Below are 288,358 nucleotides of genomic sequence, written 5' to 3' on the forward strand. Positions count from 1 at the left end.
TCAGCTGTGCATTGAGTCTTTGTGGGATTTATGCTACGTCACCTTGGGTTTGGCAGAAACTCAGCTGCAGAACCCACTTCTGAGGCCCAGAAGTTGGAGAGGACACCTCAGGCAAGAGTAGGACTCACAGAAGGCAGAGTGCAGCAACACCAGCTGAAGTGCTGGAAGTATTGTGTGTCCCTGAGACTTCAGAAAAGGGAGGCAAGGTAACAAGCCCTTGGAATTCACTTTGGAGGAAAGGTAGAGTCCAGCTATCCTTCCAGCAGAGTCAGTGGGCAGCAGGCAGCAGGCAGCAGGACAACAAGTAGAAAGAAGTCCTTCCAGAAAAGCAGTCTAGTTGAGTCCTTTTAGCAGCACTGCAAATCTTCTGACAGTGATTCGGTGAAGGTCCAGAGGTGTCTGACTTGGGAGGGTCAGGGATCCAGTCCTTCTACCCAAATGTGCCTTTGATGAGGGGTTAACTTTAAATAGTGGTTTTGAAGTGCACAAGTACCCGTTTCAAGCCAGTCCTGTCTGCTAGGTTATCTGTGGGGATCACCAGCCGTTTTGTGTGGGGACAGGTCATTGCTCCTTGATGTCACTGTTTGAGCCCCCTTTCCTCCCGTCTGCCCTGGCCAGCCATCGGAATGTAGATTCATACACCCCTGGCCTTCCTGGGTCTGTGACTGTCTGGGAGGAATGCATGAAAGGGATCTTTCACCCCGTCCAGATTGGTATTGGAGACAGGCTTGAGGTCACATAAAGCAAAATTAAGAGCAGAAAAATGCCCACTGTCTGTAAGTGGCATTTATGCACTAGTAGTGTTAAATCCATCCTTACCAACAAAGCACATTTGTTACTACTATTCCACCCATACCAAACATGATGAAACTACTCCCCTGGGATCAGGAATTCCACTTAGAAGCAGGTATGGGAATTCCTGATGCTGGTCTAAGAGGACTGTAGGTCTCATTGTAGTGAAAAACAAAACATTTTGTTTTTCACTACCAGGACATGCAAACCGTATAACCACATGTCCTTCCCTTTGTTTATATAGGACCCTGCCCTCTGGGGTGCCAAGGGGCATCCTTAGGGGTGGCTCATATGTAATAAAAGGGGAGTTCAGGGCTTGACAAGTAGTTTTACCTGTCAAGTAATAGCGACAGCGAACTGCATGTGCAGGCCCTACAATGGCAGGCTTGGGACATGGCTAGGGTGCTTCTTAAGTGGGTGACACTATCAGTGCTGCAGGCCCCCTAGTAGCATTTACTGTAAAGACCCTGGGCACCTGTAGTGCAGATTACTAGAGACTTATAAGTAAATTAAATATATGCCAATTGAATCCGATCCAGTGTTACCACTTTTTAGGGGAGAGAGTACAAGCACTTTAGTACTGATTAGCAGTGCTAAATTCTGCAGAGTCCTACAGCCAGCAAAAATGGGTATAGAAAATGGAGGGAGGCAGTCAAAAAAAATGGGGGAAGACACTCTCAAGGCTGTCAGGTCTAACACATACCATCTCAACAACTTGAGATTCTCTCCCTTCATAGGCATCAGTCATTTCAGTAACTTATGATACATTTGAAATACATACTTAGTGGCAATCAAATAAAGTAGGTACTTGCACAAGGTCCACACTATGGCAAACCACTCTTTCTGTTCTCTGGGTAGTATTCTTCTACTAATTAGGCTACTGGATGCTCTCTACTTTTATCATCCAGATGAGCTAACATTGCCCCAACTCCTTTGTTAGAGGCATCCACCTGTACAATGAAACGTTGACTGTAGTCAGATGTTTTCAATACAAGTGCATTATTTGCATAGCACCTTCTTCAGTTTCTCAAATGCTTTCTGAAACTCTATCCTGGGCTGCTTTTTACTTAGGCATCAAAGCAACCAATGGGGCAATTATACTTCCAGAGTTTGCCACAATGTTCCTGTAATACTCGGTGAGTCCTAAAAAGACCCTCACTTTAGTCTGGGAAGTAGGCCCTTTCCACTCCATCACAGACTGAATCTGGGCATTCAAGTGGTGAATCTTCCAAATACCCACCTCATGCCCTAGGTATACTACAGAGGACACTTGGTTACCTTGATGATCAGTTTTGCATCCTGGTTCCTATATAACACCTGTTCTACTGGCCTTAGGCGGTCCTGCCATGAATTGCTGAACCCGGCAATATCATCCAGGTAGGCCTTTTAGCTTTGTGAGAACATGATTCACCAGCCACTGAAAAGTGGCAGGAGCATTCTTCAACCCAAAGAGCATCACTTAAAACTGATATAGCCCTTCTAGAGTAGACAACGCTGTCTTCACATTAGCATTTAATGACAAAGCAATTTGCCAATGTGCACTGTCAGATTGAAGGAAAGAGTAAACCGATCCACAAACTCATCCACTCCGGAAATTGGATAGAAATTGATTTTGATTACCTAATTGAGGGCTCGGTAGTCCACACGTACCCACAAACCAGTAGACCCTTGCTTCGGTACTAGTATCACAGGGCTAGACAAAGGAATAAAAGATCTCTTGATCACCCCCAGGTCTAAAATGTTGGCAACTTCCTCCTAAATGCATCCTTGAACCCAGTAAGAGATTTTGGACATTCTGCCCTTTACGGGCAGATTGTCACCCGTGTCTATGTCATCCACACAGGCAGGTGTCAACCCTGGAGTCAGCAAGAAGGGGTTGGCAAACCATCCCAACACGTCTCTACATTCTCTTTGCTGCCCAGGTGCTAACCTGGGCTCTAGCTGAACCCCTTCCACAATACTATCCTACATGTCATTATGCTGCAAGTATTGAATAGGATCACTGTCTTCCTCTACTTACTCTGCCCTACCCATGACATTCACTGTGTAATCTCTCTGGAGGTAAGGTTTCAGCCTGTTGATATGGAACTCCCTCTTGGTTCGCTTGGGGCACCTGTGTCCAGGAAGTACTTTATCTAAGAATCTTCTGAATTACCTTGTATGGCTCACACTATTTGTCCTCGAAAGCCCTGGGACAAATATGCTTTAGCACCAACACCCCCTGACCTTCCTGATACCCAGTTAGCACAGCTTTCTGGTCATACCATTCTTCTTCGGGTCTTGGCTGGGCTGACAATTTCCTTTGACTGACTCATGTGTTGTGCCATCAACATCCTGAGGCCAGTCACACAGTCTACCACATACTTTTTGTGGAGACTGAGATTTCTTCCCATCCTTCTCTGAAGATGGTGAGTGGGCTACATACAAGGTGTCCATATAGAAGCCCAAAGACACTGAACTCTACACCCCTCTGCGGAATCTCTTACTTGCAAACAAATGACATGTCAGTAGAAAATCCCACTTCCCCCTGAGGTTCTCTGCCTAAATTCCCATGATGCTCTTCATGGGTGGGCGGTGAACTCAACTCCACACAGTGTTGCCCATTCCGAAAAACTCTGCAAAGTTGGGCAGAGTTTTTCCTCTTGCATGACTTGCCAACATTAAGTTGGCGAGCAAGGAAAATCATATGCTAGACCACTTGTGGATGTGATTTCTCAATGTATCTGGTCATGGCAGGTCATTATCGCTTGCGCTGAGAAAACTGATGCTCGTGTTGAGGAATGCTACCGCTCAAGTAGAACATCTACTCCAGCAGCAGAAAGAAACAGCACCCTTTTGAGATGTGCAAGGCGCACTCGCTCTGATTTTACAGCACCGGACAAACTCCCGGCGCTAAAAACCAGCGCAACAGCACGACTTACCACACTCTGCCACTTGCGGAGTGAGCCTGAGGTTTTTTTAAGCACTTCACACACTTCGGCGTGGCAGAACTCTGCAAACTTCGCCCAAGCCTAATGCTCTTTAGTGTCTAGTTAAACCGCTCCATCAATGAAGTGGTATGTCATGTCAGTTTGCTCCCACATCTCTCTATTGTAAGAGGAGATAAAGTTGGTTCCCTGGTCAGAAATTACCATCTTTGGAAATCTGACCCTAGAAAAGATGCCCAAGAGAGCGCTTGCTACCACCCATGCAGTCATACTCCACAGAGGTACATCTTCAGGATACCTGGCAGCGTGAACAACCACAACCAAGATATACTTGTTGCCCGAGTGTGAGGGGCTGGGGTTGAATGGACCAACTTTGTCTTCCCCACCCACTGAAATAGAACACCTACAACTGGAAAAGGCCTTAATATTGTCTTAGTCGACTCATTTGGCAAGTGTGACAGGTGTTAAAAAGCTTCTCTTTGTCTCTGTGCATCCTTGTCCAATACAACAGAAGGTCCAAACTATCCTGGATTCTTCTAAATTCTAAGTGTCCTAGTAAAGGCACTTCATGGGCTAGTGACAAAAGGAAGTTCCTGCGTGCTAATTAAATCACTAGCCTTTTGCTAGTTCCTGATTCAGGAATTACAGCTCACTATAAAGTAGGCCATCCTCCCAGCTAACTTAGTGTTCCACACCTTTGCTTACCTGATACTGGGCTTTCTTCCAAAGTCCCACAAGCAAAGGCCATTTCTCCTTTGCCCAGTGGAAATCTTCCCTGGTTGGGCAATTTGCTAGATACTGGAAGTGACCCAGACTCCAGCAACTGGTCCACTTCAGGAGCCTCATCCTCCCCTCCCTCTGGAGCAGATGACCTCCACGGCCATTGCCCTCCCGGGGTTTGACCTTTCATGCAAACTACCTTGCTCTGGTCCCTGGAAAAATCAGGAATGATCTCAGTACCTATCTGAGACTGACATTCAGCCTGCCCTCTGGTCAACACAGCTAACGTTATCTAATACATAAAGGCTTCTGGTATCAAGTCAGGAACAATCAAATAATTGTCCATGAGATATCTAGCACCTTGCCAGGATATCATGGACACCTTGCCATTGAACTCAATTCCCTTTTTATTGGCGAGCAAACATGAATCCTTGGTTCCCGGGAGTGTCTCCTCAGGCTTAAGGTACTTACTCGCAACCATAATGCAGAAGGTTCTAGTATCCCACAAGGCAGGCCCTTCCTTCCCATTGGTTTTTAACTTCCTGCACAAAACCCATTGTGTTAGGATGAATGTGCTTCAGAGCATCTGTGTCCTTCTCCCAAATGTCCATAGCTACTAAATTGAGCGCAACCGGTCCCTCGTGAGTCCCTTCACCCACATATAACATGTATTCTATAATGGGTGCTTCTGGCTCAGGATCTTTTGCCTTACAATCTCTCTTAAAGTTTTCCACATTGTGGAACTTGAAGCAAGTCATCACCTTGGACTTGGAAGAACTACCCTCCCCTCCCTTCTTACAATTAGGCCTGGGCATAAAGCTCCACTCCGCCCATGGATTCAGCAACCCTGCGTTCCGGATAACATGGAGTTACCGATGAACTCCGCACTCTGCAGTGGACTTTTTTTTAGAACACTCAAAATGTCCTTTCACGCTCACAGGAGTGACTTGCCAGGTGCTCACGGGAGTGACTGCTCATGAGATTTTCAGACCCGTTCGTGGGGGCACACGATTTTCTACCTGGCCGCTTGCTTCTGGGAGATTTTGCGGATGCAAACACATCATTCGGGTGAGCCAGCAACTTCCGTCAGATGTTTTCTGCCATACGTGATCCTGAATGTGCAGGTTCTACTGTGACTGCAATCTGCAGAAGATTCTCCCATTTAGAAGCTTTAAAATCTTCCCAAAATGACGATTGGAGTCAGAAAACATCAAATAGACCTTTTGCGTAGATTTGTTTGTGCTAGCAGTCCTTTTTTTGTACATCTTTTCCAAATGGAAGGAAGTACCCCAGAGTCTCCAACTTCCTGTTCCTGTCCAACAGCTACTCCCAGTGTGTCAGAATAAGCTCTTCTTTCTTTTTGCTGGCAAATGACACAGAAGCAGAACGACGCAGGCTCCCAATTCCTCCTCAGAACTCCCCAGCCACGCACAATATATAAATGCGTAGCCAGTAGAGCCCCAACGGGGAAAGGGGAATTGGACAGAGAAGAGAATGCACACAATGTCTTCTTCTTTTCTTCTTCTTCTTGAAAATACTTCTTTTTCTTCTGCGCTACTGTTTTAAATGTGCTGAAAAATAAAATACATGTATATCACTCTTTTACTCTTTTTCTTTCTAGTTGTACTATTCTTCTGTTTACCTTCTAAACTTACTCAGTAGTTGTGTGCCTTTACTTTCTCTTCTTATACTTCAGTATTCTTCTACTCTTTATCTGATGCACTATAATGTAATGAATAGGTATTATTGGGTGTTCTTTTACTAATTCTAATTTTATCTTTTCTTCCTTCAGGTAATCACTTACAGAATAGAAAACTGAAGCCTTGGTAAGTATTTCTCATATTCTTCACCTGAAACCTTCTTATTAACCACAGTTACTTCACTGTTGTCTATATGCTATTCCAGGAGCTGAACGCTATTAACACTACAGTTGACTCACTGCCGTGTATGTTTTCTATGGGAGACTCTAACACTTCTTCAGCTAGTGAATACCTTGTACACTATACTCATGTATCTTAGGTCTCTACTATCGTGCTAGACCTTGGGTAAACTATCCTTGATAACACAACGTAACCTCTCAGAAAACTTTCAATACGAAGATACTCGGAATATTTTTTGGTCACTTGTGCTGTCTCTGTATTTTCTGGGCGGCCTTCTGTGACACTGCGCACTCGCTATAGAAATGGCTCGGATTCCGAGCATGCGCAGTTCTGAAATTCAAGGTAAACTTTTCGTCAATAATAAAAGGAACATTCTTACTGGGTTGTCTAGGAATTCACGAACTCAGGTATTTTCTCCTCAAAACTCGCGACGCGTTGCTTCTTGTCCCTAAACTAACGCGCCGCCAGGATACACCTCTTGCTCCGCTCACAGCTCAGGTGAAGTGCGCAGTTTACCGCGCGCTTCGCCTGCATCACTCAAGGCTGCCGCTTTGACTAGAGCGCTGACCTGTTTGTTCTTACGGGGTTCCTTGCCGCCATGTTGGATTCGATCCTGTACCCCAGGCTGTTTACACAGCCTGGACAACGCAGCAATCACCATTGCTTTCTGATAAGGCTGGATATTCTTCTTGATTAAAAACCTTTTAGTGGGGGACCTGACACAGTGCTTCAACCAACTCCTGGTCACCTTTCATTTGTATTTGGAGCTGGAAGGATCACTCTTTGTGTCTCCTACTTATACCATTGGATTTATGGATATTGTATTTGAGATTGCACAAGTAAGTTGAAAAACGGATGTTGTTTGTTTGATTGGGGCCCTGCACCTGGATGTATTTGAACTTTTAATCGATTTTTAAAATGTATTGTGGTGAGTTGCCTGTAGTTTCAGTAGGGGCCTAGTTGTTGCTTGTAAATAGTGTTTCTTCTTTTATAAAGGAAAAATGTTGCACACTTTTTTAAAATAAATTTGTAATATGTAATTTTTTTTATATTACTTTTTATTGAAACAAACATCAGCAACGACTTACATTACAGAGGGTAGGACACGGCAGTCGAGTACACAACAAAGAATAGCAGAACAGCCAAATCCCAAAAACATGTTAGACTTTCACGGGGAGGGGGATTCATCAGGGATAGCGCTTACAGGTGGCGTACAGATGTCTCCTCTGAAACTGTTCCAGGGCCCCCAAATCAATTACCATTTCCGAGGGTGTCCCCTTGCCAGATATGTAGTCTTCTCCCTGAACATACACCAGTCTAAGTTTTTTTCCCATTCTTCCAGGGAACAGGGCTGTACTGACCCCCACAACTGGGCGATATTTTGTTTGGCAATCATATACCCCAACGTGACCCACTGCGTCTGCGAATTGTTTAGGTCTGTAGGCTCCCATATATTAAGCAAACATCTTCTTGCCTCCGGAGAGAGGGAAACTCCAAGAACTCTGCCTATAATGTTGTGTATGCTGCACCAGTATATAGTGACATGTTTACACTCCCAGATAATGTGCATGAAGGTTCCAACTAGTCCACAATCCCTTTTACAAAGTCCCGTATCTGAAAGTCCCATATGTATTAACCTGTGTTCTGTAAGGTAGATCCTATGTAAAATTTTAAGATGCACCAGTCGGAGGCGAGCTGAAATTGCGACTTCTCTAGGGGAGGAGACCGCTGACTGCCAATCTTACTCATCTAGTTCTATTCCGTCTTGAATCCACCTATTTCTAAGCACCACTAGGGAGTCAGCCCTGTTATCAACTTTTTATATATTAGAGAGATTGTTTTATCCGGAAGATGGCCCTCTAATATTCTATCTTCCAGAGGGAAAGCTTCTGAAGGTTTTGCCTCACCAGGTAACAATGACAGAAGGGCATGCCGTACCTGACCATACCGAAAGTATTCAGACGGAGCAAGTTTATATTCATTCTGTAATTCTTGGAATGACTTAATCGTCCCCTTTCCCCAGACGTCTTTGACCGTAGAGATACCTATAAGTTCCCACTTATCAAAGCCTTTAGTCTTCCACAGCTTGCCCAGCATGTCAGAGTCCCAGAGCAGAGTAGCCATAGTTATCTTATTTCTCCATCCCAGGGAGGCCGTAGCTGCATGCCTGATATTCACGAAGTGTTTAGTGGGACCTGTCAATGGCACTCTGGACGAGAATATAGGGCCCTGTTATATTTATTACCTGGAAGAAACAATTTATCCAAGGCGTAACCAGGGTCATCCACCCCGCATAAGTGCAGTGGTTAATTGCCGCCAGGTGGGCAGCCCAGTAATTCCTCTTGATATCAGGGAGAGCGATACCTCCGTCATACCAGGAAAGAGTCAATGTGTGTAAAGCAATGCGAGGCTTCCCCTCCCGCAGTAAACTACGTTGCAAACTCTCGATTTCACAGAAGTAGCTAGCGGGCACCACGTCTAAGGAGTTTTGCAGAGCATAAATAAAGCGCGGGAGAGCAATCATTTTAAACAATGTTGCTCTACCAAGTAAGGAAAGAGGAAGTTTCTTCCAATTAGATATATCGCTCCTGAGCCTACAAAGAGGGGGAAGAAGATTCCGAGAGTACCTAATTGATGAGTCTAGAGACACAAAGATCCTCAGATATGTAAACCCTTCCGAAGTAATCTGTATCGGACAGTTCCTGGGAGGTACGGGAGGGTCACCCTTTTAAGACAAACAACACAGATTTGCTCCAGTTGATCGAAAGGCCAGAATTCCTCCGAAAAGAGGCGAGAACATCAAAGACCACATTAAGGGATTTATGGGGGGAGGCCAAATAAAGTAAAATATCATCTGCATATAGGGAGATGCGATTCTCCCAACCCGGAGACCACTGCAGAACCCTGATAGAAGGCTCTAAAGCCAATGCGAAAAGAAGGAGGACAACGGGCAACCCTGACGGGTTCCCCTTCCCAATAAAAAGGCGTCCGACACTTTAATATTCACTACCACTTGTGCGAGCGGCTTTGAATACATCAAGTGTATCCAGACAATGAATCCAGGGCCAAACCCGAACGTAGTCAATACCGCCCACAAAAATGGCCATTCAATCGTATCAAATGCCATTGTGGCATCCAACGACGCAATTATAGCCGGGTTTTGTAGAGTCTGGGCCCTGTGCTTTTATTTGTGATATTTCAATTTTTTTTCTGCAAACAGTGTTTAGGTGGGCTAATGCCTTTGGAGGATGTGTGCTGTAAACAATTTTAGCCCTGTTATGTTTCATTTTTGCTGCTGGATTAATTTTGTGTTTCCTGTGTTACCAATGCTCCTTTGTCTGGCCGGTGTATTGGTATACAACCGTTACAACGAAACTTTTACAACGGACTACTTTTACAGCGCAACTTTTACAACGCAGGATCTATTACAACGAAGTACCATTACAACGCATTTTTTTACAACGCAAATACCTTTACAACGCATACCATTACAACGTAAGTATTGGTAAGTATATAATTATAGTAAAAATTTTATAGGTTTGGGTTTTTGGGTAAAGGGGTATTTTTAGGGTTCAGGGCTAGGTTTGGGTTTTTGGGTAAAAGGTTATTTTTAGGGTTCAGGGCTAGGTTTGGGTTTTTGGGTAAAGGGGTATTTTTAGGGTTCAGGGCTAGGTTTGGGTTTTTGGGTAAAGGGGTATTTTTAGGGTTCAGTGTTAGGTTGGGGTTTTTGGGTAAAAGGGTATTTTTAGGGTTCAGGGTAGGTTTGGGTTTTTGGGTCAAGGGGTATTTTTAGGGTTCAGGGCTAGGTTTGGGTTTTTGGGTAAAGGGGTATTTTAGGGTTCAGGGCTAGGTTTGGGTTTTGGGGTAAAAGGGTATTTTTAGGGTTCAGGGCTAGGTTTGGGTTTTTGGGTAAAGGGGTATTTTTAGGGTTCAGGGCTAGGTTTGGGTTTTTGGGTAAAGGGGTATTTTTAGGGTTCAGGGCTTGGTTTGGGTTTTTGGGTAAAGGGGTATTTTTAGGGTTCAGGGCTAGGTTTGGGTTTTTGGGTAAAAGGGTATTTTTAGGGTTCAGTATGGGTTTGGGGTTTTGGGTAAAGGGGTATTTTTAGGGTTCAGGGCTAGGTTTGGGTTTTTGGGTAAAGGGGTATTTTTAGGGTTCAGTGGTAGGTTTGGGTTTTAAATAAAATTAAATTAAAATTAAATTAAATTAAATTATATTAAATTTAATAATTTACATTTTTAAAAATATTATGTACTTACCAATACTTACGTTGTAATGGTATGCGTTGTAAAGGTATTTGCGTTGTAAAAAAATGCGTTGTAATGGTAGTTCGTTGTAATGGATCCTGCGTTGTAAAAATTGCGTTGTAAAGGTATGCGTGCTAAAAGTATGCGTGGTAACGTCATACATCCCGGTGTATTTGTTTGCCATTAACCACCATTTGGCTTTGTTCCCCATGTGGCCAGGCGTTATTTTGCATAGTCAGTGTCCATGGGGGGAGCAACCCTACAGGGGACACCAGCCCCACTAATATAGGGTCCACCAGTCGGTCAGAAACTACCCAAGCCATCCGCCAATAACTCGGAGAGAGAAGAAACAACTCAAAAAACAAAAGAAGCTACAGTGTGCTTTTGCCATAGGCCTGCATGTGTTCTTGTTGTGGCCACTCCTCTTTGCTTGCTGTTTGACATGTGGTTGGTGGCCATGTTGTGTAGGCAGCCAGTATGCTTTTGCCATGGGCATGCACGTTTTTTTTGTTTTCCAGGCCTACAGCTTGTTGTTGTTTATGACCATGTGGCTGGTGGCCATTTTCCGTAAGCAGTCAGTGTGCCTTTGCAATAGACCTGCATATGCTCTTTGTTTGTGGCTATGCCTTTTTGCTGTATGTTGGGTTTTCTTTGCATCTGATTTTTCTTCTTTTGTAAAGGAAAAATGTTGCACAGTTTAGTACATTTACTCCATGTTCTTTGATAAATGTGCTGTATTCTTTTACTGCACTATGTGGTCTAGTCTGCTAACGAAATGGGCTTTCCAGCCAGAAGGCCCAGTGCTAGCCATGGGTTCATGGAAAACAATTGTTTTTGTGGTGTTTGTCAGATTGAATCATCATCAAGGCCATGGATGGCATTGGATGAAAAAATATAAAAAGTGTTTTTTTGTTGTATTTCTCTTTTTTTCTGTAAGCAGTGTATAGGTAGGGTAATGCTTTTGGAGGAAGTGTGCTGTTGTAAAAACTTTTAGCCCTGTTGATTTTTGTTTTTGAAATGCTGAATTAATCAGTGTTGTGTTCTCTCCATCTCAACAATGCCGCCTGTGTGTGTTTGACATAGTCCATCATTTCAATTTGTTCCCCATGCCATATGGCCAGGGGCTCCCTGATCCTGCCGCCCCGCTGGAAGGGAGAAAATGAACTTAAAATACTCCAACAACTATTGAAGAAAAAGAACCAGCATTGGAAATTGTACGTCGGATGTGCCCGGCTCAGAGGTGCTGCCCTCTCCGAGGGCCTAGATACCAACAGAAACAAGAAAAAAACGTACTTAAGAAGCAGTGCAAGAAGGGACTCGAGGGGTAAAATAAAATGGCGGCATCCCAGCCCGCTACAGAATCGAAACCAACCACGGAAGCGGGTGTGGCACCGGTGTGAGATGCGATGGTGCTCTGCTAACCCCAACGATAGCAGGTACTAAGAACGACAGACAGAAATCCTGAGGAACGCAGGTGAAAAAGCACACAAAGGGACTGGGAGCAAGAGCGAGATGGCACGAGGGCGAGACTAAAAGCAACAGCGGCGGTTAGCAAAGGCACTCGCAACACATGAAACCCAGTGCTGCGAGACCTCAGGCTGAAGACCGGACTATCAGGAGCAGGTGCGGGCATCTATGACTCCTAAAGAGACAATAAGGGAACAAAGAGTTAAATAAAACTAAAGACGATAAGTGCGCAGTCCCCTCAAAATCGAAACTGAAACTGAAACCGTAAGGAGCTCAGAACAGATCTCTAGTAATGTCAGCCGCCGCAACAGGACCGCAATAAAACTGCGTTCAATACCTAGACAAGCAGGACGGTACACTAAGCGCTAGGGAGTAGGCAACAGGAAGATAAGAGTCTCTGAGGGAGCAAGCACCGGCAACCCGACACTCTGACCTACGGTGCATTGCATTGCTGTAGAAGGCTCTGCTGAGGTGTCAGCAGCAACTGGTGTTTTACCGGAGATGGCAAGCCCTCCAAATTAAATTAATTCAAGCAAAACACTTGCAATAAAATTTCAAGAAAGAACAACACACAGACGAGTGCTACATGGGGTGAGCCAGACGTAGCCGGGCTACTCCTAGAGCCATGCAGACGCCCTGTCTTTGGGCGCGAGCTGAGGCAGGGGAGCGAGGGAGCTGGTGTCAGCAATGAGACTTGTGCACAGGCCATGGGGACCGCCGACACTCAACCGGATGTACGACCCTCATGGGACTGCTGCTGCGGGCCTGCTACGGAGAGGTGTGAGCGGAGCTGAGGGGCGTGGGCCAGTCCTCCCTGCTACTCTGCTGGACGTGACACGCAGATTTGCGTGGTGAGTGCTGCAGTGCAGGCTCGTGACCTGTGTGCTTTCGGGACTTTGTGCACCCCGCTGGGCAGCAGAGTGTGTGGGAGCTGCCACACTGTTCTACTTCTGATGCAGGGCACTCGAGCTAGGGCCTGGTGTGGTGATTGGTCCCCTCTATAACATTTAATTGCTGGCAGATCCACAGAGCCACAGTGATTGCTGCTAAATGTAAATTTACTGATGTGGGGAGAAGGAGCGTGCATTGGCCCTCGTGCCCTCACGACCATTACAGTCAGTGATACAATGTGCAGGGAGAGATGAGCTGCCCCACTGGGAGTCACCCCACTTGAGGAGCCCCCCCCCCTGGGTGCAGTACAACATACACATTTTGCTCTTCACAGTTAACACACAGCGGGGGAGGGGTACTGGGTGCTGGAAGACAGATCTTTGGCACCGCTCCCTTGATAATATATTAACTATGCCCTGTCTGCTGCCAGCATCTGCAGCCTTGGAATCACGAGCGATACATCGCGCCCACTCCAGGGGTGCGGCCTGATCGCGGGCTGCGTGGGCCAAGGGAAGCATTGGCCTGCAGTCGTGGAGAAGGGGCGCCCGGACCCGACCCAAGATGGCGGTCGCCATTGCACAGACTGGCCGCTGAGTAAAGGGTGTACTGATAGAGGGACCCACCACGAACGTCCCTGGAAACCACATTGACACCAGAAGGGGGGTAGCGCTACCCTGGCACCAACATGCTTGCGAGTAGTCCCAGAGTCAAGTCAGTGACGTGCACAAGTGACCCACGGGGATTGTGTGCTTGTGCATGGCTGTGCGTGTTATGGTGTGGACATGTTCTTGGGTGTTTTTGTACAGTGCATGTGATTCTATGTGTGCTCGTGTTGGTGCGCGCTGATGTTTCTGTATGTGTGCTTATGTCTGTGCGTGTGATGGAGTGTGCATGTACTTGAGTGTTTTTGTACTAGAGCATGGGATTGTATGTGTGCTTGTGCTTGTGTGCTCCCTCTGTTCACGTATGAGTGTGTGCGCACATTTGTGTGTGCTTGTGCATGTCTGTGCGTGTGATGGTGTGTGTGTGCATGTACCTGTGTGTACGTCCTTGGGTATTTTTGTTCTGGAGTTTGTGATTGTATGTGTGCTTGTGTTTTTGGTAGTTTCTGTATGTGTGCACGTGTATTAGAGTGTGAGCGCATTTTTGTGTGCTTGTGCATGTCTGTGCATGTGATGGTGTTTGCGTGTGAATGTACTTGGGTGTTTTGTACTAGAGCGCTGGATTTTATGTGTACTTGTGTTTTTGGATGTCTCTGTTTATGTGCTTGTGTGTGTGCCTATGTGCTCATATGAGAGTGTGTGCCCACATTTGTATGTGCTTGTGCATGTCTGTGCGTGTGATGGTGTGTGCATGCTGGATTTGTTACTCTCTTGCAGCCACTGTCCTGGTAATTGACTCTAACTGCCAGACGCCTGACCTTAAGATGGCCACCAGTATACAGTACAGTCCCCAGCCTGACCCCAAGATGGCTTCCATAGTGGTCCTCTCCACATTGTTTTACTTCCCTGGGATAACAATTGGACATTGATCAGACCTTGAACCTATCCCCTAACCTGCTGACACATCAGGACTTGGAACCTGTGGAACTTACCCTAGACCGTAGAGACCAAGCGATTTGGCTGATGCCCAGTGGAGCTACCATATATCTAAAGAGGAGAAGGATTGTGGACTCCCCGCTGCCATCATCTACCCAGTCGGACCATGGGCAGATTTTCCCCTCGTCTCTCCGACCTATTTTCCTCCTACCCCTTTACCCTATCCCCTTACCCTTCCTTGCGCCATTCACCTTGTCCCCTATGTTCTTTAAATGCTTTTCTTGATACTTATGTAATTTTTAACTGATGTAAATTGTATCATTATTATTCCTCATGTAAAGCAATCTGTTTCCTTTGGGTCTAGCCATCGCTACATAATAACTCATTAATTTAAATTTGTTCTCATTTATTACTCTTTCTCTCTTTGTCTACTTCCCTAGCTCCTATCCCCTCTCCCCTGAATCTTTCACCTTGCCTGCTAGTCTGCCTAGCCCTCTGTCATTTGTGCCCTCTGACTAAGCACTGCTTCTCCCCTTGTTGCGGAATGATCCCATATTTATACTCTGGAGTCTCAGCAAACCCTCTGAGAGAGTCTACTGCATTAAGGGAACCTCCCGCAACAGAGCTAGAGAAGTGATACCACTTCCCCTGGGATCACAGCTTACTGGACTCTGGACGTTGCTTTGACTCGTCTACCGGTTTGTGTCCCCGTCGCCCTTCCCCTCCTCTTTCCATGCTGTGTCTGTCACCCTCCTCTTTTCTTTCCCCCTCATTACCCCTCCCCTGAATCTTTCCCCTTGCCTGCTTTTCCCCTTACGTATTTGTGCTTATTGTTTTATCTCAACCTTACAAGTAACTATGTTGCCATGCTCTAATAACTGTGTAACCTTTGTAACGATTTAACCTGTATCTATGATCTGATGCTCATGTAAAGCGCTCTGATACCTCCGGGTCTAGCCAGCGCTATATAAAATCTTTAAAAAAAATTAAAAAATACAAATAAGTTAGTGTCCATAGGCCTGCTTGTGGGCAGTTTGCATAGGCAGTCAGTAAGCTTTTCCATAAGCGTGCATGTGTTCTTTGTTTGAGGCCATGCCTTCATGCTGGTTGTAGTGACCAATGACCATGTGATTGGTGGCCATTTTGGTGTACCCAGGCAGTGAGCTATCCCCATAGGCCTGCATGTGTTCTTTTAAGTTTTTTTCCCCGTGCCTTCTTGCTTGGTGTTGCTTGTGTGACCATGTGACTGGTGGCCATTTTGTGTAGCCTGCCAGTGTGCTTTTTTCTAGCCCTGCGTGTATTCTTTTTGTTCCTAATGCCTTCTTGCTCAGTGTTTTTGTTGTTGCAGACCATGTGGCAATGGCAGGCAGCCATTTAGTGCTTCCAGCCTCTGTGGCCCTTTGCCATATGCTTGCATCAATGGTTGAGCAATGAGATAGCAGTGTAATACGTATTTTAGGATACCCTCACTTATTTATATTTTATTTGTTTTTGTTTTTAATGTTAGTTTTTTAACTGTTTTAACCTCCGTGAGTACTACATCACATATGATGCACATAAAGCAAACAGTTAAATCTGTATCTTGTTCTGGGTCTGATTTAAAGTTAACCTGTCATAGAAAGAGCTATGTCCTATTTTGAATGATTTCAATTTTAGGTTAAGCATAGCAAAGGTAATTCTGCCTCTGGATACTCTACCAGAGTATATCCATACAATGAAGATGTCAGAACTATGTCCATTACTACTTAGATTCATATTAGATCATATTAGGGCATCTTCACAAAGCTCACCCAAGCCTGTTTAGAAGGAGAAACCGCGTGAAGGTGATGTTCTTTACTGTTGGTGTACTTCCATGCTATGGGAGATGGATTATCTTAAAATGAGAAGTACTTTGAGAGGCTGTAGTGTTTCAGTATGTTCCCAAAAATGACACCACACATGTTTGCAGTAGTATGGGTTCAGCAGAGAAATATGCATCATCAGTAGTGAGATGAGCATGGATTCTGATTCAGAAAAATAGACAGGGATAGCGAAACCAACAACACACAGCCTTTGACATCTGATGACATCAAAGAATTGAACTCTTAACCCATCCTTAACCCCCCTGCAGCAATAGGGCTCGAGAAAATACAAGGAGGGAAACCTAGTAAAAGTAAACAGGGCTCTTAGAACCATGGTTACTCTCTGTTCCTACTCCTGCCTTGATAACTGAGACCAGGGGTATGAAGGACAGTGCCACGGATATCAAGACGCAAACTAGGGGTAGAAAGAGCTATCAGTGACATCCATCGGTGCACATGTATGTTACGTAAGATGGATTTGCCCTGATGCTGTTGCTGCGTCTGCTCCCAAGCATAACACCACGTTGATATTTGGAATCGTATCCATGAAACAACATATCACAGTTCTAGTTAGCTGCTCTCCAGGTGTTTGGCATACCAGAATCAGAATTAAAGGATCCCTAAAAAAAAGTTACAATTTTATCCCATCTCTGAAATTTGCATTCAGTGTGCATGTCTTATATGATAGCGATGCCATTATTTCAGCTTTCAATTGCAGTGTTGCTTCTTTGTATTGCTTTTTCATTTGTTCCTTTTGTTTGCTTCCCTTTTCATTTAGCAGTCTTCAGCCCATCTTTAAGAATATGAATGCCATCTCCTACTATGTGTGCTACTGAATATTATATATGTTCCAGGCAGAACAAAAGTACAGGCCAACCGAATTGGCAGGGCAGTACATGGCGCATTATTTTCCAGGTCCCAACGCTCGTGCTTCAAAATCTGTTTACATATTGTAAAGCAAAACTGTTCTATTTAATAATTGAGAGGCAGTTAACATGGCTAAAAACCCTATTTGCTGGGTGTTCACTTTCAGTTGTTGACTTGGTTCCTACAGTAACCTTTAACATGCCTGCAGCCAACAGTACATTACGTGCATCTGACTTATCAGTCACAGACCATAAAAAGATTTTCATAATATTAATCTATGAATGTTTTTTTTGTTTTTTTTATTCAAGGTGACCTATTGTGCTTCTATCTCAAGTTAAGGTGCACAAGTGCTCAAACATTAATATTTTTAGCGTAATTAACCTAGAGCCATAAGCAATTTGAGTATCACCCAAATGCAAACAAAATATAAAGGGCCTAATGACAAGTACGGTGGTCCATGGACTGTCTTTCACATGGTGGCAGTCCGACCTCTACCACCACTGTGGCCCCGTCGGCCACATTAGGAGTGTGGCGGGTGGACTGCCACAGGACCACCGTCTCCATAGGATCCAGGATCCCACGGCGTGGCGGTCAGAGACAGTAATATGCTGGTGGTGTCAATGACAAAACCGCTAAGCAAATTAAGACTTGCTTATTGATCCCGCCATGAAAAGGGTGGCAGACAGCAATTTGGGGAGGCCTGGGGATGCATGCGGGGGGGACATATTATCCCCCCCGTTCCTGCACGGTGAGGCATTCCCGTTATGGTGCATGCCACACAGTTTAGGAATGTGCTGCAGGATCTGTCACGGCGACAGTCTACTGTTAAAGCTCTCCTATGAGCCTTACACAGCCACCACGGTGAGTCCGCCCCAGCTCACCCACCGTACTTGATAACATTCGTAATCCGGCGGGTGGGTGCACTACAGGCTTGGAGAACCTCCTGCGGGAGAGGCAGTGGTGGGCCAAAAGGAGGACCACCAAACTCGTAATCATGCCCAAAATATCTAGTTTACATGTTAGTTTCATTCTTTAGAAATGAGACCTAGAAGTCAGTCAGTCAGTCAGTAAAAGCTTCACTCAACCAATGCGGCCATAATAGAATAGCATTAATAAACATATCATTAAAACATGATTCTGTGCAGTCATTATTATCATGAAAATAATATAGATCGAATAACAGGGTTGTTTTTCACAAAATAGCAGCAATAAATGTACAGTTAGACCAACTAAAAGCAGATACAAATTAAAAAGACAAAAGACAAATTAGCCTTTATCCTAAAAAAACCTTCTAATCCCGAGAGAAGGACAGTAAAAGCTAATGCGCACATGACACACAGTTTTCAGAGGCTAAGGCTTTGACTGGCCAATCTACAGATTGTAGAGCGTAAAAAGTGATGTTAGAAATGTGTTCCAGGTATGGTATAAAAGCTACGAGAAATAAAAAGACATAAAGTGCACAGTAGATTGCTGGCTAATGTTGTCGCAAGGACAGAAGAGCAGGGACGTGAACCAACTGTCCGGCTGATGGAAGGCACCCAAAAACTGCACAGTACACAGCCTTAAACGTGTTAAATAAAATCTGTGATCCTGATTAGGTATTTACACTAGATATGGTTTGATGCACAAAAGTGAAGTGATCTCCATGTGATAATGAGCACTGGCCAGAATCTGGCATCTGTTGGACCATTTTAGGGTACTGTATGTTTTGAAGAGGTAGCAAATCAGGGTCTTAGTTTTACTATTGATATCGCTGGGGGAATGAAATACAAAATGTGGGATGCCCAAATCAAGAAAAGATGTTCTGCTATATGGTAATCAAGCAATAATATTTGCACTATCTAAATTGAAGCAATCAGCTAAAACAAGGTGGGAGAATTTAGTGAAAGGGGAGCTCCTAGTTTAATGCAAAGTAACAGTGGTGCTAATTTAATTACATCTTCAATGTACGAAAGGCAAACCTCGATGTGGGTAATAATGTTAGAGGTACTTTTTGGAATGGCCAACAATCTGGGGAGGAATTTAATTTAACTCCTGCTCACCCCGTTGGTAGCTTAGCATGAGCAGTAAAGCTTATCTCAGAGGCAATGTGTAAAGCATTTGCACATAACCCACTGTAATACAGTTAAAACATTTCAAATGAACACCACACCAGTTTTAGAAAAATAGCCAATATTTATCTGTGTAAAACAAGACCAAAAACTAACAAAAATCCAACATACTGTAAACAAAATATGAATATTGGCAAACTAGACTTAAAATACAGGTCCTTGAAGTCAATAGCTCCGTTCGGGACTATTATGGCATTGTGAACAAACAAATCCAACAGTTCAGGCCAACCACAGTGTTGTGGGCCAGATACGGTGTTGGGACGACCCACAAACAGTGCCTTGGACATGCTGGATGTTGTGGACCTTGCGATGAGCTCCAAAGAAGCAGCATTGTCAGTTACGGAGTTCGGTGCAGGAATTGTCAGGCCGTCAAAATCACACGCATTGCAGAGCAAACTCCGTGAGCTTGAAGCCAGGACCACCGGCGTCATCAGGCATCGGGGCATTGGGGCTGCGGTGCAAAGTGGAGTGGAGCGGTGCGGTGTACGATGCCCTCAGGTTGTGGTGCAGGCAGCAGTTTAGTGACGGCATCCAGCGGAGTCAGTGAGACTAGGTCTGGGGTGCTAAGTAGGGCAGTGCTCATCACGGTGCTGGCAGGTCACGGTGTAAGCAGCGGCATTGTCCTTGCTGAAGTGCTGTCGTTGGTAGAAGATCTGAAGTCAATGGCACCGGCATCAGTGGCCCAAGGCTGCAGTGTGGGAATGAGTTGTGCCACAAGTAACTTACAAACAGTGCCTCTAGGCCATGGTGCAGGCAGAGACATGGATGTTGGTGTGGAGCGGTGTCGCTAGGGATACCGTGGATCTGATGATAAGCGAGGCGGTGTGAAATACGGTACCCTCAGGTCACTGTGCAAGCAGTGGATCAGGGGCAGTGTCAGTGAGACCAGGGTGATGGTGCAAAGCAGGGTGGTGCTCTCTACGGAGCCAACAGGTCACTGAGCTGGCAGCAGCATCGTTGATGGTGCTGGGTTGCTTTTTATTCTGTTGCAGCATAAAAAACACAGTTCCCAGTGCTGGCAGCAGACGGTCTTGAAGTCTTTGCTGTTCCTGAGACTTCTTGAACAGAAGGCAAGCTCTACCTAAAGCCCTTGGAGAAACGCAGGAAAATAAGTAGCAGAAAGCCCAGTCCAGTCCTTTCACTGCCCATGACAGAAGCATCCACTGCAGGTCAACACAGCAAGGCACAAAGAAAATAGTAGTTCCGTCTGACAGCTTCTCCAGCTCTTCCTCTTGTCAGGATCTTTAGTCCAAAAGAGTTTTAAAGTTCTGGGGTCAGGGCCCCAACGTGTATAGTACTTTTCCCTTTACAGTTTTAGGCAGCAAGTCCCTCTTGCTCAGTAGAAACCAGTGCTGTCCTCTCTAGTCCAGCTTCACTCCAGCAGATGGAGTCAGCATTGTGCAGAGCAGACCCAGCCTATTCAGGTGCTAGGGAAAACTCCTTCTGTGGTGGCAAGCCTCAGCCAGGCCTACCAGTGCAAGGGATTCACCCTTCTCTACACAGAGTCCTTCGGCCAATAGCAAGAAGTTGGCACAGAAACTGGAATAGAAAAAACAGAGTTAGTTAAACCTCATGAGGTGGAGCTACATTCACACAACACCCTTCGGTAGAGTATGAGGTAGCACACTGACTGGAAGGAGCTTGGTCCTTTTATACGCACACAGGGGCTCAATTGAAGGTGGTACAAGGAACAGACTGCTAGTTTCAAATACATATAAGGTCATACAGAGAGTGTGCTAGCAACAAGTGGGAAGGGCTGACAGCTAATTCTGGTGGACACATCTTAACAGTTACAAGTTGGCGACAGTTGTAAGCTCAACTGGGCATGTGCAAAACAGAAGAGGATGAATATATCTTGTCTCTGGGCAGATTTCAAGAGCAGTTGACAGGAACAGACAGGTAGGACAGAGCACATGGCATACAAAATGACCGACAGAAATACAAGATGGATTCCGTAAACAGACAAGATAGTCTCTAAATACAAGAAGTCTTCTGCTAATGCATAACCTAATCATTGCTAAATTACAACATTTCCACCACTCTAAATGCAGAAAGGTCTATTCAGTGACAGTCTAGAGTGATTGCACATCCCCAGCCCTGTCAGTACAAAACCAGATGGTGAATACACAATCAGGCAGAGGCACACAGAATGATCAAGAAAGAAAATGCCCACATTCTAAAAGTCTCGAAGAGGGTACGCGGTTGCGCGCCCATCTGTCGCACTGCTTAGATAGGAATGTATCCATACAATGAACAACTTTTTCTTTCATTTTTACCATGCTCATTCATTTTCCAAATTAAACCAAATGTCATCGAGAAATTTTCATCCAAAGTTTATCCATGCTTGTAGCATCACAGCAAGAGCAGCGTAAATCCAGCATAATTCCTTGACTTTATAGTTTCAAATGTCTCCTGCATACCCTCCGGGTCTTCAACAGCGACACGTTAACAAGAATCATACACGACGAGTTGGCTTATCAAAGATGTTTATTTCATATCACCTAATGCATTTCAGGCCACAAGGGCCCTTCGTCAGGGGTCACTACAAAGATAATGAAAACAAACGTCTCAACCTCTATGATATTAATATCCATCTATCATAAACATAGTGCTATAAAACAACCTACATTCCCCAGTTGTACTCCCTGGTTTACGAGCACAAAATCCAACATGCAAATTGTATCCCCCTGCCCTGTGGCTCCATAACCTGAACGCTTAAACTAATCCGGCGCGTTAAATACTGGAATCCCAAAACGTAGCCCATACTAATGTATACAACATCACACGGCCAACATCCACATATAAATGAACCCTTATCCAGGATTCAGTTTCTTAAATGCAGTATAACTTGTGGGATAGTAAATTACCTTAAAAAGCCGAAACAGGCAGCCTCGTCAAAGTGTGCACATCTATTCGCTACTGCCAGCATTCAGTGTAACGCACAGCGTTTCTAGCATGATAATATAACCACCTGTCCTCCAAAAGCCAGGTGGGATTCTAACCCCGTGACCTAATCCAATTGAGATTCAAACGCTTAAAGAAACAGTTTAAAAATGATTTTGCGAAAATGAAAAGTGATCCACAGTAATCACCCCCCACATTTGAAACTATAAAGTCAAGGAATTATGCTGGATTTACGCTGCTCTTGCTGTGATGCTACAAGCATGGATGAACTTTGGATGAAAATTTCTCGATGACATTTGGTTTCATTTTGAAAATGAATTAGCATGGTAAAAATGAAAGAAAAAGTTGTTCATTGGATGGATACATTCCTATGTAAGCAGTGCGACAGTTGGGTGCGCAACCGCGTGCCCTCTTCGAGACTTTCCTATAGAGTTGTGATCGTTGGGACAGATCACCAGCTGTTCGGATGCATTTATTCAACACAACGGTTCTATTAAGTCAGATACATTGTTATAGCTTAAAGGGAAGGTGTGCATTCTTTCATCTCTTTTCTTGTTACACATTCTAAAAGTGGCATTTTTAAATACACAATCTAAAAACCACCCTTACTAAAAAATGTGTAATCTAAGGGAGCCTAAACTCGATTTCTCTATCTTTTCTCAAATTTACACTTGTAACATGTTACAAGGCAGCTCCAATGATCCCCAATTGGAAAGACAGCCTTTCAATAGTGAAAAACGAAATGCTCAGTAGTTCACTATCAGGACATATAAATCACTCTACCACAGGTCCTACCAAAAACATACATTGCACCCTGCCCATGGGGCTACCTTGGGCCTACTTTAGGGGTGACTTACATGTAAGAAAAAAGGACCTGGGTACACATAGTGCAATGTACTAGGGACTTTTTACAGTAGGAGCAATTGCACTTTAGCACTGAATAGTAGTGAAAAAGTGGGAAGAGACACTTAACCAGTAAAAATAAAGTCTTGCATACCTTCAAAACAGGAGGTCAAAAAGCAAAAATACTGAGGAAATATGCCAAGAGATGCCAGGTCTAACAGCGTCCCTAAATTTAGCACCTGAGACTAAGTTATCCCAGGCCTTCTCTCTTATTTTCATCCTCCTTATCTCGAGTGTTGTCTTATAAGCCCTCCTGGTTGACAGAATTTCCTCGATGTTCCTAGGTGACCACTTATCAGCCATTTTCAGGTTTTCAGAGGCAGTTCAACAAGCATGGTCAACCAGCGATGGAGGAAGGGTCCACTACAAGATTTCTTAAGTCATTCGGCTTGACATAGATGTACATAAAACATTAAAACTGCCCAGGATGTTGTATAATTCAGCTAATTTACAGAGACAACATGCTTATTCTTTTTGGTTTCTAAATCAGCAAGGATTTTCTCTGGGTTTATGTTTTTCTACTTTGTAAGTATCCCCTTATTTTCAAAGAAATGCAGGTCATCAGAACTAACAGAAGAGGGTGGGTCAATGGTGATTTTAGTAGAGGAATGAATAATGATGACTAGATTGTAATCACTACGTTTGGAGGACAAAATTGTGGAATCCATCACAAAAAGTGGGTGGAAATGATTGAGCCGCCACTCGCCCCATATGGTTTGGAGGGGGCAACTGGCCTTTCCTAAGGAAGTCTACATTAAACAGTCAATTGTGCTTTTAAAATAATCTGGTTCAAGACTTCCCAACAGGTATTATACAGCAAGTGAGATCACCCTACCAATCCAAGAGGCAGCAAACACTGAACCCTGGTAAAGAGTATTTTTCAAATGTTAAATTCTCCACTCATATTACAGTTACCCCACACAGGTGACTCACAAGGAAATCCGAAATAAGTCTATCCATTTCTTACAGTATTTCAACAGGATAGTTTGTAAAAAAGTAAAAGGGAAAATCAATCCAAAGGAAAATAGAAAGAAACAGGAAGACTCAATGACAATAAATGATACCAAGGGTAGGCTGTAATACAGTAATTTTTGTGACCTTGAGCTTGAAGGAGATAATAACCCCAATACAGCCTCAGAACAACCTGACACAGAAGGCATTACAGGGACAGAGAAGTCTCTTTTAAGTTTACATTTTTCATTTGGCAAATCAATGAAGCAAGTTACAAAACAAAAGTACATACGTATAGAACAAGAGAAAATAAAAACAAAATATTTCAAAATGATAACTTGTGTTTGCAAAAATATTTTTGTAAGATTTTCTATATAGAGAAGAAGAGAGAGTAAAAATAGAAGAAAAGAAAGGAAAGATGAGAGAGAAGAAAAAGATAGAGGCAATAAATGAGAAAGGAATGAGTGAGAATTAGATGAATGGAGACATAGAAAGGTAGTAAAAGATAGTCAAAATTAATGTGATCTAACCTTGTGATGAAAACTAAGAGAAGAAACATTATGTATACTATGTTCATCAAGACAGAATCCAAGCAAGTAAAAACAGATAATTTTGAAAAGCCTTTGCAACATGAGAGTATAACTTTCAAAGCAAGGACAAGTCAAGACATGCGTGTCGGTAAATAGAAAACCATAAAAGAATGCACACAAATTACATTTCAGATTTCATAGTAAAATCACATGGATCAATTGATCTTGTTTAAAAGCATTTGAAACCCCTTCGTAGTCATATATCACATTTGGTATCAGTAGATAAATCATAAAAGAAAAAGACTTCGTATTAAAATCTCATCCTGACTCTTCACAGACAATGCTGACATAAGAAGACTAAATGTATTAACATACAATAAAACACCAGATTAACAATATCAAACAATAGCATTCATATAAAAGCAATTCTAAAGTTGCTCCAAGAGCAAGCCCCTAGTAAATGGTACCCTAGGTACCTAGCGCAAGGAGCCCAGGGTTGCAGCATGTATTGTGCTACCCTAAGGGATTCCTCACAAAGCCCATGCTGGCTGTCATTGTATGTTGCGTGTCTTGGTGCTGCCAAAAGTGAAACATGACATGGCACACAGCCCTGTATGCCACGTCTGCAGGCACTATATGCAGCACAGGTAAGTCACCCCTATAGCAGTCCTTACAGCCCTAAGGCAGGGTTGCACTATACTACATGTGTGGAAATATCCGCATGTGCAGATAGGACTCTGTGCAGGTCAGTCTAAATACCTGCCAGCACAAGTGACCAGGGAAGCCCTTTTAGGTTCATGTGCTGGACACTGGACAAAAACAAGTTCCTCAGCTACATGATGGCTTCACTGAAACCAAAGATGTTTGATATCAAACATTTTGTATGAATAAATCTGCACCGATTTCAGTGATGGATTTATTAATGCATGCACCCAGAGAGCCCCTCTGAGGTGCCCCCTGAAAACACACCACCTAGTCCTATTCTGGATTACTGGATCTGACCAGCTTGCCACCAGAGACTAGTCTCTGACCCCCAGGAGTGAGAGCCCATGCTCTCAGGAGGTCAGGAACAAGTCTGCTTTGGCAGGAGCTGTTTACGGGATGATCCATAAATGAGCATTTAAAGGTAGGGAGCTTTAAAGAACCTACCGTCTTTGGTATGCAAATCCAGCTTCTCTCAGAGATGCAGGGATTCCAACCTCCTGACCAGGGCCGATTAGGCACCTGGACAGGCTGGAAAATTAGTTGTCAGAGAGGCATGTTCACCCCCAGGTTTTTTCTACCCCTAAGGTGGGCTATCTGATGTGGACACGAAAACTCAAAGTCTGCCATCTTGGTGATGGCAGAATTAGGAAGTCTGGGACAGGGTTATGCCCACTTCCCACGGAAGTGGTCATATAGGGGGTGTAGTGACCCCAGAGGTAAGTAGCCCATTGGCTACTACCCTACACTCCACTAACACCTATAAATCGAGTATTTAAGGGATACCCTGGCATCAGGAAATCAGATCCTGCCGACCTGAAATAAGAAGACTGAACCTGAAGAGCTGCAAAACCAAAAAATGATGAGCAGAAACTGACTTGGTACCAATCCTGCTGGCCTGCCTGCTGTCCTTGAAAACTGCACTAACAAAGACTTATTCTGCAGCTGCTGTGTCTCAAAGACCCTGGGAGGACGGCCAGCACTTCACCCTAGACCCATGAACTCCAATATATTAGCAGAGCATTTCCCCTTTATCCTGCAGTCACCTGGCAAGAACTGTGAATACTCCGGACCGCCTCAAACCCTACACCAGAAAGCACCAGTGCACAGTGCCCCTAGCCTGAGTTTAAGTGGGCCAATGGTGCCAGGTTGGTCCCCTGAGACTCCAGCGACAAAGCCCACCTTGGATTTGCTCACTGTGGACTCTATGACACCGTCTGCAGCTTCTTTGTGCAGGCCCTCGCTAACTCAAGTGAATCCGGTCGTGAAACCCCAACACCTCAAGACACCTCTGCACCTAGCTGCCCTGGCCCGAGGAGAAGATGACCAAAGGTGTCCCCACGTCCCCGAGCATCAGGAGACCTGAGCCTCCTTGTTGGTCCAGCAGACTGGTCTCCCTGCCTGAAGCCTATTTGTGACCGGACTGATCCCCATAGACTTACACAGGGCACCCAACACTGGAAATAATCTCTGCAACCGGCCACCCCATTGCAGCCAGAGGTGACCTATTGGTGTTGTGTTGGACCATTCTTCACAATCATATTAGGTCTACAGATAGGATACCAGAAAAATTTACCAAACCAAATCTGAATCCTGTCAAATGAAACCTCTGATGTCTCAGCACCTTACATAGGTGTGGTGCCATATTAATGGTCATAATCAGTAAATAATACACTTCGAAAAACTTTTCTTCTCAAATTCTTCTCTTTTCTTTGCTAAAAGACCCACTGATTTGCACTTCCCTAAAGCTTTAGTGGAGTTGTTAGTACTCTGTGGGTTATCATACAGGTCTGACCTTCTAATTGTCTGCTAATCTTCTTCACACAAACCAGCTATTTGATATTTTGGACTTTTGTTAAGTCTAGATAGTCGACTATTATCATTTGAATGAGTACGGTTTCAGACCATGCCAAAACTGAAAGCCGCAATAGGGTTGGTGACATCCTTGTGAGACCTCCCAAGTAATGAAGTTCTAGTTCCTGGTGGCACATTAGGGTCAGTACACTTCTCAGTAGTGAAAGTAAGCTACTCAATAAGTTCTTTTTACTAGCCTGCAGCTGTGAGGAAATACATTACTCCCACACACCTGCTTGATAAGAAGCAGTCAATATAGATCTAGCCATATACATTTTAATTATAGCTTCCATAGGCGAGACCCTAATTTGGAAGAAAACTTGAACAGAGAAACAATAGTCTGTTCAAGCTGCGTGGATCTCACACGCAGCAAATACTTCTCTGTGCTCATATTGTCAAAGGGGACCCTGAGGTAAGCAATGGTAAGTACACGCTGTAATTTGGTGCAATCAATATGGAAGGGAGCAATCTTACTCAAAGGGTGACCACAGACCATGGAGAACAACTTTGTTTTATTTGTAGATAATTTCAGGTCAGATATAAATTCAACTAATCGTTCTAACAGCCTCTGGAGTTCCAGCCCTCTCCTTGACATAGGCATGCAATCATCAGCATACATCAGGACTGGCAGCCTGCTGGTTCCTCTCCAAGGTGGATCAGCCTCTACATCAGACAAATAGATGTCAAGATCATTTATGCAGAGACTAACAAGAAAGTGGGCCAAATCTCTTGCTTGAGGCCCCTCCTGATCTTTATTGGTGGCGTACAGTCCCCGTTGGAGCCAAATCTATTGCAGCCTTCCACATCCTTATGGAGTTGAGAGAGTATCAGGACAATCTTGGTATCAGCTCCCTTTGCTACCAACAATCTCCAAAACCTGGTACTGAGACATTATCGAAGAATGCACTGAGGTCCATAAACACCAGATAAAAACACCCCTCTTAAACAAGACATATTTACTTAGATGAAGGTTCAATCACTGGTCTATTGTCCTCAGTCCCAGTCTAAAACCATGGTGTACAGCAGTGAGGATACCTTCCTCAGTGGCCCAGTGCTCCAGTCGGTCTAGTAATACTCTGCCCAACTCCTTGGACGTGGAAGCAATTAGAAATATCAGGCTTTATCCCCCTTCTAGGAAATAGGCCCAATAGTTGTGTTAGACCAAGATTTAAAGGGGCCTACACGAATCAGACTTCATAAAACATTTACTGTAATTGGGGCCCAGGGGTCAAGGTTGCTCTTGAAAAGATCTATCTGGACCCCATCTGGTCCTGTTTCTTTGTTGCTAGGACATCTCTCCACTGCTGATGTTATGTCAGTAAGGGTAATTTATATCTGCTCATCATCCCCAGGGCTGGCTGTTATTTTCAGAGTGCTATTATCAAGATGTGCATAGAATGAGAATCATTTACCCTGGAGAAATGTATAACCCAGACATGCTATGGAATAGTCACGTCTATTCTGGTGATTGTACTGTTCTCAAAAAAGCGTGCGTTCACTGTTCACCAACATAGGGACACATCCTTCATGGACACACATTGGTTAAATGCTCCTAAGCCTCCCTTCTGAGCCTTTCTTTCCTTGCCCTAATCGTTTCCTTATAAAGTTTCCTACAGGCTCTTATTTCCATTATGTCTCTCGGTGACCTTTCGACCTCCTGTAACAGGCCACTTTGTGCTTCTGTACAGGATTTATCAAATCATTTCCTTCCAGTTTGTGCTCCCCGTGTCTGTGGTAGCACCATCATCTCTGTTACCCGCTTGCATATTTCGATGTAAGCCCCCAATACCTCTTATGGATCAGGCTGGTAGCTTAGACCTTCTTCGAATTGCTTTTTTTTCCCCCTACTAATGAGGATCAAAACTCCCCAGCATCAGTATTCCGCAATTTACATTGCACACCTCCATTTCTAATATGCTAAATTGGGGGGGGCAGCAGATTGTGGACCGGTGTCGGCAACCATAAATATAGATCTAATACTAATAGGTTTTCGTCACTCTTTGGGCTATCTACTATAGAGATCTCGGACAACCTCCTTCCCAAGTCTTCAGTAGTGCAATGTAGTCAATCAAAGTCCCGGAGCCTCTTACTGTAAATGATACTTGCCTAATACCTTCATTCAGAGCCAAGTCCATGCTATAGATAGGATTATAGGCCACCATCAGCTCGTTTAGTGTATCACTGCAAGGGTTATGCTCTAAATGTGAGTAAGTAGCTGATTCTCTGTCCCCTGTCCCACATACAAGATCATCGGCACCATCTAGTTGAAATCACCCACACTTCCATATTATAAAAAAAATCTTCTTTCAAACCTTCCAATACTTTGAAAAGTGCATGATCAAGGGACTCTACACTTGAAATGTTTTTGGTATAAAAATTATCATGATAAAAATGTATCACAAGTGGCAGCCAAGAAAAAGATACAAAAAGTATCTGGAAATAAGCAGAGTCCAGAAATGTCTTAGATATCTTTGACGTTATAGTTAGACCTATTAGAGCTAACAAACCCCCAATGCAATGCCCAGATGTTCAAAGTACGACAGGGGTAGTAATAACCATTTACATGTATGTTTCTCTGGGACCATGTCTCTTGGAGACACACAATCTGATGGCCAGCCATCATATTTAACCGAATCAATATCATTCAGTTTGCTCAGAACACCCGCTGCATTCCAGAAAATTATATTCAAATCAGAAGCAACTACTGCATTACTCATTCCACTGTGCAGTGCCATTTCAGAATTCAGAAGTTGGACAGGAAGTTCAGGTTCACTGTTTAAGGGGTTGGGCAGAGAAGGAACCTCATTGACAGTATTACTGTCTACTATAGGGGGCTGAGGGAGAGTGCCCATCACTTGAACTTTGGCATTAAATGAAGAGTAAGAGTGGCCAGCCTCATGCATAGAGTCACCATTAATACAGAATTAAGTTGTCTTGACTTGATCCACCCTAGTTTGGCATTTCCCAGTATGCCCGTTGATTGGCCTAAACCTTAAACTTGCACATCCCAGTCAATCAACCTATGCAAGAAGAGAGAAGTGATTTTGTGTCAGAATGGTAAAAGACCTAATACCTGCAGAATTCTGTGAGGGCCAGATAGGGAAGGTATCTTGCCTTGCTGTATAGAAAAAGGCCAGGGGCACTGGCAGTATTTCTCACATGGGCCTTTTAGAGCCAGACAGTCTGTGAAGGATATGGCCAACTAATTGAGTATCACAGAAGCTGGTTACAATGCAGTTGTCTCCCTCCTTTTTCAGACTATTCCCTACCCAATACACTCTATGGACACCAATAATGGTTCTGGAAAGTGCACAAGTGCTTACATTCACAAGGGGTGTGTCACCTTATTATTTAGTTGAGAATCAGAAGCGTATTGATTTGGCCGTAAGGGTGGGACATTCTTTAGCACAATCACGTATGGAGTGCAGTCCTGGGGTATCTGTAAAATATGGGGTTCTTTGGCATATCTGTGGGTCCTGGGTCAGAGTCTTTAGCCAATAAAGAACGGATTCTCTCCTTGTGTGCTAAATTGGTGCCATCTGTAATTAATTGTTCAGTTGAAACTTTAATATTGGATCTGGAATTGCAATTACAAAAAGCGTTGTATAGACCTGGGCGCAGAGACTCGGGGTGCTCAGGGCATATTAAGGTTTTTCAAAACAAATCTCTCAAGACTTGAACTAAAGTTTTAATGTGCAGCCCTTATGGGGCTAAGCAAGTTTGCAATGATACCCCCCAACTGACTGAAATAGCCCAACGCACTCACACCATCACCAGATGTAAGAGATTTTGTTTGTGTACCAGTTCTGAGCTCTATATTGCTGCACTTGATCTCTGTCGGAGGGCAATCTGAGTGCTTTTTGTAGCTCTCCTTAAGGTGCGCGTGCTAAGCACCCGCTGCAGTTCTTTCTTTTAGTTGGAGGATATTCCATCCCATCTTTGCTAGGGGATCTGCCGGGATGAATCGGAATCTCAGTTTTGATATTGAGAGCCCCTTCATAAATACAAGGGTTATGGGCTTTCTGAATACAATCACTTGATGCCCCCCATGCATTAGCTATGTGGAGTATTTAGTACAATGTTTCTAGTAGAGGCAAGCATTAAAGTATTCCTGGTTGCCCCCAGGCTTTCCGCCACACTATTAATCTTTGTATTAAAAACACTCACAGCAGTTGTCAGGTAACTGGCCATAGACCTGGTTGCCAAAGTTGGCATCTTTTGGCATGTTTCCCCTGAGTTTTTGCTTTCTGACTCCCCGGTTTTGACTCTGTTTTTGCTGGCGTAGTGTTTCTCTGCACTTTTCTCACTGCTGATCAGTGGTAAAGTGCAAGTGTTCCTGTGGTAAATGGTGTTATGGATTGGTGTTTCCATGATTGGATATTTGATTTACTTTTTAGTCGATAGTAAAGTGTACTGAGTGTGCCAGGGCCTGTGAATCAAATGCTGCTAGTGGACCAGCAGCACTGAGTGTGCCAACCACGTGAGTAGCCCTGAAAAGGTAACTCAGACCCGCCATTGCGGAGTCTGCGCGCAGTTTGTAACTGCATGTCGACTTGGCCAGTGTGCACACTTGCCAGTCCCTAACCGCCCCTTTTCTTACATGTCAGCCACTCCTAAGGTAGACCCAAGGTTCCCCTGTGGGCCTGGTGCAGTGTATGGGAAAGGTAGGACATGCCCTGGTGTGTGTGGCATGTCCTGATAGTGAATTACGGCCAAAATTCGTTTTTCGCTAGTGCAAGGCTACCTGTTCCCCATAGGACAGAATGGGAAGGTTGTTTATAACATCTTATAAACGTACCTGGCCTGGGGAATTAGGTAGGAAAATAAAGCTTAGTATGCCTAAACTCAGAATCTAAAGATGCATCTTTTAGTGAAGGTGATTTTTACATTCGGTGTTTGAAAATACCACTTTTAGAATGTAGGTATTTTCTTGCTTAGTCATCCCGTGTGCGTCGGCTGGAATGTGGATTGCCTGTCTAGGTTTTAGATGACAAAAGACTGGGGAGCAGGAGTGGCTCCAGATAGTCTAAGTGGGGCAGGAAAGGGCTGAATAGACCTGGGCTGCAATTGGGGAAAGGGGGGGGGGAGATTTCCTTGCACCTCAAAGTGCCTGGTTTACCTCTGACCATGTCGTCTCCACCTCCTGCCAGGATGTCACACCAGAGAAGGCAGAACTGGTTCTGGCTGGGCACAGACAGACACTCTCTGCCTAAGAGATCAAAGGATTTGGGGATCTAAATACTGGGGCCCAGACTCCTGAACTTTAGAATTCTTTTGGATCAAGAAGACTGCCATAAAGAAGAGCTAGAGAAACTGTGAGAAGGAACTACCACTTTGCTCTGTGCTTTGCTGTGTTGGCATGCAGTGGTTGCTTCTGTCTTGGGCAGTGAAAGGACTGGACTGAACTTTCTGAAATCTACTTTTGTGAGTTCTCCAAGGGATGGAGGTAGAGCTTGCCCCCTGTTCAAGAAGTCTCAGGAAAAGCAAAGACTTCAATCTCTTCTGCCCTTAGCACTGGGGACAGTGTATTTTGTCTTGCAACAGAGGAAAAAGTAACCCGATGCTGCTGCTGACTCCGTGTCCTGAAGGCACTGCAGAGGGCACTGCTTCAATGCCGCACCGCGACCCTGGTCTCACCGACGATGCCTGCTGATGCCGCCACAGAGCCGCTGCTCGCACGTGACCTGTGTGCACCGCACTCTGCACCGCCTCGCTTCACAACGGCGCCTTGGTATCCCAGACGCTGGCGCTTCACATCAAAATCTAAGCCGCTGCTTGCATCGTGGTTTGAGGGAACCGCTCGTAAAGTTACACAACGCACTGCCCTGATCCCGCACTGCAGCCTTGGACTACCAACGCCGGCAGGATCGACTCCAGTTTGTCAGCCGACGACAGCGCTTCAGTCACGACAATGCTTGCACCGTGACCTGCCAGCACCACAACGAGCACTGCCATCACTCGGCCCTGCGACCCTGGTCTTACCGATTTCGCTATCTGACCCTGTCACCTCACCGCAGCTCGCACAGCAACCTGAGGGCACCGCACACCTCACCGCTGCAAGGGGTCTCTTCAGGAAACCCTGCTGAGACCGGCCTGCAAGTGTTTTTCATGTGACCAGGTGGGCCACACGAAGGGGGAACACAAAGTGCCCTAATAGGGCACAGCCACCCACCGGTGGGCAGTCCAATGTTTTGGCTAGTGTAGAGCTTGGGGAGGAATAGTACCCACAGGAGGGTGGGAATCCTGCAGAAATTACCCTTGTCTCAGTAGGGAACTAACATCTGGGTGCTGGCAGATTGCCCTAACTGAAAGGGCCGGCGGAGAGGTCAGTATTTTCAACTCCCGAAGGACATTATCAGTTCTGGGTGATGCCCTTTGGGTTGAAGAACGCCTCTGCCACCTTTCGGAGGTTGGTCAACCAGGAGTTGGCTGAAGTGGAGGATTTCAGTGCCGCTTACCTGGATGACATCAGAGTGTTCAGTTCCAGCTGGGCAGAGCACTTACAACACCTCTGTGAAGTGTTGAGAGCTCTGCAAAGGGCAGGCCTCATGATCAAGGCTAGTGGCAGATTGGGGAGGGTTGTGTGGTGTACTTGGGAAACCAGGTATAAAGCGGCCAGGTGGCGCCCCTACAACCCCTTCCTGGCTTGGGAGCCCTGCAAGACCCAGACAGAGGTAAGAGCCTTATTAGGTCTCACCAGGTACTACCGGAGGTTTTATAAGGGCTATGGCACCATTGTTGCCCCCTTGACAGAACTGACTTCCAGGAAGCAGCCCAAGAAAGTGATCTGGACTGAGTCCTGCCAGAAGGCTTTTGATGCCCTGAAGGCCGCCATGTGCACGGCACCCGTGCTCAAGACTCAAGTGCTCAAGGCACTCGACTTCTCCAAGGAATTTGTCATGCAGACTGACGCTTCAGGACATGGTGTGGAAGCGGTGCTCTCACAACTGAACAAAGAGGGCATAGACCAGCCTGAAGACTTCCTCCCAGGGAACAGAGGTGAAGTGCCATTGAAAGAGAGGATTTCGCTGTGGTCTGGGCACAGAAGAAGCTGAGGCCCTACCTGTTTGTGATTCACTTCCGGGTTCCAACAGACCACTGGCCCCTCAGATGGTTGATGCAAATGAGAGGGTGAGAATCCAAAACTGCTGAGGTGGTCCATCTCCCTACAGGGAATGGACTTTACGGTGGAACACCGTCCTGGCACAGAACACGCCAATGCAGATAGTCTGTCCAGGTTCTTCTGCCTTAGTGCAGAGAACTCCCAGGAGGGTGGGTAGTTCTCCCTACTTTTAGCTAGAGAGATCATGTGTTAGACTTGGCATATTTTGGCGTGTTTCCCCAGAGTTTTTGCTTTCTGACTTCTGGTTTTGACTCTGTTTTTGCTGGCGTAGTGTTTCTGCACACTTTTCTCACGGCTGTACAAGTGCTTCACGATGAAACCTTGGTATCCCGATGATGCTGCTCCACACCGAAATCTACGCCGCGGCTTGCACCGTGGTTTGAGGGCACCGCTCGTAAAGTTACATGACTCACTGCCTTTCTTCCTGCACCGCAGCCTTGGCCTACTGATGCCAGCACCATCATCTCCAGTTCGTCAGCCGACGACAGCGCTTCAGCCACGACAATGCTGCTGCGTACACTGTGACCTGCTAGCACCGCGACATGCACTGCCTTCACCTCACCGGATCTGAAGCCTGCGGACTCCGTGCTTTCGGAAGCTCACCAAGAGGTTGCCAACGCAATGCATTTCTAAAAGGCACTGTTTGCGGGTCTTCCTGACACTGTAGCTGGCCCGCGAAGCCACAGTCAGCCAGAACTGTTTGGATTTGTTTGCTTAAGACACTGTGATAGCCCCGGACGGAGCTATCAATATCAAGGAACTATTTGTCAAGCATATTTTGATTATTGAAGATTTTTAAGTACTGTTTTGTGGATTCCTATTGTTTTTGGTCTTGTCTTAAATATATAAAAATATTGGATATTTTTTCTAAACTGGTGTGGTGTCTTTTTGCAGTGCTTACACTGTACTATTGTTGGTTATGTGCAAATGCTCTACACACTGCCTTTAAGATAAGCCTGACTGCTTGCGCCAAGCTACCAAGGGGGTGAGCATGGGGTTATTTTAGGAGTGTAACTCCTTTATCCTGACTAGAGTGGTGGTTTCTGCACGACTTTGGCACATGCCCTAGCCGACCAAAAATCCCATTTCTAACACAAACACTCATTGGCTGGCTCATAGGTAGCACTGGACTTTCTCTTACTCATAATCCTGCAGTAGTAACAATCTCAAAGAATGAAAAGGGTGACTTTTAGTAGCCGAACCAGTAGGGGTGACCCAGGCCAGCCTCTTCTGGGCACAGCCAGGCCCACTCTCGGCCATGTCTTCGGCAGGGCACGCATCCAGTTGCATCCCACACTGCGGGCAGGCTAGAGTGCTTATCAGTGATGAGCAGTGGGCGGGGCAAAGTGGAAGTCAGAGACTTCTTGTGCAAAGCAGTGCAGTCAATGGAACCCCCAGTGACAGCTGCCCGTGCAGCCGGTTGCTGGTGTTTCCCCCGCACTAAGAGCAGGCTGGAGTGCTTATCAGCGCTAAGCAGCAGGTGGGGCAAATCAAAAGTCAGCGCCTACAGGCGCAAAGCAATGTGGTCAATGGAGCCTTCATTGATGGACGGCTGTGCAGCCGATTGCCGGAGTAACAATTTAATGGTCTGTTAAAATTTGCCTATCAGTGAGATAATCAAAATCAGCTAATATAGAACCTAAGAAAATATTTTGTCAAGTAAGAGGGACATTTCATTTTAACATTTACAAACATTTAGACAAAATAGATGTCCAAAACTCATGTGAATTAATGAACCAGTATATTCATTAAAGGGCCAACAACAGGGGAGGAAGAATTATCAAAATTAATAATATTTGCAGGTGTAACAACAGCTCTATTATATATGAAATAAGTAATTCATTTATAACTGCTGCACTAGAAGTTTTAAATATTTCCAGCCATATTTTGTTCCATAGCTGAATGGAAAAAAAACATAAATCTTCCTCCCACATGAGTTCTATTTTACTATTGGATCTAAATGAGATGGAAGATGACAGTAATTTTATATAGGAGCAGCTTTGGGAAGTGAACCGTTCAAGTCACAATCCAAATATATATTCTGTAAAGGTAACATCAGAAGTATAATCTATAGGAGACTTGGAAATAAAATGTTGGAGAAATTGATTAATTTCATTATAATCAGCAAAAAGGAGTCAAAGTGAGCTATGTCATTATCATTCCAAAATTGATAAATGAGTAAGACCTCTTTATTTCGAATGTTTAAATAAAATGATAGTAACACACTATTTAATAAAAACAAGAGAATATTTAAAAATATTATGTTTACAAGTAAAGGAACAATTGGTCATGAAGAGAATATCCTTGAAATAAAACCATTAAGAAGCAAGAATACAAAAACATTCCAGAAGGGGGAGGAGTATTAAGAAAATCATATGTTAGGGCACTAAATTGTCTAATTATAAAAGAAAAGTAGTAAAGTCTAAAATCAGGGAATCTGACACCTCCTTCACTTTTGGTCTCATGAGCTTAGAAAGAGCAATATATCAAACCTCATTCACAGAAATTTCAAACAAATAGAATCAATTTCTTTAAAATACCATTACATTTTTTAAAGGGCAGCATAGTAACAGTGTAAAAAATATAAGGTACAATCAACTTTCTAATAGTATCTGGTCTGCCCAACCAAGATAAACGAAGAGGAGACCATGCAGAAAGAAAATTTGTAAGCATGGGCGGATTTTGCGGATTCGCAATCCGCGAATTTGCGGATTTGCGTATTCGCGGATTGCGAAAATACGCGAAATCCGCGAATTCTCGCGGATTAGCGGATTTTTTGGGGGTGTGTGTGTTCGCACGGGTTTCTGCAAGTTCGCGAGGGTTTTGTACTATTTCGCAAATTGCGAACTTACTTGTCGGGTCGCCAGTTTAGCGAACTTGTTGTTTCTACGTGCCCAGCCTGTTTGCTAAGCTTTCTTCATCACTGCCACCCTCTGTCACCACTGGCACTCTCTTTGGTCACCCATGCCACCCTCTGGCTCACCCATGTCACCCTCTGTGTCATCACATCACCCTCTAGTTCACCAGTGTACATTATTGGGGCAAAGCAAAGCACTGCCATCCTCTGTCAACACTGGCACTCTGGTTCACCCATGCCACCCTATGGCTGGCACACCCATGCCACCCTCAGTGTCATCACAACACCCTCTGATTGACCACTGAGTGAACAAACACCTGCTAAGTGCTTTAAGTTTTGCAAACAACAACACCTGCCCTGCCCCAACTGACATTAATGAAGGCTGGCACCTGCTTGTCTGCTCCCTTTCCTTTTTGTTGCAAATGCAATGTAAATAATTTTTTTTAACAGGATGCAATGGCATACTTGTAACTATTCTGTGACTGTCAGAGCAGGGTCACACAATAGTTGCAAGTAGGCAACTGGATTCTGGAGGGCCCCTTCAGGAAGCACTACAGGTAAATGGTTACAAATGATGAGCTCGAACTTTTGCACCTGCTCGTTCGTTTTGCTTTTGCAAAACTCGTTTTTCGGTAATTTCGCCCTATTCGCGGGGCGCGTCGTAGTGCGAACTGGCCCGTGGAGGCCGCAAACTCGTGCGAGTTACCTCAAGGTTGAGTATGGGCGCCGCCATTTTGTTTGCGTGACGTATTTCCGTTTCCGCCCGCTAAGTGTAATCTCGCCTGACTCGCGCCTTGCGAATACAAGTTCGCACGAGTTCGCGAGAGAAATCGCGTGCGAACTTACTTACGCGCACGTGATCGGGCCGCCATCTTGTTTTTCATTCATTCCTATGTGTCTGGGTATGGTGTTTCTATCCTCTCTATATCTCTGCCATCCTTTGCTTGTTTTAATATTTTTTTGATCTATTTAACTTATTTTCTATCCCTGTATTTTTCTAGATCTATATTTTTGTGTTTTAGGCTATTTTTGTTTACTTTTGAACTACTTTTTTAAACTTTTACTTTCCTTCTTCCCTACTCTTATTCTTTTTCATTTTGTCTCTTCTTTACTGCTCACACATGCCCAGAACATGGTCAAGACAGCTGTGAAGCTGCCCAAGACGGGCACCGCAGCCCGTGCCCGGCTCCCGTGTGGTCGATTGAGGGCGGAAATGGTGGTGCCCCGGGAGATTTTCAGCCCTGAGGAGGTGGGCGCACTTGTTTTTTACGTGCAGCGCCGTCTCCCCAGGACCATCGCGGCAGGCGGCAGGATTGCTGCTGGTTACACCAACAGCCAGGAGCGACGGAAGCGGTGGGGGCAGGTGTGCCGGGCCCTTTTTAAGATCACGGGGGTCCAGCGCACCTACAATCAGGTCACCCACCGCTGGACCGACATCCTTGACCGAGAGCGTGACCTGCTAGCCGTGCTGGGAGTGGAGGTCCCCGGTCTTGGTGAGTAGTAGTAGCAATTTTTTCATTAATATTTCAAAATCTTCTGTGCATTTCAGGTGCACTGTTCTCCTTCTCTGTGCCGGTGCCACTGCTTATTTGTTATCTATTTTGTGTTCATTTAATTGGGCTGAGTATGAGTGTATTTTACAGAACTGCGTAATGCTAGACACAAAGGGGCAGATTTACAAGCCCCTTGTTCCACGTTTACACTGCCTTACCTGACGCACAGCGACGTAAACGTGGCGCATCCCTGCGAGTCATGTACAACGTGATGCATCTAAGGAGATGCGCCACGTGAATGCCTGGGCCTGCGCCTCAATGGGTGCGTTCCCACGCAGGGGGGGATTGGGGGGTGGGTGGTGCCGGTCAGGCAGATGTGTGCCTCGCAAAAGTGCCTGCGTGAAATCTACAAGATTTAACGCAGGCACTTCCGCGACGCTGCTATGTCAATTCTTTATGCCTGCTTGCTTGAAGCAGGCGTAAGGACTGATGCGGTATGTAGAGTATTGGGCAGCCCTGAGCACTGCTATAGTTGCATTGCGCCCGCGACGCGACTCTAGAGATGCGCCCCTATTTCGTCACGAGATGCGTCACGCATCTGCCTACCCTTGCGCCAGGGTTTGCCGCATTGTAATAGCGGCGCATCTGCCGTGACGCAAGGTTAGTTTTGCGTTACGTATTTGTTCTGGTGCACATCTGGAGGTGTCCAGCTCAGAACTCGTAAGTATGCCCGTAAGTGTCAGATTAGCAATTACCTGCGCATCCCTGCAAAGTGTGTGGCACGGCAGCACCACCCATGGTGCGCCGTATTTACAATGCGGCACACCATGGTCCCAAAACGTCACCGAAGCGTTACGCATCGGTGCCGTAAAGGCGGCTCTTTGATGGAGTTGCGTTGCAACGATGGCGCAGCTCCAGCAATGCTGCGTCAAGCCGTAAGTCTGCTTCATGCAGGCGCAGGGTTTCAGTGACGCATCATTGTCCTAAATGACTGATTGAAATTTTATATATTCCCCATAGCCACTTTTAGCATGCGTTCCTGCGCAGGAACGCCCTCCCTTGCGATGGAATGCTCCCTAATGGCGCAGGGTTTTAGAATGGGATGCATCTCCCATATGCGTCACGTTGTTAATATACGCCACACCATGGCGCCTCTCTTGTAGCGCTGCGTCACAAAATTGACGCAAGAATGGAGCAAAAGAGCTGCAAGGGGCTTGTAAATCTGCCCCTAGAGTAGAGGCTCAGGTGCAGTCCTTCCTTTGTAGCCCTCTTTTTGGATGAAATAGTAGGTTCTTGTTCTTTCTAAATGTTTGATTTGGTTGACAAGGACATCGGCAAGCAGCAATCATCAATGTTTTCGGTTATTTCTTTCATGTTGTACGTCAGGTCCGCCCAGGGGCAAGCGGACCGAAAAATCTGATGCAGCAGTGGCTCCAAAGGAGGAGGATGCAGGCCAGGGCGGCGAGTGCTCCTTTGCTGGCCCCAGTAAGTTTTCATTTAAATATAGAGGACCTATTGTTGTCCAAGCATTCCTAATTTAATTGTTTCGAAATAGTGTTTAGATAGGAGCAAAATCAATAATCCTACTGTTGCAGGGACAATTCTCCACAAACCGAACTATGGACACCAAAGACCAGAGTAATAATATTTCAGAGTGGCGTGTTTGGCACACTGTATAAATAAACCTGGTAGTGTCAGCAGCACAGATTCCTCCTTCCAAAAATTGCAAAACTTTCCGCTCAGTCACTCTAGTCTGGACTCTCTGGAGGAAAAACTACAGAGTCAATTCAAGTTTAAAAGCTTTATTAAAAGTTTAAGTAAACACATATATTAAAATAAAGTTAGTTGGAAATGGAAAAGTGCTTGGTGCTGAGTTGATGAGTACTGGATTGGTACACATTTCTTGTGGTCGAGCCGAGCTTTCACCTGGTTTCAAGTTGATGTTCCTCTTGTCCTTAGAAGTCCAGTTTCTGTCTGTTCAGAGAAAAATAATGTGTGTTAAAATTAAGCAAGCATTCAACAATTGTGACAAAAAAATTAAGCAAGACAACAGCTTTCCCTGGAAGGAGGGACATTTACTTTAGACTAGAGTAGACAGTCAATTACTTTTTCAGTTGTTTTCACATTTTTTCATTCATAGACCAAATACTAGTGGAGTGGTGTAATCTAACATTCTTAAATCTACTTTGTAGGTGGAACATCTGGTGGCGGGGCCAGCTCGGATGTGGTCATCATTGACTCGGAGTCCGAGGGTCAATCTGGGGAGGAGGCGGCGCTAGAGGAGTCGGACCAAGAAGAAGTACAGACTGTGAGGAAGGAGACAGTGGCGGTGGCGAGTACAGGTAAGCTGGATCATGGTACTATCTGACTCTTAGATAGGATATGATGTGTATCCAGTGGTGGCCCAGTGACAAATTACAATATGGTAATTACAGCAGGCTGGGACCGAAAGACAGATAGAGGCAGAGACAGAGAGAGAGGAAGACAGACGGAGAGAGAGAGATGGAGGGAGCCAGAGGGAGGGTGAGGGAGGGAGACAGAGAGAGAGAGACAGCGAGGTAGAGGGAGACACAGGGAGACAGAAAGAGGGAGACAGAGAGAGAGAGAGAGAGAGAGAGAGAGAGAGAGAGAGGGAGGGAAACAGACATATCGCCTGGGCCTGGTGCAGATGATACGGTTGCTGGTGTGGTTAACGGCTCAGAGGAAAAATCACTCACTTCTGCCAGATCTCTTTCATATGAAAGAGCACCAAACCAAGGATACAAGTGAGTTGTGGGAAGGGAAATGGTGATTCAAGCGCCCCTCCCTGCGGACGCCCATGATACTGGCCTGAATAGTTTTGTACTGCCCTGGCTAGTTGCTAGTTGTACTGTGACACAACTTCCTGCTGAATCATTTTGTGTTAATCATATTCCTAAAGAGCATTGCTTACAGATTATGTCTTTCTTTCTTCATATAGTTGGCAATACTAAAACCTCCAAACCAACGAGGAGTATGCTGGCTGTACTGGCCCGGCAACGGAGGCTGGAAGCAACTGTTGCCGAATATCGGCGACTGGTGGAACTCGAGGGGGATGACACGCACTCCAGTGCATCAAACTTAACATCGTCTACATCCTCCTCTGTTACCCCACGTTCTGCCGGTAAGCACAGTGCTCCAGCGAACCGGAGCCGTGCCGGAAGACGCCACCGCCGAGCAGCAAAAGCTGCACCTCGCAGCACTGTTAAAGGTCGCTTGCGCCGTGCACTCCGCAGAGTGTCAGACCTAGAGGCGGAGGTCCAGAAATGGCACAAATTTCAAAATGTGGTGGAGGGCCTCCGCCTAGATCAAGCCATCCTCCAAGAAAAATATGATGCCCTGGCCCTAAAGCATGATGCCCTGGAGGCCAAACTTACCAGCTTGCATCCCTAGAGTGTCCCTTGCCCCTTTTTTTGAGACTTTTGGGGGGTGGGAATTGGGAGTTGGGTTTTTTGGGGACTTTTGAGGACTATTTATTTGTTGGGGTTAGGGAGGGTCTTGCGGGAGATTATTTTGTTAGGGATATAAATATACTTTTTCAAACTTTATCTGAGCATACCTGTTTTTTTACTACTTTTGAGCTGGGTGGGTGGTGGTTTTGCAGTAATTTCATTTAACTGAACACTGTCATCGTGTTGGTTGACGTGCAATAGGCCAAATGTTTTCCTAAGTAAATGCCTGTCACAGAGTTTGTTAATTCAAGAGCCCTAGGACTTTGCTGCTAGTACCACTGTCACTCTCTCGCCTCTCCGAATACTCCATTATACTACCTCCCATCCAAAAGCTTATCTTACCTGTAATTTGTGTTTGAGGGCTGGCTCCACCTGGAATTCACAGAGTCCTAACACGTTCTGCAGCAGGGCCACAACTGGAGTTTCCCGGCGTGGATTTTCTGCAAATCAAAAGCAATCAACATTAGAAATGTGGTAGCGGTGCTGACACAACCCTAAAACCTAGAAGCCCCAGAGACAGCACCCCTGAGACAGGCAAGCGAGCAATATAACGCCTACACGTTCACGTGCAATAGGCCAAATGTTTTCCTAAGTAAATGCCTGTCACAGAGTTTGTTAATTCAAGAGCCCTAGGACTTTGCTGCTAGTACCACTGTCACTCTCTCGCCTCTCCGAATACTCCATTATACTACCTCCCATCCAAAAGCTTATCTTACCTGTAATTTGTGTTTGAGGGCTGGCTCCACCTGGAATTCACAGAGTCCTAACGCGTTCTGCAGCAGGGCCACAACTGGAGTTTCCCGGCGTGGATTTTCTGCAAATCAAAAGCAATCAACATTAGAAATGTGGTAGCGGTGCTGACACAACCCTAAAACCTAGAAGCCCCAGAGACAGCACCCCTGAGACAGGCAAGCGAGCAATATAACGCCTACACGTTCACGTGCAATAGGCCAAATGTTTTCCTAAGTAAATGCCTGTCACAGAGTTTGTTAATTCAAGAGCCCTAGGACTTTGCTGCTAGTACCACTGTCACTCTCTCGCCTCTCCGAATACTCCATTATACTACCTCCCATCCAAACGCTTATCTTACCTGTAATTTGTGTTTGAGGGCTGGCTCCTTCATTTCTTCATTTCTTCATTGTGCAGAATCCAGGCATCAGCATTATGGGTAATGGATAGGGTGAGTCTGGAGGAGGAGGACTCAGGATAGACGACCAGGACTGAGTTCTTGTCAACTAACTGTTGTGAACCTGAGGAATGCTGCGGCATCAAAATCAAGACAGTTCTGCTGATGGGCTTGTTGTTTGATTGGGTGATTACAGTTTTGTTGGGAATGTGATGAAGCACTTGCTAAAGAAAGACAGACACACAGGAATAAAAGTGAATAAGGAGGACTATTTACAATTAATGAATGAATGATTGAGTCATTTTCAGAACTCGCTGTCAGGGAAGCAGAACTCGTCCTCATACTCTGCTAAATCATCAGTCGGGGTTACTTCTGGTAACTGAGGAGAACTTTCCTCGGGTAGGGCGGTGTCCTCTTCTTCCTGCGTGCATTCTCGTACTCTGTAATCTGGTGGTATGAAGTGCTGGTTCATCTTTATCAAGGTGAGCCGCTCCACATTTGCGGGCAAGAGGCGGGACCTTTTGGAAGTCACAATGCCACCAGCAGAACTAAAAACACGTTCTGAAGACACGCTTGCGAGTGGGCAAGACAAGTAATTGATAGCCAGGTTGGTGAGCTCTCGCCATATTTTTCTTTTCCCATGCCAATACGCCAATGGGTCCTCAGTAATATTGACCTCTGTTGAGTCATCCAGATAGGCCTGCACCATTGAAAGAATGTCCTCCCGGATTCCTGTACTTTGCACTTCTGTGTCCTTTCTAGGACCAGGAAACCCTAGCTGAGTTAGCCAACTCGCTTCAGACATATCGCATGCGCCTGGTGCAGATGATACGGTTGCTGGTGTGGTTAACGGCTCAGAGGGAAAGTCACTCACTTCTGCCACAGGCACAGATGCAGACGGGCTTTTTTGGGACGCCTGATCGCCTGCTGATTCACTAGTAGTACTGTCTTCTCCTACAGTTTCCTTCCGTTCTATTTCAAAACGAATGGCTGACTGAGCTAGCCAACCTTTGTACTCTGTAACATCCGATGTTTCAAAAGGAATTATTACTTTGCCAAACAATGGCTTTTTGTAACGTGGATCCAGAATAGTAGCACAAATGTAGTGCTGTTGTTTCTTGATATTTACAAGCCGTTCATTGCTAACTAGGCGTTGTAATAATCTCTGCGCCAACTCATGTGCTTCGTTCTTTCCAACGTCCTTTAATTGTGAAGACACCACCTTGACTTGGTGCTCGAGCTTCAGCAACAGTGGGATAGCTTTGCTCAAAGAACAGTCCTCCCTGCTCACGTCACGCGTGAAGACCTCAAAAGGCCGAAGCATGTCTGTCAGGCTTTTAACTAGCTGCCATTGCTCCACCGCTAGCATCATTCCTGTCGTATCACCACCCAGGTTGTAGAAATACTCATTGACTACTGGAAACAGCTCATGCAGACGCTCAAGCATGTAGAAGGTTGAGTTCCAAGGTGTTGCCACCTCCTGGATAAGTGCTTTCACTGGCATTCTACGTTCATTTTGCTTGCGCCTCAGCTCCTTCCGGGCCTTAAAAGAATGGTTGAAATGTGTGCATATTCTTCTGCAGATGGTCAGTGTTTTGTCGACTGCAAGTTCTTTTTTCAAAAAATTTTGCACAACAAGGTTGATACAGTGCGCCAAACACGGCACTCTGAAATAGAAACCGTCCTCCATGGCCTTAACTACATTCCTGCCATTATCTGTAGAAACATAACCAACCTTGCAATTTCTTGGGCGCAGCCATTTCAAGACCTTTTTGTTAAAGTCAGCCAAAATGTTGACTGCAGTATGACTTTTCTCCATGCCAAACATGGCTAATGTTGCATGTTTACGAGCACCCTTAAAAATCTCGACCAAGTCACCACCTGCATTTATCTGTTTAATAACCCCTGAAAAAGAGACCCAGTGTGCAGTGATGCACATGTAATCAGTGGCTGCGCAACTGGTCCACATGTCTGTTGTCAGGTGTATAGTGTGAACAGCACTCTTCTGCAAAGCTGCCCCCACCAACTCAAGCACCTCTTTGTGTAGTGCTGGAACAGCAACCCTGGCAAAATAGTACCGGCTAGGAACCTTCCATTTAGGGGCCAATGTTGCCACGAGTTCAAGGAAACCCACACCTTCGACAAACGAAAAAGGGAGAAGGTCCACCGCTAGCATTTTTGCCAGCTTAGTGTTATAGAGGCGTACAGTTGGGTGGTTGCGTTGAAATTGCGCATCTGAGGAGAACATGGCTGAAATGGTGCGCTGGACAAATTTACGGGATGATGCTGATGCCTTCTTCGACCCACTTCTGATCAGTGTTGACATTTTCCGCATTGGTGTGTCTCCCAGACTCTCAGTGTGCCTGCTATGTGTTACGGAGGGTGTGGTGCTGCAAGGGGTACTGGGTGCAACCGGACACATGTCTGACGTTTCTTCTACCTCCCCATCATCTTCAGATGAAACACCTACTATGGGTATATTTTGGCCACTTGCCCTTTGGGATCGCTTTCCCTTGACGTTTGCTAGGTGCGGAAACCATTCGACAGCGTGCTTTCTTTCAAGATGACCTATCTGGCCTCCGGTTCCATAGTTGGTACCAGTCTTACCACGGCTAACGCTAGTCTTACAAATGCAACAAACGGCTATGTTATCATATTTTTCATGGACACTAAAAAAGTTCCAAACTGGGGACTGGAAACTTCTGGTTTTGCCGCACGAGGTGATACTGCTGCCAATGCCAGATGAAGCAGTGGTGGATGAGCCTTGCAGACATCTACTGGGTTGTGCAATTATTGCAGCAACCTTACTTGAGGGAGTCGAGCTGGATGGAGTCCCCCTCCGGGGAGAAAATATGGGAGCTGTAGGTTTTGTTGAACTTGTGGTACTACTTGACTGCGTTGGTGGTGCTACCAGTGGCACGTCGCCAGGGTCACGCTCAGCATGACGTCGGGATAGGGTGTAAATGTCTGTCTGCTGCATGGCCGGTGTGGCTGGACTGACATGTGTGATGACTAGGTCATTGCTGTCATCCTCTTCAACAACATCAGAATGCACCACTTCATCAAGTCCGACGTTCGGATCCATAAGTATGAGCTTTCCGGGGCCCTTCCTTTTAACATTTGATACCTTTCGCAGCTCATGGTGTGCCTCCCTCTCAGACGTCGGAGATGGTTGCCAATCCAGATCCAGATCATCATCTGATGGAGCGGGGCTTGAAGAGGAACTTCTACACACCCTCCTTGATCTTTTCCTTGCTGGGGAGCTGGGAGAAAATGAATCATCAGGAGGAGTGGCTTCGTCTTCCTGACATGATACCCCGGCTCCAAAGTCAATTTCCTCCTGTGCCCCTACTTCTGGAAGAACAACCATTGTGGGCACTTGCACCGCTCCATGGCCATCTTCACTGACCTCTACTTGCAAGTCTCCATGGACCTCTCCTTCTCGGCCTTCTCCTTCTCGGCCTTCTCCTTCTCGGCCTTCTCCTTCTCGGCCTTCTCCTTCTCGGACAGCTCCTTCTCGGCCTTCTCCTTCTCGGACAGCTCCTTCTCGGCCTTCTCCTTCTCGGCCTTCTCCTTCTCGGACAGCTCCTTCTCGGACAGCTCCTTCTCGGACAGCTCCTTCTCGGACAGCTCCTTCTCGGACAGCTCCTTCTTGGACAGCTCCTTGCGCATGTACTTCTGCTTGTACTAGTAGCCCATGCAGTTGTTGTTGCGGCTTTGGTTGTTGAATAGTACTTGTGAGATGAGTTAAAACCTGTGTTGATGGCGTGCTGCTACTTTCTTGCGATGATCCAACATCACTGGTCGTTGGTGATTCAACAACTAAACAGGCTACCTGTGCAGCACTCATGGTGGGCCTTTGTTTTTTTTGTTGTTGTTGCCCAAAAAATGTCTTGGTTGAGCAACCAGTCGCCTTGGTAAGTGGTGCCACTTGCTTCTTCTTCTCCTTAGTAGAGACATCTTTCTTGGAAGAGGACCTACGGGCACCTCTTTTTGGAGCCATCTTCTTCAGATGTCGGAACAACAGGCCGCAGCAGCACTTCTTCCTGGCACTGATGCTCAACGATGATGCGTAGTTTTGTGCACCTAAACGCAAACGAAGACAGAGGAACATCAGTAAATATAAATGTTGCATATGTAGCGCTTGAATAAACAGTTAGCAAGTAGGCATTTATGAATACACACGTGCACACCACACAATATGGAATTTTCAAAATTAGGATTTGCTACATTTTTGGGAAACAGGAATTTAACATTGATCCAAGAGAGCACACACACAGAGGGTTGTGCTTTCATGTACCCCTGACTCCGCCTGGGCACAATGGGTAAAAGCAAGGCACAATGGGTGTAGGCCTATGTCTCAAAGCTCACTGCCTGCCTTCAAAATGGCCGCTTGACCCCCCCATCCACATGGCCAGGACCATGCCTCAAAATGGCCACCACCAACATAGCCAGCACCCAACCCCTACTCCAAAAAGTGAAAACACACAACACAAATCAAATCACCACAATCCAATGCCATCCATCCATTTTCAGAAGGCTTATGCTGCCTGCTGGTGGTTTTCCGGTGCAAAATTGCATTTTTTACAATTTCGCGAGTGCGAGATTGTTGCTTCACGGCGCGAACGTGGCAAAAACCCGCAAAATCCGCGAACAGACCGATTCTGGGCCCCCCTGGGCATAATGGATGACATCAGAGCACAGTGGGTGCAGGCCTATGGCACAAAGCACACAACTTACAAATGGCCCCTAGACCCCCACCCACACGGAACCAGACAATAAAATGGCCCCCACCCCCATAGCAAGCCCCCAACACCACCCCAAAAAGTCCTAAAACACACAAAAATCAGCACAATCCAATGTCATCCATGCCCTGGCCAGAATCATGTTAACAAAAATAATTTCAACAAAACAGTTGTATCATCCATGCACCCATAAATAAGCCTGGTGGTTTTCAATTCATGTGCAGCAGAATTGTAATTTTTACAATTTCGCGAGTGCGAGATTGTTGCTGCGCGGGACACGAGCAGTGCGAACACAAGCAAAAACATCCTCAGCTCGCGAACTTGCAGATTTTCCCCCCAAAAAAGTCGAAAAAAAACAACACACACAAAAATCACCACAAACAAACAACATCAACTTACTTCTTTGTGAAATCAAAATTCGAATCCAAAAGTAATCCAAAAGGCCTCAAATCCAAATATCCAGCAGCAACCACAAAAAGTAATCCTTCCCAGTCAAGAATGATCGAAAAGTGGCCAGGAAATGGAGGAGCTTGCTGGACAGGAACAGGAAGTTGGAGACTGGGGCACTTCCTTCACCCCACCCCTATGGGAGGAGCTTGCTGGACAGGAACAGGAAGTTGGAGACTGGGCCACTTCCTTTACTAAGTAATTTTTGTACTTTCGCTAGTGCGAGATTGTTCCTGCCCGCGCCGCGGACCGCGAGCAGCACGAGCAGTGCGAACACAAACAAAAAATCCGCTTCGCGCGGATTTTGCGTATTCTCGCCGCATCCGCGAGAGTTCGCGGATTGCGGATTCTCCGAAAATACGAAAAATCCGCGAGCGTAACGGATTTTACGCCCATGCTTAAAAATTTGTATTATAGATTTTATCATTATAAAATGAATATGAAGTGTTTCTTTAATATTTAAAGAAATTCAGGTACCAAGGTATTTAATTTTTGTTGGACACCATGCACAATTAGACCCAGCAAACATTTACTGATAACATAAAGACTTCCTTTGCAGTATTTCAAAGTTATGTTTGTAATCAGAGATGATGAAATATAAGGAAACCTCCTGAAAAAAGGGGTGAAAGGAATCATGGGGATTGGACTTATAAATCAAAATGTCATCAACGTAAGCAAATAACTCGATTTCCTGTAAACCATGTTTAAAATCAGATATCTTGTGGCTACATTGTATTCTTTCCAATAAGTGTTCAAAGCATAAAACAAAAAGCAAGGTGGAGAAGTTGCAGCCCTGTCTAGCTCTTAGATAGAAATCAAGGTAAGAAGATAAACAAATATTTACAAATACACTCGCTCGGGGTTGGAAGGTAGCAGTTTTATAAATGAGATGAATTTAGGACCAAAACCGAACCAATGAAGAGTTTTGAACATATATTGCCAATTTATATGATCAAATGCCTTCTCAGCATCTAATGATAGTACTGCAAGGGGAGAGGTTAATTGTTCTGCTTGACAAATTATATAAAACATTAGCAAAGGAAAATCTGCATTTAATGAAACCAAACTGATCTTATTTAAGAAGAATGGGGACAACAGATTATAAATAAAAGAGTGAGATCTTGGCAAATATCTTACAATCATAGTTAATGAGTTTAATAGGTCTATAGATTTTGCATAATTTAGTATGTTTATCATGTTTGGGAATAATAGTTATTAAAGCCTCTAAAAAGGAGCCACTATCTTTGGAATGTGAAATAAAGGAACTAAAGAGTTCTAATAAATTAGGAACAAAAAAAGCAGACATTGAATACAATTTTAAAAGTAAAACCCTAAGGCCCTTGGGTCTCCATTTTCTTTAGAGAGTTATTAGCAGATATCTCCTGTAGTGTGGTAAAAGACTCTAGATCTGCAAATTTATCAGACAAAGTGGGTGCTCTGGGGATACCATAAAACAATTCCTGCACAACAGCCTAACATGGTTGGGTGTTGTCAGTATATAATAACACTCAAATTATGAAAGAAATTAGAGACATCGGCATTTGGGTTTGATATAGTATACTCACATTCCTTGATAAGACAGCCTATGGCTTTAAGTTCAGTTTTAATTAAAAGTGATTGACAAGCATTTTCCCAGCTATATTTTGACCTCCATGAAATTTGCATTTAAACTTAAGCAGGATTACAGGCATCAATAGTGGCAATGTTGTTGAGGTCGGACTTGGCTTTAATAAAGTAATGCAGCATTGAAGAAGAATTTGAGGTAAAGTATTTATGTTCAAGAGTTCTAATTGTTTATAATAAGTAAACATATTGATGATTCAAATGTGTTTTCCTCTTCTCGGAAAAGGCGATAGCAAAAGATCTATGAGGCTTTAAAACCATCCCAATTGTTGACAATGAATGTATCTGAGGATAAATTAAATTGAAATAAATCAACAATAAATGCAGTGACTTCAGATATAAAGGTGGGACTATGCAGAAGAAGTGTATTAAATCTCCACCTTGTTTTTAATCAACTGTGAAGCTATCTATGGAAGCTAAAATAGGAGCATAGTCAGGTAGAAAAATTGAGCCAATTTTAGCAGATTATAAACTTGGAAGTTCTGATTTGGTAACCAAGATCTAATCAATTCTAGAACATGTGTTATGTGAGTTGAAAAAAAAGAACATTCTGATTTGTCTGAATTACAAGCTCTCCCAACAATCACCTGCTAAAATAATATTTGAGTATGGAAAGTTAGCAAGTTTAACTTTAATGGTGTGCCAGAGTTAGGATCAGGTTTGCGGGGCCTTAAATATTAAACAGAGTCATATGTTTGTTATCTAGAATAACAGGAACTGTTAAGAATCAACCAGAAGTATCAAATTCTGTAGAAAGACATGTAATTTTAAAGATTTGTGACCGAAGATAGCAACACCATCTTGACGATCAACTGCAGGTGAAAATAAAATATTTCCTAGCCATCTTCTCTCAAAATTCAGGGATGCAATGTCATTATGATAGGTTTCCTGCTAAAGGCAATCTTTGTTTCACGGTTAGATAAATGAGACAGTACCTTTTGTTTTTAACTGGATTTTCAAGACTACAAACATTCCAAGACACAAAGGTAGACATAATTCACACAGAAGGAACAGAACACTGGATCAGGAATGATAATCAGTAAAAGAGGGAAATGTGACTCAATAAATCCTTATTATCTTGGTCAGCAAATGTAATGAAGGAATGTGTGTATAGGCCTTACTTAAATATTGTCTGTGTTTTTCAATGATAGTTCCCTGCTCAACGGCCATTTTCAAAATGTTCTCTATTGTTTTGATGAATTCTTTCTTAGGATTCCCCTCAGTCATCATGTATGTCGAGGTATCATTACATGATTTCTCACGCTAGAATTGCAACACGCTGATACCATTTGAAACCGCTCCGTCCATCATCCCCTTTTGTATCGCTTTGATACCATTTGAAACGCCGCCCCTTGCACACTGAAACGCTGCTCTCTGCACTTTGCACTTTTTCTATTGATGAATTAGGTCGTTTTAATATTTTTAATTTTATCTGATAACTTTTTTAAATTGCTGTCTAATTTAGTGTCTCATCTAAGGCTTACATTCCGTTTGTTTGCCCGCTCCTGCACGCATTGCCCGCACTTAAAATTTGAGTTGCACAACTCACCATTTTGGTGAGTCCTCGTGTCCCCTCTGCTCCCGACCGCCATTTTAGGTGAGGGACCAGGGACTCCTGCACGCTTCCAAGATGCCATCTTGGTTAGCACACTAGTGTTGCAGGGAATACAGCACCAACACTATTTAAAGATCAGGGATGCAAGCGCGCAGCGGGCGTGCCAGAGGCAGGTCCGTCTGAGCCCGTCCATGCCCGTCCGGGCCCGGGGGCCAAGACCCCTGTTCAACAACATATTTATACAGCTGAGACACTTATAGCACTGAAGACAGGCAATGAGGTGTTAGAGGGAACTGTGTTAGCCAGGCTACGAGAGGAGTTATTATTGAGGGATTTTATTCAGGAAGGGAAGGGAACTACATTGGCTCAGAGACATTCTCATGTGAATACGATAAATGGCCTGAAGTTAGCAGTGCACAATACGTGTTCACTGCAAAAACATCATCTTCTTCTCGAAGGGGATATTGATATTTTAGCTCTTACGGAAACATGGTTGGGGGACACATCCACCCCAGATATTCTGGCAGCATTGCCTTTAAGGGATCGGAAAAAGTGAGTGTGTTCTACATTCAGTCAACTCTCATTGTCAATGCTCATATTGTCTTTTTAAATCCTATTGGGAATTCATCCCTTAAGGACAAGAACCCTAACTCACCCTTGGATGACATGCTTCATCATTTGGGTTCCTCCTTACCAGTAAGAAAACCTAGTCTCACTGGGAGCTACAACTTCTCAGATATTAATGAAGGAGCTCAGAGATGTTTTCTTGGTGTTATAAGGTAGGAAATATGTCCCCAAATGAGAGCTAGTGGGGTAGTTGCAGTGCAGTAGAAAGTGAATAAACTAATTGTGTCAAAAAAGGTGTATTAAAACTGTCTAGCTCAATACACCAAACAATTGTATTCGCGTGCTTAATCTGACAGGATTAAAAACAAAGCAATTAAGTAGTATGGATTTAAAACTACTTAGGGTCAACATGTTTCAGCCATATGATCCAATGGTATCGGTGGCTTTCTTCAGGACCTATCATTGAGGTTAATTTGCTACTGCTTGTAAATGTATACTAAACACAAAATAAGTGATATATTTTATATACTAAACCAGTATTCCTGTAGCGTGATGCCTGGTAATACCGCATTTATCTAAAAACAAGAGAGGGAAAAAAATATACGTACAAACACTCGAAATTAATCCCTTAATATACAGTGCTCCAATTATGACATTGTCCATTGTCAACAATTATTGAAGGTTTCAACATTCATGTACCACTTACCCTCATTAGTAGGATAATGGACCTCACCTCAAACCTGGCAGGCAGCTCAGGGAAGGAGGCCCCGCACTGCGGAAAAAATAGAAGTAGTAAGCTCTTCTAATAAGTGATTTAAAGTGCTAAAGTTGAAACATCACTGCCTTAAGGAGCCTGGAGGCGCCCAGACAATGCAGTGCGGTAGAGGGCTTTCTTAATCAACATTTCGGAAGGGGATTGGTGTCTACCATAAGGGTTCACACTTTACCCTAAGGTAACAGCTATTACTAATCTTATCATATGTTTATCCTCAAGACATGGGGGTATAAATATATCAATACAACCCATATTGCACGTTGTGTCAGTGTAAGGAAGAAGCTCACAGAAAATCATTAATAATACCATACTTGATACATTGATTGACTGTCTCACAAACCTATATTATGGCTATCCAAAAATTGTTTGTCAAGGGAATATTGTAGTTTATCTAAGAATGCTAATAGATCTGTGATGTATTAAAAGCAGATTATGGCCATAGATATAAGGTATAAAGGCCTCTTAGTTCATGAACCTTACCTCTCCGTCGGTACCTCGTTGCGAATGTGGAGTCTGCCCCGGGAGGTAAGGTACTGGCTGACTTAGTAGGATTATATAGTGTCTCAATTTTCAAACAATCATCTCCTCGAGATGGTGGGGGCCTTCTCTTAGAGTGTTATGTTGTTGCCTGTTTCTAAAACGGAAGAAACACACAGATCGCATGCGCGACGATGAAATGATAGTTTCTCGCGCATGCGCATCATTTCTCGTGTATATATGTAACGTATCAACCATCTATAGTTTTAATGAAGGCATTTATGCACGCGTTATGTTCGCGCTTCATATTGTCTTTATTAGTCGTTTAGATAGGCTTGCCGCCAGGCGCAAAGCACGAGATAATAAATATTCTCGCGCATGCGCAACTGTCACCACGATAGTGCAGCGTTATTTTATTGCCGCAGAAGCCCCTGTATTACTCACTATCAAGGCACATACTGTAAACTACCTTAGTGTTGGTTAATATTATGGCTTATAATAGACCTCAGGTTGGCGAAATTGTGAGATAGTACATTCTCGCGCATGCGCAACAGTCAATACATTTCACTAGTACTGTGTTGTCATAACGTTACAAACGCACCCAGACTGCCACCGCTTGTCTTTAAGGGATGAATTCCCAATAGGATTTAACATGACAATATGAGCATTGACAATGAGAGTTGACTGAATGTAGAACACACTCACTTTTTTCTGATCCCTTAAAGGCTCATCACTTATATAATTAAGACCCGAAGAGATAGGTTGTTATTAGCATATGTGATAAAGGGGAAATTTCTCTTCGTTGGTCTCTAAACTCTATTCTCTTGGATCCCAAAACTCCCATTGTTGTATTTACATTCTGGCAGCATTGCCAATAGAATTTGATGCGCTATGGTATAACCGACCTGGGGACTCTAGGGGTGGGGGAGTTGCAGCCATATTTAAAAAGACTCTCATGGTGACACAAATTGTAGCAGAAAACTGTGACAGTGCGGAGCTTCTGGGAATAAAAATCTCCCTGAAATCCTCCTGTATTGTGATGCTGGTAGTGTATCGTCCACCTAAATGCTCCCCAGACTTTAATGATGTCTTTCTGGAGCTCCTAACAGATCTCGGATCAAGATATAAACATATTCTTGTGGTAGGGGATTTTAATTATCATTGGGATAAGTTACCCAGAGATTTTGTAGAGGCTGTGTTCGAAACAAATTTGACCTCTTTGGACCTGCTACAATTGGTAAATGGCCCTACTCATATTAAGAGCCATACTCTGGATTTGATCTGGTCTTCTTTACCTCGGGTGGAGATTACAGATATAAGTCCCTGTGTATGGTTAGATCATTTCTTGATAAGATGCTGGGTACCGTGTGACTGTCCTCCTCTATCGACCGTACCCTTGTGGAGGAAGGTTAGATCCTGGAAGAAAGTGGAAGCTGAATCTTTAGTCTCTACGCTTCGCTCAATTCCTCTTTCAGTCATGTGTGAGGGTAACCTGGATCAAAAAAGTGTAGCATTAATATCTCAGCTTCAGGTTGCAATTGATGTACTAGCCCCTGAACGGATACAGAGGGTTAGAGTGAAAGGAAAAGGAGCCCCATGGTTTGATGCCACTCTAAAGGAGGAAAAACAACTTCTCCGTCAAGCAGAGAGGAGGTGGGGATTCAACTACAAGCTAGGGGACTTGACACTTATAATGCTCTTTTGTCTAAATATAAATCAGATATCCTACTCAGGAAGGCTCCCTTTTATGAGGGCAGAATCAGCCGGGCCGGTAACAAACAAAAAGAGATCTTTGCTATTCTGAAGGAACTTACGCAGATGGGGGACAGAGTTCCAACAATCGACCTCCCGAACTGTGATACTTTCCAGGAGTTTTTCCTTCAGAAAGTCCGGGATATCATCCTGGATATCACTACAATCTCGACTGATCTCAGTGTATTAGATCCACCCAGCCCTCCCTGACTGAGTAGGAATCTGAATAGTTTTCCCTGCTTGGACGCAGTGAGTCTGACGGCAATAGCCAACCAGATCAAATCCGGCTCTAGAATGGACCCTTGTCCTCCGAGGATATTTCAAATGGCCCTGCCGGGTTTGGAAAAACAGCTGCTGCATTTACTCAATGAGTCGCTAGACTCAGGATATTTCCCAGTGAACTTGAAGGAAGCTAGGGTTATCCCCCTCCTGAAAAATTCAGGGGCGGATATAAAAGTTCTAAAAAACAAAAGGCCCATCTCTCAGCTCCCTTTTTTGGCGAAAAATCATGGAAAAAAAGTCCTGAATACCCTGGCTAGCTATCTGGAAGATCATGAACTACTCCATCCCAGACAGGCAGGTTTCAGATCACACCATAGCACTGAGCTGGTGATGGCCTCCATTGTTGACGACCTGAGAATCAGGGCCGACAATAAACAGCCATGCGCCCTGATTCTCTTAGATCTGTCAGCAGCATTTGACACGGTCAGCCATTCCATCTTGCTGAACCGTGTGTTGAATCTGGGGATAAAGGGGCAAGCATTTAAATGGCTAAACTCCTTTCTAACCGGCCGGACTCAGGGAGTGCAAATGGGAGATCAATTATCAGCTGCCAGCCCAGTAACTTGTGGTGTGTCCCAGGGCTCTGCATTGTCCCCCCTTTTATTTAATATCTATCTGCAGCCCTTAGTGGAAGAGCTAACACAAAGAAACTGCCAAGTCTTTAATTACGCGGACGACACTCAACTGCTGGTCCAACTCGATAACACCAGCCAGGCTCAAGACTCAGTAAAAAATCTTCTCAGGTTTACGGTTAACTGGATGGCAAATAACCTCTTGAAGGTTAACCCGGATAAAACCGAGGTGCTTATCATCGCTACACAAAACAGCCCCTGGTGTGAGCTTTTCTGGCTACCCGAATTGGGGGAGGTACCAACCCCAGGAAGATTAGTAAAAAGCCTAGGACTGAAAATTGATTCAGACCTGTCCATGGCCCCCTAAGTCTCCGCAGTAGTAGGCACCTGTATAGGCCTACTTAGGCAACTGTGGAAACTTGTTCCCAATCTCTCTGTTCCGGCATTACAATCCATTGTGTCCACCACAGTTATTTCTCGGCTGGACTATAGTAATGCTCTTTATCTAGGCCTCCCTCGGAAGCTCCTCAGGAAATTGCAGGTATCCAAAATGATGCAGCCAGGCTCATCTTCTCCCTACCGAGGAGAACACGAGCTACCCCCCTTCTACATAAATTGCACTGTTTGCCCATTGAATACCGAGTGCAATTTAAGTGCCTTTGTATAGCCCACAAAGCTATTTATGGAGAGGCTCCTAAATACATTAAAGATCGACTGGTAAAGTACACCCCAGGCAGAGCCTTGCGCTCCTCCAAGGCCTGTAAGCTTGCCCCATCGAGATTTTAACTCAAATCCAAGGGTGGTAGAGCTCTGTCGGTCCTCCTTCCTCAAATCTGGAACAAGCTCCCAGAAATCTTACAAGGGGAATCGGTTTTATTATCCTTTAGGAAGTCTCTGAAGACCCACTTGTTTAAAAAGACAACAGCCTCAATTTAAACTGCTAGCTTGGTTGCTGGCGGATCACCGGTGGCTATCCGTTTTGTTCCTTTCTTTAAAAGCGCTTAGAGACCAGTGGTGATTTGTGCTATACAAAAATAAAGTAACATAACATAACACGCTGTCTCTGTTAAACTGTTTATCTATAGTTATCAAGCCTTCTATCTAGTACGCCTTACCAAATTCTATAGACACATCCATGACTATCTGTCTGATCACGCCTAATTCCTTGTTTCTTAGATTTCAATGTCTCTGTTTTTTACAGGAGAATGTTTTCCTGATTTCTTTTTTGACCATAGTTTCAAATGTGTCTATTACTTTGTGGCTGAAAGCATTAAATTACACCGATAAATAAACGAAGATTTTTGATTCAATCAGTTTTCATTGATATTTATTTGAGAATATGTAACCCATCAAAGGACGCATAAGGAGTGCAAATGGAGACACAATGCCTTTGTGCATTTATTTAACATTGTATTACACACCCTGGAACAGAGGGTGATACCCTCTTGCAGTCTACTACTTTTGCTATTTGGATGACCTATTGGATAATTGTGGAGTGCACTGAATCAACAGAAACTGCTTATATTTGACCTGTAGAACGTTGGCATTTTCTTGGCCCAATCAACTGTGCCATTCTGCCAGTGTCCTGGGTCTTGTGTTGTGACTCTAAATGGCTCTGCTGTTGTGGTTTGTGTATTGGTTCCAGACAGTAACACAAAAGGGGACTTAGGTGTATGAACAGGTTTGGCCATCCTGCCAGGATGGTTGGGGCAGAGCTGTACCCAGCCTCACTTACATTCTGAAGGGCATACCTCCAGCACACACAAAGAAACCCAACACTAGTCTTTTGTCACCCCAGACAGTTTGAAGCCTTGACCAGGGAAAGGGAAAGAAATGTCAAGAACCAATGTTGCGGTAGGACAGGAAGCCTATCCACACAAAGGTTGACACGAAGTATAAATATTGGACCTCAAGAGCCACTCTTCAGAACTGTAGGAGATTCAAAGGAAGGACTGCCTGGCTGCCAGATAACTGCCCTGCTGCTTTAAAGACTGCCTTGTTGTCGAAGAAGGAGAATTGGTCCTGCTTGCCTTCATTCCGGGCTACCCAGAGTGACTCAACAGGGCCACAACAAGCTTCAAAAGCCTACCTGCAACTTCCAAGGTGACCCTCTGTAAATGGACCTGTACCTGGATCAGCCAGAGATTTACTGCTGGAGTGAGTCCTGATCCCCCAGAGGTGGCCCTCAGGTTCTGTACCCTTGACTTGCATAAGTGGAACCTCCTGCAAGAAAAAACAAAAAGGCTGATGTTCAGCTTCCGCAAGTGTCAATGGGCCAGTTCACACCAAGACTCTAGTGCCACGACAACCACCAAAGTGAAGCTCCAGTGAAACCTGAACTTTGTGTAAATGACTGTCCGCTGTGACAGGTGATAGAGCGTGGGTTCACCTGCCCCGAATTTTACCATACTCACCTAGGCCCATGAACACTTCCACACTTTGAACAGGTAAACCTCCACTCAAACCAGTAGTATTTACTTTACCTATACCATTCGACTTACCAATCCTTGTCACCGGTACATAGAGGCCTAAGGGATCAAGGGAGTTAGAATAATAGACAGTATATAATCAATTGCACTCATTTAAAATAACCACAGATTTGGTAAAGATTTAAACGTTTGATCTAAATAATTTTTTTAATATCAATGTCCATACTAGATTAATCAGAGCTTGGTCAATCGAGAATAATATCAAAGCAAGATAATGTGAGAATATCATGAAACGTTTTTTAAGCATTGAAACATAGGAAGGGTAAGAAAAGGGAAACAGCACAATGACATACCGTTACAACTTCTATATTTACCTAGAATGGTGTGAAGACCAACCCTGGCCACGGGCTGGGATAAAGGATAGGACCCCCGATAATGCAGGTGCCAGCAGGATAGAACAGGTGTAGACCAGAAATCAGGATAAGTACGGACCAAATTGGATCAGGACAGGACCACCGCAGGTCAGGACTGGCACCCACAGCTAAAGCGCAACGCCTGCGACACACCCCTCTCTGCAGCTAACAGTTGGACCCCGATTGGGTTAGCGAATCTTCTCCCTCAGGAACCCCGATTGGGTTATCAAACTCCTCCCCAGAACCCCGATTGGCTTATCCAATCTTCTGACAGAGTGCTCCGCCGGCACCTCTGCTCTCGATCGCCTATTGAGTGCGTTGGGTCAGTGACAGGTCAGCTATTCGGACAAGTCGGACAATCTAACTAGCTACGCCTACCTTAGATATACCATTTTTCAGGGCAGTGTGCCACCCCCCAATGTTGCAAATGTGTGTATTCCCTCAATTTTATTGGTCAAAAGACAAGGAGAGGTCTTCACACCATACCAGTTATGAGGTCATGCTCTTCAATATTCAGATTTATGTTCCCGCCCAATATTTTATTTTCCCATGCACTTTTATTCCACCCGGAAGTGAATGTATCTATAAGAACTACAATGTAATATAACAATTCGGTTCAGTTTCCTCTCCAAGTTTCAAGAGGTAAGGTTCCCAGGAACGTCTTCTAGCAAGTCTGGAGTTGGCCAGGTTTCAATGTCAGTGCTTCAGGAATTTGAGCTTCTCTGCACAGGCGCAGTTCCTCCAAAGATGGAGTTCAGAAGTACATGTCCGGCCCGAAGTACCATACATGCAAAGTAGAAAAGAAACAGTTTTTGAACAAGAAATAAATGAATGCACTGTTTACCACTTATCTCTCCTCTATTCCCATTACTTTATTTTAACTACAGCATTAGGGGTTGTGCAGAACAAACAACTTAGTAAAAGCAATAGTGCAAGCGTTAGCACGTTAACACACAGAGTAGCCATATTAGTTCTAGTGCGCAGAAGCAAGAAATTCCCACCAAGCAGAGAGAATACGTCATGTCATGTGAGTGTGACAGACGCATTTACAGAAAAGTTCCCGCGTTGCAGCGGCCATTTTAATTCATTCGAGTTACGGTTAGTAAAAGCACATTGAAGAGCTTCCCCTAGATACTGTCGTGTGGTGCATTGTTAGTAAGATGAAAAATGTTTATTAGTGTATTACGGTTTATTTCGAGAAGGCTGAGTCCAAGCAAGTCGCTTTACATGCAGATCCTTGCTCCATCACAGGTAATGTGGAACCTGTACTACTTTGTATTACAGCAATGACAGCCAATGAAGACCACCAAAGCAAAGCTACAGCAATAAAAGGTGTAGGAAACACCACACTTAAAAAGCTTAATTGGGCCTGCCACTGGGCCTCAGGGGCTGGTTAACTGGATTACTCTAGATGTTAATTGGATGTTTGACTGCATTTTCTGTCCACTTGCCTGCAGACTGAAGGGAATAAACAATCTTGCTAGGGAGTGCCATGAATGGTGGGTGTGGGAGGTAGACTTATATGCACAGCAAAGAAATCAGAACGAGAAATTATGAATTGATGACTATTGGAGAAATTACAGAAGCGGACAAAGAAAAAAAGCGGAAAGAGAAGAAAAAGCAAAGCAGGTAAAAGACGAAAGATTATTGGAAAGAAAAAGGGGATGGTGAAATTAAAGAAATATGATCGGAATAAGGAAGGAAAGGTGAAAAGATGCATGGAAGGGAGAAAGAAAGCATGAGAATGGATGGAAGGGTGAAAGGATGGATGCAATAGTAAAAAGATACGCAGGGGAAAGGGTGAATGGATCAAAAGATGAAAAATAGACTCCTATGGGAGATTGAATGGATGGTTAGTTGAAAGAATGAACAGCAGAAAGTATCTTTCAAAGTAACTTTACACAAATATGCATATAATCAGGACTGGCAAACAAGTAAATGAGTTCAAGAAAATCTTTTAGAAAATATATGTAAAAATTCTTTAATAAAGAATATTGTCACAATCAAAAATACATTTAAATATTAAAAACATTTCATATTATTTCCAAAATTACATAGGTGGCACAAATTAGATCCGACACAAAAAAGTGTCTTCTTCAGGAAAAGCCAACCAAATTCTTGTGTTAAGTATCACATGTTTCAAGCTGGAAACAATCTTTCAGGGCTGGGACCTATAGGACCTCAGTGATGTGATACAATTTCAAAGGTGTGCATCAAACTACTTATTATCTGGTGAAAGAATGAATACATTAAAAGAGGACTGTATTGAAGGGTAACTGCATGAAAAAATGGATGTATACATGAATGGGTGAAAAGAAGGATGGGTGGTTGGGTAGGTAAAGGATGGAAAAATAACTGGATTAATAGATAGAAGGGGAAATGAATGTATATATAAATGGAAAGAGACGGAAAATATGAAGGGAACTTTCCTGAGTGCTCTTTATGATTAGTGGTATGGTACAAGTGTGGGAGAGGGTATTTTAATTTTCTGGCTACTACCTTGACAGCAACAACCATGCACGACGCTCGACAGTCTCTTCGCGGTATAGCAAGTGCCTGCAGCCCTTTACCAGCTCTTCACCCTAGAGCAACAACTTCCAGGATGCTCAGCCTCCTCCCTGTGGCTTCCTTCATTGTGAATACAACTCTTTGCTGCTGACTTGAGAAGGTAACTTTGCAACAGGACTAACCGGGTCCCTGTATGCAACTCACTGTCCATCATGGTTGGACTGAAATTGTGACTTTCCCCCACTCTAGTACAAACAGATGACCACAAACAGTGCTTTATGCTTCTAGGTGCTATTTTCCCTACAAATATTTAAAATTCATAACTCAAATTCTACTGATTGACTTTGGTTGTATTTTTACCATTTTATTTATCATAATTTACTCTATGTTTCTAGATTGGTTTGGGATTGTATTTGTTCTCACTTCATCACTGTTTGTTAGCTGCATAAGTACTTTCCACTTTGCCAAACTTCCAGAGCTTTAAGCAAAGGATAATTTAGTGACTACTGTGGTTAACTCTTGACAAGAATTGTGGTTGTTGCCTGAATGAATAGGGCTTTCTGGATAGCGCTTAATTTGTAAAATAATAAGTGCCAGTGCCCTTGTCAGGAGGCCACTGCAGCATGCGCCAACCACTACCCCTGCCAATGACAGTACCATCACAACTACAATTCAGACCATTCTAAGCCCCCGAAATTAAAAGAACGAGGTGTGGCCACAAGTATTATTCAGCTTTAATTTATTTTGACATATTAAACACTGTTGTCGCGTTCATCTCAAAATTGTACAGATGGTGCCACCATGTGGTGGACTCTCATTAGTGCTGGTGCTGATAATTAAGTGCTGCCGATTACCAAAAAACACCAGCACAAATTAGGCATTCTGAGGCATATGTACAAGCCCCTATCGCCACCACAATGTCACTTTTATGGACGTTGTGGTGGCGATGGAGGCTGGGCCTTATGTACAAGGCATTGTTGTACATAAGGCACCCTTTCACGTTATGGTTAACATGAAAGGGACGTGCAGTGGGTGTTCTGGTGGGCGTGCCACCGCAACACCCATTGTATTTGACGCTGCCCCCTATGTACAAGGGTGGCGTACATTGGAGGCAGCGCCAAAATTAAGACCAGGAAAATCCTGGTATTAAGTTGGGGAAACGTGGAGAAATGCATTATTTCTCCTCGTTTCTGCTTTTTCATGTGTGCTGCCTTGTGCAGCACACATGGAAAAAGCAAAATGTCATGGGTTGTTTACATACAGGAAGGTGTCCCTTCCTGTACATAAACAAACCTTTTAAAAAAAATGCTTTTTTGTAACTTTCTTATGTGCTGCGTGAAGCAACACACACGGAAGTTACAAAATGGCATTTTAGGATTGTTTATGTGCAGGCAGGGACACCCTTGCGCTCTGGTGCAAGGGGGCCTGCGTTGGCGCTAAGTTGATAAACTTATCGCAGGGGAAACGCAAGGCTGCACCACATTCTTGTAAATATGGTGCAGCCTTGCCTTTCAGAAGAGGCGGAGCGTGTCGTTAAGCCAAGGAGGCTAACAACACTTCCTTGTACATACCCCCCTCTCCCTCTCAACCAATGACCCCAGTTTCTTTCACTATGACAGTTCCCAAAGAGGACCGTCGGCCCACAGAACACTTTATCATAGAGTCCTGAGAGCATTATCTAGTCTAAACTCTGAAGTGCAAAGCCCTGTTTGAAGTCTCTTGGGTCATTACATGCTTTATTTTATTGAAGAGTTTTCAATTTTGAGTTTTTGGCAGTGTAATGCACAGATATGGTTTTCTAAGCTGTTTGGAGGAACATATGATTTTCAATAATGAATTACTCCGTATGAGGTATGGGAATGTACGAGTTTTAATATTTAGTTTAAAAACCAATGTTCTACAGTGCAACAGTGTTAAGAAAACGCTGTCAATGCGAAAAAGAGGAAGGCATATCAGGGGTTAAATTTGATGTTAAGAAAACGTATTATAATTAAGGATATCAAACATACATGTGTAAGCAAAGGCTGCCTCCTTTCTTTTTTGCTCTCTAACTCTTCTCGAGAAAAATGCTTCCTGCCTGCCAAGGAACAAGATTTCTGTGGGTGGAGCATTCAAAGCTTGTAATGTCACTCAGCTGGATTCCAAGAAGCTGTTTCCTGCAGCTCTTCCTCCCCCTGTTATTGTGATAGAAGTGTCAGCCCTGGAGAGATACATGACGTAAGTACAATCGATGATAATTTGTGAATTCGAACGTTTCTAAATGTGAATGGTTTTCTAAAAAAAAAAAAAAAAGCTCCCTTGCTGAACGCGATTGTTGCAGTTAACGAATTTTAAAGTGAGGCAATTGGCTGATCTCTTCAAACGTGCATTTATTAAACTATAACGCAAAACACGCATTACTGCCTCACTATAATGTAATGATTACAAGAAACGTTGCTTCGATTAGATTGCTACGCCGCTGGCAAACTCAGGATTCGTGAATTCGAAGGGTCCGTTTAAGTCACAGACCTTGTTTGTTTTCTCAAGTTAAATACAAACGATTCAAATGTGGTCTTTAAAAACACTTCAATTTGTATGACGCACAGTATGACTGTAAAACACATTGTTCCTCAGCATAGGAATCTGTAAACAGTGTACGTATGAAAACAATAAACAGCGGGGCTGGGAAACGTACTTCCGTTTACATGCATTTTAGGAATTTACAAAGCAGAGCTTGAATCCTGTTCAGCTGGTTGGCCCTTAAACAAAAACAGCCTTTGGCAGTTCGCCAGATTTGCATTTTTTCACAACCCCAGCGAAGCAAACGATATTGGTAGCTGTGATGGACTCAGCAGTTTGGAGCAGCTCAAATACATACTTCCTAAAATAATAAATGCCAAAGTATTGCATAGATAGGAGTGATATTTGAACGAAAATAGATCTAATTTCCACATTAATTAAATTAGAGTGGAAGAAATTTTACGAAGGAGAAAACAAAAATTAGTTTTTTTTATAAAAATGTTTTGCGAATAGAGAGTTGTGCCAAGTTATATAACGCGATTAAAAAAAGCGGTAGGATTTTTCAAATCTCTTGATATAATAATGGTGTCAGAAGAAGTTTAATGCTGTAGGACCCTTCACAGAAATGGACCATGCAGGTTGTAACTCCGATGTCTTCGTGAGAAATGTATGGGAGGACATCATTGTTTTGCATTGCAGAATTTTTTAACCCAATAGCATATCCTAGCAGCAAACATACCTGTGAGATGTCCATCAGAAAGTGAAGAGCATTAATTTCATCACACACCCCATTTTTGTTTGGGACCCTAGCTTGTGTTGCAAATTTCCTTATAAATTCTAGAGCAACACTGCCACTATTTTATTAGCAAAAGACACACAATTGATGGACGTAATGCAGTACAAATCAAAACGTTCACCCCAGTCAAGAGATCTGGGTTAAATCCATTATTCTTTTGCTCACCATGCCACCCCAGTTTAGACCTGGCCATATGCAAAGCAGTCTTCACCCTGTGCTTCATGTGAACAGTCCAGCCCGAACTGCCAAGCCAGGTCTTCCCTGGACCGAAAACAAGCATCCTAGGACCGGTTTCAGGGTTTCAGCCCTCTTCAGCCAGAATAGCTTAATTCCAGTGGCTCAGTGAGCCCAGGACCCACGTTTGGGTAAACCTAAACCTAGTGTACTTCGGGCGAGAAAGCAAAAGACACACAATTGATGGACGGAATACAGAACAAATCAAAACATTCACGCCCCAGTCAAGGGATCTGAGTTAAATCCATCATTTTTTTGCTCACCTTGCCACCCCAGTTTAGACCTGGTCATATTCAAATCAGTCTTGACCTTGTGCCTCATTGGAACAGTCCAGCGCGAACTGTTAAGCCAGGTCCTCCCTGGAAACAAGCATGGCGTTCAAGGCAGGCCTTGAACGCTTCTGTGCCCCTACCCATCAACATGGCCTTAGCTGTGCAACATTCCGTCCATCATCTTGTGTGTTTTGCTGTTCACCCTATGTGAGAAGGGTATGCCCAGACGTGGGTCCCGTGCTCACTAAGCAACTGGAGTCAAGCTATCCTGGCTGAAGACGGCTGATAGCCAGAAACCGGTAATAGGATGCTTGATTCCGGTCCAGGGAAGACATGGCTTGGCAGTTTGGGCTGGACTGTTCCCGTGAGGCACAGGGTCAAGACTGATTTGCATATGGCCATGTCTGAACTGGGGTGGCTTGGTGAGCAAAATAACGATGGATTAAACCCAGATATGTGACTGGGGGTGAATGTTTTGCCATTGTGCAACATTCGGTCCATCATCTTGAGTGTTTTACTTAGCTGAGGTTCACCAGCCATTCTCCCAATACAATAGGCAGTATGCCATGTCCAGGCAATCATCCCATCTTAACCCGGTCACGCCACCCCTGCCCCGACAGAAAATCACGACCCCCAAAGAGGAAGTTTGGCCTCACATGACAGTGACGGCTGATAGGTCGCAACTCCTGCCTTATGACCATGCTTACCTCGTGGTCAATCCTTCCACTAGCAGCTTTTCTGCCCCTTCACTCCTCAAAACATGGACTCTCAGTTTGGATTCATCCCCATCTGACTCAGGCGACGCCTCCACCCTAGGCTACAAACAAGGTCACTGGGAATCTCAGGACCAGCCCCCAGTCTGCAGCCTTCTACTCTTCTTCTGTCCCTGACACATCCCTGCACTTTAATCCTGATGTGTTCCTACATCCCCATTCTACAAATGGAGCACCGACTCCTCTTGTCAGTGTCTATGATAGGGACATCTGTAACAGATTCCGCTCAGACTGCCTTTGACCAGACTACCCCGATACGGTAGCTTTCAACCATAATTTAGCCACCTTTTTAAAGCACCCAATGTACAAACTACTTGAGATGGTGGTACTTGCCAAATACAAGGTTAACCTCGTGTGTCGCGTAGCTTCCACTAAGCAGTAGCAACTGCAAGTTTGTGGATAACATAAACGTAGGCATCATGCCATACTGATTCCAAGATGTTTTCCCTCAGACCAGCTTGCTCACAATACTACTGTTAGCCCCCCTAAGCTTAGGCAGGAGTGAACAGTTCTGGCAATCACTGAATATGACAACCCAGACCCCTGAGTGATCAGGTTGACAGACCAGGAACATTTTGCTCAGTAACTCATGTTCACTTGCTCTTAGAGAAATATACAAAGAATACACTAAGGGACACTTTCCAAAATTCTTTGAACGAAGGTGATTCTTGTATAGAATCTAGTTGCTGCAATGATCAATAGAAGTCGATGAAAGTTATAACTAGCATTGAAACAGTGAAGAGACAAACAGCTCCACCATGTTGCTGATACAGTAAATATATGCAGGCATATACAAATGATATAATAATCTAATGCACTCCTATGGTGGAAAACCCTAACCTACGTGTCTAGGGTGTAAATGTGCATTCTGCCAATATACCCTCTTCAGGATGATCTAACCCCCTTACCTGGTGGGTAAGAGTGTAGGACCCCCGTCTTGCTCACAAACTGGACATCTCCCATAGAATGTCGGTCAGCTGCTAAGTGAAGGCTTCAGCAGGCATGGACACCTCGAAGTCATCAGAAGTGTCTCCTCTGATTGTATTGGAAAACAAAAGGTTATATAAAGAAAAAGGCATCCTTGCCTTCGGTCGAGATTGCCTTTGTTTGTATTCCACAGATAGCGGTGTTGCTATATGGATGTAATAATAGGCACATTTGTATCATGCACTTGAGGGCCTTGTACCTAATGCCAAGGCAGTGTGATGGAGTTCCCACAAAGCGTTCCATGTCAGCAAGGTCAGGGTTTCCAAGAAACTAGCCCAAGTGCCACAAATGCAAATGTGTGTCAAAAGTCGAAATGGTAAAGAGAAGGCAAGTAAGGAAAGGAATGTGTATATATAAAATGACACTATTTTCTACCAGGCCTCACTCTGGTGCATGACACCCAGTCCTCATACATAAGTCGGCTGAGAAGCTATCTAAAGCAACAACAAAAATCACTAGAAAAATGCATGAGCATATAAAAAGAAAAATGCTGAAATATATACATGATAAAATTGCACTAAAACCACGCAATCATGCTATATGAAGACCCAGAGCATAAAGAAGGTCAGTATATTAAAAATCTAAAATTAAAATTAAAAACAGAAGGCAATTTAAAACAAATTTGGAAGTTAAAAACTAGGCTAGCCAGATGTTTACATGTTCTGAATAGCAAATTAAACATTGCTGTTCTCATTGTCTGCAGATGACATTCCTAGAGGCACACCTCTGAGCGAATCGATAGAGCAAGTATTTGCCCATCTAATCCCTACAGCAGCCGTTGAGGGAGCAAAAACAGCCACCCTATGTTCCATAGAAACAGAGACAAAATCCAAACCTCTAGCAGCGGAGGCAACCCAGAGAGGCTCATATAATATGGTCAGAAGCAATGGAAAACTCAAGGGACCGCTGCTAAAATGGGCCTTCAGAGGGTCCACCAGTACGTGTATGTCAAAAGGTTTAACAAATTGCGATCCAAAGCACAAGTTTAGGGCACACTCGTAAGTGCCCTAGAGGCAGTGAAACACAGGCTGTACACAATAAAGGCACACTGGCTGGAAAGACAGGAGCCAATGCTCATCCAGTTCTTGAAGCAAAGGTGTGGCGAAGAGATGCACCAAGCGTTCACAGCGTAACAGGACATGAGGCAGTGGCAGTTCCATTTGATCTCAAACTAGGACATCCATTTTGGAGCAAAAATAATAAAAGCAGTATCCCTGCAACTAGGATCAGGACCAATAGAAGAGTCTTAAAATGCTTCGGAAGACGGAGTGAATAAAGGATGGAATAATCCTAAACACTGTCTGGAAGGTGCTGACCAACCCAGAGCCAATGCTCTTGAAAACACCTACAATTCCAGTCGTACTAGACATCTTAAAAATACGATGAACTGGCTCCCTAAAGTGGTGTAGTAAGTCATTACAGAGAAGGGCCTGTATCTTTGAGGATGAACGTGCCACATGAGTATCAAACTTCTCCTTGGCCGGAGTTAAGTCTGCATCTTTTTGGAATAATAAGAATTTCAGTTTGCTCAGGGCATCAAAGCGCATATTGGTAAGATTAATTGAAGGCCACATCATGCAATATGTAACAATGAAAGACAGCCACCACATAGGCCACCCCTTGTTTCATCCCAAAGCAATCTTTTTTTTGTAATTCTTTTTATTAAACATCATCGACAAAATTCATCGACAAAATTCACCATTGACATTTATTAGCAAGGGACCATACAAAGTTCATACAAAGTTCAAGATTGCAATATGAAATACAATAAATCAAATCAGAGTGTACACTGTAGAGTAAATCAAGGGGTTTCAAGAGTCTCAGTGTCCTGCAGAGGAGTTGGTGGAGTACAGATGTCCCCTCTGTAGTGGTTCCATGGCCCCCACACTCTATTCGATTTCCCAGGGCATCCCCGTGCAACATAGACTGATTTCCCCTGAACAGTCTAGTCCCTCCTTCCGTTTTCCCAGTGCAGGTGGCTGACATGCCCCCCAGTTTGAGCAATATTCCTTTTTGCAATTATTAACGCCAGAGTAGCCCACTGTGTAGTATTAGAGGTGAGGTCCGTAGGTTCCCAAATATTCAGGAGGCATCTGCGGGCCTCCGGCTGCATGTCAATATTCAGAACCTCTCTTACAGTGCGATGTATGGCTTGCCAATAAGACTGATTGTGTACACAGTCCCTTATGATGTGTATAAACGCGCCGATCTCCCCGCATCCACTTCAACACGTTTCTGCTCTACCCATGTACACCAAGCCCGGGCCCTGTGTAATAGATCCTGTGTAGGATTCTGAGCTGTACCAGCTGCAGTCTTGCCTGGACCGCCACCTTTCTCGGGGAGGAGACTGCCTCTTGCCAATCTTCCTCATCCAGCTCTAAGCCGTCTTTGACCAATTTCTCCTTCAGTGATTGCAAGGGATCTTCCATATTCTTAATCAGTTTTTTGTAAATCAGGGAAATGGTTTTCTCAGGGAGGTGGCCAGCTAGTATCCTGTCCTCCAAGGGAGAAGCCTCTGGAATTGTGGATTTGCTTGTGACGTGGGTGAGCGAGGCATGTCGGACTTGAAGATACCGAAAATATTCTGTATCTGCCAGGTGGTCTTGCTGTTGGAGGGAGGCGAAGGGAAGTATAGTCTCTTTACCCCATATGTCTTTGATCTGTGAGTGTGAGAGTCCAATAAGGTCCCATTTATCAAAGCCCTTGAATTGCCACAGGCTTCCCAGCCTCTCAGAGTTCCACAGTGGAGTTGCCAGGGTAAGTCTGCGATCCCATCCCAGCTGTTTGTTAGCCACATGCCAAACATGGACTGAATGTGCAATAGGTCCCGTGAGATGATACCTGCGGGGCTTGGCATAGAGCGATCTGGGGTATTCACCCCCAGGGAGCAGCCACTTGTCCATGGCATACCCGGGGTCATCTGGTCGAACGTAGATCCCCTGGTTGATAGCTGCCAAGTGGAACGCTCAATAGTACTTTTTGACATCTGGGAGGCCCCCTTGAATGAATGAATGAATGATTATGAAATTTATAAAGCGCTAACTTAGCCCAAGGGCATCAAGGTGCTAAACCAGAACAATGTGAGGACAAGATAAAACACACTCAGACAAGGATAGTTGTGAACAACCAGCTTTTTAGAGCTTTCCGAAAAAGGGAAGCCCTATCATACCAATCAATGGTCAATTTGGTTAGGGCTATGCGTGGCTTACCCTCCCATAGGAGAAGGAGGAACCGGGTCCATTGAATTCTGGAGGGCATGTAGGAAGCGCGACATGGCCATCATTTTAAAGAGGACCGCCCTACCTAATAATGAAAGGGGTAGTGACTTCCAGCGCTTGATGTCACTTTTCAGCCTCTAAAGGGGTGGCACCAGGTTGCGGGCAAAGCAGAGCTCTGCATTCAGCGTGATAAAAATGCAGAGAGAACGAAAGTCGTCCGATGCTATCTATATCAGGCAGCCCCATGGGATGTTGGGTGGTACTCCCTGTAGGACATACACCACAGATTTCGACCAGTTTATGAAGAATCCGGAGTATCTCCCAAACACTGCGAGAATGTCCAGGAGGCCGATCAAGGAGGCTCTTGGAGAGGTCAGTTACAGCAGAATATCGTCTGCGTATAACGATATCTTATCTTCTCAACCCGGTGACCACCGCATCCCGTGAATCACCTGATCTCTTCGGACCCATGCCGCCAGGGTCTCCAAACCTAACGCAAAAAGGAGCGGAGACAAAGGCCAACGCTGGCGCTTGCAACGGCTCAGTTTGAAATCTGGTGACTTACGATTGTTCACAAGAACCTGGGCCTTGGGACTAGAATATAACAGGCGGACCCAGCTCTTAACCGCATGCGTGCGGGCGGAATTCCGCCCGTACGCTGGGAATCCGTAAAGTGCACTTTACATGACGAGCTGGGCTCGTCATGAGCGTGCGAGGAGGCTACCTCATGACGAGCCCAGCTCGTCATGAGCGTCGAAGGGGTTAAAGGTGGGTCCAAAACCCAGTTTGTCAAGCACAGCAAAGAAAACGCCATTCAACCATATTGAATGCCATGGTCGCATCCAGGGATACCAGTATGGCGGGTTCTACGATAGTCGGTACCCTGCCCAGAACACCATGTAAGTGACGTAAATTGAGAGCGGCATTTCGATGTGGCATAAAGCCTGACTGGTCAGGGTGAACTAATGTGTCAATTACCTTATTCAAGCATGTAGCTAATACTTTAGCAAGAATCTTGGGTTCTGCATTTAGCAGCGATATGGGTCTATGGGACGCACAGCTGGTTTGGGGTTTGCCCTCCTTGTGAAAGACTGCAATATTTGCAACTCGTTGGTCCATGGGAAGCATCCCCTTGTCTCTGTTCCCTAAGAACATCCAGCAGAGGAACAGGGCTATCTTATCCGGTCTCAATTTGTACAATTCAATTGTAATGCCATTGGGACCTGACGCCTTTCCCGAGCGCACCCCCCTTATCGCCTGTGCCACTTCTTGGTCTCTGAGAGCCAACTCGAGATATTCATTATTATTGTCTGAGAGGATGGGGAGCCTGATATCCCTAAGCAATTCACTATTGTCGTTGTCCATGTAGTTGCCAGTCGTGCGGTATACCGTCTGATAATAGTCTGCAAATTGGTTAGCTATTGCCTGTGGGTCGGTTATGGGGACAGTGTCTTCTCCATGCAGCTCGGGCACCAACCAGGCCGCCCACTCCCTCTTATCCAACTTAGCAATTAGCTTCCCCTCCTTATAGCCATGTTCATAGATTCTGCTCTGCGTATCTCTGCCCTGTATCTTGGTTCTATCCTCAGCTATGCTTCTGTACTCATCTTGTTTCAAATTAGGGAGATGCAGCTTGTCAGTGGTCAAGGTCTGAGCTAATTCTTCCTCCACTCTCAGTACTACGTTTTCTGCTTGTACTAACTCTGCCTGCTAAGAGGGATAGTGTTTCCCCACAAATTACCGTTTTGTAAGCTTCCCATAACGTCTGTGCTGAGTCAACCGTCCCTCATTGTCTTAGAAATAGTTGTCTGTGGTTTGGACTATTTTCTTGCAGGTTTCTGGGTCCCTCAGTTACCATGAATTGATGGGGGCTATCTTCCCAGCACTCATTTGACCCAGGACATCCAGACCTGAAAGTGATCCGAGATACCTCTACCCAGGTGGCGAACCTCACAGATACTGAACACCTGTGCTGCCGGGACTAGGATATAATCAATATGGGAGAGACTATGATGGGCTCCCGACAAGAACGTGTGTTGATTCCTATCGGGGTTGTGGGTCCTCCAACCATCTACCAGTCCCATAGACTCAAGCAGATCTGATAGCTACTCATGTGAGGGTCTGAGTTCCCGTGGCGGGTGACGGTCAAGCGTTCCAGACAGCACTGCGTTAAAGTCTCCTCCTATCACATGGAGGCCTACAGGGAGTGCCAGGAGGATTCTACCAAGGTCCTTGAATGTATCATTTTGAAGGCCGGGGGGACATGGACTGAAACAAATGTGGCCATCCTACCCTCCCACAACCCAGAGACCCCAAAATACCTACCCAGAGCGTCAGACCATGTGGTTTGAATCGTGAAAGGGAACGTATTTTTGATCAATATTACCACCCTTGCGACCCCCATAGTGAAGCCTGCATGTGCCACCAACCTATATTCTCCATCATGCATACGCCTTTTTACCACTGCACATGCAGCTGAGTATGGGTATTTGGTCCCTATTATCTAATCATAAGAGGGAGGTAAAAAAACTGATCCATTCAGTTTCCTGGATATGCGTAAATACTAATCAAGTGGGGAAGGATCACTTGTCCTGCACAACCTTTGGTATGCAGGAGAAACGTGGGGTGTCCCAAATAAAAGACCCTCATGCACGTGATGGGTATGGTGGTAAATTTCGTGGTATATCTTGATTTTCCGCTTTTTTCACGTGTGTGCATAATCATAAGGTCAGTGTGGTTATGCAGCCTCCACCAGGAGGTTCTTACCCAAGGTTGGTACAGTAGTGAGCCAGTGATAAGGGAGTGGAGAGTGATTAGAATTATAAAAAATCCCAAAAATCAGATGGTACTTTTATTCGTTCTGTATTTGGGACTGGTGAACTCTGTAATAGTGCATAATATGGCACTGATTATGAGTGACAGATGCACTCAGAGTATTAAAATCATGAATGGTAGTGGGTTAAAAGACGGTCGACATGTTTCTGCCTCAACAGCCTTAAACTAGGACTTATGGGCATTCATTGTATCCATCTAAGACGTAGAGACTTAGTATATGGAAAGCTAGCTCTGTTAACTACCTCAAAAGTTAGTACTGGTGTCACTAGAATTATGACTTTGCCTTGAGCCAGAGCTCACTCTCTCACTACAGTACATTGCACTGCTGTCAGTATTTTCTCAGTTGGTGCAAAGTGCACGTCAGTATTGCTGTAGAGATGATATTTATATGCAACCGGTACTGTATCACCTTTATTGAACTAGACGTATTTGTATCCTTGATTGACAGTATGCTTATTGAAACCAGGAAGCTTTTTGTGGAGGCATACTGCTGGCTCAGCATCAGTGTCCCAAAGAGACTTCATGCTGCAGACTCCACCAAAGGTTGGCAGGGTCCCCACCAGATGTGTAGGAGGGGCAAGGGTAAACAGAGGGACTTCTCTAAAGGGCCCCAATGTAGTTCCCAGGTTAAAGATTCCCGACCTTCAGGTGATAAAAAACCATAGCAATCTTCAGATAAACCTGCAGGGAGGGGTCCCCAGAAATGTTATGTTCCAAGTAGGCACCACCGACCACGGGTAGGCAGTCACAGGTGATGGCTAGTGTATTGCTCTTGAGGAGTTGGCCCCGGGAGGGTGTGGAGATCCAGCTGAGAGGACCCTTGTCCCACTAGGGGAGAGTAACATGGTCTAGAAAAACCTAATGCCTGATAACACTAAGACATATTGGCAGTGGTTAACCATCAATGGACAGGGTAGAGGCTCTGAGAGACATAGGAGCCAGTGTGACTACTGTCAGGTGTCACCTAGTGTCTGAAGAGCAAGTAATCCCTGCAGTGCTTTACTGAGTAGTTGCAGTAGACAACAGTGAGAATCGATGTAAGGTAACACCCCTTTGAGTTGGGGGGGTCTCAGGTTCATTGAAAGTACCTCTGAGCCCATCCATGAATGTGAATTGTCTGCTGGGGAATGACCTGGAACATACCATGTGGAAGGAGGTGAAGCTCAGGTTGTACTTGGAGATGTTGGGGTTGCCTGAGTAGGCATGCATGACCACTCAGTCCATGGCAGCCCAGGGTGATCAGAAGAGCCTGGAACAGTGACCCAGGTGTCTACCAAGAAGAGGAGTTGCACGAGAGACCCACTCCAGAGATTCCCACGGTCTGGGAGGAGGCGGACCTTGAGGGTGATGCAACAGAACCTACAGGGAAGAGGTGGCTGAACAGTGAGACTTACCAGAGTTGACCCATTGGCAGCAAGAAGGGGGTCCCACCAGTGAAGAGTTCTACGTGGAACAGAGAGCTTGTCTGACTCTCATGGGTCTTGGGCAACAGGCCAAGTACCAGGCAGCAAAGAGCCCAGATCACTTCTTATCTTCAGGGAGGACAGTCTCCTGTATAGCGAGCTTAGGGTTTCCTGGAAGTACGTCTGTGCTTCAGAACCTTCCTACTGGGGTTGGCTCATGATGTGTCCTTGGCAGGACATTTGGGCCAGGACAAGACCTTTGAAAGGCTTATCACCCACTTTTACTGGCCCCAAATGCAAAGGCAGTCAGATGCATGTTGTAGGTCTTGGCAGACTTGCCAGGCAAGTGGCAAGAGTGGGGGAAGCTGTAAGGCTGCCCTGCAACCATTCCCCGTCATGAGCAGCCCTTTTGAGCGGGCGGGAATTGACTTTGTGGGACCTCTGGATCCCAAGACAGCCATGGGCAACAGGTTCATCCTGGTCTTGGTGACCATGCCACCTGGTACCTGAAGGCTATCCCTCTGAGGACCCTGATGGAGCCTGTTGTGGCCCGGGCACGGATGGGACCTTTACACAAGTGGGTTTCCCCAAAGAGGCAGTATCTGACCGGGAAACCAACTTAATGTAACTGTACATGAAGGCCAAGTGAAAGGAGTGTGGAATGAACTGCAAATGACCATCCCTACTGCCCCCAGAGTAATGGTTTGGGAGAGAGATTCGACCAAACCCCGAAAGGCATGATTGGGGTCTGTAAGAACCCATGAGGCGTAAGTGGAACATCGTTTAGCATGGCATATGTTTTCATTGTTCAAGGTGGATGCCAATTAATGTTTAAATGACAGAGCATTTGAATGTAGATTAAAGTAATTTCAGACAAAGAAATACAACCATTCTCATGATGAGCAAATGCTCACTTAAGCACTATATTATTATACTGGGCACAATAATTGAAGAGTCTGTAGGTGAGCATTTATCTTAAAGCAATTCAAGAGCTATCATCCTTTAGTGACACTGCCAGTATCATCAAAGGCTGGTTTATGTCAAATGCACTCTCATGGAGCTGGGATTCAGCCATCTGTGTGAAAACACCATCCTAATTAAACCTGACATTATTGGCATAATAAAGGATGAGTATTTGTTCTTCAGGTACAGAACATATTTATATTATTTCAGAGTTGTCTCTTTGGCTTACAATTAATTCCTCCATAAGACTGACCCTGTTTTTGAATCATGTCTGGCTTTGATGCAGTGAGGCATGTCGTAAACTCTATCCTAAATCCAGAGTTGTAGGTCTTTCTGCTAGAACAAATAGGGCCAATTGGGATCAGTTTAGATAGCAAGAGAGCTTCGTGATTATAGCATGCGGGTCAAGGAATCCATCTTTCATTTTATGTTCTCATGCATTAAATCAACTACACTATTCAGAAAATAACTGCTTTTTAGGTGTGATGGCACTATGTGAACAACCAAATCACCTGCATGTTGCTATAGGACTGATCATGCTTTGATTTATTATTCAGTGGCTTCATAAACAGGAAGATATTCTGTAATGGAGTTCAAATTATTGTGCATTTGTTTACCGCTAATGTCGCCAGTAATGTGAGTATATTTGTGTATTGTGAACTTTTTTTAACCCCTACAGCTTAGAGGACACTACCTAACAAAGGTGGAGGACATGATTGTCTTGTCCTCTCTTTCTAGGGGTTAAGAAGCAAGAACTACCCAGCAGTAGATTTTCTTTTTTGTCAGTCTGTGATGAGCACCATAATATACACACTGACATCACTGAGACAGAAAGTGAAAGCACCATAGAGGTACTGTTGGAAACGGGAGAATGTCTCTTTCCGATAGCACCTGTTGCTAGAGAATCCCTGCTCATGAATACCTGCAGAAGGGCAAGCCCTGAGCAGGGATCCATCCACTAGACAAACAGGCATTTGAAATGTGAAAGGAGCCATGTGGACAATTACTCTAACCACCCACAAAGGACAGCTACAGTCTTTCTGCCCCCATGGCGAAGACATTTGGGGGTCTATCCCAATTCGCACCCCCACCAGGGGGAAGGAACCCCACTTGAACAAGGGTACTTTATACCCCAATACCTGCCCTCACAGGGGGCAGAAAGCCCTGATCCAAAGGCTTTTTCTAGTTGATAGAAATAGTGTTTCAAGTTGGCTAGGGTATGCACCCATGCCAAGCAGAACCCACCACTCCAGTCAGGTAAGGGAGTTACACGCATACAATAACCCTTGCTCATCCCATTGGTATATTGGCAAAGCAGTCAGGCTTATCCCAGAGGCAATGTGTAAAGTGTTTTCTGCAACATGCTCACATGCCCATTGATATACTAGGCACACCACAATAAGAGACTCCACACAAGATTATATAAAAATATCCCTGGTGTTTTACATACACACACATTAAACCATAATCACTTTGCCAGTGGGCACTTGTCATGACGTCACATAGATTACAATATCACTTTGCCAACCAAGCAATTGTCATAACTTCACAAGTTAGGGCATTCACATAAATACTTATAGGTTGCACACATTATAAAACCAATATCACTGCATATATAAGGTGAATCCTGAAATAATGCTTGTTATCCTGACAAGGCAAAACGACATACATTAGGACTCATCCAGGGCCTAAAATGCAGGTTAGGTCCTTCATAAATCATGGCTGCTGGGCATGCTATGCCAGTCCTGGGAATGTGAGGGGAAACAGCATGTATCACAACATCACAGCATAGGCATTAAGCAGTTTGGAATGCAGAACACAGCAGAATTACCCACAGCATATCCATCACACCATATGTTACCATAAACAAACCTGGTCACAGCGCCCTTGCACATTTATTACACCTGTTATGGTAGCTATATCAAATATGTAGGGCACAGAGACCTCTGGGCATCTCCTAAACAGAGTCTAATAGTCACTGCTCCCTGACACGTAGGCTTCAGGGCACCTGCCCACATACAACTGTGACTATTGTAGTTTTAGGACGTTTTGTTAGCGCTTAGACCGTCCCACAACAAGGGCCCCATAATGGGCTCACCCCACAATGGCCACCACCAAATTAGTGTTCCCTCCAACTGGTACAAGGTGGGGGAAAACTTAAAACGTGAGAAGCAACAAGTGGGGAGACCATGCCACGTACCTCAAGTCGGGAGTTCAGCAAAAGGGGAGCCGCTGTCCTCACTGGATGGTTGCACAGGACAGTACCTCTCGCTGTCATAGCTGCCTGCTTCCTTAGGGTATTCTTGCCGGGTGCTTTCTCGTCGGATGCGAACTCACAGCCTCTCCTGGCTAGCCTGGACTTTCCCTCTAGACTCTGGGGCTGTTGCCAGGCAATGCCTAGTGCTTCACTGTCATGCTCCAGTGGCATCTCTTTTGGAGATTGTGCTGACATTAAACCAACAGGACTATAAGCACTCAACATGCGCTTCCTTTGGTTTTCCCTTGCAAACGGCCACATAGGGACAATGCAGCTCAGCACATGTGCTGGCGAGCCAGCACTAGGGCAAAATAGTGCTCAACACACACTTTCACTTTTAAGGCTGACAGTACCGCACTCGCCATGAGCTGGTTTGAAACATGGGTGAAAGAACAGTCTAGTACTTTCTTCAGCCGGGGTCAGCAACTACAGGCCAACCCACCCCTCACATACAGAAAGGGTAGTGCTCCTTATGCAGCAAGTTGACTAGAAGCGCCCTCACTCCCAGCTCGGAGCATGCTGCTGCCTGACTCACGGAAACAAGAGTCCCATGGCACTGATGCTCCAAGTTCCCCCTTTGTAGGTCCCTTTTGAGAGCAATGGGGGCACACACACAGGATCAGCAGGCACGCAGGCCAGCACAGATCGTCAGCTTGCTGAGGGGATGTCCCTTCAGAACAACAAGCAGGTGATCCTATTGGTGGATCCTCCTGGCACACAGCAATCATCTGGTGTAGAAACAGCTGTGCCTGGTTACAAGCCCACACAATGTTTCTATTCATGGGGTCACAGCCCTTGTACTTATAGTCCAAAAGTCTTTGTTCTGGAGGCACTTCAAACAACTTTCAGAAAAGCGCAACACCCCCATTCAATCCCAACCCCTGGCTCCAGACACACTACAGTGAGGTGGAGACAGCATTGTAAAAGTCAGGCACAGTCCTATTCAGGTGCAGGTACAACTCCTCCCACCTCTCTAAATTTAGCCTAGGTATATTCAGTCCAACACTAAGTCACCCAGGGAAGACATGTCACACCTTGATTTCCCTTGTAACTGTCTAGAGTGAATGCACATCCCCTTCTCCTGTCAGTCTAAACCAGACGTTGGATACACAACCAGGCAGGGCACAGAGAGTCGAGCACATAGAAATGCCCACTTCTAAAAGTGACATTTCTAAAATAGTAATAACAAATCTGCTTACACCAAAAAGCAGGTTTTATTACCACTATTCCAAACATACCAAACAGTGAGTTTCAGATGTGGCAAACACTTTAGGTGTCACGTCACTGTGGCCGTAAACTGTGCATGAAAACCCTGCAGTGGCAGAGGCCTGAGATAGGTTTTAAAGGCTACTTCAGTTGGTGGCGCAAGCAGTACTGCCGGCCCACTAGTAGCATTTGATTTACAGGCCCAGGGTATATAGGATATCACTGTACAAGGGACTTACAGTTAAATTAAATATGCCAAACAGGTGTAGACCAATCTTACCACGTTTACAAGAGAGAGCAAATGCACTTTAGCACAGATCAGCAGTGGTTAAGTGCCCAGCGTTGTAAAACCAACAAAAACAGGAAAAAAAATACAGGAGGTAGGCAAAAAGTTTGGGGGATAACCCTGCAAAAAGAGCCACTTTCACAACTAGTAGTAGTAAAAACAAAGTTTATTTAGGCAATAGTCTATAAACCATACACAAGACCATGGATCACCTTTAGCAATAGAAATTTTACATCATAATTCATTTTAACATTCTATATACATTTAAAACCATAAAAACACTAAATTGAATTTCTCTGTATTTTAAAATCTTAATGTCTTAAAATTTCCCAACTTCCTTGGATGCCTCCGTTACAGCTTCTCTTGTTGCTTTCAAAAATTTCCCCAACGCAATTGTGATATCTAAAAACGACATTTCTGTAAGGAGAGCAAGCGCCTCCGATCGTGAGTTCACCTTGTATTTCAAAAATATTGGACGTAAAAACATTTTTCGCACAGTTAAAATCAATGTACAGTCCAATAGTATATGTAAAATGTCATTCTTTACACCTAGGCCACATTTACAAATACCATCAGGTTGGATCAGGGCTACTTTTAATTTACTATCGATCATCCATGGGTTTAAGCCTACCCGAACCTTCATAATTTCGTACCTTAACCATTTACTGGGTAGCACATCCAAGTATGGAAACCGGACCTCCTTTTCCCATTCATTCCTTATCCAGTTCACTGATTTTTTTAGCTTCAGGTACTTCAGGTCTTGTGATCTGGAATGTTCGTGCCCTCGGTCCCTAAGCATTTTCTTAGTAAAAACTAAATCCAATGATGGTTGTTCGAGGGTCAACTTTAATTGCGCAGTTACTAGCTGAAGGGTTTTCCTCACTTCCCATGCCCAATATAAGCTAGTGGCTTGTATTTCCTTTCTGCACCAAATTGACACCTTCTGTTCATCACCGAGCATCTGGCGGTTCCAAAATCTTAGCAATGACATTTGTGCCTTTACCTCCCATGCTGTCAAGCCTACCTCCAATCTAGTTGCTTGCAACATGGAACCGTTAGGTAGGGACAACAACATTTTAATTATCTTTCCTTCCTCCCGGTCCCACCCCCTTTTACCACTCAGATAGAGCACTTCAGCGCCATAGAGAACTTGTGGGGGTATCATAGCTTCATATGCATTTAGTAACGGTCTGTGTGACATGTCACCATAGTCCTTATAAAAAATGTTCAATCCACAGACCAATGAGGACGCCTTTGAAGTTTGTGCCGCCACGTGGGTATTCCACTTTAATGCACTGTCAAACCAAAGGCCTAAATATTTACATTCACTTACTACCTCTAATTTGACTGAACCTAAAAACCATTAAAAAAAATGTACACTCTTCCCAAAACATAGGATCTTTGTTTTCTCCATATTTACCGTTAGAAACTTATTAGCACAATGTGTTTTAAAAGCATTTAATTTCCTTTGGAGGCCCATTTCAGTCTGGTCCACGATCACTAGATCATCAGCATATAAAAGGCATGCAACTTTATTACTATTCATGCGCGGGCTCGCACTCTTATCAACTTCCAAAACCATGGGAAGATCTGCTAGGAAGATTGAAAAGAGCAAGGGTGCCAAGACGCACCCTTGTCTCAAGCCATTCTTTACAGGAATTTTCTGCGTTAATGAGCCCTTTGAGTCTCTAATGACCTGGGCCCAATTGTCACTATGTAATTCTTTTAGAATATTTAATATGCCCTCCGGCAATGCATAGTTTTCTAGCACTTCCCAAAGGCTACTTCTATCTACTGAATCAAAGGCCGCTCGGAAATCGACGAAACAGCAACATAATTTGCCGTTTTGTTCCGTCGATTTCCTAGCTAAAGCCCACAGGGCAACACAGTGATCAATCGTAGAGTGGCCCAAAACACAGTTGATGGACAGAATGTAGAACAATGTCATACATTCACCCCAGTACAAGGATCTGGGCCTAAATCCATCGTTTTTTTGCACTCCACACCACCCTGGGTTAGACACTAGCTATATGCAAATCAGCTCTGACCCTGTGCCTCATGGGAACAGTCCTGTCCGAACTACCAAGCCATGTCTTTCCCAGACCGGAATCAAGCATTCAAGGACCGGTTTCTGGCTATCAGCCTTCATCAGCCTGGATAGCTTGACTCCAGTGGTGTGGAGAGCCTGGGACTCACGTCTGAGCATACCCAGCCCACTCGGGGTGAAAATTGCAAAAAACACAGTTGATGGACAGAATGTAGAACAATGTCATACATTCACCCCAGTACAAGGATCTGGGCCTAAATACATCGTTTTTTTTGCACTCCACACCACCCTGGGTTAGACACTGGCTATATGCAAATCAGCTCTGACCCTGTGCCTCACCAACCACTTCTTCTGACTTTATAATACCTTGGTAGTGTTGTACGTTTGATCTAGGTATCACTTTCGGGATACTTTCCCTGGTTACATTACTTTTGTTTTTGATGGTGGGCTTCTGGGCCTGTGTCTGTGCTAATTTTGAGGCTACGTGACTCTCATTATCCTGTTGGGTTTACTTCCTATTGTACTTCTCTTTTTTTGCTGGGAAGCTGGCCCATTTCTCAGAATCTATACCTTTCTGATCCCTCGTTGTTGTCTTCAATTGAGACTTAAGCTTATATGTTACCTCTTCTAATGACACCTTCCTCCCCTTTCTTTTTTTTCGTCGCTCTTTGATTAAACTTTCTTTGTGCATCACTACCTGTGTTTCTTATTCGTTTAGAATGGCCATAGTGCATATATTCACCTCTCCTTTTTACCAACATTGGCCATCTTGACACATAAACTTCATGGCCATCAGTGTGAGCTTCATCAACCTTGCTTACAATTGGGAGATCAGCTAATCTATCATCCCCCTCCCTCCCTTGACTCGTAACCACCGGGTCTAAGACAGGTCTCAACATTGAAGGCATTTGACCTCAAATGCCCTGTAATTCTCCCTCAATTTTTGAGAGGTACATTTTTTGACTTTTTCAGGACATCGTGGTTTAGCATTGTTATTTCTAACAATTCTTGTAGCGATTTTTGCACCATTAGCATCATTTCTAACATTGAAACTGCCGGGAATTCTGATACTTCCAAGTTTATATCCAGTGACCGGTTTTCACCATTTATGTCGCTGCTTTTGTCCAGGTCTTCCTGGTCATTGACTTCCCCCAAGACCTTCTTTACACATCCAACTGGACAACCATCTGGGTTCTGGGCAGAATCGTCACTGTGGTTAAAGGCCAGACTGTCTTCCTCTTCCTCTTCCGACGCCTGTTGAGTTAATCTTGGGGAGGAAGAAAGTCTCGGTGACATTATTATCCCCTTCTGCCCTGTCAAGGACAGGACTGATCGGTTAACCAGATCTATGGAGTCTGCCAAATGTCCATCAAATATTAGGGAGGATCCCTCTTTCCATGTTTCCTCCACTTCTTCCGTTTCTATAGTCTTTGCAGGAGAAAAACCAGTTTAAAGTGCTTTCCCACAAACTCCTTAATTGTACTAGATGCTATGCTCCCCTTGCTTCCTCCATGTTGCACTTCCTTGGGAGCCTTGGGAGTTTTTCTTTTTAATTTTTGGGGGCGTTTTGATTTTTCTTTTACCCTCCCGGGAGAAAGGCTCTCCTGGGCAACCTGTTGATTACCCCCATTCAGTTCTGCCTTCTTTGTATTCCCTAATGTGCTTTTATTTTTCCATGGCGCCATTTTACTCCCTCTGTGTTTCACTCAACACTTCAGACAGAGTCGAATTTCGTAAAATGTTAAATTAAAATAAACTAATATTTCACTTACCTCTGTTGTGCCTTCTTCTTGTGCTTGCGCTCTTGCCCGTGCCCTTTGTTTCTCTCTTTGTAGGGTTATAGCTTACTTTTCATGAAGCTCTGCTCCCGCTCCGGTTTTCAGCTCCAGCGTTCGGCGTTCGGCGTCCACAAGACGTTAGGGCCGTTGGGGTCACAGGACACGCATGCGCGATGCACACACTACAGCAGTGTTCTTCAATCTGTGGGGCGCGCCCCCCTGGGGGGGCGCGACACCTTCCCAGGGGGGGCGCGACCTCCACTGCAATCTGCCCTTTGTTCCCTCCTTGCAAATCTTCTTAGAGGACTCCGGTATGTGGAAGGGGGAGGGAGGGGAGATCCATGGGGCAGGAGGGGCCCGTCCTTTTGTCTGGGTAACTCTCCCAGGAGGGGGTTAATTCACAGAGCTGTTAGCTTCAGCTAAAGTGTGAGGCAAGGAGTCTCCTCTGCTAAAAACGAAAACAAACAGACACGCTTTCGGTTTTAGCAGAGGAGACCCCTCGCCTCCCACTGCAGCTGAAGCATTTCAGCTCTTTGAATTAACCCCCTCCTGGGAGATTTAGCTCTTCCCAGAACAGAGACAGTTTCCAGAGTTCGAGTCTCGGCATTGAAACTGAACATCCTGTGATTCTGGGCAAATCACTTAATCTCCCCGTGCCTAACAAAGAAAATGAATATTACTGTGTGGAAAGCTCTTGCTGCCTGAAAATCTGCCGTCCACTTGCTTGTCCAGGACCACCAATCTGGGTGCCAGCCCTCCCACCTCCCGCCGCCCGACTCCTCTGTCACCTTGGAGTTTGGGTTGCCGAGTGGAGCGCGGTCGGAGGGCAATAGACCACAAGACCCAGCATTCCTAGCGGCGCACGCCGCGACATTTGCGTGCCAGGAGGCGCTGAAATAGAGCGTCACCCCGGTCGAGGGGGGGAACTTACTGTTGTGGAAAGCTCTTGCTGCCTGAAAATCTGGCGTCCACTTGCTTGTCCAGGACCACCAATCTGGGTGCCAGCCCTCCCACCTCCCGCCGCCCGACTCCTCTGTCACCTTGGAGTTTGGGTTGCCGAGTGGAGCGCGGTCGGAGGGCAATAGACCACAAGACCCAGCATTCCTAGCGGCACACGCCGCGACATTTGCGCGCCAGGAGGCGCTGAAATAGAGCGTCACCCCGGTCGAGGGGGGGAACTTACTGTTGTGGAAAGCTCTTGCTGCCTGAAAATCTGCCGTCCACTTGCTTGTCCAGGACCACCAATCTGGGTGCCAGCCCTCCCGCCTCCCGCCGCCCGACTCCTCTGTCACCTTGGAGTTTGGATTGCCGAGTGGAGCGCGGTCGGAGGGCAATAGACCACAAGACCCAGCATTCCTAGCGACGCACGCCGCGACATTTGCGCGCCAGGAGGCGCTGAAATAGAGCGTCACCCCCATCTCGCGGGACGCCGGGCGAAGCCCGGGCCAAGGGCGGGCCCGTTTAAGCCCGTTCAAGACCGGGTAAGACTGGACTGGGCCACCCCATTGACATTCCATCGAATTTACATTCATGTGTCAAACCACCTGCTAATTTATTGTTGTGTCTCGGTGTTTCTCATTCCAAATTAGATCATTGTTCATCCATATAGCAAGTATGTCACCAAGAAACACCAGAAGCAGCAAACCATCTCACGCTGCCCAGAAAATAGGCCCTATTGACCAGTTTATTGCAAAAGCAAATGACGCAATAAATCAAGGCGTACTATTGCTAGAGAGGAGGGTCTCCCAAGATCTTGCTACAGCTAAGCGATCCTCTCTGGGACTATTGGCTGCAGGCAAAACCCCTCTACGTAATTCAGAACCCGGCGCTTTATTAGCTACCAACATGGCCCCGGGCACTGTGGACTTATCAGTGACCATCGATCTGTCAGCTACGCAACTATCACACCCTTCCCCATCCCACTCACCCCTATCAATCGAGAGAACTCCGTCCTTCTTTACTAATCCAACTCAGGAGGATTTTCTTTCACCTAATACTAGGGGACAGAGGGAAGGAGCTATTCCAAAAAACAGAAAGGAGTGTCTCCAGGATTGGGCGACGGATAAGAACATCATTACCGATCTCCAGTATGGTTTCCAGGAGGGACTGGGGACTGTAGAACAGGCCCTAAATTTAACCCTTTTAATAGGAAAGTACGTGAAGGTTAAACGGGGCAACTTATACTTGGTCTACGTCGACCTTAGTGCGGCGTTCGACTGTGTGATACACGCCAGGTTGTGGTCTATAGTGGAAGAAATGGGTGTCGATCCTCCACTCATCAAGTTCCTGCACGAGCTTTATTCCGATGCCTCAGCCTGCGTCAGGTACGGGCTGGGAGGAGAATTGTCATCCTCATTCCCTATCACACGTGGAGTCAGACAGGGTTGTGTCCTGGCCCCCCTTCTTGTTTAATCTCTATACTAACGGGCTGGAAACAGCCATGCTAGAAGGGAGCCAGGACCTACCTACCATCAACCGCCGCCCTATTCCAGCATTACTATATGCTGACGACTCCGTTATACTCGCCAGAACCCTAGTACAGCTTCAAAAACAACTTGATAAATACTGTAAGTACATGCTTTCATTGGGCCTAAAAGTGAACAAAAGTAAGACCTTTGTCATGTACATGGGCCCCAAAGTAAAAAACTCCAAACATCTCTATATTGATCAAACCAAATTAGAACGAACCAGGGAATATCCCTATCTTGGTATTTTAATAGATGATCAGTTAACTTGGAAAAGGGCGATGGCAAGTAGGAAATTACTCTTCCAGAGAGCGACTTCGGCTCTCGTTTCCTTCTCCAGAAAATTGGGTAAACCGGCCCCATCTGAGCTGATCAAAATTTATCAAGCAAAGTGCCAGAGTATTGCAATTTATGGATTAGGTGTCTGGGGTTATATAAATACTGAAGAACTCCAAAAAATACAAAACTGCTTTACAAAATATCTTCTGGCACTTCCACAGAGCGCGCCAATATACGGTTGCCATATCGAGCTTGGTATTGACTTTCTATCGGATAACATCAAATGTCAACCAATTCTCCTATGGCACCGTATTTGGATTAAGCCACAATGTCACCTAACCCGCGCACTGATCTCTGATTGTCTAAAAATGTCGTCCTGGAAGCGAATTCCATGGTTAACGTATGTTGCCAATTTTCTGAAGGACCTGAATCTCATTCATTACTTTACTGAGCCATCCTCCCTAGATCTAATAAGCAGAAAAGCATTGAAAAATCAATGCCTTAACCATCTAAGAGAATTGCGTCTATCCACCGAAGCACATAAGCCAGCAAATGCTCATGCATTGATGGTTCAAATGTCCTTAGGTATCCAGCCCTACCTTACTTCTTTTACATCGAATCATGAGAAATACCTATTAACCAGGTTTCGTTTCAATTTGTTTTTTCGTCTTGTTTCTTTTCCAACAGTATCAAACTGGTCGCATGACCTAATTAATTGTCCATGCGATCATGTCTCTCCTCAAACGACTATCCACGTTGTTTTATTCTGTCGCTACTATGGCCAAGCGCGTAAACGTTGGATTATTCCACTCCTACGTCAAATGGGGTTGAGAATATGTCGTCCAGCCATGTTAGCACTTCAACAACTAGACTCTCAATACGTGGCAAAGAATGTAGCGCAGTTTTTGAAATCATGTTTAACGGTCCGTAATGCTATGGAGTAAATGTTTAACTGAATCCTCGTTCATTTGAACTAATTTTGTACTGTAATGTTACAATGTGATTTTATGCAATGTATTTATTTTTCTGTGATGTACTTTTTATGATTATCAAAAAGATTAATCGAATAAAAGATTTTGAAGTGAAGTGAATATGTCCTCATTACAGATGGACACATTCATTTTTAGGCATGGGGTGAATACTTGATTTGCCCAGAATCACAGGATGTTTGAGCCTCCCACCAGATTCAACCTTGGTCCCCAGCTTCAAATTCGGCCGCTCCAACCGTTAAGCCTCATCCTCTCATGGAAGGAAGACAGTTACACAAGACTGCAGATAAGGCGAGGAATACTTTTTATGTATATATTAAAGAATTGCTGACAATGCATTTTGCAGACAGCTGTGGTGTCAACCAGACCTAAAAAGAGACTGGCAGTTCACTGTGGCTCATGTCGCTCTTAAGGGAGGGTTTAATTGTGAAGATTTCACAAATGTCATGAAAAAGCGTTTTTGCTCAGTGCTGAAAATAGAAATATATGTACCTCAGAAACCCATAATTTGAGGACGATGGCATAAGGGAGCGGAGTGAGGGGGGAAGAGTCCAGAAGAGCAGCAAGATGAGAAGCGGAGTGAATTACAGACACCCTATGATTTAAATTTTTTTTTTTTTTACATATTCTGCACAGAAGTGTCAACGGAAAAATGTGATGGGCAAGCTTTTCTAACTTCCTTACTCTGTATTAAACCGACTGCATTTTAAGCTTGCTTTGGAGGTAAAGGCACTTGCTGCGTAGGTCTGTGCGCATCCAGCAGGTTTCAGGGTGTGATACTGGTGAGATAACTCTGGTAAATGACGCATTTGCTGGAGAGATCAGAGTGCACCCGTTTGACATGTCAAAATCATCACAAAATAGCTCAGAGGGTTAATGTACCTTTTGCAGAGCTCTACGTTTAAGCTACTTATTTTAATGTTTTGTTAAGTAGTTTGGTGGGCTAATGATTTTCTTTAAGAGGTCCTTGTGTAAACTGCAAGCTTACACTCTCAATAAAATGACCCAGTCATGTTCACTCTTTAAAGGACTCCATGTAGCCTGCGAAGTCTTAACTTTTTAACTCAATATTTTGATATTGTAAGATTGTTAATATGGGTTTTAATGGGTAGTGATAAATACTTATTATGTGCCAAAAAATGCAGTTTGTATCATCTGTTCTATGAACGATTATAAATAATGTACTTGCACACATACTGATTTGGGGCGCACACCTTACGTTTTCTACTGCAAAGTGCTTAAATTCAGGATCATGTCATCATTACAGGATAAAAGCGAGTGATTTACGCGTTTCGGGGCACCTTGGTCACGATTCTACGCGTTTCGGTGTCTCTGTCCCCTTGGTATATATAGTATTTTTGCTGACCATGCATAGATGTCATGTTTTACACAGTTACACAAGCTGAGAAAATAAATCAATTTCTGTAAATCTCAGCAACGTATGGATTTACGCTGCAAGGGATTTCTTTGGTTCTCTTGCTAGGCTGCTTGGTGCGGTGGCCAGGTATGATATTCCAGCTGTTGTGATTGGCCTCTAGGTACACCAGGAAGCCGCTTGACCTCTAAACTAATCAGAGTGTCTGTGAAGTGAAGTTTCATGAATCCAGTCATGCTGGAAAGCAAAACTAGCCCTTTCCAGACCTCCAGAGAAGCACACGGAATGTGCGTACGTGCAGCTGATGGTGTCAGGACACCACATTAGCCCCGGCGCAGCACTGCCTCAACATCGGCACAGCACTACCTCTGCATCAGTGCACCACCACCAACGCAGCCCCACCTCAGCAGCACCTCAGCACCAGCACAGCACCACTTTAGCATCAGCACAGCTCCACTTCAGCACCCGTCAGCATCACTCCACACCACCTCATTATCACTCTGCACCACCTCCGCCCCTCCGAATGTGACATCTGTTGATTCTCCCCTATTGTTCGTCCACTGCTCCTGTTTAAATTCAGGTACTATTTCCCAACCTCCACCCTCCCGTTGTTTGTCCATCCCCCTTAACAAAAAAAGCTATAACAAACAAGCATTAGAGCAGGTGGGAGGAAGTTGCCAGCATTGCAAGGACAAAAAAGCTAGATGAAATTTTTTATGTCCATTATTTTTTTTAATAGGGTTGGTCAGTTGTGCATGATGTCTTCTTTGTTATATATAAGGTAAGAAAAAATAGTTACAACACGCAGTACAGGTAAGTATTTTTTGTTTTAGTTTTCATTAATGTCTAATTGTTAATGGGGGGGTGGAGGCGGGTGGCGGTGCGGAGTTACACGGCGTTTGTTCCCAACTCCGTGGACCTCCTCATTGTCCCGCCACGCCCAGGGTTACATTTCATGTTTCCATTGTTCCTGGTGAGATTTCTGAACGATCGCTCTATTTCTTGCTCAAGGACCTTGGACCTGCTACTGAAAAGGGGACTTCCACCATAACCCGATTACTTCAGGGAAGCCCCGAACCTGTGCGTTTCTCTGCTCATTGGAGCGTGATACATCGTCATAGTGCAGCTGATGCTTGCCTGCACCTTACTATTGGGGCCCATCGGGAGACGGGGAGGGGAAGAACCGACCGGACACAGGTGTAAGGTGTGATAAAGGCCGCTTTTATTGGAAAACAGGTGCATCCTGAAAACATACCCCAACCTTGGCCTTTGCCGTACAAAACTAGGCCTAACTAAATATACATATACCTGACCAATCCCCCCACCCCCACCCCTAAACAGTTCCCCGACAACATCATAAACATCCTTATCAGTTACCCAAACGCCTGCCTCAACTGTTTTAACATCTGCCATATGTACACTCCCTCCCCTTCAACCAGTAAAGCTCCTTCCTCCTATCCTACCCCCCCCATTATAACTAGGGAAAAGCGCCATCCTACATAAAACTCTCCAGCACCTGCTCCCAGCGACAACACTTTTCAACCCTAACACAGAACGCACCTGCGACCAACAAAAACCCCCTTAATTTTCCCAACCTTGGAGAGAAGAAAAGAAAGAACCCCCCCCCCATCCTAAGGGAGGGCGGGTGGGACAAAATTCTCCGAGCCCCCCGGCTGCTGGGTCACTGTCCCATGAAATGGTGCACACTGACCCAAAATGCCCGCTTATTAACCCTCCCAGCCCAAAAGGAGCCCAAAAACCGCCGCCCAGCCCAACCAGCCCAAAGTCCCTTCCTGTGTCCCATTTTATTCCTCCCCTCCCCTTCCTCCTGGGGCCCCAAAATCCTCGGGGGGGCGAGCCTCCCTCCGGTCGGCCACCCCCCGCAAATCCCCATTGGGGCCCATAGGGAGACTGGGAGGGGAAGAACCGACCGGACACAGGTGTAAGGTGTGATAAAGGTCGCTTTTATTGGAAAACAGGTGCATCCTGAAAACATACCCCAACCTTGGCCTTTGCCGTACAAAACTAGGCCTAACTAAATATACATATACCTGACCAATCCCCCCACCCCCACTCCTAAACAGTTCCCCGACAACATCATAAACATCCTTATCAGTTACCCAAACGCCTGCCTCAACTGTTTTAACATCTGCCATATGTACACTCCCTCCCCTTCAACCAGTAAAGCTCCTTCCTCCTATCCTACCCCCCCCATTATAACTAGGTAAAAGCGCCACTCGAAAGCCCCCTACCGCTTTCGACCCCCCCCTAGGACCCTTGCACCTTCGGATACCTTTGCACCCCTATTGCCCGATCCAATGCTTTCTTCAGTTGTACAATATAGAGCTCCATCCCATATCTCGACAAATGTACCCCATCCTCCATAAAAAAGTAGACCACCCCATACTTCAGTTCCGGATGCTCCATTCTACCTACCCCTTCCTTCTCACAAAAGGCCCTCATCTCCCTGTTAATCTTCCTCCTAGTCCTGTCAATAGCCCCTGGTCTCTCCGCTCCCCTCCAACATCTCCTGGGTATAAACTCCGACCAGATGACGTAACACCCTGCCCACTGCCTCTTGATCTCCAGTAAATCCCTCCTCATCTGCTTTACCAGTGCCAGTCCCTTACACCGAACCAGGTCGTTTTCCCCCAGATGAACCACCAAAACATCCGGGCACACCCCTCCCCGCACAACGTTATTCAAAACCGGCACCAACTCGTGCCAACGCATGCCCCCTTTGCCCCTCCAATGACACCTAAACAACTGCTCATCCAATTCAAGGTTAAGGTTCCTGTATTTTTCCCACTCAGCCTTCTCCGCTCTCTTTACAAAAGAATGGCCCACCACGTATATAGACACTGCTGCCGCTGTAGGCCCCGCCACCGCACCTGGAAAGAAACATATATAAGCAGCAAATCCAAAATCCAGCTTAGTCCACCACTACCCCTCGCAACCTGACATACGTCTTATAACAGTCCGATTTCCATCGTCCCAACTGTTTAATTTCCTCCTTCCCCCAACCTTTCCGCGCCGCCTCCGTCGCCGCCCTGATGCGAAACGAATGCGTCCCGAAGTCTTTCGGATCCTCACCCATACACCGCACGGTGTGCCGCAGGACCCATAACAACTGCGCAGCCGTCACTCGTCCCGCCTCTCTCCTGCCAAACACCTCCGCCCCAACCTGCACCCCTCCGTCCGCCAGCCGTCTCCCCCACGCCACCGGACACACCGCCTCTGTTCCCCCAGGACCCAGCAACACCCAAGTACCCTCCCTCGCTGATCAGTCTTGGAACGTTGAAGCCGCACTGCGACCTCCCTGCCTCGGAACTCCACTTCCCCCCACGTCAGCCCCGCCCGCCCCTTCAAACCCACCAACTCCGACACCCGAAAGTCCCCGAAATACATCCACGACATCAATGTGGAAAACCGCACCGTCTCCTCCCGATCTCTGCACACTACCGGTAAACAGCCCACCAGTCCTTCCAACATCGCCTCTGTAATTGGCCGTCTCCTCCGCTCCTGAGCCCCCCTCTCTCTCTCTCCCAACCCTCCAAAAGACGCCCTCCCAATTCTCCCGCCGAGGGGGCAAAACCCCACCAAAGCTTGCCCATGAACGCCAAACCTGCCAGTTTACCCGCAATTGTCACTCTCGCCAGACCTTTGTCCATTAACCCCAGCATGAATTGCACCACCTGCTCTTCCCGACGCCACTTGTCCCGCTGCCTTACCGCTCCAAAATGCAGAAACTCCAGCCAGGCCTGTTCGTAACTCCTCCACGTGGACGCTGCCATGGACGACCTCACCAATTGAACGACCCGCGCTCTCCCACCAACCACATCTCCTCCAGCACCTCCGTCTTGACCGCCGCCGCCTCCGTGGCTAGCCCATGGAACCTCTGCCACTGTGAACGAGACAAAGCATCTGCAATGTCATTGTCCACTCCCGGCACATGCTGAGCCCGAAACAAGATATTGTGTTCCAAGCACCTCGCAGACTGCCGGTTCACCACCTGCACCACCGACATATTGTCCACCTTGAACAACACGCGCCTGTGCGCCAACTCACGTGCCCACACTGTCACCGCCACCACCAGCGGGAACAATTCCAAGAAAGCAATGCTTCTCCCCCCCGCCTGCCACTGCTACGGCCATTGTTCCGCGCACCACCGGCCCGCCCAGTAGAGTCCGAAACCTCCGACTCCCGCCGCATCCGATGACATCGTCACATCCCACTCCCACTCCTCCGGGGGCGCCATGGGAACACCGTTGAATCGCTCCAAAAAAGCCAACCACATGCACAGATCTTCTCTCGCGCCCGCCGATAGCCGTACGTGATGATGAGGCAGCGACAAACCGGACAAGGCCAATCCCAACCGCCGGCAAAAAGTCCGCCCTGCTCGCACAACGCGGCACGAAAAATTCAAATGCCCCAGCAACACCTGCACCTCTCGCACCAACACCTTCCGCTTAGCCAACATGCCCTTCACCAACTCCACCATCGCCGCCCGCTTGTCCTCCGGTAGGCGTGCTTCCATGGCCGCTGAGTCGAGCTCTATCCCGAGGAACGACAGCACCGTGCTGGGCCCCTGCGTCTTCTCTGGCGCCAAAGGAACCCCCAGGTAATCCATCAGGTCCGTAAAACAGCTCAGCTGCTGCTGGCAGTCCGTCGAACCGGGTCGGCCCACCAGGAAGAAGTCGTCCAGGTAATGCGTAATCGCCTCGGAGCCTGTGCGCCAGGAAAAAGCCCACTGCAAAAAAGAGCTGAAACGCTCGAACAAGGGACACGACACGGAGCACCCCATTGGAAGCGCTCTATCGACAAAAATGAACCCATCCAGTTGGATCCCCAGCAAATGATGATCAGCTGGGTGAACCGGCAGCAACCGAAATGCCGATTTTACATTGCATTTTGCCATGAGCGCCCCCCGACCCGCCGTCGTCACCATATTCCTCGCGACGTCCACGGACGAGTAGGACACCGATGCCAAATCCGCTGAGATAAAGTCGTTCACCGACGCGCCCTCCGGCCATGAGAGATGTTGAATCAGGCGGAATTGACCTTGCTCTTTCTTCGGGACCACTCCAATGGGTGAAATGATCAAATCTTTCAACGGCGCTATCTCGAAAGGTCCCACCATCCTCCCCTCTTTCACTTCCTTGAAGAGCATCTCCCGGACGATACCCTTGTGTGCGTTCACGGACTTCAGGTTCTCCGCCCATCGAGCGATCCGCGGACCCTCGTACCCCAACCGGAAACCCTCCCTGAAACCCCGACGCAGCACCGGCGCATCGTCCGCCCGCGGATACGCCTCCAAGAAAGGTTCCAGCCGATCCAGCCTAACCAGTGTACGAGCCTTTTCCCATGGTACTCGCTCCCCCCATTCCCCCTCCCCTCCCCCTGCCGGGCACGGGAGCCGGGTATTGACCCTGTGTGGGGCCTCCCCAAAGCCCCCAGCATCGTGCCTCTGGGTGGCGTTTTCCACAAGCGGAGCACTCATGCCTAAAGCGACAGGAACCCCTGTTAAAATCCCAGCAGGTCCCAACGCTCTGGCTGCTCCCGGCTCCCCCCGATCCCACCCCCCCACGGGTGGGGCGGGCCGAAAAGGGGGGGGAGCCAGTGGCAAACCACTGGCCGTGTAGATAGTACGGCCAAATTTCGCCCCACTCATCGTCTGCTGGTACAGGTCCGCGTCCAACTCCCCCCACTTCGCCTCCGGGTCCGACGCCATGCGCGCCCGAATCTCCTCGTCGTAATGCGACCAAGCATTACCCCCATAGGTCACTTGCGCCCGCCGCACCACATCCATGTATTTGAACAGCGCGACTGCCCTGTCAGGGTACTTCTCACAGTACACGCTCGCATATATCAAGAAAGCCGCCGACCAATTCTCGATAGTAACCGGCACTTTCGGCCGCCTCGCCAACTCCTGCTCCTCCTCCTTCGAACCCTCCTTGGCCATCAATTCCCGGTGTAGCAACTTCAAAAGCTCCACGTACTCTCCTTTCCAGATCTTTTCCCTAGTCGCCATCGACAAATGCGCCCCCAGCGGCTTCGCCACCCCCATGTACGGCAGCTTCTTGACCAGTACCTCGCAGCTCTCCTTCGCCCCGGCGCTCGCCGCCGCCGACCCGCCAGATGCCACACCCGTCCCCGTACTCACCGACGCCGCGCTTTCCGCTTCCGTACACACACCAGCATCTATCACATACCTACCCTTCACCAGTCTCACCTCATCCCCTCCCACAGCATCCGTCCCCACCGACACTTGGCGATCGCCAACCACACCTCCTCCCGCCTTGCCTCCATGAGGCGTGCCCAAGCCGCTCCCCGACCCCGTACTGGTCTTACCTGGCGTCAAGGCTGGCGTCCTCACCGGATCCCGCCGCCTAACCAGTTCCGCTGGGGGGGCCGTCACTCGCGGCACCACTTGCCGGAGGCATTCCTGTAAAACACTGCCAACAACGTTACTGCCCTCCCCCCCGGCCTCCCGCAGCTCCCCCTCCTCTTCCGACTCCATTTCCACACTCCCTTCACCATCAGCCAAAACCCTGCCTGTGGACACCCTGCTCAAACCCGCCTTGTCCCTACACTCCGTCATCAATGTACCTAAATCCACACTCACTCTTCTCCTACCCTCCTGGTGGTAATCAGAGTAACCCGCCGCATCGTTGCTCCATCCCCGTCCCCCGGCGGCCGGATCGACCCATCGGGAGGGGGGCGTTGGAGAGCTATGGCCCAGCCATCTTCCTTCCGTCCACACATGGTCCCTCGTTGGAGCGCGACCGCCCGTACTAGGCATAGCCGGCCCATCCACTCGGCGGGGTGGAGCCGCATGCTGCTCACCCGAGCCCCTACCCCACTGCTCCTGCCAAGAGAAAAACGGGGAAGTCCAGCATGCCGGGGCAAAACCCTCTCCGCCACCTCCCCATCCACCTCTCCCCCCTGCCGCAGAATGCCCTCCTCGCCACGCTGGACGCCCCCCCACCCACTCTCCCCCCACCCCCAGCTCCCCGCCCCGCCCGGACCGTCCCACGCGCCCCCCCCGAACCCCCACACTCACCCCATCCCCGCATCACCCCCCCGCTACCCCCTGCCGCTCCCTCAACCCCGTACCCCCCCGCCGAGCCCCCCCGCACCCTCCCTCCTCCATCCGCCCCCAACCTTTGAAGCATCCCCGAACCCCCGGTCCGCCCACCTCTGCCACCCCGCACACCCCCACCCCGCTGCACCCCCCGCCCCGCGGAGAGCCCCCCCTGCTGGGCGGAATTATGTCGTCATCCTCTGAATCCCCCCCCCCTGCTCGCTCTCACCCCCTTCTCCCTCCTCTTCCCCCCCTCCGAATCTTCAATCATAAGCGGCGATTCCCCCCCTGCCCCTCCCTGCCCCCCTGTCTCCTCCTCCTTGATTACTCCGCCAGCCCCTCCCCCAGGCACCCCTCCCTCCTCCCCCTCCGGCCCCCCCCACCCACTCCGCTTCCTCCACCTGACCCTGCCCCCTCCGCCTCCCCCCGCATGTCCCCCTCCCACCCCCCTCTCCTGTTACTGCGTTTTGCCCCGCGGGCTGCCATCGTCTTACCCGCATCCCCTTCCATACCTGCACCCTCTGCACCATTCCCCGTCGCTCCCCCGCCACCCCCGCCCCCCCCAGGCACTCAGCACCTAACACAAAAGTCAAGGGGGCCTTCTTCCGGCCGCCGCGTTTTCTCCCTGGCCCCCCTCCCCTTTTCGCCGCCCCAACCGCTTGCTGGCCACCACCGCGCGCCGCTCTCTTCACTGCTCCCGCCCCCTCCCCCTTCCGCGCACGTGACCTAGGCGGTTCACAAGCCGCCACTGCCGCCGCGGCGCCATCTGCAGCGCGCCGCGGTGGCCTTACCCTGAGGTCGCTGCGGAGGAGGTCTGTCCTGCCTGCCTCGCCGAGAAGGCGCAGCGCTTCACGAACCCGGGGATCCGACATCGCGTCTGCCGCCATCTTCCAGGTACCTCGCCGTCAGCCCGCCGCCTCCTCGCACCACAGCCCGTCACCTCGCACTGCAACCTGCACCAAAGTCCGTGCGAACTTCCCCTATCACCGCCGCTATCTCCAGAAGCCCTAACATCACGATTGCCCTCACAAACCGACACTAAAAACGATACCAAGCACAAAATACTCCGAGCCCCCCGGCTGCTGGGTCACTGTCCCATGAAATGGTGCACAGTGACCCAAAATGGCCGCTTATTAACCCTCCCAGCCCAAAAGGAGCCCAAAAACCGCCGCCCAGCCCAACCAGCCCAAAGTCCCTTCCTGTGTCCCATTTTATTCCTCCCCTCCCCTTCCTCCCGGGGCCCCAAAATCCCCAGGGGGGCGAGCCTCCCTCCGGTCGGCCACCCCCCGCAAAGCCCCAGTGCACCTCTGAAGACAGGCCGCTGCATCCTTCATTTTTTAGTGTTTTGCTTCTATGACAATGCTGCTATAAGTACGTCTTTATGCATTTCAAAGTTCTCACGCATCGTGTAGCGTGTGGAAAAAAGGTCGTAACATTAGTACGTGCTTGAAACTAGAATATACCCCAAAAAATAAAATAGACGATGTTAGTTATCGGGCAATACTGGTAAGTAAATGTAAACAAAACATCGAACGTTTAAAACTGCTTTTGATTTAAAGCAGTTTTAGCTCAACTCATGTTTGCCCGTCTGTGAAGAGTCACTATAGGTTCCAAAGCTGCCAGGTTAGTTGACTTAATCACTCTGCCAGGTCAGCCTGAAACCTACCCTCTTATATGAGTAAGTTAGTGATCAGTGAACTCCATTCTCTTCCAGTGTTGAAGCTCATTCTGATGACATTCAAATGCTAATAAAAATGATGAAATAAAAAATATATATTTCTGGTTGTTTGATTTCTCCCATATGATTCCTTTTGGAAGTTCCGCTCACCTGGCCCGATGGACTCCTCAGTAGACATAGCTGTATAAGGTTTTGGGTGATTCCTTCCGAGGTGCCTCTGGAATAGATCAGTTCTACTTTACACTGTACGGTTTATTATCAGTCATTGATCAATCAGGCAGCCCTAGAAAACAAGTGGTGTTTTGAGCTGTGTAATACGCCTCTGTCATTTCACCACACCCACCCACTCACAAACCTGCAGTTTACTAAACACTCTTATTGTATTGAATGGTATTCGCTGAATATGGCCGGAATGTGCGCGTGGCGGTCGAGTCCAGAAATTTCTGTCAGGTGGTGGGGGGCCCAACATCTAAAAAAATTCAGCTGGGGGGGCTCAACCTACAAAAGTTTGAAGACCTCTGCACTACAGCAACAACAGAGGTCTCAGTTCCTCCCTTCTCACGTCACAGGGTCTACTACCAAACACCAAATACTCCGTCCGTGTTTAAGCAGAGTTTTAGCGGCTCCGGCCGCAAAGAGAAATGTTTGGCGGCTCCGGCCGCGTTAAACAAGGTTTTAGCGGCTCCGGCCGCAAAAAGTAATATTTGGCTGCTCCGGCCACATAAACCAAGCTGTTAAGCGGCTCCAGCCGCAAAGAGAAATGTTTGGTGGCTCCGGCCTCGTTAAACAAAGTTTTAGCGGCTCCGGCCGCAAAGAGTAATGTTTAGCGGCTCCGGCCGCATCGACCAAGCTGTCAAGCGGCTCTGGCCGCAAAGGGTATGTTTGGCGGCTCCGGCCGCGCCACACAACTGCCAAGTGGCTCCAGCCGCAAAGGGAAACACCTGGTTCCCGCCGCGTCCAGGCAAGGTCCCCAGCAAAAGCAAGCTGCAAGCAAGCTGCAAGCAAAAGTTAGTTATAAAATGAAAGGAGGTGTGAGCTGGACCATTCAGGCATCACGCTTTACCTTGACTGTTAAAGCCTTCAACTGTCTTTCTTCACCTATCCTGGGAGACAGAAATCTCAATAAAACCCAGGGATGTTTTAATGCATATAAAATATTTATGTGGACACTGGCCTTTCCAGGCATCAGGTCTTTCCCCATGCCTAAAGCCCCAACTTAGTTTCTTCTGCCCCTGGGGCAGATTGGGGAATTTACTTCCAATCTATTCTCACCAAAGTACACTCTTGTTACTCCACATTTCATTCTGCTCGTATGTTGTAAAATTCAGCATTCGATTTTTGGCGTCTTCTGACCTATGTATATCAAATCACAATGGCACCATAATGCATAAATGACATCTTGAGTGTGGCAGTTGGCAAAACAAGTGAGTGAGAATTTGACATTTTTATACGAAAACACCTTTGTATTGATACAGTATTTACACGGCACACATTGGCCACATTTGAAGTGGCCCACTAGAGTTGGTGTATTTAAGGTGATTTTAGGTTGGGGTCGGAAAGCAGCCTTTACCAGGAGGTCCTTGAGATTGCTATCTGTCTTGAAAAAAAAGGGTCTCTTCCTTAGTGGTGAGGTGGTCTTCAACTAATTCCCAATGTTTTTTTACAGTTTTCTTGACATCATTGCTTGGGGGATTTAAAATGGTTACACAAATAATCCATTCAGCAACATTATCAAACATATAGTTTTTTTCCAAGGACTGTACCACACTCTGTTCTGAGCCTGTCTTACCAAACGTCTGGGTTAACCGCTTTCTACCAGTTTTTTAATGAGATTGTCTGATTCATTATATAAATCTGATCTTTTTGTGCAGTTCTGGCATATACATAGGAATTGGCAAAAGGGCAAATTATCCAGAGACTCCTGGGGTGACTGGTGAAATAAAGAAGTAACAAGTTTCTTTCAGTAGATTTCCTGTAAAGAGAAACAAACTCTTGTTTCTGCTCCACTTTTACCCACAGGTCCAAAATTGGATTTGCCATTGGCTCTGATCCATAGTAAATTGGATATCTACTGATAAATTGTTGAGCCACGTATGGAATAGTTCTAAATCATGTAAATATTCTCTCCAGATCAAAAACAATCTATGTACCTTCCCATTTTAGTATATTTGTTGTAAAGGATTACTGGAGTATAAAGATTTTATGTTCTGAAAATCCACCGAGTACAGGTGTGCCAGGTCCAGTGCAAAGCCCGTCCCCATGGCTATGCCCTTGGTTTGAAAATAAAAATGATTTTCTTTTTTTTTTTTTAAATGTATTCAAGCTTGAAAAAAGAAAAGAATAACAACATATGGACAGACAAAATTAATCATGACAACAAATTATACCTTTGAAAACGTTTGCATAGAAAAGAATGAGACCGGCCAGGGAGAAGGGATGAGAGAGAGGAACAAATAAGACACCATCACAGAGTCAAAACAAATAAATGAAATTAGGGTAGCATGCACCAACACAATCCCATTGTCAGTCTCTAAGCCACTCTTCCACTGGAGCCCAAATTTTCTGGCCCAGCTCCCGCCTCCTCCTACCCCACCTCTGGAAGACGGCTGATTCTAAATTATAGAGAGACAGAATCCTCGCTCTCCAGTGTACAAAAGTAGGGGCATCAGGGCTGATCCATTCTGAGGTTATGCAGAGCCGTACTAAAGACATAGCAATGAACAGCAAAGTGGAAGCATATCTTGTTCTCGCTAGCAGACAATTGCTCTCCCAGCCAAATATAACAAGCTCTGAAGATAGGGCGACCGGAATATTAAAACTTGAATTGATGAATAATTCTACGCCTTGAAGAAATGTCCCAAGTTTGGAGCAAGCAAAAAACATATGCACATCATTGGCAGCTACCAAACCACATCTTGGACAGCTATGACCCCCTCTACCTCTCCATTTAGAAATTTTGGCCGGGGTGTAATAAAGATCAAATAGAGCCATATAGCTTTGGGATCGTAAAGTGCCTGATATTAGCACACTGCTTGATAGTTCTATGGCCTGAGAGATATCCAAGCCTGCCTTCCCCAGCTTATTCCCTCATTTAGCATTCTGAGAAAAGAGGTCATCCGGGAGACCAGAGAGCAGATTCTGGTATAATACCCCGATTCTTGACCTCCTCAGGATCAATTCCATAAGTGTATTCCTATCAAACAAAATAGTGGTTTGGAGCATCAATTTATCTAGATAGCTTCGAATCTGCAAATATTAAAAAAACGTGTGCGTATTGAGGCCAAACTTATCCTTTAGAAATGAAAAAGAGGCCATTTTCCCATTACAGCCTAGATCGCCCAAAATCATTATTCCATATGACATCCACCTGAATGTAGTCTAATCTTAGAAGATGGAGGGAAATAGTCTCGCTGCAGCAAGAGGTGTGTAGTAGTTGATATTGGGAATTTCCGCCGAATCTTACGCCAAACCGAAAACATTGCCATAGTAACCTTAAAATGGTCGTTTTATAATAACTGGGTTCAAGAACCCGCAATAATATCCCCTTAGCATCTTCCTCTAAACCAATCTCGAAAAAAGAGGGTATTCAAGAAACGGAAGCATCGCCATATCCCCGAACAGCGGTAGAGCAAAATGCTGACGGAGAGCTGACCAGCAATTAAGCTCCAAGTTTGGCACGGACCAGCTCCCCGATCCAACGGAAGGTTCATCCACTTTGCCGCCCTTCGCTGTTGATGATAGCCCCAGAGAAATCTATTACAACATCTTTCGGCTCGGGCAAGAATTGATTGTGCAAATTCAAGTGGGATGGTTCTGAATAAATATAAAAACTTTGGTAAGATCAGCATTTTTACAACATTCCCCCTATCATACAAGGATAGATGCAAATTGTCTAATCTTACCAAAGTAGAATTAACTGAATCAATGATGGGCAAAATATTAAAGTCTGGGATATTGTCAACTGCAGCATTGATTTTAACCCCAAAATATGACGCATTTTGGACCACTGGGGCTTCAGAGGGACCCATAGCCACTGATTGGACGACCTGGGTTTTGAGGACATTAAGTTTGTAGCCAGAGAATTGGCCATACTGTTCCGCTAAGTTCTTAATAGCTGGGAAGGCAGATGCTACATCACTAGTTAAAACTATAATGTCATCGGTGTAAGCCAACACCTTATACTCTGATATAATCACCCTGACTGAAAATATGTTTGGGGAGCTCTCAGTTTTACTTAAAAAGGGGTCGATATAAAGGGCGAACAGCAGGGGCGAGCAGGGGCAGCCCTGCGTAGTGCCCCTGCTGATATTAAAAGATCTTGAGACCAAGCCTGAAACAAACAGGATAGCTTCTGGGGCAATATAAAGTGATTGCAATGCTTGTATAAGCTCAGGGCTAAACCCCTTCCACCGAAGGACTGCCCATAAAACCCCCCAGGTGACCCTGTCGAACGCCTTTTCGGCGTCCAACAGGACCGCACCGAGGGGAGATTTTGTGAGTTGGGCCCAGTCCAAAAGTGCAATAACACGACGGACATGGTCCACCGTGTCCCTCCCTGGAATAAAGCCATGCAGGCGTAATGAAACTACCAAAGCTAATCTAGTGGACAAGATTTTTGAATATATTTTGCTGTCCGTATTAATAAAAAATATCGGACGGAATGATGAGGGATCTAGCTCCGGTTTATCTTTTTTTTTTAAAGCATAATGGTGGTATGGCGCCATGAGTCTAGTATGTGCCCTAGCTGCGCCTCTCTAAGAATTGTTAGAAAATCCACCTGACTCTCTGAACAAAATACACTATAGAATTCCAAGGGGATGGAATCGGGACCAGCAGCTTTACCATTGGCTAATGAATTAATTGCTAATTCGACCTCCTCCCGTTCTATGGGAGCGGAGAGAGCTTCATTCTGCTGAGCAGCAACATGAAGGGTGTTAAGACCCTGTAGGAAGGCCCCAACCTCAAGGTCCAGGTTTGAATCCCTAACTTCCTATGTATACAATGAGCGATAGAACTGAAGAAAAACCGCCATGACCCCCTCAGATGTATCCTGAATCTGACCATGAGGGTCCAGGATCTTAGTAATGCGGTTGGCCAAACTTCTCTGCTGGAGTCGCTTGGCCAGGACCCTGCCAGATTTTTCGCCGAACTCCAACATCATCGAGCGGAACTGTAAGTACTTTGCAGCAAGGTCCTGACCAAAATACTCCAGCAGGGAAGCCCTAATTCGAGCGACCTGTAGTTGGCTTTGAGCTGTATCCCGACCCTCCTTAATCGCACATGTCAATTGAACCTCTGTGGCTCCCAGTTCCTCAATCCACCCATGGTCTTGCATTTTCCTCTGCCGAAAGGATGAAAAGCTCTTAGTTTCCCCCCGGACTGCTGCCTTTAATGTATCCCAGACAATATTACAGGAGGCAGACCCCCTTTATCGATATTTAAAAATTCCAGTTTCCAGTTCCTCATATGGTCTATATATGATTGTTCTAATAACAAGTTTTCTCTTGAATGTCCAGACCCTTGGGACCCTTGCTGTGCGAGTTAAGGTACATTCAATAATCACCGGATTGTGGTCTGACATAATCCTAGGCGAAATCGAAATAGAGGTAGAGTCTGCCAATTGATCGGACATGAAAAAATATTCTAGACAAACCATTTTATTGTGGGGAGCAGAAAAATATGTATACCCGTCAAAATCTTTATAATGATAAGACCAGAGATCAATCAAACAGTGCTCTTGAACCAGAGCTTGGAGTGCCCTAAAGACTCTGTTTCTTACCTACATAATTTTGACCCCCAACTAAATTAAAGTCGGCTGGCAAATGAATGTTCAAATCCCCTCAAAAACAAATGGGGTGAGGCCAGAGAGCCAGCTCTACATTCAAGTGATGTAGGACTGCAGGATCGTCGAAATTTGAGCAGTAAACATTTCGAATAGTTAATTATCTACCGTTAATTAGTAGCTCAGTGATTACCCATCTCCCACTACTATCTTGACTAGTTTTCCTACATGACCCCAATCTACGTCTTAATAAAATTGCCACCCCTCTGATCATTGAGGTCTGACGAGAGCACCCAATTAATTCGAACCCAGGAATTTTCAAGTAGTCCCGGTTACTCCAGGGTACATGGGTTTCCTGCAGACACAGTACCTCTAAACATAGTCTATATTGAATCCATAAACTCTTTGGCCTGGACTTCGGAGACAAAAAATCTGGTCTGGCCTTGATAAATGACTTTAAGTTTGGAAGGAAAAAGCAAAAAATACTTGTGCTCCCTTGGACTGAAAGGGTGCAATTAGCTGCTGGAGCTGCCACCTCCGTTCAACCATAGCTGGGTAGAAGTCAGGCCTGACAAAGAACTCACAGCCCTTGCCTGCCCTTCTCCTGTCCGGCCTAGCCAAATCGTAAATTTTTTCCCGGGCTAAAAAGCTGCTAAAAAAATAGAATAGCGCAAGGCCTGTTATCCGTTTGACCAGAGCGTTGCTTTGGCTTGAATGGTGAACGATGAGCTCGCTGAATTTCGAGTTGCCAGTCCCACTGTTTAACCTCCGGAAATGCTTCAATAAACAGTTTAACCACAAACGGTCTGATGTCTGACCCTCTGGATATCATCTCTCTGGGATTTAATCAGATCTGTAATGCATTTTTGAGTGGCCAGGTCATCTTCGAGAGTGGAGATCCTCTCTTCAGCTTCCCCAATTCTAGAGGTGATATCTGCGCAAGTTTTAGCCACTCTGCGAATAGAAATTTAAACCTGCGACTTGCACCCTGAGTTCGAGCACTCTCCTGCCGGGTCTCTTCGCGGTGTGCCATTATTGTCTGATATATTATTGCAAGTGTCATCTCGCCTGGTGGCGGATCAGAACCATTAGCAGCTTGATCTATACCATTACCTTGCAGGCCAGGCTGCGTGGAAAATGAATAGTCCCAAACGAAAGAGCCGGTATTTGAGCAAGGGACCGAAGACCCGTGATCCTTAGGTGCCTCCCGAACTGTTCAAAACCCTTTAGATATAGCATCTGAATTCAAAACCTCATTAATTCGCCCATCTCAATATCGTCGTCATCTGTCCAATCTTTATCCAAGCCATCGTCCTCAGAGAACCCAGTATGGTCTGATAAGGAAAAAAAATTGTCGCCATCTGTATCCCCATCAGGATTTACTGAAGCATTCTGTGAGAGGGCGTGAGGCATTTCTCCGTGAGTAGCCTGAATTTGCTATTGTGGGAGCACTGTGAACTTTTGAGCGGAGGAAGCAGCTACCATTTCTGTATTTGACGCTAAGTCTGGGAGAACTGCAACTCCCAACAGCCCACTGGGCTGAGCCTCAAGATCCACCAGGACTTCAGTGTTCAAAGAATTCCCAGGAATGTTATCACCACTCACCCCCGCTGCTTGCGAGTCACCTGCCCTTTCCAGAGATCCCCCCTCAACCGTAGCATAAGCCGTCAGCCCCAAAGAGGGTAAGGAGGGGACACTGACAGCCTTACCAGTGGGACAGAATGCGGTGGATTTGGGAGACACAGCTGGCGGCGTTTGATGTTGATAAGATTCTGTGGCGTTTTATTCTTGTCCGCCAAAGGTTTAAACATCGCTGGGAGAGTTTTGTTGTTTTTCGCCACTTTTGGTGCCACGATAACAACAGGCGTCCACTGGCTTCCCTTCATGTTTTCGACGACTGCAGGGCCCGCCTGAGCACCTGGGGATTGAGCCGTTGTAGCACCGGTCTACGCGGAGCTCTGGGGCACATTCTTCAACTGTCCCTTCGGAGGCATGTCAAAGCAAAGAGATTACCGCGGCTGAGATGCTGAATCGCACCAGAAACCGCCGGCAGCCGACGCCTCAGAGAGAAAATCCTTCGGGTGAGACAGCCTTGATACACCAGAGGCCACCGGAGCATTTCTTTTCAGGTCAGTGTTGAAAAATGTTTCAGCCGCTAAGATAATGCCAGTTCAAAACCAAAAGAAAGCCCCCATCTACTTCTTAGAGAAATCCATTAAATCTGCCGAGATCAGCAAGTCGCCCGGGGAGAGTGTGTTTGGACCAGCTCACACAGCCGAGTGACTGGCCGCCATCTTGCCTCAGGAATCATAAAAATGATTTTCAAATTGAAAATAATTCTTAGTCATGGCTAATTCCATACGTTCTAGAATGAACCAGCTGGTTGCCTGCAAGGGTTGTTCACATGAATCCATCAGAACAGAGTTTACCCTCACTGCTACAGCGTGGGGAATATTTGTGTAGAGAGATTGGAGGCCCATTGTCACCAACAGGTCTGTGTTTCATTAAAATACGTACCTTCCTTCATTCTGATGAAATGCATGCTGTCCTTTATGTGCGATTAGATCAGGGCTACCTATGGTTTTATAAAAAAAAAGCAATACATTGACACAGAGGCTTATGAACCGGGCCACAGCCCGCCCCTGTGGACCACCCTGGTGGGTTGCCTAATCTCTTGTGGGTTATTGAGAGGGTATAGCCCACTGGTATTCTGTAATGGTCTTTATGAAGGAATTTGTGCTCATTTTTACTTAGAAAGCCATGGTCTAAGTCTTTCTGTGTAATCTTTTTTTATCATTGTCTTTAAGTCACAGGTAGAATCCTTATTGATTTTCTGGTTACAGGTGGTATCACTCAATTGGATGAGGATTTCTGCACCGTAATCCAAAATAACCTGAATGGCCATTCCATCTCGCATGCCCGCAGATTTTATAACTATTTCAGTATTCTTTTTAACTTTGTTAATGGCTTGGTTTTCAGAATAGGTTATGTTGTATTGCACGTACGGTCTGCCCTCACTAAGGGAGCCAATGTTCTTCATTACCATTTTTTCAAATGCCAGAATTTAACTTGGTATCATGTATGATGGTAAATGTCATAAACATAAATGTCAAGACCCCTGACCTCCTGCCTAGGGAGAGAAGAACTCCTTGCTTAAAAGTAGTTGAGCCTAATCTTTCTGAAAAGGTGATGCATGTCTATTTTGATGTCAAAAACACCACAATTAGCACACACACACTGGTTAAAGCCCATCAGAGCAAAGGGGAACAAAGTGAGAAAAGTAATAAAAGCAGGGCCCTGGCCCACCTTGTCATCATGCTAAACACTTGGTCACAGTTAGTATTTCTGAGCCCCGCAAGGAGGCAGAATTCAGGTTTACCAGTCTATGTCTCAAAACATTGAAGAAATTCACATTTTCTCTCACTTGCCACAGCAATTGACTACACTATGTGGGTTCTGGGTCAGCCAACAAAAATGGAACCCTACCACTTCTGAACATTTCTGAAACATAGAGGCCCAGGGGAATCGAGGCTCGTGTTGCTTATGTGTATACTAGCACTTTTCCTACCAAGAATGCAATGTGAACATCAAAGTATGAGTCATAAGTGGCTATTTTGCCATATTTATGTAATAGAAATCTTTTCCAGCTAATGGGCAAACTCCTACCACTCCAAGTTCCCACACTTTTCCCAAATAAAATTCTTTCTCTGGCAGAAACCCATGTGTGGGTGAACCTAACGCACATCATTGAAGTGGTACCAAACTGTAACCATGAGAAGACCTCATGGACACAACATGGACTACACATGGTACAGGTTTTGACTGGTTCCCGTACCGTGGATAGGCCCATCCAGACAAATGAGGTGCTGTTTTTTATTAGGAGTGGTGGAATGTAAGGTGGTAGGATTTTTGTGAACCCTGCTGGGATGAACTGGGTTTATTGATTGAGGGGGGATAAAAACTATTCTTAAGTAAAAACCACAATCCTTCCTAGAGTGAAATACAAAGTCACTACATAAGCCTGTGATTAACCCTCTGGTAGCTTGGCACAACATCTGTCAGTATTTATAAAGCACTTAAACAACACTATAGTTAAAACACAGCACAAGAAAAATCCCAATCCTATTTAGAAAAATAGAGTAAAATGTTATGAATTATTTAACGCCAAAATGACAAAAACCCTACCATTAGAATCAGAGATTTGCTATTTCAAACGATTAAGTAAGTACTGCACCTAAAAGCACAAAGCATCACTCGCGGTTATCTAGTTGTGTGAGACCGTATGAAAGTGACCAGTTCAGGCTGACCATGAGGGAGCTTGGGCCGAATACAGAGACCAAGTTTGTCCTGCTATGAAAGTTACCTTCTCAAAGGTCCATAAGGTCCAGCTCATGGTTGAGGAGACTGTGGGGAGCAGGGAGAGCATTGCAGATGGTCGTCGCTGTAGTGCGATGAGCACGCTGGGCGAAATGGAGAGGCAACGCTGTAGCGCGAAGATCCTGTCGGGCGACGTGAATGTTCATTGCTGGAGCTTCGAGTTTGTGGTCATCACGGGCTGTTGATGCTGTAGAGTGCAGCTCTGCTGTGGCTGGTCAGCACTGGCTGTTGCTGTAATGCAAGAGTCAGGTTCACTGGAACTTTGTGTTGGTGGTAAGCGTGGGCAGGAAGATCTTGACACAAATTTGCCCATGTGTGGTCACGAAGAGGCCAGAACTTCACTATTTTTCCCTTTCTTCCAGGAAGAGCTCAAATGATACCACACCAAGGGTTCAGGATCTCGAAGACACATTTTAGGGATCAGAAACTCATCTAGCGAATGTCAGCAGGTTTGAGGCAGGTCCAGTGCAGTAGGACAGCTAGGCACTTGCAGAGAGGCTCCGGATATTTTTGTGTCCCTATAGCTCTAAACAAGGGTCAGCTAACTAGCCATTGAAGTCACTCGGTTAACTTGGGATATAGTGTCCACAGTTACAGGAGTGTACAGAAGTGTAGAACTGAAGGTCTTAGTTTTATACCTGGTGTCAACTTTGAAGTGGAAAAAACTTCTGGAGGTTTCCCCTCAGAAGTGTCTAGAATTTTCTTCCTCTCTCCCTTGGTCCAAGGATGTCTAGGCACACAACAGGCTAGTGCCACCCACATCCTGCCAGACTGGCCCATCCTGCCACCAGGTAGTCCCTCAATTGGATGGCTGTCTGGGAGGAATACAGAAATGTCAGCTGCCAATTGCACCTAGTTATGTGAACCAGGAACAGGCTGCAGGCACCAAATGGTTAGGACAGGAAAATGCCAACTTTCCAAAAGTAGCATTTCAGAATTGTGACTTAAAATCTGACTTTACCATTAAAGAGGGTTTAAATTACCGTCTTCAGACACCAATCACAAAATTTCAACCTGCTTTCAAATACAAGTTATCTCTTACAAAATGTAATAAGCTAACCCGAATTTAGGAGTTTTTCACTACCAGGACAAGTAAAACTTAAAAACATATGTTCACCCTTTAAAATACAGTAAGCCCTGCCTAATGGGCTGTCTAAGGCGTAGCCTAGGGGGTGACAAATATGTTTTAAAAATAATGGTTTAGGCCTTCCAAATGGTTTATTTTGCCATGCCGAATTGGCAGTTTAAAACTGCACATGGGCTTGCATGGCAGGCCTGAGACATATTTTAAAGGACTTTTTCACTGGGCAGCACAATAAGTACTGTAGGCCAACTAGTAGCATTTTATTTACAGGCCCTTGGTGTATGTAATAATACTTCACTAGACACTTCTAAGTATATTAATTGTGTGAGGGGCGCTAGGTGGCGCACTGGTGAATGGAAGCCTCCTTGTAAGGCTCCCACATCCTGACGACCGATATCCTGCCATTGATCCTTTTCTCGGCATCCAATCGGGCTGAAACTGCCCTCGCCTGCTCAGGGACATCTGCGGCGGCTCCGGTGCAAGTTTGAGGCGGATCGGACGTTGCGCGCCGCCGGTGGAGCCGTTTTGCTGAGCGGCGGGGATTGCCGCCGGAGACACCAGCGCACTGGGACGGCCTGCCTGGCGACGCGAGGCCTGGGCTCTGTGGGCGCCAACTAGGCCCTGAAGGGCGCGAACACGCCGGAGAACTGCGGAGGAGGGCAGTGGACCCGGTTTCCCGTTCGCGGAGGCGCGCTGCCGGTAGAGCAGGTACTGTCCTGTCCCTCTTGCTCCCGGGAGGCGGCTGCAGACCCTCTGCCTGTCTCTGCGGACCCCGGCGCAGCGCGTCTCTGTGGGGCGCGACTCTCGCCCCTGCCATCTCCCCCCCAGGGCTGCCGGCTGCGTCTGGGTGGATTTCATGCTACCGCCGGGCCCTCTGGAGCCCCAACTTCTTGATTCTTGCTGCGAGGCCACCCCCACTGGGCATCTACACTGCCTGTGACTGGAGACTCCCAGACCCATCACCGCCGGCGGACATCACCACCGCTCCGGCCACTGCGCCACTTCCTTGTCCTGCGTGGGAACAGTGGGGTGTGAGGACTGCTGGCTGGGGTCTGTGGCTGGAACATCCTACTACGCCATAACCCCCCCGCCCTGGCATTGTAAGGACCTTACGCGCACCTCACGGATTGCTTTGAGAGTGCTAATTTTTCACCCTCTACAACGTGTGTGCTTGGGACATGCTTGATCGCAGCACATAGTGGCAGTGCTACTCCCACACTCCCTGACACTCTGGGCCCGCACCTCCATACCACTGCTTCTTCCTCCTGCCTGGCACGTACTCCTGCACGACTTCCACCTGTCCAGCGACGGTTCACTTCTTTTATTGCTGTGTCCGGCTCCTGAGGGTCGCACGGAGGGACGGCTGCACCGTTGTGCTTCCAGAAGACTGCTGACTTTTACGCCTGGGGAGCGTGTTGTGTCCTAGGACAACGACCATTGCCAACATATATCTGCTGCCTGTGACCCCCTCTTCCTTACCACGTGCGCAGGTGTTGCTACATATCGGAGGGCGGCTGGTGAGTAGGGGCTTCACGACCTGATCTGCCGACCCACGGGATTGTCGAGACGGTGCGACTTCTGCTGCCATCCGACTCACGGCTTCCCCTGCCCTTGCTGAACTGCTAGGATGGGACGACCTGACACGCGGCAACCGAAGCTTACTTTTGATGCAGCCAAAAAACTGAACCGCAACAGCCCGGACTCTCAGAAACGAATGGAGGCCAACAATCCTTCTGATACTCAGGCGTCCACCTCCACGGATACCCAGGAACTTCTTCGTGAAATGCGCCAGGGCTTCGCGACCATCGCGGACAAGGTGGACAGGATGTCGTCTCGTATGGATGCTGTAGTCCACAAATTGGAGGTCCATGAGGGGAGGCTGACGGAGGTGGAACAGCGAGTGTCAGACGTCGAGGACACCTCTGGGCAACATACGACACGTCTAGCTCGAATGGATAACTTATTGCGCACCATAGCGGCTAAGAACGAGGACTTAGAAGCGAGAAGCCGGCGTAATAATATACGCGTCGTTGGAATTCCGGAATCCACCAATGTGGGTAGAATGGAGGAATACGTGGAACACCTGTTGAGGACAGCAGTGGGGACGGAAGCATTCTCTCCCCAGTTCATAGTGGAGAGGGCACATAGAACCCTGGGACCGGTGCCCAAGCCGGGCATGAAACCAAGACCCATCATAGCTCGGCTGCTAAACTACAGGGACAGAGATGCAGCTCTCCGAGCAGCTCGCTCTTCCAAAAAACTAGTGTGTGATGGTAACGAATTCACACTTTATCCTGACTTCACACCCGTGGTCCAGGAAGAGCGACGCAAGTTTCTGGACGTTAAAGCGAAGCTTCGGGCCCTACAAATTGACTACGCATTACTCTACCCGGCTAGGCTGCGGGTCACCTACCAGGCGCGCCAAAAGTTCTTCACGAATCCGCAGCAGGTTGAAGACTTCATTAAACAAGTAAAACGTTCGGCTCGCCAGCGCCAGGGGGAGGCGGAGGATCCTGCTCGCGAAGATGACCAGCTTGAAGATGATGAACACTGACCCCGCTGCATCTACACCATTGGATGTTGTGGGATATCCTATTTGTGAGTACTGTCATGGAATACTCAGAGGGATGGGGTCTGTGATTGGGGCCTATCCATCTCCCCCTTCATGACGACTTGGGCGAGGGCTGAGGCCTAGGACATGCTGAAACTGTACTGTGTCGTCAGGTACCCCCCTCTCTCCTGGCGGCTGAGGTTGGTCTGCCATGGGCAGCAGCTAGAGAGAAGGGGTTGTTGTGTTGCCACCTAGAATGGTCCCTAGCGGGTATCACCCATGCTGTTACTGTTGTTGTAACAGGGATTGTTCTTATCCCTGGTTGTTGAGGGGAATGGGGAGGGAAGGGGAGGGAACTAGCACTGGCGGGTTGGGGTTGCCTCTGTGGGAGGAGGGGGGGGGGGCTTGGGGGAATGTTTGGTTGATACATGTCTTGTATGAAGTTCTGATACACGAGCGAAATGCCACAGTCCACTATCTGAGGGCAACGAATTGGATTATGACTCTTTTCGATTTGCGATTGGGGGGCACGCAATGCACATTATTACAGCGCAGCTTGCTACACCAGTATGGGTGCAAGACCAGATACTCGATGTAATTTTCTATCCTGGAATGTACGGGGGCTGAAAGATGCGCGTAAGTGTAGACAATTGTTGGCCTATTGGGATAGGCACGATGTGCAGGTGATTATGTTACAGGAGACTCATATTCCCCCATCTGCGGCCCCTACATTTGGTGCGAAATGGGCGGGGGTGAGGGCTTTCTCAAGTTTCTCCTCATATGCTAGAGGTACTGCCATTCTTATTCACCGAAATCTCCCATTCACGTTGCAGGGGCAACAAATTGATAAAGAAGGTAGATATGTCATTGTCTGGGGGAGGTTGGGAGGGGAGACGGTTACTATTGCCAACTGCTATGCTCCCAATGTTGACGACCCTCATTTCTTCCACCGCCTCTGGGGGGGTATACTGGATATAGGCTCCAGGTACATGGTATGGGGCGGGGACTTCAACGTAGCCTTACACCCGAGAGTGGACAGAGCGGCTGGATGTTCCACATACCATACTAAAGCGAGGGAGTCCCTTGAAGGGATAGTTGATGAGGGGGGGTTGATCGATAGTTGGAGACACTTACATCCTGATTTGCTGGAGGGCACACATTTTACGTCTTACACGGGCACGTGGGCAAGGCTAGATTACATCTTCGTGTCCCGGGGTTTGGCCCCGAACATTCTCGCCACTCGACATTTACCCAGAACACATTCCGATCACTGCCCTGTTTTCCTGTCTTTGGATCTGCCTGGCTTTCACAAACCCCGTCCGCCCTGGCGACTCCATCCCAGCATCCTGATTGACACTGTCTTCTGCGAAGAACTTAGAACTGACATAGCAGATTTCTTCCCCCGGAACAAAGACACAGTGGACAGTGTGGAAACGGTGTGGGAAGCTTTTAAAGTCACGGTGCGGGGGTGGTGTATAGCTAAGAGCTCAGGGGTGCTCAAAGATATACAACGAACACTGCGCAGATTGGAAGAGGAGCTTCGAACTTTAGAAACTCGTATGGTGCAGGGGTTAGATGGGGAGGCGCACAGTGCGTTCAGAGCGAAACTATCAGAGTACGAAGCGGAGGCACAGAGGGAAGTGCACTTTAAGGGAAAACACTGGCGAGCCCGTGCTTATAATGAGGGAGGGAGACCAGGTAAAGCATTGGCCATGGCAGTGAGACTGGCGCGAGGTTCGAACACTATCTTAGAGTTAACTGCAGCGGATGGGAAGGTACACAGAGACAATGATGGCATACTCAACACACTCCAGGCACACTACGAACAGTTGTACACCTCACGGGCAGCTGGGGAATTTGACCTGGACAGCTATCTGGGGGATATAGCACTTTGCTGGATTAGCGATGTCCACAGACAGTTTCTGGGGGCGCCACTCGAGTTGGAGGAGGTACGAGATGCCATAATGTCCCTGAGCAACGGGAAGGCGCCGGGTCATGATGGTCTCCCCGCGGAGTTTTATAAATGCTACGTGGAGATTATGGCTCCGGTGCTACGTGAAGTATTCAATGATGCCATGGAAGTAGGGGTACTCCCGAGATCGATGCGAGAAGTCATTATCACATCTTTACTTAAACCTGGGAAGCTTGCCACCCAATGTGACTCATATCGCCCTCTATCGTTATTGAACTGCGACGCCAAAATTCTGGCGAAGGTCCTTGCAACCAGGCTTTCCTTACTTATGACCACGATCATTTTGCCAGATCAGTCCGGCTTTGTCCCCACGAGATCCACGTCACATAACCTCCGCACGGTATTCTCCCTCATTCAAACTGTTCATCCGGAGATTCCCCTTGCTGGTTTTTTTTTGGATGCCTCAAAGGCTTTCGATTCTGTGGAATGGGGATTTCTATTCGCAATCCTGCAGAAGATGGGATTCCCCCCTGTTTTTGTGGCCTGGGTACGGTTATTCTATACCTCTCCTATGGCGAGAGTATTTGCGAATGGACAACTCACTGCCGCTTTCGCGATCACGAGGGGGACTCGACAGGGGTGCCCCCTTTCCCCGTTACTTTTCGCAATGGCAATTGAACCACTGGCCTGTCGCATCCGACAGCTCCACAAGCCCAGCGCCTTCAATTGTTTTCAGCGCCAACTCTCAATATCATTGTATGCCGATGATGTCACACTTTACGTTAAGGACCCCCAGGCTAATCTTAACTCGCTGTTGCGGGAGTTTGTTACCTTCGGATGCCTTTCAGGTGTCTCTATCAACTGGAGCAAATCCCAGCTCTTCCCGCTGACACCGGCGGTTACCGAATTCCCGCTAGATTACCCGCTCGAGTGGTGCACTTCGGAACTCCGCTACCTGGGGATCCAGATCTCCAGAGACAAAAGGGAGACATTGCGGATGAATTACGGAGTGGCCATCTCCAAATTGACGGACTCTGTGACACGGTGGATTAAGCTGCCCTTGTCTATGGCGGCGAGAATCTCCCTAGTCAAGATGGTGGTACTACCGCGATTCTTGTATATGTTCCTCAATATTCCCTATCACCCTGGCGCATATTTTTTTAAAACCTTACGCTCGGAGCTTATCCGACTGGTGTGGGGGGGGAGGCAGGCTAGGCTCCGCTGGGCAATCTTGACACAACCCTATGGAGCGGGGGGCTTCGATGTCCCAGACTTCGAAACATGCTACTTAAGTGCACAGGCTCACTACCTCTATCATTGGCTACGCCCAACTGCTTTCATGCCGCAGGTGGCAGCGGAGGACTGGATTGCGCACCCGCTGCCACTGGAGGGAGTGGTGCACGCCCCCACAGCCGCGCTGGAGATGCATTCCAACACTGTGTCCTGCACAATAGAGGCGTGGCGCAAGATAGGGACGCGATTGCAAACCCCGTTACTATATTCGACTCGTATGCCACTATCCTACCACCCACAGGTGACGCTCTTGCGAGAGGTAGGATTCCGACGAATGTGCAAGAGGTTGGGGGTTGGGGTGTGGGGGGACCTCTTCCGGGATGGGAAGTTCCGATCTCGAGATGACTTCTTTGGAGATAGCGAACATACCCCTCTGGAACTCTTCCACTACCTACGACTCAGAGAAGGCCTGAAAGCCTTATTACCTGATTATCCTCATGAACCCCCCAGCTTAGCCCCGCTCACTGTGGTGTTGAGCAGCTCTGATGGCGCACACCTGGTTTCTAAACTGTACAAGTGCATTCGAGAGGAATTACCAGTAGTAACAAGTGCGGCTAGAGGGTACTGGGCAGGTGATTTCGGAAGGGATATCACTGATGCCCAATGGCAGTACTGCTGCGAATTGTCAGGAGAGGTGATGTCTAGCTGCCGCTTTAAAATCATCCATTACAAATTCCTCCATAGGATGTACTACACACCGGCTCGGAAATTCCGGTTCGGGCTTGCTGACTCAGACAGATGTGAGCGATGTGGTCGGGAAGGAGCGGACTTCTTCCATTTATCATGGAGCTGCCCGCAAATACAGGAATACTGGGCACGGGTCTGTGAGGGCCTGTCCCACATGATAGGTACTGCGTTGACCCCAGATCCGATGTTATTCCTTCTAGGCCATACAGCGCAGATAGCGCGGACGGTTAGGAAGTTCACTAATGTAGCGCTACTGTTGGCACGGAGACACTTAGCATGTAGATGGGGCCGAGGTCGCGCTCCTAAGTTTAAGGCTTGGCTGCATGATATGTTATACTGTCAGGAACAGTACAGTGTGTTTTCAGAACTGGTACCTTTGCGCTCGAGACCAGCGGACATTTGGGGTCCCCTGCAAGCCTACCTTCTCGCTGACACATCACAGGGGGAGGAGGACGCTGACAATACTGACACAACACACGCACAGACTATTTGAATTACCTGTTCTCATTTCACACCATTTGACCTGTGCAGGGAAGGATCTATTGGATGCCTGTTGCAGTGTTAGGGATGTACCCGATATAGAGCCTCCTCTCCGAAAAGCTATATATTACTTGTCTGCTAAATTACCTTTGAAATGTTGGTAGCATGTCTTGCATCGATGTTCTCCCTCCACAGGTACTGTCTGGCGCCACTGCATGGACTTGGCCTCCCTGACTACTCTACTATTCTACCTGCCTGCATCACAGCCTCTGATGGCACTGCATTGTTCTTTCAATAATGTGTAATGCCTCTATCCCCCTACATTCCAGACTACGGCTGTAATCTCCCGATGCTGTTCTATCCTATTACGCTTGCTTGATTGTATATTATCCTCCATTGCCCCCCTAAGGTACTGGTCTGAGATTAATGTCTTATATCTTGTGTGTATTAGCTGTTGATTGACCTTCACTACACTCCCTGGATATGGGAGTTCAATGCCTCTGATTGCCCTACTACAGGTGTATCGCTGCCGGCCTTGTATGGTTGTAGGCGCACTGCTGTGTATGAATGCTTGGATGTTAATAAAAGTTTATAATCAAAAAAAAAAAAAAAAAAGTATATTAATTGTGTCAGTTGGATGTAAGCCAGTTTTAGCATGTTTAAAGGAAAGAACACATGCACTTTAGCACTGGTTAGCAGCCATAAAGTGCACAGAGTCTTAACCCTTTCCATGCTCATGACGGAACGGTTCCGTCATGAGCTACGGTTGAGCTGTGCTCATGACGGAACCGTTCCGTCATGACCACGCCCGTTTCTATTACCGCCCAGCACCGGAGGGGGAAACGCGGTCGCGCTGGAGAGGTTAAAATCCACAATAACAAATTCAGCAAAACAGGAGGGGTGAAGGCAAAAAAATTGGGGTACACCTGCTGTATCTTGAACTTTTCCTCACAAAAGTCGGAGGAGATCCATCATTTTAGCTGAAATGTTTTCAGGGCATTCTGAGTAAGAACACTAAATGGGACTCATGGAAGTCATACCACTATTGGCCCCAGCGTGTCCAGTTTTTAGAAATGTCTAGTGTTGTTATGTTTCTCTGTGTTCTAGCTGACTCTATGCCCAAATACTGCAGCTACCCTCATCTTAGAATGAGTACATTTGTAAAGAAAATCTTAATGTTTCCTCATGTTGTTTCTGGGTTTTTCCTGGTGTGGGCATTAGGACCACCTTCACAAGTGGAGTATGGCTTTTATTATTAGAAGCATTGCATCTCAATCCAGTAGAACATGGGTTATTACCAATTAGGTTTCTCAAGCACAAGATAGGTGATGAGAGGAATGCTTGCAACTTGTTCATTCACTGGTAGTCACTTGGGTTAGCATTCGAAACCATTATTCTTTTGCCCAACATGCCACCTCATATTAGACCCAGCAATTGCAAATCAGCCTTGTCCGTGCTCCAATAGCAACAGTCTAGCCTGAACTGCCAAAGGATGCCTTCTTTGAACCAGAATAACACGCAACCCGAGGCCGGTTCCCCCCTGAGTGGGGCTCGTCATTCAAGTGTAGCTTGGTTCCATTGGCACAGTGACCAAGGGACTTATGGCTGGGCACATTTTTATTTGTATTTCTCTCCATTTCTTGCTTTCAAATGTAAGCCAGTGTGCAAGATAGAATGCATTCTGCAACATGGCCTCTGAACCTCATAATATTATGCACAATATCATATTTAGAGAATTAACAAATTATCATGGGCTCTTTTCAAGAGATAATAAGTTTACTTCATACCCATTATTCATTTATTAGATATTACCTCATAAATTGCTTCAGTGCACAATGAAAAATATCTATAAGCCACAGCTTGCCTGTTGGCTCTAGGTATTATGTTTTCTCAGACAACCAACGAACACCATATATCCCTGCAACCAGGACAATCGGGCGGATGTAACGGTGTATTACTTTAGTAAATCTGTCATTGGTGTAAAAAATTAAAGAATAAAACATTGTCACTTGTTTATCACTTTTTCCTACTAATTTGCCTTATTTTTGTGATCCAACAATTAGCTCCTTTGGGAAAACCATGAGTGATCTACACAGATTACCCATTGCTGAGTTCAATAATTTGTCTACAGTTCAGAAATGTATATGTGTAACTTTCCAGGTTCACTGTGTCAACTGTCTGTTTCCAAAACAAACTGCAAGTAGCTGAAAACCACCAAGCAGACAAAAAATTACAACCTCTTAGAACTGTGGTAAAAAAAATTCTTACGTCTGCCTATTACTAAGAGCTGAGAAGATGTTTATCTAAAGATAACAAACGTTTGCAATTTTGTAAAATCTCCGGGGTTGTAGTAGCAACAATTTTTTTTGTCACATAGATAACCCATTTTGTGAGTCTGTTTGTTTTTTCTGACACATAAAATGAGTTATGTGACCCATACTGAATTGCAAGTTGGAAGGGGTGTTCTTTTCAAACTGCAACTCGGTATGGTATGTTTCAGTAATTTGTGACAGCAATTCGGGTTGCAAGACATATTTACTTACTCCTTAAAGGATATGGCAACTGATTGGCAAAGGGGAAGGGGTACCTTTCCCTGTGAGAATCGGTGTGGCAGACTCAGGGGGAGTTTGCAGAGGTCCAGAGAACCACTGCCTGTTCTCCCTGAAGTTTTCCAAAACAGAAAACCTTTTCTGCCAATCGCAAGGGGTCGCAAGTTTGCAACAGGCCTAATGATTATGATTACTGTGGTCATTCTGTGAACCCCGGCAGGTCAGTATTTTGGGAACTAACCTATTAGTACATATGGCTGTTCGCAATCTCTGTTTCTTTTGCAAAAATGTGGTGCGCAATTTTCAACCACCTTTTGTGAATGGAAAATGTGTATATCTGGTCCATTTTTGAAAAAGCTAAAATCATTTTATATATTTTCCTAGCTTCTTTCAGGGGATTCCACAAACCCTGGTTACATTTCGAAACCCCAGCATGGGGGGGAAAAGGATGCAAATTTGTCCTAGAGACACTCTGTTAATAAAACGTTAGGAAGGATTAAGGATAAACTGACTTTAAACATCCAAACAAGCATTTGCAATGCAATAGGTCTCGCATTAGGGAAGTTTGAGCTATTGGTATTGTAAATGACAATTTTTTTTATTTATGTGTTGGTTTTGAAAGTAGCGAAATTAATAGCTTTGTCATTTACAATGCCAATAGTTTTAACTTTCTCAAATGTGACACCTATAGCATTAGTAATGCAATATGTGTTGTATTTACGTGACTTAGATGTATTGATATTACAACTAACAATGGATTTTTTTAAAAATAATTAATACTTAAATAAAAGTTATTGTAATTTATAATGCAATATATATATATATATTATGCAGGTAACTTACACACTATGATTGCAAGGGAATGTTATGTTTTTATTATATAGCATAATATTTATGGTTTTAAACATTTACTTTTTGAATTTTTTTAAAACATTAATTCAAAGTACGTTGCAATCTTACTATCCGTTACAAATCAAATGTAGGATATATATACATATATCATGTGTATTTGAACAGTCACTATCCGAAAATTTACTATGCTGACTCTTTGGATATATAGGAACTTTCAATGAGTCTGTTTTCCATATCTATTACTATGTACAATGACCATGTGACCCAACAAAAAAGTATGGTGATTGGTGGTGGGACATTTAAATTGTTTGCACTAATTAAACGCTTTCATCTGGTGAGCAAGGCGACAGGATCGCCGAAACGCGTCGGATCGCGGCACCCTTGGCACTACACTTAATATGATAAAATAAAAAGAATTTTGCTGCAGAAACTACCGGAGTGGTGTCCGTTTCTCTGCCTGGCAGTGCTGTTTGCTCGGTGCTCTGGGGAGCGTTATTTGCATATATATATATATATATATATATATATATGTGTGTGTGTTTGCATGTATGTACTCATGTTGGCTTATAACATGTATGTATATATGTGTGTATGATATCATGTATGTCTGCTATAGAGCAGCGGAGCACCGAGCAGTACACATGGTCCCAAGTCATTGCTCTAGTTCGTTGACAAGGCGCTTCTTCTGCTTAAAAGGTGCTGATGGAGAGGATGGTGGGACGGGAACTGGTGCAGCGCCGGGCATGCTGTGCAGCACCGGGGATGGCATGCAGCACCGGGGATGGCGTGCAGCGCCGGGGAGGCTGTGCAGCGCTGGGGATGGCATGTAGCGCCGGGAGGCTGTGCAGCGCCGGAAATGTTCTCAGTTGGTGCTCTGCCCAAGTGTGCACCACTGGGGATGGTGCACAGCGCTGTTAGCGGAGCAGGTATGTCCCTTCAGCTTCCAGAGGGCACCTCTGGGTACAGCGCCGAGGCTGGTGTGCTGGACAAGGCCTCGTCTGACTCGCTCTCAGGGGGTGCTCTGCCTCAGCCCAGGTGTGCAACGCAGGAGCTTGCCTGTCCCTTTTGCGTCCAGGTGTCCGCTCTGCCCAATTGCAGTGCTGAGGCTGGTGTGCTGGGAAGGTTACCTCTGACCTTTCCACCTTGTAGATGCCTGCTCTGCCCACACCCTAGAGCACGCGTGCAGGGCAATACCCCTCCGTGGCGCTTTCACCTGCCAGAGGCCTGCGGTGCCCTGTTTATACCCACCTCCGGGGGCGGCTGGATCCGTCCGGTCCACCCCATCCCAAGAAGAGGCTCATGATTGCATTTGTGAGGCACAGGTTTGATTTTAGCGAGGTGTTCACAGAACAAGCTTTGTGACAGTGTTATCAGTGCAACAACACTACCAGTTCCAAGCAGGTGCGAGGAGAGGGGGCCCGAAGAAAGGCAGGAGGAGAGAGAAAGGGGAGGGGGCAGGAGGGGAGAGAAAGGGGGCGATAAGGAGGAGAGAAAGAGGAAATGATAGGGGAAGCGACGGGGGCCTCAGGGGGGAAGATGAAGGGAATGATGAGTGAGTGGGCGGCTCCAGGACAGCTTCAAAGGGGGAAAGATTGCGCGCTTCAGTGAGACAGCTTAATGGGTTCCATTTGTGTTGCTGATATGTGGACGTGGACTGCAAGCCGCAGGTTATAGTCCAACATAGTGCTGCGGGCAGTGGCGCTCCTTAGGTAAAACTCTTTACGCTGCTCGACCAGCTCTCAACTAAGAGCTAGCCACAGCGCAACTATTTTCCACCTAGAAAAGTTGCATAGAAGCACACGGATTTCATCTGGGTCTACCGAAAAAAAGGCACGCAGTGGATACCAATAAAAACAACTTTCCTAGATAATTGAGTTAGGCTCTTTTTCCCGTTAGAATCACTACTTTAAATGTCATGTACTTGCAGCCCAGGCTTGGCAGATTGTGTTCAAGTAAAAAACAGCTGGATACTTTATTATGAATAATTACGTATTTATTTTATCACCGCTATTCGGCCTATTTTCAGTTTGCATCTCATCGAGGCTTGGGTGTCCAATCTCTGACAGCGTTTGACAGAAAAGAAACAAGTTATGCTCTGACACTAATCGTCCCCGCACTCACCTCTCAGCGCCGCCTCTTCTCCCCAGTGATGTATTGCTGAAAGGGACGCCTCGCTGCCCAAGAAGGTGGATGGAGGGGGCCCCCGATCATTCCTGCACTTCCGGTTTGCCCTCGGGGGCTGATAAGAGGGGGCGTGCCGCACCAACGCAATTAAAATCGGTGTAAGGTTACCGTGGCACAGGGCACAAAGGGGGCATGCCGCAACAACGTGATTTAAAGCGTTTAAAGCTCCCCGGGCCTAAACTTGCCTTCTGCTGGGGCGGGACTACGTCCCCCAGCATTCCTACACTTCCTGTTTACCCTCAGTGGTGGGGAGGAGGGGCCACGTCGCAAAAACGTGCTTGAAAGCTCTTTAAGCTTTCCGTGGCAGGGATGCTCTTGGGACAAAGGCGGGTCGGTCTTTCGCTTGACAAAGAGATGGCTATAAAAATAAACCAGGAGTCTGGGAAGAGAAGCGGAGGGGGCTCGAGACACATTGCCGGTGCCTGCCCCCGCCGCCTACCAATACGTGCAGCCGCCACCACCGGGGGACGAGAGGAGCCCAAGAGACCCGGTGAGTGGGGTGGGGGGGCTGTGTGTGTGCGCGTGAGCCCGTGACTGGGGTGGGAGGGGGGGTGCATGTGCGTGTGTGTGTGTGTGTGTGCGTGTGCGTGTGTGTGCTGTGTCTGTGTGCTGACTTGCTGGGAATCTGAGGCAGGGGATGTGCACGGCGCCGGCCTGGACGTGTGCGTCCCCATACACCAATCGGCGCGCGTGCCCAAACCCTGTCTCAGATTCCCAGGAGACGGGCAACTATAGTTGTCAAGCTGGACAATGCTTCGCATTGTACTCCAGCTCGACCTAAAAAGGGCTCTGCTCTTGGGGTTGTTAGGTGGCAGGGGTAGCACAACTTCTTTGTTTAAGTGGTTACATCGATAAATTATTAGGTCTCGCGTCAGCGAAAGACCTATTGCTGCCCACTTAGCTCTGAAGGGACCACAGACCGGGGCACGAGCGCCGATTGCACCTCGTGGACGCGCATGCCCAGCCCCGCCTCCCGAGCCGTGCACATCTCAGTCAGAGTCAGCCATGCCTCTCAGTCGCGCGCGCACACACACACATGCACACTCACACACACACACACACACACACACACACGCACACACACACACACACACACATGCACGCGCACACACACGCACACACACACACACACACGTGCCAAGCTCCCAAGCCCCACTTACCTCATCAGCGGCCTCAGCCGCCGCTCCTGACTTCTGCTGCCACCGGTCCTCGGGGCATCCACTCTGTGGGTGCGAGCTTCTCCGAAAGACATAAGTCCCGCCCCACGACAGCCGTGAGCGTGCACATCCCGAAACCGGAAGTTCGGGAGAGTTCCCGAAACCGGAAGTTCGGTAGCGTGCACGCTCACGGCTTGTTTTTTTTTTTTTTTGTTTAATGTAACTTTACTACACACACAAACTAATGTCCTCAACGTTCATCATCGCCCCACTTTAGAATACGATTGTCTGGCTGTAGACCTTTCATATTGCACTTCTGTGTTAATCTTTGAAGGCCCCATACTAAGTATTAGGGTATGTTTGCACCCATGCTTCTGTAGATGTAACCCGGGACACTGGCGGTCATCACCAGAGTACATAACACGTTTGAAGGGATGAACCAATAAAACAGCAGGTCCATTGATCAGGGAGCTGCCAGTTCATTTGTGCTGATAGTGCAGCAAGTTACAGTGGAAGACCGAACCAAGCGCTGAAGCTCTGAGATGTTTCAGGTTCCACGGTGCTATGTGCAGGCTCATGGTGATAAGGCCAGTCCTTGGGTTGTTTTCAACTTCCAGTGCAAGTAATTCGATCTTCGCAAGATCCTCTCGAGAATCTTTTTCACCAAGGGGGCGTCGGTATCAACACATACTTCCTTCCCTGATTTTAGGACGAGTATCACTTCCTGTTGCGTGCAGTACGTCCCACTTGGGATGACCTCCACTATTCTTATTTGTCGAGGAGGAATGAAGGTTGACTCTGTCTTGACACACTAGCAGTGCAGCCTCTCTGCCGCTATTGACTCACGAAAGGATACCTCCTTTTCAGGCTCTTTGAAATCACGGCTTGTTTTAATTATTTTATTTCACGCAGACTTTTGGGCTATTCTGATAAGCACGCGCAGCTGCTGATCTCTTCATTTCGCGCGCGCACACAACTCCAGCGATCACTTTTACTTTTGCTGCCGTCCATTTCACGGCCGCGCGGCAATTGTTTGTTATGCAGAGTCAACGTCTAGCTAAAACTATCTTAAACTATTTCTGCTTGAGTGGAATCGGGGCCCCGAGGCTGACGTGAGTGAAGGGCTGACGATCGGTGCAAAGTGACAGGGCGAGATCAAGAGTTCTGGTAAGGGTTAATTATTCACACCTTCCCTAAAGAGTCAGAAGGAATCTGTCACGTTCTGTGTAAACACGGTAAGAAAATGCGTCAGAGTTAGTGGTGAACCGCCTTTCATGTTCACACTAATAGAACGGACCTAAGACAAACGCAGCCCATGCAGTGCGATTCTCGTCACTTGCAAACTTGCGATTTATCCGTAGTTGATAATTACTTGATAATGGTTGCATCATTTTTATCTGCAAGGTTATAGTTAAGCTTTTCTGTGAACTATGTCATTGAGAAAGAAAGTAATACAAACTCTTCTCTAGAAAGCATGTATCTGTAGAAGTTTTCTATATGAGTTTTCTATATGAGTTAAACAGCGACAGTTGCAAAAAGCAAAGTTTTTTGATTTTTACACACATCACTATTAAGAGATGCTGCAAAGATTTCAACAGACCTCGGTAAATATATTTTAAAAAAAGCTTTTTATGACTCCAAAATCCAATCAAGAGCTTCGGAATGACCAGTGCAAAATACCTGTAATACGTCTGCATATATCTTAACCAGAAACACACAATTACTACAGATGGACTGCACAGATGCAATTTTAAATTTTTTACTTAAACTGCGATTCGGATGACATGACTAAAGAAAGAAAATTTGTTGATTAAACTTCGAAAGTTACACATTGTCTGTGACAATTACCCATTACCTTATGGATAGATACACACTTTACCTACATTAAGCTGTAACAGCTAACACCTTCAACCTATTATGAGGAGTAATTAATGGAATATCCCTTCCAATCTGTTGGAATAGGCCTAGAAAAACCTGGTCTCTCTATTCAGAATGTAAGATTCTTGCATGCACTCTATGCAGCAAGGCTAGAACCCATGGGGCAGGACCCCTCAGCTCCAAAACTTATATAGGTGCAAAAAAAAAACAACTCCAATACATAGGTCTACTTTACGATGGGTAGGGGAAATATACATGCGTTTATTTTTCTATTTATATGTGTGAATTATTTATTTCACTGTGCAGGTGTGTCTACGTGTAGTATTTAGGAGTGCGACATCAGATATGCAATTACATGTCGAAGCTACCCTCCCCTCCCGTTTACGCTCAATCTTGTTACTATAAACATGTTTTTTTCTGCAACATTTAAGCACAGACTATTTAGTGTGGGAATCCGTTGCAAAATTATTTACAAATCCCAGTTAAGTAGTATTGTGACTATGTGGGTGTTCACCGCGAATGCATTGCACAATATTGACAGATTTTTACAACTCTCATCTGGGAAGACCCACTATTTAAATGTAAGGTTGACACTAAATGTGCGTAGTGTCTGCACAGGTACATACTATTCTGCTGCACACGTAAGTAGAGTTTCAGTCATTCGTATCATATTGAAACATACATTGGAACTTCTTTCAGGTGTCAAACACATAAGTCTGCACCATGTTGTGTGACTCAGCCCTCTGTTTATAGAGCTCTACGTGAATGCCTTGCCATTTTAAAGTGAGCCACATGGATCCAAGTTCAGTAGAGGCAGGGGCATGCTCACGTCCTTCCACGAAATTAAAATGAAATTCATTTTAACAACAACATTGCAGCATAATCTGAAATTAATACCTTTCTGCCTGCACAAAGCGCTTAATTATATGTCTGCGGCAGAGCCAGACGATTTCAAAACCGAGGACCCCACCTAAGAATGTTCAACTTTCTTTCTTCCCCAATCAGTGAATAGGAGAGCATGTCAAAGTAACCCAATGATGTGAGTCAGACAGGGGACATTCTTCAAACTAGTATAGTTTGGTTAGTTCGTGTTTACCAACATGAGAGAAGGGAAGATGAACTACGATTACTGTTTCTCATTTTCAAATTTGATACACAGGCTGAAATTAAATACAGCAATAGGTTTCACTCAGGCCCACAACCACACACACACACACACACACACACAACCACACACACATCCACACACACAACCACACACACAACCACACACACACACACAACCACACACACACAACCACACACACACAACCACACACACACAACCACACACACAACCACACCCAACCACACCCACAACCACACCCACAACCACACCCACAACCACACACAACCACACACACACACAACCGCACACACACACAATCCACAAACACAGCTACACACACAACCACAGCCACATACACAACCGCAACAAAAAGTTTTATGACACATTGACTCTTTTAAAAATTCTGATTCCACCAGAATCAGAGTCCTCCACAACACCCTGTTCTTTTGGGTGTCAACTGTGAAAAGGAGACCAATATTGCCCCCATTGTTATTATTCTGGATCCTCGGTTCAATTATGGGGTGCTTTTTAAGTCTCGCTGAGCCAACGCGCATGCGTTGCTCTGCTAGAGTTCAGTAAGGGCTTTCACAAATGCTCCCAAAGTCTGCAGGCAGATCGGGTATAGTGCATGTGGGCCGGGCGCGCACATCATTTGTCTGCCTGCAGCCTTTGGGGGCACTTTCGTGGCCGCTTTGATGTTCTCAGTGAGCTGCGTGACCACTGAGAACATCAAAGCGACCGCGGAAGTGCTCACCATTTGCCACCCCCTCCCTTATCCTACTTCCTGCTTGTTACCCCTCGCCTCGGACTCCTTTGTTTTGCTACCCGGGGAATGCATCACATTCTCAGATTGACTATCGTTTTCTTTCTTTCTTACTTTGGTATCTGTTTTTTTTTTTTTAACCACAAGAAAACAGGGTTCCGGCAAATAATGCTTGTTTTCATTTGAAGGCTTTATCAGCAATAAGATAAGAGGTTTGTGTTTGCTTTTTCCTACCCAAACATTGTTTAGCTTCAGTGCCAGCTGTGGATTAGAGGTCCCTTGTGACCCTCCTCCCCTCGCCCTGCTGACCGCCCCCACGCTCCAGCAGCGGCTCTGGTCCTGACCGGTTCCTTGATGGCGGCAGGGCTTGAAACTTGCCCGACCCTCGAGTCATGCAAACACGCAGCCCTTGTGGGCAGCCAGCCGTCTGCAGCACCCTCCACGCGCTGTCTCCATTCGGCTGTCTGTCCTCTTCGGGTTTTTTTCCCTCCATGATGCGTGACGTGCCTACTCGACTGTATTCAAAGATTTTTTTGTGTGCACTTTTTTTCTATCGCGATATCCTGCCCGCATTTTGGAAGCTTTGGTGAGGAAGCAGCTTGAATTCACGCTGGGCTTGTACGTATGACATGAAATGTCTTGCTTAAAGCGCAAGGGCGATTTTAGTCACAACTGTTCTAGATTTCTATTGGCAGGAATCAGTACTATGGTCACCATAAGACTTCCTGTCACCATAACACAACTTTTGCAAACAAGATCTCTCCTTTAATGCATTATTTTCAGGTGAGTTCCTCCAGTTGGCTTATTTGAACTGAACCAAGAATACATCTTCCAGAAAACACTGGTTTACCGGCACCAGGGTGTCCCGAATCATGTTTAATCCTTGAATTGAGCAATAAACGTCTAGTTATCTTTACTTCTTGCGAAAAACGAAACATCTCTGCCTTGTGGTGGCTTATCTAAGTCCCTAATCCTGCAATTAAGAGTGGACTGTTTGCACAGCAGGGGCCTTCGCACGCTAATGCCGAATCCGGTAAACAAACGTGCATTCAATCTGACATCATTTGTTAAACGTGCAACAAAAACACCTTTTTTGAAGCCAGTAGGACTAGCCAAAGAATTGTGCCCTGAGGTCATTGTAAGACAAACATTGGCACACACATTGCTGACCCAGGATCCCACTGGTTCCTCAGAAGGGACTCGATCAGGCTTGCCAAGTGAAATACATGTTACATTTTCGTGGTCCTTTGTCCCTCCTGGTCTGGTATCTTAAGACTGATGATTTCATTCCGTATGACACTGGTTCGTCTGAAGTAGGTTAGAACTGGACTTATGCGAGGGAGAGGGATGTCTTATGAAATGTTCTTAGAAGGCTTCATTTTTCCAATGAGAAAGTAGCTGCCGGGGTCAGCCACCATCTTCAATCCTGAAAAACACCACATCTCATGACTCTTAAGTGCAAGCTGAAGTGCACCTGCGAACCGCCAGCCTTCAACGCCATCTGTCTTTCCTCTCGCTTGCTCCCTGCCTCCTCCCCTCCCCCTCCTTGCTAATTTTTCACTCGCTTGCATGCCTCCTCCGACGATCCACACTAGCTGCGCGGAGATCACAACAGCAACCTCGCTAATACTTTTGATGATTACCAACGTAGAGCGACACAACCACACACACACACACAACCACACATACACACACAACCACACACACAACCACACACACACACACAACCACACACACACACAACCACACACACCCACACCCACACCCACACACACAACCACACACACCCACAACCACACCCACAACCACACACACAACCACACACACAACCATACACACAACCACACACACACTCAACCACACCCACCACCCCCACAACCACACACAACCACACACACACAACTACACACAACCACAATCAATCAATCAATCAAGACATTTATAGAGCGCACTACTCACCCGTAGGGTCTCAAGGCGCTAGGTGGAGGGGGGTGCCGTTACTGCTCGAACAGCCAGGTCTTGAGCTTCTTCCTGAAGGAGAGGTGGTCTTGGGTCAGGCGCAGGTCGGTCGGGAGGGAGTTCCAGGTCTTGGCGGCCACACACACAACCAGAACCATAACCACACACAACCACACACACAACCACACACACACAACCACACACACAACCACACAAAATCACACACAACCACACAAAATCACACACAACCACACCCACTGTCACACACACACACACAAAAAAACACACTCACTCCACACCTCTCTGGCACTCACCCTTCACCCCCATGCCCTGCCACTCACTCCTGACCCTCCTGGCACTAGCCCGGTTTCCCCTAAGGGCAAACAAGCATTGGTATAGCCAATAGGTCTCGCTTTTGGGCCCTTGTAAGAATTTAGTTATGCAGCACAATATCCTTGGTGCAACAACATTAACTGTTGCGTGGCTCTACACTTATAAGGTCCCAAAGGCGAGACCTATTGGCTATGCCAATGCTTGGCGATGCTGGCCTCACTCTATCTATCTGTCTATCTATCTATCTATCGCCCTCACTCTATCTATCTATCTATCGCCCTCACTCTATCTATCTATCTATCGCCCTCACTCTATCTATATATCTATCTATCTATATATCGCCCTCACTCTATCTATCTATCGCCCTCACTCTATCTATCGCCCTCACTGTATCTATCTATCGCCCTCACTGCATCTATCTATCGCCCTCACTGTATCTATCTATCGCCCTCACTGTATCTATCTATCGCCCTCACTGTATCTATCGCCCTCACTCTATCTATCATCCTCACTCTATCTATCGCCCTCACTCTATCTATCACCCTCAAATTATCTATCTATCGTCCTCACTCTATCTATCTATCTATCTATCTATCTATCTATCTATCTATCTATCTATCTATCTATCTATCTATCGCCCTCACTTTATCTATCTGTCCATCTATCGCCCTCACTCTATCTATCTATCCATCTATCGCCCTCACTCTATCTATCTATCTACCTATCTATCTATCTATCTATCTATCTATCTATCTATCTATCTATCTATCTATCTATCTATCTATCTATCTATCTATCTATCTATCTATCTATCTATCTATCTATCGCCCTCACTTTATCTATTTGTCCATCTATCGCACTCACTCTATCTATCTATCCATCTATCGCCCTCACTCTATCTATCTATCTATCTATCTATCTATCTATCTATCTATCTATCTATCTATCTATCTATCGCCCTCACTTTATCTATCTGTCCATCTATCGCCCTCACTCTATCTATCTATCCATCTATCGCCCTCACTCCTATCTATCTATCTATCTATCTATCTATCTATCTCCCTCACTTTATCCATCTGTCCATCTATCTCCCTCACTCTATCTATCCATCTATCGCCCTCACTCTATCTATCTATCTATCTATCTATCTATCTATCTATCTATCTATCTATCTATCTATCTATCTATCTATCGCCCTCACTCTATCAATCTATCTATCTATCTATCTATCTATCTATCTATCTATCTATCTATCTATCTATCTATCTATCTATCTATCGCCCTCACTCTATCTATCTATCCATCTATTGCCCTCGCTCTATCTATCTATCGCCCTCACTCTATCTATCTATCGCCCTCACTCTATCTATATATCTATCTATCTATATATCGCCCTCACGCTATCTATCTATCGCCCTCACTCTATCTATCGCCCTCACTCTATCTATCGCCCTCACTGTATCTATCGCCCTCACTGTATCTATCGCCCTCGCTGTATCTATCGCCCTCACTCTATCTATCTATCTATCTATCTATCTATCTATCTATCTATCTATCTATCTATCGCCCTCACTTTATCTATCTGTCCATCTATCGCCCTCACTCTATCTATCTATCCATCTATCGCTCTCACTCTATCTATCGCCCTCACTGTATCTATCACCCTCACTGTATCTATCGCCCTCACTGTATCTATCGCCCTCACTGTATCTATCGCCCTCACTGTATCTATCACCCTCACTCTATCTATCGCCCTCACTCTATCTATCTATCGCCCTCACTCTATCTATCTATCACCCTCACATTATCTATCTATTGTCCTCACTCTATCTATCTATCTATCTATCTATCTATCTATCTATCTATCTATCTATCTATCTATCTATCTATCTATCTATCGCCCTCACTCTATCTATCCATCTATTGCCCTCACTCTATCTATCTATCGCCCTCACTCTATCTATCTATCGCCCTCACTCTATCTATATATCTATCTATCTATATATCGGCCTCACTCTATCTATCTATCGCCCTCACTCTATCTATCTATCGCCCTCACTCTATCTATCGCCCTCACTGTATCTATCGCCCTCACTCTATCTATCGCCCTCACTCTATCTATCGCCCTCACTCTATCTATCGCCCTCACTCTATCTATCTATCGCCCTCACTCTATCTATCTATCACCCTCACTCTATCTATCTATCACCCTCACTCTATCTATCTATCTATCTATCTATCTATCTATCTATCTATCTATCTATCTATCTATCTATCGCCCTCACTTTATCTATCTGTCCATCTATCGCCCTCACTCTATCTATCGCCCTCACTCTATCTATCGCCCTCACTCTATCTATCTATCGCCCTCACTCTATCTATCTATCACCCTCACTCTATCTATCTATCACCCTTACTCTATCTATCTATCTATCTATCTATCTATCTATCTATCTATCTATCTATCTATCTATCTATCTATCTATCTATCTATCGCCCTCACTTTATCTATCTGTCCATCTATCGCCCTCACTCTAACTATCCATCTATCGCTTTCCCTCTATCTATCGCCCTCACTGTATCTATCGCCCTCACTGTATCTATCGCCCTCACTGTATCTATCGCCCTCACTGTATCTATCGCCCTCACTCTATCTATCACCCTCACTCTATCTATCACCCTCACTCTATCTATCGCCCTCACTCTATCTATCTATCGCCCTCACTCTATCTATCTATCACCCTCACATTATCTAGCTATTGTCCTCACTCTATCTATCTATCTAACTATCTATCTATCTATCTATCTCTCTATCTATCTATCTATCGCCCTCACTTTATCTATCTGTCCATCTATCGCCCTCACTCTATCTATCTATCCATCTATCGCTCTCACTCTATCTATCTATCTATCTATCTATCTATCTATCTATCTATCTATCTATCTATCTATCTATCTATCTATCTATCTATCTATCTATCTATCTATCTCTCGCCCTCACTCTATCTATCTATCCATCTATTGCCCTCACTCTATCTATCTATCCATCTATCGCCCTCACTCTATCTATCTATCTATCTATCTATCTATCTATCTATCTATCTATCTATCTATCTATCTATCTATCTATCTCTTGCCCTCACTCTATCTATCTATCATCTATCGCCCTCACTCTATCTATCTATCGCCCTCACTCTATCTATCTATCTAGCTATAGCCCTCACTCTATCTATCATCCTCACTCTATATACCTATCTATCTATCACCCTCACTATATCTATCTATCTATCTATCTATCTATCTATCTATCTATCTATCTATCTATCTATCTATCTATTGCCCTCACTTTATCTATCTGTCCATCTATCGCCCTCACTCTATCTATCTATCCATCTATCGCTCTCACTCTATCTATCTATCTATCTATCTATCTATCTATCTATCTATCTATCTATCTATCTATCTATCTATCTATCTATCTATCTATCTATCTATCGCACTCTATCTATCTATCTATCTATCTATCTATCTATCTATCTATCTATCTATCCATCTATCGCCCTCACTCTATCTAACTATCCATCTATCGCTTTCCCTCTATCTATCGCCCTCACTCTATCTATCTATCTATCTATCTATCTATCTATCTATCTATCTATCTATCTATCTATCTATCTATCTATCGCCCTCACTTTATCTATCTGTCCATCTATCGCCCTCACTCTATCTAACTATCCATCTATCGCTTTCCCTCTATCTATCGCCCTCACTGTATCTATCGCCCTCACTGTATCTATCGCCCTCAATGTATCTATCGCCCTCACTGTATCTATCACCCTCACTGTATCTATCGCCCTCACTCTATCTATCACCCTCACTCTATCTATCGCCCTCACTCTATCTATCTATCGCCCTTACTCTATCTATCTATCTATCACCCTCACATTATCTATCTATTGTCCTCACTCTATCTATCTATCTAACTATCTATCTATCTATCTATCTCTCTATCTATCTATCTATCGCCCTCACTTTATCTATCTGTCCATCTATCGCCCTCACTCTATCTATCTATCCATCTATCGCTCTCACTCTATCTATCTATCTATCTATCTATCTATATATCTATCTATCTATCTATCTATCGCCCTCACTCTATCTATCTATCTATCTATCTATCTATCTATCTATCTATCTATCTATCTATCTATCTATCTATCTATCTATCTATCTATCTATCTATCTATCTATCTATCTATCTATCTATCTATCTCTCGCCCTCACTCTATCTATCTATCCATCTATTGCCCTCACTCTATCTATCTATCTATCTATCTATCTATCTATCTATCTATCTATCTATCTATCTATCTATCTATCTATCTATCTATCGCCCTCACTCTATCTATCTATCTAGCTATAGCCCTCACTCTATCTATCGTCCTCACTCTATATACCTATCTATCTATCACCTCACTATATCTATCTATCTATCTATCTATCTATCTATCGCCCTGACTCTATCTATCTATCTACCTACCTACCTATCGCCCTCACTCTATCTATCAATCGCCCTCACTCTATCGCCCTCACTCTAGCTATCTATTGCCCTCACTCTATCTATCTATTGCCCTCACTCTATCTATCGCCCTCACTCTATCTATCGCCCTCACTCTATCTATCAATCGCCCTCACTCTATCTATCGCCCTCACTCTAGCTATCTATGGCCCTCACTCTATCTATCTATTGCCCTCACTCTATCTATCTATCGCCCTCACTCTATCTATTGCCCTCACTCTATCTATCGCCCTCACTCTATCTATCGCCCTCAACGTATTTATCGCCCTCACTCTATCTATCGATCGCCCTCACTCTATCTATCTATCGCCCTCACTCTATCTATCTATCGCCCTCACTCTATCTATCGCCCTCACTCTATCTATCGCCCTCACTCTATCTATCTCCCTCACTCTATCTATCTCCCTCACTCTATCTATCTCCCTCACTCTATCTATGTATCGCCCTCACTCTATCTATCTATCTATCTATCGCCCTCACTCTATCTATCGCCCTCACTCTATCTATCGCCCTCACTCTATCTATCACCCTCACTATATCTATCTATCGCCATCACTCTATCTATCTATTGCCCTCACTCTATCTATCTATCTATCTATCTATCTATCTATCTATCTATCTATCTATCTATCTATCTATTGCTATCTATCTATCTATCTGTCTATCGCCCTCACTCTATCTATCTATCCATCTATCGCCCTCCCTCTATCTATCTATCACCCTCTATCTGTCTATCTATCTATCTATCTATCTATCGCTCTCACTCTATCTTTCGCCCTCCCTCTATCTATCTATCGCCCTCCCTTTATCTATCTATCGCCCTCACTCTATCTATCGCACTCACTCTATCTATCGCATCACCACAGCATCACTCAGCACCACCACAGCATCACTCAGGTGCACCACAACATCACTATGCGCTACCACAGCATCACTGAATGCCACAGCATCACTCGTCACCACCACAACATCACTCAGTGCCACCACAGCATCAATCTGTGCAACCATTCAACAACAACTGGTTCAAATATGTTCTCCCAATGTTTCAAGCTTTATTACAAATGTTACAGAAAAATGTTAAAATGTCACTTCTGTTCTTAGATTTTAGTCACAATAAAATACACTGAACACAATCTTCACAAAAGTTATTTACAAAAGTTTAAGCTATTGCTATTCTAAATTACAATAACTTTGATTTAATTATTAAATATTTTAAAAAAATAAAAGCCATTGTTATTTGTAATAGCAATACTTCTAAGTCACATAAATACAACACATATTGCATTACAAATGCTATGAGTGTCACATTTGCGCAAGTTAAAACTGTTGGCATTGTAAATGACAAAACTATTAGTTTAGTTATTTTCAAAACCAACACAGAAATAAAAAAGATTGCCATTTACAATACCAATTGCTCAAAACGCGTAATGCGAGACCTATTGCATTGCAAATGCTTGTTTTATGTGATAGCTGGAGCACGGACCACTGTAAGGATTATTTTTTTACATTTAGAATCAATTGGTATACTGTTTTTTTTTTTACTGAAATATGATGTTTTATTGACTATTGATTAAGTTATAGTTTATTGTGGTATTGCTAAGGTTGTGCTAAGAAAAAGAAAGATAACGAACTATCACTTAAACTGAAAGTGATGAAACGATGTTGCAAAAGAAGAGGCAAGTTTAGAATTTTAAGTTACTTCTTAAATTTTGAAAAAATACCGTACAATAGGTTGCTATGTTTTAGGCCCACAAAAAAGGGTGGCTTAAACAAAGTGAATGTGTAGTGTGGCCCCATCTTAATTCTTTTTGTCTCTATGATATTAGTACCTTTTTTAAAGGTCCCAGCGTGCCGCCACCATGTATTTCTTTTATTTAGCGATACCTGCACGTTATCTAAATAACCATATTTACGTTGTTGTAGACATTTGAAACAATTTATAATATTACTAAACATTTGTATAATGGCCTGTCTTATATCTTTGTTGGCCATTGTACTGAATATAACCTCTTCACGACTCTAAACTTAATATTTTATTATTCGGCGGCGTGCAGTATTTTTCGTCTGCAGTGCTTATATTTGAGAACTGTTCACATATGCTGCTCGTGTCGCGAGACAGGAACACTTTAATATCCTGCGTTTTGAAAAGTTTTTCATCAGCTCGTTACTATCACAGAATTGATCTGACTTCGTCACTTCTTGAGGAACATAATATTTCATAATATTTCATTGCACCATTGTCACAACACATCGGCCAGGAAATTAAAAAGGCTTTTCTTAACTTGAAAGACGTAAGACAGGAAATTACGCAAGGGAGTCTCTACTGTGGCTGTTGTATCTTTGACTACAGCTGTGAAATGTTACCACACCCACAGAGTACAGAGTCCAGCAGTGCAGGCACGACACACGCTGCTTCAGCAGTAACCACGCTGTGTTCTAAAGTCCAGGACAGAACTGTCAGACACAGGAAGGCGGAAATAGAAGATACTTTCCTAAAACGAACCTCTTCTCTCTCTCATTTCTGCAGGGTAGCAACAGGCATGGCGTCATCCATGAAAAGCCTTTTGTCAGACACGAGCCGTTATCTGCAAGCCTTTGAAGTGTTTCTGGAGCGCTCGACAGAACACCAGTGCATGCAAGAGTTTATTGGAAAGAAGTTCCCAAGCATAATATCCGGGTAAGTGGGCATGTGTGTGCTGCGTGTTGATTACAGTCTGGTAAACAAAGGGGAATTGTGCGAGGCATTTCAGAATTTTTAACACAAAAAGTGACTGACTATAAACTATATTTTTAAAAGGAATGCTCGTTGAATAATGCAAAATGATTGAAAATCCCTGTAAGAAATGAATGCATGTTTGGAATGCTCAGAAATTATTGTTACTCATGTTTAAATCTGTTGCCCAATTGTCTAATTGGTGGACTTAACAAATGTACAGCCTATTTGAATCTACACATAGTCATTGGCAACTTAGCTGTAGTGTCACATTGCGTGATCAGATGTGTAAACTTGACAATGCGGTTGTAGCCCGTGTTCCATGTCTGTTCATCTCCTGTAAAGTCAAGCGAATGTTATGTATGTAACATGTATGCAAGCCCAGCTAAATCTAATAACCAATAAACGGTTGTTTAAAAAATAAAAGAAAGAAATGCATGTTAGAGTGCAAATTAGATACTGAATCAATGCGTGGATAAGAAAAGCTGTGTAAATTGAAAAGGGCTGGTCTTCTTCTGTTTCACACATAACATATCTTACGCCTTATCCTAAATCATAAGGATGTTTTGTCAGCGGGAAGAATAAAGAAAAAGAATTCTAACATTGGTTTAGGGATTTGCTCTATAAAATGTACATCTCGAGGCAGATATATAACCTTTAAGATAAGTTTTCTCAAAAAGTGTACTAACTTTGTATGTGCGCTGTACTGCACAGCAAACATAGTAAGTTATAAACGAGTTAAACTGTGTCAAGGCATATTATTTTGTGCTGTATGCCCTTCCAGTACAAACCTATGCTTAACATTAAACACACACCTCTGCACTATGATGCAAGGGTGTGTGCATTGGCACCGAGCTCCCCAAACGTGCACCAGTACAGGGAAACGTGAAAACAGCACCATATTTTAGTAAATGTGGTGCTGTTTTGCTCTCTTCCTTTTCGTGCAATGCCGCACAGCAACTTTGGTTGCTGCACAGCAAAAATTCTTGGTACATTTGTCCTCATAGTGTTTTTTCCCAGTTATGATGACCTGCTATAGAATAATCATTTGAGATATCTCAAACGATAGTCAGCCGCGGTCGGTAGGGGAGTACCTGCCGGTGCAGTGACGTGGAGAGGGGGAGGGGCAGGGTGGGGGGCAGTAATCTATGGATAATGGACGTTTACAGGTAAGTAAACATATAAATAAATCAAACACATTTTGTTGCGTGCACTGCATTGCATTTAGGGATGCAGTGCACACACATTTCTCCACCAGTCACCATAAATCTGCACACACCATTTCACAGCATTTATCCTCACTAGTTAATACATACTAAACTCACAACTGCACTCCTCTCATACCAGGAATTACCATGGACACACATATCCTCCATGCAGTCCTATGGGAGGGCAGGCCAATCTCACCACACGTACTCAGAGCGCGCATGCACTTTACACTGGGCCACAGGGCTAAAGTGCCCAGAGACCTAAAATCACTGCCACAATGTCAGAGCTTAAGACAAAACGTACAGGGGTGAACCTGCCAAAAAGGGCCAAGTCCAATAGAAGGTCAGCTTAAGAAATAGATTAAAAAAAATTGTAAATGCCTAAAATATGTAACTGAATGTTTTTATCCAGTTTGCAGCGCACTTCCTTGACCAAACTTCTGATACTCCACTAAACTACATTGATCACACTCGGGACATAGTGGGCACATGAGTGCCCTTGCTATGCACAAGTAGATCCTAGCTAACCCCTCTGCTGCTTCGAACATTCCGCGCTGTAGCGGAACGTTCTATTAAGCGGGCGGGGTCGGAACGTTCAACGGACGTGCGCAGCACTGCCGAGGTAGTGCACGCGACGTCCGTTGAACGTTCGCAGCACGGAAGGGGTTAAATGCACCACTTTACGCAATTCACATGTTGTGATTGCGCCAACCAAATACACAAGTGCAAGTACAACTAATATGCCTAAAAAATCATTTTGAATCCGTGTATATTGTGAGTGGTAGCAACATATTAATACTGATATCTTAATTCAGGCACCATTGTGACAGTGGAATTGATTTAGGATAAGTTATTGCTAACTACTTCTACTCTCGGAACGTAACTTTTTACAAACCAATTCGAAACTAAGAGGTAGCCAAATATAATGAAGTTATGGTCGGGAAAATGTAGGGTACATCAGCACTCCATGTTTTATGCATAAAGTGAGTTATCCACATTCAAAATTTATAAAGATCTCACAAGTCACTGAGGAGATTTGCTATCTTATCCAGACATGAGGTTTTAAGACCATGACCTTCATAAGGCTAGGGATCATAAAGGGTGACTTCCTAAGTCCTTTGTAGGTATGGGTTACAAAATCTAGGCCCAAATGTACTAAACCTTTTTAGGTTTCGCTTGCATAGTGCGTGCGCTGTGCTTCTGAAATCTCTTGTATTTAATATATCTTAAAAAGGGGCTGTTATCAGTTCCCATGCCTAATTACTGTGTTCATTTGCTTTTGTGTGGAATGTTTTTTTTTGGTAACTTCCCCTGGCTGCAAGCATGTATGCTACTTCTACTAAAGTTGTTCGCACTGCTTAAGCCCCATTCACTGTCAAGATAAGATCTTTTTCAATGTAAAAGGTAGACAGCTTCTAACAGTATGCTGGAATGCATGCTTTTTATTGCTTAGGTGTGTAAAGCAGATGCAGACGTTTGTGGCATTTCCAATGCATGCCTCAGTACATGTCTTTGCACTGTGAAGGCATTATTGGAATGATTTTTTTCAACTTAATCTATTTGGTCATTATGATCAAATTCTAAATATTGTAATCAACAGTGCACGCTAAAAAGAACATTGATAAACAAGAACTATGCTATATTTTACTACTAAACAGGCAGCCACAAGTGCAATTACCTTGCAGACAACAGGGTCATGATTTGAATGGTGCAGCAGGGGCAGTAGCACCAGGCCCACAAGTTGTCAGGGCCCCTCTAAGCATATAATATTGCTATATTTGAGCACTAAACAGCTGGTCACAATTGCAGTTAACAGACGGTCACAATTGCTGTTAAATTGGACTTGCTTTAAATGATGCAGCAGCTGCAGTGACACCGGGGCCAAAAGCTCTAGGTACCCAACTAAACCCAGATTATTGCTAAAATGTAAAACTAAACAGGCAGTCACAAAGTGAAGTTACCTTGCAGACAGCAGGGTCATGATTTAAATGGTGCAGCAGGTGTAGTAACAACAGGACCAAAAGCTCTAGGCACCCCACTAAACACCTAAAATTGCTATATTTTACTTATAAGCAGGCAGTCAAAAGTGTGGTTACCTTGCAGAGAACATGGCCATGATTTGAATGGTGCAGCAGGTGCAGTGGCGCAAGGCCTAAAAGTTGTCAGAACTACTCTGAACACCTGATATTGCTATATTTTACTACTATACAGGAATTCACAATTGTAGTTACCTTGCAGTTGAAAGCCACTTGCTTTAAATGGTGCAGCAGGTGCAGTGGCAACAAATAAATTTGTTGTCATAACTCCACTAAATACCAACTAGTGCTAAAATGTACTACTAAACAGGCAGTCACAAGTGCAGTTACCTTGCAGGTGACGGTCATTATTTAAATGGTGCAGCAGGTGCAGTGGCACCGGGGCCAGAAGTTGTCATTACTCATCTAAACACCTAATTTTGCTATATTTTACAACTAATGAGGTAGTCACAGGTGAATTTATCTAGCAAGCACTGGGGCCATGATTTCAATAGTGCGGCAGCACCTGGACCAAATGCTCCAGGCACCCCCCTACACACCTAATATTGCTATATTTTATTACTAAACAGGGAACCACAAGTGTGGTTAACTTTCAGACAACAAGATCATGATTTGAATGGTGCAGAAGGTGCAGTATCACCAGGCCCAAAACTTGTCAGAACTCCTCTAAACACATAATATTGCTATATTTGACTACAAAACTGGCAGTCACAATTGCAGTTACCTTGCAGTTAAAAGGGACTTGATTTGAATGGTGCAGCCGGTGCAGAGGCGCTGGGGCCAAAAGCTCTAGGGACCACACTAAACACAGATTATTGTACCACTAAACAAGACAGTCACAAGTGAAATTAGCTAGCATTCAATAGGGTCATGAATTGAATAGTGCAACAGGGGCAGTAGCATCAGGACCAACAGCTCTAGGCATGCTACTAAACACCTAATATTGCTATATTTCACTACTAAACAGGCAGTCACAAGTGCAACTACCTTGCAGACAACAGGGTCACGATTTGAAGGGTGCAGCAGGTGCGGTGGCATCGGGCGAAAAATGTATCATGGCGTCCTCGAAACACCTAATATTGCTATATTTTACTACTATATAGGCAAACAGAATTGCAGTTAGCTTGCCGTTAAAAGGGGGGTTAATTTGAATGGTGCAGCAGGTGCAGTGGCACCAGACCAAAAGCTCTAGGGAGCCCACTAAATGCAGAATATTGCAAAACTTTACTACTAAAAAGGCAGTCACAAATGCAGTTACCTAGCAGGCTCGAGGGCCATGATTTCAATGATGCTGCAGGTGCACAGGCACTGAGGCCAAATGTTGTCAGGACTCCTCAAAACAACAAATATTGCTATATTTTTTTTTTTTTTTTTTTAAATATTGCTATATTTAATTACAAAATACACAGTCACAAGTGTTGTTACTTTGCAGGCACTAAGGACATGATTTCAATGCTTCAGCAGGTGCAGTGACACCGGGGCCCAACACTCTGTGATCCCTCTAAACACAAAATATGCTATATTTTACTACTAAACAGGCAGTCACTAATGCAGTTATCTTACAGGCACCAAGGGCATGATTTGAATGGTGCAGCAGGTGCAGCGACACCGGGCACAAATGTTGTCAGAACTCCTCTAAAGACATAATTTTGCTATTACATCAATAATTCTATTATTTCCCTCTTTCATTTCATTTTCTTTTATCTTGCTATTACTTATACCAGTTATAGCACAATAGGTATTGCCTTTTTGTACAAAAACAAGTCATAACAATTTAACAGACTTTCTGTAACCTTTATTGTACACCTACTCAGCAAGCAACAACTTATAACAAAAAGCAGCTTATTATTAATCACATAGGCGAAGCCCAATGCATTTACCAATGCTTGTTGTAGATGCAAACACTCCGATTTGGAGTGTGCAACCGGAAAAAGTTATATTCATTTACAAAACCCATTTCAGGAGTCTCTAAAGTTTGGTTGACTCCTAAAATGGATTTACTACTGGATACCAAATTGTAACTTTGGAAGGAATAAGTTGTGGGTGTCCCTTTCTTTTTTTTTTTTTTTTTACTTTTTTTATTGTTTAGCAAGCTGACAGAAAAAAAAACATAAATAAATTCATACATGCATTAAGTGACATCAGAGTAGATATGTTATATAACAAATGAATTATTATATAAAGACAAAGAGGAAATTCCACATTCATAATCAATCAATATAAATAGATTTCTTTACATATTCGTAAAAAAAAGAAGAAAAAAAAAAAAAAAGCATTGAGTAATTTTTACTCTAGGAAGGTTCCCCAGTTTCTTTTAAATTTGATCAGTGAGCGCATTCCCCTAAGATTTGCTAGGGCTAGTTCCATGGCATGTATCTCTGTTGCTGGTACCCACCAGTCCCAAACTGTCGGTGGTTCCGTACAGATCCAGGCTCTAGCCAAGGTTAATTTAGCACAAGACATGAGTATAGTAACTAGAGCAGATTGTGGAGATGACAAGGGATAAGAGTCTAGTAAGACCGAAGCAGCCGTAAAGGTAGGTAACATAATATTCTTTATTCTCAACACATTCTGTATGTCCCCCCAGAAGGTCTTAAGTTTTGGGCATGAGAACAGCATGTGTACTAAATTGGCTGCGTCGGCTGAACATTTAGGGCATTTGGTGCGATGACCATAAACGGCATTAGGGGACCATCTAGAGATTCTTTCAGGGGTAAAATAGAGCATGCAGGTTGTTCTGAATTGTTGAAGCCTAAGGCTGGATGACCGTACAAGTTTATTGATATTAGACAGAGAGTGCTCGATTTGTTTCGGAGTAATATTTAGACCCAGTTGAGTGCCCCACTTCACGGCTAGTTTAGCACCATCATTCGTTTTAAAGTTACTGAATGACTTGTATGCCTCGCTTATGACTGATTTGTTCTTGTTTGAGTATAGGCAGGTCCATACATCGCATTCAGCAATATTTTGAATCTTTTTTTTATTAATCAAGTAATGATGTATCTGTAGATGTTTGTATCTTGTGGCTTCCGGTAAGTCATATATTCGTTTGAGCATGTTAAATTCCAAGAACCCTTGCGTGCCATACAAATCCGCCAAAACCCTGATCCCAAGTGCCGCCCAGTTATGAGTAATATTATCCGTAAAGATAGCCGGGAGACCTGGGTTACCCCATAACGGAAGCTTTGGATGAAAGAAAGATGTTTTGCAATATGTTAATACATTGCCCCAGATCCTAACAATGTCCCTAGCAGTCTTGAATCTCACCCTCTTGTAATAATTCGGGTCATTAGCTCTGAGCAAAAACAAGAGTGAGTCTTGTTTCAGCATAAAAAAATGAAAAAATAAAGCTCTTTCTCCATGAAGTAAAGAACGCAAACGTGTAAAAAATGCTGACCAGAAATATAGTTTAAAATCTGGAAAGTTGAGCCCTCCCATATTTGTATTATTCTTTAGCAATTTTAATGACCTTCTCGGCTTCTTATAGCACCATCTAAAGCTGCTCAGAACTCTATCTAGATGTTGAAAGAACTGATTGTTTAGTGTCAGTGGGATGGATCGAAATAAATAGACAAACTTTGGCAGTACCTTCATCTTTATGAGGTTAATTCTTCCGATCAGATTCAGGGGCAATCTATTCCATTTTTTTAGTAGTAGAGCGGTTCGTTTGATCAGTTCATTATAGTTTATGTTGTTAATATCTTGTATTTTGGACGTTATTTTAACCCCTAAATAGGTAGCGTCTTTGCAGATCTCGGGGACAGCCACGGCAAGGGAGTAGTTAGCTATGACTTGTGTCTTCTGTGGATTAAGTTTATAGCCAGACACTTTCCCGAATGTGGATGTCCCTTTCAAATTGCGATTCAATACCACTGGTTTGCTACTGTAATTCCAGTGGCAAAGTATTGAAAAGTTTCAGACTCTTAAGTTGGGTTTGTAACTTGCTCACAAAAGGGAAGGGGTATCTTTTAGACCCTTCCTGTTTGTGACTTGGGTATTTGTGACTTGGAGTGCAAGTTTAAGGGGGTTGGCGCTGGTACAGGGAACCCTCCCCAACTATCAATGAGACTTTTGAAAATGTTTTTTTTTTTTTTTAAAGCAGCCATGTTTCCTTTAAAGAGATTCGACGGCTTTAAAAAAAAGTTTTCATTTTTCACATTCAATTGAAGGAATGGTGGTCTGCTGACCCGTTCAGGCCTTTGCCTATGTGTTTATGGCAGATTGTAGATAGTTGCAATTTGCGGTCTTGCAAATGAGCAATCAGTTTGGAAAATTACATACGGGTCGCAGAAAGACTGGTCACAAATTGTGGCCAATTATTTTAACCATTATCTTGATAAATCTAACTCATAATGTCTTTTAAAACCGTGGCATCATGCTTGCTATAAAAATAGCTATTTTTGTTCATCTCCTGTTTCTTCACCCATGTTTTGCTTTTATATTCATTGTTTAATTGTTTCTCTATTTTCTTTCATTATTCCGATTCCAGTGTTTTCCCTCCATCTTCCCCTTTTTATTTCCTTCTTCCTTTTCTCTCAGTTTTGCAGTTTATAAATTGTTTATTCAGTATTCATCCTACTAGGTTTTGCATTCAGAAGAGTAAAGGCAATACTACTTTCTACTTCAACTAATTTTATGAATATTTTGACTTACAAAGAAGGGTTCTCAGTCTTGAGCATTCCCACTGCTCAAGTTATAAAGATTTTACCTACACACATTAGATTAACATCACATAAGCCTAAAGACAGGAAAGTCAGTCCAACCTTCCTTTCCGTTTAATTTAATTTCTAATTTCTAAGTGCCAGGAGACCTTATCAGTCGAAAATGTATACTAATACAAAAGTATACTTCACCAAGGCACTTTTAGCACAATTTCCTCTTTAAGCAGGACTATCAAAAATACCACACTTAGGTACCACTTTGTAGATTCTGTCAATTAGCATATGTTTGATTACCCTGACAGGGACATAGGGATCTCCCTATCCAGAGCCACTGTGGGCTCAAGACATTTATGACCCCACATACTGAGTAGGTGCTGCAGGTCATACTTCTGCTGTAGTCCTAACTTATGTTCTTTGGCTGTGAAACTGTAGCACCACTAATGGTGCTGCGGATAGCCAAATGCTACTGAGGGGTAGTGCGGCCGGCCAGATTTGTATAGCAGTCATGGTGTCAGACTTCCTGGTGCCCGAGAGGAGTTGCTTTACTGGTACCTCAGAAATGCAAATGAAGTCAAGGGGTAGATGTTACCAGCATTTCTTCACGATATTAGTTCCAGACATTCTGCTAGATAGATTTCCCCTGGCTTTCATGAGGACTGCACCCAACCACCTGAGTCCTAAGGTCTAAGTCGATCAGTTGAGAGTTGAGGTCTCTGCTTATAAACATCTTGCAATTTTCGCTCCTTTGTTTCCATCACAAGTGTTGCTACATAGGCTAGTAATGTGTCTTAATCAAAGTCTTGATTGGGTGATAGTAATGTGATATCATTTACCTATTTGGAAATATTTCATATACTACTTGAATTGTACCTGTGTGATAGTTCAAATATTAATCAACTAAGAGAACAATATTATATTGAAATTGCCAGAGGGGCGTACGAATACAGAAATGCAATGTTTGCTCATTTGTCACAGTAAAACACGTGGTATGTATATAGATTTTTTATTTTGTGCTGAAAGGAAACATCATTATGTGTCTTTTTCAGTGTTGGACATGGGAAGTCTTCAATCAATGTTTTAGGTATTGGAAGTGGCGCAGGTATGTAATATTTTATTCCCAAATATCTGCATGTATGCGTTTATTGCTCTTTTCTCATTATTAGTAACATATTTTATAAAGACCCTGAAAAATGTGCTTTTAATGGTCAACAGAACAGTTGCTATAAAAGTGTGTAAACTTCTTTTAATGAAGTTCACACTTTTAGTTGTACACTTCTTTGTAGAACATATTATGAGGGAGCGCCATGATTTGGCAACCATTTTGGCAACTGGCCAGTGTCTTGAGCCGTTTTGCATCACTTTGGCCATAAATAAACTGAGTACTTTATTAGCGCACATACTGTGGACAACAGCCTTGTGTGTGCTGGAGCTTTCGATTGAAGATGCAGACTATTGTTGGTGACAGCTTAGATAATCTGCAACAGCATGACCCAACATTGCAGCAGAACTTATTGGCATATTTGTCAGAAGGTACCAGTGGGTATAAGTGTTCCATCAATGAGGGTGTAACTTTTATCAGTTTTTGGAATGCCTCACTGCCGACCTGGGCTTGGATAGTTATTACCTTGCTTAGAAATTGGGCACTGCCAGACAATGGGAAGTCATTCAATTGGGGTGTTAGAGCACTGCCCTCCCACTGTAAACTGGCACTACCACAGAAACTTTATTGCTGTTTTATTATTATCCTGAATTGTATGTATGTGTGTTACATTTGTAAAGCACACACCTATCCAAAAGGCAGCCAAGTCTTCTACAGGGTCAAAGGCAAGCATGCAGACTGCGATTGATGGGTGAGGTAGTTTTAATTCTGAGAGCCGAAGTGTGCTGTTACTGCATTGTGATGGGTTGTTCTTTAAAGAGATGTATTTTTTCTGTTTTACAGTAGTGCTTTCCATTTCCCTTCATTGTTATGGGGTAGGGTGTAGTGGTCTCACTTGGCAACTGGTATAGGTGAGTGCATGGCCCATTAGGTTGATTGGCTGGTATGACTGAGAAAAGTTGGACAACACAATATAGTGAAGTGTGCATGAGGCCAACCAGTCTCATGCTGTGGTCAGCTCGGCATGCAGAGTTCAGCCATTTATTATCTGTACTGTGTCAAGGCGGCAAGGGAAACCTAGGCACAGTCTCCAGACTCCGCAGGAGCTCTGAGTTTTCCTTCCTTGCCAGTCCTGGTGCTGCTCTCATGCTGTTTTATGTTATAAGCTGCTGGGGATAGGCAGGTTGTTGTCCCTGCTCTGCACACTCAATTACGACAGGCAGGCAGCGCAAAGTGGGTAAATTACAGAACATGGCCAATCACTGTGTGGATTTTTTGGAGTTGTCGACGGTGATGGACATGTGCACAGTGGGTGTGGAAGTGAGAGGATAAGCAGTCCACCTTGTCCTCTCTCATTGGACTGCTGAGCTCCTGAAAACAGGTCCTACCTGAGACAACCGCCAACCCCTGCCTACTTTCTATTGCTTGTTGCCTGATATCCTGACAGTAACTTCACTCGGTAATGTAAAGCACAAAGTAAAGGTGCTGTGGTGGTGGTACAATTCATGGTATAACATTAGTCATTCAAATGTATTTACATTTACATTTGTTGATAATTCCACTATAAAGAAACAGCGAGTGAGTGCTGTCATTTGTGATCGTGAAATACGGTATTTAGAAAGTGCTCTTTGCTTAAGACTCCTAAAAGATCACTGGGTTGTGTTTCCTTTTCAATTGGTAAAATGGTAACTCCCCTGATAGCTTTCAGCGAGTGGGACCCACTCTTTCATAGCAGGGAATCTATCACTTTATCAAAGGTGCTTTTTTAAGAATGCTTCTTTTTGGCTGCCAAGACAGGTGTCTGAACGGTTTCCCTAAAAGTCCATTCACAGGCCCTGACGAGATATGACCTCATGCATGATGTATAGGAAATAGTTCACCCAACTGACAATCAAACACAATGTGATTAAACATAACCATAAAACACAATTATGAACAGCTGTGAGAACCCCAGAGTAGCAGAGTTGAGCCAGGATTTATATGGAGTAATAACTGAATATCCATTTTGCAAGCAGCTAATGTTTTCACATTCTCGTTTATTTATTTCCTAGCTTTATAGCATAATTAGCCAGTTTCTAAAAAAAACAATATTAGCTATGCCTGAGTGAGGTTTAAGGCGGAACTTGCTTTTTAGTATGATACTAAAAGCAATGATGTGTTTTTGCTATGTTTGTTATTTTTGCTTGCTTCTTTCTTCTTACATTAAACCACCCCTGCCCCTATCCAAACAATGTAATGTTTTACTTTTATTTTTAGGCTTAATGAATGAATGAATGACTCATTTATAACACGCACAGCTGCTCAAAGAGTGTCCTGGCGCGACGGCTGAAACCTGTGAGCATACCTATAGCCTAAGCAGAAGGGTCTTCACTGCTTGTTTTCTCTGTAAGGGTTCTTCGATGCAGTGGAAGTTGGTTCCACAACTCCGAAACCAGTGCCACGCAGGAGGCACTCCCACACTGCTTCCTTCTAAAACTAGGGACAGCAATCAGCCATTCATTCCTAGAGCGAATGGCCCTATCCTGGCAATATTCACTCATTCTCTCATTCAGATATCTGGGTTCAGTATTATTAAAGGCATGGGAGCGTCACTCTCTTTCGGAGAACGGAAGAAGTTTAGGCAATCTGAACAGCAGTCGGATTGCTGTATTCTGCTGCATCAGCAGGTGGTCCAAGTGATGTTCTGGAATCCCCAGGTAAAGCGTGTTGATGTAGTCTAATTTGGACAAAACCAATGCTCTAACCGCTGTTATCCGTGCCTTCCATGGCAGAAGGTCCAGGAATTTCATTAGCATGCATAGGATCCAGAGACACGCTTTCGCCACTGTTACTATCTGGGCTTTAAAATAGAGCTGACATAACATCCAGGTTCCTAGAAACCTCTATGGTGGGCGGGGTGGGCTCCATTGCTTGGCCAGGCAGCTATCATCCCAGAATAGGATCAGTTTAGGATAGTAGGATCAGTGTTTATTAAAAACATGCGGCACTGTAAGTCGCGTTGCCCAATATTCCACCCTAATTGCATTGCTAAAGCACGTTAAAGCTTGCAAAGAACACATAATTGAGGACCAATTAATCGCAGACAAACAGTAATGGCATGCCAAAAATATTTGGAGTAAATACTGTTCGAGTACATGCCCTTTAGAGGCCCCAAATATGTGTAAAAGTCACAACACTTCTTCTGAACCATCAAAGTTGCACGTTGTAAGCCAGACTGTTCCGTTATTGGTACCACACATTGGAATGGATACAGTTGTGAGAAAATAATAACTCAGATTTTGCTGCTTGGAAGAGGACTTTGGGGCCGATTACGATGGTGGGAAGTCCGCCACCGCTGGGCCGGTGGTGAGGACCGGCGGTGGCAGACTTCCCGCCATCACCCTGAATATTCTCACTGCCAAATTAGGATGGCATGGGAATGGGAAAGGTACCGTGGCGGATGGAAAGATCGTCCGCCGTGGTCCCGCAAGGCAGGCCTTTTCCACCTGCCTTGTGGAACAAGGTACAACGGGGCTATGGCGGCGGTGTCGTTCAGGCACCGCTGTGGGCATTAGGATACCTATCTTTTGTGGCGGCGATGCCGCCGCAAAAAGACAGGCGGAGAATACCTTTGGGGGCTCGTTGCGGGACTCCGGTGGTGTGGGGGGGTGGGTGCAGCACGTGGGGGGTACCTATGGTACCCCCCTGCATTTGCATGTACAAGGTGGCAGGCACCGCATGGTGCCTGTCACGTTGTACATACAAAAGCACACCATGAATTTTAACATTGTGGCCGGTACTGCCACCCGCCGCAATAGTAAAATACACTAAATCGTATGGCTGGACCGCCGCACCTATGGCAGGCGGTCCCTTTTGTCAGCCTGCCATCGTAATCCGCCCCTAAGTTATCTTAAATTGTAATAGACTCTGTGACCTAAACATTTTTGGTCATGTGGGGTAACCATCAAACTTGGAAGAAAATAGAGTATTGATAACATGTTTTTCCAGTGGAAGGACAACCCTAAGTTAAAATATGTCTGGGTCAGGTTGGAGAGGAGAGTCCAGGAAACATTTTTAAAAATATATATTTACATAAATTAATGAACCAGGCTTCTAGTAATAACGTGAACATTCAAAGACATTTGATTAGACACAGAAGAGATAAAGTATAGTGAATCCAAGAGTAGGCTCCAACAGGAGTGTCCAACGCAGGTCCAAAAGGGATGGATCCTTGCCAGATTTTCGGGATTACCACTGCCTATGTAAAGGAATTTCACTTAGATTTGTTATGTTCAGATTCATTTTATATGGGGATCCTGAAAATTTGTCATAGATCCTGCCTTCCTGGACCTTCTTTGGCTACACTCAGAATGGATGGGCCTGGCTATATCAGGCATTTAATTTAGCACACTTTCAGAATTGCTTTATAAACTATTGTGTTTTAACCAAATTCTTTATCAAATTTTCGGTAAAATGCATAATGGTGCTTTTCAAACATTGAAAGTGTAGTGAGCCATTCTGCACTCCTCCCCCTCATATGTCAGTCAGGCTTACTTGTTACTTCAATCTTACTACATCCCACCACTTTCAAAAGTCAAAGGGCTGCTGGGTTCACTGATAGAAGATTGATGGTAAAACATTGATGGTAAAAATATCGAAAACAAATATAGATACTAAAAATATAGACTCCCTATACGTAAACAGGTATATTAAAAAATATTGAATCAAAAATGTCACAGTTAAAAATTAGGTGTAAAAATATTGATATAAAATATAAATAAAATATTATAATTTATATTAAAAATATAGAATATTAAAATTTATCTTTAACAAAATAGATTACATTTATTATATATTTTAACTAAATATATCAATTAAACTTAATTAAAAAAATATAAACACACAAACATAATGTAGACAAACATATATTTACTATTATCTTTAATTCATTTTTAAACTTTTAAAATATATAAAAATAAAATATATACATATATCAATAATAAAAAATAAAAAACAATTCTATAATTAATTAAAACATTAAACTAATAAAACAAAATTAAAAGGTACATTTCGCAACATAAAAAAATACTACAGTAGGAAAAATGTTGGATAGCGGAGGGGTACAATTTACTATTCCCACTCTACTGAGTGCATAAGTAGGGTAAATGTTAGATAGTAGAACAATTAAATTTACTATTCCAACTCCAGCAATTGCAACAGTAGGGAAAATGGTGGTTAGCGGAGGGGTAAAAATGACTATTCCCACTCCAGTGACTGCAACAGTAGGGAAAGTATTGGATAGCGGAGGGGTAAAAATTACTATTCCCACTCCAGTTAGAGCAACAGTAGGGAAAGTGCTGGATAGCAGAGGGGTAAAAATGACTATTCCCACTCCAGTGAGTGCAACAGTAGGGAAAGTGCTGGATAGCAGAAGGGTAAAAATCACTATTCCCACTTCAAAGGGTGCAACAGTAGGGAAAGTGCTGGATAGCAAAGGGATACAAATTACTATTCCTACTCCAGTGAGTGCAACAGTAAGGGAAGTGCTGGATAGCGGAGGGGTAACAATTACTATTCCAACTCCAGTGAGTGCAACAGTAGGAAACATTTTGGATACCGGAGGGGTAACAATTACTATTCCCACTCCAGTGAGTGCAACAGTAGGGAAAATCTGGAAAGCGGAGGGGTAAAAATTACTATTCCCACTCCAGTAAGTGCAACAGTAGGGGAAGTGCTGGATCTTTAATTAATTAATTTTTTTTTAAATATATAAAAATAAAATATATACATATATCAATAATAAAAAATAAAAAACAATTCTATAATTAATTAAAACATTAAACTATTAAAACAAAATTAAAAGGTACATTTCGCAACATAAAAAAATACTACAGTAGGAAAAATGTTTGATAGCGGAGGGGTAAAATGTACTATTCCCACTCTATTGAGTGCATAAGTAGGGTAAATGTTAGATAGTAGAACAATTACATTTACTATTCCAACTCCAGCAATTGCAACAGTAGGGAAAATGTTGGTTAGCGGAGGGGTAAAAATGACTATTCCCACTCCAGTGACTGCAACAGTAGGGAAAGTATTGGATAGCGGAGGGGTAAAAATTACTATTCCCACTCCAGTTAGTGCAACAGTAGGGAAAGTGCTGGATAGCAGAGGGGTAAAAATGACTATTCCCACTCCAGTGAGTGCAACAGTAGGGAAAGTGCTGGATAGCAAAGGGATAAAAATTACTATTCCTACTCCAGTGAGTGCAACAGTAAGGGAAGTGCTGGATAGCGGAGGGGTAACAATTACTATTCCAACTCCAGTGAGTGCAACAGTAGGAAACATTTTGGATACCGGAGGGGTAAAAATTACTATTCCAACTCCAGTGAGTGCAACAGTAGGGAAAATGTGGAAAGCGGAGGGGTAAAAATTGCTATTCCCACTCCAGTAAGTGCAACAGTAGGGGAAGTGCTGGATAGCGGAGGGGTAAAAATTACTATTCCAACTCCAGTGAGTGCAACATTAGGGAAAACTTTGGATACCGGAGGGGTAAACATTACTATTCCCACCTCAGTGAGTGCAACAGTAGGGAAAGTATTGGATAGCAGAAAAACTAAAATTACTAATAACATTTATACAATTAAAACCAAAAATGAAATAATCTTAAAAATCAATAAATAATATTTAAAAAATATACAATTAAATATATTACACATATAAGAAGAACACATATTATAATGCTAATTACATATAACAAACAATTACAAATATGATATAAAAAAATAATAAGTACATTTATACACAATATTTAATTAAAAGGTACTCACAAATAAATTATTTAAAAGATACATGTATTTATTTTATTTCCTACCCTATAAAACCACACCAAAAAAAGACCAACATATTTATTGAAATTTATTTTTTAATTAATAATGAATTTCAAATATATTAATCATAGAAAAATAATAAACATTCATTGAGTACACATACTTGAACACTATAATATCCACAACATGCCCCTAAAATTAATTACAGAATTACAATTTTTATTAACTAATTAATTAAATTACAGTAACTACCAAATATTGAATAGTTCATCAATAAAAATAAATTACTTCTCACCCTTCCCACCATGTACACCTATAAACACCACAACACGCACCTAAAATTATTTACACAATTACCGTAATTGATTACTAATTAACTAGTTTAAATTCAATAACTAATTGACAATTCATCAATAAAAAATAAATTACTTCCCACCCTTCACACCATTTACACCTATAAACACCCCAAAATACACCAAAAGTAATTACACAATTACCATAAGTAATTACTAATTGATTAATTAATTAAACTAATATTAATAAATGAATATACGCATTTAACACTATAACATCACAATTAAACAAATAGTAATAAATAAAAGGTATGCAATACATTTTATATAGTTAAATTACTTCCCACCCTATTCCCCTATAAACCCACAACCCGGTACTGAGCTAAATAAAATAATAATAATAAATACTATAAATAATCAATACATTTGATATAATTAAATTACTTTCCACCCTATTCCCCTATAATCCCACAACCCGCTGCAGAACTAAAAATGCAAAATTCAATAAAAAAAATTATTAACTACTAAAATGTTAAAACTTTTATTAAAAAACAAACAATTCTTCTACAACTAACAAACATCACACAGATATAAAAATATATACTAAAATACATAACATTAATAAAAAAATGGATATTTTTAACAAATATATTTTTTCAAACGATATTAAAAACTTTGATATTTTTTACATCGACATTACTTACCTAAAATCGATATTCTTGACCACAAGGATTTTACTGTCGATATTCCTAACCCACGATATTTTTACCACAATATTTCTGCAATTCGATATTTTTACCTCAATATTCTTACTCTGCACCTGCATCTGCCAGTGTTTACACCTATTAGTAAAATTGCCATACTTGGGTAAAATGGTTATGAAGGCAGTGACCAGAACTGAGAGTAAATAGGGCTCTGGAAGCCATTCCTTCCGGTAGTTGCCTTTTCTTGTCCTCTCCTTAGCATCTAAGCAGAAAATAGGAGGCTATTGACAGGCTAAGGGTGGGGCAAAGGGTCGACACTGTGGTATAATAAGGAATTAAAGAGCTTTTAATGTTTTTTTCCACTCTCTCTGGCATTTTAGTGAGTTCCATGGTTTTCAGAAAATGAGCATTCTTATGAGCAACAAATTCTTTCTGAAACGAGCATTTCATCAGGGCCGGACTGGCCATAGCGGGCACAGGCCAATCTCCTGGTGCGCCGCACAGGTGTGGGCCGGTTTTGGGCCCCTGGGGGCCGATTTTGTTACAAGGCCGTTTTTGCAAAATCGGCCCTGTATCAAAATCGGTCGAAAACCGGCCCCGGCAAAGAGCTCGGTGGCACCTCCAACACCCCCCCTCCCTAGTGGGGAGGGGCGGGGTGGCCGAGCACTTTGCCAGGGCTGGTTGTGGTTCCCAGTCCGGCCCTGCATTTCATGTTACAAAGTCCTCCACCCTCCTGGGCCCCTGTATGTTAATCTTAGAATAGGAGGAGAGATGATGGCATGTAGGCAGATATAGGTTAGAAGCATACATGGATATCAGATCTACTTCTACAGGGGCCTTTCTCTCAATATGGGGAGAGGAGGTTGCCTTTCGGCTAGAGCAGTCAACGTCGAATCTGGGAAACGCGGTTTGAGTCTCTGCAACAACGCTGAACATCCTGTGGTTCTGGGCAAATCACTTAATCTCCCAGTGCCTAACTAAAAATAAATGTGCCCTTGTGTAACGAAACTGGTGCTATGTAAAGTGCTCTGATACCCGATACCTTCGGGTCTAGTAAAAGAAGATGTGGGCCCTGTGGTGCAAAGTAGTGGCCTTACCTGGCAGTATACTCCACATCTTCTTTGCCCTCCCTCCTATGAAACCATTGCCAGAGTCTTATTAAGTGGACATGTCTTCCACATAGTCATTCTAGAAAACCTAGAGCCAGAATTCAACCCCTATCTCACTGTAGCACCTGATAATTTTTCATCTTGGATTAAGTCATCATTAGACATGGTTATTCCATTTAAACCATGTAATAAAGTAATAGAGAAATCCACACCATGGTACTCCCCCACACTTAGAACATATAAACAGGAGTGTAAAAGACTGGAGAGATTTTGGAGGAAGAACTATAATGTTGCCAGCAAACAGAATTACAGAGAAACCATAAAACCTTATAAAAAGGAAATAAATAAGGCCTAAAAAGCATTCTATGAGGAACGCTTTACATTAGCAGGCAATACCCCCAAAGAAATGTCTTGCATCACGAAACATCTACTAGAACTCTCTAGACCAGAAACCTATCTTGTGGCCTCAACTGAGTGATGTGAAGATTTATCCCCTTTTTTTCCTGGAAAAAGTAAAAAAAATCTACTTTGCCTTTCCCAGTTAACCATGCCCTAGTGATTTACTTACAAGGGTCACACCCGGGCCCGGCACCAACCAGGTGCTCAATTCACTTCCCCTGTTCACTTTAACCAGGCCCTCAGAAATCCTCCACCAGATAAAATCCGGCTCTCCCCTAGATCCAGCACCACCCCATGTTATCCACAAAGTTGGAAAAGTGATTGTTCTCCACATGCTTGAAATCATGAACCTATCCATGGTTAAGGGCTTTGTCCCGGCACCTTGAAAGCATGCTATGATGAAGGCTCCAGTAAAAAAAAAGGCCAATTTGGATCCGGATGATTTGAGCAATTACCGCCCAATATCGCTGCTTCCAGTGATCATTAAAGCTTTGGAAAAGCACGTTAACTTAGCCATCGCAGAATTCTTGGAAATGGTCTCCTGCACGCCACACAAACAGGTTTCTGGCCTTTACACAGTACGGAAAGGGCACTGCTGGCCGTGGTGGAGGAGAGGGGAGCCGTGGCCATCATCCTCCTAGACTTAAGCTCAGCGTTCGATGCAGTGAACATTAACTTACTAGGGGAGAGACTCAGATGGAGAGGCATCTCCGATGAGGTGCTCAAATGGATCCAGTTATACCTAGAGAATAGGATCTTCAAGGTTTTCTCAGGGGAAGCCACCTCCAAAGTTTTGGGACTCAGCTATGAAGTCCCTCAGGGATCCTCCCTTAGCCCAACACTATTCAATGTGTATATGCAGCCACTGGCAGATCTCATCTTGCCATATGGGACAAAAATAGTTACCTACGCAGATTATACCCAACTGGTAATCTCCCTTAAAGGCCCAAGTAATCAGTCCTCGGACTTGGAAACCTGCCCAGAAGAGGTAGCCTTATAAATGGAACACTCCTGCCTCAAACTAAACAGTGGAATAACTGAACTAATGCTTCTGCGTAACACCTCTGGCCTGCACCTTAAACAGGTCTGGCCAAACTGCCTAGGACCTGCCGCCTCCACAAAAGTCCAAGATAAAAAGCCTGGGTGTCTGGCTGGACAGTTCCTTCAATTTAGAAGAACAAGTGGTAAGAGTAACAGGAGCATGCTTTGGCCCTATTAGACTCCTGCACAAGATTCTTCCCCTCCTGCCAGGCGGATCCTGATTCAGTCCCTATCAAGTCTAAACTAAGGAAACTCCTTATACCTTGGAGCTCCTGTTGCAACGCTAAGGAAACTCCAAGTGGCCCAGAACTGTGTGGCTAGGCTTCTACTGGGAGTACCAAACAATAATTCAGCCAAGCCTGCACTGATAATGCTACACAGGCTACCTGTCTCCAACAGAGTTAAATGTAAGGCCCTGTGTAAAGCCCATAGGGCATTCTGGGGCAATGGCCCAGATATCAAAAGACCTCTTATCACCGCCTTCCTCCCTCGGAAATGCCTCCGTTCTACCCATCTCCACTTAGCAGGCACCCGGAAAATAAATAGGGCAAGAAGCAGAGGCATGTCATTTGTCTATAATGTGGCTAGACTGTGGAATGCAATGCCCCTCTTCCTTCGAGCTGAATCCCATCTGCTTCCCTTCCAGAAGCTCCTTAAGACCTGGCTTTCCAACAGCCAGCTGTATAACCTGTGGTAAATTCCTGTCTAGTTGCGAGCGCTGGGATGCCTCCGGGGCGCTACGCGCTTTATAAAAACTAATAACAATAATAATAATATAACACAACTAGTGCTCATGTACAGCGCTCTGATACCTTCGGGTCTAGTTTGCGCCATATAAAACTAAATAAAGAAAATGGCAAGAATATATAAAAATGCTGTAGCATGAGCACAGTAATTGTCAAGCCGATAGCTAAGGGTAAAAGAGGCTTTTAAAATGAATAGATAGGGAAAGGGGTGCCTGTTTAAAACTCACTGGAGATAGCTAAGACCCTATGTTGCTCCGCACAATAAAAAGAAGATGATTTTGTGGGTTTTTTTTCCCTTTAGTTACCAAAAAAAGCTGCTGAGCCTTTTGTAGGCAAGCACATTACCAAAATGATGCAGTCGTCTGTATCAAAAGATTCTTTTTAAATTTCCTTGAGGAGAGCCAGCCCACTTGACACATGTCAGTGAGTTTTTGTCTCTGATGGAAAGTACTTTTGGATCAACATGTTCAAACTGAAGAAATGTCTTCTATTTTTTTCCATAAATTTCAGTTTTTCTCAGGCCTTTAGCTTGATCATTTTGTGCTCCTTGTAGGGCAACAGCAAAGGGAAAATCACTGGTTCAGTCTGACTCTGTCTGATTTTGTGACAGAAGTCTGTACTCAGCCTATTACCTGCACTGAAGACTTAGCTGATCAAGAATCTGGCGGATTTAGAGCTAGATGGTGGCAAACATTTCTCCGATTTCTGGAGAAAATTGGTAAAAACTCCATTCAAGTACTCCCCACCAGGAGAGAAGCCTGTTCCAGACTTATCTCTGCCAAAGGGATGGCATAGCATAGGGTTTCCAGTGAGAGTATTATTCACTGATAGAGGATCCTCCAAAAGAAGATTTGCCACCTCCGCCTTAATTCAGAAGAATTTCTGTTCCCATCTGACTCTAAATCAGGGCACACCTATCTGGGATTATAATGGAATCTGGCTTTAAGAGAAAGGACAGATTGTACAACTTTCTCTTACTTGCCCACCAACTATTCACATAGACTTGACTACTATTTATCTTGTCACTAAAATGTCAAACTTCAGTTGGTGAGTTAAATAGATTCTGTAGACATCAGATAGAAATATGATAACACTGTGTTACTCGAGGGATGCCTTTTCTTTGTGAGGCCTACGCATGTTTTGTTTACAAAACTTAGATTTTAGGATTTTATAACTTAAGTCTAATATCTAATGTCTGTAAAAGTTCGGTAACATGAAGGATAGCTCTGCTGCACATAACTAACAACTTGAAAACCTTTATTTATTTATCTTATTTATTTATTGAGTTTATATAGTGCTGGCTAGACCGGGAGGTTCAGAGTGCTTTAGAAGAGGAAGAAACATTGTTTCAGAACATGGTTACAAAGTTACATCAGTTATTGGAGCTTAGTTACAGGAATTACATGAGTACAAAAGCATAGCATAAAGATGAGGAAAAATAGGCAAGGGGAGAGCGGGAAGGAATAGGAGAGGTAGATTAGAATAATGGAGGGAAGAGGAGGGGGAGGGTATAGGAGGCACCATGGGGAGACGAGGAAAACAGTGTTTGACGTCAGGCTGGGTAGGTGACGGCCGAGGGGTGAACCTGAGCCAAACTCCTCTACAGCTACATGGGACAGCTCCACCGGTCTTTGGCCAAAGGTTGCTCGGGCACCACAGTACATACAGAAAGGTTATAGTTTCCGTCTAGGGGGGCATAGTCCAAAAAGGTCCATCAAACGCGCCGGTCACGGTGCTGTGCTCCCAGCGACAATGGGGTAAAAGCCCAGGCCTCCGCTGTGTAAGACTCCCTTGTCACTGCGGACTCTCTCAGAGACTCCAGGACATAAATGCTGGATCCCTCCCCAACAAGGGGAGAAGGAGTGCTTTGGAAAGTGGCACACTCATGGTGGCCATTATTAGAAAATTGGTGTGTCAGATGTTCCCATTGGCGGCCATTTCGACCTAATTTCGCTTCAATAGATAGGACTAGCTGGTTCGGCCATTTTGATTCTTAGTGAGGACCTCTTTTGTTTTGGATCTAGGTGTGTTGGTACAATGTCCTTTATTTGTTTCTGTTTCAGGGGTGAAGAGTCTGTTGCATGTAGTGTGGCCCAGGCGGTCGGGGATCGTGCAGTGTATAGGAGGTACTTGCTGTTAAGTTTTGTTGATGGGGTGTGGGGAGGATGGCCCGTGTCCCTCCCATCCACCCCGCCAAGCTTCTCCTGTTGTGTGCTCGGTTGATGTCGCGGGTCCTTTTAGGGTCAGATTTTCTTACCCGCTCTAGTCGCGGTACAGGGGATCCTCTGGATTGAGGCTGCTGGCGTCTGGAGTCTTGAGGCAGGTCAGAGGTCGCTGGATCTCGGGTCAGGAGCGCCAGGGTGACCTCCTCGTGGTGTTTTTTTAACTCCGGGTGGGCGGGTGCAGAGTGGGCTGGATTCGCGGTCTCTGGCTGGCACCAGAAGCTGCAGTTTAAACACGTCTGGTGTTCACAGGAGAAACAGTCTGGGAAGTGAAGGCAGGCAGGTCCTCTGAGGTTGCACACCAGTATTATGCAGGAGCAGGATCGAGGGGAGACAGGCCTGTAGGGCTGGGACCAATCAGTGGGCGTCGTCCTCTTGTTAGCTCTGCAAGGCTCTTCGGCCTTTTTCTTTTCTTCTTGTAGGTAGGCTGGAACCCTTGTAACCTCAGAGATAGCTAAGATGTGGGAAGCATGAACCTGTGGCTAATGTGTCTTCGGAAGGATTCCTCTGCTGCATAAAGTCATAGCAAACCAGTCTGGATAGTGGTGTAACTGTGCTATCCTAGGTATAATTCAGTAACGTCTGGATAACTTCAGCACTAATTCTGCTGCCCAAAGCCTAAGTATTTGAGGTAGCTTTGCTATCTGTAGCCTGTGCGTGATTATATGTGGTCTGCAGTTATAAATGAAATGAAATGAAGAATTTATAAAACGCTACTCAGACCTGAGGGTATCTAGGCGCTGGATAGGCAAACAGGCAGTGAGGTCGATTGGTAGAGTAAGTTAGTAGAGCCAGGTCTTTAAGCGCTTCCTGAACTGTAACAAGTTGGGTTAATTTTTAAGAGAGGTAGGCGGGGAGTTCCAGAGTTTGTTGGTGGTATATGCAAAGCATATATTCAATGTGGACTAGAAGATAGCTACATTGCCCAGCCCATAAACTCTATGTTAACTCAAGTAGCATTCCTTTAAAGCAAACACTTTGATGATATGTCTAGTCTGACATAAATTATGTTGTATAAAGCCTTATTGGGTTGTGCTTTCTTTTGCAAGACATTTTGTTATCTTACAGTGGCTTGGAACTCAAGCATTGCTTACCCTTGGTTGGATTCTTTGTCACTCTTTTTGCTTGCTTCTTATTCGTTAGCTCTGTGAGCTTTCCTTTCTTTCCTTGTTTCCCATCCTTGGAGCATGGATGTATTACTATGTGCTTCTACTGTTCACTTTTTCAGGCTATACTTGTCCCCTTTTTTTTAAGCACTCTAAGAGAGTGCATGTCTTTTTCCCCTTTCTCTTTCATGTGCTTCTCCCCTCCCCGCTGCACACTTTGTTACTCTCTCTTGCAAGTGTCCCCCTCCCCAACTCTCCTGTGTTGCCTGTACCCTTACTCTTACCAGCACCACATTACTGTCTATCACCCTTTTGATCTCCCACCAATGCCCTCCATATTGGATCTACCTACCTGCGGTCTCATGTTGATTCCCACTACCCCTATGTTGCTTCTGCTCCCCACTCGCCTCTCCCTGTGTTGTGTACGCACCCATGTTACTTTCTCCCAACTACTTTTAAAACTCCAGCTATGCACCTGTGTTGCTTACACCCCTTATCCGTGTCCCATTTTGCTCCCCACATTAAAAATAGAACCCATTTGTGTGATTTGTTTTCTTTTTATTTACCAATGACAGCTGCTGCGTCATTATGTAGGCAAGCACACCTACAAATTGATGCAGCCGTCCACATCAAAAGCTTTTTAAAATAATTTCTTTGCCTATGCGGTACATCATTGGGGATGCAGCACTTCAAGGCTAAAACCGTTGACCAAGCCAATTGGTCCCAAAAATGTGACCTCTTGGCTTTGCCAATGCTTTTCATATGTTTTGGGATCATTTAAAGAATACATCCACTGTGTCAAATCTCAACTTTGCGAGACCTGAGCTATTATTTGGTTATTTGAAATCTATCATATGTAAGATCTGTGTGGACTTCGGGGAGAGTATTAGTGTCTGGAGCGAACGTCTGTAAAATCAGTGTAACCCAGGGAGAGCTCTTTTATATGATACCTTCTGCAGTATATTCTTCATCTTCTGAGTGGTAGCTCTGCTGTGTGATGCCTAAGGGTGTAAGGCCTGTAGCTCCTGGGAGATCCCACTTCTGTATAATACTGTTGTCCATGGATCTATGTATCCTGTAGAATAGATGTGCTGTGTGAGGCCTATGCCTTTAGATTTTGCATCATCATGTTACATCAAGTATTTGATTCTTTCCTGAGTAAGTAGTCGAAAGTACCAATCACCCACCGTCCCCCACATCCACCTTACAATTCGGGTTCTCAGCAGTACTGTTCAGTCATTCAATATCAGAATCTCATCCCTCTTATTTCAAAGTTGTGCATTTGCCTGAGTATAGTTTGTGCATTTTCCTGAGTATAACTACTAGAGCTAGGTATCTGTTACGTCACAGGCTAACGCGAATCAAGAGCTACTGTTAACCAGTCTCCACTCTGATGCTCAGAAAATGAAGAGGAGTGTAGGTGTAGGGTGTCCGTGGAGGGAAGATGCAATATGTCTGTGCAGATGGAAGGTGGTTGAGAACCAGTGTCTACTTTTTCAAACCATCAATCAAAGGTTTCTTGGGGGAGTTTAGCCCTGAGGAGATGGTACATTGGAGCCATTACTGAACTGATGAACCCTGCTCTGAAAGTGGCGCATGCATCAAATTCTGCATTACTGACCACATCAGAATCAGGGCGCTCATAATGAGGCACACAATGTTTCGGTGTAAGCCATCAAATTCTATGTATCAAGATACTCATCACTTGTGGTTCACTCTAACCGGGCCGTGACTATTTTTAGAGCAACCGGTGCAGTGTTATGGGGTCCCTGGGATGAAGGGCTTATTGAACCCCAATCAAGGCTTTTAGTGCAGAAGAAGTGCACAGGGTGTATATTCCTTTTTTCCACTCGGTTCTTGGGCACCTTTGCTGTTCCATTGCTCCCCAATGATCATTTTATGGACACCTTTAAATCGTATTAGATATTATACATACCCTTTACCTAAAGTTACCAGTGAGCCTTGTAATCTTGTAGAAAAAATACTTTGTAAATAATATAATGTAAGAATTAATTATTAACAGTACGTGAATAATTTGGATGTTCTTATTGGGAAATGTTACTAAATGATTCTATGTCCTCCTTATATTGATGTTTCATTCTATTTTTAGGTGAAATCGACCTACAAATGTTATCACACATACAGGCTAAGTATCCAGGAGTTACAATTAACAACGATGTGGTTGAACCAAGTTCAGAGCAAATGCTAAAATACAAAGGTACTGTCTTCCTAATACATGCTGAAATTCAATTGCTAAATGGAAGTGATATGATTTACATCTTTCTGCCAAATAATTGTCTTTTTTTAAATTTAAAGAAACGATATTAATAAGAAAAAAATGACGGCCAAATCATATGAAAGTGGAATATTACATAACATTGCTTCATAGTGCATAAATATGAGATGGTAAAAACAGTAAGAAAATACGACAGCAAAAGAAATAGGGGGGGAGGGTGAATGAAACAATTTTCTAACGACTAACCTAACTGAAATCCTTTCAAATGGGAGACCTTGCAGGTGGTGGAAAATTGCACGAGGAAGAAAACATTTGACATGGGGCCTTGACCTAGTGAGTCAGATGAAAGTTTGTGAAATGTTTATTGAAGCATCGTTAAAAGGGACCGGGAGCTTAATGCGGTTTTTTTTTCGGTCTGACATTACCCAAAATCTTTTGATTATACTAAAATGATGTGTATAATATACTTGCATTTAAGGACTTTGAGCCAGACCATTTCATCTGTTGGTCTGTTAATGTCAATGTAAGTCAGGTCTCGTGGCTTAGTGGACTAATGCATCCACTGTAGGGGTTTGTGTTTGATCTCATGATCACATATTCAAATCCTGGTGGCCCACTCAGCCTTTCGTCCTTTAGAGGTCGATAAAAGGAGTACCATTGAGTTGGGTAACAAGAAACATCTGTTATTCCGCAGCACGATATCTTGGGTGAACGTGCACTTTACAAATACATATGTTAATGTGTCATTCACGTTTTCTTTCACACACTCCAGCACATAGTGGAGGGCACTTCACAGACCTGTTCTCAGGACACCCCCGCGCCGCACGGCCACCAGCTGTTGTGTGCGCTTCTCACCCCGCTGCTGCCCGCAGCCTCGCTGAGCCTGCCTTGCCGACCCCGTCCCCCGCCGTATTTGCGTGTACTGTAGCTCTTATTTTGTTTCCTTTTTGTTTCCCTGCATTCTGTTAATATCACTATTGTCTCCCATTTGCTGTTTTGATTTTGTGTTATTGCCCGTGCTGTTGTCCTCTCTCCTGTGCCTGCCCGCCCCGCTTCCCACTTCTCGCCGCTGTGCTAGCGGCCACGCCCCCTTTTCCTTCTGTGCCCTCCCCGCTCCCGCCTCCCAGCTGCTCCTCCCTCCCTCCCACTTGGCCATAAATGGCGACCGCGCGGCACAGGTGAGTGCGACCTGTTCTCAGGACACCCCCGCGCCGCACGGCCACCAGCTGTTGTGTGCGCTTCTCACCCCGCTGCTGCCCGCAGCCTCGCTGAGCCTGCCTTGCCGACCCCGCCCCCCGCCGTATTTGCGTGTACTGTAGCTCTTATTTTGTTTCCTTTTTGTCTCCCTGCATTCTGTTAATATCACTATTGTCTCCCATTTGCTGTTTTGATTTTGTGTTATTGCCCGTGCTGTTGTCCTGTCTCCTGTGCCTGCCCGCCCCGCTCCCCGCTTCCCGCCGCCATGCTAGTGGCCACGCCCCCATTTCCTTCTGTGCCCTCCCCGCTCCCGCCTCCCAGCTGCTCCTCCCTCCCTCCCACTTCGCCATAAATGGCGACCGCGCGGACACGCAGCGGGCGCGCCGATTGTGCGCCAAAGGCGCGCCAAAGGCAAGCCCGTCTGCGCCCGTCCACGCCTGGACCGCGCCCAGCGCCAGGACCCCTGGCCCTCCTCGACGCAAGACGACCCGACAGACCTACGATCCCGCCGACCTCAACGCACTCAATTCCGGCCGGAACCCCGCCTGCTGCCGGGCCGCCCCGAAACGCTACCACGGACCCTTCACCTGCACAACCTGCAAGTTCACCTGCCTCCGAACATGCACCGCGCCCGCCAAGCCAAACTCCAGCAGCGACCTCAAGTGCATCCTGCTCAACACCCGCTCCGTCCACAGACACACCGTCGAACTCTGGAACCTGCTCAACACAACATCACCAGACGTCGCATTCCTCACTGAAACCTGGATGAATGCCTCCTCAGCCCCCGACATCGCCATAGCCATCCCGGATGGATACAAGATCATCAGGAGGGACCGCGTCAAGCAGACCGGAGGAGGAATCGCCATCGTCCACAAGAACACCATCCGCATCACGACCAACGCCGACGACACCTTCACCGCCGCCGAACACCTCCACTTCCAGATTCACACCGACCCTAAGACGACCCTCAGAGGCACCCTCATCTACAGACCCCCGGGACCACGCACACAATTCAGCGAAGACATCACAGACTTCATCAGCCCACATGCCCTCCCCTCCGCCGACTACATCCTCCTAGGGGACCTCAACTTCCACCTGGAGAACAACAAGGATCGCAACACCGTCGCCCTGCTGGACAACCTCGCCAACCTCGGACTCAAGCAACTGGTCAACACCCCCACCCACTACGTCGGCCACACGCTTGATCCCGTCTTCTCATCCAGCAAGCACATCGCCTTCAGCCACTCCACCGGACTTCACTGGGTCCACTTCAGCTTTAGAAAAACCACTACCCACCACCACCCGCAACAGGTTCCTCACAGAAGCTGGAGCAAGATCACCGCCGACCAGATCACCACCTCCCTCAGCCAGAACCCACCTGCCAGCACTCCGGACCCCAACGAAGCAGCCGACGACCTCGCACCACTGAAGAACCCTCCCAGCAGACCTAGAAGCAAGAAGGCCCCCTGGTTCACCAACGAACTCAAGGACTCCAAGAAAACCTGCCGCACCCTCGAGAAAGCCTGGCTTCTCGACCGGACCACTGACAACATGACCGCCCTCAAACACGCCACCCGCAAGCACCACCAGCACCACCAGCTCATCCGCACCACCAAGAAGAAATCACTGAAGGATCGACTGGACAACAACGCCCACGACAGCAAGGAACTCTTCAGCATCGTCAAGGAGTTCTCCAACCCCAGAACCGGCAACAACGACATCACCCCTTCACAAGATCTCTGCGACTCCCTCGCCTCATTTTTCCACCGCAAGATTGCCGACATCCACAACAGCTTCGGCGCACCATCCTCGCACCCAACCGTCGAACCAACGCACCCCACCGCCACCCTCCGCACCTGGACCGCAGTGACCACCGAAGACACAGCCCGCACGATGAACACCATCCACTCCGGATCTCTGACTGACCCCTGCCCCCACCACGTCTTCAACAAGGCCAACTCCACCATCGCACCCCAACTCCGAGACGTTATCAACACCTCCTTCGACACCGCCACCTTCCCGGAGAGCTGGAAGCATGCCGAGCTCAGCGCCCTACTGAAGAAACCAACAGCGGACCCCACGGACCTCAAAAACTTCCGCCCCATCTCGCTCCTCCCTTTTCCTGCAAAAGTCATCGAGAAGATCGCCAACAGACAGCTTGCCGCCTTCCTCGAGACGAATAGATCCCTCGACCCCTCGCAGTCCGGCTTCAGAGCCAACCACAACACCGAGACCGCCCTCATCGCAGCCACCGACGACATCCGAGCCCTTCTTGACAACGGGGAAACAGCAGCCCTCATCCTCCTGGACCTCTCCGCCGCGTTCGACACTGTCTGCCACCGCACCCTAGTCTAACGCCTCAGCAACACCGGCATCCAAGAGAAGGCATTGAAGTGGATCAGCTCGTTCCTCCCTGGAAGAACACAGAGAGTCCGCCTCCCCCCGTTTCGTTTCGAGGCCACCGAAGTCATCTGCGGCGTCCCGCAAGGATCATCACTAAGCCCCACCCTCTTCAACGTCTACATGAGACCTCTCGCAGCCATCGCACGCCAACACAACCTCAACATTATCTCCTACGCCGACGACACCCAGATGATCCATCCCACCTCTCCCTCACCAGAGACCCCGACACCGCCAGAACCAGCCTCCACAAAGGTATGAAAGACGTCGCCGAGTGGATGAAGAACAGCTGCTTGAAACTGAACTCAGACAAGACGGAAGTCCTCATCCTTGGACCATCACCCTCCGCCTGGGACGACTCCTGGTGGCCCCCAGCCCTGGGCACCGCCCTCAAGCCGACAGACCACGCACGCAACCTGGGCTTCATCCTGGACTCCTCCCTCTCGATGACCAGACAAGTCAACGCCGTCTCCTCTTCATGCTTTCACACTCTCTGCATGCTCCGCAAGATCTTCCGATGGATCCCAATCGAAACCAGGAAGACAGTCACCCAGGCCCTCGTCACCAGCCGGCTGGACTACGGAAACACCCTCTACGCCGGAACCACAGACAAGCTACAGAAAAGACTACAACGCATCCAGAACGCCTCCGCCCGACTCATCCTGGACATCCCTCGACGCAGCCACATCTCCGGCCACCTGAAGAACCTGCACTGGTTCCCCGTCAACAAGAGGATCACGTTCAGCTCCTCACCCACGCACACAAGTCTCTCCACAACCTGGGCCCCAAGTACCTCAACGACAGCCTGACCTTCCACACGCCCACCCGCCAACTACGGTCCGCTAGCCTCGCCCTCGCCGCCGTACAACGCATCCGAAGAGCCACCGCCTGAGGCAGATCCTTCTCCTACCTGGCGGCCAAGACATGGAACTCCCTCCCCACCCACCTTCGGCTGACCAAGGACCACCTCGCCTTCAGGAGACAACTCAAGACCTGGCTGTTCGAGCAGTAGCGGCCCCCTTCCCCCAAGCGCCTTGAGACCCTTCCGGGTGAGTAGCGCGCTATACAAGTGTTATGATTGATTGATTGACAGTGAGTGATGGAATTCTACCCTTTCTGGGGAGCACCTTCACATACAAAGTAGTTCTGTTAAGTGCTTGGTACTGCTATGCTTTTAAACATTTTATTAGATTGATGACAGCCCAGCAGCTTTCCGAACAACAATGTATGCAGAAATCAAGACATAACAAAACACGCATTGACTAAGTCAAATTGTTGGCAGCCAACGTTGGTCCTATTGGCTTTGCCAATGCTTGTTTGGTGAACACGTGCGTGTTAAGAAAGTGTGTTTGTAAAGGTGTGGTATGGGGCTTTACTTCTGAGAAATCAATAAGGTAGATTGACAGTAACATCTTTGAAGGTCATGGCTCCATAGTGTACAACGTTATTAGTGCATTGCCGAGAACTGGATGGGAGTGTCAGCCATTACCCGAGAGTGGAAGCAATCGTTCCTCTAAAGTTGTATTGTTTCAGCTGCAACCGTCAAGTTTAAGATATCCTGTGGTTTGCCCTCGTACATCTGGCATTTTTCCAATTATTCTATAACGTTTGCATGCACCACTGTTAAAAGGTAATGAACAGAGCTGTTTTCAATCCCAGATGCATGTGTATAAGACTAATGTGCAGAAATGTCAGGCAAAAGAATAAAGATAGGGGACCACATAAAAACGAAGTCGACTATAGCTAGATCATTGAAAACTGCATCTGCTCAGCTGTGTCAAACAAACAGGTACTGGATGGTTATGATGTTTCGGTTTTACCATTAGTGTAGGCCTCTGCCCTTTGACCAACCCAACCCATCAGATAAATGTAGGTGTTCAATGCTCTAAATGGAATATTCTGCGCTCTAAACAATACTGCTTATAGTTCAAAACAACTACCGTCTGAGCTCACTCACCAGGTCTCTGATCATGGTAGATCTAAATCAGCCTTCTCCAATGAGCAGCTCGTGAACTACTGGTTGCTACACAGCTGTCTGTAAGTAGTTCTGCTATGTGAAGTCCACTGTATTAGTTTACAAGCTTTTTGCTGGCTTTAATTAATATATGCATACCAACACTGAAAACCATGTATTAGACAGTAAAATATGTGTATTCTCATATTTTGTTTCAGATACTAATGTTTGGAAAAAAATAGTTTTTATTCACAAAATCTATTTAAAGCTGTTATACAAGTGATACATCCTGCATCGTTTGGGAGACCTATTACTAATATTGTTGCTTTTTTGCAAGGGGCATTGTAGTTACCCTTATGTATTGCCTTAGTGGAGGCACTGTAGTTGAATAAAGCCTTTTTTACACTTCAGCTAGCAACCATGACGGATGCACTGTGGCGATCACGGCTGACAATCTTGCTTGGGGTGACAACTAATGTAAATGTGCCAGATATGATTACTATAACAACAATAACCTCTTCGATGCTCAAGACGAGCCCAGCTCATCATGAGTCACAATGGAGCTGTGCTCATGACAAGCTGGGCTCGTCATAACGGCTCTGCGCCGCCCACGCGCGATTGATTCCCTGCTTGTGCGGGCAAATTATTCAGTGGGCGGGGTCGTGATGACCACAGCTCGTCATGAGCACAGCTCCTCTGTGACTCATGACGAGCTGGGCTCGTCACAAGCACTGCGGTGCCCTGCTCGCCCCCGTACCGTGGTAGAATTACCTCCGCAGCGAAGGGGTTAAGAATATTAGTAACTCAATTCTACTGGGAACGTAAAGGGCTGTGGAAGTGGCTGAGTGTGCTCATGAGTATTATATTGACGCTCCCCCGGCCACCCAAGCTTGCATGACTGCTATGTGTTCATTTGCTGCTCTCTTTAGGCTTGGCTGCTGGCCCTCTCCTTGTCCAGAGCATTCTGCTGTTTTTTCCATGTTCTCTTGACCCTGTTGTTGGCCCTCCTCTTTACAAGTTGCGGCTACCAACCGTGAAGGCGGTGAGCCTTTCCTTGGGGCTTGCACATACCAATGAGTAGCATGAGACCTCCCTTGTGTTTTGTTTCAAGATGGTGAGGGGGTCAAGGTTGCGATGAGCCAGATCCAGGCAATGGTCTAGTGTGGGTTGGGCATATTGTAGGTGAAGGGTAGCGAGCTGTTGCTCGTGTGTGTCCAGAGGGTGGCTGTGGGGGCAGTAGAGGTGGTGCCTAGTGCAACTTGCAGTATAGACTCTTAGAAACTACTGGAATGACTAAAGAAAAAATGAAAAATAAGACTATAAAGAATCAGGGAATCCTAATATTTTTATAAAGCCTCTTTTACCTTTGAAAAGTCTGAAAAACTTAAGGGGGGCATTGTAAAGCAGCTCACTTTAGATCCACGCCTAGTTTGGGGCAAATACACACTTTTTCCCCAAAAATGGAGGAGAAAAACTCTCTAAAAAATTCATAACCCACTGGTACATTAGGGAAAAAAATACATTCTTGTTTCTCATGAGCCTTTTTTAAGTAAGAATTTTGTACCTGGTTAAACTTAAAATGCTTTAGGATATCCTTCTCCATCATCAGGCAATCAAGCTATGGCTTTAACAAATATGACCAGAGATCCTAGAACAGAGGCAAGATCACGGGTTCTGCAGATCAACATGAGTTTTACATTGCCAGATATTGAGCCAGTACCCAAAGGGGCTGATTAGGAAAGTCCGCCGCCATTCCAATGGAAACGGGACGGTCCGCCAGACATGCGGCAGTCCCGCAGACCTGATAAGTATGTAACCGCCATCCTGGCGGTCGTATTCCAAAAGTTAACAATGCCGCGGTTCCTGCTCACATCAGCACCCACCACAGTGTCCAAATGACATGACATGCATTCCCATGCACAACGTGACAGGCACCGCGCTGTGCCTGCAGCCTTGTTCATGGCAATGTAAGGGGGTACCATAGGTACCCCCCCAAGTGCAGCCCCCCACACTCCCGGGGACCCGCAACAGGCCCCCAGAGCAATTCACCACCAGTCTTTCCATGGCGGCGAGTCCTTAACAGCAAAACATCCTAATATGGCGGGCCACCATATTAGGACCCAATTCAGGCTGGCCGGCAATCGGAACGATTACCGACTGGCGGAGAAGCAGCGGACGCACTTTGCGTCCGCCCGAAACCCCCGCCATGGTAATATGGCGGGGGAGTTCACTCGTTACGATGTCGTGGCGGTTGCCACCGCCGACTCGGCGGTGGCAAACGTCACAACATCATAATCAGCCCCTAAGTTATTTTTTTGAAGAACAGAGGAAATGAGAACTGTGGGGTTGTTGGCAATAGTGCTCGTCACAACAAGGTAAATGGGTCTCCTTTATTGAAGCACAATTCAAATTGATGATCTTTCAATTACTCCAGATTTTCCATTAAATTCTAGTATACATTTACCATTGGCATATGTTAATGTATCAGAGTCTATTAACGTCTTGCAAGTCATCTTGGCCTCTATTTTAAAACTTTTAAATAAGTCCGTTGTTAATTCCGATTTTATACATTGGAAACCTTATCTGCTATTTTTTTTACCTTCTCACATAAGTGAGTGGGAATAACCAATTTAACAGAACAGGTTCTAAGCTCGGTTCATCTTTCAAATAACAAGATAAGAGCTGTTCAAAAAGATCCTCCGTAAGAAAAAATGTGGCCCGTTAAACTGGAAAACCGTTGGTAAATAAGAAAAAACAGAAGGGAAAATGGAACGATGAGGAGGTGCAATTCCTTTGTGGGCTCTTTATGCAAGAATGTAACTCTTCACCAACTAAACTGTTATTATCACATGGGAATTTGAAAAAGGAATAGACTTAATATTACCCAATATTTTAAAGGAATTCAAAAGTTACTTTAGTGAAGGATCACTCTCAAGTTTCAAGGTCAAAGTCAAGGAAACTAAGAAAAAAAAGGGGGAAGGCAAAAGTGCGCAGCATACCGAAAAATTAGAAGTGTAACCCCTGGGTCTCGAAAATGGAAATAATCTGGTGAATTCGATTGATAATACTGTAATCCTAACAATTAATGACAAATCTACAAAAAGGGATCATTTAAGAATTGAAGATCTTTCTTTAAACAATTCTCTTTCTGTTTTGCAGACCAATCTGAATCCAATTGCACATTAATTTCAAACAAATGTTCCCCCAAGTTAATTTAAAATGCCATCTTCACTAGTAGAAAAAAATGCCTCAACAAACTTTCCCTCAGCATAAAGAGCGTTTGGTCCAAGAACATGTGTCTTCTCACATTTCGAGCATACTTGAATTTAGAGACCTATTTCCTGTTGACTCTATTCCATTAAACAGATCGAAACCTCTGGATTTACTGTATTTGTTTCCCCCGCTACAATCGTTAATGCCAGCTAAATTAAAAAGGGTGGTGTTTTATGATAAAAGTGACCTATTTAAAGTTCACATTGAGTTTTGGTTCAATCTAGTACAGGGGATATTTTTGGTAGTGAAGTTATTTTCAGGAAAACACTTTTGTTTGTTTTTTTTAAATATTTTTTATTTGGCAATTCACAAATGGAGAAATAACAATATTTTTTAGTCACCAAAAAACAAATTTACAAGAAGAGAACAAAAAAAAAAACAGCAAAACACAAAAAAAAACAAAAAAAAAGACCAAGATATTATTTACACAGGTGGATACATTCTAACTAGCAATTCTAGTGTTTGCTTCAATTCTCAATTGGTTTCCAAATCTTAATACCACGTGCTTGAGCCCTCAACCCTTTACAGGCAAATATCGCTTTCTCTTGATTATACATACCCAACAGTCTTGATAACCATATTTGAAAGTTGGGGGGATCTGTGTCTTTCCACCGCGCTGTTAATATAATACGATAGACTGCTGACCCCAAAAAGAGCAGTACTTCTTCTTCGATGGTATGTGATAGTGTATTATCATATCCCAAGATATACAAGGAGGGGGATTCAGCAACTGGATGACTAAACACTTCCTGCCAGAAATCCATTATCATTTTTTTCAATAATAATAATTTTTCACACTCGTATAGCATATGAATTAGATGTGCCGGATGATTTCCACATCTAGGACATTCTGAGTTAACTCTTTTCCCCCATGTAAAAAGTTTAGCAGGGGTAAAATATAAATCATATATGGTCTTATACAACTGTGCTTTTAAATTAGAAGACATAAACAATTTTGTTGACAATACCAATATCTTATCGATATCAACATTAGGGTTATTTAATTTCCTTGACCAGCCCTGCTCCACCACATCGACGTCATCAGATTGGCTGTCTATTAGTACATCATAAATCGTACCAATCCTGGTTGATGATCTTAATAGACAGTCAAATAAAGGAATATTCTCCAGTGTAATATCTGCACTCCTTAAGTCCAATATCGTATTAATCTGAATGTACTTAAATACACTATTGCTAGGAATAGAACATTTAGATTGTAACTGTTGGAATCTTTGTCTAACAGGAGGGGACAGAAAATCACCGAGAGTCGAGACTCCACATGTTTCCCATTTCCTGGCGATTGTATCATATATAGCTGGTGGCAGTATGGTAGAGTGCCAAAGCGACGTGTACTTATTGTGCTTAGTAATATTCAGTTGTTTTCTAATTTTTTTCCAAATACCCCAAACACTCAGTATAATCTTAAATTTGACTTTTTTATAGTATGAAGACTCAAGCTGTTTTACTAAAAGGCCTCTTGCCTTATCCCCGATGACTAGTTCAAATATTGAGGGAATATAACTCTCACCTACTTCACTTATCAAAGATCTTATACAAAACAGTGGCTTCATCTGATGTAGTAAAGCTGCAAGCATATAATATCCCAAATTGGGTATTGCCAGACCCCTCTTATGACAGGGAGAGAGAGAAAACGGATAGATCTCCTTATCTTCCCATATCCCCATATAAACTTACTCATCTGAGATTCAAGGATCTTAATGGTTTTGTCGTCCACCAATAGCGTGATCGCCCGGAACAAGTAGAGAACCCGAGGTAGAATGTTCATTTTAAGAAAGTTACTTCTTCCAATGATCGAGAGATGTATGCCATCTATCCCCTTTAAGTCTGTTGTTATTTTCTGTACTAATGGATCATAGTTTATTTTAATAATCTCATCAATTTTAGAGGATATACGGACTCCCAGATATACCGCGCTATCTACTTTCCTAGGGTCTGTAAATTGGGTATTTTGTGTGCATATAACCATCGTTTTATCCCTATTTAAGGAATATCCCGAAACCTGACCAAAAGCATGAGTAATTCGTTCAATTTCCGTTATTGCCTCCTTGGGGTGTGATGTTACTACCGCCACGTCATCGGCATAAGCTAATATTTTAGTGTTGAATGGGCCAAAAGTTATTGGTCTAATTGCCTCGGTGTTTAGTAATTTTATAATGAGGGGGTTTATATACAGTGCGAAGAGGATAGGGGAGCATGGGCACCCCTGCCTAGTCCCACGGGATATATCGAAAAGACTCGATTCCTGACCCATCGCCAAAACTCTGGTGAGGAGTACATTGCTTTTAGAGATTTCATTAGACATTGTCCCATGTTATTATGCTCTAACACTGCCCACAAAAAAGCCCATGAAACCCGGTCAAAGGCCTTCTCGGCATCCAGGAGGACCACCGACATCCGGCCCCCCGCGACAGCCATGGCATCAAAAAGGGCAATGACCCGTCTAGTATGGTCCGTAGTGTCCTTGCCCGGAATGAAACCATGCTGCCACGGGGAGACCAGACGCTCGATCGTCCCCCTGAGCCGATTAGCCAAGATCTTAGAGTACAGCTTCGAGTCTGAATTGATCAGAGAGATGGGTCGATAGGATGATGGCAATTTGGGAGATTTATCTTTTTTTGGAAATACCACAATGTTCGTTTCCAACCATGATCTAGGGGGTTTACCACTAACTTAAACTCAGATAAATAAATCAAGAAGTATAGGAGTTATAATAATATCCAAAATTTTATAAAGCTCAAGGGGAATTTTGTCTGGGCCTGCTGCCTTGCCCGAGGCCAGTTCTGCTAAGGCTAGTCTTACTTCACTCAGGGTTATATCCCTTTCTAGGTCTTGTCTAGTAGCCATATCTACCCCTGAAATACTACCTGATTCAACAGCCCATCTAGCCACTTCATTTTGGATTGCATTGAGGTCAAGAGAGTCCTCATTATTATACAATTTCTTATAGAAGTTTTTAAAGACTTCTAATATTGCTTCTGGTGTTGTATATTCTTGACCCTCTGACTCAATGCACACAATTGAATTGAGAGATTGTTTTTGCCGAGTACTAAGTGCTAGTTGCTTCCCTACCCTCTCTCCTGTTTCATAGATCTTATTGCGGTGGGATTGATAAGTCTCAGCTGCCCTTTGAGTTAGTTTGCTATTTATCGCTGCCTTGAGGATCGTTATTTCTCTCAAAATTAAATCCCCCACTCCATCCTCGCCACCCTTAGCAATTATAGCAGTATGCCTCTCTTCTTTTCTAGCTAAATTTTGTAGCTGAAAATCATTTAACATAGCAGTCTCTCTTCTGTGCCTGGCTACGTAACTAATTGTCTCGCCCCGTATCGATGCCTTAAAACAATCCCATACCGTGTTTCTAGATGAGCTATACCTATTACAATCAAAAAATCCTTGAGCCCATACCTTAATGTGATCAATATATCCCCTATTAACGAGGAGTTTTCGATCGAAAGTCCAGCTTGTCCGAGGTCTAGCCATATTATCTATATTAATATAGAGTACTAACGGATTATGATCCGCTATGAGCTTTGGTAATTTACAAATTCTTGCCTGACTAACCCTGTTACTGGACAACCAGATGTAATCTATTCGGACATATTTTTTATGAGGACACGAAAAGTATGTGTATCCTGGATCTTGTGGCTGTTTCAGGTCCCATATATCGGACAGGCCTAAACTTTCCTTTAATTGAAGAAGAGCGCTATAAACTCTAGGCTTACGGCCAGTATATTTGTCCCGGGATTGATTGTAAGCAAATTCCATTTTTGGCAGGGAGATATTGAAATCTCCACAGAATATAAGTGCTTGAGGCCACGATGACAACTCTGTCTCGAGATCCAAAAATATAGAAGGATCGTCCTCATTTGGGGCATAAATAGAGCGTATTGTAATCCCCTGCTTAAGCTCCACTATAACCCATCTGCCCAGTGAGTCAGCGGCTACGCGTTTGGGTTCACCCAAAAATGGTTTAGCAAATATAGCAACTCCTCTAGTCCTTGAGGTATGAGAAGTACATCCCAACAGTTTGAATCCAGGGACCCTTAATACTCCCCTTTCATCCCAAGGAATATGAGTCTCTTGAAGACATATAATATCAAACGCATTCTGTGTAATTATCCCACACATTTGCTCTCTTTTTGTCCTATCATTGAGGCCAGCCACATTCCAGGAGCAAAGTTTTATCCTAGCCATATTGTGTTTTGTTTTTCCCCCATTCCTGATCCATTATATTGCCAAACATAGCTTTATTTTTTACGTTACCAATACTAATTACTTTTCTGATTCTACTTCTACATTCATGATTACCTTTTTTAGATTTTTTCCCCCAGCTGCTACCCCGCCCATTCCCACCCTTTGACCCTTCCCTCCCCCCCACCCTCCAAAAACAAAGGCATTTAGACTCCGTTAGAGTCTGTGGTGATGTGCGTGCATTGTCACTCTGGTGCTCCCAGTCCAACAGTTAATAATTATCCATAAGGTCCTAATCCCACAAGTGAAAAAACCAGAGAGAGATTGTAAATAAAGAAGCAAAATGCAAAGTGAGCTAACAGATATAGAAGGTTTTAATCTCGTCTTTTCATTCTCATGGAAGGCTATCTAAGTACTCTTTTGCCTGAACCTCAGACGTAAAAAACTTTATCTGGGTGCCGTTAATTACTTTCAGCCTAGCAGGATTATTTAAGTATGCCTGGAGCTTCTTGTCTTGAAAAGGTTTTATGAGCTGGCGCAAGCGCCACCTCCGCTCAACTGTGGTATGACAGAAGTCAGGGCGTACAAAATAGGTTATCTGCCCGCTATTTTTTTTTTACTCTGGACGTGCTTTCTCCCATATTGCCTGTCTCAGCATAAAATTACCGAAATATACAAGTATAGCTCTCGGATATGCACCGGTTTTCGGGGCATTTCTCATGGTGAGAGGTACTCGATGTGCGCGCTGGACCTCTAGGTCCCAATTCCGGGCTGAAAGTTCTGGTAGGGAGTCTTGAAATAGTTTGACCAAAAAGGGGCGGGCGTCCACTCCCTCTGCTGCTTCAGGAACACCTAGGACTCTCAAATTATTTCTGTGTAAGCGGTTCTCCATATCTTCGAGCTTCCACATCACATCGGTAAGGCCCTTCTCATGGTTGTCAATCTGCTCACGATTTACAGCAATCTCAGATTCATTACCGACCACCCTCGCTTCTACCTCAGTCATACGATCATTAAACGAGGTAATTTTCCTTGAAAGTTTACGAACCACTCCCTGGACTTTCCGTAACTCCGCTTGTGCCTTCCGCCCATCCTGAGAAGTCTCTTCCCGATGTGCCGCAATAGCTAGCAGCACCGTCTCAATTGTAGGGGCAGATTTATCAGTTGGAGTCCCAAAATCCGGTTGTTGGGTCGAGCCATATACGTTTGCTAATGCTGCTGGCGGTGGTAAGCTACTTGTAGTTGCGTAGTCCCATGTTAGTTCGTCTGTATCATGTTGGCTTCTTCTGTGTCTATGTAAGATTTTTTGAGCAGTTTTCACAGCCTTAATGCTAGTTTCATCATCACTAGAGTCACTTAAATTTGAACCTGATGTCCAACCGGGCTCGTCTGAGAAGGAATAGAAATCACTCGGGTCCTTATCCCTTTCCTTATCCCTATCTTTGTCCTTATCTGTATCATCTTCGACATCTTCGACATCGCTCTGACTGTGTGATTCTACTGGGAGAGCCACCCTTTGTTCCGAATGTTCCAAATGTTCCAAATGTAGAGCAGCCTGAGATTTTGTCTGCCAATTTATTTGAGTTTCCGTAGGCTCAGTTACAGCTGGGACTGGGTTTATAGGCTCCAGACTGCAAATTCTAGACTCAGCAGGAGTTTCAGAGATTATACTCATTCCGTTATGCTGAATATCTGTTTGTGCATTAGTCTCGGGGAGTACATTGGGGTGTATATTTAGTTGATCGAGCCCTATATCCAACCCAACGTCCATGTCCTTTGGTACCTCTCGTGAGTCTGATTGAGCTGGTAAAACATTTGCCTCCTTTGAGATGCCATTCACTCTCTCAGTAGTTATAGGCCCAGGAGTCAGCAAGTTAGTTTGTATAAGAGAATCAGGCAGTTCGTTTGTGATATTTGAAGCATTTGCAGCTACCAATGCTTTTCTATTCACGCTGCTCGTATTCCCCTCACATCCCCCATTGACATTGACATTATCCCGGCTCACCGTTTTATCCTGCGGGATTCCTCCCTCTGTCAATGCACGTCTGTGTGGAGCCCTTTCACTTTCAGTGGCTCCAGCTGATTCAGCCGGACCAGCCTCCGTTGACAGCGTCTGAGGTCTGCGCTCCGCTCCTGACTGACTCTGCGGGCCTTGACCCGGAAGGAGCTTCCCTGGGGGTTTGCGAAGGAAGTCGGCCACAGAAGGAGTATTCTGCCCACCTTTCCGGGCGGCACCAGTAGCTGCACCCGACTTGCCAGGCATCTTCTCAGGGGTCCCCACAGCTGCCAGACTCTTCACTCCACCTCCCCTAACCGAAGCCTCCATATTTTTGCGCAGAGCAAGTCGCGCTGCTCTCGTCTTCGCTGTGGCAGCTGCCGAGGCAGCATTCTTCGGCGCCATATCCTCACAGCAGTCGCAATCACCCGGCACACTCGGCTCTGTTGGCTCCGACGTCAAATCTCACTTCGAGTCTGCATCCGATCTCACAGAGCAGTACAGGTAGGTCAGGCAGAGGCTTCTATGTCTCCTAATAAGCTGGAAGTAGTACTGTATGAAAGCGAGCCCTAGTGCCTTAGCCAATATGGGGAGCTGGTTCTTTACTTGATTCTTTACTTGGCTCTTTACATGCATGGCCTGTTCTTTGTAGGGGGTGTCTGCAATCATTATGTGTAGGGCAGCTTGTAATCCCCGACTGTAATTCAGTGTAAGCCAGCACAGACCTTCTACTTTCCTTAATATCTCTAGGTTGTAGTCTATTCAGCATTTTCGTTCAGAATTTCTTCATTTTTACGCGCTCATTCTAGGGTCGTTTTTCTTCCAATTGACCGAGAGCACTGAGTGACCCGCACTGCGGTCTCAAGCGCCCGCCATCTTGCCCCTCTGACCCTAAACACGTTTGGATATACTTTCTATTGATTAAAAATGTCTCTACGTGAATTTCCTTGTCGTACTGAGATTCTAAAAATCGGGAACAAAGGTAGCATTTGCATTATATACAAACAATTTAGGTCATCTTTGCCTCCTCTTTTCTGCCAGCCACGTGAGACCACCTATTTGCCATTTGTGCATGTCTGTGTGTGTGTGTGTGTGTGGTCTTAAGCAAGTCATTGTAGTTCAGTGCTGCTATTTTGTCAGTGGATCCACAGATTAGTATTCACTGATATGGTATATGATGTTGCATGCATTTCACAGTGTATACGGTTTGGTGTTCTTCCTGAAGTTCGCATGTAGTGTTAATGCTTATAATTTGTGATTTAAGGATGTTCATTTTGAAGTCTGATATCTGACTTAACTGATCCAGTTCTCTAGGAGGGCTGGGAGAGAAGTTGTGGGGTGTGAGAGCATCACCAGCACATCGTCTGCGTTTACTGACGTCCCCTGAAGCACACTCCCTTAATGTGTATTGTCTCCGTTAGTGGCTCCATTCAGAGCTTGAATAATAGTGGGAATAATGAATCCCTGTGACAATGTTAGCTTCTACATTCAAAAGGGAAATTGGGGCGCTAATGTAAGCACTGTGTGCGGTCCTTCCCAAGCTTAGGGACAACTGTGATGACAGCCTCACACTTGAGGGGTGTAAGTGTCTCATTGTCTGCAAAGCCATATAGAGATATGTCACGATTGAAGCCAGTAGGGGTAGAATACTTTATTGAAAGCGGCTTTATAACCATAGCGCCTGGAGCTCTCCCTATACGTAGCTGTACAATTCCTGAGATGACTGCCGCAGTAGTAATATGTGCCTCCAGTGCCTTAGTTTGCGGAGGCATAAAAAGGGTCCCTTCCTTATTAACCCCTCCTCGATAAAGCCATCACCATTATTTCTTTACTTTTTCTCTACTTTTCAGAGATGGGTGCAATTCTGGACCTGGCTAACCCATACCTTAAGCACTAGTAACTGACCATATTTTACCTGTGTACTTGTGCACATTACTTTCTCATAATATGTATTTGCATATGATGGAAAGGCAGCTTGCTTATCAATGTGCAAACTAACTAGAATTAAGAGGATCCGAAAAGGACAGCGTTAAAAGTTCCACTACAGAAATATTGCAGTTACACTCATGATAGGGAATGTTTAATATATGTTTAAAAATATTTATAAAATTTTCCTCTTCTAACATCTGTTCTGCATGACTGGTTTACGGAGATAAATATTAACAGCTATAATATGCTGGTGACTGAATCCTATTTGAATTGGGATAGAATCAATTCTTCGCCGCAATCCCCGTACACCGGGGCCTGTGTATTCACTTGTCCTATCACAGAAGACGTCTTGTATTCTGACATGTTCTGGTCCGTGATAAACCCGCTGTGCCCAGCGGATTTATCATGACCTGTTGTCGCCGGTTTGGAATTTTTGGACTCTATATATTGATACGCTTGACAAGATTGTAGAATTTGAATAAGCTTGAAGACATTTGTTTGGACCAGAACATGTAAGGATACAAGATGTTTTTTGTGATAGGACAAGTGAATACACAGGCCCCTGTGTAGGGGGATTGCGGCGAAGAATTGATTCTATCCCAATTCAAATAGGATTCAGAGACCAGAATATTATAGATGTTTATATTTATTTTTATGAGCCCTGATGACGTCCTAGAAGGACGAAACGCGTAGCCTGTTTCTGAGTTGTGATTATTCGTGGATAAGGAAGTACTTATTTGGATAAAACATTTTCCTGTATTGGATTGAATATTTCACGTTGGATTGGATATTTTTCTATTGGAACTTGAATTTTGGAAAAAGATTTGGAAAAATAAAAAACATGGACTACAGTATTGGACTGATGATTTTATTGTGAACTTGACGTTCCTTCCATTTATCTTCACTTTGTAATTCTAATTTGTTCGTTAAATCCAATTATCTGACTGCTCAGCACAATACAAAAATATACAATCAGCTAATGACGAGGTCACTGTATTTTGTGTGCCTCTGATATGTGCTCTCCTGTTCCCGGGACGCTTGAACATATTTATACTGTTGACAATGGAATATCACAGTCTGCCCATTACTATCACAAAGATGTTTTCCAAGCATCTGTCTACTTAACGTGTTTTTTCTATATCAACAGCCCTTTGTAGGTCTCGGACTAGGCAGCGCATGCGCTGTCTCGTCAGAGAGAGGCTGTATACAGTATAGTGGGCGAACTCCGCCCACTTTCTGGCCATATTTTTGATTGGCTTCACTCCTAAATGCTGCCTTTTGATTTGTTTTTGACTTCTTAGTCCCTCCTCCTGACGGCCATGTTGTCTTTTATATCCTTCCCTGGCTATTGACCCCCTTACTCCAAAACTATTTTTGTCCTGTGTTCCCCCCACCCCCTCCTGCATTCAGTGACTTTTTGTCCTCCCCCTCACCCCTACCCACTCCCGTTCGTGCCTTCCTGGACCCCCACCCTCCTGTTTCCAATTCAATAGGACTCGAGTAAATACGAGTCCTATTGCATTAAGAAATGCTTGTTTGTAATGGGATTGGCTGCTTGCTTGCACTCTTTTTTGATGTCGCGCTGCTCATGGCTTATTTTGCCTGACTCAATCACACATGCGTAATACAAGCATCCAAATGCTTCACTTCCGCCTCTAGTTTCTCACTGCTCTCCCTCCCTTTAGTTGCCTGCCCTGCCCTCCTTCGCCCCTCCCTCTCCCCGGTGCGAGATCGAGCGCTGGGATTGGTATTCCAGGCTGCTTGCTGCCTGTCTCCCACGCCCAGCCTCCCTCCCATGCATGATCTGTGCCACAGGCCTCTGTGTGGGAGGGTGACTGCTAGCTCAGAGCGGAAGAGGGAGGAGGTGCTGTTGGCACAGAGTGAATTAACAAGGCAGCCACTGCCGCTTGGGGTAAGTGGCACTCACTCATGCTTGGTACTTTAGGGGACTTCAAGAGGGTGGTGTGTTGCACTGTTCTTTCTCCACATTAGGTTGTTACCTCATGTTCAGTCAAATACGTTTCCACTCCCAGTCCTTTGACGATGGAAGCATCATGGGAGTTGTAGTCTTTGCTGGCTTCCGGTACATTGAATAGTCTAACGCACCATTAACAATGATTGCTAACAGAGGTGTCCAGAAATGGGAATGCGGTGTCTGCAGTCATGGGGCTAGGTGACAAACCTATGAAGATTGTTTCACGAGACCGCCTACTTTAGGTCAAACAACACTTGCTATTACTAACCTAGAAACGAATACAGGTCCGGACGATAACTCCCCATGCAGGCTAAAAGGAGCACATGCTCTCAGACTGCAGTGATGAAAGGAGGGCATTGCCCAAAAGTGGGCATTTCGGAGCGAGACCACTGCGTTTCTAGCTCCGTCCTACCCCACCACACCCCACATTCCATCCGTGTTTTGAGCTTGCGGCAACCGGAGTGCGGGGCCCAGGTACCGTGTGTTTTAATTCCCTTGGGGGTTTCCGTACCACACCCCCCTGTCTCTGGGAGCGCTGTTCCCATCACTTAATGCGTCTCGTCAGAGAGATGCTGTATACAGTATAGTGCGGGAAGCTTTGCCCACTTTCCGGCCATATTTTTGATTGGCTTCACTCCTAAATGCTGCCTTTTGATTTGTTTTCGACTTCTTAGTCCCTCCTCCTGATGGCCATGTTGTCTTTTATATCTTTCCCTGGCTATTGACCCCTTTGCTCCAAAACTATTTTTGTCCTGTGTTTCCCCCCACCCCCTCCTGCAGTCTGTGGCTTTTTGGCCTACCCCTCACCCCCTGCCCACTCCAGTTTGTGCATTTCTGGACCCCCAACCTCCCGTTTCCAATGCAATAGGACTCGAGTAAATATGAGTCCCATTGCATTAAGACATGCTTGTTTGTGATGTGATTAGCTGGTTGATTGCATTTTTTTTATGTCGCGCTGCTCACGGCTTATTTTGCCTAACTCAATCACACATGCGCAATACAAGCATCAAAATGCTTCACTTTCGCCTCTCGTCTCTCACCGCTCTCCCTCCCTTTGGATGCCTGCCCTGCCCTCCTTCGCCCCCTCCCTCTCCCCGGTGCGAGATCGAGCGCCGGGCTCGGTATTCCAGGCTGCTTGCTGCCTGTCTCCCACAGCCAGCCTCCCTCCCATGCATGATCTGCGCCACAGGCCTCTGTGTGGGAGGGTGATAGCCAGCTGAGAGTGGAAGAGGGAGGAGGTGCTGTTGGCACCGAGTGAATTAACAAGGCAGCCGCTGCCGCTTGAGGTAAGTTTTTATTTTTATACTTTTATAAAATTGGGCCAGCAAGGGATTTTGTTTATGTCATCAGAGTTCAGTCAATATGAGACTTAACTTAATTGAGTACTCACACTGTTTGTAAACTTGTGACTGAAGTAAATACATTTCAAAAACAGACAAATAATGTTACCACACTAACATTATCCAAGATAATAGTACAATAATACAATAACCAGGTATTGAAAGTCAAAAAAGTTTTTGAAAGTTTGAGGTAAGTGGCATTCACTCATGCTTGGTACTTTAGGGGACTTTTAAGAGGGCGGTGCGTTCCACTGTTCTTTCTCCACATTAGCTTGTTACCTCATTTCCAGTCAAACACGTTTCAACTTCCAGTCCTTCGACGATGGAAGCATCATGGGAGTTGTAGTCTTTGCTGGCTTCCGGTACATCGAATAGTCTAACGCACCATTAACCCTTTCCGTGCTGATGACGGAACCGCTCCGTCATCAGCCGCGGTGGCGCTGTGCTGATGACGGAGCGGTTCCGTCATGGCCCGCCTGACGCGCCTGCGCGGCGCTGATTTCGCGCCTGCGCGGCGCGTTCTATTAAGTGGGCGGGGCCTTGAAGGAACCGCTCCGTCATGAGCACTGCTCAACCGCGGCTGGTGACGGAGCGGTTCCGTCACCAGCATGGGCCCTCCGCGCGCCCCCCCCCTTAGCGCTGCGGCGGAATAGCCGCCGCAGCGATGTGGTTAACAATGATTGCTAACAGAGGTGTCCAGAAATGGGAATGCGGTGTCTGCAGTCATTGGGCTAGGTGACAAACCTATAAAGCTTGTTTCACAAGACCGACTACTTTAGGTCAAACGACCACAGCGTTTCTAGCTCCGTCCTACCCCACCACAACCCGCATTCCGTCCGTGCTTTGAGCTTGCGGCAACCGGAGCGCGGGCCCAGGGGCCGTGTGTTTTAGGACCCGGCTCCCCGGGCCCCGCCTCCGGTCTCACTTTCACTTCCGGGTCAAAGGGGGTAGGCGCTTCCGGAGGGGTGAGAGGGCGGAGACCGTTGGCCTATTTAGAGGCTAATCCCTGTGGCTTCGGTCTCTGTTCCTGTTGCCAATCCGGTCGCCCGAACCTCGCGCTGATGCTCCTGACCCCCCTGGACTGTTTCCCGGCCTTTGTTTCGATTTTTTCATGGGAGCCGGTTTCGGAAATGGCGTGGGCGAACAGAGAGTGGTGGCGCGGCCTCGTACCGCTCGGCGTCGGAGAGCAGCGTCAAGGGGAGAAGCCGGAGAACGATCCCTGACGACGTGGCGGCGGAGAAGCGGCATCGTCCTTCTGGGTGGGAACCAGCTCGGCAGGTAGGGTGTCGGGGTTGTCGGGGAGCTGTGGGCAGCCGTGGGGGTGGTGGGGGGCCGTTTAGAGAAGCCGTTGTGCTGGTGACGGACCCTGTGGCCCACGGCTGCCGGCAGTGTCCTCGCGTCTCTATTGGTGCGCTGCGGGCACCGGCATCTTCACTCCCGACCTGGGGGCCCAGAGATCAGGGGCATTCGGGGCAGCTGGCTGCATCATAGGGGTGACAAGCAATTGCGAACGGGATGGGGGGTTTGAGCCCGGGACGAGCACATAGCAGAGCGGGTGCGAGGGTAGGTGATCCAAGGGTTCACGACGTCCAATGTGCTCACAAAAGTGTCCTTTCTGGTCAGAGGTGTTCAAAAAATGCTCGAAAATTGCCTCTCGGGACAGAGATTAACCAATGTGCGTATGAAAGTAATCTCGGTGCAGGGATGCCTGTTGGTGTTGGTGTAGTGGGCACAGGACAGTGATAGTCCTCGCTGCTTACGAAATGGTTTTTCCGTGCACACGAAGAGCTTGGGTATATAGGAAACCGTCTCTGTGTCTTCAGAGGCTTTCGCTCAATGCGGCGGTCAATCAGTGTGTTCAAGAGATATCCCCTCAGTTGACATGACGAGCCTGGGTGTTTATTAAATCCCCCATCTGGCAAGGGGGAACCAGGTATTTAAGAAATACGCCCTCTCTTTTATAAAGGTGTACATAGAATAGTAGCTGCAGCGCAGAGGGGAAGCTGGGCGTTTATGAAAGTTACTCTTTACCTCCTGCCGGGTGAGCGGCTATGTTTACGAAATGTCCTCTCTGGATACACAGTGAGCCATATCCATCCTGTATGCCTGGTGAGCCTGAGGGGTCATTAGATATCCTCTCTGGCCAGAGCGGAGTCTGAAGTTTTTATGGAAAGTTCTCACGGTGAATAGGGTGAGCCCAGGCTTTTATGAAAGGGCTACGCACATACGTGATACGGCTTGGTGGTGTAATGTCCTCGGTACTCATGTTGAGGCTAGGTGACAATAATAAAATCATCTGGAAAACCAAGCTCCGTGAATACAAAACTGCCATCACAGAGAGCAAATCGTCATATTACTGCTCCACTATAGTCAACGCAGCCAACAGTTCGAAAAGCATATTCCAGATTCTTGATAATCTTATTCACCCTGACTGTGCCAAGAAAACCATCCCCCCTTCGCAGACCCTCTGTGATAATCTCGCACAGTTCTTTACAGACAAAATCGTGACCATTATTAATAATCTGGCAACTCCCCCATCGCAAAACCTTATACATTCCCCCGGAGTTGATACCACCAACCGGGATCCTCCGAGTCCAGTCTGCTCTCCTAGGGAAGGTCTACGGGCCTTCCCCCCTATCCCCGAGATTGAATTCGAGAGACTGGTACTTGGCATCACCTCTGGGTCCCCTCTGGACCCTCTGCCCCCTAAAACCTGGAAAGCATGCGGAACGCAGCTGTTCCACACCCTCCGGAGGATTTGTAATCAATCCCTATGTTGTGGACTCGTTCCCACCCCCTGGAAGGAAGCACTTATTACCCCGTTACTGAAAAAACCATCTTTGAACCCGGAGTGTCCTTCCAGCTTTCGACCTATCTCGCTTCTACCCTTTCCAGCGAAGGTGGTGGAACGCTGGGTCAGCTCCTGTCTATCGACACGTCTTGAGCAGAATCACGTGCTGGACGATTTCCAATTTGGATTTCGTCCAGCCCATGGCACCGAAACAGCAGTGCTTATAGCCATGGAAGAACTTCGTATGCGGGCAGACAGGGGGCAAGCAGTGGCCTTGATCCTGCTGGACCTGTCTGCCGCATTCGATACTGTTAACCACGTGATTCTGCTGGAGAGGTTGAGGGATGCTGGGGTTGACGGCACTGCCCTGCTCTGGTTCCATTCGTACCTCAGAGACAGGAAACAAGCTGTATCCCTTCCCCCTTTTCAATCTGCTTTCTCCCCAGTCTCTCACGGTGTACCCCAGGGGTCTTCTATTAGTCCGATCCTTTTCAATGTTTACTTAAAACCATTGGTCACTCTAATTAAAACCCACAAAATGAAAACGGTAAACTATGCGGATGACACCCAGCTCATTCTCTCACGGGAAGGGGAAAACTCAATCCCCATGGAAGCTTTTCACAATTGCCTAAGAGACACTGCAGGCTGGCTGCACTGTAATTCCCTCCAATTCAATTCCTCCAAAACCGAGGTTTTGTTTTGTCCCGGGAGCAGGATCCCTCGCCCTCTGCCGATGGAATTCTGGCCCCCGGAAAACCCAGACCAGCCTCAACCAGCTACCAGTGTCCGCAATCTGGGTGTCATGCTTAATAACAATCTTAGCATGGAAACGCAGGTAACCAAAACGGTCGCTACCTGTTCGGCCCTTATGCGCTCATTGCGTAAAATCTTGCCATTACTCCCCGCCCAGGCCCGAGCATTGATAGTCAGGTGCACTATTCTTAGTCGCCTTGACTATTGCAATGCTCTCCTGCTCGAGTCTCCAGCGGTACTTTTGGACAGACTTCAACGAGTCCAGTCGGCAGCAGCCAAACTGGCCCTTGGTTGGACCAGGAGATCCTCGGCCACAGCCGCTTTAGCCGAGCTACACTGGCTTCCCTTGAAGCAACGAATAGCCTTCAAGGCTCTCTGCTTGGTCTTCAAGGCACTGCACGAATCAGGCCCAAGACCCCTACAACAATTGTTCTCCTGGTATGTCCCTACCAGACATCTACGATCCGCTACAGCCTGTCTTGTGACGGTACCCAGATTCAAGAAGGTTAGGAGCGGGGGAAGATCCTTCAGAGTAGCTGCCGCCAAGCTGTGGAACAGTCTTCCCGCCGACATTCACCAAATTCCACAGCTCCTGCCTTTCAGGAAACAACTAAAAACGTGGCTTTTCCCATAGTCCCCTGCGCCCCTTAAAACAGTTCCCACTGCTTCTAGTTCAGGAGTAATGCTTTCAGCGCCAGGATACCTGCCAGGTGACAGCTGCGCTTTACAAATGTTTTAAATAAATAAATAAATAAAGGTATTTGTGAGCTGGGCATTTATTGAATGTTGTTGAGTCTCTGTACACATGTTGAGGCAGAGTGTTTGGGAAACCCCCTCTCCGTACACATGTTGAGGCTAGGTATTTATGAAACGTCCTCTCTGTACACACGTTGAGGTTAGCATCCTCTGTACACATGCCGAGGCTAGCTATTTATGAAACGTCCTCGCTGTACACATGTTATGGCTGAGTATTAAGGGAATGTCTTCTCGGGACACATGTGAAGGCGGAGTATCCAGGAAAGGCATGTTGTACCAGTGGAACACGGCAAGTGCATTGATGTCGAAAGAGGGGGCTTTGGCACTGCTTTGGGGCCCACGGGGGATGTGTGGTGCGGTGTCTAGAGCTCATGGTGTCGTCTGCTTTTATTGTGTGTTTAGCGCAGGGTGGTTTTGCGCTCTGTCTATGGACCGCATGGCATATTCCGCGCTATTGTTCCACACTGTGTTGGGGTACATGGTCTGCGGCATGATTTACGAATACTAAGACCGGCGTGCCCGGTGCTCGTCAGGGGTTATAGTCCTCAGTTTTGAAAGGTGCTGTGTCCTCTCTTCCTAGAAGGAATGGCGCAGTTTGTATAGTTGGTCCGCCGCACACGGCTGCCAGTGGGGGCTGCAGTCAGTGGCGCGTTCACCTTTTGTAGTGGGGTCCTTTCATCAGGCACGTTGTGCTAGGTGTTTACAAAGCACGCGTTGTTTTTTGCGCTGCATATCTACGCTCTGTAACTGTTTTTTTTTTAACTATCCACCCTATAGGGCATGTCTCATGTGGGATTGCTATAGCGACAATGCTTGACCTATACGACGGCAGGGACTTCACGACCCTATGCTTTAATACTGAAGACCTTAAGCACTATATAGTACAGGTCCCAAGGCAGTTGGGAGGACGCTCCAAAAAAGGCGCCCTATACCAGGCTACTGCAGGACGCTCCTTTTCCGAAATGTCCGACTACGACATAAGTAGTATTTTCCAATGTTACATTAACACAAGATGGGGCTGCAGGGTATTATACAAGCGGCCATGAATGTCTCACCTAGATACGGTATGGTAACAGCATGACTCGTTCTGTAGATCGCCTCGATAGCATGGGGATCGTTGCTTCAGAGCACACGTCCCAGTAAGTGACAACACCAGCTTTCTATTCTACTGGTTGTTGGCGTCCCACTTCAAAGTCGGTACTAATGCGGCTGAGTACGTTTTGCTACATTGTTTATACCATGGCCTGCTGGTAGTGCAGTAATAACAGGGGGTAGTCCGTGGTATACTATTGGCACAGAGCAGTTGACTACTTCCTGATCTGCGATGCGTTACAGAGACAAAGTGTAGAGCAGGGTGCAATTTTGTACTGCTGAAAAGAGTCAGAGTGGAAAACAAGGTGTATTTTGCTCTGCATTAAAGAGGCAAAGTGTAAACTGTGGTATACTATTGGGACAGAGCACTTGGCTGTATTCTACGATGGCCTGAGGTTATATGTGTATTCCAGTAAAGCAAGAAGTAGTGTGCACTACTTTAGGGAGACAAACTGAAAAAACAGGGCACAGTTTGCACAGTTTTTTTACGCAAAGTACAAAACAGGGTGTAGTTTGCTTGAATGGGAGAACATGTAGAAGCAGGGGGTAGTCTGCACTGCACCGTTGTAGCAGAGGGCCTTAGACTGTAATAGGATTCACCATGGTCCTTTACTCTGCTGGAATTTCAGTAAAAAACAGGGGGCAGCCTGCAGTGGGCTATGGTTTTAGAGAGCTTTTTGACTACGCTAAGTTATACGATCGTCTGCTGTTGTACTATTAATATGCAGTTAAAGCAGGGGTAGCCAGAGGCGGGCCAGTCTGACAGAGTGCACAGGACTAGACGGTGTAAAGTTGAGGGCACCGACCCAGGATGCTTGGAAGGGGGGTGGAGGCCCACTCATCTCGGAGGGGGCCCCATAGGATAGGAGGAATGTATTAGTGTTGTGAGAGAGATACAAGAGACAGAGCTGGTTAATCGCGTAGAGAATCCTGGGATAGACTCGTGGATAGACACTGGGCAGAGAACTACTAAATGTAGGCCACTCCTCTCGTAGTCCTTTCCTCGTACTAGATTTAGGTACATCGGGGTAGGCGTAATTTCAAAAGGCACCAGTTGAACACTCTTAGCTATCTTGTATCATGGTATGTGACTTATGCGTTTTAAGCAATATATGGCTTTTTGAAACCATATCAGGCTTTGTAAGTCTGTGCATGATTGTTACGATGTACTTTATAACCAGTATTGCGAGGGTAGCAGTACATTCCTTATGCTTGCGTTACGCAAGATAGTTCTGGCCGTCGGGGGCCCTGATTGCCCTAATGGTATAACTGTACCGCGGCAGGTGCTCCATACGTTGGGGGCAAAAAGTTATTGCACTAAAGAACCAGCAGCCTCAGTTGATGAATCTTGGATTTGGGGCGGCCGCTTGAGCAGCAAGGGCAGGCTCATCAGCTAACACTGGGAGGACAATGGGAGACTGGTGGTCGGCTGGGTTCGCCTACCTATCAAGCCTGGGTGGCTGTTAAATGATGTTTGCAACTTGGTAATGACTGTGCCTAACTTTTCCATTTCTCTCCAGGAAGGGTCTTGCCCTTGGCAGAATTCGCATGGTCAGGCATGATGCCACGCAGGGCGGAGGGCCCCTGAGCTGAGAGCCTGGAATGTCGCGGTGAGGCGGCCCAAGGAAGAATGGGCCGGGTTGTGCTCAGCGAAGGGCCACTCGCGTCATATTCTGCACAAAAATGGTTTCCGGTGAGGTGATGTATCACAAGGATGGACCCGGAGCGTGGCCAAGAGCCTGGAATGTCTCGGCGAGGCGGCTCAAGGGGGAATGGACCGGGTCGTGCTCAGCGAAGGGCCGCTCGCGTCACATTACACACTGAATGTCTATCAGTGAGGTACGGTATCACAATGATGGAATGTAGAAAGACCTTAAAACAGTAAAATTGACCGACGAATGGACGGGAGTCCGCCTTGCGTACTCCCTAGGACAGCACTGAGGGGGGAGACGGTAAGCTCCCTGCTGGATATTATGGCCCCGGCTGGGGAGGCTAGGGCGACAGGTTACGAGCCTCCTGGGTCCCTGGTCAGCCGGGTGTTCTGAGGGTGGGTCCCGGGAGAGGGCGGACAAGGATCATAGGTTTGGGGCCCACTCCTCATGTTCGCAGGTGGGTTGCACCCTGCGCGGATGCTCTGCATGGAAGATGTGAGTTGGATGGTCCCTTAGTGCTGGAGGATTAGAATCCGGCTGAAGAAGATTTGGAAAGTCAATAATAAAATGGTGGGATAATTTTAAACAATGGATTTGAAATGCCTTGTCATGTTTATGAAAGGTCAAATTTTACCGCTTGTGTCATATCCAGCACCGGAGGATTTCATGGGACGCTATGTATCACCACGATGGGGTGCATCTGTCGGACTTGGGCACGGACAATTTTATCAAGGAACTTTTGGTCGTTTAGTCTGAACGCAGGTGGGGAGGGTGGCAGACCTGTGGGCCTTGGCCACCCTTGTGGCGGTAAAGAGACCTGTGATCAGTGAACAGTGACTAACACAATGGACAGGAGTCCGCCTTGCGCACTCCATAGGCCAGCACTGAGGGGGGAGACGGTAAGCTCTCCGCTGGGAAGAAGTGACCACCGGCTGGGGAGGCTAGGGCGACAGATTTCGAGCCTCCTGGGTCCCTGGGCAGCCTGGTGGTCGATGGGTGGGCCCTGGTAATGGCGGACAAGGATCAGAGGTTGGGGCCCACCACTCCTGGCGTAGGATGCTCAGTTGCGAGATGAGAGCTAGAGGGCCCCCTTGGTGCTGGGGGCATGAGGATCAGATCAAGCATAAAAGTCATTATTAAAAGTGTGAATTTGAATTATCATTTATGCATGTTATTTGCTTGTCATGTTTATGGATTGTTTGTGAATAAACATGGCCGTTTTATACCCACGCAGAAATCTCTTTGGTGATTTATATGTGGGCTTGCATGTTAGTCAGGAGGAGGTGGGGACATTGATGGGGCGTCCGGGTCCCATGCCAAGTGCGTCATTCATGCCGCGCGCCCTTAGGACCCGGCTCCCCGGGCCCCGCCTCCGGTCTTGCTTTCACTTCCGGGTCAAAGGGGGTAGGCGCTTCCGGAGGGGTGAGAGGGCGGAGACCGTTGGCCTATTTAGGGGCTAATCCCTGTGGCCTCGGTCTCTGTTCCTGTTGCCACTCCGGTCGCCCGGACCTCGCGCCGATGCTCCTGACCCCCCTGGACTGTTTCCCGGCCTTTGTTTCCACTCCCACCCACCCGTCCCTTAGTTTAGTGGCTTGAAGGGGGCGTTTCTGCGGTAAAGAGACCTGCGATCAGTGAACAGTGACTAACACAATGGACAGGAGTCCGCCTTGCGCACTCCATAGGCCAGCACTGAGGGGGGAGACGGTAAGCACTCCCGATGGGAAGAAGTGACCACCGGCTAGGGAGGCTAGGGCGACAGATTTCGAGCCTCCTGGGTCCCTGGGCAGCCTGGTGGTCGAGGGGTGGGCCCTGGTAATGGCGGACAAGGATCAGAGGTTGGGGCTCACCACTCTAAGGGGCAGGTGCACGGCACCTGGCGTAGGATGCTCAGTTGCGAGATGAAAGCCAGAGGGCCCCCTCGGTGCTGGGGGCATGAGGATTAGATCAAGCATAAAAGTCATTATTAAAAGTGTGAATTTCAATTATCATTTATGCATGTTATTTGCTTGTCATGTTTATGGATTGTTTGTGAATAAACATGGCCGTTTTATACCCACGCAGAAATCTCTTTGGGGATTTATATGTGGGCTAGCATGTTAGTCAGGAGGAGGCGGGGACATTGCTAGGGAGCACGGCATGAATGACGCACTTGGCATACTTCCCCTGGGGGTTTCCGTACCACACGCCCCCGTCGCTGGGAGCGCTGTTCCCATCACTTTATACGACATAAGGTAACCTTCAGCAGCCTATTTCAAAGCCCCCTTTTCACCCCACAAAGCGTGCCCTGGCACCAAGATGCCGTTTCACACTCCGTGCTCCCTCCTCTCAGCGGCTGCCCACTCAAAAACAGGATAGCGTTGTATCATTTATTATAGAGAGCCAAGGATTTTCTTTCTCTTTTTATATGTATTGTAATGCTGCGGCATCCAGCTGTTTGAAGCTATAGATATATAATGCATGAATGCATCAATTAACTGAAGTTGGAATCAGGTTCACCCGCGATCACCCTCTGCGCACCGGGATCCGCTTCGGACCCGGCTCGGTGCGGCCCTGTGCCAAGTAGTGCTGTTGCTACCAGGTAGTGGGCCCTCCATGCCCTCATGGGACTCTAAAGTCCAGGCTATGGCCCTACGTACCCAGACGCAGCTCCGCCACCAACAGAGAAAATGAGCCCCTATCCACCTCAACCCCGGCCCCTACACACCGTCATGGCCCTGTCCAATGCATGCTGGATCCCCCGACCCCCAGCAAAGAGATGCCAAGGGAAGGGGCGTGGCACACTCATCCGGGCTGAGGCCACCCGCACTGCACGAGGACCACAGTGGACCCCATGATGAGCAGACGTGCCTGGGTGAGGGCGCACTACACACCTCTGGGGCTGTGTTTACACTCGACTTAAGAGCATCAGTTGTCCGATAACAATGTAAATTCCAGGTTGATTGCACCCAGCCTGCTGCCAACGGCCAATTTACGACTACAATTATTGGTTAACAAGAGGTAAAGGTTATCACACGGGTAGACGGCTTGGGCTATGGGGACGGAATGATAATATGGTTCTTTTTATTTTATACAGACGTGCAGTACTTTAAAATAAATTCACATGTACCCAAAGCTGCCCACGTGACTGACAAATGCAGTAACTGGGTAACACAGTTCATTTTTCAGTTATTTCGCTTTTTGTGTTGCTTGAACTATTGGTCCCTCACACTTTTTTTGTTGTTGCTGCAAATAATATCCACCACTGAGAACCTGTTCTGGAGGCGAAAGTGAGGGTGGCTGGGGAGGGAAGCTGGAGGTAACATTCTAATAAAGCGCTGCCTCCGTTTTGAACTTGGCCCTATGCGTGTCGCTGTTTTCAATGCAATATGAACATAGGTAGTTCCGCGCATTACAATTCGTGTAGCTCTGGTAACCAAACAAAGTGTCTATTTTAAGGATCAGTATTACATCAGCACCTTAACCTAAATAACGAAAGAGATAGGATGTCAAATGAAAATGCCTCATTTTTTATTGATCCTTTGTTGTGCCTGTGCATTTTGCATTCTTCGATCAGTCATTCATTTGCTTTGAGTGAAAGCTGCGCTCTCTCTTCGGGGCTGACCCAGTTTCACGCGGTGCATCCTTAGGTGATGTTTATTAGGTAGGCACGTGCTTCTGTTTCTGCGTTCTTCTTACACAGATTGCTTTGTTTCTCAGTTTACTTTAATTCAAGACAGTTTGGCCCAAGCTCACACATAACTGTCAGTGTTTTGTGACCAAGAACATGTACTTCAGGCGAGCGCCGATGTCTCACTTGCCGCTCCACAATTGCATTATCGGTGGTTACAGTATTGAATCCCGATGGCCCACTCAGCCTTTCATCCTTCTGAGGTCTATGATATGGGCTCCTTGGGTAAAAATAAACTGTGTTTAGCGCTGATACCAGAAGAAGTGACGTGTGCTTTACAAATCTGCACTTTGTTACCCATACTACTCGATTCAGATTCAACTAACGATAGCTTTTAAAAATCACAATGTTATTGTCAGCAGGCTCTATTCTGTCCCCAGCATGTAGTTTGAGCCTTGATTGTAAACTGTAATTCTGAATTGTAAATGTATTTATATTGCGCTAACGATCCCCGACGATGCTTTTTCAGTGAGTAGCGCGATACTCCGGACCCTAAGATTGGTAGTTTAGTCAATTTTCTTTTCTTGTGCATTAGTTGTGTTAGGTTTGTGCACTTTTTGATTAATACTAATTACATTTCTTCACATCATTTAGTGCTCTGGACCAGTTGTCAATACCAGAGATTATGGGTTTGACAAACCAGGGTGTTCACATGTCTGCTTAAATTGACACCAGCTTATATAATAATTTGACAGTTGGGAATATTTAATAAAAGGCTTTGTTGCACAGCAGCAATGACACACATTCACACACCCTACCCACACATACATACACAAACCCTACCCCCACACACATATAAATACACACAGACACACACATACATTCACCTACACACACCTCACTCCACCACACACACACAAACACACCCTACCCACACACACACATTCACCCACCCCAACACAGACAAACACACCCTACACACGCACACACACACACACACTCGCATATACTTGCACCCAAATGTAAGCTTTTTCTTCAAAAAAGTACAGCCAAATGTTGGAAGTCGCTATTTTTATTATTTTGGGAGAGCAAAGCGGTGGCCTTAGATACTTGATAATTGCACGCAAACGTCTGTATTCTAATTCCCAATAATATCTTTATATCAAACACCCTCTCCTCATGTTCTGTGTTTGGTAATGTGTAAAATACATCACAAACTACTTTTTGAGTAGCGTTGGAAGTGCGTTATTGATCCAGTTGCATCGCTGCCGATCTTGTGCCGGCTGCTTGAAACACCTATCCCTGATATCTGTTTAGTTTTTCAGGTAATTCTTCAGCATTTTTTGAAAATGGTATAACAGACAATTACCTTTTGCATAGGACCAGTCGGATAATGCAAATTGCTTTTGTTATATTTCAGTACTCCAAAACTGTTGCGGGGTGTATCCTCCCTTTATATGTTTATTTTGACATGGATATAAAAAAAATTTGCTCAGAATTGCATCAAGTTGGTTTCCCCTACCACACCCAATAATTTGTTCAACAGCCCATACCCTTGAAAGCTTAGCCTCTGTGTTGCTAAGCAGACCACTTGCCATTAGTGAATTTCTGCCGCAAAAGACCTCCCAAGTCTCAACACATCTATATTGCATTTCACCCAGCACAGTTAGTCCACTTGCTATTTCTTCCATGTAGTGATTGTAGTGTTGTGATACTGCGCGCTAGGACCCTTGTAGTTCTGGGCGGACTCAAAAGAGGAATTACGTAACTTGCTGGGAGGTGTTAAGGTGTGGTTATTAAGGGTTATGCCGTAATGACTGTGCAATCGTGTGGTCAGGAATAAAGACCTCTGTTACAGAGCTCTGTATGTGTCATATTCATGTGCATGCTTCCGGACTGGCGAGGACACTACATCTGGCAATGAGTTGGGGATACGTGCACTGAAGAAACAAAACTGCTTTCCCTGTGAAGTTCAATGGTACAGCAAACTGCTTGTCCATTCCAAATGCATCCCCAAGTCTATGCAAAGCAGTTTGAAGTGGGTGTACGTGGAGCTGAACCCCCTCTCCAGCCCAGACACGGCTGTTGAAGAAGTTGAAGGCCATACCGAGGAGCTCACTCCTAAAGCCCACCAGAACCTGCTGATAAGGCTGAAAGAAGAAATGGTGCGCTGCACCATAATACAGAACCATCATCCATGCAAAGCACATGTATAAGGCAGTGAAAATAGGTACAAAAGGGCAAAAGTACTTACAAGCACAAACAAGGGAAGTGCCACAAGACCTTGAACCGGGTGTGATGACCCAAGCACAGGTGAGAGGCCAATCCGTGCACAGCGGCAAGTGGCATTTAGGGCAAACGAAAGCAACCGGAATAGTGACATTTTTCAATGGCTGCAAAAGGGAGCCTGAAGTATGTTGCAGTTGCATTTCTAAAACCACCACGGCTATTCAACATCACCAAAAAGAAGAATATTGGCACCAGGTGGACTGCATCGATTGAAGTGTTCGATTGATTCATAGATGCCCTAGAAGTAGTAGAAGATAAGAAAGTCATTAAGTATTTAAAGAAGCTTGCTGGTGATGGAGTGAAAGAAGTGCTGAAGAATATCTCGTAGACTGATGCAATATCGTACCATCAGATCAAAGAAGCATTGGGAACCAAATTCAATCCAATGCTGAATGCTCACTTTTAAAGGTATATTTTCAATCAAGCGAGACAGCAAGCTTCTGAAATAATGGATGAGTTTGTTGAGAGACTTGACATGCTTATCAAACACTTCAAGTTCAGTGAATTTAATGGTGAAGAAGACATGCGCCTTAGAGTCATAAATGGTTGTCTTTCAGACTCATACATAAAACACATGTTGAGAGAGACACTCAGTTTAGAAAAAGTGCTAATGGCCGTGAGGGCAGAAGACATGCAGATTAACATGCAGCTGATATGGAAGCTGGAATAGCACAAGGTGAATCAGCGTTAATCATGAAAAGCAGGCACAAGCACAGGGAAGATGCAATCAAGTCGACATCTACAAAAAAGAAAATGTAGTGCTTCCATTGTGGGTTTTCCTTTCCTCATTAAGGTAAATATCCACCCATGGGACAGACATGTAAAGGCAGCAGGATAGAAAACCACTTTGGAATGGTCTGCAAAGCGAAAGAAAAACCAAATGTGTCACAGCAAGAAGAGAAAATGGACACACAAATGTTTCAGGAGAATTCTCACCATGCCCACAAGGCCAAACATCAACATGTTACGAGAAGTAAAAACCCTACAAAGTTGATCATCATCAAGTTCATCCTACAAAAGTTCTTAAAACATCATTATCAAGTGCCAGTGAAGAAAATGGATGTGCAATGATGATATTGACCAAGGGATGACAGGCACATGTATGTAGGTTTGGCTGCTTGCAAGGAAGAAATAAAGACAAAAGCAAGCCATCAAACAAAACAACTGAATTCATTTGGACACTGCCCCAAGATTACAATAAAAGTCATCAGTTGCCCCATAACCTTTATCATAGACAGTGGTGTGTCAAATAACATCATGCCAGTTAAGAAGTTCAAAAGACCGTCTCCTGTGCCATGCCTCAACCTGTCAAACATGAAGGTCTAAACGTGCGCTTCTTGTAAACTGTTTAAGAGTCAAGGGTCATTCACAGTGACAATGGTACATGAGGCAGTATCAATGCAAGCACCAATCCACGTTCTTCAAGAAACTTCATCCAGTGCATGCCTACTCAGTTTTTCTATGGCTGCTGACATGGGACTGATATCTCTCAATTACAACCTCGATAGTCAATCTGAAATTGCCAGTTACCGTCATTGTTTTATGACCTAGAAAGGCTCAAGACGATGAAAGTACTACTTCATAATAATGAGGGCATTCGCCCTGTTGTCCAGTGGCACTGCAGAGTCAATTTTCAAATGCAGGTTGAGAAAGAACTAGAAATTCTGTTGAAGCTTGACATCATTGAGCTATTCACCGGTCGTACAACATGCGTCTCGCCCACAGTGATGGTGCCAAAAAGGACAGTGGAGGTGCAGTGCGCTTCTGTGTCGATGTGGGCCAAACCAACAAAGCAATTGAGAGAGAAAGATATCCTGGTCCACACATAGTGGGCATGATCACACAAATTAACATTGCTAAAGTCTTCTCCCATCTTGACGTGAACAAGGGATACCATTAACTCAAGTTGAACGGGAACTTGTAGGTATATCACCACTTTTTTGACTCAGCTTCAAAAGGTTGAATTTTGGGTTATCGTCAGATCCAGAAGTCATTCAGGATGTTATTCATCTAATATTTTTACCTGTCATGCATGATTTTAATTACAGTGATGACATACTGGTATTTGGGTCAATGCAAAAGGAGCATGATACGGTTCTAACACAAGTCTACCAGTTACTTGCCAATGCTGGTCTCTCTTTGAATGCAGCAAGGTGTGAGTTTTACAAGACCAAACTCAAATTCTTTGGGCACATATTCTCTGATGGAGGAATGATTTCTGACTCAGATAAGGTGCAAGCATTGTCAGCTACCTGCCCCCCACAAGATGTCACAATGCTGCGATGCTTCTCAGGCATGGCCAATTATTGCTCAAGCTACAATTGTAATTATGCTACTGTGAATGTGCCATTAAGAGACTTTACAAAACAAAATGTCCCTTTCCAGTGGTCTCCTGAATGTGATTAAAGCTTCAAAAGAATAAAACATGTGATTGAGAATGCAGCTGAGATGGCCTATTTTGACCCCAAGTTACATACTGAGATCAAAGTAGATGCAAGCCCGGTAGTGCTGGGGACAATCCTTGCTTAACCTAATGGTCATCCAAATGCTCATAGATACATTTTATTTGTGATGAGGGACTTGTCAGCCCCTTGAGCCAAATGCACAGCGTAGTGCCGCTAATTTGCGTGCACTTTTATTTCAAAAGACTTTCATCCTTAATCCAAACTAATCCAATTTTTTAAGCATCATTAAATTCGAATAGATTCAAATTTGTAAATTTTCTCCAAATTTTTCACGGTCCAACAATCGGGATCTGTTGCCATTTTTCAAGTTTCTGATATTCAAACTGGGCCCATCCGGTGCCTCTTAGCAAGAATACGAGTAATGCACAAAGTTCATCGCAAGCAGTGTTTATTTCATGAAAAAGAAGAACCCAATGCATTTCGGGCCATCTTGGGCCCTTCGTCGGGGGTCACTACAAATAAATCACAGAAATAAATGCATTATTACCACTTCATTCACAACATGTGCGTCGTTACAATATTAATCACATAAATTTATTCACTGCGTCCTCATTTTGTTAAAAAGAACCTGACTCTAAGTTGCATGTTTCCACTGCGTCTCCCTTTTAAATCAGTTCGAACGTTACTCGCTATATCTTCATACTCGAGGTGTAAACCCAATCCATCCCGCTGTTAATTAGTTCAAATACTCCTAGTTATTCTCCGTTTTTCCCTCTGTACACATGATGGTGCTTGCATTATTTGAGGAAATCCCCGTTTTAAGCAAATATGTGAATTTCTAAACGTGCTATCCTGCGTGTTTTAACATTTTGATGTAAACCCTTTTTTTAAACACTAACCCCTCGATCAAACATTCTATCAATGCGCACGCCTGAGCGCTATCACCCTTCCACATACCTGCTATTCTGACAAAATGAACGTCAAGCCTCTCTCTTCATTGGGGCTCCAAACAATTCTAAAGTATTCGTTACCGCCCTTTCTTTTCAATTGAGTCACCCCAGCATTCTCCCTCCCTAATGGCTCAAAGCCTCCTGTTTCCTATTCCTTCTTAATTTAATCTATGCAGAAACTACAATGCCCAGAATCCATGTCCACAAGACCTGCTACGATCAATGGAGAGTTTACAGAAATAAATAACTGTCGCATTGTGAATTCCCTTGTGTACCATTGCAATCCATTCGTATTATTATTCAAAAAACCCCATGCGATGAACGTAGGTTGTTGCTCCGACTGTTCAGGTCACCATGCGTTCTCAACTTTCTTCTTTATTTGAGACCAGTCTTATTGCGGGTGCAGACCCCTGATAGGGCTGTAGTTACAATACTTTTTTGAGAGATGAGGGGATGCACACCTTTACTTTTAAACCTCTTTTGCATTTTCTTCAATTTTTTTTTTATCATTCCTTAGACTTAATTGCGTGCAGATTGGTTGACAGGCATGCCCTACTGCCACATAGTTACAAAACATTTGTGATGAGGGACTTGTCAGCCCCTTGAGCCAAATGCACAGCGTAGTGCCGCTAATTTGCGTGCACTTTTATTTCAAAAGACTTTCATCCTTAATCCAAACTAATCCAATTTTTTAAGCATCATTAAATTCGAATAGATTCAAAGAGGCACCGGATGGGCCCAGTTTGAATATCAGAAACTTGAAAAATGGCAACAGATCCCGATTGTTGGACCGTGAAAAATTTGGAGAAAATTTACAAATTTGAATCTATTCGAATTTAATGATGCTTAAAAAATTGGATTAGTTTGGATTAAGGATGAAAGTCTTTTGAAATAAAAGTGCACGCAAATTAGCGGCACTACGCTGTGCATTTGGCTCAAGGGGCTGACAAGTCCCTCATCACAAATGTTTTGTAACTATGTGGCAGTAGGGCATGCCTGTCAACCAATCTGCACGCAATTAAGTCTAAGGAATGATAAAAAAAAAATTGAAGAAAATGCAAAAGAGGTTTAAAAGTAAAGGTGTGCATCCCCTCATCTCTCAAAAAAGTATTGTAACTACAGCCCTATCAGGGGTCTGCACCCGCAATAAGACTGGTCTCAAATAAAGAAGAAAGTTGAGAACGCATGGTGACCTGAACAGTCGGAGCAACAACCTACGTTCATCGCATGGGGTTTTTTGAATAATAATACGAATGGATTGCAATGGTACACAAGGGAATTCACAATGCGACAGTTATTTATTTCTGTAAACTCTCCATTGATCGTAGCAGGTCTTGTGGACATGGATTCTGGGCATTGTAGTTTCTGCATAGATTAAATTAAGAAGGAATAGGAAACAGGAGGCTTTGAGCCATTAGGGAGGGAGAATGCTGGGGTGACTCAATTGAAAAGAAAGGGCGGTAACGAATACTTTAGAATTGTTTGGAGCCCCAATGAAGAGAGAGGCTTGACGTTCATTTTGTCAGAATAGCAGGTATGTGGAAGGGTGATAGCGCTCAGGCGTGCGCATTGATAGAATGTTTGATCGAGGGGTTAGTGTTTAAAAAAAGGGTTTACATCAAAATGTTAAAACACGCAGGATAGCACGTTTAGAAATTCACATATTTGCTTAAAACGGGGATTTCCTCAAATAATGCAAGCACCATCATGTGTACAGAGGGAAAAACGGAGAATAACTAGGAGTATTTGAACTAATTAACAGCGGGATGGATTGGGTTTACACCTCGAGTATGAAGATATAGCGAGTAACGTTCGAACTGATTTAAAAGGGAGACGCAGTGGAAACATGCAACTTAGAGTCAGGTTCTTTTTAACAAAATGAGGACGCAGTGAATAAATTTATGTGATTAATATTGTAACGACGCACATGTTGTGAATGAAGTGGTAATAATGCATTTATTTCTGTGATTTATTTGTAGTGACCCCCGACGAAGGGCCCAAGATGGCCCGAAATGCATTGGGTTCTTCTTTTTCATGAAATAAACACTGCTTGCGATGAACTTTGTGCATTACTCGTATTCTTGCTAAGAGGCACCGGATGGGCCCAGTTTGAATATCAGAAACTTGAAAAATGGCAACAGATCCCGATTGTTGGACCGTGAAAAATTTGGAGAAAATTTACAAATTTGAATCTATTCGAATTTAATGATGCTTAAAAAATTGGATTAGTTTGGATTAAGGATGAAAGTCTTTTGAAATAAAAGTGCACGCAAATTAGCGGCACTACGCTGTGCATTTGGCTCAAGGGGCTGACAAGTCCCTCATCACAAATGTTTTGTAACTATGTGGCAGTAGGGCATGCCTGTCAACCAATCTGCACGCAATTAAGTCTAAGGAATGATAAAAAAAAATTGAAGAAAATGCAAAAGAGGTTTAAAAGTAAAGGTGTGCATCCCCTCATCTCTCAAAAAAGTATCATAGATACATTTTGGCATATGCTAGTAGGAGCTGGTCTGACACAGAACTAGATGTACCTATCTCATTTCTAAAATCATCGTTGTGTCTGTGTCTACATATATTCCTACCACCTTTCCAATTCTAAAGGTGTGCTAAAAAAGTGTGTGCAGGGTGGGAAGGGACCTCACGGAAACAACCACCAAGGAACTGCTGACAGGTACTCGCCAGTTTGTTCCACTTATCATCATCGGCTCCTTCCCACCACAAAAGAAATTTGTATAAATGAACGTGTAAGTAAAGTGTAAAACTTAACTGTGAATCTAAGTACTCACACCTACAGTAACCCAAGCCCCTGGGTTAGAGCACCTACACTCACTGTTCTCACCCGCTAAAACTGAGCTAGACACCACTAGCTCTTTGATAAACTTTATTCACTGCTGGGTATCTGCTCAAGTTAAAAACAACAAGCTACAGTTGAGCTTCGTTTTAACGTATATGAAGCCAACATGTTTTGTTTCCTATCACTCTTGATTGGCAACTTGTTCAGGGCTAGGGGTCAGTGCCACACACTGCTGTCACTTTACAGCATTAAAACCTGTTGGAACACAGACACAAACACAATATGTAAAAACACACAGAGTGACACTGATTATGTTATGTTATGTTATGTTATGTTACACACATTTGTATTGCGCACAGCTGCCCCAGCTAAGGGGCGTCCTGGCGCATGGCAGGCAAATGTGCAACAAATACCAAGAACACAACAGATAAAAGCAAAAGGGACATTTTCAAAAAAGAAAGGTTTTCAAGGCTTTGCAAAACGCTAACAGGTTGTCTGTTAGCCGCAGCTCAGCTGGGAGGGAGTTCCAAAGCTCGGCTGCCCTGACCCAGAAGGACCGGCCGCCAACCCGACACAGCCTGTATCGAGGGATCACGACAAGAGCTTGGCCCCCCGATCTCAGAGAACGGGTAGGGACGTACCAAGACAATAGATCTTCAAGAATTTGGGGACCTCCTCCCCTCAAGATCTTAAACGCCAGACAAAGCACTTTAAACTGAATACGTGACTTGATGGGCAGCCAGTGCAGCGATCTCAGAGTGCCAGAGACGGAGCTCGTTCGAGGTAAGCCAACAATGGCTCTCGCCGCGGCGTTCTGCACACGTTGGAGGCGGGTAGTCTCTGCCACATTGGTCCCTACCAGGAGAGAGCTTGCATAGTCCAGGCGAGATAGCACAGTGGCCTGGACTATCAGCTGCCTGGTACCACGGTCAAAGAACTTCAGAATGGGACACAGCGACCGCAAGATACCGAAACAGCAGGCCGCGATTCTCTTCGAATGGCCCACATAGCTGAGAACAGGGTCCATCCATACTCCCAAATTCTTTAGTTCCGTGACCGGGCGGGGAACCGGCCCCAGTTCAATGGGCCACCACTTGTCCCCTCAAAGTTCCGCCCTCCTGCCAACGATCATGATCTCTGTTTTCTTTGCGTTGAGCTGGAGACAGTTGTTCTTCATCCAGCTTGCCACCGCCCTAAGGCCACTCTGAAACCTAGGGGTGTCCCGGTCCGCATCCCCGCTGATCGTAACCGCTAGCTGAGTGTCGTCAGGATATGAGACCATAGTCATGTCCCATTGCTTGACGACCTCAGTCAGCGGTCTCACGTACAGATTAAACAGCGTGGGGCTCAGCGAGGAGCCTTGCGGGACTCCCTGTCTCAGAGGATGGAATTGGGACTAGAACGGTGGCAAAGCAACGCTAAAGAAACGATCGTCCAGGAAGGAGCGAAACCACTGGAGGGCAGTGCCACCCAGCCCAATCTCCTCCAGGCGATGTAACAGGATGGGATGGGACACAGTATCAAACGCGGCGCTCAGATCTAATAAAACGAGCGCCGCTGTCTGCCCTGCATCCATCACTGTGCGGAGATGTTCCGCCATGGAGAGAAGGGAGGTCTCCGTACTGTGGCCAGAACGGAAGCCGTTCTGGGTGGGGTCCAAGATGTTAGCCTGGGTAAGGTGGGCCGTAAGAACTTTGTTGACATGGGCCTCCAGGACTTTGGTAGGCCAAGGGAGCAAAGAGATAGGCCGATAATTTTCGGGCTTATCCGGGTCCAGTGAGGGTTTCTTTAAGATGGGAGAAACCACCGCCCGCTTCCAGCTAAGGGGAACCGTGCCAGACTCCAACGAGATGTTGATCAAGGAGTGCACCACGGTCCGTCCCACGAACGACTGATCTCTGAAAAGAGTCGAACTAAGCGGGTCAGCGGGGGACCCAGATTTGGCCTGCTTCGCCAAGATGTCAAACCCTTCAGATGTCAACGGGGGCAGCATGTGCAAAGCGATATCTCCATAGATGTTGGTCGGGGACCCCCCTGGGGGCCCTGTAGATGGAAAGGTCATATAGATGTTTTGGACCTTGTCCTGAAAGAACACAGCAAGGGCCTCACAGTGGGCGATGGAGCCAGTCGTCGGAGCACCAGGGCGTTTAGCTAATAGATCCTTCATCAGTTTAAAGATGGTTTTTGAGGGATTGGAGCGGTTGCCAACTTTGGCAGTATAGTAAGTTGCCCGAGCTCGGCAAACAGCCCGATGGTAAAATTTGACGGAGGCGAGATAGATAGCTTTTTCCCCATATCGTACGCCTTCCGCCAAGCCCTCTCTGCTCGCCTGCAATTACCCTTGAGTGCACGAAGGGCGCCATCGTACCACGGACTAGAATCCCTAGAACTGATCTTACAGGCGGTAAGAGGGATAAGCGCGTCAAGCGCCTTAGAGATCCAATAAAAATTGCCCATAAAAATTGTTGTTCGATTGTCATATAATTGTTCAGTGGACATCAAATTTTACCTGGTGGTTGCCACTCTCTGGCATACCTGCAGCTACCAATGTAGCAGACGTGTATGTCTCCAGGTATAGTGGTCCCAATCGCTTTTCGTCAACCTGTAACGGCATACAAATACACACTACCAATATAGGGCCACAAGGTTCCTACTGGTTCCCCAGTTACATATGATTTTCACGGTGTTATCATTCATCCCGCAACCACACCAAACCTGGGTGGTCACATCTCAGCATGACATCTCCTCATGGCGTATAAACATTCTTCCCGTAATGCTCAACATCACGACCTGTAAGTCCCTCCGTTCGGTCCCCATTTACTTGTGACGTTAACACCCTCTGCTCTAAGCGCTTACTGTCACGGTATTCAAGCCTCTAGTTCAAATACACGGATGTTGTGCCATTCTCCCAGACAATGTTTCTTAGATATGGGGGGCGCTTAACTCCCACAGATCACCCGCATTTATTAAACGTAATGAGGAGAACAAATATTTGCTATAGGTTGAATTAGCATCATTAGTCATGGCTTCTCATAGCGCGTTAACTAAAACACTTGATTGGTTGTTTTGTATTTTATGCATGGTTTTAATAAACTGATACCTTCTTGCTATATTTTGCTGCGTTAAGCCATATTCCAGACGGATTTGTGCTGGAGAGGCAATGCAGGGTAGATGGAACACCTGCTTATAAGTTTTAGTTTGTAAACTGTCTAACAATTTAGCATCCCTACCATACATCACCGCACTTGCATAAGTTAGCGAAGGCAGCAACTTTGCTTTCATTACTGTAAGCAGTGGTTGATAGGATGGTCCATCTAGTTTCTTTGCTAGCAAGCTGAATGCATGTATCAAAGCTTTGTTTTTCCTAACCATGTAATTCTGTTGCGCTTGAAAATTAAAAATGTTATCTAAATTAAAACCCAAGTACTTGTAAGTAGTGATTTCTTCTATGGTTTGTTTATCCAGCTTGATCTTTACAGATGCACCAATGTTCCTCCCTCTACGCATAGCCTTTGTTTTGGAGATATTATTTCTAAATTGTTATGTTTTGGAGATATTTATTTCTAAATTGTTATGCAACTAAATGTCTGCAGCTGTCGCTTCGACCTTTAAAGCACTAGTTTTTACTCAAATAATGTATTACATTTTACTCGGTATGTAACCTTTACCACGCATTTTTTACAACGCAATACCATTACCACGCATTTTTTACAACGCAAAAACTTTTACAACGCATACTTTTACAACGGATACTATTACAACGCAAAGACTTTTACAACGCATGTACTTTACAACGCATTTTTTGGGTACAGGGGTATTTTAAGGGTTAAGGGCTAGGTTTGGGTTTTTGGGTAAAGGGGTATTTTTAGGGTTCAGGGCTAGGTTTGGGTTTTTGGGTAAAGGGGTATTTTTAGGGTTCAGGGTTAGGTTTGGGTTTTTGAGTAAAGGGGTATTTTTAGGGTTCAGGGCTAGGTTTGGGTTTTTGGGTAAAGGGGTATTTTTAGGGTTCAGGGCTAGGTTTGGGTTTTTGGGTAAAGGGGTATTTTTAGGGTTCAGGGCTAGGTTTGGGTTTTTGGGTAAAGGGGTATTTTTAGGGTTCAGGGCTAGGTTTGGGTTTTTGGGTAAAGGGGTATTTTTAGGGTTCAGGGCAAGGTTTGGGTTTTTGGGTAAAGGGGTATTTTTAGGGTTCAGGGCTAGGTTTGGGTTTTTGGGTAAAGGGGTATTTTTAGGGTTCAGAGCTAGGTTTGGGTTTTTGGGTAAAGGGGTATTTTTAGGGTTCAGGGCTAGGTTTGGGTTTTTGAGTAAAAGGGTATTTTTAAGGTTTCAGGGCTAGGTTTGGGTTTTGGGGTACAGGGGGAAAGGGTAAAAATAAATTAAAATTAAAATAAAATTAATTTTATTAATTTTAATTAAGAGGTACAGGGTAAAAATAAATAAAAATTAAAATAAAATAAATGATATTAATTTTAATTAATTACATGTTTACAAATATATTATATACTTACCAATACTTACGTTGTAATGGGATGCGTTGTAAAGGTATATGCGATGTAAAAAAATGCGTTGTAATAGTACTTCATTGTAATGGATCCTGCGTTGTAAAAATTGCGTGGTAAAGGTAGGCGTTGTAAAAGGATGCGTGGTAACGTCATACATCCATTTTACTCTATATTTATAAATTGGTATGGAATTTTCTTGGGGTGTGTTTTCACTTTATTACTGTTTATGTGCTCAATAAATCTTTCCCACATTGCCTCTAAGTTACGGCTGACAGCTTTTGTGCCATGCTACCATAGGGTTAATCACAGGTTAATTTAGGGACTGTTTATGGTTCACCCCAATAGCAATTGTGGCTTTTGTTTGAAAATGGCTCACAACCCCCCTCAACATACAACACAATTGCTCACATGAAAGCTCTTTAAACCAAGAAGATGTGGTAGTCAGCCTCGCTCCATCCCATTATGAGGGGGAACTGGTCACAGAACTAGTTTGGTGTAGATTAGTAGGTGGGGACTGCTCATTTCTGTAAATACCCTCCGGATTGGCACACATGCTCCCACTAAGGGCAGGAGCACTGTGGCATGTTGGAATCCCTTAGAATAGTGGACTCTGGAATAGTTTGCAGCAAGGCAAACAGGATATGCTTCATAAGTGGGAAGAGTTGCCCCTTGAACTATTCCCCAATGGTTAGGAAATGTCCAGGAGTAACCCCCACTGGCTACTGAACTGTACAAATATGAACCTCATTACCATCTCCTCAGAACAGTTTCTAGATCTGTAGAAGAGCAAAAAAAGAACTCAGCCTGCTGTCTGACTCCAGCGAGGAGGTTTGAAGAGCTTGACCTGCTCTCAATTGTACTCAGGACAGTGGACTCTAAGGGTCAACTAGCTGACCTCCTCTGTGGCTGCTGGGGCACAATATGCTGCATGATGCCTTACTCCTTAAGGGCCCAGTGGAAGAGTAGCAACTGGAACTGGACTGAATCCTTCTTGTGACCTCTGCTGGAGTGAATACTGACCCCTAAGTACTCTCCCTGAGGTCCTGGCGTCTTGGAAGTGACCAATAGGAGCTGCTCCAAAAACTCTGAAAAGTTGGGAATTTGAGACTTACAAGATCTCGGGAGTGTCAGCGGGACTTCACAAAAGGTGTCTGACTTTATTGAATATAGCTTCAGGCTTGCCACACTAAAGGAGTTTAAGCTCCATAAAAAACGTAGGGCCTGATTTAAATGTTAGTGGAGAGAGAACTTCATCACAACGTTTGTGGGGTTCCCTTCCTGCCAACATTATAGTTCAATTTTGAAGTTGTGAGGCCCATAGTTTGATAACAGCAGAGACTACTCCATCTCTGCCTTGGTCAAACTTCTCTGACAGCCAGACTGAATAATGGCCGTCAGAGATTTGGCTATATGTCCACCTACCTCATTTAGATGAGCGGTCATGGAGGCAATTTTCAATGCCTGTCACCACCAGGAAAACCCTGGGCATAAGGGGCATTGAAAAGTGCACAATGCCACCCTTGGCATGGCAGAAAACTCCCATAGTGAGGGATGAATTGTTTGTTTCTTATTTGCAAAAAGGAAATCCTGCTTTAGGATTTTCTTTGTGAATATTTGAGAGAACAATTGAGAAATGTTACAATATACTGGCAGGAACTGCGTTGGTTGTGGTACCGGTCAATGCTTCAAAGGTCTGTCGGGTTGATAAGCATTTCACATTTTGATGGTTGGCCACTCCATCTGGGCGACAAAGTAATTTACTCCATCACCCTGACTGAGAACTGGCCAGCTGTCAGAAAATAAATGAGGCTGTATGTCTGAAGGTAGAAAATTTGTTTGGGCCAAGGCATAAAATGTATCCACCCCATGCAAGAACTTCCTCTACGACAAAATTTGAATTGCTCCCACTCCGATCCTTTCCCGCCCAAACCAACGTTTCAATGAGCTCTCATCTAGTGGCTATCCAGCTTCGAGTGTACTTTGGCAAGTATAGCCTACTGCCTTTCTCTGCTGAAGAATTTTTACTTCGATTTCAGAGTCTAATTGTCAAGATAAAATATTCGATGAGGATGACCGCTGGGCACAAAATTGTGTCAATGTCTCAGTCACCTGTGAACAGTGCTTATCATTGGGGTTTTGATTTTTTAAGATGGCTTTTTTGTGAAATCTTTAATAATTAAATTCTCCTATTTCCCCTATTGGATTTTATTGTCATTATTGTGACATGTCATTTATTAAATATGACTGGATTTGTATAAATTGTAGTAGGGTTTTTATTGATTTCTTTTTTTACTTTTTACCTGCTGTGGTTTTTCTAACTTTGTTACGAATTTCCCCTAAGTTAACCTTGTCTGCACTGTGCATACCTAACAGATGTTAAGCTTAGGGTTAAATGACTAAAACCTTTGCCTGAACTTTACAGGTTAGTGCATTTATTATTTGGAATGGTCTACCATTAACTCCAGTTAATAATTCATTTTTTTACATCTTCTTTCTCTTATTTTACATCAAATGATTAATAGATCTCTTCCTATTACTTTTTCCTGTCATTGTTTTGTTTGTTTAATTTTTTCATCGTTGAAATGAGTTTACAAAATGCACCTGTTAAAAGTAATTCAACACTTGGAAGATTTGATAAAGTTATATATGTTTACTAGCTTTTTGACAAATGGCTACATACTGTGATGTGGAAATAAAATTATAACAATTAGTATAACTATACATTTTTTGTTTCAGAGCTCGTTGGTAAGACATCAAATCTTAAAAATGTGAACTTCACTTGGCATAATAAGACATCAGCTGAATTTGAAAGTGAAATGAAGGGGAAAAATGAGCAGAAAAAATATGACTTTGTTCATATGATACAGGTATAGTTCCATCTCTCATGGACAGTCCAAGTGGGATCCATAGCAATTTTTCAAGTAATTGTGAACGTTGACTTCCTTCTTAAATGTCCGTAAATGTGTACTTTGCCTGCCTGGTATATAGATGTGGTTCTATTGTGTTCTCTTATGTACCATGATAGAGAATCAGAAACATTATGCAAGCATTACACTTAAATATTCAGCTTAGCCAAAATCTTCTAAGCTAATGATATATATTTTAAAAGTATCTTCACCCAGAGTTCATGTACAACTCACAAATGCAGATTTGTTTCACATTGATTGTCAAGTCTTTGCTGCAATCAAATCAGCTTTGCATAAAGTCACAACATTGTGAAAACTTGTGATGCAAACAAAATGGGATAAAAGAAAATAATGCTGGCAGAATATATAATAAATGGATATGTATGCATGTGAAGAGATCCAAAGCAAGAGAAAAGTGTACCATGGTCCATGAAAAATCATTTAGTTGGAAAGGAGGATGGTACTGGAGCTACTGGATTGATATTCCTAGCCATACTATAGATGGGAGTATGAAAGTGTAAGGAAGAAGTGATAGTTTTGGCGACTTGGGCATTGCAACACAAGTTTCCATTGTTTATGTTTCCTGTTTGAAATACTCTATTAACATTTTGCTTAGTAGTGCCTCTCTGTAACTAATATTTGCCAGGAAGTAAGGTGGATTTTCAAAATATGCAAATATGCTACCATGTGTATTGGACCAGTAGCTTCATAGGGCCATATGTATCAAGATACCAATTAGCGATTCTGTAATAGCGATTTTTAAGAAATCGCTATTTCAGAATCGCTAATTGGTATGTATCAAGAAAATCGCAATATTTTAGCAATTTCTTGATATTCCTTAATTGCGAATTCGCAAATTGCGAATTCGCAATTAAGAAATACTTTCCCATTCATTTCTAAGGTCCTCCTGGCCCATAGGAAGGAATGGGAATGTATTCTCAATTTGCGATTCGCAATTTGCTAATCGCAAATTGAGAATAATTTCAAGGGGGCAGGGGTGTCCAAAGGACACCCTGTTGCACCCCTGAAATAAGTATGGATGCACATGCGGTGCACATACATGCCCTAAGGGCATGTATGTGCGTCACATGGCACTTTGAAAAATGCTGAAATGTGCATTTTTCAAGGAAACGCACTTACCACCAACTAGAAGTTGGTGGTAATTTGCGATTCCTTAAGGGCATTTTGGATTTTTTTTTGCTTAATACATTGCATTTAAGGAATCTCAAAATTTGTGATTCCTTAAATGCAATTGCAAAATAAGGAATGGCAAATTTTGTGATTCCTTATTTTGCACCCAAATTCTTTCATACATACCATTTTGCGAAAATGAGTTCGCAACCGTCGAAATTCTGCGAATTTCGGCGTTTGCGAACCCATTTGGCCTTGATACATATGGCCCGTAGTGCTGTAGGCAAGACACCCTTTCCACAATCAATAGTGATATTATGTTATATTCCACTTATGTTCGGATATTTCAGATCATGCATCAGGATCACTTATGAATTCATCCTTTTCTTAAGCCTTGTCAGTGCTTCTTTGGAAAGTGTTATCTGGGTTACCATCCTATCGCTTTTGAGACGTCTCTCCTTCTCTGTTTATCTTTGGTCATTGTCTGAATTCTTTCCTCATTGACAAGTAGCATTTGAACTTTAAGCTTCAAAGCATTGTTTGGTCCAGTGAAGACAAGGCAGAGGTGATAGTTAGATAATCTTGTAAAGATTTGTTTGCTGGGGATTTTGCTAGAGAGCATCATGTTAATGGCAAAAGAAATAAACCTACATTGATCACAATTGACATTCAATGGATACAAACATTTCACTTTACCACAAGCCTTAATCACAACTACTTGTATACCGTAGATATTTAGGTGACATAAATACAACACTGTGGCTCTGATTCACAAAAGTAAACTTACACTTTTGTGTAAGTTTATGATTGCTTTCAATTTCATTGGTAGTGTCTACTACTGCCTATGTTCCACTAGGAGAGCACAGACTCTGCAGTCATAATAATAATACTCGTTAAGTTCCTTTATGAATTGCCAAAAATCATAAACTTACACAAAAGTGTAAGTTTACCTTCGTGAATCAGGACTTAAGTCTATTGTTCATTGTAGCGAGAAAAATAAATGCTTATGTTTTGTACTGAACAGACAGCAAGAATTTAAGTCACTTGTAAAAGACAGTGCACAAGATGCAACACAAAATACTCCAAAAGAACTGCAAGGAACCACAAACAATGTACAGATTTTACAAATAAAAACTATCAGTCTACGTCTAGGTGGATTTCATATTGCCTCCTATATCAATAGAAAAAAACATGAACAAGTTGGACATTTTACAATGTTTGTTGTGACTTTATTTTACAGTAATCATTACATTTCTTTTTATTTCAGATGCTATATTATGTGAAAGATGCCTCCCAAACTTTGGAATTTTACAGAAGTTGTTTGGCACAAAATGGGAAACTCCTTGTTATCATTGTATCAGGTATGTAATTTGTATCTTCTCACTTCACAAATACACCCCTGCCAGCAATTCCAGGTACTTGTCTCTGAGTAGTAGAGTATCTTTAAATACGTGCAACAACAGAAATACGCCAATGTCTCCAGTCTAGATACTTTAATGCACCAAATACAGATATTAACCCCTTCACTGCGGGGCTGTATCCTTCGCTGTGCTGGGGGCCTGGGGGGGTGCGCACGGCGCCCCGGTGCTCATGATGAGCTCAGCTCGTCATGAGCTACGGCGCTCCGGTGCTCATGACGAGCTGAGCTCGTCATGACCGCGCCTGTTTAATGGAACGCTCAGCACAGCAGGGGAATCAGCCCAGCGTGCAAGCATTCCATTAAACGGGCGTGGTCATGACGAGCTGAATAAGCACCGGAGCGCCGTGACTCATGACGAGCCAAGTATATTTGGTGTTTGGAGAATCCCTTCAAAATCTAACTTAGTGCTTTTTTCTAGAGTGTTATGTAGCAACTAGTTTATCCAACAATTTCCCCAGTGCATTAAATCTAAATAAATTGCTCACAAAAAGAGCTCCCCTTCAGCATGCATAGTTTTTATCTTTTCAGTAGCCGCATGAGAGGAGCATTGTATTGTGAATTCCAGTTCTAGGCCTGGCCTTGAGGAACATTAGCCACACATAAGATCAGGATTGTAATTAAGTTACTCGCGCTCTGTCTCTTTAATGGGAAGCACATTAAAGATCTCGCCATTGCTTTCAACAGGATTCAAGTAAGACATTCCAGTGCTTACCTGATGCCCATTCATTATATCCATTTTATGGGTTGCAGCATTCCAGATTAGCACCTTCTGAAATGAAATGGATAGAGAAGAATAGTTTTGAGTGCTTGACTCATTGCAGGCCCTTTTCACATCCCACTCTTTTACATTGCAAAGATTGAAAGTGTTTGGATCCACAAGTGGTGTCACATAGTATGTAATTGCTCCAGTTGTTGAGATGAACCAGTGAAGTAATGATGGTGGTGCTGAAATACATTAGAGAAGTGTGTGTTCAGTTATGCAGAAGGTCACTTGGCACCAAGAAGATCATCCGGAAAGGTTAAGAAGAGTACAAAAGCCTTGACACAAGTGATCTTTGGAAATCAAAGTGGTCATCAAAGAGGTGCGTGCTACATGTGAGTGCGTGGCAGCAATAAATGAAAAGGGCCATCCTACTGTTAAAAGAAATAGTCAGCAGCATGACCTTTTGTGATTTTCCAGCTTTTATTTTGCAAGTTCACAGTGCTTATAAATATTCGTTAATGTATTTGCTAGACCCGGAAGGAAAGAACAACAAATATACCAAAATAAAGTAATATTCACACAGGTGTGTATACTATGTATTGCTTTAATGTGCTTTGCCAAAGACCATGCAAATCAATGTAGTAGAAAAGAAGAAGTACAAGACAAGAAAACATGTTTCCAAGTTGGCTTTGATTGTATTTTACCAATCCAAGCTGTAATACTATTCTGGAGTGGTAAAATAATTTTGTTATTTTACAGCTCAGCTTGGATGGCACTGTGCTAATCATATTCTTAAAGACTTTGCTTTAGAAAAGTCAAAAGACTGTGTCCCTTTTTATCTTGGTGTGAATGGCAATATGCTAATCTGATACTCAATAGCCCTGATAGAAGAGCAGACATTTTAGCTAATTCAACTTGTTATTGGTGTTGTAGAGTACTCTATGCAGGAGCTGCTCTCCACCTAGACATGGGAACTAACCAGAGTTCTCTGTTTCTTTTTTGCATAATTTATGTGGCACTCTATTCCTGAAAGGGTATTGTTTTGACTTGTACTGGGAGGCCTCTTGTGTGGTAAAAAGCTTTTGTCATTTTACAGCTCAGCGTGGATGGTTAAAGACTTTGCTGTAGAAATGGCAAAAGTGTTTGTTCATTTCTTTCTTGGCGTGGATGGCAATATGCTAATCTGATGTTTAAAAACCCTGAGGTGAGCAAATTTGGAGTGTCACTGATTTTCTAGTGTGCTCTATACGGGAGCTGCTCTCCACCTAAACTTGGGAGCAACACAGAGTGCTCTGCTACCTTTTGCATAAATTATTTGACACTCTATGCCTGAAAGGGTATTGTTGTGAGATATATATATATATATATATATATATATATATATATATATATATATATATATATCTTCAACGAAGAACAGACACAGCCAGCTCCAATTCGTAACCAGAGCGTCCGAAGCACCACAGCACAAACAGGGTCCAACACTCGTTTTTCAGGTAGGTTTGTTTATATATATAGTACCACACAAATAAAAAAAATATATATTTAAATATTTATCATTAAAAGAATTATCAAAAGTTTTCAATAAAAAAACAGTTTAGAAATATATTTTAAGGTAAAAAAAATTAACAGAAAGTGTTTACATTTATAAGAAAAAAACTAGAATATGATATTTAATATTTGTACAATTAATCCATAAACAATAGTATTTGGAAAAACACAGTTGTAAAAAAACACCTTCAAAAATATTCAAGGATTCTTGAAACAATGAACTGAAATACTGAAATAATACATAACAATAAAACATTTTTTTTACAAAATCTGTTAAAATAAATATACTGCGAAAATTGAAATTTTAAAAACCTTAGAGATTCACTTTAAAAACCAAAGATTACAGGGGCAGCATAGTTAGGAAATAGAATTTTAAAAAAAACTTAGAAATTCACTGAAAAAACCAAAGGTTGCACAGATGTTATAGTTAGGCTCAGATTTCACTTGTAGAAAACCAGTGAAATTCAGCAGTTACAGTTAACTGAGCTAACTATAGCTTATGGCCCCGTAATGCTCTGCTTATGAACTCACACATTACATCACTCGTGACATAGTTAGTGACATTACTGATGACAACTCAAATTACATCACTGATGATTGATGACAACATCAAGTGAGAGTAAGTGTTTTTTTAAAGTTCATGGGTGTTAAACATATATACTAACCTACTTTATAAAAATAGTATACTAGGTGCACTCCTACAGAGTGATTCTACTTTTAACATATACGATGTGAGTGGCTGTGTAACTGTATGTATTCTTGTGTGTAGGGTGTGTGAGTGACTGTATGGGTGTTTACCTGGGTGTGTGAGTAGCTGTGTGGGTGAGTGAGTTCCTGTGTGAGTGGCTTTATTGGTGAGTAAGTGGGTATGTCAGAGGCTGTATGGGTGAGTGAGAGACAGTGAGAGGGGCTCCACAGGTGGGTAAGTGGGTGTGTAATGACTATGGGTGAGTGAGTAAGTGGGTGTCTGAATGACTTTATAAGAGAGTAACTGAGTGTGTAAGTAGCTGTATTGGTGAGTGAGTGTCTGTTTGAGTGGGTGTTTGGTTAAGGGAGTTAGTGTGTGAGTGGCTGTATTGGAGAGTGAGTGTCTGTGTGAATGGCTGTATGGGTGCGTGAGCAGATGTGTAAGTGCTTTAATGGATGCGTGAATGGGTATGTAAGTGGTTGTGTGCGTGAGTGTGTAAGTGCTTGTATGGGTGAGTGAGTGGATGTGTTGAGAGGGTATATGGGTGAGTGAGTGGTTGTGTGAGTGACTGTAGGTACATATGTGGGTATGTGAGTAGCTGTATGGGTAATTGTGTGACTATATGACTGGCTGTAGGGCTGAGTGGCTGGTTGTATGATTGGCTGTATAGGTGAGTGAATGGTTGTGTGAGTAGCTGTATGAGTCAGTGAGTGGGTGTGTGAGTGACTCTATGAAGGAGTGAGTGGGTGTGTGAGTACTGGTATGAGTCTGAATCGGTATTTGAGTGGTTGTGTGGGTATGTGAATGGGTGTAAAAGAGGTATGGGGGTGTGAGTAGTTCTGTGGATGATGTCAGGGATGTTATTTGAGATTTCATCAGCGATGTCAACAGTGATGACACTGACCATGTCATTAGTGATATCATTTGTGAGGTCATGGGGCATAAGTTGTAGTTAGATGAGGTACCTATAACTGCCAAATGTCACTTTGAAATCTGAGCCTAACTATAACATCTCTGTAACCTTTGGTTATTTAAGCACATTTCAATGTTTTTTTAACTAGTATTCATGTTTGCAGAGTGGTGGAGAAAGGGGACGTGTCCCCCAAAGACCTCTCAGCAATCTCGCTGTGTGGGACTTACTGGAGGTAACAGGAGGGGTTGTTCTCCCGCAAGGACCCTCAGCATCCAAATGGACTTCATCTCCCAATCAGTAGTGCCTTAGGAGGTACATTTGCAGAGTGGTGGAGAAAGGAGGCATTGCCTCCGATGAGCTCTCAACAGTTCTGCTGTGTGGGACTTAATAGAGGTAACAGAAGGGGTTTCTGGCCCCCAAGTACCCACAGCATTCAAAAGGAGTTCATCAACCAACCAGTAGTGTGCTAGGAGGCACGTTTGCTGAGTGGTGAAGAAAGGGGTAGAGCCTCCAAAGACCTCTCAGTAATCCCACTGTGTGGGACTTACTGGAGGTAACAGGATAGGTAGTTGGCTCCCAAGGACCCTCACAAATCATGGGGACTTCACCCCCCAACTAGAAGTGCACCACAAGGCTTGTTTGCAGAGTGGTGATGAAAGGGGGCAGGCTTCCGGAGATTTGCCTGTGGTGTTTTTTTTGGGGTGATTTTTTGGTTTTATTAGGGGAGGGGACCCAAGTGGCCGTGCTTCCCTTGGGCGATTTTGGCATAAGGACCCCATCCCCGGGGCCAGGTTTATAATATATATTACTTACTGAGATCTCCAGTAGATATTCATAGTTAGAACCATATTTCCATTGGAAAAGCATTTTTTGACTTTCCTGTATCTTTGGTGCCAGTTGACAAATCTTCCCAAAATTGTTTTTTAAAAGTGTGTTGGTGATTCTTTTTGTGCATGGAAACTTTGGAGTGACCCATTAAGCTTGGTAAAAGAAGAATGGGGGGTCAAAAAATTGTTTTTCCAATGTTAATTTCCATAGAGATATTTAGACATGACTACAGCCTGAACCGCTGGTTGGAATTGCACCAAATTTGGAAACTGGTAGCTCTTGGTGCAGAAAGAACCCTTGTTGTTAATTCAGTTTTGCAGATATTAAAAAAAGAATAAGTGTATTTACAGGGACTTGGGTCCTCCGAGGATCCAACATTCTCTATGCTGAAATCTGATTGACTTCCAACATTTCAATCAGGAAATGTTGGCATCCAAACCACAAAAAAAAGAAAAAGGGGCAGGGTAGGAATATCTGACCCCCAACTTTGATGGGTCTCCCTGTTACACCGAAAGGTCCAAAATGGACCCCAAAGGCCCCAGGGTACGCGTATCCTGCGGAAAAAAAAGCCTACAGCTGCTTTATCGGTAATTAGCCCCCGGGGCTTCTTTTAGTTATAATAATGGGGGGCCCAGAGGGGTCGCCTAGCCCCGGGGGCCGCCACCACCGGGGCTTTAATATTATGTATGCTCACGGCACCCCTCAGCCCCAGGGACCGCCACCCCCCGGGCTTCTGTTTTTTTTTTAAATAAAAAAAACAAACCTGTGTGGGGGTGTCAAGCCCCCTCACACGCCCCGGGGACCACCACCTCCCCAGGGCTCTAATATTCAAAATAGGGGGGTCAGTGACAGACCCCCCAGCCCCGGGGACCACCACCCCCGGGGCTTTTAAATGTTGGGAGGGGGCCGCGCGGCCCCCCCTCCTGGAGCCTTGTAGTGGCCCTGGGGATTGCCACCCCCCAGGGCCGGCTCATGTAGTGTCCCGGGGTGCCCACCCCCGGGACAATGTAGTTTTCTACGGTAGGGTGGAGAAAACTGCTTTGGTTTTTGAACGAGGGAGAGGAAACCTGCTCTCTCTTTCAAAAACCAATGCCGATTGCTGCATGTTAGCTGCTCCCCATGCAGAAAGCAATGCCGGCTCCTGCAGGATGCCGGTAGCAGGCAGGGACCGTGGGGGACTTGGGGATCCCCCCCCCACGGTCCCCAAAGGAGAGGGCCAGGCCCCGGGGATGGGGTCCCCGGGGCCAAAAGGGGCCCCTTTTTACACCTCTCTGCAACGCAGCCCCCTAGCACATACTGGAGGTTCCTGGTGGGCTAGTTGGCTCCCAGGGACCCCCAGTATTCAAGGGGATTTAGTTCCCCTTCTGGAAACCTGCCAGGGGGCTTTGTTGCAAAGAGGTGTAATGAGGCCATGCCCCTTTTTGCACCTCTCTGCAACGCTGCCCCCTGGCACATACTGGAGGTTCCTGGTGGGCTAGTTGGCCCGCAGGGACGCCCAGTATGCAAGGGGACTTAATCCCCAACTTAGAACACGCTAGGGGGCGCGTTTGCACAGTGGTGAAGGTAGGGGGCGGGGGCTTGAGGTGATATGTGGGCAAACACGCCCTGTGGCGCGTTTTAAATTAGGGAATTAATTCCTCTTCAATCCAGAGGTCCCCTAGGGCCCAACTAGCCCAACAGGTACCTCCAGTAAGCACCACAGAGCTGCGTTGCAGAGTGTTGTAAAAAGGGGGTGTGGCTCCTGAACTCCTCTCTGCAGCCCAGCTCCCTGGCGCATACTGGAGGTACCTGGTGGGCTAGTTGGCCCACAGGGGACCTCAGGATTGAAGAGGAATTAATTCCCCAATTTAAAACGCGCCACAGGGCGTGTTTGCACACGTCACCTCAGACCCCGCCCCCTTCCTTCAGTATTGAGCAAAATATTCCTCTAAAATCAGCCGAACTGCGAGCCCAGTACAGATCCTGAAAAGTAAATCTAAGCGTACTTACTAGTAACTTGTAATTCCTTCCTTAGGAATCTGTTGTGTGGTTTTGAGCAGAAAGAGAGACCTCAGTGCTGCATCTTTCAGCCCACTACTGATCCTGAAAAGTAATTCTAACCGTACTTACAGTAACTTGAATTTCCCTCCATAGGCTAACCATGACTGTTTTCACTTGGAAATTCTTCTAAGTGTGGTGTTTTGGAATTTAAAAAAATTCCTCTAAAATAAGCCGAACTACGAATTTCGATTTACTCACCTGTTATCAGGAGAGACCTCAGTGCTGCATCTTTCAGCCCACTACTGATCCGGAAAAGTAATTCTAACCATACTTATAGTAACTTGAATTTCCTTCCGTAGGCTAACATTGACTGGTTTCACTTGGAAATTCTTCTAAGTGAGGAGTTTTGGAACTTTAAAAAATTCCTCTAAAATCAGCTGAACTTCGAATTCCAATTTACTCACCTGTTATCAGGAGACACCTCAGTGCTGCATCTTTCAGCCCAGTACTGACCCTGAAAAGTAATTTTAACCGTACTTACCAGTAACTTGAATTTCCTTCCATAGGCTATCATTGCCTGCTATATAAAATATATATACATTAAAAAATATATAAAATTAAAAAAACAAATATTACAATGTCAATATTTAAAAGAAAAATCTATTAATATTAAAAATATTTAATGTAATTTAAAAAATAAAATATCTAAAAATAAATACTTTAAAACACTGTAGTAAATCAGTATAAAAAAAACTATTTATACATTTCAAAATTATGATTTACAAAACCTTTGAAATTCACAGAAAAAACAATAGGTTTCAGCAACGTTATAGTTAGGAATTAGCATTTAAAAAACCTTAGAAATTCACTGAAAAAAACATAGGTTTCACACATGTTATTGTTAGCTGGACATTTCACTCATACAAAACCATTGAAATTCCCCCGTTATAGTTAGTTCAGCTAACTATAACTCGCGCTCCCGCAATACACTGCTAATGACGTCACATATTACATCACTCATGACATGGTCAGTGACATCACTTATAACATCACTGATGACATCTCAAATGACAAGACAAATTCTGTGCATTAACCTTCAAACCTCTCCCTGTGTGTTTTGACATAGCCCAAAGTCTCCTTCATTTGACAAATATCCCCCTACACATATGATTGTTGTTAAAAAATAACTGAATTCTTCCAGAGGGCACATGCTAAGCCTCCTCACATGCATGATCATCTGACAATGCCAGTTTGCTCTCCACTATGTAGAAGGTTGACATATAAGAAGTTGTGTGATAGAGATTGAGAAATGGGGAAGTCCTTCCAGCCAAGATTTTTTTTTATTTGTAGAAGACAGGTTGCTTCTACAGTGGAGGGAGGTCAAAGGGAGTCTGCGGAGGTACCTGTAGGTTGAGAGCTGGGTGTAGGAAAATCCCTCATAGCCAGGACAAACATCAATAGCATTGCAGTGGTTTCCTGAGGATTTACAATCTGTAAGAGTTCCCTAGGAGGGAGACTGCTGGCCATCTTAGAGGTCCTGGGTAGAACCAACAATCTCTTCCTCCTCTTCAGGTGTGGAGCTGTGCTCAATACAACTTATAAGACAAAAGGGCTTTCCCCCCTGAAATGCATACCATCCTTTGCTGGTTTATCTCCAGGCTCTTGATTCCCAGAAGAGAAAAGGCAATGATAATCTATGTAGTGAGTTTGACTTTACAACTTGTGTATATGTCTAAAACAGAGGTGTTGTGGAGTATCTGAAAGCAAGAGATGACACTCTAGCATGAAGATTAGAAATACTAAAATATTTACATTTTAGGTTAATATATATCAATACAAATTGGATAAAATAATGCCTTACTCCCTCCAACCACAGATGTTCTCTTTGTGGGCAGACGTCTAGGTACAAGCTGCTGAACCTCGGTCCACCCAAAAAATGTGGGCATGTCTGCAGAGAACTATCAACTGGTGAACAAAGTGAAGATGCATGTCATAGTTATGACAGAAGACTGAATTTTACTTTGACAGGTGACATAAATAGTATCAAGGATGCAAAAAGGTGCATTCATATAAAAATGTTCATCACCATGTAGAGAAGTAGATCAGTGGACTGATATTAATTAGGAAATAGAAATGTTGAAAATATGCTATAAATATATGTAGATAATAGTGCATGTATTGAGGTCACCGACTTACCTCACCAACAGAAAGTAGGGACTGAAATTGCAGGATATATTTTGATGTCATCTGATGGATTGGATATAGAGTGGACACCAGGAGCCTTTGTATCACTGAAGATGTGGAAGGAGATATGTTCAAATTATAAAATACCCCACATAATGAGTATCTGTATACTTCAAAATAATATTAACAAATATTTAATAAACAAGAGTAAAAGGGTATTAGCATGCCCAGGATTACTGTTAATGAGATTATGTTGTAAACTGTCATCTGTAGGCATGAGAGAGACTGTTCAGTGCTGTGATAAAAAAATCCATCACCTAACAGTTGTCTGTAATGGACACTTGGGTGCTAATAGTGGGTGATAAGAGACATACGTCCCAATGAAGCTGCAGTATGAACGTATGGTTTATGTGACATAAGAACATAGATTAGCCATGTAAAATCTCTCATTGGATAGAATTAGCTTAACCCATGCTGAACATGAGGGTTAAATGAAAGTTGTGGCACTAATCCAAATAGAAATGTGGTTATGCAAATTCCAGTTGATCTTAGTGAACACTTACCAGGCTCTGTGGTTGAAGCATACGAGTTGGTTGTGGCAGATTATCTGGCAACACAGGACCTTCAAATTAGAAAGTGATATGATCTAAGGTCTATGAAATTGCAGTACAAGTATGTCTTTGTGTAATTTCTCCTAAAATATGTAAAAAAAGATGCTTTAGTATCAGTATTATGGTATCAAGAAGCAATCCAGTTCTGTAAGGTCTGTTAATGTAAATGATATCAGCATAGCATACATGTGTGGGTGATAGGGATGAACTGAAACGTGGCCTATTTGTCACCCTGCTACCCTAGAGGATAAAACTGTACCAGTAGTTACTGCCTATGTTTTGATGTAAGGACTGTATAAAAGAAAGTTAAAGTATCAAAATACAATCTAAAGGGGAGGATAAACATAAGTGCGAATGAGCTGGGTGAGATGAGTACCTAGAGTTTGACATTGGTGGTGAGTTGTAATTTAGTGAAAATGTAGCAGGGTTTAGGGTATTTCCCAGTATTATGTTGAAATTCTCAAAATCAGGCAGGCCACACTCAGTTCAGAGTACATGGTGGCAAGGATACATTAATCAAAAGGTGTGCAATGAATACAGAATCCAAGTCTGATAATTCCACCTGCACCCTGTAAAACCTCTTCTACCACAATCACCTATCATCTTGCCATTTTATTGAGGGATGGGTCCCCTATAATGCATACCTCTAACCTCAATACCTTGATAGAGTTTGTCAACTCCTGCCACATGGCCACTTTCTCTGCTTCACTAAGTATGTTTCGAGGTAGACTATGTATTTTCTTTTATTGATCACCAACAAAGATAGCTACAAGGTGTGCCTCCTTGTAAGTACATTTCATATTTCTCTTGAGTGGAATAGGTTGCATGAAGGAGGCTATAGCAGTGAGCAAGGTAAATCAGTCTAATGGGAAGCTCTCATGTATGTGCTTCCAGGGTTACTGTTTGTCAGGTGTGTATGACTTTGGTCAGGAGAATTCTGTTTCTTATACTTTTGCATTGCACATTTTACAGAGCAGGGATTGAGATCTCCTCCTCAGCTATAGAGATCTCCATCTATTTGTTTACTCATAGAATTTGGTTGAAAAGTTACTAGTAGTAACTATATAGTCATAATTTCAGTATTATGCATTTCCACTTTTTTAGGTAAAGTGGTGTAGACCCATACATTTTACATCTCAGTGGAAACTTCCACTCAGGCACTGGTGGAAATGTAAGTTTGAAGAGATCTCCACACCTATTTATCCTACATGAATTTAACTATAGTTTTTTAAAAGAGCATCATTTTGAAATGTAAAAACAGCAGTAATTGTAACAAGAACATCATGATCTGCAGCTTTTGGTCCACAGCACTCCTGAAACTATCCATGTTATTGAATCCATAATAGGACTATTAATGCCAAACACTGTTTTATCCTGAATAACTTTATACAAACCCTGATTGATTGACTATATATGATATTTTTTCACAGGAAGCAGTGGATGGGACACTTTGTGGAAAAAACATAGCTATCACTTGGTCGTTTGCGACATGAGTTTGCTCATCACTTCTTGGGACATAAAGAATCATCTAGATACACAAGGAGTTAAATATGAACACTATGATTTACCTTCTGATATGGACATTTCAGAATGCTTTATCCAAGGGAACAGAAATGGTGAGCTTCTGATGGACTTTTTGACAGAGACAGATCAATTTTGTAAAACAGCTCCACCTGAGCTTGTAGCTGAAATATTGAATGATCTAAAGTTACCAGGATGTAGTCACAAGAAAAATGGAAAAGTGTTATTCAATAACAACCTTGCTGCTATTGTGATTGAGCCATAACAACAAAACACATGCACCAGAGATCTGCTTTGCTTTTTCATAATGCATTTCTAGTACAATTGATAAAAATGCAAATTCTACATTTTGAAGTCAGTGAGCCTACAGAAAATAAAGGGATTGCTAAGATGACATATCTTTTTCAATACAAATGGGGCTCAACATTAAAAATCATCAAATATATAACTTTGGTTGTCTCTTCTAAAATGCTGTGAAGCATTTTTTACCATTTCTAATATCATGAAATTACTTTGGAGCTCTTTCTAAACAGCTGGCAAATTCCAATGTGTGCACAGATAAGAGTTGGAATTATATCAGGCATGCACTTTCAACTCCCTGGCGGTTTTCCAAGCACAATTTGTTGTAGGAAACATTAGGCCCACTATGTGTGGGAAAACACTACACATTTGAATTTAGTGTGTTATTCCTCTTTCCGAAGACCAAAACTTGGAATGTTGCAGTAATTACTCAGTTGGTAAATACTGATGGCCAAAACTTGGAATAATTCCAAACCTAGGACTGCACTCTATTGCATCATAAATTATGGTTGCTATAATACTGCACCAAGGGCCAAATGTGCTAAGGTATTTGCTGGTTGCAAGAGTCTAATTTGCCAAATTAGACACTTGGTGACCGCCAAATGGCCTTACGATATGTTTCAAATCCAAACTGCTTTCTCCTACACCTTTATCCAATGACAATTTAGTTTTTCAGCTACAGAATAAATCATCGTTAGGAAGAAGCGTGCTTTGGGTTTCCCTTCCAAATACCGATTTGGCATGGGAAGTATTAATGTTTTGTGACTGAATTTTTGGGCGCAAAATATTAATATTTTGCTGACTATTGAAAAGTAGTAGCAGCCTATTCCCAAATAGAGAGAGATCTCCATGAGACCCCTTCCCCTTGGTGAATGTTTAAAAAACAGTTTTAAGAGTAGTGGGGACACTGCGTACTCATTTAAAATGTTGGTGCGTGTTTCCGTTTTTTAGATGCATTCCATATTACTTTTAGGGAAATGAATTACATTAAAAAATTGCTTTATTGAAAAGCAATCACAGACATGGTGATCTACTGACCCAAGAAGGCCACCATCCCTGTGATTGCTAACAGAAGAAGTGGGTAGGAACTTTTTACCTACCTCATGCATTTTATTGAGGTAGGTCTGATTGTGATGCACTACGAATGGTAATTTTGCAAATCCACCTATTATTAAATAGGTGAATTTTCTAAATAAGAATCAATCTAGTAACTTGTATCAAATTCAGTCTTAGTACATTTGGCCCCAAATGAACTAGGAAAGATGCCTTTAATGAACAGAAAATGTTTCTACCTACCATTGTCTTTTCGATCACATGGCCCATCCAAGATATTGAATACCCTTTAATGACAACCATAGCTGACAAATAATCAAATGTCTGTCTGCATTACTTTTATTGTTTTGAAAATAACCTTAACTCTGTGCTGTTGTTTCCAATGTAAAGGAGAACATACTAAAACAACTGACTTTCATCATACAAAGATGTTCTGTAAACTCATCACTTTGTGTTATTGTGCATGCTAGAATTTGTCTAGTGATATGCATTGCATTAGATGAAAAGGATCACAGTGCAGTCTAGAAACTGGAGTAGGTGAACTACAGTGTTTGATGTAAATGGTGTAATCTGTTCAAATTTGTTCAGAGTGTGTAGTTGGACCTCTAAAACTTAGTGCTTGTTATAGTCACTATTGTTGGTGTTAAAGTATTCTTGTGAGATGATGTTTCACCAAAACTAATTACAAATGTTATTTCATCTGTGGCACCGATGTGTGAAATTCAAAAGACCAGAATATTTGTAGTGATACGTACATGTTTCAGACCTTTTCATTAGATTGTTGGATACTGCTTGATACAGGTAATGACAACCATGTGGAGTATTCTGCTGTATGGTACTTAGAAGAATGTATAATCATATGTTACCAAATAGGTCCTTTTGAGAAATGGGCAAGCATTATTGAATGTAAATGTTGGTTTAAATGACATGATATATGACACAAGAATACACACCTTTTCCATTACTTGTGTAAAAGCTACCATCTGTGGGTTTTAATGATTTTTGGTCTTTGTCATACCTATACCTGTTATGCCTAGAACAAGTGGTTTAACATATGACAGTATTTATTGAAGACATGGTGCCCTATTGAAATATATGTGACATTGAACCATGAAGAGCAGAATTGTAATCCTGCATTTGCCACTTGATTAAACGTTGCATTTGTGTGGGGACACACACACACATATACACACACACACAGAGTGACACATGCAGATGCTCAAAATTACAAACACAAATAACTCATTCATTATATATATATATATAACATATAACATATAACATTCGATTACTGAGCCCATACATTCATAGGAGAGGTTGGTGTGATCATGACTCACTTTCCTCAGTGACAGGACTTGTTAGTAGATGGGTGAGGACTGAGAGAGAGGACTGTGTATCAGTCTGCAAGCAACACTGTTGCAGTTCACACTAATGGCACCCTGTTATGGCCATCTTTAGCTATGACCCATCACTGTTACAATACACTGGTGGCACAGTCGTAGTACTTTAGTTCTATTAGCTGTATCACTTGCTTTATTCTTTCACTTATTACTGTCCTTATGTTTGTGAGCTACATGAGTATTGATTAAAACTTCTTCTCTTATACTTAGTAACCATTGTGTTAATGTTCTCCGTTTAAAAAAATATTTTATCCTCTTTCGGGACTCCTATGTTTTAATGTCTTCTTTCAGCTCTGACATTGCCTTTTGTTCCTACCCTACAAATAAGGGTGTAATGTGTCTTGTGTTCCCTAATACCTACAGTGTGCTTTATCCCTTAGTTGTACTTTGCTGGGCAATGGACCTACTGGTGTTTTGGTGGGCTTCCACAGTTTAGCCTTTATTTGAGGTTTTCTATATGTGAGGAAAATCTAACCCTAATTGTGTTCTGTTACACAACATTCTCATCTCTTCCTATTCGAGTCCTTCTGGATATTTGACCGGGTACTGAGCCATAGCTGAATTCTTTCCTGTGCCGCGACCCTCTGTTTCCTACCTCAGTACTTGCATCATCGACAGGTGCATATCTCACATCCTGACACACGTGGGGCTGAATTTTAAAGGGGAGCTGGTCAAGATGAAATGTATCATGTTTTTGGCACTTCAGGGATGGAATGCTACTAAGGGGCATATAAGATTGGGGTGCCCTGATTTATCATCGCACCAGAATTAATAGTACTCAGTGTTGCTAGCATCAATATTATCAGTACTATAGTACTCTAATATGTGATGGTTGATTACCCTTTTATATCAGTACTGGAGCCAAATATACTAACAAAAGCTAGAAACATGGCTTGGGTCTACACTGAGATCTACATCAAAATCAGGTTTATAATCCCATCAAGAAGTCTAACATACTTACCATCCTTGCCACCTGTTCAAAAAACACATATTGAATAATGTAGTAGCGGATCACCTCAGCGGGGTATTTAAGTGATTGTAGAAAAAGGTGTTTTTTTAGGGTTTTGCTGTACATTTGGTTATCCCTGGTTAGCTCTTCTGGCTATCCTGAAGAACATTTATTCATTTAGCAATTGGCAAATCGATGTTCCAATGGATGCCCCTATGTTTCGGTGACCCGTTATCTAACAGTGTTTTTCCTCAATCCCCTCTTATTCCCAAAATGTTTATAGAGCATGTAATGCAGATTATCCTGCTTGGTTATTTCTGCTGCCAAACGGAATAGGTTTCCCCATCCATTGAGGCAGTAAGAAATGGTTTCAACAGTTTTCCCAGTTTCCCCAAAAGTTTTTGCTCAGTTATAGATAACTTCCTTTCCATCTCCTGTTGACCTATAGATTACGAGTGTAAGAATCAATGGCAAGGTTTGGTGAAGATTTTTGTCATCCAATGACTCTCCATTTTTAAATCCACCACGAGGATGTATTTCAGCCATGGTGCTTCCTTAGATGTTTTGGGCTTAAATGTTGCAGGTGTAACTAGTATTATAATTCCTTTAGAATAGATTTAGTCTGGGTCATTCAGAGACTAGAATATTTCTATGCAGAACAGGCACTTCACCATCCACCTATTGCCTTCACAACAAGCTTTAGCTGGCGGATTCTTTGGCCTTGACACTTGGAATCTCACTTCCTGCCAATATATCCTACTGACTGGTTTCAAGTTTTTATTAACCCTAGTTAACGTCACATACATGCAGAATGTTGACAAGGTGGGGGAAAAGGTGATAATGACATGATTAATTGCTGGGAATATCCAGTACAACACGCCAACACATCACAAATCTTGTTTACTTTCCTACTTTCTTCTCTGTTTTATTCCTTGATGCTCTAAATAAGGTGATGATTTTGGTAACTAAACCTGCAAATGTAATCAGCCCCACCCACCTTCAAAAGGGATCCGTGAAGGTTTAAGCTTATTCAAAAAGAAAATTACTTGTGGATATGTGAAGGATGCACAACTACATTTGTTGCTCTTTGAGCATTGATTTATCTCACAAAGCTAAAACTGTGTTAATGCAGAGTTGGATTTATGATGATGAAGATGATGTATATTTGTCATTGTGTACCATAGCACCATAGTTGTACCTCTTTTTACCTAACCTTTCGGTCTGTAGAAATTCCATTTGTAATTGATTATAACAATTGTATGCAAAATTCCACTACGAGCTTGTGTTATCAAAGTGCATGAATAATTGAAATAATGAATACATGTTAAACAAGTGTAGGTTATTTAAATTATTGTTTTAACGCTTAGTAATACTGATTTAAGGATATAATAAAATGTAAGTGCAGTAATGAGCCTCGAATGATGTGAGTAATTTCAAACAATGTAGATTCAAATATGTTATATCATCCTGTTTAGTTAACCATTGATATACACTACCATCTATTTCGACAAGTAACCTTTTACATTTGAATCACATACATTTCTGTAGCTGATTTTGAGTTTCGCGAGTGGAGGGTACTACATCGGAGGTCATTGCCTTCACAATCCCAAAGGAACATCTGACCCCCGCCCACCCCCGAATCTAGAGCTGTCCAGCAGCTCTGCAGACAACTCTTAAAATTGGGAGGAACCACGGTCATGGTTCATAACAATATTGTAAAATTTGGCGGAGTGCTCAGTCAAGCATAATGGCCCTACATCAAAATTTTACATTTTTCAAATCATTTACATTTTTCAAAAACAAACCCCCAAACTGCTGTAGGGGTCAATATTTTTATTTTACTCTCTCTGAAGAAGGCAAACAAAAAGCTATCCGACCACCTACTATAAATATAGCCATAGGAGGATTATGTCACTGATTGAGCCTGAATGTGTTTGGTCATCAACATACTTTTAGTCCACCAACCTCTTAATAGGTTTGGTGGAAAGATGGTTATCCATCCCTATTAAGAGGAATACCCTCTCCACCACACTCTAAATCAGGACCTAAATTTCAAACTTTATGTCTACCAATATTTACCTAAACAGTATGTATGATGATATTACAAGTCGCCGAAATAATTCATAGCCGTACAGATCCATGAGGCAGCAGGACAAGTGCCATTATAAAATCACAGAACTCCATGTTTATTTTCCGTTTTCTTTAACATATGAGTTTATTAGTTCATGTGATAAAGGGGTCTATACACCTAAGAATATCATGCCAGTTTACAACAAACTCTTACCTGCCTACAAAATTAAAAACCTAATAGTAAGACCATGTTTTCCGACCTCTGTCCTTGCCAAGTTGCAAGCAAATATCAGAACAATAAAAAAACTCCCAACATTACCAAGAACAGTCTTACTGTGGCCTTGGGATTTCTTGGAGGGGGTTTCTGGGGGAGGATGCAGGTTTTCCAGTTTCTCTACTTTGTGCAGCTGATCACAACTCTAGAAAGGATGCTTAGAATGCAGAAAGATGTACGTATGTGTTGGGAAATTGGCTCCACCAACTCAAAACATGCGCTGACTCTGCCATGCTGTTGTTTGCCTTGCCTCTACAGACGTAACCAGGGCCTCTATTGTCGAAGAAGAGATAAATGACATGCCTGAAACTGAAAAGTCTCAGCGAACTGTAGTAACCTTGTCATTACCTCTTCCCAGCATTGATTTTCCAAATAACAGATAAGAAAAGCTTTCCTTGGGTCCAAATGGCAGCCATATAAATAAGTCCCCTCCATGTAGTTTCAAGAAAGTTGTGACATAACTATATTAAAATGCATAAATGAGACAAACAATTTCCATATTTTTGTTTGATAAACTGACTGCTTCCTTACTCCTTAGATGTTTTGGGCTTAAATGTTGCAGGTGGTACTAGTATTATAATTCCTTTAGAATAGATTTAGTCTGGGTCTTTCAGAGACTAGAATATTTCTATGCGGAACAGGCACTTCACCATCCACCTATTGCCTTCACAACAAGCTTTAGCTGGTGGATTCTTTGGCCTTGACACTTGGAATCTCACTTCCTGCCAATATATCCTACTGACTGGTTTCAAGTTTTTATTAACCCTAGTTAACGTCACATACATGCAGAATGTTGACAAGGTGGGGGAAAAGGTGATAATGACATGATTAATTGCTGCGAATATCCAGTACAACACGCCAACACATCACAAATCGTGTTTACTTTCCTACTTTCTTCTCTGTTTTATTCCTTGATGCTCTAAATAAGGTGATGATTTTGGTAACTAAACCTGCAAATGTAATCAGCCCCACCCACCTTCAAAAGGGATCCGTGAAGGTTTAAGCTTATTCAAAAAGAAAATTACTTGTGGATATGTGAAGGATGCACAACTACATTTGTTGCTCTTTGAGCATTGATTTATCTCACAAAGCTAAAACTGTGTTAATGCAGAGTTGGATTTATGATGATGAAGATGATGTATATTTGTCATTGTGTACCATAGCACCATAGTTGTACCTCTATTTACCTAACCTTTCGGTCTGTAGAAATTCCATTTGTAATTGATTATAACAATTGTATGCAAAATTCCACTACATGCTTGTGTTATCAAAGTGCATGAATAATTGAAATAATGAATACATGTTAAACATGTGTAGGTTATTTAAACTATTGTTTTAACGCTTAGTAATACTGATTTAAGGATATAATAAAATGTAAGTGCAGTAATGAGCCTCGAATGATGTGAGTAATTTCAAACAATGTAGATTCAAATATGTTATAGCATCCTGTTTAGTTAACCATTGATATACACTACCATCTATTTCGACAAGTAACCTTTTACATTTGAATCACATACATTTCTGTAGCTGATTTTGAGTTTCGCGAGTGGAGGGTACTAAATCGGAGTTCATTGCCTTCACAATCCCAAAGGAACATCTGACCCCCCCACCCCGAATCTAGAGCTGTCCAGCAGCTCCGCAGACAACTCTTAAAATTGGGAGGAACCACAGTCATGGTTCATAACAATATTGTAAAATTTGGCCGAGTGCTCAGTCAAGCATAATGGCCCTACATCAAAATTTTACATTTTTCAAATCATTTACATTTTTCAAAAACAAACCCCTAAACTGCTGTAGGGGTCATTATTTTTATGTTACTCTCTCTGAAGAAGGCAAACAAAAAGCTATCCGACCACCTACTATAAATATAGCCATAGGAGGATTATGTCACTGATTGAGCCTGAATGTGTTTGGTCATCAACATACTTTTAGTCCACCAACCTCTTAATGAGTTTGGTGGAAAGATGGTTATCCATCCCTATTAAGAGGAATGCCCTCTCCACCAAACTCTAAACCAGGACCTAAGTTTCAAACTTTATGTCTACCAACATTTACCTAAACAGTATGTATGATGATATTACAAGTCGCCGAAATAATTCATAGCCGTACAGATCCATGAGGCAGCAGGACAAGTGCCATTATAAAATCACAGAACTCCATGTTTATTTTCCGTTTTCTTTAACATATGAGTTTATTAGTTCATGTGATAAATGGGTCTATACACCTAAGAATATCATGCCAGTTTACAACAAACTCTTACCTGCCTACAAAATTAAAAACCTTGTAGTAAGACCATGTTTTCCGATCTCTGTCCTTGCCAAGTTGCAAGCAAATATCAGAACAATAAAAAAAACTCCCAACATTACCAAGAACAGTCTTGCTGTGGCCTTGGGATTTCTTGGAGGGGGTTTCTGGGGGAGGATGCAGGTTTTCCAGTTTCTCTACTTTGTGCAGCTGATCACAACTCTAGAAAGGATGCTTAGAATGCAGAAAAATGTACGTATGTGTGGGGAAATTGGCTCCACCAACTCAAAACATGCGCTGACTCTGCCATGCTGTTGTTTGCCTTGCCTCTACAGACGTAACCAGGGCCTCTATTGTCGAAGAAGAGATAAATGACATGCCTGAAACTGAAAAGTCTCAGCGAACTGTAGTAACCTTGTCATTACCTCTTCCCAGCATTGATTTTCCAAAGAACAGATAAGAAAAGCTTTCCTTGGGTCCAAATGGCAGCCATATAAATAAGTCCCCTCCATGTAGTTTCAAGAAAGTTGTGACATAACTATATTAAAATGCATAAATGAGACAAACAATTTCCATATTTTTGTTTGATAAACTGACTGCTTCCTTACTCCTATCTCTCTCTACCCCTCTGACCTCTTTACTCTCCTTCTCCATCCCTCCCCTCCCCTCAGCTTGGCCACTTAAATCTTTCCACAACTCTTAAGTATTGCCCATCTTAAGCAAACACACTAAACTTTTTTTCCTGCCCTTCTAACCCAGCAGGATTTACTCTACCTCTTGAAAAAGACTGTCCAATCCCCCCTTCCACATTCACACTGGCAAGTGCACTCACCTGAGTATTTTGGTCTGGCAGAAGTGGTGAGTGTCTGCCTAACTCAATTAAGCCTCCCCTCAGTCAGCTTCTCCAACTATACCACACTCCAGTTGGGGAACTCTAGGAACAAAGGACCTGGAAATGAGAGAAGGGAGGAGTGGAAGACTAATTAATCCATCTGGTTCACAAACAGAAGTCAGACTTACTAGCATATCTACCAGCCTTTGTGTTCCTCTACTGAGACCTCTTTTAAAGGAATAGTTGTCAGTACAACTCTATTGTAAATCTAATATCTACTTATAGCCTTGACTCTTGCTCATTCCAGTTCTCGGGCTGTACTATAAAGTCTCTGGGGGCTTCCAATGACTCCATTTCACACACTGTTACTGCACAGTGGAAAACCATAGAGCCAATTTAAAAAGTCTTGACGCTACAGAATGCACCGTTGTTACATCACAGTGAAGCTCTTACAGGCACTGGTTTCTCCTTGGCACCATTCTATATGTGGCATACCCACCACTGTTGCATCTTCACAGCAATTGTGCCAAAAACCCATGTGAGTCTGTTAAGCCACCAAAAGGAACTAGTTAAGGCGGGTAATGGGAACAAAGTCTGGAGCTTGAACAGGCCACAGTCCATGCCCAAGTCCTTGGTAAAAATCAGAGTCAATTGTCGAAGAACAACCTCCACACTATTAGTCACTGAATTTTTTAATGTGACTCAGACACAGTTCCTTTCTAGTGAGGCATAGCACAGTTGTAAACCATGCAGAGTCTAAAGTCTTCCACCAACTAGTCTAATAAGTAATCGCCTAGCAACGATTGCCAGCATCAACCATTGTATTTTTATGAACAGTTACAAATTAACCACAGAGAATCTGTGTTCACACAACACCATGGTACAGAACACCAATATTGGATCTTGTGGGAATACTCACACCTCTTGTAGACAGCTTCATGGGGCTTGTCCTTTTCAGTCCATACAGCTCTTGTCAACCACTTACAAAACCAGATAGGTATAAAGGAAAAATTTGATATCCATTTCCATAATCCCCGTACCCAACACTACTTTCTTGATCACCCTGAGAACATGAATTATTGGATTGTCGTTGTTTATAATGGAAAGAGCCAAATGCAGTTGTGCTCAACAAATAGTCTTAGGCAGGATTGTCACATACATTTAGCTCCATTCCTTTCTACTTCCCTCAGCAAAGCTGTCTCAGTCAAAATCTGTGAACAAGAATCATCTAGACATTTATAAACCATAACTGTTTCTTCATCACCTAAACCTGGCTAAAAATTATATGGATTTCCCCCTTTGCTAGGCCCGTTTAGCTCACGGTTACTGCATCTTTGCTAGAATCTACACCAAGAATACAAGAGGTGGCTTACCATATTTTTTAAGAACTACTTACAGAGCCCATGCTTCTAAGAGGTTGCTGATGCTCACTCAAAATCACACCAACCTTCTCATTCCTAGGGGTAAACAGGCCTCTGTCAAATAACTTACCTTTTACGGACTGCATCGTTGATACCGTTACTAACAACAACCTCTGTATCCTGGAAGACCTGGAAATCTTTGTGGAAAACCAACATTCTATTTGCATACACTCAATTGGATTTGACACAGACAGCCCCTCACAAGACCACTCATGGTGCAGCTTGCCAGCCTTGAGTGATTCTTGTGGCATCCTGTGACTTTCTTAATATTGAGTTTTGGGATTTCGCATGATTCTTTCCCACTGCACTACACTGAACAAAAATTAGCTCAGCACAGGAGAAGTACAAAAGTGTGTTCAGGTGGCATATAGCTGTTGTTCAGCTGGTCTTTTTGAGGAAGACGGCTTGGTCTCCCTCCTTTCCTGTGTCTCTAAAAGCTGCTTCGGCTACTTAGATGCTAGTTGTCTTAGTTTGCTAACCATACATTCTTCCCTGGACCCAAAGCTACTATTTTGGCTTCCTGTTAGAGGGTAAAATTAGGACCAGACTGGCCATAGTGGCCATTGTGTGTTACCCCGGTGGGCTGCCAGGGTGGGGGCTGGTTTTGGACCCGGGGGGGGGGGGGGGGGCGTTTTTGATACCCAGAGCCTGTTTTGCAGAATAGCTGCAATATCTGCCCCTGTAACAAACTCAGCTGCAGTGTTTTCCATGTACCCCCCCCTGAGGCTGGTCCGACTTAATTGCCATGGCCGATTTGCATTTCCAGTCCAGCCCTGAGTAAGATACAAAAAAATAGCCTTTTGCATGTTTGTATGAAATTGGGTTTTTATTGATGGAGGTAAAAAAACTCGTCTTAAGCCACAACCACAATCTTTGTCAGGGTGAACCACAAAAGCCACTAGATTAATCTGTGCTTAACCCCCTTGCAGCTTGGCACAAAATCAGACTGACTTAACTTATTGGCAATGTGTAATGAATTTATGCAGCACACTAACAGTATTAAAGTCAAAACATAACACATGAAAAATCCCACACCAATTTAGAAAAATTGAGTAAATTTACATAGATAAAAATACATGAATTAAATCCAATCAGTAGATCTGGAGTTAAGTATTTTTGAAGTATTAGATAAAAAATAGTGCATAAAACAACAAAACACCAATCACGGGCATCTAGTTGCACGCACCCAGGACAAAGTCAAATGTTTTGGCCAACCACAATGAAGAGCGGTTCAGATACACAAGGTCTAATGGGCCCAGTCTCAACTTACATTTGGACTTTAAAAGAAATGTTCCTGAGAAGGTAGTGTTCAGCGGGGCAAGGCAGCCAGTGGTGTCCGAGGAAGATGCGTTTTTGTCAGGGAGCCCCTGGACAAAGTCACTGTGAATTTTTCTACTTACGGATTTTGGCACTTTTTTGGAAGTCGAAAATCTCCAGCAGGGTGAAGCTGCAGGCTGTATCTGACGAGGGTCCATGAGACAAAGTACTCTTTCAGAAAGGTCCCACTCAAACGTGATTTGCTTCTGTGGAGAATACAGAGGGAGCTACCAGAATGTCAGACAGGCCAGTGATGCACCTCAGGCTGATCAGCAAGCAGGTAGGTCCCAGTCTTCTGTCGGTTCTCAGGCTGCTTTTTGGTGACTTTTTTAAGCCTCAAGTTTCAGATCTTGGCTAAGAGTGCACAGTTAGCACCACTTTCAAGGGTCCAGGACTTGTTGGTCACCACTTGGAAGTCAGGACTCACACCAGGCAGAGTCTGAAGAACCTGGGTTTAACCCAGCGGCGTCAGGGGCACGCCTAAGATCTTCGAGTTCACCTGTCATGGTATTCAAAGACATGGAATACTTCTGGATGGCGTCAGAGACTAAGGGCCAGATGTAGGTGTCCAAATACCGGTCGGAAACGGCCGAAAATACCGATTTTCGGCCGTTTCTGACCGGTATTTGGACATTGGTATGTAGGGGTTTGAAATACCTACAGATTCGGTAATTTTACCGAATCGGTAATTTTACAGAATCTGTAAAATTACAGAATTGGTAAATTTACCGATTCTGTAAATTTTACCGATTCGGTAAAATTACCGATCGGTAAAAATACTGAATCTGTAATTTGCTATGTAGGTAGCACTGTTAACAGTGCTACAGGCCATTCAGGATTCGTTATTTACCATGTAATACTATTACATGGTAAATAACGAATTCCTACCTGTGCCATGTGGCACACAGACATGCCCTAAGGGCATGTATGTGTGTAACATGGCACACAAGCCTGAAACAGGGGTGCAACAGGGTGTCAAAGTGACACCCTGTCCCCCTTGTAAAATAGGCAAATTTACAGATTCGGTAATTACCGATTCGTTATTTGCTATGGAATCCTATGGGCTTCAAGGCCCATAGGATTCCAGAGCAAATACTGAATCGGTAATTACCGAATCGGTAATTACCGAATCTTACCGATTCGTATTTTTACCGAATTTTTTACCTACATAGCAATTACCGAATAGTAAATACCGAATCGGTAAAATTCGGTATTTACCGTTCGGTAATTTGCTATTACCTACATCTGGGCCCAAGTTTATTAGCTACAGCTAGTAACAGTGATCCTAGAAATACATCACGGTGTAAATTCTCAGGAGACTGCTCATTTTACTAAGGCGAGACGTCTCCTTTTAAACCCAATATTCACATAATAAATATACACCCACTGCACAAAATTCTAGCCAATAAGATACATTTTCAAACAAAGTATCACATAGCAAAAATTCAATTTACAGTATCCCAACCCAAAAGTTAATTATTAGAAATGTCCCAAATTAAATCTCCACAAGCCGGACAAACCTATAATTGAAAGCATAACCCATGTAATGAAGAAACATAAAAAAGAAACAGTAACAGATGCTGAACAAGATAAGGCATGTGCAAGGAAACTAAAAAAGTTAACGATGTCCTGAACATTGATTGGCAATCTCATACAAAGATCGATCAGGGAAATTGGCTTTGCGAGGTCAGTTTCAGGTGAAGAGGTCAGTTTCTTACAGTTGATTTCAGAGTCAAAAAGAAACCTGTTATGTTATGTTATGTTATGTTATTTATTCTTTTGTATAGCGCAACGGTTACTCAAAAAGAGTGTCCCGGCGCTTTTAGGAAAGGGCAACAGATTTCAGAATAACACAACACAGCTAAAAGAGGTTAAAAAATAAACAAAGAAAAAAACGAAACTGCTGGCAGACCTATTGGGAAAACAGCCAGGTTTTGAGACCTCTTCTAAAATCAAGGAGAGTAGACGCCCCCCGCAAAGGGAGCGGTAGTGCATTCCACATCTGTGGGGCCAACAGACTGAAAGAGCGGCCCCCAAGGCGAGCCTTCTTCACACGCGGGACAGCCGCCAAGAGTAGGGATTCTGACCTCAGCGAGCGAGTCGGATGGTAAAAGGTCAGTCTCTTTTGGAGATGTTTAGCTCCCACAGCGTGGAGCGCTTTGTAGGCCAAGGTCAGAGCCTTAAAGGCAATCCGTTTGCGGATGGGTAGCCAGTGTAACGTCGCCAACAACCCAGAGGCGCTAGCCCGTCTACTTAGGCCAAAGATGGCCCTGGCCGCCGCGTTCTGTACAACTTGAAGCCTTTGTAGCAGATACTCTGGCAGGCCCAGGTAAAGAATGTTGGCATAATCCAACCTGGAGCCAATCAGAGCCTGCACCGTCAGCCTCCTGTGCTCCTCGGACAAGAGAGGCAAGAACCTCCGCAGCATTTTTAACAGGCCAAAGCAAGTGCCGGTTACCCCCAAGATCTGGGCTTTCATCGTCAGCCCCTTGTCCATCTTAACCCCCAAGTTTTTAGCCATGGGAGAAGAGCCGGACGGAGGGAACATGTCGATAGGCCACCAGGCCTGCCAGCTCGGCTCCGTATCGCACCCGAAGAAGAGTACCTCCGATTTATCGGAATTGCACTTGAGGCTGTTCAGTTGGAACCATGCGAACACAGCCCCAAGGCAATTCTGGATACTCTCCCCGTCAAAGTCAGCCCCTCTCTCGCAAGAGAAGAGGAGCTGGGTGTCGTCGGCATACGACACGATCCGGGCACCAAATGACTCCGCCACCGCCGCCAAAGGGGACATAAAGATGTTAAAAAGGGTCGGGCTCAATATAGAGCCCTGAGGGACCCCGACTCCCAGAGGCGGCATTACGGCGGTGTCAGATGATGTCCAGATCGTTTGCCGGCGGCCGGCCAAGAAAGAAGAAAAACATTTGAGCACCGTCCCCCGCAGACCAATCTCAAAGAGTCTTGCGAGCAGGCCCTCATGGGGGACGGTGTCAAAAGCCGCCGACAAGTCCAACAACACCAACATGACTTTGCCCCCGGTATCCAACACCCCTTTAATGGTTTCAGAAACCTCAAGGAGCGCGGTCTCGGTGCTGCGATGTGAACGGAAGCCCGACTGGGAGTCATGTAAGATCTCATGGGACTCCAGGAAATTGGAGAGCACCGACTGAACGTGCTTCTCCAGAATTTTTACAAGGGCCGGCAGCAACGAAATTGGCCTGTAATTGGCTGGGGCTTTCGGGTCAAGTCCCGGCTTTTTAAGCAACGGGATAACCATTGCCTGCTTCCATACTGGCGGCACCTCTCCCAGACTCAGCGAGAGGTTGAGAAGAGGATGCGCCAGCGGATTAACCACCTCCGCCAGTTTACCCAGGAGCTTAGCAGGGCAGGGGTCAAGCGGAGACCCAGATTTTAAATTGCCCATAAGCGCTAGAGAAGCTGAGGCTGGCAGAGATGGAAATTCAGCCAATAAAGCGCCCAGCGCAACTGGGGGAGGCGAGCCCGCCTCGGGCATCGGCAATGTAACCGGTTCACTCGATAGAAAGGAGTCTTGGATGAGTTTGATCTTGCCTGTAAAAAAACACGCAAGATCCGCCGCCCAAGATTCTACGGGCCCCTCTTCCGAAGCAGTAGTCCGAGGAGAGATGAATTCTCGAACGATGGCAAAGATCTCCTTACTGGAGTTCGAAGCTGCTTCGATTCTCCCCGCGAGATAGGCTTTCTTTTCGAGGCGGATGTCTCGGTGGTAAGCTTTAACCACAGCCTTATAGGCAGACCTGTCCTTGCTGTCATAATGTGCCCGCCGGGCCCTTTCGGCTACCTTGCACTGCTGCCGCATAGCCCACAGAGCAGGGGTAAACCAAGGGGCCGACACCCGCTTAGATGTCGGGCGGGGGGGCAGGACTGGGGCCAGGTCATTCAGCCTCTCCGTCAGCCATACTTGCAGGGACTCCAAGTCTCTCTCTAGCTCGCCAGACAGAGGGCAAGGGTGCGTCATGTATAAATTAACCTAGTTAATGTATACATGAACTAAGAAGGCCAGTCCACTTTGTTCGCCAGGCTACCTTTACAGGCCAACGTGAGGGCAACACAAAATGGTGGCACAGAACAAAATGGAGTCAGATTCGAGAATTACAGAACCTCAGCCCCTCCTTTTGCCATTACGTAGGCAATAACCTAAAACTCATGTTAATCTGAATCTAGATCTATATCGATATTCATTAGGTCATCAAAGTGTTGCTGTAGCAACATTTTATTATTCTCTACTTCTCTCGGGACAAGTCTCCGAACACACGTAGTAGCACAAAGTCTGCAAATGGCGGGACCACACTGGATGCAGAGACAACAAGAGAAAAGGATGGCTAAAGCCATACCAAGGAATGTCAGAGCTTCCATCCCCATTTGGACAGCAGTCCCCAAAACCATCCCGTCAATGACCAGTCTCCTTCGTCTACATGGATAGACTCAGAGATCCTATGCAACCTAGAGATGGTTTGGTACACTGTAGGGGCATTATCTGGTATGTAAACACAGCAACTGGATCCAATCAATTTACATACTCCTCCTTGATCTGCAAGTATGATGTCTAATACCATACGATTCTGCAAAGTCATAAGGTGGTCCGCTTGAAGCTCAGCTGTAACATTACTAAGAGCACCTGCTGTCTCATTAATAGTAGCTTCAACAACGCGGACAAGTTGTCGAATATGCCTACTATTGATCATAGGACCCCAAAAGGGCAGGAAGCCCTTGAAGAAATCTCCTACTTCGTGTGCTGCAGTATCTTCCTTATTGAAGACACCTCTACCATATCTTGTTCTATGATAGTCTGAAGCAGTAGTGTATGTAGGGGGAAGCAAAAACGCCACATAACATGTTCCTGAAAAATCAGGTGGCAACCATGTGTATGCTCTGTCATGACAAACAAAATATGTGCCTTTAGCTGGCACAAACGGTGGAGAAGTCCGGGATGCATAGACATAGGTTTGAGCACACACACTCTTACCTAGCTGAGCTTTCGGATTCCGACCAGTACCTTGCAAACAAAAATGGCCTCGGTGGGGTACAATCCAAATAGGGGGAGACCTTTTTCGTCTCTCCTTCTCTGTCAAGCTGGTACTCTATCCAGTCACGTTCCAACCAGCATAAGCCTGCACCTCATCCTTAGGGATAGCATTATATGCATCAATATCTAGGATCATAGCTACTATTCCCCTTATCAAGGCACTATTGCTGGAGTTATCTTTAAGGGAACGTAAGGGGCGTACCTCATTTCCATAGATAAACATGGTCTGAAAAGCCCACACAGACCCATTAAAAGAAAAAGGCAAAACCAAATATGGCATACCTTTATCTGTCGTATGAGGCATAAGACCACAAACCCAACAATTAGTGGTATTTACTACTAACTGATGCTGATGCAACAACTGTATGAACGATTACTGGTGAGAAGACGGTGAGGGTTACTCAGTCAGCACAGACAATAACCAAATTCATATATAAAGTAGTTCTAATAGTTAACAGTCCAATGTCAGCCCAAAACCTCATTTGGATCCACCGAAAAAATCCAATCGTGTCCATAATAAAATTCCAATGAATTGAGGGAGCGACAAATTCCACAAGAAATATCAGAAAGGTTCACAGATGTGAATTCCAAAATGTTCTTTATTGGTATTATTTCAACAGAGATGATGGCGAACAATTAGTAGTACATCTTCGTTCTTCAATGGTCAATGCACATGTCAAACAGCCGACGCGTTTCGTCCAAACATGGACATCATCAGGGCTGTTGTACATAAAAACACAAAATCAAAAAAGATATAGATTAATCATCCATAATGTTTCATAAATAAAAAGAATTCAGCACATATAAATACATTTTCTTTTGACAGTCCAGCAATCACAGACACCTGCCTATTTAACAAACTAAAAAAAAATATATAGAAAAACCTTGATTCAAAAATTTATAAGCCAGAATTGATCATGGTCCCTCCCTTGAACTCAATAAGCACATAATAAAATTATTCAAAGAATGTTATTGACAAAGTATTCCAATCTGCCTACCTCTTTCTTATATGCAATTTGAAACAGCAAGATTTAGTTTCATCAATCGTAAAGTAATCAATATTGATAGCAACGCAACCTGATGCGAGATCATCTGTGAACATAATGCAAAATAAAAAATTTGTAACATATTTTATGAGAAATGAATTGATCATGTAAAAGCAACAAACATCACATGGTAAGAAAACCCTTCCATAAATTCATATTAAACCATGTCTAGAGCAACTTACTCATAAAGTTAAATTATTACTGCAAAACATGATGAAAAAGAGATACACTTCATATTAACAGGACTTAATGCCACATCCTGATCAATTGAGTCATAATTTTAAATGTAAAAAGAGATCTCACGATCCAAACATATATCCCCCACTAGATAACCTAGGTCACCATATGGTGAATAATGACCGTTCATAAGCAACCATTTCCTACATCTATATGCAAAAAGAACATTTCACTAGTACTAGTTATATCTCACCTGAGAGTAATACTAAATCAGTATTGTTGCCTCAACCACCCCTCCGGGAAAATATTCCTCCAATATAAGAACACTGTAAAATATTAAAACGAATACTTCAGTAGTCTGGAACTATTATTGTGAGGCATAAGCTGGTCCCTTCACTTCTATTATAGAGGATGCTTACCAATATTAAGAGATAAGCTGTTCAATGAGTCTTCAGTAAGATGTTGTTCATTAATGTGGAAAAAACTATATCTGTGAAAAAAACAGCTAGGAGTCAAACCCTCTAATAATAAAGTTATAATTCAACAAAGTCCTGTTCAACTAATGCTATTTCTCACCTTGTCTTCATATATTCAAGAGCACCATTCCTGCAAAAACGAGTAGCAATACGCCCTTAGAATCCATCCTATTATTAGGACTGCAAAAATAAAATAAGCGAATGACACCGCCTAGAAGCGGTTTGTCAAAACTCATAGATCCTCACCTTATAGTAATGTAAGTAGTAGTGAAATGCGGGGAGTCTCAGCAGGCGACACCTGGCGTCCTATCAGCCCAGTGTGCAATTGAATCGCCCAGGCCGTCGTCATTTAAACCCCTTCCTAACCAATCAGAACAGTAGTCCAATACGCGCCAAATTTCAAGGAAAGAAGTTCCCTCTCTGGTCCGCCCACCTCATTCGCGCACCGAATGTGCCGCGTATCTAGTAATAGTCTAACAGTTTCCAACAGGTCCGCGCCCACGAGGATACGTCCCTACCACTTCCTAAAATCCAAGTACGATTTTACCAAGTCAAGTTTGAGAATTCCTTCCGTTTCCTGTTAACGTCAAACGACCAATAAGAAAGCAATGTCCCGGTAAACAAACTGTGCACAATACGAAAAATGAATATTATTTCCAGATGGATAAGTATCCTACATATAATAAATAATATTATTGCCAATATCCATGGTCTCCAATATGTGAAAAATAAATAACTCGTCGAGTCCGAGTACGAAACGACCAATTACGAGAAGTAGCTCACTTCCTTTTTAGTTAGTTTCCTGTTACCTAAAAATAGCCAATCAGAAACCCGTAATCCCGAGCGCGTCCAGGAGCGATGCGAACACGTCAAAGTAGGCAATATTACCGCTATAGAGCGTTTCCTATATGTGGGAGACAGTCAATCCAAAAAAAAAAAAATTTATATTCATACATGTCCAATTTAGTTCACCAATACAGAAACCGTAAATACCAAAGTGTATCTACAAAATGCATATGCTTCTAATTTACCAACCTCTTTCTGAGTGGAAAGAACAATATAAAAACAGATAAAGGTGAACCTTGTGGAAGAACCACTGTAGTGGAGGGAGACGCTACCTTTAGTGACAGAGAGGTGCCTATTAATAAAATTGCCAATGCTTCTAATATTACAATGATATCATCCCGAGCCTGACACTAAGGGGTAAACATAATCTTCGTTACGCTAAATTGTACAGATGGTATGAAAGAGATTATGGCAAATAACTGAACCCATCAACATATTATTCATATTGTGGGTTAATATCAAGTCCCACATACAACAATGAATAACAATATACGACGCATCCCTTACTTTAGCCCAAAAAATAATGTAGCTCATTTTCAGTGTTCAAACCTGATTCAACCAATCTACAACGACTGATCCAACGTGCTTCTGTCCGTCTCAAGCGGAATATCCACTCACCTCCCCTTTTCCACGGTGTGACTTTCTCCACCCCATGGAACCTTACCTCAGTTACAAGAGGGTGACAGGCCTTAATATATTGAAAAATGGGCGATCTTAAATCCAGATTCTGAACAGACCTAACATGCTCCTGAATTCTTATTTTGAGTTTCCTCTTAGTGCTGCCTATATACACTTTGTCACAACCACACTTGATTGCATAAACAACACCTTCACTATTACAGTTGATAAACTCCCTAATAGTGTATGTCTGATTAGTATTGTAACTAAATTCCTTTAGTCTATTCAATCCAAAATCACACATATTACATGTGCCACAAGTGTAAAAGCCTGGTGGAGGTTTAGGTAACCAGTCAAAAGGTCTATCTACCACAGGCTCAAGGTAATTTCTACTAATCAATTCCTTCACTGTGGGACTTCTCCTGATAATAACTTCCGCATGTTCTCCCAGCAGACCAGTCAAGGATGGGACACCTTTAAGAATATCCCAATGTTTGTTCAATGCCTTGTATATATCACCCTTCTGTATACAATACTCGCTCCCTCAATTCATTGGAACTGTATGAACGAGTTGTTGACAAATTCTGATCTCCTTGTTTGTTCATGTTCAGGCAACGTATAAAACTGGTGCAAAGAAACAGTAGTGAAAGAAAGCATAGGTTGGGAGGTGGGTGCAGATGTCTGTTGTGTAACATGTATAATCATGAGGACGGAGGAGGCAGAGTGAGAATCCTTTCAGTCTCCGTAGTATACTCTCTTAATCAGAAAGGGGAAAGGATCACTTGTCCTGCTTAAACCCTGGTTTTGCAGGTCGAAGAGGTGGTATCTCCCAAAATATGACCCTCATACACGTGTATGTTGGAAACTTCTCTGAGCGGTATATACTGTGTCCCCGCTTTTTTACACGTGCGTGCGTAATCATTGGATCATTTTTTTGTGTGTGCACCCTCCACCAGGAGGTTTTACCTTACGTTTAAGGCAGTAGTGATCGTGGAATAGTGGGGGATTGGTGGTGATTTTGTTATAAAAAAGTCCGGACAGCCAGAGAAAGATGAATTTAATAAATCTGGATTCGGAGTATTGATAAAATTATGTGTGCACCCTTCGAATTGATAAGGAATTCAAGTGCACTTTTTATGGGGTTTAAAAAGAGGTCAACATGTTTCAGCCTTGGGTAGTCAGTAGATCAATAGGCTTTCGTCAGGACCAATGGGGGTGAAAATAGTGAAAAAATTGTGAGGAGAATAAAGGGTTATTGACCTGATTCTTCGTGAGTTTAAGGCTTCATTGTACCAGTAAAAGAGAATAGACAGACATACACACAACAACAAATAGGGAGATAGGGTATAGGAGACATATAATTATGTACAATAGTACCCTTGTAAATTCAAGGAACTAGAAAATGGCAATATTTTTCATTGAATCAAACTCATTTCAGGCGTCAACTCTCCCATTATCATGCTTCGGCGGGCATAGGTGATTCGGTTAATACTGTAGTGAGGTGCCCATAGTTCTAAGATATTACTTGGTCTTGTGCGTGGTCTATGGTGAAAGACGCTATAACTTTAACCGCCTCGTGATTGCGTTTAAAAACGCTTAAAAACGCTGCATACATTCAGTGCTGGGACAGCAGGTATTTTTCTAAGCGTATGGTGCTTACGCAGAACAGCAAACTTTACATGCTTCTTTTGGCCAAATAAGTTCCTTTAGTTAGTCTTGGATCATTATCTAGTAATGCTATAATGCGTGACTCGAATCGTAATGGGTGCGCTTTTGATGCTAGCGGTAATGTGGTTTTTTCGGTTTTGTTGCGTACCTTATTTTTGTCAAGAAATTACATCCTCGGGGAGTTAGGCTGGACGAGAGAGGCCTTACTGTGGGGTTATTAAGAGAAAGATGTTAAGGTAAGGGGTCTCTTACTTGCGGTTCTTGTATCCTGAACGCGCGCGTAGTCCCTGATTACCTTAGTGCCTTCTACTCAGTCCTGGCAGCTTGTGCTGACTCTGCCTGTCGTCACCCGGAACAAGAGTCTGTACGTTTCCGGGTGAATATGTACTCTATAGCGATAGTCATGGAAAAAAATATTAAGAAATACGACGACGCCTGGTTGGATTTAGAGAGTGGTTATGACTCTATTTTAAGAGAAAAGTATCTTGTATTTTACATATAATCCAAACGTGAAAAGAGTGTAAATTAATTGAGGAACTAAGATTTGATTTCTAAGATGACAGTAAAGGGCGCTAAATATCGTTGGGGATGCCCTTAATTGTGTTTTTTACTTCTTGGGTACTTTTCAAATTACCGTGTAGGGAGGAGGTTCAGATAGTTACAGTAATTCACTACTAGACTATGAGACCTATTGGTTTCAGTGTCAATCTTGTGGACCATTTAAGTGATATTGCACTAGAGGTGGTTAATGTTTAAGGACCATTGGGGTGAGGTTTGTTTCTGATGGAGGGCTATTGTAAATGAATCATCTGTTAAGAGACAACCAAGGAATAGAATCGTTGAGACCAAGGGTATCTGTTTTGAGCCTATGGACCCAACGTTGTTCCTTCTCGAGCAGGATTTTCGCTGCATTCCTGTCTACTGTTTCTAGAGTTTCTAAGATTACCCAATGTAGGTCGTCTGCTGTGTGTTTTAGTTCCTTATAATGAGACGACATCTTTGTTGTGCTTTTCTTGCAGTTAACGTTGCTCCGGTGTTCACAGAGTATTTGTTTTGCCTTGCGGCATGTCATCCCTATATACCTCATGTTGCAAGGACAGGTAATCATGTACACAACATGGCTAGTATTGCAGTTGGTGTGTCTTTTTAATTTCCATAAGAAATTCGAAAGTAACTGCAATTCTTTTGTTGGTTCTGTGGTAGCGCAAGCTACACAGGTACCGCATGGATAGTGTCCAGTTATTGGAGGATTATTCCATAGACCTGGTTGTTGTTTCTTTTTCTTTGGTGGTGGTCTAGTGTGGACCAGTAGATCTTTGATGTTTCTGCTCCTTTTGTTCGCGAATCTTGGCTTGGACCAGGTCAGGGTGTTTGATGTTAGAATTTTCCAATTGCGGTTAATTATTTTCTTCACCTGATTTGTAATTGGGCTATAAGTTGTGACACATGTAGTCCTGTCATCAATCTGTTTTAGGCGACTTTCGAGTAGAGAATCTCTGGGTTGATTTCTGGCACGTTTTTTGCAGGAGTTAATTATTTTCCTGGGATAATCTCTAACTGTGAGTTTTTCACAGAGATCAGTAGCTTGAGTTTTATAGTCTGCCAAGGAGCTGCAGTTTCTCCTTAATCGTAGGAACTGGCTGTACGGGAGATTTTCTCTCAGGGGTCGGGGGTGAAAACTATTGAAGGATAGCAGACTGTTTTTAGCCGTTGGCTTGAAAAATGTTCTTGTTTGTAAGGTGTTTCCTTCAGAGAAGATTGTAATGTCTAGAAAATCCAGACTCTGCGCATTGGATGTATATGTGAAATTTAAGCATTCATCTTGGTTGTTCAACCACCTGTGGAAATCTGTTAGAGATGCAGTGTCTCCTTGCCAGATTAAGAAAATATCGTCGATATATCTCTTCCAAAAGAGTATATGACGAACAAAGGGGTTGTTTACATTATGTATGTAAGTCTGCTCAAAAGTGCTCACATATAGACCGGCCACGCTTGGCGCAAAAGTGCTGCCCATAGACGTGCCATGTTGTTGGAGGTAGAGGGCATATTTATACTGGAATTTTTTTTCCATAAGGGCCAGTCTGCAGCATTCTAGTACGAAATGTCTTGGAGTTTTATGGGGCCAATTTGCGTTAAAAAGTATTGTTTCGAGAGTCTCTAAGGTTTTCTGTTGTGGAAGGCTTGTGTAGAGGCTCTCGACGTCTAGTCCTACCAAGAGTATGGTGTTCTCTGAGTACTCAAAGTTCAGTAGCATGTTTATTAGATCTCGTGTGTCTTTTAGGTAGGTAGGCGTGGTTTGGACCAAAGGTCTCAGATATTGGTCCGCAAATTGCGATAGTGGCTCTAGGATGGAATTAATTCCAGAGACAATGGGTCTTCCCGGTGGGGGCATCCTTCCTTTGTGTGCTTTGGGCAAAGAGTAGAAATACGGTGTGACTGGTGCTGTAGTCACTAGGTAATCAGCCTCCTTTTTGGATAGCCAGTTGTTGGCTTCTGCTTCTTCAATCATCAGGCCTATTGTTCTTTGCAAACGTGCTGTTGGGTCAATTGTTATCACTTGGTAGAATTTAGTGTCTGCTAATAAATCCATGCATTGTCTGTCATATCCTTCTGTTGTTAGAAGGACTACACCTCCACCCTTGTCCGCAGGCTTTATGACTATGTCTTGGTTGTCCTTCAGTTCTGTCAAAGCAAGCTTTTCCGCTTTGGTTAGGTTCTGGAACGGTTTTGGAAGTTGATGATTCAATTCTTCCACCTCCTTCATTATGGCCTGTTCGAAGGTGCTGATTTCAATGGGTATTTGCGAGTTCATTGGGCAGAAGTTAGATTTGTTTCTTAAGGTGGTATCTCCTTCTTGGGGCATTTGTTCATCCTTGAAAAAAGCTTTCAATTTTAAAGTGCGACAAAAATTTGCAAGTTCACACTTTGTCTTGAAAACATCTGTTTTTGGGGTTGGTACGTAACCTAATCCTTTGTTCAGGACACTCATTTGATCTTCTGTTAGTTCTAGTCCAGTCAGGTTCACAATTATGTTGTCGGACCTTGTCCTGTGTTGGCCTTGGTGACACTTCTGGTTTGGACCTGTCGTGTCTGGTCGGACCAGGTTACTCCTTTTTGCCTGGACCTGCGGTTGTTCTGGCCATTCCCTAAAAAAGGGCGGCCTTGTTGGTAATTTTGAGCACCTTGTGGTTGCATTTGGTGGTTCATAGGTACTGGGAAGTACGGGTTTGGCCACCCTTGGAACTGAGGATTAAATGGATGGAATGGTATTCCCTGTCCATTATCTTGGAAGTATGGAGGGCGCCAATAGTTATTACGGCCTCTCCGCTGTCCTCTCTTACTCCTAAAATTTCCTCGGCCGTGGGTGGCTGTGTCATCTCCGCTCCGGTCTGAACTGTTGTCTGATGACATGCTGTTTGCATCTGAGTTGTCATTGGGTTTGTAGTCTTTGCTACTGTAAGGGTGGATACGTTCCAAGGAGAACCTTTTCAATTCTTTCGCAAGTTTTTGCAGTTTTGTTTGTGTTAAGTATTCTTGGCTATCTTTCATTTCTTTGTTAATCTCGTCAAGACGGGTTTTATAGATAGTTATGTTGATTGTGTTGTTCAGTTTTGTTTCCAAAATCTCAATCTTGATTGCGAGTTCATCCGTTAATCTGGTTGCAGTCTTAATTATAAGCACTAGATAGTCTCTCGTACATTTCCAAGATATGGAGGACCAATCTTTGCGAAACGCTAGATCCTTTAAGAAAATGCGTGGTGCATTCGTCACCCACAAGCCTTTCGGTGCTGCGTTGACTCGGAGATACTCAGTCATTATTATGCCATGTACAGCCGTTCGTACTTGTTCTTTCTTTACTTCACTTAACTCGTCCCATTCCGCTGTGGAAGACAGAGTCTGGTTGAGGTCACCTTCCATGAGTAGGGGTGGTCTTGCCAAAATTTTGTCAATATCCTCAGTCATATAACTGAGTCCAAAACTGCCCGCCATGATGTCGACGTCTTCTTTAGGCAGTATGATATCAAAGGCTCTTGTAGATACCTATGAAGTTTTCTCCCACAGCTGTTCGCTGCTCAGCATATATAATCATGAGGACGGGGAGGCAGAGTGAGAATCCTTTCAGTCTCCGTAGTATACTCTCTTAATCAGAAAGGGGAAAGGATCACTTGTCCTGCTTAAACCCTGGTTTTGCAGGTCGAAGAGGTGGTATCTCCCAAAATATGACCCTCATACACGTGTATGTTGGAAACTTCTCTGAGCGGTATATACTGTGTCCCCGCTTTTTTACACGTGCGTGCGTAATCATTGGATCATTTTTTTGTGTGTGCACCCTCCACCAGGAGGTTTTACCTTAGGTTTAAGGCAGTAGTGATCGTGGAATAGTGGGGGATTGGTGGTGATTTTGTTATAAAAAAGTCCGGACAGCCAGAGAAAGATAAATTTAATAAATCTGGATTCGGACTATTGATAAAATTATGTGTGCACCCTTCGAATTGATAAGGAATTCAAGTGCACTTTTTATGGGGTTTAAAAAGAGGTCAACATGTTTCAGCCTTGGGTAGTCAGTAGATCAATAGGCTTTCGTCAGGACCAATGGGGGTGAAAATAGTGAAAAAATTGTGAGAAGAATAAAGGGTTATTGACCTGATTCTTCGTGAGTTTAAGGCTTCATTGTACCTGTAAAAGAGAATAGACAGACATACACACAACAACAAATAGGGAGATAGGGTATAGGAGACATATAATTATGTACAATAGTACCCTTGTAAATTCAAGGAACTAGAAAATGGCAATATTTTTCATTGAATCAAACTCATTTCAGGCGTCAACTCTCCCATTATCATGCTTCGGCGGGCATAGGTGATTCGGTTAATACTGTAGTGAGGTGCCCATAGTTCTAAGATATTACTTGGTCTTGTGTGTGGTCTATGGTGAAAGACGCTATAACTTTAACCGCCTCGTGATTGCGTTTAAAAACGCTTAAAAACGCTGTATACATTCAGTGCTGGGACAGCAGGTATTTTTCTAAGCGTATGGTGCTTACGCAGAACAGCAAACTTTACATGCTTCTTTTGGCCAAATAAGTTCCTTTAGTTAGTCTTGGATCATTATCTAGTAATGCTATAATGCGTGACTCGAATCGTAATGGGTGCGCTTTTGATGCTAGCGGTAATGTGGTTTTTTCGGTTTTGTTGCGTACCTTATTTTTGTCAAGAAATTACTTCCTCGGGGAGTTAGGCTGGACGAGAGAGGCCTTACTGTGGGATTATTAAGAGAAAGATGTTAAGGTAAGGGGTCTCTTACTTGCGGTTCTTGTATCCTGAACGCGCGCGTAGTCCCTGATTACCTTAGTGCCTTCTACTCAGTCCTGGCAGCTTGTGCTGACTCTGCCTGTCGTCACCCGGAACAAGAGTCTGTACGTTTCCGGGTGAATATGTACTCTATGGCGATAGTCATGGAAAAAATACTAAGAAATACCACGACGCCTGGTTGGATTTAGAGAGTGGTTATGACTCTATTTTAAGAGAAAAGTATCTTTTATTTTACATATAATCCAAACGTGCAAAGAGTGTAAATTAATTGAGGAACTAAGATTTGATTTCTAAGATGACAGTAAAGAGGGCTAATTATCGTTGGGGATGCCCTTAATTGTGTTTTTTACTTCTTGGGTACTTTTCAAATTACCAGGTAGAGGGGAGGTTTAGATAGTTACAGTAATTCACTACTAGACTATGAGACCTATTGGTTTCAGTGTCAATCTTGTGGGCCATTTAAGTGATATTGCACTAGAGGTGGTTAATGTTTAAGGACCATTGGGGTGAGGTTTGTTTCTGATGGAGGGCTATTGTAATTGAATCATCTGTTAAGAGACGACCAAGGAATAGAATCGTTGAGACCAAGGGTATCTGTTTTGAGCCTATGGACCCAACGTTGTTCCTTCTCGAACCTGGTTTTCGCTGCATTCCTGTCTACTGTTTCTAGAGTTTCTAAGATTACCCAATGTAGGTCGTCTGCTGTGTGTTTTAGTTCCTTATAATGAGACGACATCTTTGTTGTGCTTTTCTTGCAGTTAACGTTGCTCCGGTGTTCACAGAGTCTTTGTTTTGCCTTGCGGCATGTCATCCCTATATACCTCATGTTGCAAGGACAGGTAATCATGTACACAACATGGCTAGTATTGCAGTTGGTGTGTCTTTTTAATTTCCATAAGAAATTCGGAAGTAACTGCAATTCTTTTGTTGGTTCTGTGGTAGCGCAAGCTACACAGGTACCGCATGGATAGTGTCCAGTTATTGGAGGATTATTCCATAGACCTGGTTGTTGTTTCTTTTTCTTTGGTGGTGGTCTAGTGTGGACCAGTAGATCTTTGATGTTTCTGCTCCTTTTGTTCGCGAATCTTGGCTTGGACCAGGTCAGGGTGTTAGATGTTAGAATTTTCCAATTGCGGTTAATTATTTTCTTCACCTGATTTGTAATTGGGCTATAAGTTGTGACACATGTAGTCCTGTCATCAATCTGTTTTGGGCGACTTTCGAGTAGAGACTCTCTGGGTTGATTTCTGGCACGTTTTTTGCAGGAGTTAATTATTTTCCTGGGATAATCTCTAACTGTGAGTTTTTCACAGAGATCAGTAGCTTGGGTTTTATAGTCTGCCAAGGAGCTGCAGTTTCTCCTTAATCGTAGGAACTGGCTGTACGGGAGATTTTCTCTCAGGGGTCGGGGGTGAAAACTATTTAAGGATAGCAGACTGTTTTTAGCCGTTGGCTTGAAAAATGTTCTTGTTTGTAAGGTGTTTCCTTCAGAGAAGATTGTAATGTCTAGAAAATCCAGACTCTGCGCATTGGATGAATATGTGAAATTTAAGCATTCATCTTGGTTGTTCAACCACCTGTGGAAATCTGTTAAAGATGCAGTGTCTCCTTGCCAGATTAAGAAAATATCGTCGATATATCTCTTCCAAAAGAGTATATGACGAACAAAGGGGTTGTTTACATTATGTATGTTAGTCTGCTCAAAAGTGCTCACATATAGACCGGCCACGCTTGGCGCAAAAGTGCTGCCCATAGACGTGCCATGTTGTTGGAGGTAGAGGGCATCTTTATACTGGAATTTTTTTTCCATAAGGGCCAGTCTGCAGCATTCTAGTACGAAATGTCTTGGAGTTTTATGGGGCCAATTTGCGTTAAAAAGTATTGTTTCGAGAGTCTCTAAGGTTTTCTGTTGTGGAAGGCTTGTGTAGAGGCTCTCGACGTCTAGTCCTACCAAGAGCATGGTGTTCTCTGAGTACTCAAAGTTCAGTAGCATGTTGATTAGATCTAGTGTGTCTTTTAGGTAGGTAGGCGTGGTTTGGACCAAAGGTCTCAGATATTGGTCCGCAAATTGCGATAGTGGCTCTAGGATGGAATTAATTCCAGAGACAATGGGTCTTCCCGGTGGGGGCATCCTTCCTTTGTGTGTTTTGGGCAAAGAGTAGAAATACGGTGTGACTGGTGCTGTAGTCACTAGGTAATCAGCCTCCTTTTTGGATAGCCAGTTGTTGGCTCCTGCTTCTTCAATCATCAGGGCTATTGTTCTTTGCAAACGTGCTGTTGGGTCAATTGTTATCACTTGGTAGAATTTAGTGTCTGCTAATAAATCCATGCATTTTCTGTCATATCCTTCTGTTGTTAGAAGGACTACACCTCCACCCTTGTCCGCAGGCTTTATGACTATGTCTTGGTTGTCCTTCAGTTCTGTCAAAGCAAGCTTTTCCGCTTTGGTTAGGTTCTGGAACGGTTTTGGAAGTTGATGATTCAATTCTTCCACCTCCTTCATTATGGCCTGTTCGAAGGTGCTGATTTCAATGGGTATTTGCGAGTTCATTGGGCAGAAGTTAGATTTGTTTCTTAAGGTGGTATCTCCTTCTTGGGGCATTTGTTCATCCTTGAAAAAAGCTTTCAATTTTAAAGTGCGACAAAAATGTGCAAGTTCACACTTTGTCTTGAAAACATCTGTTTTTGGGGTTGGTACGTAACCTAATCCTTTGTTCAGGACACTCATTTGATCTTCTGTTAGTTCTAGTCCAGTCAGGTGCACAATTAGGTTGTCGGACCTTGTCCTGTGTTGGCCTTGGTGACACTTCTGGTTTGGACCTGTCGCGTCTGGTCGGACCAGGTTACTCCTTTTTGCCTGGACCTGCGGTTGTTCTGGCCATTCCCTAAAAAAGGGCGGCCTTGTTGGTAATTTTGAGCACCTTGTGGTTGCATTTGGTGGTTCATAGGTACTGGGAAGTACGGGTTTGGCCACCCTTGGAACTGAGGATTAAATGGATGGAATGGTATTCCCTGTCCATTATCTTGGAAGTATGGAGGGCGCCAATAGTTATTACGGCCTCTCCGCTGTCCTCTCTTATTCCTAAAATTTCCTCGGCCGCGGGTGGCTGTGTCGTCTCCGCTCTGGTCTGAACTGTTGTCTGATGACATGCTGTTTGCTTCTGAGTTGTCATTGGGTTTGTAGCCTTTGCTACTGTAAGGGTGGATACGTTCCAAGGAGAACCTTTTCAATTCTTTCGCAAGTTTTTGCAGTTTTGTTTGTGTTAAGTATTCTTGGCTATCTTTCATTTCTTTGTTAATCTCGTCAAGACGGGTTTTATAGATAGTTATGTTGATTGTGTTGTTCAGTTTTGTTTCCAAAATCTCAATCTTGATTGCGAGTTCATCCGTTAATCTGGTTGCAGTCTTAATTATAAGCACTAGATAGTCTCTCGTACATTTCCAAGATATGGAGGACCAATCTTTGCGAAACGCTAGATCCTTTAAGAAAATGCGTGGTGCATTCGTCACCCACAAGCCTTTCGGTGCTGCGTTGACTCGGAGATACTCAGTCATTATTATGCCATGTACAGCCGTTCGTACTTGTTCTTTCTTTACTTCACTTAACTCGTCCCATTCCGCCGTGGAAGACAGAGTCTGGTTGAGGTGACCTTCCATGAGTAGGGGTGGTCTTGCCAAAATTTCGTCAATATCCTCAGTCGTATAACTGAGTCCAAAACTGCCCGCCATGATGTCGACGTCTTCTTTAGGCAGTATGATATCAAAGGCTCTTGTAGATACCTATGAAGTTTTCTCCCACAGCTGTTCGCTGCTCAGCATATATAATCATGAGGACGGGGGAGGCAGAGTGAGAATCCTTTCAGTCTCCGTAGTATACTCTCTTAATCAGAAAGGGGAAAGGATCACTTGTCCTGCTTAAACCCTGGTTTTGCAGGTCAAAGAGGTGGTATCTCCCAAAATATGACCCTCACACACGTGTATGTTGGAAACTTCTCTGAGCGGTATATACTGTGTCCCCGCTTTTTTACACGTGCGTGCGTAATCATTGGATCATTTTTTTGTGTGTGCACCCTCCACCAGGAGGTTTTACCTTAGGTTTAAGGCAGTAGTGATTGTGGAATAGTGGGGGATTGGTGGTGATTTTGTTATAAAAAAGTCCGGACAGCCAGAGAAAGATAAATTTAATAAATCTGGATTCTGACTATTGATAAAATTATGTGTGCACCCTTCGAATTGATAAGGAATTCAAGTGCACTTTTTATGGGGTTTAAAAAGAGGTCAACATGTTTCAGCCTTGGGTAGTCAGTAGATCAATAGGCTTTCGTCAGGACCAATGGGGGTGAAAATAGTGAAAAAATTGTGAGAAGAATAAAGGGTTATTGCCCTGATTCTTCGTGAGTTTAAGGCTTCATTGTACCTGTAAAAGAGAATAGACAGACATACACACAACAACAAATAGGGAGATAGGGTATAGGAGACATATAATTATGTACAATAGTACCCTTGTAAATTCAAGGAACTAGAAAATGGCAATATTTTTCATTGAATCAAACTCATTTCAGGCGTCAACTCTCCCATTATCATGCTTCGGCGGGCATAGGTGATTCGGTTAATACTGTAGTGAGGTGCTCATAGTTCTAAGATATTACTTGGTCTTGTGCGTGGTCTATGGTGAAAGACGCTATAACTTTAACCGCCTCGTGATTGCGTTTAAAAACGCTTAAAAACGCTGCATACATTCAGTGCTGGGACAGCAGGTATTTTTCTAAGCGTATGGTGCTTACGCAGAACAGCAAACTTTACATGCTTCTTTTGGCCAAATAAGTTCCTTTAGTTAGTCTTGGATCATTATCTAGTAATGCTACAATGCGTGACTCGAATCGTAATGGGTGCGCTTTTGATGCTAGCGTTAATGTGGTTTTTTCGGTTTTGTTGCGTACCTAATTTTTGTCAAGAAATTACTTCCTCGGGGAGTTAGGCTGGACGAGAGAGGCCTTACTGTGGGGTTATTAAGAGAAAGATGTTAAGGTAAGGGGTCTCTTACTTGCGGTTCTTGTATCCTGAACGTGCGCATAGTCCCTGATTACCTTAGTGCCTTCTACTCAGTCCTGGCAGCTTGTGCTGACTCTGCCTGTCGTCACCCGGAACAAGAGTCTGTACGTTTCCGGGTGAATATGTACTCTATGGCGATAGTCATGGAAAAAATACTAAGAAATACCACGACGCCTGGTTGGATTTAGAGAGTGGTTATGACTCTATTTTAAGAGAAAAGTATCTTGTATTTTACATATAATCCAAACGTGAAAAGAGTGTAAATTAATTGAGGAACTAAGATTTGATTTCTAAGATGACAGTAAAGAGGGCTAATTATCGTTGGGGATGCCCTTAATTGTGTTTTTTACTTCTTGGGTACTTTTCAAATTACCAGGTAGAGGGGAGGTTTAGATAGTTACAGTAATTCACTACTAGACTATGAGACCTATTGGTTTCAGTGTCAATCTTGTGGGCCATTTAAGTGATATTGCACTAGAGGTGGTTAATGCTTAAGGACCATTGGGGTGAGGTTTGTTTCTGATGGAGGGCTATTGTAATTGAATCATCTGTTAAGAGACGACCAAGGAATAGAATCGTTGAGACCAAGGGTATCTGTTTTGACCCTATGGACCCAACGTTGTTCCTTCTCGAACAGGATTTTCGCTGCATTCCTGTCTACTGTTTCTAGAGTTTCTAAGATTACCCAATGTAGGTCGTCTGCTGTGTGTTTTAGTTCCTTATAATGAGACGACATCTTTGTTGTGCTTTTCTTGCAGTTAACGTTGCTCCGGTGTTCACAGAGTCTTTGTTTTGCCTTGCGGCATGTCATCCCTATATAACTCATGTTGCAAAAACAGGTAATCATGTACACAACATGGCTAGTATTGCAGTTGGTGTGTCTTTTTAATTTCCATAAGAAATTCGGAAGTAACTGCAATTCTTTTGTTGGTTCTGTGGTAGCGCAAGCTACACAGGTACCGCATGGATAGTGTCCAGTTATTGGAGGATTATTCCATAGACCTGGTTGTTGTTTCTTTTTCTTTGGTGGTGGTCTAGTGTGGACCAGTAGATCTTTGATGTTTCTGCTCCTTTTGTTCGCGAATCTTGGCTTGGACCAGGTCAGGGTGTTAGATGTTAGAATTTTCCAATTGCGGTTAATTATTTTCTTCACCTGATTTGTAATTGGGCTATAAGTTGTGACACATGTAGTCCTGTCATCAATCTGTTTTGGGCGACTTTCGAGTAGAGACTCTCTGGGTTGATTTCTGGCACGTTTTTTGCAGGAGTTAATTATTTTCCTGGGATAATCTCTAACTGTGAGTTTTTCACAGAGATCAGTAGCTTGGGTTTTATAGTCTGCCAAGGAGCTGCAGTTTCTCCTTAATCGTAGGAACTGGCTGTACGGGAGATTTTCTCTCAGGGGTCGGGGGTGAAAACTATTGAAGGATAGCAGACTGTTTTTAGCCGTTGGCTTGAAAAATGTTCTTGTTTGTAAGGTGTTTCCTTCAGAGAAGATTGTAATGTCTAGAAAATCCAGACTCTGCGCATTGGATGTATATGTGAAATTTAAGCATTCATCTTGGTTGTTCAACCACCTGTGGAAATCTGTTAGAGATGCAGTGTCTCCTTGCCAGATTAAGAAAATATCGTCGATATATCTCTTCCAAAAGAGTATATGACGAACAAAGGGGTTGTTTACATTATGTATGTAAGTCTGCTCAAAAGTGCTCACATATAGACCGGCCACGCTTGGCGCAAAAGTGCTGCCCATAGACGTGCCATGTTGTTGGAGGTAGAGGGCATCTTTATACTGGAAAACATTTTCCATAAGGGCCAGTCTGCAGCATTCTAGTACGAAATGTCTTGGAGTTTTATGGGGCCAATTTGCGTTAAAAAGTATTGTTTCGAGATTCTCTAAGGTTTTCTGTTGTGGAAGGCTTGTGTAGAGGCTCTCGACGTCTAGTCCTACCAAGAGCATGGTGTTCTCTGAGTACTCAAAGTTCAGTAGCATGTTGATTAGATCTCGTGTGTCTTTTAGGTAGGTAGGCGTGGTTTGGACCAAAGGTCTCAGATATTGGTCCGCAAATTGCGATAGTGGCTCTAGGATGGAATTAATTCCAGAGACAATGGGTCTTCCCGGTGGGGGCATCCTTCCTTTGTGTGTTTTGGGCAAAGAGTAGAAATACGGTGTGACTGGTGCTGTAGTCACTAGGTAATCAGCCTCCTTTCTGGATAGCCAGTTGTTGGCTTCTGCTTCTTCAATCATCAGGGCTATTGTTCTTTGCAAACGTGCTGTTGGGTCAATTGTTATCACTTGGTAGAATTTAGTGTCTGCTAATAAATCCATGCATTGTCTGTCATATCCTTCTGTTGTTAGAAGGACTACACCTCCACCCTTGTCCGCAGGCTTTATGACTATGTCTTGGTTGTCCTTCAGTTCTTTCAAAGCAAGCTGTTCCGCTTTGGTTAGGTTCTGGAACGGTTTTGGAAGTTGATGATTCAATTCTTCCACCTCCTTCATTATGGCCTGTTCGATGGTGCTGATTTCAATGGGTATTTGCGAGTTCATTGGGCAGAAGTTAGATTTGTTTCTTAAGGTGGTATCTCCTTCTTGGGGCATTTGTTCATCCTTGAAAAAAGCTTTAAATTTTAAAGTGCGACAAAAATTTGCAAGTTCACACTTTGTCTTGAAAACATCTGTTTTTGGGGTTGGTACGTAACCTAATCCTTTGTTCAGGACACTCATTTGAACTTCTGTTAGTTCTAGTCCAGTCAGGTTCACAATTAGGTTGTCGGACCTTGTCCTGTGTTGGCCTTGGTGACACTTCTGGTTTGGACCTGTCGTGTCTGGTCGGACCAGGTTACTCCTTTTTGCCTGGACCTGCGGTTGTTCTGGCCATTCCCTAAAAAAGGGCGGCCTTGTTGGTAATTTTGAGCACCTTGTGGTTGCATTTGGTGGTTCATAGGTACTGGGAAGTACGGGTTTGGCCACCCTTGGAACTGAGGATTAAATGGATGGAATGGTATTCCCTGTCCATTATCTTGTAATGTGTAACATGGACAATCCAACCCACACAAGCTAATGTGATACTTAAAAACATCAAAAAGCACAATATTATACAACATTTGCTATATATCAATGTACAAAATCTTGTCTTAAGATCTATTCTCTCAACATCTCTTTCAGTTACAACAGACTCCATCCTCTAACGTGCTGCTCACAGCAATTTTCCTTCTTCACTCAAGTGTGCGTCCAGGCGTCCTAGACGTCCCTAGAACCACAGACCTTTCGTCAATACGCGGGCCACCCCTTAAGTCTTATACCGCGACCCTGCAGCTGAACCCGGAAGGTGGCTCAAAAAAGAAAAAGAAAAATAGTCTGTTGTCTGAAAGAGTGTAATTCACAAAATAATTCAGATTTTATTTGTCCTTTTTAGACCTTAAGTTGTAGCGTTCTTTACCAGGCACAGTTTGATCCTGAAAGAGTGTCTCTGGATGCGTAGTATTAAATCTCAAACACGGCGGCACAGCTTCTTGCAAGACTTCATTATCCGCACGTTCCGACTGAGTCCATTCCAGATGTGCATCGCTAAAAGGTATAAATCTTGGAACCCTTTCACTCTCGGAATCGGCAACACCTTCCCGGACCCACTTATCGTACGGTAAGGGCAAAGGTATCTTCTTGCAATGGGTACCATGTACCCAGTTTTTCTTGCCGAACACCTTAATAGCAGTCCGAGTTGATAACAGGACTTGGTATTGACCGGTCCATCTTGGTTCCAAGTTCTTTGACCACTGGAAATTCCTGGTTAGAATCCATTCGCCAGGTTGAATCATGTGGCCTGCGTCTACAGAAACTGAAGGCAAAGTGTCATGGACCTGTTGGTGAAGAACATGCAATTTAGCAGTCAAATCATGTAAGTAGTTAACCAACATAGGGTACTCGATATCAAAGTACTTCTTAGGCCTCGGCACACCCCAGACATTCGCCGGGCATCCAAAAACAATCTCGTATGGGCTAGGTCCCACACGAGAATGTACTGTCGTTCTCGTGGACAAAAGTGCCAATGGTAAGGCATCGGGCCATGTAAGACCAGAGCTCGCTTGCACCTTGACCAACTTCAGCTTCAGAGTGCCATTATAGCACTCGACCAGGCCTGCTTACTGGGGGTGATTCGCAGCGTGAAATTTCTGTTTAATACCCAGACCCGCACATACTTTCTTCATAATCTGACCCACAAATTCACGTCCATTATCACTCCATACCATCCTCGGCAAGCCATATCTGGGATTGAATTCTTTGAGCAAAACCTTGGCTGTAGACAAGGCAGTATTATCCTTTTGGGGGTAGGCCTCTATCCATCTGGAAAATGCACAAACAAGCACAAGGACATACTTCAAGTTATTGCATCTTTCCATATGAATGTAGTATATCTGTAGCACCTCGAATGGATACGTTGGAGGAGCAAAATGACCTGCTGGAGTTGGGGTTCCCTTTCCAGGATTATGCATCAAGCAAATCATGCAGTGTTTAACCAAATTCTCAGCACACTTAGGAATTCCACCATTCTGCCATACCGGAGCCAACAACTTACATATCCCTTTTGAACTACATGTCCAAACTGAACAAGTTTATTCCCCCAAAAATGTTTTCAGCGTTTTGAATATCAAACAATCAGATGTTTCTTCACGTCTAAGTTTGTAGCAGGATCATTGAAATCAATGCAATGTTTTAGCGTAATCTTCTTGCTTCACGTTCAGATTCCAGTAACGTAAGAACATCTCCTTCACGGACTGGCCCCTTCACATTACGAATAATTGATCGGTTGCTGTCATCCATTAACTCAACCCGAACCTGGGTGCACTGGCCCTGTGAGCCGGTTCTGCTGAGGACTTTGGTAACCCTGGCTAGCTTGATAGGCTGCACGCGGCTGGCTTCCATGATGGCAGCTGGAGGCAGAGAGCTAATGTGAGCCAGCCCATGAGCCATAGTAACCACCGGGAGCACATATGCATGCGGCAACAACCATCACCGGTGCTCTGACAACTCAACCCAACAGCCTGTTGAATTCAACATTCCCGTACTCTCTCTCCACATACTCAATTCTTTCTCAGTAGCTTCTGCCTGAATCATCTTCACACTTTCTGTTGTATCTTCACACATTCCTCCTTCCACAACCCATCTGGCAGGACCTGCAACATACATCCGACTCTTCACATCTTTCGCTGTTTCTCTCGCTACTTCATCTGCAAACGCATTCCCTCGACCCACATCATCCGTAACCTTCTTATGCGCACTACACTTTACTATCGCAATTTGGGTCGGCAAAGTAAGTGATTCAAGAAGTTCACTCACTAATTGTCCATGCTAAATTTTCGTACCATGGGAAGTAAGAAATCCTCTCTCTTTCCACAAACGACCAAAACTGTGAGCCATGCCAAATGCATATTGGCTATCAGTAAAAACATTCACTCTCTTTCCTTTTGACAACACACACGCTCTAGTCAATGCTATCCACTCTGCTGCCTGCGCTGAATTCTGTGCAATACGTGCTGTTTCAACAATCGTGTGCAAAGTTGTGATAGCATATGCTGCAGTCAACTCTCCATTCGGAAGCTTAAAGCACGAACCATCTACCCATAGGGTACCATCAGGATTCGAAAGAGGAGTACCTTTCAGATCAACTCTACCCTTCATTTCCTCCTCTGTCCGGAGAAAACAGTCATGCTGTTCCTGAACATCTGTCTCTACAAAAATTGGCAACAATGTAGCTGGTTTCAATGTGTTGCACCGCTTGATGTGCACATGGCTAGCCAAAAGCGTCAACTCATAACCTGACAAATGTGCACTGGTAAGATGTTGAGTCTTTGTTCTGTTCAATAGGGTATCCACGGCATGTGGGACCATTACAATCAATGTATTATCCAATACCAAACCAGCAGACTGTCGGATAGAAACAGCCGCTGCCGCTGTAGCTCTTAGACAACTAGGCAACGCCCTAGCTACAGGATCTAAAGAGGCTGAAAAATACGCACATGGGCGCTGCTTGTCTCCAAATTGTTGCGTCAACACTGACAACGCACAACCTTCTCTCTCGTGTACATAAAGTGTAAAAGGTTTACTATATTCGGGGGTACCCAACATCGGAGCAGAACACAATGCATCACGCAATTCAGAAAAACTCTTCTGACATTTGTCAGACCAAGGAAGAGGGTGTGGTGTGTCCTTAAGAGTAAGTGGCAACAAAGGTTTCGCTAGCAAAGAAAAATTCGGAATCCACTGTCTACAATACGAGGTGATACCTAAAAAGGCACACACCTCTCTCTGTGTGCATGGCACAGTCATTTGGGCAATTGCTTGAATACGCTCTGTGGTCAAACGTCTTCCCTCCTTAGACAAGAGATGACCTAAGTAGGTCACTTCTTGTCGGCAATACTGCAACTTCGAAGGTGACACTTTATGATGGAGGGCAGACAGGCGTTGCAACAAAGAAAGAGTAACTTCTTTACAAATCTCTTCATCATCAGCAGCAACCAACAGATCATCAACATACTGGATAAGAGTAGCACCAGAAGGCAATGCAAAAGTATCAAGCTGAGTTTTCAAAGCCTGACTATAAATGGAGAGACTCTCACAATAACCTTGAGGAGCGGGTTTAAACCGGAAACTGCGGCCTCCTAAAGAGAAGCCAAAAATATCCCTACTTTCCTCAGCAATCGGAATACTGAAGAAAGCGTTCTTCAGATCAATAACAGAAAACCAAGCAGCTGAGGCAGGGATCATAGTCAATAAAGCAGTAATGTCTGGGACAACAGGAAACTGTAGCCCAACAATCTTATTGACCTCTCGAAGGTCGATCACAAACCGATACACAGGTGGCTGAGAAGAGTCAGTACGCTTAAGGACAGGCAGAACTGGACTATTACACACATTACCTCTCGTTTCTTCAACCACACCTTTCTCAACCAAATCATAGATAATTGCTAAAAGAGCTGTTTCGCCATCACTGGAAATTTTGTACCTAGGAATGTGAGGTAATTTAGCATTCGACTTAAGGGTAACAACGTAGGGTAGAATCTGCAAGAGACCAACATCATTAGGACCTGTAGCCCAAGGTGTATCAGGGAGAGAACGCAGTTCCAGTGGAAGGCGATCCTTAGACAGATACATCGGGGAAATCACTTTCTTACCCACTGTAAGATGTACTCCCAAAGGAGAACAATGTAATGTCGTATGCAATCTTTTCAACAAGTCCAAACCCAACAAATTCTCGCCACAGCCAGTCGTTAGAATAAGGGGAGCCTCCAATTCACAAGGACCAATTAAAAGGGGCAAAGGACAAGAAACCGGGTTATGAACTGGGGCGCCAGAAAATCCTACCGAAACATTAGTCAAGCCAGAAAAGGGTGCGCCAGGGAGTTTAGAGTGCATGATAGAACTCTTTGTTGCACCAGTATCCAAAAGAAAAGGTTCTGCCACACCTGATGTAATCACTTCAACATAAGGTCCACTCTGGTCTACTGGAACTGACACTACTCCCTCCCTTTGTCCATGGCTGTCCTAACTATCATTAAAACCAGCACTCTCACTTCCAACATAATAATCATCAGTGTAGTAAATAAATAAATAAATAATATATAATCTTTATTCGGTTTTTTAGCATTTGCAAAAACCATAAAAGATATCATAGAAATACAAACAATCACGAGAAAGAAAAATGCAATCAATTGTACAATTTAAAAATGAGAAATAAAATATATCAACAATTTACTTAAAATTTTGGGTAGGCGCTACGTTTTTTTTTAAAGGTTATTTCTGTGTCTTATAATGCATTTAAGAAAGTTTAGTACGTGGTACACGGTGGATTCAGAGTCCAAATATTGTAGGGCCAACATAGCAGGGCGGCATTGTCTGTGACCCCATTTTTTTAGTAAGGGAATAAGCCATATTTTTCGATGGGGATGGAAAAACTTGCAGAACAGTATTGTGTGGATGGTGGACTGTATGGAAAGACCGTCACATGGACATGGATCCATCTGAGTGTTCCAGTTATTTTTTTCCGGAAATGTCACTAGTCTGAAAAAAAGGTTCATTCTGAACCTGGTAAGGAGCATCTTTTCGTATGCCGAGATCTCTATAGTCAAATATAGCTGCATTTTCAGGGACTGCTGCGTCATAATTGCATGCGTGACAGATTTTTTTGCAATCGATGAAGACAATCTCAGGGATTCCAGGTGGCTCAACGCAGTTCGCTTCAGATCTTTTTTGGATATGTTTTTTTAAGTTTTCTGGTTCGTGGTAGTATTGTGATAACCCTAAGTCGGTAAAAAAAGGTCTTACATAGGAGAGCCAAGCTATTTTATTGGCATGATCCAAACCCATGGTATCCTGTAAGATGCTTTTGGTCAAATTATTTTTTTCCGACAGCCATACTCGCCTCCAAAGCATAAGTGGTTGGATTTTAATTAGATCTTCGATATATGAGATTCCCAGTTCGATATGTGAGGCATAGGTGGAAGTGCCTCGTGGAGTTGATAAAAGGAATCTTAAGAAAATATTTTCTTCTTTTTGTATGGAGCAGATGGATGTATGACCCCAGATCCCTGCACCATATAGTGCTATAGATTGACATTTTGCAGCATATATCTGTAATAGTTCTGCTGGTGGTCTTTTTCCAAGCTTGTTTGAGAACTTAATCAGCGCCATAATCGCACGTTTAAATAGATGTCTCCTGGCCTCAAGAGCCGCTTTCCAGTTCAGGGCGTCATCTATCATTACCCCTAGATAAGGGTATTGTGAGGTTTTTTCAATTTTTTGATTGTTCAGAAAAGTAGACTTGGATACTTTTCTTGGTCCACCAACCACCATAACAAAGGTTTTTTTTATGTTAATGTGCAAATCCAAGGCACCCATGAAATCTGCATATTTTGATAGAGATTTCTGCAATTCGATGGGAGTTCGTGCTAGGATGACTGCATCGTCAGCGTAGAGTAGTGCAGGGACCAAGCGATCTTTTGCTCTTGGAAGGTCCTTCCCCCCTCTCAGCATGGCCTCTTCTAGTCCGTTGGTGTAGAGTGAGAAGAGGAAGGGGGCCAGGACACAGCCTTGCCTCACACCTCGCTCTACGCTGAATTGTGCCGTCAATTCTCCTCTTGTCCCATATCTCACTCTCGCGGTAGCTTTACTGTAGAGCTCCCTTAAAAAATCCAAGAGGGGGGGATCAACCCCCATGGTGCCCAACAGTGACCAGAGCTTTGCATGTGAGACGCAATCGAAGGCGGAAGACAAGTCCACATATACCATGTAGATGGCACCAGGTTTACCATGGGTGTACTTAGATGTAAGCAGGCTTAAGTTTAGGACCTGTTCAATTGTTCCAAAGCCCTCCCTAAAACCAAACTGTAGGTGCGAGAGGATGTTTTTATCTTCTACCCATTGTTGTAACTTTCCGAGGAGGACTCTGCCGACTAGTTTGCCCAAAGAGTCAAGAAGGGAGATTGGGCGATAGCACTTAGGGTCTTGTCGGTCCCCCTTCTTATAAATTGGGACCATGATGGAAGAAGACCATGAATCTAGCAGGCCGAGTTTCGATGTTGCTATGCAGACTCTTGTAATTATTGGTACCCAGAGATCGGGAAGATACTTAAATAAATCAGCTGGGACCCCGTCAGGGCCTGGGGCTTTTCCGGATTTACTTGAAGAAAGCGCCATTTCAAAGTCGTGCAGATCTAGCTCCAGTTGTATGGGATAGGTTACTGGTTTGGAATAGGGCTCATAATCTTCGGTGTTAGTTTGCTGTTTGAAGATTTTCGAGAAATGGTTCACCCACGTATCCTCATCAATAGCTACATCGATTTTTGGTGCGTTGGAGTCGGTTAGCAGAGGGGATTTGACTATTTTCCAGAATGCCTGACTGTCTTTCTGGAGCGCACTCTTATGCAGGGTTTTCCACAGGGATTGTTTTAACTCTTTTTTTCTTGTGCTTCTAGCAGTGTTATACTCCCGTCGAAGAGCTTGGATGGTGGTTTTATCTCTGATTGGATTTCCGAGTGCTTTCCTCAAGTTGGTCTGCGCTTTGGTACAGTCACGGTTGAACCAACCTGTAGAGGTTTTCTTGTTTTGTATAGGTGCATTGGTTAGCAGATTTTTGACTTGTTCTATTATTTGATTGAAGTTTTCCAAAATTTGGTTAGGCTCTGCATGTGGGTCAAGACAGATCAAGATGTTGTTATAAGTGGTTGTTACTAGCCGCTTTGTAAGAATGTTGGGGTCCACTTTTTCCCATTTTATCGTGAATCCGTTAGTTTTACCCAGCTCGAGCCTGTTCTGATTTAGCATATTTGCTATAGTTGCCATCGATGACCTTTGTCGGGTTATTTGAACTTTTAAGCTTAATGCAGAATGATCACTAAGGTTGTTTTCGAGGATTAACATGCTGTTAATTTGATCTTTCAATCCTTCTGTCACTATTACATAGTCCACCGTGGTTTCGTGGCCCCTTCCTCTGTAAGTGGGTTCCAGCCTGTTATTAAACTCTTGAATGGGGTTTATGATTTGTAAGTCCAGATCAAAGAGTATTCTATTCATGGTGAGCCCCACTCCTGAATGAATGAAGTGGACAAGGGGATTATCATGTTCGTCTACCAAACCACAATTGACATTGTTGGAGCAGGAATGAAGGTTAAAATCTCCTCCCCAGATTACGTGGGAATTTTCTTTCTTCTGTTTAGGATGGCAATGTTCAGCTATTTTTTCCTCAATTCGTAAAAGAACGGCTACAAATTTGTCTTCCACTAGGTTGTTATATATATTGACTATTGTGATGGGAGGATTTTTGCCAGTTATGAGGGTAAGAATCTGGAAGTTCGATAGTAGATCAACCTTATGGATCTTTGTATCAGCAATTGTATTTGCCAGGTAGGTTACCAATCCCCCTTTGGGTCTACCTGAAGTGCTGGGAAGGGCAGGAGATGTAAATGTCCTGTACCCCACGAGATGGAGGGGGGTCGTTGCCCAGGTCTCTTGTAGGCAGATAATTTGTGTATGCTTCAAGAAGCCGGCAACAGAACCATCCTCAATTTTCTTTCTGAGGCCCGCCACATTCCAGAAGACTATCGAGAGCTGGGTGGATGTATTGTCTAAGGCTATATTTTTCGTTTGTGGAGGGATAGGAGGGGAGGTACGCAGATCCGGAGTTATTCGAGAGGCCTCCGGACTTTTGGTTTTTGGTCAATCGACCATTTCCAGGCCACTGAACCTGTTCATGGTCGAAATACCTCGCCAATTTTGTCCATTATTGTTATCTCTATAGTTGGACCCAAATGATTGATGGTGTGGTCTCTCCCATTGCTCCCAAGTTCTGGGTCTGTTTTGTGGGCCCACAATCTGCCAGGGTGCTTCTCTCTGCTGAGGATTTTGATTTACTAGCCACCAAGAGTCATCGTGGTTGCTGTAATGCGGTGGTAGTCTTGGCCCAATGGCCTCTATCTCCCACGGCTGCGGAATTGGTTTCCGCCAGATGTTATCAGTGTGGCGAGTATGGTTGTGGGTGTTATACCTTTTTGGGTAAAAGTAGGACAGAGATCTTGTTGCAATCCCCCCCGAGGTGATGTTAAATTCCCGGGAGCAGATGTATTCAGCTATACTGGGTTCCTCAAACGTGATTACAATGCAATCACCCCGGAGGGTTTTTTTCCTGTAACCTACCCACGAGGTCCGACATACTGACGCTATTTTACTATTCCAGTGGAGCGGGACGGGGCGATTTGTATTCAACCAGTGCTGGACCTTATTGTGTAGAGACCAATTGGGCTCTATTCCTTCGCCTGTAAGTTCTGGTACCCCTGTCATAACTATCACATATGGAGATGCCTCAGGTGGCATATTTAAAGTGGGTCTTTGATCAGTCGGCCTTCCTGGGGCATTTTTTGGAGGGTTTGTGTTTATTGCTGCGGGAGTATTAGGGGCCGGTGTATTTATAGTTGGGGTAATTGCTGTTGGAGTTAGTTGGGAGCTGGTTTGTAAGGAGATAGTCAAGGGTTTGGGAACTGGTTTTTGTGCAGCCGGGGGATTGACTACTGTTAGAAGAGTTGGTGTGAATTGTGTTTTGGTCTGTACGGGAGGTAAGGTGACAGATTTCTTAGCTGCAGAGAGAGTAGTCGTGGAACTTTCAGATGGTTTTTGGTGCGATTGTAGGGGGATAGGTTTAAGAGAGCCTAAGATTTTTGTTAATTGGCTCTCCATATTAGTGAGTCTTGATTCTAGCGGGCGAATGTAAGAATTCAGGAGAGAGGCTATCTCCTTCATTAGCCTCGCTAGTTCTCGCTCTCTGCCTGATTGCTGTGGGCTTGGGGATTCTGGAATTAAAGAATCTTGTAGATCTTGAGGTAAGTGATGTACTATTACTGCATTGTTTATTGAGGGAGTAGGATGGTGGGATAGGGTTGGGAGGTTTGAGTCATCGACCAGAATTGGATGATCGGTTACTTTGGTATTTTCGATGGACTCAGTAGTCTTCCTTACGTTTCTTTTCTTTACAGCTCCCTCCCGCCTCCCTCTCATTTGCCTTGTTTTTTCAGGCGTTGGTTCAGGGAAGATGTCAGGGGTTTTTTCCAGATCACTTTCTACTGAAATTTGTGACACTGAGAGGTCTACATTGTTTGGTAGACTAAGTCTATTTGCGTTCACCGCAGTTTGAATAGGTGCTGGCTGTATTTCTGGGGTTTTTGCAGTTGCCAGTAGTCCCAATGAAGATCGACGAGCGATTTCAAGTTCAGTTGAGACCCTTCTCTCAATTAAGCTTATGCTTTGGTCGATAAATGTGTTTGCTTTGGCTAAAAAGTCGTCCATTGGGCCCAATAGTATTTCTCCTATACCATTCTTGTTTGGTTTTTTCAGCTTGGTAGATCTTGTATTCATTTTCGTGGTCATTTTCCAATAGTTATGCGTTGATGGCTCTTTTTATGTTAGCTTTCAAGTAGTAGGGATGTTCATTAAACGTAGGTAATACCTGTATTGGGAACGACCACAAAGTTGACCTTAGGGGGGTGGGCCGGACCGGACTCTCACGTTCTCGAACGGCCTCAAACGGCCCGCTCTTTGCCCGGTCTTCGCCCCGGCCTTAGCCCCGTGCGCGTCCCGCGTGCGCGTTACTGCCACAGATTATATGGAAATGTCAGGTGGAGGGGCGGGAAGAGGACCAGCTGCGGCCGATCAGCGCCGCGCTGCACGCTGGTCCTCGCAGTCCCGCCTCAAACCTTAGGGTCCAAAAGTCAACTGGCAGAGGTCGCGTTGGTGCTCCTATGCACTTTGGAAGGTCCAGAGACAGATGGCAAGCAGAGTCCTTAGCCTGCGAGCGGCTCCCGCGGAGCGGGGGCCGCGAGGCGTTGCGTGGAAAACAGGAAGGAGAACAGTTGAAGGGAACAGCACTCTCGGCAATTCAGCTCCAAAGCAGGTACCCAGGCTGCTCACACACCGCGATGTTTTTGACGGGTGGAGGGGTGGGAAGAGGACCAGCTGCGGCCGATCAGCGCCGCGCTGCACGCTGGTCCTCGCAGTCCCGCCTCAAACCTTAGGGTCCAAAAGTCAACTGGCAGAGGTCGCGTTGGTGCTCCTATGCACTTTGGAAGGTCCAGAGACAGATGGCAAGCAGAGTCCTTAGCCTGCGAGCGGCACCCGCGGAGCGGGGGCCGCGAGGCGTTGCGTGGAAAACAGGAAGGAGAACAGTTGAAGGGAACAGCACTCTCGGCAATTCAGCTCCAAAGCAGGTACCCAGGCTGCTCACACACCGCGATGTTTTTGACGGGTGGAGGGGCGGGAAGAGGACCAGCTGCGGCCGATCAGCGCCGCGCTGCACGCTGGTCCTCGCAGTCCCGCCTCAAACCTTAGGTTCCAAAAGTCAACTGGCAGAGGTCGCGTTGGTGCTCCTATGCACTTTGGAAGGTCCAGAGACAGATGGCAAGCAGAGTCCTTAGCCTGCGAGCGGCACCCGCGGAGCGGGGGCCGCGAGGCGCTGCGTGGAAAACAGGAAGGAGAACAGTTGAAGGGAACAGCACTCTCGGCAATTCAGCTCCAAAGCAGTGTAGTACTGAGCAGGCTGGACGGTTGGAACATTCTGTTGGTCAAAATAATTTATAGAATTCTGAGGGGAAAAGGAACGTTCATTCTGGGGAAACTTACCACGTCACCTACCTAGGTACTTGTTGGTAACCACCACGACCTCTCAGACCAGACACACCATTCGCACGCTGTAGCAAGATCGGGCAACTATTCTTTAAGTGACCTTCCTCTTTACAATAAGCACACTGATTAGGGCCTAGCGGGAGTCGCGAAGCAAAAGACTCAGGCTTCTGCAACAGTTTCTGAAACTGTGGGGGTTGCTGAAACTGACGCTGATTAGGGCGAGGCGGATAAGCCTGCTGCCGAAGAACTTTCGTTTTTAATTCTCTAGTCTTCTTCTCTACTTTGTCCTTCTCATCTTTATCTCTATTCTCATAGTATTGTGCAGTAGCCAATATCTGGGCCGAAAAAGAAACAGCCCATGAACTCTCAGAGTCCTTTAACTTATTAGAAAGTTCAGGAAGTAAATTAAAAACAAACTTATCTACAAACAACCTCTGACCACCTTCTGTACTCATGTCCTGACCACTATGATCAATGAATGTTTCCTCAAACCTAGTGAAGAAATCAGACACACTCTCATCTTTCTTTTGTTTGCATGCTGCTCACTTGTCCCAATTCACCCGCAAAGGAGGCATCATAGTTTTCATTAAATAATAATCCTACCAGGTAGTTCTGCAACTAAGGGTTCAGGTTTGGCACCTCCTACCTGCCGACCATCTGCAGCAGTAATATTAACCCACGTATCTCCTAACTCAGGTGCGTGGTCCTCGTGACGGATCTTCGCCCACAAGGGTTGAGGAACTACATTAGCCATCAACATATCTATGTCAGCTAAATTTATAACACATGCATCAACTGTCTGAGACAACTCCTTGTAATAACCAGCAGGATTTTTACAGTGGGTCAGGCAAGGTCTGCTTAAGAGCCAGGACCTCAGCTCTCTTCCAAGGGACATGCACCCACACTCGCTGAAAATGAGCCGGTGCAGTCACAATACCATGAGGGGCATCAGCCACAACTGCCTCTCTCCATACAGGGGGAACCTCTCTCATAAAATACTGCTTCACTTTTCTCCTAACAGAAGGGTCAGGTTCGAACAATAACTGAGGTGGAAGTCTAGACCTAAAAGTGAGCAGTGTCTCTACCGCTTCCTCAACATCGGAACCCACTATCATTCCTTTAGCAAATTCAGACTGAACATTAATCAATTCCAGTGGAATTGAACCCAACTCATTATCTTCCCACTCCTGACGAATGAAGGTACACATGACATCAAAAACATACCTTTGTTTTGGTGCCTCCCACTGTAGGAAGATATCCATAACCACTTGTGCACTGTACTTGGAGGCATTCGAAATCCATCTACGAGCAAGGAGATCTAACACTGTCCGCTCTTCGGGACCAGGAAGCTGACTACGTCTCTGCTTACGTTCAGAAACAGGGGTCATATTCAGTGACCCAAAGAAAGGAGACAAAAGACTAGTGACAGTCTCAGTCATTTGTTGCCGAGCAGAAAGAAAAGAAGTTGACATGACGACAGGAGACAAAGTGTTTTGAGGCAAGAGAGACGTAGGGACAGAAATAAGAGAAGTCGAAAATAAAGGTGTGTAAGGCAAAGGAGTTTGAGGCAAGGCTGGTGACAAAGCTGGTGGCCCTGGAGGGGGCTGCGCCGCTGGAGGAAGAACCACCTGTGAAGCAACAGGTGGCTGAACAACAATAGGGGGTTGAACGACAACAAGGGGTGCAACAACTGGAGTTAACGGAGGTGCAGGAGCACCCTGCACATAAGGGGGTGGTAATCTCAGTAAATGTGACATCAAAGGATCCTTTTCAGGGTCTTCAGTCACATTTGAAAGGGGTGGTGGCAAAGCCGGGTAACATTTGTCAATGGCCATGCAATGTTGTCTATCTGACACTTCAATCGCACAATCTTCTTCATCTTCCTTAAACTGCCTAGCAGCTTGCATTACCGACATATTCCTTTCCTTCCTATCACTCTTAGCTTGCTTAATTTCTCGCTGTTTGGCTTCCTTACGCCAAAGGCTGAAAGAGTCAAACATCGCCGGCCGGGCTTTCTTCTTAAATAGCGCAACTTCTAGGTTATCTAAAACATCTGATTCAAAACTACCATGTTGGGGCCATCGTAAAACACCATCTTTCCTTGTATAATGGACCCATACTTCATTAAAGGTAATGGGACCCACACCATGCTTTGAATAGAGCTCATAAGTTGGAGTGCCAACCTGAGGTATCGGACACGAGTCCTCCAATCAGGAATCCTTATTACAACTACAACAAAACCATTTCCTAATTTTGCCAAAACCAGGCATCTTTAGCTCACTAGTCTTGCTTCAAACTTCAAGGGGTTATCAAAAATGATACACTCGTAAATGTACGAACCCCTCGGCTTTGACTATTGCAATGGCCGAATCAAAACCAAGAAACAAAACATAGGTGTGGGAGCGACCCACTTATACTTAACCAAAATGTCTGTCACGCCACCAGAAGACCGTCTAATGTCTCGCCTTACAAATCATCACAAGAGGGTCCAAGACAGGGCGACAGTCAGGGCAGCAGTCCTTCGCAGCCGTCAGAAAGGGGAATCCTCGCAGAAAAAACCTTCGGTCCACGTCGACATGCAGGGGTCAATGAAGTGGCGGCCATCCTCCAGAATTTCCTCACGGGGCTCCTCACAATCTTCGGGCTTGGACCAGTACCGCTGAAGTCACCCCACGTTGGGCGCCAGTTGAAGAACCGGGGTTTAACCCAGAGGCGTCAGGGGCACGCCTAAGATCTTCGAGTTCACCTGTCTTGGTATTCAAAGACACGGAATACTTCTGGATGGCGTCAGAGACCTAGTTTATTAGCTGCAGCTAGTAACAGTGATCCTAGAAATACATCACAGTGTAAATTCTCAGGAGACTGCTCATTTTACTAAGGCGAGACGTCTCCTTTTATACCCAATATTCACATTATAAATGTACACCCACTGCACAAAATTCTAGCCGTAAGTAATCTGCTGCTCTCTCTGTTCCTTTTGCCCGTTTCTGCCTATCTGCTGTTTTATAAGTATGGGTGAAATTTGCGCGAAAGCGAATTCGCTTTCCGCATAATCCACAAATTTGTGCCAATTTGCGGATTTTTATTTGCATGTTCACGGGGCGCTATGCGTGTTCGCGGGACTCTTTCAGCGCGTCGACTGCGAAGTTACCCATGCGGTCGTACATGGGCGTGGCCATCTTATTTGCATTGCGTATTTCCGTTTCCGGGCGCTAGTGCATTTTGCGTTGTGCGCGGGGCGTGTTTACGTGGTCGCAAGCGTTTTTGCGTGCTCGCGGGGGAAATATAGCGCAAACTTACCCACGCGGTCCTCATTGAGGCGCCGCCATCTTGTTTTTCATTCAATGCTATGGTTCTGGGCATACTTTTTCAATCCTCCCCAAATCTTTGCAATCCTTTGTTTCTTTGAACTTTTTTTTATCTTTTTTACCCATTATCTATCCCTCTCTTTTTCTACATCTTTATATATATTTTTCTACTTTTGGTTACTTTAAACTACTTTTTTTTAACTCTGTTCTTTTATTTACTTTTTCCCTATACTTTCCTATTTTTTATTTAACTTTCCTGTCCAGGACCATGGCATAGGGAGTCGGAAGAGCAAGGGGAAGGGTCCCGCACCCCGTAGCCGGCTCCCTTGCGGGCAATTAAAGGGGGAGGATGTAGTGGCCAGGGAGAATTTCAGCGCGGTGGAGGTGTCTGCACTTATATTTTATGTTCAGCGCCTCCTCCCGAAGACCGTGGCAGCAGGGGGCAGGCCCGGTTCAGGGTATTGCCTCCGGGAGCGTCGCCAGCTGTGGGATAAGGTGTGCCGGACCATGCGTAGGGAGTCGGGGGTCCGGCGCACCTATGACCAAGCGACGCACCAGTGGGCTGACCTCCTCGACCGGGAGCAGTACCTGCTCCACCTGCTAGGCGTGGAGATCCCTGGCCTTGGTGAGTAGCTATTTAATAACTACTTTGTTTTCTTCTGCTCTGTGGTATATTGATAATATATGTTTTTCCCGAAGAGCAAGAATGCTGCCGATTCGATTACATTGCAGGTAAATTAATGTTTAAATAGCTTCTGTGATTACTTGTTTGCAACTTTGTGCTCATTTGAGCAGAACTGCGTAATGCTAGAGAGACTAGAGACTCAAGTCTAGTCCTTCCTTTGTACTCCTGCTGCCACTAAGAAGAGATAGTGGTGGATTGATTGGTTGAGTACATGACTTGTTATTTAGTAGTAGGACATTTTTTAGTGGTCTGCAATCATGATGACGGACTATGTCTATCACGTCGCATGCTACTGAGTGCTGGCAGTCGTTGTAGAACCTTTTTGTTTTTGGTTTAGTTAGTGATTTACATAACTTTCTAAGTAGACGGTCTGCGAATCCAGCAATACTGTACTATCTATCCTCATTGACCAGATCAGATAGGTCAATCAATACATGTAGTGCAATTGTTGGTAATTTGTTTCCCCGAGATAATTTTAGATTGTGGTCAAAGAAATCAAAAATTTCAAAAGATCAATCATCCATGTTTGTGTTTATTTCATGATCATCAGCACCTCCCAGGGGCAAGAAGACTACGGAGACTCCGGCAGAACAAAGTGGGCAGGAACGGTCCTCTGCAGGCTCTTCTGCTGGCCCCAGTAAGTTGTTCTGTTGTTAATATAATTATACTTCCCTAACTTTTACAGCTCCTATTCATTCCAAACTGTTTCCTAATTCTATTTTTTACAAAATAGTCTTTGATCTTCTTGTAGACTGTTTCTACATTCTTATCCTGCCTCTCTACCATCACTCTCTGTGCTACAACTATTAACTATTATTATGAGTCGGTCTGTGTAGGTAGATAAGCTTGCCCATTCGGCAAATGGTGTTAAACAAAACTCTGATCCAGCAACAGCTCTAGAGGCACTGAGTGCAGTCCTCTGGGTTGCCCTTACGGTCTATTCCAGTCTTCTTAATGTTAGTGCTTTGACAATTTCCAACAACAAAATGTCAATGTCCACCAAGAATAAGCTAGTAGTTGGCTTTTTGATTTGATAGTAGCACATATCATACCGCTAGTGTTTCAAGGACTATTCTGCACATACAGAAGTATGGACAAGAGAAATAGGGCATTGTTTATGATAGGTGCAGTTCTACTTTCCACATACCTCAGTCAGAAGTAACTGTGCGGGACTCGGGAGCCCTCACCTTGTTGGAACTTCAAGTCCTCCTGGTGGTGATGAGTAGGTGGTTCTGTGTGTAATTAGAAAAATGTTGCACGTTAAAAAGCAAGCATTCATCAGTTGTGCCAAAAAGTGTAGCATGTTATGGCTAAGCATATAAGTTAACACCCTCCCCAAAACTGTGACATTTGTCAGTCCCAATAATTAAAAATAGTTTAAGTGTTATAACTTAACATTTTCTCTTCCATTACGAGACGAAATAGGGGGTGGTGTATGGCATCTAAAAATATGACATGGTTTTTTTCTAGGCGTCATCACAACATCAGATGTGGCACTTCCCACCACCAGTGCCAGGACCAGCAGCGCGGAGGGGTCCACTCCAGGGGCGGATGCGGCGGCGCCACAAGTGCTACCAGGAGGAGCTGAGGGGGATGGCTCAGCAGCGGCGGACGGTGGTAAATTATTATTCTCCTTACTTATTGACATTTTAGAGTAGGCTCGCAAAGGGGTGTATGATGTACTGTACAGTAGACAGTACCCTAGTAGAAGTGAACTATACTGTTATGAACAGTTACTAATTTAGAACTACATTTTTGCCAATCACGGTGAAGATAGTCACCCTTGACTTAGCCATAGCATTAGCGGCGGTAGTTCTCCAGTAAGCAATGGCCCCCTCTATTTCACTTCAACTCAGCTGTGAAACTTTTACCGTGAAGCCAAGTCAGATCAGATGAACCTAAGGGATGTGATCAACTAAAAGGGAAAGAAGAGTGTAAGGGAGGACGAGCGAGTGGTAACATTTATGACTGTAAAGAATGATACGTGTTTTTGAATTAATGCAGAGGTGGCTGATAGGAAGGAATCAGATGCTTGGCTGCTTGAAGCAAGGATGGTTGGTGGAGAGAGAAAAGATGACTGCCTGTGTGGGTGAATCAGAAAATACATGTGTGGTGTGCATTGCAATATATCATTTGGGTGAAAGTGAAATGCAAGTCAAGACAGTAGTTTACAAAATAAACTTAAAAGGGTGTTAGTTGGTTGTTGAGAAAAAGTAAAGTTGGAACAGTTGAGACATTAAGAAGAATGATAGACGTTTACTTTGGAAGCATGGATGGTATCTTCTTCCTCATAGATAGCAGAGCTGTATGTAGAGCAGACGCTCAGTGGATTAAGAGTGTTACTTTGTTTGAACAGCATGCCGTGCCAAAGTAGCAAGGCAGAGGAAATCCAATTTCTAGAAGTTGTGATTGTTCAGAAATTCTCCCTTGACTAACAGTACAGTAGTTTACTTTGCAAGCACAGCCTATATTGTGTATGTATTGTATAGTTGACATTATATCAAGTCAAGTCCCTTCCCCCGGCAATTATGGGTACCACTCTCACTCCCTATGTTAATAATTTTCTGTCAGCTGTGTCAATAATGGGTGGACTATTGCTGTTGTTCACTCAATCTATCACAACAAAGCACCTAAAGTCATCCATCATATAAGCAAAGATCATGTGATCGGCTGGATACATGATCAGAAATGAACAATCTTTATTTTCCTTTTGTAGTACTGAAGGCCCGGGGGGGGGGGGCAGTGCGAAATATAAATTACATTGAGCAGTAGCCCTTGATGTAACCGAGTATGGCCAGTGCCACCCCTATAGAAAATTAAGAACTTCCCTATCTCCAACTGCATGTACTGCTTAAAGTAATGCAAGTCTGCGTCATCATCATGGCTTGTGTCTGGTTTTCTCGGCTGAAAGCTGACTGAGCTGGCATTATGCCGGCTACCACAAGTTCACGTACAAGTAATTTCTTTCGCAAAACTAGAGAAAAAAAGTAGACTGGTGTACTCTCTGACTCTCTGACTATGTAGTGAGTCCATAGTGCTGCTAGTAGAATTCCTGAAACTCCCACTAATGTTACAGTCCTACAAAGACAGACGGCGTAAAGATACATGCCAAAATGTTATACTGTGCTTGCAAGTTGCTAGTGTTACTGTGAGACAATTTTCTGTTGAATTATTTGTGTTATTGTTAAAGAGTATTGGTTACAGTATTTTTCTTTCTTTCTTCATATAGATGGTCCAAAAAAGCTCACCCGAAAGGAGATGGCTGTCCGGGCCAGAGCCCAGAAGCTGGAGGCCATTTGTGCCGAATATCGCCGGCTGTGGGCTCGGGAACAGGAGGAGGAGGCGGCAACAGCTGCATCCTCCTCCAGTGCCCCTGGGTCCAGCAGCCTCCAGCACGGCGCCGTGGTCCGACAGCCTCCCGCCGCTGCCGCTCAGCTGCAAGAACACCAGCAGCTGCCCCCCCAGAGCCTGGATGGTACGCCTGCGCCGGCTACGTCGCACGGTGGAGAAGCAGCAGCACCAGTTCCGGGACCTCCACAGAGAGCAGCAGGACCACCTGTCCACAGGACACCGCCGGAAGTGACTGTGTCCCTTGCCCCTTTTTTAAAGACTGTTGGGGGATTGGGAATCAGGAGTTGGGGATTCTTTGGGACTTTTCACGGGACATTTGAAATGGACAATTGTTGGGGTTAGGGAGGGGGGTGGTTTGGGTCTTTGGGACTAGTTAATTTTTGTTTGGGTAAATAATATATAATTATTTATTGTACATACTTCAACATAGTGTACGCATTCTTATTATTTTGTGGGGTAGTGGGCGGGGGTTACTGCACGTTTGGTTTCCTCAAACTTACCAGCATGAATTATCTAAAACGTCCAAAAATGTACAAAAGTGCCACTAACCGAGTTAGTGAATTCAATTGGCCTACTAGCACTTTACTAGTACCACTGTCAGTCTCTCCCCCGAGTCCTAGCCCATTATTCTACCTCCCCAAAATGCTTATCTTACCTGTGATTCGTGTTTGAGAATAGAGCTAGGCACAGCGTTGGCGATTACGGTTGCCCATGAAATCCATCCAAGACAGAAATTCCATTGTTGTGATGGTAGTAGGAGTGGTACCACACTATCAGTAGCAGCATATGAAAAACAAAGGAAAAAAATGAGACATTGAGTGGACTGAGAGGAGTATTAGAAGGAACTGTATATTTGTAGCCTAAGCAATGCTGAAGATAAGTATGGGGAAAAAATGCATGGATGATTATGGCTACAACAAGAACAGTGACACAGCAGCGTAACAGTCTTCTTGACATGTAGGAGGATGATGTTGACGATGGATCCAATCGATGGTGGGCATGAAATTCAGAATTGATTTTAAAATACTCATTGTTGTTTTTTTAAGCAGAATTACAATATCCTAGGATTCATCTAGCTGCCTTAAAATTGATTTGAGGAGGTTGCTTGCACTTTATCCTCCCCAGCAAGTGTGTGGAAATATTGTTGTCATTTAGTCACACCTCAATGAAAACCACACAGCCCAGGAGAAGAGGCTTAGGGTTTGAAAATTGGATGGGAATGTTTTTTTTGGGAAAGTTTTGTGGAGAGAGGAAAAAAACACAACATGGACAAACAACAAATGAAGATAAACAAATCTTTGGATACGAAGATATCCATAAATCTTTTAAGGGACATAAAGGAAGTGCATGCACTACTGCATGCATGAAGTAGTTTGCTAAATGAATGGTTAGGTTACTTAAACTAAGTAGTACTTTCTACAACTTACTAACTATGAAGAAACAATGTGACAGTACAGGGCTGCAGTAATTACGCAATTTCACTTGCCTATCTGCCCTCAGAGAGAATAAACAACACTTAGTACATTAAATTAGTTTTAAAAATAGCAAAGAAAAACTTATACAATGGCTGGAGGAATGAATTTGAAGCAGAGAGCAAACAAATGCACAGAGTCACACTCATAGAAGTTCACAACAATAACATTATTTAAAAGATAAGCAGAAGTTAAGAGGATACTGTAACTGTATGTTGTAGTGTCCTGTTGAATTTGGGAAGTTGCGTGCATCCAGCCATTCCTCTTATTCGCGGTACTCTTCCATTCCATCTGATGCTCCGTCGATCAATTTTGGTGACCAGGCACACTGTCCACTGCCTGCCTGATGTGGAATTGCGGATCGATAATGGTAAGCCTGAGTTAATCATTTTTCCCATTGCACAGGGTAAAAGCCGGCCTGTAATTGTTGATGGAAATACAGGAAGTGATATTAAAACACCACGGTACGCTGTGTAGTGCAAAAATAACTCTTTCAGTTTCAGAGGCGACAGTATTACATTCAAGCATCATTTCGAAAGTGCGTACTCTGAGTCTCCTTTTCAAGGATATTAATTAGTAAGTATGGGCGAATTCATGGATTTTCCCGCAAACTCGCAGATTTTTTTGCGATTTGCATAACTATTACTGGAGTACTTTCTACTGGCTAATCCAGTAAGTACTACCTTGTAGGGTAAATGTATAGTGCTTTTCCTACACTACAGCTGCGTACAATGCCAGAAGAGTTGTCTCCAGTGGCATCTGCAGTAACACATTATCGGCAATGTTAGCCTATGGGCCGAAATGCACCTTAGAAACAGGGCCAAATCACCTTTCCCCTCAACTTACAGACACACTTCTATTTTTCCCCTAAACTAGACCTTCCCACCGTGCTTCCCAAACCCCTAAACCTATCCCCAAAAATCTAGAACACCCCCAAATATTCCCCCAAAAACATGCAAGACTGCTACCTTGCAGGCCGCCAATGTAAGCCAATGGCAAAAATGTACTTCAGAAAAAGGGCCAAATTCCCCTTTCCCCTCAACCTACGACCAAACTGCTGTGTTGACACAAAATTAGACCTTCCCAGCAGTGCTCCCAGACCCCTAAACCCACTCCCAAAAATCTAGAACACACCCAAATAGCCCCCCAAAAACATGCAATACTGCTACCTTTGCTGGTCGCCAATGTAAGCCAATGGCAAAAATGCACCTCAGAACAGGGCCTAATTCCCCTTAACTTATGACCAAACTGCTGTTTTGACACAGAATTAGACCTTCCCAGCAGCGCTCCCAGACCCCTAAACCCACTCCCACAACTCTAGAACACCGTCAAATAGCCCCCCAAAAACATGCAATACTGCTACCTCGCAGGCCGCCAATGTAAGTCAATGGCGAAAATGCACCTCAGAAACAGGACCAAATTCCCCTTTACCCTCAATCTATGACCAAACTGCTGTTTTGACACAGAATTAGACCTTCCCAGCAGTGCTCCCAGACCCCTTAACCCACTCCCAAAAATCTAGAACACCCCCAAATAGCCCCCCAAAAACATGCAATACTGCTACCTTGCAGGCCGCCAATGTAAGCCAATGGCAGAAATGTACTTCAGAAACAGGGCCAAATTCCCCTTTCCCCTCAACCTAAGACCTAACTGCTGTTTTGACACAAAATTAGACATTCCCAGCAGTGCTCCCAGACCCCTAAACCCACTCACAAAAATCTAGAACACACCACATTACCCTACCAAAAACGCGCATCACTGTGACCTCGCACAGGCCTTAAAATTGTGCCAAAACGCACTCTGAAACTAGGCCGAAAACAACCCTTCCCCACCGTGGATTTTCTTCAACCACTTGCAATCAAAACTAGACATTCCCAACTCTCATCCCAGCTAATCAAATCCACTAAGAACCACCTACAACACACTCCAATTGCACCCTGAAAACACGCAATAATCAAAAATTAACATGGGCGCCTATGGCAGCGGTTTCCCTTCCTCGACTTTGCCTAAACACACACTTCCCATCAATCGATTCCTCCCAAATTTCCTACACAACCACCAATTTCCCCTCCCTACCACCCACAGAAGCCCCGTTCTCCAAACTCGACTGGAACACCCCAAATACACTTTCTCCTTGCGCCCCCAAAACGCCCTTTGGATAACATGGCAGATCGCGCCTTGACAAAAAATTGCTGTTTTCAGCACTTCCACTACTTTGATCCTCTTGAAACTTACCAGGACACTTGTTCCAGCGTATCCCAAAAATATCAGCAAGGCAGAACAAAATCGATCTACTGGAAGGTGTAGGACTTTTCACCCAAACACACGCGCCCGCAAAACATAGAAAAAGGCCAAAATTTGGCCAATTCTGGACCAAAAAAACGCCAAACCCCCCTAAAACCTTGCCAACATCATTATGAATGAGCCTGCATCGGGCCTTGAGCCTAGACTCCGGGAACCCTACCAAATTCAACCCAAAAACCCTAGTAAACCGCACAGAACCCCCAAAACAGCCCTAAACCCTAAAAAACACCCAAATTCCCTCAAACCTAGCCCTCAACCCAACACTGAGCTGGCCTAAAAAAAAAGAAAATCCACTCGCTTGCGAATTTTAGACAATTTCGCGAGATTCGCGGATCGCAAAATTGCCGAAAATCAGCAAATGTCGCGAGCGAAATGGATTTTTGGCCCATGCTTAGTAATTAGCACACAGCAGGCCAGGGCTATGCAGACGGTCAAGGCAGGCACCACTGAGTAAAGCAACCTGATGTAGCATACCTAGGCTCTTTGACACAGACAGACAAATCATATCTAATTGTAAGCAGCAAGCCACATAGCCCCAATTTTACATGAACTGATGTCTGGACTCTGCCTGGCATAACAACACTACACTGGCTCGACCACTCCATACCACGACTAGACAGACATGTTGTTTTGCTATAGTAGTTGTTGTTGACTGGTTTACCTGTTTGCCACTCACGAATTGGCGATGGTTCTTCCGTAAACCGACGTTGATGATCCATCCATCCCAGTGAGTGACTGTAAAGAAAAAAGATATATTATTTAACTATGATCATCAACACTCATCATCAATCATTATGGTATATTGGCAAACAGTGAGTCCAAGGACATTTTGCATATTGGAAAATGCAACATAGTGGCCCCTGCAGTTGAAGTACAATTTGAAATAAACAAGGTAAAAAAAGCAGAGTAGACTTGAGTTACATTTAGTGTGTAAAAGATTAAATAATAACAGAAGACATATGATTAATTTCATGCACAACAAACAAACAGAAATTGCTTTCATCAGAGCCAGAGCGCCATTGCTGTCCACTGCATGCCATCTTCTCATTATTCATTACCTGTTCCACTTCTTTTCCGTATCTTGTTCTGAAAGTGAAGGAAGGCCCACAGGGCAGCCTCTCCTGTCAATTTCAATCAATCAATCAATCAATTTGTAAAGCGCGCTACTCACCCATGAGGGTCTCAAGGCGCTGAAGGGAGGAGGGGTGCTGCTACTGCTCGAATAGCCAGGTCTTGAGGTGTTTCCTGAAGGTGAGATGGTCCTGGGTCCGTCGTAGGTGTGCGGGGAGGGAGTTCCATGTCTTGATTGCCAGGTAGGAGAACGATCTTCCTCCGGTGGTGGTTCTGCGAATCCGAGGGACGGTGGCGAGGGCGAGGCTGGTGGAGCGGAGCTGGCGGGTGGGAGTGTAGAACGACAGGCGGTTGTTGAGGTATTCGGGGCCCGTGTCGTGGAGCACTTTGTGTGCGTGGGTGAGCAGGCTGAATGTGATCCTCTTGCTGACGGGGAGCCAGTGCAGGTTTCTCAGGTGGGCAGATATGTGGCTGTGGCGAGGGATGTCAAGGATTAGTCGTGTGGAGACGTTCTGTATGCGTTGAAGGTGTTTCTGAAGTTTCGCTGTGGTTCCTGCGTACAGAGCGTTTCCGTAGTCCAGTCGGCTGGTGACGAGGGCCTGGGTGACCGTCTTTCTGGTTTCGGTGGGGATCCATCGGAAGATCTTTCGGAGCATGCGCAGGGTGTTGAAACATGAGGTTGGTCATCGTGAGGGAGGAGTCCAGGATGAATCCCAGGTTGTGTGCGTGGTCCATGGATATCGGTGCGGTGCCCAGCATCGTGGGCCACCAGGAGTCGTCCCAGGCGGATGGGGATTGTCTGAGGATGAGGACTTCCGTCTTGTCAGAGTTAAGCTTCAGACAGCTGAGCTTCATCCATTCTGCGACATCTTTCATTCCGTCCTGGAAGTTGGCTTTGGCAGTGAGGGGGTCTTTTGTGAGGGAGAGTATCAGTTGGGTGTCGTCGGCGTAAGAGATGATGTTGATGTGTTTGCGTGCGATGGCGGCGAGGGGGCTCATGTAGATGTTGAAGAGGGTAGGGCTGTGTGAAGAGCCCTGGGGTACGCCACCGATGATCTTGGAGGCCTCGGAGCGGAAGGGTGGGAGGCGGACTCTCTGGGTTCTGTGGGAGAGGAACGATGTGATCCAGTCTAGGGCCTTTCCTTGGATCCCAGTGTTGTAGAGGCGGGTTATTAGGGTGCGGTAGCAGACGGTGTCAAAGGTTGCCGAGAGGTCGAGGAGGATGAGGGCGGCTGTCTCTCCGTTGTCCATCAGGGTCCTGATGTCATCGGTAGCTGCGATGAGGGTGGTCTTGTTGCTGTTGTTGGCTCAGAATCCGGACTGGGATGGGTCGAGCGAGTTGTTTTCTTCGAGGAATGCTGTCAGCTGTTTGTTGACGGTCTTCTCGATGACTTTAGCCGGAAAGGGGAGGAGAGAGATGGGGCGGACGTTCTTGAGGTCTTTGGGGTCCGCTGTTGGTTTCTTCAGTTGGGCGTTGATTTCTACGTGTTTCCAGCTTTCAGGGAATGTGGCTGATGTGAGGGAGTTGTTAATGATGTTCCGGAGGTGGGGTGCGATGATGGTATCGGCTTTGTTGAAGATATGATGAGGGCAAGGGTCGGAGGGGGAGCCAGAGTGGATGCTGTTCATGACGCGGGTGGTGTCTTCGGTGCTGATGGGGGTCCATGCGTTGAGGCTGGAGGTGGGGGTCGTTGGTTTGGTGGTTGGGGGCGGGGTCCCAGGTCCGAAGCTGTCATGTATGTCTGTGATCTTGCGGTGGAAGAATGTGGCGAAGGAATTGCAGAGGTCTTGTGACGGTGAGATGTCGTTGTTGCTTGCTCTGGGATTGGAGAGCTCTTTGACGATGCTGAAGAGTTCCTTGCTGTTGTAGGCGTTGTTGTCCAGCCGCTGATGTCCTTTTGGTGGTGCGGGTCATCTGGTGGTATTCGCGGGTGGCGCTCTTGAGGGCTGTCATGTTTTCTTGTGTCCGCTTGTGGCGCCAGGCTTTTTCGAGGGTTCTGCATGATTTCTTTGCGATTTTGAGGGTGTCTGTGAACCATGCGGTTTTTCTGTTGCTAGTCTTGCCTGGGGGTTTCTTCAGAGGGGCGAGGTCGTCGGCGCGATTGGTGATCCACTGTGCGAGGTTGTGAGCTGCGTCATTGGTGTCGGGGGTGTCAGCAGGTGGTTTCTGGCTCATCGATGCGGTCAGTTGGTCTGTGGTGACTTTGCTCCAGCATCTGCGAGGGATCTATGGTGTCTGGTGGTGGGAGGTGGTCTTTTTGAAGGTGGAGTGGATGCTGCTGTGGTCGGTCCAGTGTAGTCCAGAGGAGTGGCTGAAGGAGACGTGGTTGCTGGCAGAAAAGATGGGGTCGAGTGTGTGGCCGGCGAGGTGGGTGGTCGTGTCCACCAGTTGCTTGAGTCCGACGTTGGTGAGGTTGCCGAGCAGGGTGGTGGTGTTGCTGTTGTTGTTTTTCTCCAGGTGGAAGTTCAGATCCCCTAGGAGGATGTACTCTGGAGAGGCTAGGGCGTGCGGGCTGATGAAGTCGACGATGGTCTCGCTGAACTCTGTTCATGGGCCCGGGGGTCGGTAGACGAGGGTTCCTCTGAGGGTGGTCTGGGGGTCGGTGTCGATCTGGAAGTGTAGGTGTTCGGCGGCGGTGAGTGTGTCTTCGGCATTGGTCGTGACACTGATGGTCTTCCTGTAGATGATGGTGACTCCTCCTCCGGTTTTGTTGACACGGTCCTTCCGGGTGATTTTGTAGCCGTCCAGGATGGCTATGGCGATGTCGGGGGCCGAGGAGGCGTTCATCCAGGTTTCCGTGAGGAAGGTGACGTCTGGAGTTGTTGTGTCGAGGAGTTCCCAGAGTTCAACGGCGTGTTTGTGGACGGAGCGGGTGTTGCGCAGGATGCACTTGAGGTGGTTGTTGTTGTCGTTGCTGTGCTTGGTGGGTGGGGTGCAGGTACAAAGGCAGGTGAATTTGCAGGCTTGGCAGGTGAAGGGTCCATGGGTGCGCTTTGGGGTGGCTTGGTAGCAGGCGGGTGGTCGTCCGGTGTTGAGTGCGTTGAGGGAGACGGAGTCGTATCTCAGTCGGGCAGCTTGGCTTTGGCGGGGGCCATGGGTTCTGGCGCTGGGCGTGGTCCAGGCGCGGACGGGTTCAGACGGGCTTGCCTTTGGTGTGCCATCGGCGCGCCCGCTGCGCGCGTCGCTGTGCGGCCGCACAGTGGCCTCCATTAAGAAGGGACGAGGGAGTAGCAGGTGGGAGGGGGAGCGTGGGTCTAATCAGGTACGGGGGCGGGGCCGGAGGAGAGGCAGCGGCGGCAACGAGAGGCGGGAGAAAAATGGCGGGAAAGTAGAAGTAACTCTCAGCAATCAGCAGATAGTCAGTAATTCCAGGCCCTCTTGAGGGGACTCGTCTACAAAGACAACATTTCTTGATTCTGCATAATCCAGCCATCTGCCTTGAGGGAAATGGTAGGGGGAGTCTGGAGGAGGAGGATAGAGGAGCATGACTGAGTTGTGAACTTGTGAACCTCAGGAATGCAGACTGCGGCACCTTCAAATCAATAAGGAAATAAAATGAAGACAGTGTTGCTGTTAGACTTGTTGTGATTAAGTGATTAGAGTTTTGTTGTGGTAAAAGTTGCAAATCAAAGAAAGACACACAGAAATAAAAGTAAAAAAGGACGGAAGAAAACAAAAAGTAAGTTTTTCAAGCCTCGTTGTCAGGGAAGTAGAGCTCGTCCTCAAACTCTGTGAATTGAACATGGAGTATGTCAGCTAACAGAGAAGAGCTTCCGTCACCTAAGTCGGTGTCCTCTACTTCCTGCGTGGATTCACGTATTTTGTAATCTGGTGGTATGAAGTGCTGATTCCTCTTGATCATTGTTAACCTCTCCACATTTTTGGGCGAGAGGCGGGACCTTTTTGAAGTGACAATGGCAACAGCAGCACTGAAAACTCGTTCCGTTGCGAGTGGGCAAGACAAATAATTTATAGCGAGCCTGCTGAGCAGTGGCCAGTGAGGCCTTTTCCCATACCAATACACCAATAGATCACGATCAATGTAGACATCTGTTGGGTCTTCCAGATAGGCCTGCACCATCCACTCAAGGGCCTCCCTAGGTGGTGCTCCACTTTGCGTGCCATGTGTTTCCTTTGCATCAACACTGGAGCGAGCAAAGCCTTGCTGAGTTATCGAATCCACTTCCGACAATATTATGGCTGGGCCTGGTGCAGGTGATGATGACGAGGAAACTGTTGCTGCTGTCGGTAATGGCTGTGAGGGAAAGTGACTGCCTTCGGCCACAGAAGTGGACCTTGACGCCGGATGGCCTGCTGCTTCAGTAGTACTTGTGGTGTTTCCTTCAATTTCCTGCTGCTCTTTTTCAAACCGAGTGGCTGGCAGAACTAGCCAATGTTTGTACTTTGAAACATCTTCTTCATCAAAAGGAATGAATACTTTGCTGGTCAGTGCCTTTTTGTACCGTGGATCCAGAATAGTGGCACAAATGTAATTTTGTTCTTAATGTATTTTTTGAAGCCTTTCATTGACAAGTAGGCGGCTTAATAAGCTCTCCGCCAACCGATATGCGTTATGTTCGTGAACATCAGCTTGGAACATTGAAGACACAGCCTTCAGTTTTTTTGGGTTTTTTTTTGGTCCTCATTTGCCTTACCCTCTTTTCAAGAAACTCCATCGCGTGTCAATCGCGAGAGACATTAAGATTACAGTTATCTTCCGCACCAAGACATGATTTAACAGCATTGGTGGGAGAAGAGTCATGGGAGAAACAAGGGGGGGGGGTGGGCTTGCGATTACTCCATTGAGGTATTTTCCAACCTGTAGGACCAACAAAAAAACGGGGATACCAGGTCCAAGGAGTGTTGTAGGCATAATCATAGGACCCGGGGAAAAAAACAAACAAACCCCGGAGCGCTATCTCCACTGGACCAACAAGTCCCAAAAAGCCAAGTTACGTTTACTACAAGATCTGACCAAGTCCACCTTGGATGTTTCATATAGCGACATCAGCCAACCTGAGTGTGATGGGGATGTTTTCTCTACCCAAACTTTGCAGATTTGACTCCTGGCCAGTAAAATTGCATAAAACAAAAAAGGACCTTGCCTGGCCAGTGATGCCGGCATCCAAGCCAAAGATTATTAATGGCAGAGTGATGGACAGTGATGTATTTAAGATGGAATCGAGGGTTGACTTCACTTCTTCCCAGAACCAGCCAATATAAGAGCATTCCTTAAACATATGTACATCTGATGCTTCAATGAGGTTGCATTTATTGCATTTCTTTCCTGGGAGGAATTTGGAAAGTGTCAGGGGCGAGAGGTAGGCCCGATGTACCGGGAACAAATGATTGTGTCTCAACCATGCCGGTTTAACGGTTTTATAAAGGAGAGTAAAAGATTTTACCCATGTCTCCTCACACTGAAAGCCTAGCTCTGCCCCCCACAGCTCGTCAGGTAGAGCAAACTCCCCATCAACATCATCCAGCAAACTCCAATACCACAAAGCTACCTCTTTACCTCCTCCTCGTCACTCTACTAGCTGCTGTTCCAGGTTGCTGACTTTCCCCAATGATACCCCTTTCTGACACAATGCCCTGGCCCAACTATCCAGCTGCATAACCTTAAATCTAGAGAGACCGGGGCCAACCTGCTCCTGTAACTCCTCCCATGCCCTCACAGACCCTTCTACCAGCAACTCTCCCCATCTTGTAATCCCAGCATCCTTCAATGGAATCGATAAGCTATCCTTTAGGCATAGCGGTAAGCCTGGAGAGTTCCACACTGAAGCAAAGTTTGAATAGTAGGGCAACCCTAGTCTCTTCCTAATCTGTACCCAGGCTTTTGCCAAGGACTGAAGGATTTTTAACTTGACTTTTTTTGAAGAATTTCTGGTCCCCGAATTTGAACAGAAAACCGTCAATTGGCAGGTCCGCTCCAACTAGCATGGCCTTGAACAATGTCCCAATTCAGAAACTAGATGGTGTTTTTAAAAGCATTCTAGAGTGGGACATATGAAAAGCCCATGCGTAGTACTGTAAATCAGGTAGTGCAAGCCCCCCTTTTCCCTCCTCCTCCTCAACTTCTTCCATGCCAGTCTGGTTGATTTATAGTTCCAGATAAAGGAGTTGATCTCTCGCTGGCACTTATCCAAAATTTTTGCATCAAAAGCCAGGGGGAGGTATTAAAAATTAAATGTAAATTTGGGGAGGATAGTCATCTTAATCAAGCTTACCCTGCCCAGTATAGTGAGTGGAAGGTGAGCCCACGATTTTAATAGTTACATACACTCGTTGTAAACTTGGTCTAGATTGTTTGTGCAATGTTTCCAACATCTTTGGAGACCCGAATTCTGAGGTACCGCATGGCGGTGGTCGCACCCAATTGTAAATTGGGAATATTCCAAGCCATGATCTCTGTTTTACTGGCGTTGATCTCGTACTCCGAAATACGCACAAACTCCTCCGCCCTCTTAATCAGAGCGGGAAAAGATGTATCCGGGTCAGACGTGAAGATGAGAATGTCGTCTGCATAAAGTGCAACCCGTCTCTCCCACTCCTCAAACTTGAAAGGAGGAATATTTTCCTCTAGCTGCAAAACCTGGGCGAACGGTTCAATGTACAAATTAAAGAGGAGGGGAGAGAGCGGGCAGCCATGCCTCGTGCCCCTCGTGATTTTAAACGATTCTGTCAGAACACCGTTAATTAACAACCTTGCCAATGAAGCCCCATACCAGAGAGTAATAGCTCGGCAAAAACCCTCGCCAAAATTGAATTTCTTCAAAACTGCAGCCAGATAGGGCCAATTAACCCTATTGAAGGCTTTTGTTGCGTCTAAAGTGAGAGTAGCCAATGGAAGAGAGAAGGCCGAAGTGATGTCTATTGCCCCCACCAAATTGTGCGTGAGATCTGATTGCTGACGCCCTTTAATGAAACCTTTCTGGTCTTGATGTACGATTGCACAGATTACGCTCCCCAATCTCGCAGACATGATGGTAGCAAAGATTTTATAGTCGCTGTTCAAAAGCGAGATTGGTCGATAGGACCCACTCTCAGTCGGGTCCTTCCCTACCTTGGGGATTAGAATGATGGTCGCCTCTCCCCAAGATTTTGGGGGGGCTTCCCCCTTCCTAAGAATCCCATTAAAAAGGGCCATCAGTATTAGGACAATAGCACCGCCCAATGCTCGATATAGCTCACCAGGTAGGCCATCAGGGCCTGCCGCTTTCCCTCGTTTAAGTTGCCCAATGGCTTTGCTCACTTCGGCTCCATTTCCAGACAGCTACACTCAACTGTTGAGAGAGTTGGCAGGGAAATCCTATCAAGCCATGTATCCCTTGCGACATGGTCTTTGGGAATATCCTCCCTGTAAATCCCCTCAAAAAAATCCCAAAAGGCACTCCCAATCTCCGAATTAGACAACCTGGCAGCAGCCTCCCCTTCTACCTTTATTTCTCTTATGTAATTCTGAGCTTGGTCGGCCTTGACTTTCCACGCCAAGATCCTACCAGCTGCCTCCCCAAACTCAAAGTTGGAAATCTTGCTCGCCTCCCATCTCTTAGCCACCCTTTCTTGTAAGGTATTCTCCAGCTGTTTTTTCAACTCGTCCATCTTTCTTTGCTCGTCTGACGACCACCTAGAGGTACCGAGCTTCTGCTTGATTAGGTACATCTCCTGCTCTATACTTTTTATCAACTCCCTGTATATCTTCCGTCTATGAGAGGCTCTGTTGGTAATACAACCTCACAAAAAAGGTTTCAATGCCTCCCAAACCATGGCTAAAGCAGCAGACTCGAGATTGATTCCCAAGAATTATGTAGTCTCCGCTACCAAAAAGTTGACCTCGTCCTCTTCCAGTAAAATAGTCCGATCAAAAGACCAGGACGGATGTTTGATCTGCGGGTCGGATCTTAAGGTAAACAAAAGGGTCGAGTGGTCGGATAGATGAGGGGGGAGATATTCTATCGCAGTCATTGAATCTTTGAGGCAATAGCTGAATAAGGCATAATCGATTCTCGATTGATGATTATATTTAAGATTCCGAAAGGAAACCCCCATTTTGTTTCCAACCATTTCCCTCCACAGGTCTGCCAGACCCAGCTGTGCCATTATTGCTATGAGGGTTTGCCTTGATTTGGAAAAAGTACAAGATCTCGAGTTGGTAGATTTATCGAATTTAGGGTTAAGAACGATGTTAAAGTCGCCCACCCAAATTACGGGGTCTTGGGAGGTTACCAAATGATTCCTAATGATATCCAAGTAAGAAGAATCGTCTAGGTTAGGGCCGTAATATCCCACCAATGTACAGATCCAACCATCCACTGAAATTCTCAGTAGAAGCCATCTCCCACTATGTTCCTCTTTATAATCTATGATCTGAACTTTCGCTAATTTATTTAAGATAATGAGGACCCCTCTGATGTTTGCATTGTGATCCGTACTTACAAATTTATCGACCCATCTCTGCTTTCTTAGTATTGCAGTGACCTCAACTTTAAGGAGATGTGTCTCCTGAATGACAATGATATGTGCGGGGGAGTCTCTCAGGTATTGTAAAATTCGGTCTCTTCTACTCCTCATGCGCAGACCGTTGACTTTCCAGGACATGTGTTGAATGGAAATCATGATGTTATTTCCATCTCCCTAACCTTTGAAAAACTCCTCCCATGAATGCGGAAAACTGGGCTCAACCACCTGGCAATCTTGTTAGACTGGAACTGAATATATGCCCAGCTTAGGCACGTGAAAAACTTGAAAAGGGCATACTCATGAGGATTGTTTACCATTTTTTCCCCCACCCAGATATGCTCCCACCCGTGCCCCCCCCCCCTGGAAAACCCTCCCACACTTACTCCGGCCTGATGTATAGCCAGATTTACGCCCTCTAACAGCCCTCCCCCTCCTACACCGCATT

General features: G+C 44.6%; 1 protein-coding gene and 2 pseudogenes across 2 annotated transcripts; 1 reads left to right on the forward strand and 2 right to left on the reverse strand.

Moving 5' to 3' along the window:
- Positions 1-6,242: 6,242 nt before the first annotated feature.
- On the forward strand, positions 6,243-226,081 carry LOC144823718 (histamine N-methyltransferase A-like). 2 transcript variants are annotated; one of them, XM_078682481.1, is made up of 7 exons: positions 6,243-6,265; positions 134,817-134,966; positions 143,954-144,006; positions 160,543-160,650; positions 207,272-207,402; positions 209,840-209,933; positions 220,881-226,081. In XM_078682481.1, the coding sequence occupies exons 2-7, from the start codon at positions 134,830-134,832 to the stop codon at positions 221,234-221,236; spliced, it is 879 nt and encodes a 292-aa protein (XP_078538607.1). In that variant the 5' UTR covers positions 6,243-6,265; positions 134,817-134,829; the 3' UTR covers positions 221,237-226,081. The 2 variants fall into 2 exon arrangements, with proteins under 2 accessions (XP_078538607.1, XP_078538606.1); XM_078682480.1 differs by lacking the exon at positions 6,243-6,265 and adding an exon at positions 63,445-63,554.
- On the reverse strand, positions 122,244-122,680 carry LOC144825341 (alveolar macrophage chemotactic factor pseudogene; annotated as a pseudogene).
- Positions 226,082-257,689: 31,608 nt separating the features above from the next.
- Positions 257,690-258,015, reverse strand: LOC144825093 (small ribosomal subunit protein eS28 pseudogene; annotated as a pseudogene).
- Between the last annotated feature and the right edge of the window lie 30,343 nt (positions 258,016-288,358).

The sequence above is a fragment of the Lissotriton helveticus genome, chromosome 3_1 (assembly GCF_964261635.1).
Source record: "Lissotriton helveticus chromosome 3_1, aLisHel1.1, whole genome shotgun sequence".
Taxonomy (NCBI): Eukaryota; Metazoa; Chordata; class Amphibia; order Caudata; family Salamandridae; genus Lissotriton; species Lissotriton helveticus.

Excerpts from the sequence above, each read along its gene's own strand:
- LOC144823718 (XM_078682480.1), top strand. Across the intron at positions 160,651-207,271 it reads GCAAATGCTAAAATACAAAG|AGCTCGTTGGTAAGACATCA; the intron begins GTACTGTCTTCC and ends TTTTTGTTTCAG. Across the intron at positions 209,934-220,880 it reads CCTTGTTATCATTGTATCAG|GAAGCAGTGGATGGGACACT; the intron begins GTATGTAATTTG and ends ATTTTTTCACAG.